The sequence below is a fragment of the Chiloscyllium punctatum genome, chromosome 23 (genome assembly GCF_047496795.1).
Source record: "Chiloscyllium punctatum isolate Juve2018m chromosome 23, sChiPun1.3, whole genome shotgun sequence".
In the NCBI taxonomy this organism is placed as follows: domain Eukaryota; kingdom Metazoa; phylum Chordata; class Chondrichthyes; order Orectolobiformes; family Hemiscylliidae; genus Chiloscyllium; species Chiloscyllium punctatum.
Window position 1 is genome coordinate 69,435,260 of NC_092761.1, and position 288,358 is coordinate 69,723,617.

The following is a 288,358-nucleotide window of genomic DNA, read 5'->3' on the forward strand; positions in this document are numbered from 1 at the left end:
TCTTTCTGTTTGGCCATATTATAAATGTACCTTCATCAGATGCTGGAGAGATTCTTCTGGCTCAAAGGCAAGGATGCAGTGCACCACAAAATGTTACCCCCACGTCCACCCTTCCACCCATCACTTGCTGTCGTTTATTTGGAGAACTGAGGTTTTCTGTAACCAAAAAAGTAGGGTCTTCTGGAGATAATATCAGGGCCTTAAAAATAATGAAAGATTGGATTTCAACTAATCAAATTTGATCTATTAGGGAAGACCAGGGGATAGAAGTACTGATAAAATAAAGTTAAGCTTTATAACAATGTAAAGAATGTAAAGGATATGTGGTAATGATGTGTCTATACAAATTTTAGTAAAATCACAATTTGAGTACTATATCTATTGGGTTCCACATTATCAGAAGGGGATTAAAGTTTAATGATATGATGAAGGTTATTATTGTTAAACGCTTACACCACAGACTCCCTTGGATGCTGCATGTATGAGCAATATTAAAAAGTAAGGAAGAGTTGAATAGGAAATGATACATCAGAAGTGTTTAAGATGATGGGAGCAAGACAGATAGAGACAATCCATTTCCAGGAGTTGGAGGTATCTGAAACAATGAGTAATAAATTCTTAATTAAATCTAAAAGGTATAAAGTAGAGACTAAATCAAGGCTTTTGTCTGCAATGAGATATGAGTTCCTACTAGAATTAATGGAGCCATTTAGTAGCATCCAAAAAAAAAGAAAAAGTTACATTTCTGTAATAGTTCTTTCACAAACTTTTCAAAGTGCTTTTGATAAATTGAATTCCAGAGACTGTAGTCCCAATATATTCAATATGTTCAGCATATTGTTCTGGAGATTTATATCTCAACCAAGCACCTTTTTTTTCTTGGAATAATTTTATCCTTTGCTCTTTGACTCATATAATAGGACATGTATTTTTAATTTAATCAAATCCATACACAGTTCCGAAATGTTTTTGCATAGCACACTCATTTTGGTGGGGTGCTGATACAATCTGTGTCTTTATTATCTCTTTCTCACTCGATTTCCATTTTAATTTTCAGCTTTTGTGTCAAATAGCTGGAACCCTGTCAAATGCAAGCATGCGATATACCATACACACTGTGGGTGGCACGGTGACACAGTGGTTAGCACCATTGCCTCATAGAGCCAGAGACCTGGGTTCAATTCCTGCCTCAGGCAACCGTCTGTGTGGCGTTTGCACATTCTCCCCGTGTCTGTGTGGGTTTCCTCTGGTGCTCTAGTTTCCTCCCACAGTCACAAAGATGTGAAGGTTAGGTGAATTGGCCATGTTAAAATGGCCGTAGTGTTAGGTGTAGGGGAATGGGTCTGGGTGGGTTGCTCTTCGGAGGGTTGGTGTGGACTTGTTGGGCCGAAGGGCTGGTTTCCACACTGTAAGTAATCTAATCATACTTTACGTCACTCTGGAATTGTCCATCTCAATTTTTCACACAGGACAAAGAAATTCTCTTTCAAAAGCCTCTCAGTCGACTTGCTATCATTTACACCTCAGCCCCATTCCACTCATTACCAATTAAAACTCTTCCCATCCGGACAAACAAATAATGATGTCATTCTGTTTTCAATTTGCACACTGATTTCTAACTACGAACAAAGGCTGAATTTGTTATAAAGTGTATGAGAGCAGGAAGTTGTTTTCCTTTAAGCATATTATGAAGAAATATAGTTTGAAGGATTTAATAATTTCCATTACAAAGGAAATCAACCACATTTACTATTAAAAAGTAATGCGTTTTAGATAGTTATTTTCATCTATACGTACCCAGATAAAACCCATTGAACAGCTGAGTGTGATTTGATGCATATTCCAGTGGACAGGTCATTCAAAGAGCTGGCATAAGCACAGTGGTCAAAAGGTTTCCTGTATTATAATGATATAGAGAGTAAATGGCTTTATGGAAAATTCATGGTTTTATGATTGCCTGAATCAGTTTTGATCATTGGAGGGGCTTGGCAAAAGGTTTTTTTTTCTAGAGTATTCCTTTCCTTATTCAGATTTTCCCAGGAAATGGAAGCTGTCCACTCAGGATGTCTATTCACAATAAGTGTGAGAGAAACTTAATGGGCTAGCTGGTCTTTTTCTTGACTAATGCTTATTGTATTTTTAAATGTAATTCTATGATTGCCATCACCAAGCTATAGATTGTTACAATAGCAAAACAACACTCCCAAACACATGGCCCAGATTTCCCAGCTGGGTCAGAAGCAACATTATGTTTGGATAAATTTTCCAGAGGAATTTGTGCAGGTATAGTAAGAAAAGATCACTGCTAAAACCACAACCTCCTTTACAGCAGTAGCTGCTATGTTCTGCATTTTAAAGGTCATAAGGCCACTTACACACCTACTGAGAGAATTCCAATAAGTGCAAAAGCTGGAAAGCGAAAGGGTGGGAGGATGGTAGGAGGTTGAAAGGGTAGAATGCTGGTGGCGGGGTGGCAAGGCAGCAGGTGAGTGAGAGGGTAGAGTACCAGGTGGGTGAATGAGTAAATTGTCATATGGTGAGGGAAGGCTGATGGGTAACAGCTTAGGGGTAATGTAGGTGGGGGATAAAGTGGCTGCTGGGTGGGGTGTGATAGGGTAGCAAGTGGATGAGGAGCTAGAAATGTCCAGTGTGTAGGAGATAGCGTACCAAATGTGGTAGTTGGGAGAGTGTCAGTTGGGAAGAGCAACTGTATAAGATGCTGGTGAGACGACATCTGGAGTACTTTGAGCAGTTCCCTTTATTTAAGGAAAGATATTGTTACATTGGAGGCAGTTCAGAGGAGGTTCACTAAGATGACCCTTAGAATGGAGGATTTATCTTATGAACAAAGGTAAACAGATTACACAGGCTAAACTCTACTCGTTGGAATTTAGGAAAATGAGAGGTAATCTCATTGAAACATTTAAGATGCCTAAGGGGTGTGATAAGGTAAATGCTAAAAGGTTTTTCCCCTCATGGGAGAGGGGTTATAGTCCCTGGATAAAGGGATACCAATTTAGGACTAAGATAAGGATGAATTTCTACTCTCAGAAAGCAGAAAGTCTTTGGAATTTCTTGCCACAGAGAGCTGCAGGGGCAGAGTCTTTGAATATATTTAAGGCTGAGATAGATAGATTCTTGATGAATAGTGGAATCAGGGTTATGGAGAAAATGCAGGAGAGTGGATGTGAGGAATGCTGGATCAGCCGTGATCCAACTGAATGATGAAGCAGACTCAAAAGGCTAGATGGCCTACATTTGATCCTATTTTTTTACGGTCTTATGGTCTTATTGGATAAGGTGCTAGTAGGATGGGGAGGTGAAATAGTGGGTGAGGAGATGAGGTGTCAGGTAGTAGGGAATTACAGGTGGCAGGTGGCTGGCATGGGGTAGGGGGTCAGGTAGCCAAGTGAGTAGGATGGCAGCTGGGAGAGTTTAGGCTGCCAAACAGGTCATGGGCAAAAATGCCAGTGAAGGATCAAGTCTATGTGAATTACAGTGACCAGGTGGAGTGGGTTGCAGGGTGTTGGAAAGGTAGCAGGCGAGCTGGGAGGCCTTTGGGTAATTTTGACATTATCAATTCTGGTTGAGGGTGGGGTTTGGGTCTCTGGACATGGCTGTGGTGCAGTGGGTAGGTCCAGGGAGGAGAGATTGAAGTTTATAGGAAATAGTCACGTGATGTGAGGTGGGTGAGGGTTGTGGTCTGTAATAAATTGTGAATAGCTAGTCAAGAGGTAGATCTGAATTTAATTCCTCTAATATTTCCTAGTAATTATTCAGGAAAATGATTTGGAACCAAATCTCCAACTATAATCAAATTTGGAGACATTTTCAGGGGACTTCACACCTTCGCTTTGGAAGTTTCAAATCCCCAGACAATTCCTGTGAAGTCAGCTGCATCCAGACATCTGCATAGTTCCAATGAGCAACTCTACTTCATGCTTATACAATAACTATCTCTTTGTTAGAACATTTGGGTTGTTATTTCCATTAAACTGAGAAGATTTACAAAAATTGATTTGCTCATCCTCAGCACTGATTAAATGGGTATAAATGTGATCCCTTACTCCCAATTCCTCCGCCTCCACTGTATCTGCTCCCAGGAGAAGCAATTGTACTCCATGACATCCCAGATGGCTTCCTATTTCAAGGATTTCAATTTCCCCTCCCACGTGATCAGCAATGCCCTCCAGCACATCTCCTCCACTTCTCTACCACCATCATTGAACCCCACCCCTCCAGCCGCAACAAAGATAGAAGCCCCCCCCCACCCTAGTCTTCAGCTTCCATCCCACCGATCTTCAGACACAATGCATTATCCTCCACCATTTCCACCAGCTGCAGTCAGACCCCACCACTTGGGATATATTTCCCTTCCCACTCCTATCAGCATTCCGCAAAGACCATTCCTTCCGCGACTCTCTCATTAGGTCCATGTCACCCAACAACCCATCCTCCACTCCTTGCACCTTCCCTTGCCACTGCAAAAGGTGAAAAACCTGCGTACACACCTCCCTCCTCACCTCCATCCAAGGCCCCAAAGGATCCTTCCACATGCTGCAGAGATTTTCCTGACATCCAAACACCTCATCTACTGTGACTGTTGCTCTTGATGCGGTCTCCTCCACATTGGGGAGACAGAACACCAACTCACGGAATGTTTGGGGAGCATCTCTGGGACACATGCATCAAACAACCATACCACCATATGGCTGACCACTCTATCTAGAGCATGCAAGTCCTAGGCCTCTTCCACCACCAAATCCAAGCCACCTGACACCCGACACCTCTTCTTCCGCCTTGGGTCCCCCAACCGCACGAGATCAATGTCAATTTCACCAATTTCCTCATTTCCCCCCCACCGCATCCCAGATCTAACCCTCCAACTCGGCACCACCCTCTTTAACTGGCCTACCTAACCATCTCCCTTCTCACCAATCTGCTCCACCCTCCACTCCGACTTATCACCATCATCCCCCACCTTCATCTACCTATTGCCTTCCCCACTACCTTGCCCTCAGCCCTACCCACACCCTTCTATTTATCTCTCAGCTTCCCCCCACCCCCAATATTCCTGATGAAGGCCCAAATCATCGACTTTTCTGCTCCTCAGATGCTGCCTGACCTGCTGTGCTTTTCCAGCACCACATTTTTCAACACTGATTAAATGGGAACAGTTTAGATTAGATTAGATTCTCTACAGCGTGGAAACAGGCCCCACGGCCTAACAAGTCTACACCGCTCGTCCAAAGAGAAACCCACCCAAACCCATTCCCCTACCCTGTATTTACCCCTGACTAATGCACCTAACACTGTGGGCTATTTAGCATGACCAATTCACCTGACCTGCACACCTTTGGATGTGAGCACCTTGACATTGGTGAGTTGGAATGGTAAAGGGAAGATCTTGCAGCCTGTAAGTGTGGCTTTGAATCTGTAAATTGTCCAATGACATTGACACAATCCATTGTTAGCAGTGGGGAATTCTCAAGTACAGCCCTGTGGATGTAGCGTTATTCTATTTATCAAATCTTATTTAACCTTCAGGGATTTCTATCCCCTAAGTAATCCTGAATCAGAATTTTATTGAAATATTCATATAGATATATCCTTTTTCATCTTGTGTGTGTCTTTGACTCATGAGTCAATGTTGAATAAAGAGTAATTGGGAGATGAGCATTTCCTTCGTCAATCCTATAAATGTGGACAAAAAAGCTGAAGCCAAGAGTGATGTAAACATATACCCAATTAAAGAAGTCAATGGGCTCGAGATGATGTGGATTGAATTCCAGTTCCTTAGCTATGTCAGCCTATCTGCTTTATTTTTATAGTTCTGCATCTTCAATCCTGACCTTATTAAAAACAAAACCGGTCCCCTTTTGATCTGTCTTTTCTCCAGGTATTCTGGTAAGTTTCAAAGCCAAACATTTTATTTATCTTACCATCACAACAATAATCTTCCCAGAACTAAACATTATCTGTCAAATATTAACTTAAACCATGAACTAGGCATTTGTAATTACAACAAAACAAAAAAAAAACTGGTGCTGGAGCAGAACAAATAACCCCCTCACGCTTTCTCCACCATTTAGTAAAGACTTGCCTTCAGGAAGCATGCCATCAGAACACTCTCAGTATTTCTGTCTGCAGCTGATGTGCAAGATGTATAATATTCTGTCAGTAATAAAATCAGTACCAATGCATTTATTTTTAAACTTGCAATTTTGCTGAACATTTTCACTTTTCTTAAATTTGTTAAACAGTGCAGACTTTACAGTCTTTTCTGTGAACATCTGCTCATGTAGAAAAAGGCTTGTGAAAAGTCTAATCGATTCCATAAGTGTTAATCAATGAAATGTATCTGCTAGGATCTAAAGTGAAAAGCAACACGCAATTAGAGGAGGTTAAACAGGACCCTGATGTAAATCAGCCCTTCGGTTGAACTGAATTAGCTTTGGTCTACATTCTGTTATTGCACTATAACTCTCCAATACAACTAGCCAGAGGTGATTTAATTTTGGATTTCAACTTTAATAAATATGCAAATTACACCAAATGTAAATTGGAACATCTGTATATGATAACTTATGACTTCATGTTTGCAAACAGCACATTGCTCCCCTTATATGTCCCACACCCAGCTGCACCCACCTGCCACATTAAACCCCCTTCCCATCCACAAATTGTGAATGCTGAGACCCTCCTACCTCTTCAGTATGCCGATTGTCAATTGGTTTGAAGATAGGAGCAGGAGGAGGCTATTTGGCCCTTCCAGCCTCCTTTGCAATTCAATATGATCATGATAATCATCCAACTCAATACCCTGTTTGTGCTTTCTCCACATACACATTAATCCCTTTAGCTCTCAGAGCCATATCTAAAGACTTCTGGAAAACATTCAATATGTTGGCCTCAACTGCTTTCTGTGGAAGTACATTCCACAGGCTCACCACTCTCTGGGTGAAGAAATTTCTCACCATCTCAATCTATTCAATATCCACAGACTGTGACCCCTAGTTCTGGACTTTCCAGTTATTGGGAACATCCTCCCAGTGTTTACTGTGTCTAGTCTTGCTAGAATTTTATTGTTTTCTATAAGAATCCCCATCATTCTACAGAAACTCCATGAGTATAATTCTAACCAATCCAATCCTTCTTAATACATCAGTCCAGGAATCAATCTGATAAACTTTTGATGCACTCTCTCCAAAGCCAGAACATCCTCTCTCAGGTAACAAGACCGAAACTGCACGCAATATTCCAGGTGCAGTCTCACCAAGGCCCTGTATAATTGCAGTGAAATACCTCTGTTCTTGTACTTAAATCCTCTCACTATGAAGGCCAACACATAGTTTGCATTGATAACTGCCTGCTATTTCTTAATGATTACTTTCAGTGACTGATGTAGGACACCCTGTTCTTGTTGCAACTCCCCTTTCCCAACCTTTCACCATTCAGGTAATAATCTGTCTTTCTGTTTATACTACCAAAGTGGACAACCTCACTGAAACATCTCTGCATCCTTCCCACAGTTAAACTTCCCCCCAACTTTCTGTTATCTACAAATTTGGACAGATTACATTTAGTTCCCTCATCAAAATCATTACTATAAAATGTAAATATCTGGGAATAAAACAGTGATCTCAGCATTACCCCAATAGTTTTTGGATACCAACTGGAAAATTTATTCTTACTCTTTGTTTCCTGTCTGCCAGGTTTTCTATCCATGTCAACATATTTCTTTTAATCCCCTGCACTCTCAATATTACTTGCTAATCTCTTATGTGGGATTATCAAAAGCCTACTGAAAGTTCAAATGAACCACAACTACTGACTCCCTCTTTTCAATTCTATTCATTAAATGTTAAAGAAATGCAGGAGATTTTTCAAGCCTGCTCTCACTTTTGTAAATTCTCACCAATCTTGTTACTGTTTTCCAAGTGCTCTGATATTAGATCTCTCAGAATGTACCTTAGCATTTTCCCTACTGCCAATGACAGGCGAACCAGTCTATAATTTCTTGCTTTTTTTCTCTCTCTGCCTTTTTTTTTAAATACTGGAGCTACATTAGCTATCTTGCAATCTGTAGGAACAGTTCTAGAGTCTATCAAATCTTGAACAATGACTACCAATGCATCCAATGTTTCTCGAGTCATTTCCTTAAATATTGTGGGATATAGATTATTGGACATTGGAATTTACCGACTTTTAATCCCATCAGTTTCCCAAACACCATTTTCCTACCAATATTGATTTCCTTCAGTTCCTCCCTGTTTTGTTCTCCAACATTTTTGGGACACTATTTGTGTCCTCCTTTGTGAAGATAGAACAAAATACGTATTAATTGATCTGCCATCTCTTTGTTCCTCATTATCACTTGCCCTGTTTCTGATTGTAACAGACATTTGGCTTCACTAATACTTCTCTCTTCTCGAGATGTCAGTATCTGGGCTACTGGAGGCAGCAGGAGGCAGCTTTGCCCATGCTTCCTCTGAGACCTCAGTACTTTCGTTCAGTAAGCTGTGGCGAAAAAACACATTTAGCCTCACAGCGAAAAGCCATCCAAGAAACTTGATGCAGTGTCGACAAGAAGTTTAATACTGAGGCACCGTTTAATTGGGAGCCAGTGTAAATCAGTAGACAATGTTTGTATAAAACTTAGCTTGATTGACTGACTCATCAAAAAAACAACATCGTCCAAGTCGCAGCAGCTTCATCCAAGATTACGTGCTCACTTCCCAGGCATACACTCGCAACTTTTTAATTTAAATGAGAATCCTGCCACATAGCTGAAATGATTTCTGTAAAAAGCAGGCTGCACCTCTTCCTCCTGTATATAAGCATGGGACAAGTATAATTCTCTGCCCCACTCAATTGTGTTCCACTGAATATTGAACAATTTCATACTGTGGATCCAGAACCACAGTGTTATACATTTCATTTATTCAATTGACCTCAGTCCACTACAGAAATAATATTAGTTTCTAAGTGTGCAAGCGTTTTCGTAATAGGGATTTAACAAATATTTTAAAACCTCTTCCTGTTCAGCTTTTAGTAGCTCCTTTGTCTCTGCTTTAATCTGAGTCAACACCCAACCCGATCCAATCAAGCACAGTGAGCAGATATACTTATCAGGCCTATTAACCAAATACAGAATAATTTAACATGAAAGAAACAAAATTTGAGGCTGCTAACTGCAAAGTCATACTGCCAATGGGGGGATATGCTGAGTTAGATTCAAGACTTGGTTCCAGGATTTAGCTGTCTGTGTGCTAAACTCGAACACCGTTCAAACTGAATATATTAGTGCTGAAGGTAATGCTTCAGAAAAAAAAATTAACAAGTGAGAGGAGAGTTTGGAATAATTGCAGCTGTCCATTGCTGATCAATAAGTGCAGTTTACAATGAAAGCCCCTAAAATGTAACAGGCTGTCTGGTGTCATAAAGTAATAGCCAATTATTAGAATGATTTATAAAAGGACCTGGTGAAGGTGTTAATCATGAGGAATCCTTTCTTGATTACCCAGTGATCCTGTACTGATTGATAATAAATATTACCTGACTGTTGTCACCACTTGTCCAAGAACCAATGTTGGAGAATTATCTGTTCTTGATCCTTTGGTTTTACAATTAGGTGAACATGTAGGATGTGTAGCTGGCAGTGTGAAAAGGCAGTTTGCTTATCAGAGACTATGCCTGAGTTTGTTGTTGGTCTCGTCTACTTGAGAGATCTCATGATTGATGGTGTCAAGTCAACTTGCCTATATATTGCATTGTGGGAGATGTGGCGTGCATTGTGGCAGAAGCATTATGTTCAATTTCACTTCTAGCAAGTATCCCATTACAAAGACTTGGAAGATTAGGTTGAAGAGCATGTTTTTTCCCTCTCAAACTTGGCATGCAATCCTGAAGGTCCATTAGAAAAGATGATAATATGCAGTCTATGAAGTAAATTGAAGGCTCATTTAAACTTAAAATGGCATTAGATTAAAAGGTCTTTAAAACCATCTGAGAAATTTCCATTATACTTTCCCTGAAAGTAATTAATACTAAAGGAACATTAATTGCTAAATGTAATTACTTTCGATTAGTAAATAAATGTGTGCAATGCCAAGGAATATTCTCATAAAACCAATAGAAATTGAAGAAAGTGCTGAGTACACATGAAGTAAAGAGGGACTGTCTCTTATTCGATTCTCAGGATGCCAACATCTATCTCCACTCCTCCGAAGCCTGTGATTAATTTGGCTGGCCCTGCTGGGCATGTTTAATCGATTCTGTTGAGAAACACAGCCAAAGTATCCAGAGCTGCATGCTGTGGTAAATTGTTCACTTCACCCCACCATTTGCATTTGGACAATGAATAGCCATTTAATTCAGTTGGTGGATGTTTGTTAGAATAGAGTAATTTAAAAAGCAGCAAGCAGAGAGAATCATTTATGCTGAAACATTTGAGTTCAAGTCACTAGTTCCTTTTATATACGGTGCACAGACAGTCAATGAAGAAAAGCAGCAAGAGGGACCATTGACATTTGAAATCAGCTTCCATTTGCACTTTGTAATGTCTACAGTGACAGTTTTGATTGTGTCTAAAGCAGTGAATTATCAACTATTTCAATCAATCTCACCAAAGCTTACTATCTGGAATCAGAATTAGAATGAAGAATGAAGCAGGCAGGCAAAAAAACTTATAAATCAGGTGCCAAAGAAATTATTTCTGATTATGAAGTCAGAAAATGTAAAGCTTCTGAACAGAGTTATAGAAGACCGAATAGTACCACTTTCATATTACTAAATAAATTACTAATTTATTACAAATTGCTAATTACTAAATAAATCAAACTGTCTTTATTCTATAATCTTTGCAGAATTTAACAGTACTTTCATTATTAAAATACATGGATTTTAATAAAATTGCATATCATTGGCCTTAATCATCATCACACATTTATAACTGCATTGTTCATTTTTATCTTTTGTATTTGAGCCAAAGATGTGCATTAATATGGTAGTCTTGATAAAATTACATGACTGTCATTAAGCAGTAGAATTAACATGGGGATAAGATGATAGAGATGTTGGATCTTAAATAATGCCAGAAGTTGGATCTGAGTGTAGCATAACTGCAGTAAGAGCTCTCAGGTTTAATGGTTCTATGTGGAGGTTAAGGTGTTAACAACAGTACCCTTGATATGGAGCACTCAGGGACTGATTCTGGTCATTTGCAGGACTGGAGTTAGAAAGTCTGTGAATTTGGAAAATAAAAACCAGATCTTCTTTCCCTGGCACTGAACTCCCAAGTCTTTAGTTGTCCTCTTATTTCACTTTTCCTTCCTTCCCCATTTCCAAAGTTATCAAGCCCATGAGATTGCTCCCTCAACTCTATTTCTATTAAATTACTGCCTCACAATTTTCTTGCTGATCTTCAAAGTGGCTAAGATTGTAAGTCATTCCCTCTCAGCATGTACTACTTCTTCGTAATTCTCACCGTCTCTCCTCAATATCATCCAATGTTGACCCTTCTGTCTTTGTGAACTATATTCCTATTCCAAAGCTCCCATTCGTCGTTGATATTCTTGAATATATAGCCACTTCTCAGATCCTAATACAGTCAGAAAATGGTTGTGACGTAAGATTTGTGATTTATATACACTTTAATATCATTGTATTCTTAACTAACGACAGGTAGGATTAGGACTGTTTGTGAATAAGTTTTAATGATTAACTTGTAAGCATTTCTGCAGCCATGGTGAGATGTCCTAAAACTCAATAAAGGAAAGAGACTTCCTGGAAAACAATGAAGTCCTATACTTATCAAAAAATTAAGTAAACAGATGTACATAAGGGGTCAGACAGAAATTTCCAGAGATTTTTGTTTTAGCTAAGTGTGCAAAAAAAAACATGGTTAAAAGAAAGCGCTTTTGATTTCAGATTTGGTGAAATCTTGGCTGAGGTTAGATGCATAAAACAATTGTTCTCGAGGAAGGGAGCTGGTTTGGAGCTGTTAAGAAATAGGTTACCTCATTGTAAAAAGTTGCGTTTATCAGTTAAACCCCCAGATAGGTTATTGAAGCTGCAAAAAACATCTACATTAAATCAAGGCAGAAGGTAACTAATTTCTTTCAACTGAGAAGTTAAATTAAATAAAGCACTATAGATATGTTCGAAAAGAACATTTGCTTTGGCATAAGTAATCCCCAATTCCTCTACACCTCCATCCGCCATGACCAGGGCCTCCAAGCCCTCCGTTTTTTCCTCTCCAGACGTCCCAAACAGTACCCTTCCACCGACAGTCTCCTTCGTTTGCCGAACTGGTCCTCATCCTTAACAATTTCTCCTTTGAATCCTCTCTTTTCCTCCAGACCAAAGGGGTAGCCATGGGCACATGTATGGGCCCCAGCTATGCCTGTCTCTTTATTGGCTACGTAGAGCAGTTGACCTTCCGTAATTACACCAGCACCACTCCCCACCTCTTCCTCTGCTACATTGGCGCCACCTTGTGCTCCCGCGAGGAGGTTGAGCAATTCATCAACTTCACCAACACATTCCACCCTGACCTTAAATTTACCTGGACCATCTCTGACACCTCCCTCCCCTTCCTAGACCTCTCCATCTCCATTAATGACGACCGACTTGACACTGATATTTTTTACAAACCCACCAACTCCCACAGCTACCTGGATTACACCTCTTCCCACCCTACCTCTGGCAAAAATGCCATCCCATATTCCCAATACCTCCGCCTCCGCCGTATTTGCTCCCACGAGGACCAGTTCCACCACAGAACACACCAGATGGCCTCCTTCTTTAGAGACCGCAATTTCCCTTCCCACGTGGTTAAAGATGCCCTCCAACACATCTCATCTACATCCCGCACCTCCACCCTCAGACCCCACCCCTCCAACTGTAACAAGGATAGAATGCCCCTGGTGCTCACCTTCCACCCTACCAACCTTCGCATAAACCAAATCATCCTCCGACATTTCCACCACCTCCAAACAGACCAGGGATATATTTCCCTCCCCACCCCTTTCCGCCTTCCGCAAAGACCGTTCCCTCCGTGACTACCTGGTCAGGTCCACGTCCCCCTACAACCCACCCTCCAATCCTGGCACTTTCCCCTGCCACCGCAGGAACTGTAAAACCTGTGCCCACACCTCCTCCCTCACCTCTATCCAAGGCCCTAAAGGAGCCTTCCACATCCATCAAAGTTTTACTTGCACATCCACTAATATCATTTATTGTATCCATTGCTCCCGATGCGGTCTCCTCTACATTGGGGAGACTGGGTGCCTCCTAGCAGAGCGCTTTAGGGAACATCTCCGGGACACCCGCACCAATCAACCACACCGTCCCGTGGCCCAACATTTCAACTCCCCCTCCCACTCTGCGGAGGACATGGAGTTCCTGGGCCTCCTTCACCACAGCTCCCTCACTACCAGACGCCTGGAGGAAGAACGCCTCATCTTCTGCCTCAGAACACTTCAACCCCAGGGCATCAATGTAGACTTCAACAGTTTCCTCATTTCCCCTTCCCCCACCTCACCCTAGTTCTAAACGTCCAGCTCAGTAACTGTCCCCATGACTTGTCCGGACTTGTCCTACCTGCCTTTCTTCCTTTTCCACCTATCCACTCCACCCTCTCCTCCCTGACCTATCACCTTCATCCCCTCCCCCACTCACCCATTGTACTCTATGCTACTTTCTCCCCACCCCTACCCTCCTCTAGCTTATCTCTCCATGCTTCAGGCTCACTGCCTTTATTCCTGATGAAGGGCTTTTGCCCGAAATGTCGATTTCGAAGCTACTTGGATGCTGCCTATACTGCTGTGCTCTTCCAGCACCACTAATCCAGAATAAGTAATGTAGAGCAGATTTGGTTTGGTTAGTGAGACTGTACTTACCATGTGCTTCAAAATCTCTAAGCGTGTGATACATATACAGTGGTGACCCCAGAATCTGACCGCCCTATTGTTCGAACAACTTGGAATTTGAACAATTATTTCAAGAAAATTTTGCCCTAAAATCCGAACACATTTTCAGAATCCGAACACCATGTACCGTTCAGGTCGCACATCGTTTGTCCAGTTCGTCCCGGGAAGTAGTCGTGAAAGCATCTCTCGTGTGTCCAACACTAGTTTACCTCATATTTTCACCTTGATTTGTGCTTGTTTTTTAATTATCACCCTTGTGCATTCACCATGGCACCCAAGAAGAGTAGTGAAGCAAATAAGTGCATTCACCATTAGCACTCCTCACTAAGGTAAATGAAGTTATTTTCATGTTAATACATTTATTTCTTGCTTTTATTATTATTATTTGATTTTTAGGTCATTTACTCATCTTATTTTACCTTAACCATGTGTATTTGCAGTTAAAGGTGTCTTGAAAATGGTTTTTGTGGGTCCAGAAACGGATTAATTCACTTTCCATTATTTCTTATGGGGAAAGTAGTTTCGGAATCCGAACTTTTCACAATCCGAACAGCCTCCTGGAATGAATTAAAGTCGGATTCCGAGGCACCACTTGTAAATAGTTTAGTTTATTATAAAGCTATGGAGTCATACAATATGGAAACAGGCCCTTCGGCCTAGCATGTATATGCCAATTAAAATGCCAAGCTACGCTAATCCCATTTGCCCACACTTGCTCCTGGTATTTTAAGTACTCATTCAGATGCTTCTTAAATGTTGCAAGAGTTCCTGCCTCCTCCAACCTCTCAGACAACTCATTCCATATTTCTGCCAACCTCTGGGGAAGAAAAAGTTTCCTCAGATCTCTAAACCACCCACGCCTCACAATAAACTTACACCCTCTGATCTTAGACACAGCTGCCAAAGGGAAAAGATTCTCATGACCTACCTTGTCAATGCCTCTCATGATTTTGTTTGGTCAAACAGATCCCTCTTCAGCCTCCTCTACTCCAAAGCAAGCAAACTCAGCCAATCCAGTCTTTCCTCATGATTGAGACTTTTCATTCAAGGCAGCATCATGGTGAATCTCCTCTGCACCCTCTCCAGTGCAATCATATCCTTTCAATAGAACGGTGACCAGAACTGCACATAGTATTCTCTCTGTAGCCCAACCAATGTTTTATAAACTGATCTATCAACCTCTTTTCTTCACCAGCACATGAAAGACATTACCCCCACTCCCCCAATCCCCACCCCCAACTATAGCATAAATGTTGTCCTCTCCACACTTGATTTCAGCTCTGATGAAGAATCTTCTAGAACATAAGAACTAGGAGCTGGAGTAGGCCATCAGGCCCTCCGAGCCTGCTCCACCATTTAATAAAATCATGGCTGATCTTTTCATGGCCTCAGCTCCATTTACCTGCCCTCTCACCAGAACCCTTAATTCCCTTACTATTCAAAAACTTATCTATCTTAGCTTTAAAAACATTTTACTGAGGAAGCTTCAACCACTTCACTGGGCAGGGAATTCCACAGATTTACAACCTTTGGGTGAAGATTAGATTTACAGTGTGGAAACAGGCCCTTCGGCCCAACAAGTCCACACCGACCCGCCGAAGCGCAGCCCACCCATTCCCCTACCTAACACTACGGGCAATTTAGCATGGCCAATTCACCTGACCCTGCACATCTTTGGACTGTGGGAGGAAACCGGAGCAAACCCACGCAGACACGGGGAGAACGTGCAAACTCCACACAGTCAGTCGCCCGAGGTGGGAATTGAACCCGGGTCTCTGGCGCTGTGAGGCAGCAGTGCTAACCACTGTGCCACCGTGCCACCCAAAGATGTTCCTTCTTATTTTGGTCTGAAATCTGCTCCCCCTAATTTTGAAGCTATGCCCTCTTGTCCTAGTTTCACCCACCATTGGAAACATCCTGTACCTCTACCTTATTCATTCTCTTCATAATTTTATATGTTTTTATAAGATCCCCCTTCATTCTTTTAAATTCTGTTTATTATAATCCCAGTGTAATCAATCTCTCCTCATAAGCTGATTCCTTCAAGTCAAGAATCAACCTATTGAACCTCCTCTGCACTCCTCCTACTGCCAGTGCATCCTTTCCCAAGTAAGGAGACCAAAACTGCATGTAGTACTCTAGGTGTGGCCTCATTAGCACCCTATACAACTGCAACATAACCTCCCTGCTTTTAAACTCAACCCCTTTAGCAATGAAAGACAAAATTCCATTTGCCTTCCTAATTGCCTGCTGTACCTGTAGACCAACCTTCTGTGATTCATGCACAAGGACACCCAGCTCCCTCTGCACAGCAGCATACTCCATTTCTTTTACCATTCAATTATAATCCTTTTTACTCATATTCCTACCAAACTGAATGGCTTCATATTTATTAACATTGTATTCCATCTGCCAGATCTTTGCCCACTCTCTTAAACTATCTATGTCCCTTTGCAAAGTTTTCTAGTCCTCTGCACATTTCGCTCTACCAGTCATCTTAGTGTCATCCACAAACTTTGACACACTACACGTGGCCCCCTATTCTAAATCATCTATGTAACAGACTCAAAATGTTAGCTTGCTCCCTCTCCATGGATGTTGTCTGACCTGTTTGTGATCTCCAGCAGTTGTTGGCTTCAGTAAAGGTTTATAAAGTTTATAAGTTATAAAGTAACAAGACTGACTTGCTCCTATATTCTATGCCCAGGCTAATGAAGGCAAGCATCCCATATGCACTCTTCACTATCCTGTCAATCTGTGCTGATAACTGCAGGGATCTACAGCCTTGTGCATCAAGGCCCCTTGGTCTTGAGTACTCCTAGAAGCTACCATTCATTGTTCACGTCCTTCCCTTATTAGCTTTCCCAAAATGTGTCACCTCAAAGTTATTAGTATTAAATTCCATCTACCACTGTAGCCTGAGACCATCCTCCTCACTATCAACAACACCACTAATTTTCATATCATCTGCAAGCTTACTAATTATGCATTCTACATTCACATACAAGTTGTTAATGTGTATAACAAACAGCCAGGGTCCCAATACCAATCCCTGTGGTTCCCATTGGTTACAGGCTTCCAATCACAAAAACAAACCTCCACCAGAACCATTTGCTTCCTATTTGGAAGCCACTTTTGGATTCAGCTTGCTCACTTGCCTTGGATCCCATGGACTTTTACCTATTGACAGTAAGACTTCCATGAGGGACCTTGTTAAAGATCTTACTGAAATCCATATTAACTGCATTACCATCATCAAAATATCTAGTCACCTTTTCAAAAAGCTCATTTACAATTGTTAGACAGTATCTCCCTCTAACAAATTTATGATCAATCCCTGTTTTTCAAATTTTTAATTAATTCTCTCCCTCAGAATATTTTCCAATAATTTCCCTGTCACTGACATCAATCTAACTTACGTGTAATAACCTGGCCTATCCCTTGAACAAAGGAACCACAGTAGCAATCCTCCAGTCATCTGGTGTTTCACCTGCAACCACAAAAGATTTAATTTATCCATCTGGGCCCCAGCAGTCCCTTGTCCTGCTTCCCATTGCATTCTATGATGCATTTCATCAGGCCTGATGATTGATACACCTTTATGCTTACTAAAACATCGAATATCTCCTTCTTATTAATCTTAACATGTTTTACAACTTCAGCATCCCAACTGAAATCCCCAGCTACAATGCCTTTCTCATTTGTGAGTACAGATAAGAAGCTTTCAGTTAAGACTTCACCCATATCCATTGGCTTCATGCACAGGTTGCCCTTTTGGTCTCGAATAGACCCATTCTTTCCCTGGTAATCCTTTTACTCCTAATACACTTATAAAAGGCCTCAGGACTTTCCTTTAATCTTATCTGTCAAAGATATTTTGTGGCCCCTCTTTGTGCTCCTAATTTCCTTTGTAAGAAACCTCCCACACACTCTATTCTATTGAAAAAGTGTCCCCTGTTTTTGACCATGAAACCGAACATATGCTTCCTTCTCTTTCTTCATCAAACTCTCAATATCCCTTGACATCCAGGTTCTCTGGATTTGCCCTTTACTCTTATAGGAACACATTGGCCCAGAATTCAACCATATTACTTTAAAACATCTCCCAACCTCCAAATGTAAATTTATCTGCAAATAATTGCTCCCAGTCGATTTTTTTCCAGATCCTGTCTAATGATATTAAAATTGGCTTCCCCCAATTTAGACACTGAACTCCTGCACTATGCTTATCCATTTCCATAACGACTCTGAAACTTGCAGAGTTATGATCATTATACCCAAAATACTCACCCACCAACACTTTAAACACTTGACCAGCTTCATTCCCTAGGATTAGGTCTAGCACTGCTCCATCTCCAGGAGGATGATCTACATACTGCTACAACAAGATCTTCTGGGTGCACTTTAAAAGTTCCTCTCCATCTAATCTTTTCACATGAAGACAATGCTCGTGAAGTTGAAATTCCCTACAACTATAACTGTTTTCCTCTCACACCTTTCTGTGATTTGCCTGTATCTCTGCTTCTCGACCTACCTCTGACTGTTGAGAGGCCTGTAGAATAATTCCAGCAAAGTAATCGCCCCTTTTTATTTTTAACCTCTACCCAGATGACCTCATTTGAAGAGCCATCCAGAACATTCTCCCTCATTACTGAAGTGATGGCTTCCTTCATTGATAATGTACTGCCCCACCTCTCTTACAAACCTCCAACCTGAAACTTCTGTACCCCAAAATATTGAGCTATCAGTCCTGCCCTTCCTTCAACCATGTCTCAGTGATTACAATAATATGACATTCCCACATGCTGATCAATGCTCTAAGTTTAACTGCCTTGCCAGTCAAACTTTTTCCATTGAAATTGATACAATTTAACTTTCTAGGCCTCGCACATGCCTTATCCTGCACATGTCATCTCCACCGACTGGACTATGATATTCCTTTTATATCTGATTGGACCTTGCTCCCAATTCTACATGTGCTCCATCCCCTTGCTAAATTAGTTTAAAACCTCTCCAACAGTATGAGCAAGCCTCCCAGCAAGGATATTGGACCCATTCTAGTTCAGGTGCAAACAGTCCACTTTTTACAGGTACCAACTATCCCAGAAGCTGTCCCAATGATCCAAAAAGCTAAAGCTCTCCCTCCTACACCATCCCTTTATCCACAATTCATCTGATCTATCTTGCTACTTCCATCCAAGATTACAACCTTAGTAGTCTTCCTTTTTAATTTGCTACCAAACTCTCTTTTTATTGCAGGACCTTATCCTTTTTTACCTATGTCTTTAATATTGACACATACCACTCTGTTCACTTGCTTCCTTCAAAATGCTCTTTAGCTGCCCTGAGATATCCCTGACCCTGGTAGCAGCAAGGCAACATAATGTTCAAAAGTCCTGTTTGCTGCCATTGAACTGCCCTTTACAATCGCGTCCCCAATCACTAAAGCTTTCCTTCCTTACTGTGCAGCAGAGCCAACTGTGGTTTCTTCAACATAGCTTTTGCCATTTTCCTTTTTAATGGTATCTAACACAGCACACCTCTTGAGAAGGAAATGGCCACAGGGGATTCCCGCACTATGTGCCCATAGCTAGTGAACTTCTCGATGGTCACCCAAAGCTTTTCTGCCTATACAGCCCTTGTGATGTGACCAGCTCATTAAACGTGCTAGCCATGATATCCTAAGCCTTATGGATGCTCCCAGTGAATCCATCTGCAGGTTCAGTCGCTCCATGAGATCAACCAGGAGCTACAACTAAACATACCTCCCATATACGTGGTCACCATGGAGACTGGAAGTGTCCTTGGTTTCCCACATTTTGCAGGTGAAGTATTCCATGGGGCAAGTTCTCCTGCCATTGTGATCCTCACCAACGTCCGACAATAAACTAGGAACAAACTATACAACCATTCCAGTACTCCCCAAATCAGATTCTCTCTCTCCCCCAGTCCTAACAAACAACAAACCATAAAAATAAGGGCTTTATACTCTATCTCCTTTCTGATACTACTTGTCTTATTTTCTTCATTTCCATTGTATGATAACTATGTTTTGATTGTTGATCTAAATATGTAGCATCCTGTACTTGCTTTTCACTGAAAGACCAACTTGTTAAGCTGAACAAAACAAACAAAAAGTCTATCAAGCCTGATTTCAGTTAGATATTTGACTTGCCCAGTTATATCAGGCAGCTCGGTGGCATAGTGGTTAGCACTGCTGCCTCCCAGCACCAGAGACTTAGGTTCAATTTCCACCTCAGGCAACTGTGTGGAGTTAGCAGATTCTCCCCGTGTATGCGTGGGTTTCCTCCGGGTGCTCCAGTTTCCTCCCACAGTCCAAAAATGTGCAGGTTAGGTGAATTGGCCATTTTAAATTGCCCGTAGTGTTAGGTGAAGGGATAAATGTAGGGGAATGGGTCTGGGTGGGTTGCTCTTCGGAGGGTCAGTGTGGACTTGTTGGGCCGAAGGGCCTGTTTCCACACTGTAAATAATGTAATCTAATCTAATAACAGATGGGATAATAATAAGATCTTTGATAGTGGTGTTTTATTCCTCTTTGTTCCTCTTGGCCTCAGCAAACTTTCACATACATGATGGCACTGAACCTCTTCAATGCTGCCTCTCCGGTGGGATGCCCTGTTCCCAGCTGGGGTCTTTAAACAGCAGCTTCCCTTTTCATCCATGCATTGCCACCTTGGGAGTACCAGACCTCCTTTTCCTTGACGACATGGCATGCCTTGTCAACATGATCCACAGGATCATGATATGTCGATGATGTCTAGCTCTAACTATTCACCATGTTATAATGCCTCTGTGTACTAAGCCTCTTTGCCTGACCTCTAGTCTTGGATGAAATAGAATCTTCTCCATGCTGTGACTGAAGCCATGCCGTTGGGCCATTACAAAAAAAAACTATTGTTGTTGACTTCATGACCTTCTCTTGCCTCTGTTGCAGGTTCAACAAGATTGTTTTCAACACAAGCCTTGTGCTTAATCTTCAATGGAACCTCTGACTTTCTGTCCCCTCCATTGTAATGCCAACATAATTCCAATTCCAGCACTTAGCTCATCTCCACATCTACTTCAGCTCGCCTGCCACTGAAATCCTTCTTGACTTTACCAGATTGAATGATTTCATTGCTCTTCTGTTGAAATTCCCATCCTCCCACTCCACAAATCCCAGCTTTTCCAAATTTCTACATCTGTATCCCATCCGACAGTAAGTCCACTTCACCTCTCACCTCTAACTTTAATGACTTTAAATGAGTTTCTAGGACCCCTTTAGAATCATGAACTTGACGAAGCTATTTGTCACTTCTCCTCACCTCTTCTGTTTCAAACTGGCATTCACTTGTATCCCCTCAACACTTCTGAAATATGATTTGGTGCTACATAAATAGAAATTGGTGTCGCAGAAAGTGACGACTGCAGATGCTGGAGATTAGAGTCAAAGAGTATGGTTCTGGAAAAGTACAGCCAGTCAGGCAGCGTCCGCGGAGCAGGAAAGTTGACTTCATCAGGGCTTATGCCTGAAACGTCGACTCTCCTGCTCCTCAGAAATTGTTATAGTTCTTATTGATCATAGTGATGACTGAATTTTATAAATTTGGTATTGAACTTTTCAGGCTGGATATAAATATCATATGTAAGAACACTTCAAAGGTGTGTAAGATCTGATAACACCAAGTCTGGTGTTTGTTGGATTGACAGCAATGTGATGAGTTGGATTCTGTGTTTTAGTTACAGAAGAGGTCACCCTGAGATGTCTCTTCGTCTTTTGATAAATGAGGAATCCATCTTTATTTAAAGCAGAAACAGCACTTTTGATGAGCTAGTCAGACACGCGTTTTAATTTACCGTTTGACCCATGGGTCACATGGCTTCAGTGACTCAACTAATTATTTTCATATTAGAACATCCTTTAATTATAAATTATCATTTTATAGACTAGGGGAAAACTGCCAAGCCAGCAGATGATCTAAACTCTAAGATTGTATTAATTATTTTTTAATCTGACATAGTGCAAATAATTCATTTAATTCTCAAGTTGCAGGTCATACACCCACACTGTGATAGGTATTTATATTCTTCATTGTCAACCTTGTCTGTCATCTGAGAAATGGAAGCTTGGAGAATCTGCTTGGGAATGCATTAAATGTCAAGAATTAGATAATTAGACAAACGTTGTTAAACTTATTAAATGTTGGCATGACAGAAAAGCATTGCACTTAGACATATAATTATGTGTGAGAAGGAAGGTGTTATGGCAAATAAATACCTTAGAACTCTATGGGAATCTAGGGAAGTGATTGCTGGGCTCCTTGCTGAGATACTTTTATCATCGAGAGCCACGGCTGAGGTGTCAGAAGACTGGAGGTTGTCTAAGGTGGTGCCACTATTTCAGAAAGATGGTAAGGAAAATCCAGGGAATGATAGACCAGCGAGCCTAATATCAGTGGTGCGCATCCTAAGGGACAGGGTTTACATATATTTGGAAAGGCAAGGACTTATTAGGGAGAGTTAACATGGCTCTGTGTGTGGGAAATCATGTCTGACTAACTTGATTGAGTTTTTTGAAGAAGTGGTGAAGAGAATTGGTGAGGGCAGAGCAGAGGAACTTGTCTATATGGACTTCAGTAAGGCATTTAACAAGGTGTTCCTTGTGGTAGACTGGTTAGCAAGGTTAGATCACATAGAATTCAGGGAGAACTAGCCATTTGAATACAAAATTGGCTCAAAAGTAGGAGACAAAACGTGGTGGTGGAAGGTTGTTTTTCAGATTGGAGGCCTGTGACCAGAGGAGTGCCACAAGGATTAGTGCTGGATCTGCTGCTTTTTGTCATTTATACAAATGATTTGGAAGTGAATATGGGAGGTATGATTAGTAAGTTTGCAGATAAGTTTACAAAATTGGAGGTGTAGTGGACAGTGAAAAAGGTTACCTCAGAGTACAATGGGACCTTGATCAGAAGGGCCAATGGGCTGAGGAGTGGCAGATGGAGTTTAAGTTAGATAAATGTGAGGAGTTGTATTTTGCAAAGTCAAATATGGGCCATTAAAAAGATCATTTGGTTGCTAATAAACTGAAAAATCTCAATCCACAGCAATTATTTTATGCAAATATGTAGCTAGGAGCAAGAATTAACCTTCAATCCCACAAGTCTGCTTTGCCATTCAGTAAGACCATAACTGATCTGTTTACTCCATATTCCTCTTGACCCATGATAACTTTGTGGGCGGCAAGGTGGCACAGTGGTTAGCACTGCTGCCTCACAGCGCCAGAGACCCGGGTTCAATTCCCACCTCAGGCGACTGACTGTGTGGAATTTGCACGTTCTCCCCGTGTCTGCGTGGGTTTCCTCCGGGTGCTCCGGTTTCCTCTCACAGTCCAAAGATGTGCAGGTCAGGTGAATTGGCCATGCTAAATTGCCCGTAGTGTTATGTAAGGGGTAAATGTCGGGGTATGGGTATGTTGCGCTTCAGCGGGTCGGTGTGGACTTGTTGGGCCGAAGGGCCTGTTTCCACACTGTAACTAATCTAATCTTTTCATCCCTTTCATTTATCAGAAATCTACCTTAATTCTGCCTTAAAGATTCAAAGACTCCACTTGCATCATTTTTTGAGAGAGTCCAAAGATGGAGTTTAATTTAGATAAATGTGAGGTTTGCAAAGGCAAATCAGGGCAGGGTGGAAATACTTAATGTGCCTGAGGAGTGTTGCCGAACAAAGAGACCTTGGAGTGCAGGTTCATAGTTCCTTGAAAGTAGAGTTACAGGTAGACAGGCTACTGAAGAAGGTGTTTGGTATGATCACCTTTAACTCATCAGTGCATTGAATATGGGAGTTGGGAGGTCATATTACTCCTGTACAGGGCATTGGTGAGGTGAATTTTGGAATACTGTGCTCAATTTTGATCTCCCTGCTATAGGGAAGATGTTGCAAAACTTGAAAGGGTTCAGAAAATATTTACCAGGATGTTGCCAGGGTTGGAGGATTTTGGAATACTGCTACAAGGAGAGGCTGAATAGGCTGGGTCTGTTTCCCTGGAGTGTCAGAAGCTGAGGGGTGACCTTAGAGAGGTTTACAAAATCATTAACGGGCATGGATAAGATGACTAGTCAAAGTCTTTTATCCAGGGTAGAGGAGTCCAAAACTGGAGAGCATAGGTTTAAGGTGAGAGAGAAAGGACAACAAAGGACAACTTTTTCATGAAGAGAGTGATGCACATATGGTATGAGCTACCAGAGGAGGTAGTGGAGGCTGGTACGATTTCAACATTTAAAAGGCATTAAGGTGGATACATAAATAGGAACGATTTGGGGGGGATATGGGCCAAATGTTGGCAAATGGGACTAGATTAATTTAGGACATCTAGTCAGGATGGACGAGAGGGACAATATCGTGTTTGGGAGTTGGAACTGCTTTTGTGATTTGATAGATATGTGGCTGTACTTTAGGCAACTGAACAATGATGAGTATGAGACAACATAGATTGGTAATAATTGGAGGAGGAACATATGGATGATTTAGAAGAAACATAACTGAAAAAGAACTCTTGTGTAAAAGTGTCTTGAGAGCAGGAAATAATGAGCAGAATTGGGGAAGTATGACACTTAGGAGCTGGGTGGTTTGAATTGTGCATGAAGTTGTCAGTAAGTGGTGAAGGATAATAATTATGCTGGTAATAAATGAGGACAGTACAGAGTGTGCATTGTAGAGAGGTCAGCTACAATACAGGCAGACTGATACATGGACTTAGAGAGATAGAAACATTTAAGTGGATAGAAAAAGCCATGCAGAACAACAGAGACAGTAGGACCAAATCAGATAATGATAGCCGTGGAGGAACAGAGCATAGGCAGGGTTGAAGTGATCATAAGTAACCATCTCTCTAGGAAAATACAGCTAATTTAGCATAAATGAGGAAATTACAGACAAGAAGAAAATCACATCTTTGGGAAGAATAGATACATGGAAATGGAAACGCAGAACTAAAAACAAAAGATGATGGAAACATTCATCAGGTCAAACAATGACTGTGGAAAAAGTAATTGAGTTAACAAAGAGACAGTAATTGGACAAGTAAATAATAAAAAGAAGGTTCCAGAGGAAGTGTAAATGGCAACAGTAGGATCATTGATGACAGCTGCTATGTAACACGTTCAGTGGAAATGTAAAATGTTGAAGAAAATAATTAAGACGATTGATGAAGTAGAAAGTTATCTTCAGGGTTAGAGAACACAAGTCAGCTAAATTAATAGAACAACAAGACTTAACGGATAGGTAATAACTAATCAAAGATTCAGAAAAAGGTAATTTCCTAAAGTAGTTAAATCAACTGAACTTTTTGTCAACTGAAGTCGATGGAATTCTCCTAATGTAAAATGGCAGTTCAATTGGTAAATTAGGAAAACATAAAGGAGTTGAACAGACTGGGCAGACTGGAATCCACAGAATTAAATAAATGGAAAAGGAAGTTCTGAAGCCAAGTCTGACAGGAGTCTCTAGAATTCGATAAATAAATGAATAGTTGGGAAGCTGAGTGAAATAGGCAGTGGGCCGAAAGCAAAGAAAATAGGCTAAGATGGAGGCACAATGTTAAAATAATAGGTCAGCATGGAAACACATTACTAACCATGCTTCCTTTTCTTGTTTCTGGCACTAACTTGTGTGTAGTAATGGGATTTTTAGCCATTGTCCAAAAACTATTTATTTATCTGCACGTAACTGTTCAATTTTGACTGTGCTTCACGCTGATTGCACTAAGGTGAGCGAGCTAGCAATAACATAGTGTGCGGTGCATCTGCCACTCAGTCAACTGCATTGCCAAGGTGAAGTGGGACTCTCACCAGCACTGAGCATGTTCGTCCAGCAAACTGCAGCTGTCACTCCCAACGTCTGCCTCTGGCTGGTTAGAGTCAGTTTGACAATCATGATACAGAAAAGTGACGGCTGAATAATGTTGATTAACTGTTGGTGGCTCTTGCAGTTTGGCTCTTTACATCCAAGTTCATGTTGCTACATTCCATTTGGACATTGGCTAGCTGACCCGCAGTTATTCTCATGGATTTTATGGGACATTGTGATGTACTAGTTCTGTGAGCTGCGGCTCCTCATACCCATATACCCAGGACCAGAATTCAGACAGCCTCACAGTTAACCTTTCTAAACAACTGCAAGTTTCAGACAATGAACCCCAATTTTCAATCTTCCCTGAATTAATCATGCCACCTTCTCTTTCCCCACAGTCAACACCAACTCTTTGCCACCCTTTCATGCTCATGATTTTAGAATGTTCCTGTTGATTCTACACATTGTCCCTGCCACCTTCTCTAACCCATATTGCTTTTTCAATTCTCCAGAGGTTTCTGGTCCATTTGAATGCTTTTACCTTCCTTCTAAGATTTCCTGACTGGTCACAGCAGCTTCGGATTATTTCTCCCATCAGAAACTGCTTTTGCTGACTGTTTCTGCCAACTAATCTTTGGGCCTGAGCTGTAAGCTACCACCAATAACTTGAGCCCCATTGATCTCAATAGGTAGAGATACCATCATTTCCAGCTACAGGAACACCAAGGCACTGAAGAATAATAGACTAGCCCAGCTTTATATGGCCAGTATTTTAGAAACTCATTAATACCAACATAAAAATGCATAACACATTTGTCTAAAATTCCTTTTTCGAGGTATTTTGAGGTGCTGTTAACCTATTATATATAATTTAGTGTCACTATTAAAATAGTCAGGAAAGAAATATCATCTCAAATAGTCATATGTTGATATGGACAGCTACATTACCAAGAGTGAAATGTGAAAAATCAATGGAATCATTGAATAAACTACCAACTATTCTGAGGATGGATGAATACAGTTCTGTCTGTTGAAAACAACAAAAGATTAAATTTACGCAGCATTTTTTTGTATCTTGCAATAAAGGAAACATTTGTGAAGTGTCAGCATCTTCAGGCTATGGGGAAAGTGGCTGAGAATCTAGTGAGGTCCCACAAACAACAATGACATAAGTGACCTGGCCAACTGTCTTAGATGTTGTGGGATAAATATTGGCCAGAAAACTCCCCTACTTTTTTCTGAAATATTGTCATGGAATTCTCTACATCCACGAGAGCCTCACTAATAGTGCAGTGCTTCTTCATTCATCCTAGTTCAGGTCTAGGAAACATAACTTTCAGACAGGGAAGTGAGTGAAAATAGATTGCACAGGTTCAAGACAGTAGATCAGGACCATCCTGTTAAGGGTAATTAGTGATAAGCAATATTTGCAGGCCCAGCCAGTGATACCCATATTCAGTGAATGAATTTTTTTAAAAAACTACCCACTGAACCAATGCTCACATTGTTAGAAAGATAGAATCAAGTCTAGTGAATACACTTGAAAAGCACGCTCGCAATAAATGTTCATTGAGATGGATTACTTGCCTTCATAATTCTCAAAGGAAGGTAAGTCTTTATTTTAATGTTTTTAGAAATAATTTTGCAAGGAAGATAATATTAAATCCTCCATCCTGCAGCTCATCAGACAAGTGATGGACCAGTGGTATTGTAATTAAACTATTAATCCAGAAACTTAGCTAATGTCTTGGGGAGCCGGGGTTTGAATCCCAACATGGCATATTATGGAACTTTATACAAGAAAATTCTGGAATTAAGAATCTACTGATGACAACAATTTGTCAGAAAAAAACAATTGGGTTCACTGGCATCCTTCAGGGAAGAAAATGTTTCATCCTCACCTGACCTGGTTGACATGTGATTCCGGACCCACAGCAATGTAGTTGATGCTCAATTGCTCTCTGAAATGGCTGTGCAAGCCATTCTGATGTACCAATCCATAAAGTCTCAAAGAAATGAATGGATCACCTGTTGTTGACTTAGATACCAGAAAAGACAATGGCAGAAACACCCCTGTCATTCCTACAATGGCCTCCTTCCTTACATCTGGGACTAGTGGAAACATTGGGAGAGTTGTCTCACAGCTAGTCAAGCAACAGCCTGACATAGTCATGCTCACTGAATCATACAATGACCCAATCACCACCATCATCATGCCTGGATATATCGGTGTACAGTCAAGAGGGAGATACCCTGGCAGTCCTCAGTGGAGGACTGGACCCCATGAAGTCTTGTGGTTTTACAGTAAACTTGGAAAAGGAAACCTCTTGCTGATTACAATGTACCATCCTCCCTCAGCTAGTGAATCGGTACCCCTTCATGTGGAAAACACTTGGATGAAGCACTGAGGAGGGCAAGAGCACAAAGTGTGGGGGATTTCATTGTCCATCACCAAGAATGGCTCAGCAGCAATATTACTAATTTACCTGGTTGGGTCCTAAAGAATATAGCTGCTAGTCTGGATCTGCAGCAGGTGGTGAGGAAACCAACAAAAGGGAAAAACATACTTGACATCATCCTTACTAATCTGCCAGCTGCAGATGCATCTGTCCATGACAGTATTGATTAAAGTGACCACCACACAGTCCTCATGGAGACACTGGAGCCTTCGCACTGAGAATAATCTCCATTGTGTTGTGGGCGCTATCACTGTGTTAAATGGGACAGACTTCAAACAGATATAGCAAGTCAAGACTGGGCATACACAAGACGCTAGACACCATTAACAACAGTAGAATTGTACTCTGGCACAATCTGTAACCTCATGGACCAAAATATCCCCCACTCAACCATTACCATCAAGCCACAGGATCAACCCTGGTTCAAGAGAGAGTGCAGGAGCAGGAGCAGGAGCCGGAGCAGCACCAGACTTTCCTGAAGAGGAGGTATCAAGCTGGTGAAACCACCAAACAGAACTACTTGTATGCCAAACAGCCTAAGCAACAAGTTACAGAGCTATGTGATCCCACAATCATCGGATCAGATCTAAGCTCTACAGTCCAGTTGTGAAAGATGCTGTACAATTAAATAACTCAATAGAGGAGGTGATTCCACAAATATCCCCATCCTCAATGATGGAAGAACACAGAACATCAGTGCAGAAGATCCATAGCAATCTTCAGTTGAAGTGTTGAGTGGAGGATCCACTTCAGCCTTCTCCAGTGGTCCCCAACATTACAGATACAGGTCTTCAGCCATTTTGATTCTCTCCATGTGATATCATGAAACAGTTGGAGACACTGGAAACTGCAAAAGCTCCTGGCCCTGACAACATTCTGGCAATAGCACTGAAAATTTGTACTCCAGAACTTACTACTCCCCTACTCAAGCTATTCCAGTACATTTACAACACTGGCAACCGACAATGTGGAAAATCGCTCAGGTTTGTCCTGGACAATAAAAAGCAGGATAAATCCAACCAAGCCAATTACCACACATCAGTCTATTCTCGATCATCAGTAAATGATGGAAAGTGTCATCAAGACTGAATTGAATCAAGTGTGGCATCATGGAGCCCTAGCAAAACTGGAATCAAATCCGGGCAAATACTCCACTAGTTGGAGTCATACCTGGTACATAGGAAAACTATCGTGGTTGTTGAAAGTCAGTCATCTTAGCTCCAGGATATCTCTGCAAGAGTGCCTCAGATTATTGTCCTTAGCCCAATCATCTTTAGCTGCTTCATCAATTATCTTTCTTCCATCATAAGGTCAAAAGTGGGAATGTTCACCGATTCTTGTACAATGTTCAGGACTTCGCAACTCTCAGATGCTGAAGCAGTCCGGGTTCAAATACAACAAGATCTGGAGAATGTCCAGGCTTGGGCTGACAAGTGGCAAGTAACATCCACACCACACAAATGTCAGACTATAACCATCACCAAGAAGAGACAATCAAACCATTGCCCTTTGACATTGAATGGTGTAATAATCACTGAATTCCCATTGTCAACATCCTGCTGGCTACCAGTCACCAGAAAATCAACTGGACTCACAACATAAACACAGTGGCTACAAGAGAAGGTCAGTAGCTTGGAATACTTTGGCAAGTAACTCACCTCCTAACTCCCTAAAGCCTGCCCACCATCTACAAGCCACAAGTAAGGAGTGTAAGGGAATGCCCACCCACACCCCCACTTGACTGGATGAGTGCAGCTCCAACAATACTTAAGAAGCTTGACACCATCCAGGACAAAGCAGCCCACATGATTGGCAATGCATTCACAAGTGCCCACTCCCTCCACCACTGATGCTCAGTAGCAGCATTATGGACTATCTAGAAGATGCTTTGCAAAAATTCACCCAAGATCCTCAGGTAGCACCTTCCAAACCCACGGCCATTTCCATCTATAAGGACAAGGGCAGTAGATAAATGGGAACACCACCCCCTGCAAGTTGCCCTGCAAGTTACACACCATTGTGACTTGGAAATATATTGCTGTTCCTTTGCAGCCACTGGGTTAAGTTCCTGGAATTCCCTCCCTTGTGGCATCTTGGGTCAGGTAGACTCCAGTGGTTCAAGAGGACAGCTTACCACCACCTTCTCAAGGGAAACTAGGGGCAGGCAATAAAAGCTGGCCAGCCACAAATCCCTCATCCCATATCCCACATCATTATGAATTTTAAAAAAGTTAACATATAATCTTTCGATAATCATGCTGGAGACCAACATTGACATTTACGCCTCACTGGCTATTGTACTGTGAAATAGCTGAGTACTGGGGGGGATTCCTCAGGATTTGCAAAGAATAAGGACAGCCCATCAAACGAAATCCAACTTCTATTAACAGGTTAAGCAAAGGGTCACCACAGTGAAAATTATTGATGTACGGTCATGTAATCAAGTTTATATACTTCACGAGAATTTAGCAAAGTTAAATAGTTTTCAAATTACTGCAGACAAAAAGTTGAAGGGAAAGAAATGATTCAGCCTACTGGAAAGACTGTTATTCTACCAGCCAGTCAGTTGTTTCTATTTTGTCAGTTCACAAAACTTGACAGTTTCGATCCTACATTTGGAAGATATAGAGAAACATACATCCTCCATCAATCCACTCCAATAATGAGGGAAGCAGAATGATTTGCAGACACAAGCACCAAATGAATGAACTATCTTAGTCTCCTCCAGAGGCCCCTATCATTAGAGTCACAAGGCTTCAGCCAATCTGACTCACCCCACAAAATATCAAGAATTGTCTCAGTGTACTCAACACACAAAGGTTATTGACTATGACAACATGCTAACCCTGCTGCTAAAGACTTGTGCCCAGGACTCACCATGCCTCTGGCTATTTTTGTTATTCCTTCATGGGATATAGGCATTACTGGCAAAGTTGGGTTAGGTGCTGTATGGATTTGTCTGAGAATTTGGCAGACCAAGTATAATGTGGGAAAATGCCCACTTGGATAGGAAAATGTAAAAACACAGAATATTGTTCAAATGAATAAAGACTAAAGAACATTATGCAGTCAAGGGTCTGGTTGTCCTTGCACGTGAATTACAAAAATTTGAATGCAGGTACAGCAAGTTATTACAAAGGTAGCTAGAATGTTGGAATTTATTGCAAAAAAGTAGGCAAGTCTTTCCACAACTGGACAGGACATTGATGACTTTGCATTTGGTAGGGTTATGCACAGTTTTGGTCTCCCACTTAAGAAGGAATATACTACCTTTTGAAGCAATTCAGAGATGTACATTAGGCTAATTCCTCAGAACAAGAGATTGTCTTTAGAGGAAAGGTCCTTAGGCAGTTTAGAAGAATGAAAGGGGGTCTTATTGAAACATATGAAATTCTGAGGGGATTCGACAGAATAGATGCTGAAATGACATGTAATGTGTGGAGGAATCCAGGATTGGAGAAATAGTTTAAAAATAATGCGCCCCACTACCACTTTCTCAAAGGCAATTAATTATGGAGAAATAAATTCTGACCTTACTAACAATGTCCACGAATATCACAAGTTAATAAATTAAGCCATATATTGGTGTGAGGCATAAAATTACACTAATGAAATAATATCCAACTGTGGCAAAGTATAATCAATACTTGATCACACACGGCACTTCTCTTTATGTAAACTGCCTGCTTCGCCTTCGAACTTTCCAAACATTTTCAAACAAGCCAAAACCTCATATCTTAGAACCTAAGTTTATCAAAATTAAATCCTCATTTCAGTCTGACCAAACAATCACTACTCAGCTGGAGTTTCCATTAAAATTGTACGAACACACGTCCTGAGTACTCTCTAGGAGGCTCTTCACTTTTTAATTAAATTGAACATTAGTGCTTAGTATGTTATTGTTAATGGAATCAAGCTCACAAACTTGCAAATCCCTGGTGTTAGTAATTAATAGAGTACATAGATAAAGGTTCTTTACCTCGTTTAACTTTTGCTTTGCTTGATCATTTTTAAAGTTAACAGAACAGTCCATAGTTCGATCTCAGATAACGTGAACCACAAATTTGTGGGGAAATTTCTGTGACCATGGACCCAATTATTTCTTGAGGTTCTTGCCTGTAAACTTGCCCCTCATTGGAAATACCGAATTGGAGAAACATCATTTGCAGTTTGCAGGATTTTGCAACTGCAATCTAGCATCTACTAGAATGATATAAACAGTCATCATCCGAAATGAACACAGCTCATTTACCAAATGCTGAAACCAGGTAAGAGGTTTGGCACATGCTTAATGGGCTGTACTGTGCTATAAATGATGCAAAGTAAATATCTAGGCTCAATAATAGATCTCTCATCTCAGAGTTAGATGGTTGAAGACTCAATAACTTTGAGTATATATTAAGATTGGTAAGAAACAGAAGCAGAAGCAAATCATTCCCATGAAACTGGTCCCCCGAGTCAGTAAGGTCATGGCTGATATGACTGTTGCCTTAAGTCCACTTTTTTTGTCTACTCTCTATAACCTTTACCTTGATTATAGATTTAAAATCTGTCTAACAAAACTCAAATATATTTAATCACTCAGCTTTCACTAAGCTCTGTGCAAGAGAACTTCAAAGACTAATGATCCCCTGTGAGAAAAGAAACCTCCTCATCTGCACCTTAATTGGGAAACAATATTCCCTCTAAGCTGGGTAGTCTGGAGGCATTTGAAGGGCCTGTGCATGCTGTGCATAAGCCATTTGGTGTGCAGAGGCATTTATTTCCAGTTCTGGAAGTCGATGCCATGCACCAACCACAGAAGTTGGGTAACAGAAGGAAAATGTAGAGGATGAGAAGCCCCTCATGTTCAGGGCGGCCCAGTGGCTCTGTGGTTAGCACTGTTGCCTCACAGTACCAGGGACCCAGATTCGATTCCAGCCTCAGGCGACTGTCTGTGTGAAGTTTGCATGTTTTCCGAATGTGTGCGTGGGTTTCCTCTGGGTGCTTCAGTTTCCTCCCACAGTCCAAAGATGTGCAGGTCAGGTGAATTGGCCATGCTAAATTGCCCATAGTGTTAGGTGCATTAGTCAGAGGGAAATGGGTCTGGGTGGGTACCTCTTTGGAGGGTTGGTATGGACTGGTTGGGCTGAAGGGCCTGTTTCCACACTGTAGGGAATCTAATCTAATCTAACTGTTTCCTCAATTATAGATGCAGCCACAAGTTACATAGTATTTTAATATCTACCATGTCAATTCTTATCATAATTTTATATGCACCAATAAAATTACCTCTCATTCTAAACTTTAATGAATATAGGCTGATCCTGCTCAAACTTTCCTCTTCAGGCAACCCTTTCACTTCAGGAATCAGCCGAGTGAACCTTCTCCGAACCTTTCCTTAGTAAGCGATCGAAGCTGTACACAGTACTTTTGATGCAGTCCTACCAATACACCAGTACAGTTGAAGCAGGGCTTCCTTACCTTTAAAACCATCCCATTTTGCTGTCCTAATTACCTGTTATACCAACATATTAACTTTTTTTGTTTAGAGTCATAGATAGAGTCATAGAGATGTACAGCATGGAAACAGACCCTTGGGTCAAACCTGTGCATGCCAACCAGATATCCAACCCAATCTAGTCCCACCTGCTAGCACCCGGGCCATATCCCTCCAAACCCTTCCTATTCACATATCTATCCAAATGCCTCTTAAATGTTGCAATTGTACGAGCCTCAACCACTTCCTCTGGCAGCTCATTTAGATCTCTTTTATATCTGTCCCCTCCCACCCTAAACCTATGCCCTCTAGTTCTGGACTCCCGACCCCAGGGAAAAGACTTTGTCTATTTATCCTATCCATGCCCCTCATAATTTTGTAAACCTCTATAAGGTCACTCCTCAGCTTCTGACGCTCCAGGGAAAACAGCCCCAGCCTGTTCAGCCTCTCCCTGTAGCTCAAATCCTCCAACCCTGGCAACATCGTTGTGAATCTTTTCTGAACCCTTTCAAGTTTCACAACATTTTTACAATAGGAAGGAGACCAGAATTGCACGCAATATTCCAACAGTGGCCTAACCAATGTCCTGTACAGCCACAACATGACCTCCCAACTCCTGTACTCAATATTCTGACCAATAAAGGAAAGCATACCAAAAGCCTTCTTAATTATCCTATCTACCTGTGACTCCACTTTCAAGGAGCTATGAACCTGCACTCCAAGCTCTCTTTGTTCAGCAACACTCCCTAGGACCTTACCATTAAGTATATAAGTCCTGCTAAGATTTGCTTTCCCAAAATGCAGCACCTCGCATTTATCTGAATTAAACTCCATCTGCCACTTCTCAGCCCATTCTCATCTGGTCAAGATCCTGTTGTATTCTGAGGTAACCCTCTTCGCTGTCCACTACACCGCCAATTTTGGTATCATCTGCAAACTTGCTAACTGTTATGCTCGCATCCAAATCATTTATGTAATTGACAAAAAGTAGAGGGCCCAGCACTGATCCTTGTGGCACTCCACTGGTCACAGACCTCCAGTCTGAAAAACAACCTTCCACCACCACCCTCTGTCTTCTACCTTTCAGCCAGTTCTGTATCCAAATGGCTAGTTCTTCCTGTATTCCATGAGATCTAACCTTGCTAATCAGTCTCTCACGGGGAACCTTGTCGAACGCCTTACTGAAGTCCATATACATCACATCTACTGCTCTGCCCTCATCAATCTTCTTTGTTACTTCTTCAAAAAACTCAATCAAGTTTGTGAGACATGATTTCCTGTTCACAACGCCATGTTGACTATCCTGAATCAGTCCTTGCCTTTCCAAATGCATGTACATCCTGTCCCTCACGGTTCCCTCCAACAACTTGCCCACCACCGAGGTCAGGTTCACCATTCTATAGTTGCCTGGCTTGTCTTTACCACCCTTCTTAAACAGTGGCACCATGTTTGCCAACCTCCAGTCTTCTGGCACCTCACTTGTGACTATCGATGATACAAATATCTCAGCAAGAGGCCCAGCGATCACTTCTCTAGCTTCCCACAGAGTTCTCAGTTATACCTGATCAGGTCCTGGAGATTTATCCACCTTTAACCATTTCAAGACAGCCAGCACTTCCTCCTCTGTAATCTGGACATTTTGCAAGATGTCACCATCTATTTCCCTACCTTCCATATCGTTTTCCACAGTAAATATACTGATGCAAAATATTCATTTAGTATCTCCCCAATATTCTGTGACTCCACACAAAGGCCACCTTGCTGATCTTTGAGGGGCCCTATTCTCTCCCTAGTTACCCTTTTTTCCTTAATATATTTGTAAAACCTCTTTGGATTCTCCTTAATTCTATTTGCCAAAGCTATCTCATGTCCCTGTTTGCCTTCCTGATTTCCCTCTTAAGTATACTCATCCTTCCTTTACACTCTTCTTAGGATTCACTTGATCTATCCTGTCTATACCTGACATATGCTTCCTTCTTTTTCTTAACGAGACCATCAATTTCCTTAGTCACCCAGCATTCCCTATACCTACCAGCCTTCCCTTTCACCCTGACAGGAATATACTTTCTCTGGATTCTTGTTATCTCATTTCTGAAGGCTTCCCATTTTCTAGCCGTCCCTTTGCCTATGAACAGCTGCCTCCAATCAGCTTGCAAAATCTTGCCTAATACCGTCAAAATTGGCCTTTCTCCAGTTTAGAACTTCAACTTTTAGATCTGGTCTATCCTTTTCCATCACTATTTTAAATCGAATAGAATTATGATCGCTGGCCCCAAAGTGCTCTCCCACAGATACCTCAGTCACCTGCCCTGCCTTATTTCCCAAGGGTAGGTCATGTTTCTTGTGTAAGAGTACTCAGCTTTCTTCACACTATTAACATTCCATTTCGATAATATTCTGCTCTTCTGCTCTTCCTGCCAAAGAGGACAACCTCACATTTTCTCATCTTATACCTCATCTGCCAATTTTTTTGCCCAAGCCGTTCTCAGTTGTATAATCTTTTGCAGGGTTTTTGTGTTCTTCATTCAACTTGCTTTCCAAACTATCTTTCTATCATCAGACAACACAATGCACTTTGTATCTTTTCATTCAGGGCATCAATACAAATTACAAATGGTGAAGGCTCGAGGACTGATCTACATGACACTCTATTCATTACCAAACTGAAAATAATCCATTTATCTCAACACCATTCCCTGTTCATTAGCCCTGCATCTATCAATACTGAAGTATCTTTTCTGACTGCAAAGGTTCTTATTTTCCGTGGTAACCTTTTACATAGCACCTTACTGAATGCCTTACAATCAGTATCTACTAGATATACTTGTTCCTCTTTAGCCAGCTTGCTTATTGCATTCTCAGACAATTTTATCAAATTTGCCAAACATAATTTGCCTTTCACAAAACATATTTGCCTGTCTGATCGTATTATGATTTTCTAAATATCCTGCTAATATCCATTTTAATCATGCATTTCTGTGTTTTTCCAGTGACAGATGTTAGTATAAGTGGCTAATAGTTCATTGCTGTGTCTGTTCCCCTGCCATCTTGAATAAAGATGCCATACTTGTCGTTTACCTGCCCCTTGGGAATCCAAGGAACTTTGGAGTGAGTCTACTGGGAACAGTTAAGAGAGAGTGATATTGGCAGTCCAGGCTTAGAGAGCAGCATGGACAAAGGCAGGTGGATGGGACCCTAAGCAGGATTGAGACAAGAGAGAAGGTTGAGGATGGTACAAAAGTTCAAGGTAGATGAAGTCAAGGTGTGTGTGGGAACATGGGACTGGGATGCCATGACTGAGGGAGAGACAGGACTGGCAGCTCAATGTTCTGGGGTACAGGTGCTATGGGAAGGATAGAAGGGAGACAAGAGAGGGGTGTAAGTGACATTTTTGATTAGGGAGAACATCACAGCAGTACTTGGGGATGATATTCCTGAGTGATTGTCCATTGAAACAATTTCAATGGAACTGAGAAATAAGAAGGGGGTAGTCGCTTTGATGCAATTGTACTATAGGGCCCACAATTGTCTGTGTGAAATTGAGAAGCAACTATATAGGGAGAACACACATAGCTGTAAGAATAATAAAATAGTAATAGTAGGGGATTTTAACTTTCCAAACATTGATTGCAACTTCCATACTCCTAGGAGCTTGGATGGGGTGGAATTTGTTAAGCGTGTTCAAGAAAATTTTGTCAATCAATATGCAGATGGCCCTACTAGAGAAGAGGCAAAATTCAACCTTGTCTTGGGAAATGAAGCAGGGCAAGTGACTAAGTGTTGATGGAGGAGCACTTTGTGTCCTGTGACCATAATTCAATTAGTTTTTAAATAGCTATGGAAAAGGATTGGCCTGGTTCATAAGTTAAAGTTCTAAATTGGTGAAAGACAAATTTCAATTGACTTTCAAAAGTCAATTGAGAAAAGCTGTTCGCAGGTAAAGGGATATCTGGAAATTGGAACGGTTTCAAAAGCTAGATAACAAGAGTTCAAGGAAAACATATTCCTGCTACTATGGCAGGAGTGGGAACACTGGGTGGCTAGAGGTATGGAAGCTCTGGTTGAAAAAAAGAAGGAAGCATCTGTAAGGTGTAGACAGCTGGGATCAAGTGAATTCCTCAAGGAGTATAGAGGGTGTCAGAGTACAGTATCGGAAGGGCAAAAAGGAGACATAAGGTTGCTTTGGAAGATAAGTTTAAGGAGAATGTTAAAAAGAATCTGCTAGTAAATTACGGGCAAAAGATTAACTAGGGATAGAATAGAGCCCTTTAAAGATCAACAAGGCCAACTATGTGTGAAATCACAAGAGATGGGTGAGATCCTAAATGAATATTTTGCATCAGTATTTACTGTGGTGGAAGACATGGAAGCTAGGGGACTCGAAATAAATAATGATGTCTTCAAAGAGTTCACATTACAGAAGAGGAGGTGCTGGAGGTCTTAAAATGCATAAGGTAATAAATGCCCAGGACCTGATCAAGTGTTTCCCAGGACATTGTGGGAAGCTAGGGAGGAAGTTACACGGTCCCTAACAGAGGTATTTATATAATTGGTAGCCTCAGGTGAGGTGATGGAAGACTGGAAGGTGAATGATGTTGTGTCATTATTTTAAAAAGGCTGCATGGAAAAGTCAGAGAACTACACTTTAGTGAGCCTGGTGGGTAAGTTGTTGGAGGGGATTCTGAGAGACAGGATCTACATGCATTTGGAGAGGCAAGGACTGATCAGAGATAGTCAGCATGACTCAGAGTGTGCAAAATTGTGTCTCACAAACTTGATTGAGTTTTTCTAAGATGTGACCAAGATAGTTGAAGGCACAGCAGTAGATATTGTCTACGCAGACTTTAGCAAGGCCTTCAACAAGGTTGACATGGTAGACTAACCATAAGGTTAGATCACATGGGATCCGGGGAAACTAGCCAATTGGATCCAAAATTGGCTTGATGGTAGGAGACAGAGGGTAGAGGATTGTTCAGACTGGAGACCTGTGGCCAGCAGTGTGCCACAAGGTTTAGTGCTGGATCCATTGTTGTTCATCATTTATATAAATGATTTGGATGACAATATAAAAGGCATGGTTAGTAAGATTATGAATGGCACCAAAACTGGTGGTATAGTGGACAGTGAAAAAGATTATCTAAGAGTACGACAGGATCTTGATCAACTGGGCCAGTGGGCCAGCGAATGGCAGATGGAGTTTAATTTAAATAAACACGATATATTGCATTTTGGAAGAGCAGGACTTACACAGTTAATGGCAGGGCCCTGGAGAATGTTGTTGAACAGACAGATCTAGGGTGTAGGTACATACTTCCTTGAAAGTGGCATCACAGGTAGACAGGGTGGTAAAGAAGGCATTTGGCGTGCTTGCTTTCATTGATCAGAGCATTGATTGCAGGTGTTGGGACAGCACGTTGCAGCTGTATAAGAGATTGGCCACCTTTGGGTATTGTGTTCAGCTCTGGTCACCCTGCAATAGGAAAGATCGTATTAAAACTGGAAAGGGTGCAATAAAAATTAACAAGGATCTTACTGAGACTGGAGGGTTTGAGTTATAAGGAGAGGTTGGATAGGCTGAGATTTTTTTTTGGTTAAAAACAATGACTGCAGATGCTGGATACCAGATTCTGGATTAGTGGTGCTGGAAGAGCACAGCAGTTCAGGCAGCATCCAAGGAGCAGTAAAATTGACGTTTTGGGCAAAAGCCCTTCATCAGGAATAAAGGCAGAGAGTCTGAAGGGCTCTCATTGGATGCTGCCTGAACTGCCTCTTCCAGCACCACTAATCCACAATGAGATGTTTTTTTCCCTGGAACATAGGAAGCAGAGGGGTGACTTTATAGAGTTTTATAAGATCATGACAGGCATTGATAGGGTGAATAGCCAAGGTCTTTTCTTCAGGTTAGGGGAGTCTAAAATGAGAGGGCATAGGTTTAAGGTGAGAGAGGAAAGATATAAAAGGGACCATAGAAACATTATTTTCACACAGAGCTGGTGTATATATGGATCAAGCTAGTAGAGGAAGTGGTAGATTTGAGAACAAATAGAACATTTAAAAGACACCCTACACAGGTTCTTGGATTAGATTAGATTACTTATAGTGTGGAAACAGGCCCTTCGGCCCAACAAGTCCACACCGCCCCGCCGAAGCGCAACCCACCCATACCCCTACATTTACCCCTTATCTAACACTACGGGCAATTTAGCATGGCCAATTCACCGGACCTGCACATCTTTGGACTGTGGGAGGAAACCGGAGCATCCGGAGGAAACCCACGCAGACACGGGGAGAACGTGCAAACTCCACACAGTTAGTCGCCTGAGGCAGGAATTGAACCCGGGTCTCTGGCGCTGTGAGGCAGCAGTGCCACTGTGCCACCGTGCCGCCCAGGGATAGAAAAGGCTTAGAGCGACATGGGCCAAGCATAGGCAAATGGGACTAGTTCAGTTTAGGAAATGGCATGGATGAGTTGGGCAGAAGGATTTGTATTGGTGCTGTATGACTCTATAACTGCTAGGTGAAGACTGCGGAAATGAGACTGCTTGGACAAGCTCTGAGGGACTGGGGTGGAGGGGGGAGGGATGGGGGTGGGGTTGGTGACTCTGCCGGGCTATGTTTGGAGAAGCAAGAATGGCTAAGCATGGCCTAGGAGACAGGAGGAGGGCAAGAATGCCTGATGAGGCTAGGGAGGAGTGAGTCTGTAGGTGAGGCCAGTGGTAGATGACTGTATCTGACAGACAAGGGTGAGGAGGGAATCAGAGAATGAGAATGCTGGGCAAGATTAGGAGGAGCAATTCTATCAGGCAATACCAACTGAAGCAATAGTCTGACTGACAATGGGGGACATCAGTGTCTAGAAAGCAGAGCGTAGTGAAGTGTGGGCTGCAAAGAAGAAAGCAAGTAAAAAGTTTGTTAATTAAGGAATAGCTAGCCAACTGGGAACCTGGAGAACTTGAAGTCACAGATAATGAATTCCAAGCAATTTACTCTTTTCATGAAGTGTATATCAATTATTGAAAAGAGTCTTCTGTTGCTAACTTGCAGTTGTTGTATTCTGTCAAATTAAATCTTGCACTGTCTAGGAAATTTAAGATTACCTTGTGTATAGCACCTTTAGGTTTAAAGGAGCTTTGATAATTATTGATATTATTGACGAATTCTTCTCATTCTGCTTCTATACATCCAAAAAAAATCATATGTCAACACAAGTCCAGAAGGTAATGTTGCTGCATCTAACCTAATGAAGGAATTTGTGTGAATGAAACATTAGTCTGGGAAAGAAAGCAGTAGTCCCCTATTCAAAAGGTATCCCTTGAGAAACTGAAGTACAGTGCTTGGAAAATAATGTTGATTTTACTATAATGAGAATTGATTTTAACAGACATTTCCCAAGCTTGGTGTTCCCAGATCACAGAAGTTGTAAGGGAATGGGGGATGGGATATTGGCTAGTCTTTGTTGTCTATACAAGGTAATTGTCCAGTAAGTACTTACTTTGAGCCACCACCAGTGGTTTCCAATGTCACGCAAACAATCTCTCAACAGGCAAATTGTCTTTTCTTCCACCCACATCCCGAGCAATCACAGGCCTCTTCATGCTTCTGTTGATGGGGACCACACCCAGGTTTCTCTAGCGCTCACCTCCTTTCCTCCAATCCTGATGAATGGCTTTTGCCTGAACATCGATTTTCCTGCTCCTCGGATGCTGCCTGACCAGTTGTGATTTTCCAGCACCACTCTAAACTTGGCTCTAATCTCCAGCACCTGCAGTATCTATTTCTGCCAGCTTTCCTCCATGTTCTATCTTATACACTATCCATGCTGTTAAATTAGCAGGCTGCTGAGAGGGAGACCAATCTGAAAATATGAAAAAGTCCTTCTGGTAGATTCAGCTGCATCTCCGTATCCCCTGTGCAGCCACATTCTTCAGCTGTTTGCATTCTTCCTTGCATTCTACCCTTCTGAGCGCTGTATCAGTAAATACAGAGGAACCTCAATTATCCAGAGGACATCGGTGGGCAGTATTTCATTAGGTTAATCAAATTTTGGATAATCAAATTCCGGACACAATAGTTTAGCCAAGCATCGGGACCTTGCGATCTTGCCAGATAATCCGATATTCAAATAATCGAATGCCGGATAATTGAGGTACCTCTGTATTCGGGCCATTATGTAAGCTCATAAGCCTGTAGCTTAATTTCTGCTTAGGTAACCTCTAAGAACAGATTTTTTGTTTGTTCTATCTTCAGAAGCATTGTCAATCTGTGCACTTTTTAATGGATTTGTAATTTAGTTCCATGTAAGGTTCGCAATGAAAAAAAATCCCCAAGTTATGGGAAAAAGATTCTGACCATCAAACCAATCTCTACCTCTCATAGTTTTATAAACTTTTATCAGGTCTGCCTTCAACCTCACTGTTCCAGAGAAAACAACCCTGAAGTGTCCAGCCTCTCTCTGGATAGCTCTCTTCCCCTCAGCTAACTTCCCCTCCATCCTTCCACTGGAAAGGCAAGGACTGATTAGGGATAGTCAACATGTCTTTGTGCTTGAGAAATCATGTCTCACAAACTTGATTGAGTTTTTTGAAGAGGCAACATAGAGGATTAATGAGGGCAGAAGAGTAGATGGATAGGGTAATTAGACAAGTTTTTCCTTGGTGTGGGGGAGTCCAGAACTAGAGGGCATAGGTTTAGGGTGAGAGGGGAAAGATATGAAAGATACCTAAGGATACACACAGAGGGTGATACATGTATGGAATGAGCTGCCAGAGGAAGTGGTGAAGGCTAGTACAATTGTAACATTTAAAAGACATCTGAATAGGTATTTGAACAGGCAGAGTTTGGGGAGATATGGGTTGGGTGCTGGAAGGCGGGACTAGATTGGGTTGGGAGATCTGGTTGGCATGAACAAGTTGGACCAAAAGGTCTGTTTTCGTGCTTTATATCTCTATGTCTATGCTGCTCCAGTTCCCAGCCCCTGCTACTTTAGTGAAAAGCCATTTTTACCGACAAATCAACCAATATCATAGACAGTAATTACGTATGGTCAGCAGAGAGAAGAGAAAGCTTCTGATCTCTAGTCAAAGAGATGCATCCAAAAGCTACCGAATGAATGCTGGAGTGTCCGAGGAAAAAATGATTGGGACAGAGTTTAAGGCTGGCAGTGAATTTACGAAACTGACTGAAAACTAAAGGAAGCATTTGAAGATGGTTACTCAAAATTACTACTCAGTGAAACTGCTAAATGTGAACCCATTGGAAGTTGAAAAAAAAACAGTGGGCTGGTTGCTGTAAGGACTGTAATTCTGTTATGTGTGTAATGTCTGATGAATATATAAGCAGGATATACCTTGCTATAATTCAAAGTATGCATTGCTCTCAGGAAGAAAGTAGTGTGCATTCAATTGTGGTTTTAGACATTTGTTACAGTAAAAAAATTCAAAATGTGAAATCTTGTAATTTCATCCTTTCAGACATCAACTGAAATTTCAAATTTTTCGGTACATTTTCTGTCTACTTGAGGATCAAAGCACTAGGTATTGGAAAAGATAGCAGGAAATGTGAGTCATTGATGTTTCTCATGTCATAGTCAGGGAGAATTTAGCACAAAGATTCCAGAAAGACTGAATAGGACGGACACAGCAAAAAGCTTCTGTCCTGAGCCCAAAGGGGTAATGGAGGTACCCTGTTCACTTCGATGAAGGTTCTTCAGTATCAGAGAACACAAGTTTAAATATTAAAATTATGGTGGGAGTTTAGCATGGATAGCTCATATGTTGGTCTGATGGTGTTAATGCTCCAATGAGTGCTGTATGTCTGCACCTACTGTGATGATTTCACAGGGGCCTTGGTGAGAGTAAAGAAAGAGCTGGCAGGAGACAGACCTGGAGTGAATCAGCTCCTAACCATCTCTGTAGTAATGTAAGGCAAATTTATATAACTGATAAATCATTGTAGCGATGCCTTTGAGACATAAGGTTTAAGTCCCAACTGCTCCAAAGGCGTGCAAAAATGTCTCCAAACAGATTGTTTTGGAAAATACCTACAAGCATTGTGGGTGGCATGGTGGCACAGTGGTTAGCACTGCTGCCTCACAGCGCCAGAGACCCGGGTTCATTAGATTAGATTACTTACAGTGTGGAAACAGGCCCTCCGGCCCAACAAGTCCACACCACCCCGCCAAAGCGCAACCCACCCATACCCCTACATTTACCCGTTACCTAACACTATGGGCAATTTAGCATGGCCAATTCACCTGACCTGCACATCTTTGGACTGTGGGAGGAAACCGGAGCACCCGAAGGAAACCCACGCAGACACGGGGAGAATGTGCAAACTCCACACAGTTAGTCACCTGAGGCGGGAATTGAACCCGGATCTCTGGCGCTGTGAGGCAACAGTGCTAACCACTGTGCCACCATGCCGCCCAATTCCCACCTCAGGTGATTCTCTGTGTGGAGTTTGCACATTCTCCCTGTGTCTGCATGGGTCCGCTCCGGTTTCCTCCCACAATCCAAAATGTGTGGGTTAGGTGAATTGGCCATGCTAAATTGCCCGTAGTGTTAGGTGAAGGGGTAAATGTAGGGGAATGGGTCTGGGTGGGTTGCGCTTCGGTGGGTCGGTGTGGACTTGTTGGGCCGAAGGGCCTGTTTGCACACTGTAAGTAATCTAATCTAATCATTCCCCAAAGAGAAGATTGCAGCAGTTCTTTGCTACAATATACAGGATGATGATTCCCTAGCTCTGGTACACAGCCTTCAATATATTGATATAAAACCTCTTCACTCATGTAAAATTTAATTGGGAAAGAAAGTTTAATATTGGTGAGTTGTTATTTAATGAGCACATGTGAAACGGAGCTGCATATAAAAGAAAGTTAACCCCCCCGCCTCCCCCCCCCCACCCCACCCCCAGCCCCACCCCCTTAAGCGTTCCAAGAGTCTAATTTTAAAAGTTCATCCCACCATCAGGAATCTGATTATTGGCCTCCTGTGTACTTAAGAGTCTTCTTCTCCTACCTTCTTTTCTGTTCCCGAGAACACTACAAAGTTCTGGCCTATGGTTCCATATTTTCTGAAAAAAAATTACATAAAAGTAAAAAGTATGGAAAGATAAGCTGTGAGACAGGCTAGAGCAAAACTTCATCAACCCAAATTGCTTTATTACAATCATAGTCTGTGGAAGTAAATTTGAAAGGAGAATGGAACATAACTGCATTAAACACAATAGTGTTTAGGTCACCTTAAGAAATGGAGCAATTAATGATCCAAAACAGTTCACAAAATGTAGCACTTTATACAAATTAAGAAAGAAAGCTCAGAAGTGTTAGGGGACACATTTTAATGGTGTTACTTTCCCTTTCTCCTTTATAATTTGCTTCTGAAGTAGCTAATTATTTCTGCAAAGCAATTTAGCTTTTTGAAAGACTACAAGATGTGTAAGACATGAATGAAATTGGGAACACTTTAATCAGATCTGGTTTCTGAGTTTCTGAATTAATGAATCAGAAAGACAATGAGAAAGAGAAGCAAAATGTTGAGAATATTGGCACCGGTGAAAGTGGTAACAAAGATCACCTCCCAACACCGATACTCAATGTTCTGGTTAATAAAGGAAAACATTGGGAGATCATGTTGCGGCAGGACAGGACAATATTGCGTGCAATTCTAGTCTCCTTCCTATCAGAAAGATGTTATGAAACTTGAAAGGGTTCAGAAATTATTTCCAAGGATTTTGCCAGGGTTGAAGAATTTGAGCTATAGGGAGAGGCTGAACAGGCTGGGGCTGTTTTCCCTGGAGCATCGGTGGCTGAGGGGTGAAATTTTATAGAGGTTTACAAAATTATGAGGGGCATGGATAGGATAAATAGACAAAGTCTTTTCCCTGTGGTCAGGGAGTCCAGAACTAGAGGGCATAGGTTTAGGGTGAGAGGGGAAAGATATAAAAGAGATCTAAGGGGCAACATTTTCACGCAGAGGGTGGTGCGTGTATGGAATGAGCTGCCGGAGGATGTGGTGGAGTCTGGTACAATTGCAACATTTAAGAGGCCTTTGTATGGGTATATGAATAGGAAGGGTTTGGAGGGATATGGGCTGGGTGCTGGCAGGTGGGACTAGATTGAGTTGGGATATCTGGTCGGTATGGACGGGTTTGATCGAAGGGTCTGTTTCCATGCTGTACATCTCTATGATTCTATGACTCTAAAACAAATGCTTTCTTCACTATTCTATCTACCCGTGACTCCACCTTCAAGGGACTATGAACCTGCACACCAAGGTCTCCTTGTTCAACAACACTCCCCAGGATCTTACCAATAAGTGTTTCAGTCCTGCCCTGATTTGCCTTTCCAAAATGCAGCACCTCACATTTATCTAAATTAAATTCTATCTGCAATGCCTCAGCATCTTTGGACTCAAAAAAATGATGTAAGAGGAGTCTTTAAATCTTTCAGGCAGACTTAAGGTGGATTCCTGATAAATAAGGGGGTTAAAAGGGTCAAGAGGAATATGGAGTAATCAGAGCAGCTATGGTCTCACTGAATGGCAAAGCAGACTTGAGGGACTGAAGGTTGACTCTTGCTCGTAGCTCATGTATTTGCATAAAATAATTGCTGTGGTTTGAGATTTTTCAGTTTGTTAGCAACCAAATGATCATTTTAATGGTTTTGAGGCTTTAGAATGCAGCCCCACTGACATGATTACAAAAGGAATGTTGTGGTGTTGTCTTTATTTGTCCTTTGTGCTTAAAATAAGCAATTCCCTTAAAATTAGGCAATAATGTTCTGTTATCTTGCTTGGTATTACTTTTGTTACATGTTTCTCTGAAGCCAAATCTTGTTGATTGATTAATGATTGACATATTTCCACTAATCTTTCCAAAAAACAGTCCACATGAAGTTATTCAAAATCACATTCAACGAAAACTTTAGCAACTTTAATTAAGCACATGATCTGATGTATGTTGATCAGTTAATTACCTATAGAACTAATCAGTATATTGTGTATCAGTATAACCAGTCACACCCATAGAATAGTTGTGAACTGGGGTTCTTGCAGTGTTCTGGCAGTGTTCCTACCTTTGGTGCAAGTTCCACCTGTTCTAGGTTAAAATATCTCTGAACATATTGATTCAAAGGTATAAAGTAGTGGAGCTTTTGAGTAAGTGTAGCAAAACAATAGTGACTTGTCTACAACTTGTCTTATATTTCTAACATAATAGAAGATAATTGCACTAAATCATGGGGATGAACAGAACAATTTTCATTACCAAAGCTGCTTCCTGTGTATCCTCCATCCCTTTAACTAAACTGGGACTTTTCTATGTATTTTGTTTCTCATCCATTACAGAATGCTGGCATCACTGGTGCAGTCAGTATTTATTGCCCTTCCTTCATTGCCCAGAAGGGAATTAAGATTCAACCACATTGCTGTGGGTCTGCAGTCACATGTAGGCCAGACCAAGAATGAAACTATTTACTTAAGTATTTCTTGCCTGGGTATGACATAACAACAACTGTTTACTGGGTTACAATGAATGTGTCATGGTATGAGGACACTACGAAAATAGCATAAAGTTTAATAATTACAATTAATCAGCTAGAATTAAGTTGTTCCTTTTGGAGCTCCAGGATATTATTATTCTTCATTCATTACTGAAAAATTGTAATTACCAGAAAAAGAACTCAAGGTGATTAGGTAGCAAGACAAATGATGCCAACATTCTGCTCTGCTTGGTGCATAAAAACATGTCATTATACAAAAGGAGAGATGAGAGAAAACCATTGATTCTATCATTGTTCAAAGCAGCTAATAGATAGTGCACATCTTTATCAAACCATCCCCATTAGATCATGCAAGCCCCAGGAAGTTAATGCAAAATAATTGTTGAGTAAATTGAAGAAGCATCCTGGGCGGCTCCTCCCTGCCTGCCAGAGACAATAACGCAAGCTTCGAAAGAATGCACATGCATGGATTGACATATTTGAATTGGTTCAGTGGTGGGGTGCTGTATTTTCAAGGATCTTTTCCCTTTCAACTGGAGTAAATGCAACAAAAGAAGCACCGAGACTCCAATAAAGTGTGTAAATTATGTTTTTGACATTATTCCAGGATTTCCTTAAGTGATCCACCAATGTTGTGGTTCTGTTCGCCGAGCTGGAAATTTGTCTTGCAAACGTTTCGTCCCCTGTCTAGGTGACATCCTCAGTGCTTGGGAGCCTCCTGTGAAGCGCTTCTGTGTTGTTTCCTCCGGCATTTATAGTGGCCTGTCTCTGCCTTTTCCGGTTGTCAGTTCGAGCTGTCCGCTGTAGTGGCCAGTATATTGGGTCCAGGTCGATGTGTTTGTTGATAGAGTCTGTGGATGAGTGCCATGCCTCTAGGAATTCCCTGGCTGTTCTCTGTTTGGCTTGCCCAATAATGGTAGTGTTGTCCCAGTCGAATTCATGTTGCTTGTCATCTGTGTGTGTGGCTACTAAGGATAGCTGGTCATGTCGTTTCGTGGCTAGTTGGTGTTCGTGTATACGGATCGTTAACTGTCTTCCTGTTTGTCCGATATAGTGTTTTGTGCAGTCCTTGCATGGGATTTTGTACACTACATTAGTTTTGCTCATGTTGGGTATCGGGTCCTTTGTTCTGGTGAGTTGTTGTCTGAGCGTGTACAAATTCCCATGCAAGGACTGCACAAAACACTACATCGGACAAACAGGAAGACAGTTAACGATCCGTATACACGAACACCAACTAGCCACGAAACGACACGACCAGCTATCCTTAGTAGCCACACACACAGACGACAAGCAACATGAATTTGACTGGGTCAACACTACCATTATAGGGCAAGCCAAACAGAGAACAGCCAGGGAATTCCTAGAGGCATGGCACTCATCCACAGACTCTATCAACAAACACATCGACCTGGACCCAATATACCGGCCACTACAGCGGACAGCTCGAACTGACAACTGGAAACGGCAGAGACAGGTCACTATAAATGCCGGAGGAAACAGCACAGAAGCGCTTCACAGGAGGCTCCCAAGCACTGAGGATGTCACCTAGACAGGGGACGAAACGTTTGCAAGACAAATTCCCAGCTCGGCGAACAGAACCACAACAACGAGCACCCGAGCTACAAGTCTTCTCCCAAACTTTGATCCACCAATGTTCTGTTTGATAGGCAAAAACACATTTGGAAACAACCTCCAAACAATACTAAACTGCCTTCTCTATGTGCACCACCACATTTGTCCCGGTATAAATATTTACTTTTCAATGAAGTGAAATAAAATTGAAAAACTAGAAATCTGAAATGAAACAGGCAAACATTGTGAGGTAAGATAGGCCAATCAGTTTCTGTAAAGAGAAAAGACAGATTTTGACTTTTAGGTGTAATAGTAACATCTGAATCATCACAACCTCTTGTCCTTACAATTACAGATGTACATGTTAAGTTTTCTGCGTGGGTTTTCTGTTGTTTTTCATGCCAATTCTTTCTCCTGAAATACCATGTCCTCCTTGTACCTTTATCAATAAAAGCCCATTTAAGAACTAAATTTATCATTTTCAATAACTGACTAACCAGGGAGTAGTTTTAAGCACGTTTAGTATATTTAGCTTGAACATTCTTTCTGCTATGATCATCTACAAGGAACATTGAGAAGACTTTTATCTTTGGACAAGTAGTAATAGCATATCAGAGATGTGAGTTTATTAATAAAAAACCTTCCTTTCTTAATTGTTTCAAACTCAAAGGGCAAAAAAGCTTCAATCCAATGTAATTTGTTTGAAAGATAGATATTTCCTTCTTTATTAAAGAAAACATTGCTTAGCACCTCCTGCAGTTTTATCCATTTGTGTACAATGCACGTAAAACTAAATAGCATCATTGATCACTCAAGCTAAACTTTAGTGAATTCACCCACTCCTTGTTAACAATTCCAATTTACAGCAATTTGAAGGTTGAAAGGCTCCATTGATTTCACCCTGGAATCAAAAACAAGTTTCTTTACTCAGACACTAAAAACTTCCACCTTATTTCAGAAACAAAGCAGTGATCTGAGTCTGATTTTATTCCCCGATTGCTTTTCTCCAGCTCAGCCTTGCGGAAGCAAATTATCTGACTCAACTTTAAAATGTGTAAGGCTCATTCAAAATAAAAGGCCAGAAGTAAGAATCAACATTTCTGTTGATTGGAGATGTTATTCCATGTACAAAGAGCATTTACAATCATGCAAGAGTTTATTTAGATTGGATAAGATAGCACACTGGGACATCAGCTGTATTTCATTAGGTAGAATTGGAATTCATTAAAAAAAAAGTCCATTTTCTGCAAGAGTAGTTGTTTCAGATCACTAACAGAAAGGTTGTAATGAATAAAAGCCTGCAGTAAACCAATTGGAAAAATGAATCTAAAAAAGTTAAAAGATAGAAAAAGACTAACATTAAAACCATTGAAGCTCATCTCTCCAATGCCCCACTCTCCCAATAAATTGAACAATAACATTTTGATTGTTTTTGCCTACATTACTACAGAAGGCAAATTATTCAGGCATTACACCAGCTCTGTGGTTAGTACTGCTATCTCACAGTGCAAGGGTTAGAGACAAAAAAATCTGCAGATTCTGGAATCCAAGGTAGATGGGCAGGAGGCTGGAAGAACACAGCAAGCCAGGCAGCATCAGGAGGTGGAGAAGTTGACATTTCAGGTGTAACCCTTCCTCAGGACTGGGGATGGGTGTAGGGGAAGCTGCTGGTAAAAGGGGTAACAGGGGCAGGGTGGTGAAGTGGGGATAGGTGAAAACAGGCAGACAGTACAACCTGGTTGGTCAATGGGAGGAATAAATCTGGTCAGTGGCTGGGAGGAGTGGAGGGGAGTTGCAGGGGCTGGGAAGGGAGGTTATTTGAAATTGAAGTACGCAATGTTGAGTCATCCCCCCTCACCACCCCTCTCATCACCATCCAGGGGCATCACCCCTCTCACCTGCATCCAGGGCCCCAAAAGTCCTTCAAGGTGTGACAGTGATTCACCTGCCTCTCCTCCAACTTAGTTTATTGCATCAGGTGCTCCCAATGTGGTCTTCCCTACATCGGGGAGATCAAACGTAAACTTAGGAAACAGTTCACTGAGCATCTCAGCCAGGCCTGCATGGGCCAACCGGACCTCCCAGTCACCACCCATTTTAATTCCCTTCCCACTCCATTTCCGACACAACCATCCTTGGCCTCTCCTTGCCACCATGAACCAAACTGCAAATTGGAGGAACAACATCTCATCTTCCACCTGGGCAGCCTACAGCCCCGACGACTTAACACTGAGTTCTCCAATTTCAAATAACCTCCCTTCCCATCCCCCGACTCCCTTCCACTCATCCCAGTCACCTCCTCGATTCATTCCTCACATTGACCAAACAGGTCGTACTCTCTGCCTATCTTCATCTATCTCCATTTCACCACCCTGCCCTGTCACCCCCTTTATCTGCAACTCCCTCTACACCCACCCCCGGTCCTGAAGAAGCATTGACTTCTCCACCTCCTGATGCTGTCTGGCTTGCTATGTTCCTCCAGCCTCCTGCCTGTCTACTCACAGTACAATGGATCCAGGTTCAATTCCAGCCTTAGGTGACTGTCCATGTGAAGTTGCATGTTCTCCCTGAATCAGCATAGGTTTCAGCAAGATGCTCTGGTTTCCACTCACTGTTCAAAGATGTGCAAATTAGATGGATTGGCCATCCTAAAATACACATTCCTGAAGAAGGGCTCATGCCCAAAACGTCGATTCTCCTGCTCCTTGGATGCTGCCTGACCTGCTGCGCTTTTCCAGCAACACATTTTCCGTCCTAAATTACACATAGTATTCAAGGATGTGTAGGTTAGCTACTTTAACCATGGGAAATATAGGGATAGGGTAGGGGAACGAGTCTGGGTGGGATGCTGTTTGAAGGGATAGTGTGTACTTGTTGGACTGAATGGCCTGTTTCCGTGCTGTGGGGATTCTATAAAAAATATTTTGAATGTTTTCTCTGCTTTGATGAAAGAAGTTATTTTAATCAGTCCTAAAGCAGTTATTGCAATTTAAAAATTTATGTCCTTGGGTTTGACTGTCCTCGCTCATCTTTAAATTACTGTTATGGCTTTACCTCAACCAAGCCATTTATTATTTTACAAATCTCACTAAAATTAACAACTTTTCCTTCAGATTCTAGAAATTTGAGCTTCTCAATCCATTGTTTTTCTTAATAACACATTTTCTTTATAGTTAGGATCTTTTTGTCACTCACGTTTACAGAATTCCAATGGATAGAAGATGTGTTTCTCATCCAAAATTAAACAGCCCTGGGGTTGGGGACTAGCATGGTACATGAAGCAACATTTGCCTTAACTTTTCAGGTGTATATTGTACTGCTCTCAGTGTATCTGGTGACAGTATGTTACATTTCACTCAGGTATACAAGTTGCTTTTGCATCTCTCCCAGTCTTACAGCAAGCCATTAAGAGTATTGGAAGTCCTGTGGGTTAAAATTATTGACCCCCCATTGTGAATGTACTTTCCTTAGACCAAGTTAAGATCCAAACCCAGAGCTTCTGGCTCAGAGACAGATACATTATCAAATGCCCTACAAGAGCTCCACCTTAGATGCATGTGTATATAGTACGTTAAATGCTGACAAAAAGAAACACTGGGGGAACCTGAGTTAGGCCTGCTGACTGTCACAGCTAAATAGCTGCTTTGCACTCTTAACACATGGAGCTTTACACTGGAAACATAAATTAACAATTTAAGCCATAGGTTTCTCTGCTGATTTAATCTATTCATGTAGATTTCACAGACATCAATTAAACTTTGCACAGCAGTGTTGCATTTCATTTACTATTTTCTGGCTAACTGTACACTTTAAAAGATTCCACAAATCTTATTGAACACCACTTGTTTTTAGATCTCTTTAATTTATTTACCAACGAAATTGACAAGTCTACATTTAGCTACAGTATCCAGGCCAAGTCTCTGGACAGAAATTGGATGATGTCCTTGACTGACTCTGGTGGGACCACAAACTGACATCGTCCTCCTTGACTGTACTAAGGACATAGTCCTCCTTGACTGTCCTTAGATTTTAATTTGATTAAAACACATGCAGGGAGTTTGCTGTATAAACTGCTGGCAAATGCTGTAGGTGTGATATTGACATAGCCCAGTGTCATATATCAATGTGTCTACATCTTGACTGATCATTGACAAACTGCCTGGCTTTCTTTCTGCACCAAAAGGCAAGACAAGATGGAATTATTGTGAGTCTGTAAACTCTGAATGACGTTTCAATGTGCAAATAGGAAAGACCTGGCTGAGATGCTGTGAGCATCCAAATAATTGCAAAGTGAGTGAGCGCTAAGAGCTCTGCGACGCACCCTCTTTGATTGGATGAGGTAGACATGTGTCCCTACGTGTAAAGTTGCCTGGCAGCTGTTTTGCAATGTAAAGGACCCCAAAGTATTAAAATGCTGAAGTGTATTATAGGTAAGACTGAGATGTACCATGGTAATTCTGGTGTGTTGCCATTGCCACCCTCCTTGGATGAAGACTGCCCATGGAATGTTCTTTGAGGTTTGGGGAGTGATGACCAAGATAGATGCCTGGAAAGAAACTGGCAAACTGCAGTTGCCAAAGTAACCGTTATGATTTTCATGTCAAGAGTTGGCACCATTTAGTTTCTCACTGCTGCCTGGAAAAATAGAAACCTGCATATAGATGAGGCACGATGAGCAAATCTCTGGCAAGATTCTCACCTAGTTAAAACATTATATGGAAAATTGGGCTTTTCTTCTTTATGTCAAGAATCTTTTTTTTCATTCTCACTGTATTTTCCCAATTGTCTTGCTTTTGCCCATTGTTGTTCAGAGGCTGGGAAAATCCAGCCCACGATTTTACATATTATTGCAGTATGCATTAACTCAAATTAAAGTACATTAACAGAAGGCCACCTTTGAAAAAACAATCTGTTCATTGAATGGCTGATGCACTTTAAATATACTAAGGACTGGTTAGATGATTCGCCCTCATTCACGGAGAGTATATCTTGGGAAATCAAGAGATTGACAACGATGAATTAAAATTATACAATGAAATATGCAAGTCTGCCACTTCCTGGGATACTTTTTGTGGAAATGATCCGATGCAGCTGTTTCAAGTTGTAAACTAGCATTGAAATAAATAGTTCGTGAGGGCAGGTCATGACAAAATGGGGTGATTGTGAAAGATTTAGTAAGATAAGCACGGTGGCACAGTGGTTAGCACTGCTGCCTCACAGCACCAGAGACCTGGGTTCAATTCCTGCCTCCGGTGACTGACTGTGTGGAGTTTACACATTCTCCCTGTGTCTGCGTGGGTTTCCTCTGGGTGCTCTGGCTTCCTCCCACAGTCCAAAGATGTGCAGGTCAGGTGAATTGGCCATGCTAAATTGCCCGTAGTGTTAGGTAAGGGGTAGATGTAGGGGTATGGGTGGGTTGTGCTTCGGCGGGGCGGTGTGGACTTGTTGGGCCGAAGGGCCTGTTTCCACACTGTAATTAAACTCTAACAGTTTTCCAAGATAAAGTTCCATCAGAAGTCTAGTATATTACAATTTGTATGTTACTATTCCAGTGTCTGGATGTTGTTTCATCGCAATGTTAATATGAAGTTGTTGTAATAAGTTTTTAGAAAAGGTGCTGGTGATATGTTGGACAATGTCCTGGCTGTACATTCATTTGCTTCAAAAGCACTTCACCTTATACAAGTGGCTCCAGCTTTTGAGTTTATCAGCTATTTTTAGTTAAGTATTTTTACAAACCCCACTTACACTGAATAATGTTCTCTGATTTTCAGATATTCAAATAAGATTGGGCCTAAGCCCTAGTTATTAATTAGATTGCTTCCAATTTATTTGTGTTCTGCTGAAATTATATTCTTAATAATAAATTGATACTTTTTGCATAATTTATAGATTTGGTGTCAAAAGTCTATTATTTGTAAAACATGTTAGGGACACTTGAGAAATTTTGGGGGTAATTGAATGTTTTCACTTCACTGTGTTGTGAATCCTCTGACAGTGAGGGTGATTTGGTTTGGCTTCTATTCCTCTGTTATAACATAACGAAATTGAAGAAATTCAAGTTTCTCATAAATTTGAAGTACATCCAAACTTCCTTGCACTTCTGCGTTTGTCTACTTGTCATCCAGATGTATCTTGGCTCATTAAACAGCTGTCTTCCCAGGGTAAAGAGCCATGTGCACGAAACTCCTCCCTTCATGGTCCTTTAAAGCAGATGCCAAATTAATTCTAGACTTCGTGGTACAGCAGAAAATGATCTTTATTTGGGTGTTTCATTGCTAGTTTTGGTACAATATTTTTGATGGTGTGTTACTGAGAGCTGCATTGTAAATTGTTTCAGTGGGTGCATATATTGCAAATTTTGAAAACAGATAGCGTTCCGTGGTGTCATGTTTTTCAACATATTATGCTGAATGTGCATCAATGATAGGTGACTTGGAACTTCTTTGCTCAAAGAAATAATATGTGGTTTGAGTTTGGCACCTTAGTAAGTTATTTACATGGATTTCTGCTTGATTAAGACCAGTTTTACATTCTGTTGAATATTAATGAGGTTAAGAGAGAAGGTGGTTGTAAATAGGCTTTGGGAAAGCAACTAAGAAACAACTGACTATCATTCTGGAAGCAAATTCCTCATTACAGGAAATGCTATCGTGATTCCTTCAGTCATACAAATCTAGAAGAACAATAAGGCAAACCATTAATTCCTGAGTATGTTTAGAATTTATTTTTATAATAAATCAGGGTATGCTTGAGTCATACAATCCAAATGCATGTTAACGTTTCCTTTATATTTCTGATTTTTTTTAAAGGTTAGATATTATTAGTGACAGAATGTTCTCAAAGAAAATATCTCAATTGCTGAATATACATGTGTTTATGCTACGATCATGTAACTTTAATATCTAATTGGATGAGAGATGTAATGGTAATACAATAGGATTTAACCATGAACAATTATGTGATTGATTTGCAAGTGATGGCTGACATTTATGTGAGGTAAGTTCAAGGTATTATATATTGGCAAAAAAAATCAAAGTGTGTCATAATCACTAGTATCAGACTATTTAATGGATAAATTGAAAATCTGCTGGGAGTGGATTAGCTTCAACATTTATTTTGTTCATTCATTGCAATTCAGTAGTCAATGAAACAAACTTAACATCAACTTCAGTCAGCAGAATGTAAGTTGGACTTTTTTTTTTGCTGAATCTATATTGGTAGATTGTTTTTTCAGGCTACAGTTTTAACAGCATCACAAAGGCATGGAGAAGTCATTGAATCATCTGAGCCCTGGAAACAATGTAAAAGAGAGTGTTGAGATTGTTGTGTCATGTCAAATAATTCAATTATGAGGAGTTGGAATATAAACAAGACTGTGAAAGCCTGAAAAACATAAGCTGAGATGTATGTAAATGAATCAAAGCAAGCTTAGAATTGACAGAAGGAGACATTTAGAGTCATAGAGTCATAGAGATGTACAGCATGGAAACAGACCCTTCGGTCCAATCTCTCCATGCCGACCAGATACCCCAACCCAATCTAGTCCCACCTGCCAGCACCCGGCCCATATCCCTCCAAACCTTTCCTATTCATATACCTATCCAAATGCCTCTTAAATGTTGTAATTGTACAGCCTCAACCACATCCTCTGGCAGCTCATTCCAACACGTACCACCCTCTGCGTGAAAACGTTGCCCCTTAGGTCTCTTTTATATCTTTCCCCTCTCACCCTAAACCAATGCCCTCTAGTTCTGGACTCCCCAATCCCAGGGAGAAGACTTTGCCTATTTATCCCATCCATGCCCCTCATAATTTTGTAAACCTTTATAAGGTCACCCCTCAGCCTCCGACACTCCAGAGAAAACAGCCCTAGCCTGTTCAGCTTTTCCCTATAGCTTAAATCCTCCAACCCTGGCAACATCCTTGTGAATCTTTTCTGAACCCTTTCAAGTTTCACAACATCTTTCTGATAGGAAGGAAACCAGAATTGCATGCAATATTCCAACAGTGGCGTAACCAAAGTCCTCTGCAGACGCAACATGACCTCCCAACTCCTGTACTCAGTACTCTGACCAATAAAGGAAAGAATACCAAAAGCCTTCTTCACTATCCTATCTACCTGTGACTCCACTTTCAAGGAGCTATGAACCTGCACTCCAAGGCCTCTTTGTTCAGCAACACTCCCTAGGACCTTACCATTAAGTGTATAAGTCCTGTTAAGATTTGCTTTCCCAAAATGCAGCACCTCGCATTTATCTAAATTAAACTCCATCTGCCACTTCTCAGCCCATTGGCCCATCTGGTCCAGAACCTGTTGTAATCTGAAGTAACCGTCTTTGCTGTCCACTACACCTCCAATTGTGATGTCATCTGCAAACTTACTAACTGTGCCTCTTATGCTCGCATCCAAATCATTTATGTAAATGATAAAAAGTAGAGGTCCCAGCACCGATCCTTGTGGCACTCCACTGGTCACAGGTCTCCAGTCTGAAAAACAACCCTCCACCACCACCCTCTGTTGTCTATCTTTGAGCCAGTTCTGTATCCAAATAGTTAGTTCTCCCTTTATTCCATGAGGTCTAACTTTGCTAATCATCTTCCCATGGGAAACCTTGTCGAACACCTTACTGAAGTCCATATAGATCACATCTACTGCTCTGCCCTCATGAATCTTCTTTGTTATTTCTTCAAAAAACTCGATCAAGTTTGTGAGACATGAATTCCCACACACAAAGCAATGTTGACTATCCCGAATCAGTCCTTGCCTTTCCAAATACATGTACATCCTGTCCCTCAGGATTCCCTCCAACAACTTGCCCACCACTGAGGTCAGGCTCACCGGTCTATAGTTCCCTGGCTTGTCTTTACCGCCCTTCTTAAACAGTGGCACCACGTTTGCCAACCTCCAGTCATCCGGCACCTCATCTGTGACTATCGATGATACAAATATCTCAGCAAGAGGCCCAGCAATCACTTCTCTAGCTTCCCACAGAGTTTTCGGGTACACCTGATCAGGTCCTGGGGATTTATCCACTTTTATGCATTTCAAGACATCCAGCACTTCCTCCTCTGTAATCTGGACATTTTGCAAGATGTCACCATCTCTTTCCCTACAGTCTATATCTTCCATATCCTTTTCCACAGTAAATACTGATGCAAAATATTCATTTAGTACCTCCCCCATTTTCTGTGGCTCCACACAAAGGCCGCTTTGCTGATCTTTGAGGGGCCCTATTCTCTCCCTAGTTACCCTTTTGTCCTTAATATATTTGTAAAAGCCCGTTGGATTTTCCTTAATTCTATTTGTCAAAGCTGTCTCATGTCCCCAATTTGCTCTCCTGATTTCCCTCTTAAGTATAATCCTACTTTCTTTATACTCTTCTTTGGATTCACTCGATCTATCCTGTCTCTACCTGACATATGCTTCTTTCTTTTTCTTTACCAAACCCTCAATTTCTTTAGTCATCCAGCATTCCCTGTACCTACCAGCCTTCCCTTTCACCCTGACAGGAATATACTTTCTCTGGATTCTTGCTATCTCATTTCTGAAAGCTTCTTCTTCAAGCAAAGATTAATTTCATAGAATTATCCTTTAAACTAGGGTTTATAAAGAGAGATCTGAAGCTATTTAAGGCAATTAGATCCAATAGTTTGGGAGAATTGAGGAATAGATTTCTAGGGAAAACAAAGCTGGAAAGTCAAATTACTTCCCTTACATGTTCTTTAGGATTTTAGATATTCAAAAAATGTAAAATATTTTAATAGTTAATTTAATCTAGAATATGTACTTGTATTTCTCAACATGAGCTTAAGAAAGTCTTATGTAGCATATATTTGTGTTATTTGTATCTAATTTAATGACATTGGTTGAAAGATTATATATGACAGTTCAAAGAAAATTCAAAATGCACAGAACCAATGTAATATTATTGACAATAGTGCTCCCCATTCTTCAAGAAGATCTGTAATGTTCATCAGGCTTTAAGCTTACACCTCTTGTACTTGAGACAGAATCTCAGATCACAAACACCATGTGATTGAATCAAAAAGTGTTTCTTATTATGCTGGATTATAAAAGCATGTTGTTATTACTTTGGGAACTGAATACAACTGTCCTTTACAGAAATAGCCCAAATATAGCTTCAACCTCTTGCCATTAAATTGTTGACCTGATCCCATGTTGTTAGTATTGGAAATTATTCTTGCAATGTTATTTTGATACTTTCAAATAATGCTTTGGAGATGTACTTGCAGAGTTACCTTGTACTTTGCTCAAAAACTGCATGAACTCTGTTATCCCACTTTTTAGATTAGAATCAATCTAAACATCGTGGCACAGACAGAGAACATAGGGGGCTAACACCTTCTACATATTGTCGAGCTAACACCAATTGTTACAGTTAACCTGAGAATGCAACTTTTAAAAAAAGTTTTGTGATTTACTATGAAGGAAGTGAAACGATCATGGTATTCGAACAGATGAAAGACTCAACAGACAATCAAGGTATTTTTCAATGTGTAATTTCAGTTACATCACACTGTAAACTTTTGCTATAAATTCTATGCCTTACAATTGTGCCCTCCACAACCACCTGATGAAGGAGCGGTGCTCTGAAAGCTCGTTCACTTCCAATTAAACCTGTTGGACTATAACCTGGTGTTGTGTGATTTTTAACTTCAAATAATGCAGCATCTATTTTTTGTTACTAAAGTTATGTCCTCGTCTATTGTTCACTGAGAATTACAAGATAGCTCGAAACAAACCAGTATCGGTCAGAAACTAAAATATTTAATGTCTGTGCTTGCTGTGTAATATGTTTGGTGATGAGGATGGGAATTGTGGATGAGTGAAAAGGGAAAGGTGGTGGTTAGTGGGATTTCTGTTTATCTACTGAATTCAATGAGTGTCTTCTTTGAAGGAATACAGCTGATCAGATTCCCTTTGACTTGGCTGACAACAAGAGTGTTGTACCACTATCTAAATGACAGTGAGAATCATAAAGCACTGGGGTCAATGACTAATTTTCTTGGGAACCCTCTTATTGTTAGCTTTTTTTCAATGTTAGACTTGAGTAGCATTTATCATCGAGAGTGTAGTGCTAGAAAAGCACAGCAGGTCAGGCAGCATCCGAGGAGCAGGAGAATCAACATTTCGGTCGTAAGCCCTTAATGAGTAGCATTTAGTTCATCAATAAAAGTAAGGATTAAAGAAGTAAACTGTAAAATATTTGCTTAACTATTTAAAACATAAATAGCCTTGCATTTTCAATTAATTATTTATTGAATAATTTTCTCAAATTTACAGTGTAGGTTTATAATAACAGAAAAGCTAGAATACAGTGATACTCTTCGATTAGAATTTTCTTTTTTGATTTGGTTTGATAGCTGGGTGCTCCTTTATCACAGAAAGTACTTACATCCACAGTTCTTTGATGAGAATTGTGATCCATATCAATAATTGAGCCATGTTGTGATGTTATTGAATTCCTAAATGCAAAATTAAATGGCTTATTTATTTTTCATTCACGTTATCCAATTCTAAGTTCTCACTATCCCAAAACGGATTAAAATTTAGCAAAACCTGAGCTGTATATGATTAATATGTCCATTTTAATAATCATGTTGACAGGCCTACTATATCAATGCATGTTTAAATGCTACTGAGTAAATAAAAAAAGTACAAAGTGTATCAGTATATAAACCATTGCATTTTGGAAGAAGAATCCTATTTCAGGTGCTATCTAACTAATAAGTTGCATTGAATCACACATTGACTCAATACACCTTTCTTTGTGCGCGCAGCCAAAGTTGCCAAATCACATCTCTGGTTCCAGGGAGCATTTGCCAAGATGTTCATTGTCCTAGGAATGTAAGCACAACTGGCATTTAATATAGAAAGGCATCTGGATGACCAGCATGTATTTCAGTAAGTAAATACCAATGATTAGTTGATCTGATACTTCAAACTTTACATTCTTTACATCTAAAAATGAAATGCTTTTCTCCTTCAACTTTTTTTTCTCAAGCTAAAAGTTCACAAATGCCTTCTATCCTCTCAGTACAAGCTTGGCTGATCAGTATGCTTTGCAGTGTTGCATTAAATTAAAAGTATTGAATGTATATAGGTTAATAAATGGCTTGCAGTGAATTACAAGGCACTAATTCAATTGAGTGCTTCCAATGCGGCAGATGAATACAAAAGCAACATTCCTGTGATTTCAGTAGGAAAATTGATTAACAATGAAACTGATTATCTTAACAGTATTAGCAGACATTTGTTTTTGCTTACAGAAACAATAACATTTACTGTTTTGTTATTTGCAATGATTATGCTAAATTTGCTAAAATGTGCTGTGGTTGAAAATCTTCAGATGATAGACTTTCAAACACCAACAAGAGGTGATGGAATTATAAAATGCCAACAATAACTGACATTTATATTCAAAAAAGCCAATTTAAATTAGTTCCTTTCAAAACATAAAATTACTTGGGTTTAGGGGAAAGGTATCGACAAGGTAAGGAATACTTTCAAAGTTAACCTTGTTGTGACCAATGAAGGGGGCAGGTGAAAAAAGATAGCGAGACATTGCACTTACCCTTACTCAGGACCTTAATAGTTTGAGGTACTCCATCTGAAACTGTAACAAATTGATGATCCCTGCTCATGCAAAAGCTACAAGCTGTTATTGTATGTAAACAATAGTATGTAGAATTTATTTTCTTTCATTAAGCAATAATAGTCAAATTTTGTACACCCTATACTATTAGACGAAATGCTTCATTACAATTTTACAAAAGAAAAGATTTTTCAAATGTGTGACATAATCTGATGCACATTTTGTTTCCATTCAATGTTTTCAGTTCACCTTTGTTAACATTTGTTGGTCAATCTTGCCAATTTTGCAGAAACAAATATTAAGTAGCATACATTCTCATGTTATTAAACCGCATTAGCATCCAATCGATTAAGATCAGATTACTTTGCACAGTAAAAACATAAAACAGAACTATCTTTCAGCAAAGTTTACAGCCATCAGCAGAGTTGCTAGATTGCTATCACTTACATTAATCTTGATCTTTCCACTGATTGGTTGCAATTTAATTAATTCATTTGAACTGAATTGAATTGAATTTATTGTCACGTGTACCGAGGCACAGTGAAAAGCTTTGTGAAAAGGCATTTATTGCCAAGCTAAGTATTTTGACTGTGTGGCTAATCAGCCACCTCTGAGAAATACAGTGTTAAACAATGACAGTTGATTGATTCTATTTATTTATTTATCTTGTTACAAAATACATTGAAAAGTGTTGCATAATGTCCTCATGCTTTGGCTCCAGCTTAAATCACAGAAAAATAATTCAAAACACGGAATGTAAGGGCAGAAAAATGAAGAAATTGAGCAAGTGTCCAACTTTATGGTCTTTCTTGTTAATTGTTCCATCATGGACCATGAGCCTGGTCATGAGTCCCCATTACCAGGCCAATGCTGCTGGATCAAAGTCACCACTCTTCAGTGCCATTTCACCTGATGCCCTCACCACTGTGTGTCCTTGCTGGATCCCAACAATGCAGATGCCACCAATGCTGTCGGGTACTGGACCTGCCCAAACTCAATTCCGCCGCCATGATGAGTCTGTTTCGGGCCCAAACTCACCTCCTCTGCCTGCATGTATCTGTGCTGGATGCAGACACCAGCAGGTACCCAAACCTGCCTGTGCAGCAGCAACCGTTAGTCAACACTCGGTCTATCTCAACGATGTAGAAACTGCTGGGAACACCTCCAATACTGCAGCCACAAGTCCACGTTGCTGGGCCTGCCCACTGCTGATGTCATCACCATGTCTGAGCTCTTCACCAAGGGGTTAGTAAAATAAAATAGAAGAGGAAAATAAATGAGGGAAGAGAGAAAAAAGCGAAATGAAATGAAAAGAAAAGCAGACAAACCCCAAGCTCAGAAGCCACCATCTTACCAGAAATACTTCAACAACAATACAGAACCATTTACGACATTTGGCGACCGCTAGTCAGTTTCTTAGAGTGGAATCTATTCGGGGTCTGAGTAAGAACATAAGAACTAGGAGCAGGAGTAGGCTTCAAGCCTGCTCCACCATTCAATAAGATCATGGCTGATCTTTTCGTGAACTCCCCTCCACCTACCTGCATTCTCACCATATCCCTTAATTCCTTTAATTTTCAAAAATGTTAAGAAAAATACAAGCGATTCATGAAATCGCATCAAATACTTCCCTGGGCAAGGAATTTCATGGATTAACAACCATCTGGGTGAAGAAGTTTCTTGGCAGTTCAGTTCTAAACCTGCTTCCTCTAATTCTGTGGCCATGTCCTCTTGCCCTAGTTTCACCTACCAGTGGAAACATCCTGTCTATTTCTATTTTATCGATTCCCTTCATAATTTTATATGTTTCCATAAGATCCCTTCTCATTCTTCTGAAAACCAATGAATACAATCCCAATCTGTTCAGCTTCTCCTCATAAGCCATTCCCCTCAACTCCAGAATCAACCCCGTGAAGCTCCTCTGCACACCCTCTAGCACCAGTACATCTTTTTTACGTAAGGAGACCAAATCTACACACAGTACTCCAGGTGTGGCCTCATCAGCACCCTGTGCAGCTGTAACATTACCTCTCTGCTTTTAAACTCAACCCCTTTAGCAATGAAAGACAAAATTCCATTTGCCTTCCTAATTACGTGTTGTACCTGCAGACCAACCTTCTGCGATTCGTGCACAAGGACACCCAGGTCCCTCTGTAAACCAGCATGCTGCAAATTTTACCATTCAAGTAATAACCTTTTTTGCTGTTACTCTTACCAAAATAGATGATTTCACATTTATTAACATTTTATTCCATCTGCCAGACCTTTGCCCACTCACTCAATGTATCTATGTTCCTCTGCAGAGTCTCACAGTGCTCTGCACACTTTGCTCTGCCACTCATTTCAGTGTCATCTGCAAATTTTGACACCGTACACATTGTGCCCAATGCCAAATCATTGACATAAATTGTAAATAATTATGGTTCCAACACTGATCCCTGAGACACACCATTAGTCACTGATTGCCAGCCAGAATAGAACTCCTTTATCTCCACTCTTTGCTTCCTGTTAGTCAACCAATCTTCTATTCAAAATAATACTCTACCCCTAACACCATGCATCCTTATCTTATGCAGCAGCCTAATGTGTGGTACCTTGTCAAAGGCCTTTTGGAAATCTAGGTGCACCATATCCACTGGATCCCCATTGTCCACCTTGCTTGGAATGTCTTCATAGAATTCCAAAGGAGTTGTGAAGCATGACCTGTCCTTTATGAATGCATGCTGCATCTGCACAATGGGACACTTTCTTTTGTGATGCCCTGCTATTTCATCCTTGATAATAGACTCAAGCATCTTAAGCTTACTAGTCTATGAATCCCCATCTTTGTCTACTTCCCTTTTTAAAAATTTGCTGTTTTACAATCATTGGGACTGCCCCAGTGTCCAACGAATTTTGGAAAATTACCACCAGTCCACCTGCTATTTCTACCATCAACTCTTTTAGTACCCTGGGATGCATTCCATCAGGGCCAAGAGACTTATCAATCCTTAACTCCATTAGCTTGCCCAGCACTAACTCTTCCATAATAATTATTGCTTCCAGGTCCTCAGTACCACCATCTCTTTATCACTTCCTGGTATGTTATTAGTATCCTCCACTATAAAGACCGATGTAAAGTACCTGTTCAATGCCTCAGCCATTTCATTATATCCCATAACTAACTGCCCCTTGTCTTCCTCAAAAGGACCAACATTTACTTTAGCCACTCTTCTTTGTTTTATATATTTATAGTAACATTTGCTGTCTGTCTTTATATTCTGTGCTAGTTTCTTCTCATACTCTATCTTACTTTTCTTTGTAGCTCTTTTTGTGGCTTTCTGTTGACCTTTAAGGTTTTCCTAATCTTTTAGATTCATGTTGTTTTTGGCAACTTTGTATGCCTTCTCTTCCACTTTGATAGCCTGCCTTATTTCCTTAGAAACCCATGGCAGATTACAAATCTTATTCTCATTGTAAATTCTGTGAAAGTAGATGTTGCATGTGGTGACATGCTTTTGAAATTTAGTCGCTAAGTGTTGGGCAAATACCTTCATCAATTTCTTAACCTAAAAAAGGAAAGTTCAGTGTTCCTAAGAGATGATGTTAATCAACCACTACAGAGCTGGCTGAGGAACTGCATGATCCTGTGTTTCTTTGTGAAATAGTCTTCCTAACAGACCCGGCAGCTTCTCAAAATGACCTCAATTTGAAGCTCTAAATATGAAATATAGTACTATATTATTGATGTATTTTTTTCCTTTTCTGTTAATATATTTCAAACCTGATATTTCAATGTTTTTTTGTGTACTTGTACTTCATATATCGTGTTAATATGTACAAGGAATCGTGTTTCATCTGTGTGCACTAATATTCAACTTCAGCAAAGTGACAAGTGGGTACATGCTTAAAAGAAAACATACCCCATTTGTCCTTATAAGTGTCGGAATGTCTTTCTCTTTATTATTGACCCAGATTTGGCTATACAGGACACTGAAATTTGAAAACTTACAGTTGACATAAAACTTGGAAATATTGTGAAATGTGAGGAGAATATTTTTCAGGAGGACATAGATAGGATATTGAATAGACATCGGAGTAGAGAGGAATCTGCACACTGCTGCCAAATTAGGGTTCATCCAGATGCTTTTGATTCTGAACCTTGTTACAACTTTGGACTAAGCATGTAATAAAGGGCTGAATTTAGACATAAATTGAGATCAACATATGAAATGGGAACAATCCCAGGCCACCATTCAATAAAATCATAGCCAATGTTTTGTGTTTTGAGTTCCACATTTCCATCTATTTTGGAATACAAAGGTGTCCTTGCCATCAAGGAGGCCTTTGTGTGAGTGGGGTATTAAGGAACCCTAGCAAAATTGGACCCAATGGAAATTGGGGGAAACTCTCTGCTGGTTGGAGTCATATGTAGCACAACAGAAGATGGCTGTATGTGATAGTGGTCAATCATCTCCCTCCCAGGATATCAACTGCATGAGTTCCTCATAATACTTTTCTCAGGTCAGTGATCTTCTGCTACTTTATCAATAACCTTAAATCCATCAGAAGGTCATAAGCGAGGTGCTGCATTTTGGGAAAGCAAATCTTAACATGATGTATACACTTAATGGTAAGGTCTTAGGGAGTGTTATTAACCAAAGAGACCTTGGAGTGCAGGTTCATAGCTCCCTGAAAGTAGAGTCACAAGTAGATAGGATAGTGAAGATACACATTTGGTATGCTTTCCTTTATTGGTCAGAGTATTGAGTACAGGAGTTGGGAGGTCATGTTGTGGCTGTACAGGACATTGGTTAGGTCACTTTTGGAATATTGCATACAATTCTGGTTTCCTTCCTATTGGAAGGATGTTGTGAAACTTGAAAGGGTTCAGAAAAGGATGTTGCCAGGCTAGGAAGGTTTGAGCTTTAGGGAGAGGCTGGATCGGCTGGGGCTGTGTTCCCTGGAGTATCGGAGGCTGAGGAGTGACCTTGCAGAGGTATATAAAATCATGAGGGGCATGGATAGGGTAAATAGACAAGGTCTTTTCCCTGGGATGTGGAGATCCAGAACTAGAGGTCATAGGTTTAGGGTGAGTGGGGAAAGATATAAAAGAGACCTAAGGAGCAACGTTTTCATGGAGAGGGTGGTGCGTGTATGAAATGAGCTGCCAGAGGAAGTGGTGGAGGCTGGTACAATTGCAACATTTAAAAGGCACCTGGATGGGTATTTGAATAGGAAGGGTTTGGAGGGATATGGGCCAGGTGCTGGCAGGTGGGACTAGATTGGGTTGGGATACCTGGTCCACATGGGCAAGTTGGACCTAAGGATCTGTTTCCATGCTTTATATCTCATGACTCAAACTCACTTCAAATCCTTCAGTGCCTGTCCACCATTCTATAAGGCACAGTCTCAGGAGCCTCCAATCACCTGGATGTGCAGCTCCAACAAATCGTAATAGTCTTGATGCTATCCAAGATGAAGCAGCCCATTGGCAACCCATTCACCACTTCTGACATTCACTCCCTTCACCAGCAATGCACAGATCAGCAGTGTATACCATCAGCAAGATGCACTGCAGAAACTCACCAAGGCTCATTTGAAAGTCCCTTCAAAGCTCATGAATAAACATAAAATACCGTGGAAGCTGGAAATCTGAAACAAAAACAGAGAATGCTGGAGGGTACAGCTGATCTGACAACATCTGTGGAGACAAGAAAGAGTTAATGTTTTGAGAGCAGTGAATCATGAGGGGCATGGATAAGGTAAATAGACAAGGTATTTTCCTTAGGGTGGGGGGGAGTCCAGAAATGGAGGGCATAGGTTTAGGGTGAGAGGGGGAAAATTTAAAAGGGACCTAAGGGGCACCTTCTTCTCACAGAGGATGGTGTGTGTATGGAATGTATCTGCTTCCATGCTGTAAATCTCTCTGACTGCTTTAGGAAAACTGTGAATTGAAATTTAGTGACTGTTTGGCAAAGACGGTGAAGCCGACAGAATGCTGAGTATGTAATTTATCAGGAAAACTTCAAACGGAGGGAACGACCTTACAAGCAGAAATAACAAGGAAAGCTGGCAGCTGCCCATCTCCCATGTCAGACAAAAATCACCTCTTGCAGAAATGTATGCTTTACCCTCCAGGAACATAAAGGAAAGAAAAATGTCAATTTCAACACTACTGAAGTGGACTAATCGGACTGAATGAGATGAAGGTCACAGTCAAAGAACTATCTCTGTGTAAAGCCTCATTCTAACTCTGAGTGCTAGAAACCAGTATAAAAGGAAATCAGAACAAAGTATCTTCAATCAGCCTACAAAACTAAGAATCTTGAAAATTGCCGACTCAATTATCAATATCAATGAGACCGATTAACCTCCACAGCAATGACTAATTGTCTGCTCTTTGGAATCAATTCAGAGATGAACTGTATATCTGAGTTTTGTTTTTATCTTTTTAATCTCACCTCTTACTTTTAACCTTTATGTAAGGGTGTATCATTCTTAGGTTTAAAAGTTAATAATCTCAAATTCTTTGTTAATTCAAGAATATCTTCTTACGCCTCATTTGTGTAGTGCACCAGAAAGCAAGTCCTGCTATTCCTGGAGTCTTCACAGAACTTAAAAGTGTTATCAAAGAATGAAAAGTTCCCAGTTTACCCCTCAGGTAGACCCAGGTTAATAGAGAACAAGGACCAGGGTGACCGTATTTAATAAGTGTTATAATTTATTACAAATAAATAGATATAACCACTGGTTTCTGTGATAGCTGTAATAAACTTTTGTTGTCAAAGAAACTCTTGAACCTTGTGTGACTAATTTTCAGTGATTAATTACCATGTTAACTAATGAGCAAAATAATTAAACTATCAATCCAGATTTCATTCTATGATCTGAATTGTCAAGTTGTGTTAACAGGTGACTTCATAACTACATGTTTATATTTTAAGAAGGTTTTCAGGCTAAAGTAAAATACTTCTCAGTGACTTAATGTGTCATTTCAGCTCTGATAATGAAATAACCTCTCAGAGCTATGACTGAATCTCTCAGAAGTGGATCTATTATTAGCCATTTATATTGGTGACACATCATTGCTTTGGAATAATTCTGTAGCCAGTTCGAACGCAGAGAAGCTTCATGTACACAAAATTAGTTTCAAGTGATCACAGTGAAATATGTTGTGGGATGTGTACTTGTGGCACTTTTATGTTATGCTTTGATTGTTACACCATCAGGGTGGTACCAGTTGGAGTCTAAAATAATTGTCTATCACATAAAGAATTGTGTACTAGACAGCAGAGTGACAGATCATTACTATCCCTTTAGGGAACTAGAATAATTTAAATCATTGACATGACACGAGTTGTTGCTAGTGAGAAATCATGTGCAAACACATGAATAAGGAAGAACTGGAGGTGGAGTACAGAAGCTTCTATTCTATCTGCTTGTCTTTGTTGTCAGCATTCAGAGGATCTAAAGTGACATTGCCAGCAGCAACAGCAAAATGAAAAGGTTGACAATGTAGTAATCAAATAGTCTTGACATTGGTGTGAAACTAATTCTAATATTTTCATTCAAAGCCACTACCTCATTGCATGGCAATATCTAAACTTCAGTCAAGAACATTGACAAGCTTAATACAGGTGAAAGTGGGTACTGCCGATGCTGGAGATTAGAGTCAAAATTACAATGGTGCTCGAAAAGCACAACAGGTCAGGCAGCATCCGAGGTGCAGGAAAATCAAAGTTTCAGGCAAAAGCCCTTCAGGAATCAGAGGGCTTTTGCCCAAAATGTTGATTTTCCTGCTCCTCTGATGCTGCTTGATCTGCTATGCTTTTCCAGCACCACTCTAGACTTGAAGCTTTGATAAAGCCTGTTTTTAAAAAGAAGTTCTTGAGATCATCTGGCCCCAAAGTCAAAATGTACTGTTCATATACAGCTGTTTTTGAATAGTCCTTTTAAAGCCACTATGTGATCATATGGTGAAGATTCTACAATGCAGCTGGGTGAGGTTTCCAGGATTTTAGCTTCAAGTCAAGTCTCCGAGGGAAACTTGCAGGTGGTTGTGCATTCCTGTGCCACCTGCTTTTTTGTTTCAGGTCAAATGTTTGGCAAAGTGCAAGTGAAAAAGTCTTGGTTGAATGCTGTAGATGGCATACACTTTAGTCAGTGTAGGCTGTGGTGGAGGAAAAGAACGCCTTGAGTGGTGGGTGGGCCGCTGACTCAGCAGATTGCTGCTATCTGGATGGTGTCAAGCTTCTTGAGGGTTGTTGCAATGGTACTGATCCAGGCTACATGTAGTAATTTATTAAACCCCTAATTTGCACCTCATGGATAATGAAAAGGCTTTGGGGAGTCAGGAGGCGACCCACTTGTCACAGAATACCCAACCTATGAATTCCTGTAACACTAATAGCATTGATGTAACTGGTCCAGTTCAGTTTCTGGTCAATATTAACTCGCAGGATGTTGGTGATAAAATTATGATAATGATAGACACAATGAGGGATTTCACTTATTTCCTTTGGGAGGTGGTCGTTGGACTGCACTTGACAAACAATGAATAGTCCTTTCCACTTATCAACCCAAACTTGGATATTTTACAGATTGTCTGAGGAGTTGCAAGTGGTACTGAAAATTGTTCAATCATCAACGAATATTAGCACTTGAAGATGGTTGAGTCCAGGTCACTATCCTGTGGAACTGCTGGGGTTGACGTGGTTGCTATATAATCAAAATATCCATCTTCTTTTGTGCTAGCTATAATTCCAGGCCCTGCACATTAACTTCAGTTTATTAGGGATCCAGGGTGCCATATTTGGTCAAATATTGCCTTGATATCAATGGCAGTCACCCTCACCTCACTTGTAGGCTTCAAATAGGATGTCCATTGAATCAAGAGACACTTGGAGCCATTTGATCGCAGTGAAATCCATACTCAGCATTGATGAGTAAGTGTCATTTGATAGCACATTGCTGTAGGTCTGGAATGATATGTGGGCCAGGTAAAGGTGGCAGATTTCCTTCCCAAAAGGACATGATGGTGTCATATTCATGAAGGCTCAATTGCCTGAATTGTATCTTGCAGCAATTTTCTCACCACCTCATATGATAGAGCTGCGCATCAGAACCTATTATATTTCAGATATGATCCTAAACGGTATTAACTGGATTTTCTGGAGAGGTGGTGGCATAATGTAAATATCATTGGACTTGTAGTTCAGAACCTTCATCCCAAGGAAAGTCCTTCATGGTAATCTCAGCCAGTGTAGGAATTAAACACGTACTGTTAGCACCACTCTGTTAGAATCCCTATATTGCAGATAGAGACTACTCAACCCATCATGTCTGGTCTGATCCTCTGAATTGAATCCCACTCTACTCCACATTTACCAACGTAACTCACCTAGCCTACATATCCCTGGACACCATGGGGAAGTCTAGCATGGCCAAGCCACATAACCTACATAATCTTTAGACTGTGGGAGGAAACCAGAGCACCTGAAGGAAACCAATGCAGGCGCAGGGAAAACATGCAGACTTCACACAGTCACCTAAAGCTGAAATTGAACTCCGGTCCCTGGCGTTGTGAGGCAGCAATGCTAATCACTAGGTCACCATGCAGCCTGGTATCTATAGTTATATCTATTATGATATTGATGTCCCAAACAAGCCAACCAAACTAAACAAACCCCTGGGGCTGATGTTGATTCTTAACTGTACTCTGTACAGTTAGGGATGGGTGCTAAATGTTGGTCTAGCCAGCAATGCCCACATCCCATGAACAAATAAAACAAAACTCAGGGCAGCCATCACAAGGCTGCATGGTGGCTCAGTGGTTAGCACAGCTGCCTCACAGCACCAGGGTCCTGAGTTTGATTCCAGCCTTGAGCGACTGTCTGTGTGGAGTTTGCACATTTTCCCATGTCTGCGTGGATTTCCTTCCACAGTCCAAAGATGTGCAGGTTAGGTGAATTGGTTATGCTAAATTACCCGTAGTGTTCAGGGATGTGTAGATTAGGAAGATGAGTCAGGGGAAATGTAGAGTAATAAGGTAGGGGAATGTGCCTGGGGGGATTACTCTTTGGGGGATTGGTGTGGACTTGTTGGGCCAAATGGCCTGTTTCCACACTGTAGGGATTCTATTCTATGAGATACTTCAGACCTTGGTTTCATTTCATGCTACAATACACATACTTTAGAATAAAAATCAGAGAACTGAGTTCCTTTTGTCTTTTCCAGCCCTAGAATGATGAAGCTAATTGCATTCCTCATTGAGACTTCAGCTGGGATCAGTTAATAGGGTACAGATGAGCAAATTCATCTCAAAATGACTCATGTAGATCAGGATCAATGTCATTTTGCACAATGTGTTTTTCTAACCAAATTTTGCCTTAGTTACATTATTTTCAGCATGGAAACAGGCCCTTCAGCCCAACAAGTCCACACTGACCCTCTGAAGAGTAACCCACCCAGATCCATTCCCCCTGACAAATGAACCTAACACTGTGGGCAATTTACCATGGCCAATTCACCTGACCTGCACATCGTTGGGCTGTGGGAGGAAACCGAAGCACCCAGAGGAAACCCACGCAGACACGGGGAGAATGTGCAAACTCCACACAGACAGTTGCCCGAGGGTGGAATCAAACCTGGGACCCTGGTGCTAACCACTGATCCACCGTGCCAGCCCTAAAAAGATGTATGATTCTGATGATAATGGGAGTTATACCACTCAAGGTAGGAATGGGTGGTGGCTAATCCTTGTAATCCAGAGGCCTGGCTCAACCATCTTCAGTAATCACAACAATTACTTTTCCTGCAGCGTAAAGTCATGCTCATGATGCCATTGTCCAGTTAAGAATGACCAGCTGTGACAAAATATTTTGCTGGAAGTTTTGACATGACATTCTTCTCCAGCCATAAGTCAGCAAATGTATCTACATTTATAATTGCCTTCTTACACCAATTGGAAAGCAGTAAGTCTCATTATCTAATTGGGAGATCATGCATTATCAGCCAAATAGTCTTCTTTCTCTCCTATTCAATGATTTTTATATCAGATAAAGAGAAATGTCCAAAGAAAATGACAAAAAAGGAAAATATTTTTTAATGTCCACAAAACCAGATCCTGGAAATTGATCATCAATTTTTGGAGACTCTGGGCAATTCTTAAGGTTGGCAAGCTGAATCCAGTTAATTTATGAATCTTTCATGATATATGTATTCTACCCACTTGTTTGTTTTGCCACCTACTGCATTCAGAATCGGAATTCTTACAACGTGGAAACAGGCCCTTCAGCCCAACAAGTCCACAACAACTCTCTGAAGAGTATCCCACTCAGACCCATTCCCCTATTACTCCACAAATACCCCTGACTAATGCACCTAACCTGCACATCCCTGAACACCATGGGCAATTTAGCATGGCCACTTCACCTTACCAGCATATCTTTGCATTGTGGGAGGAAACCGGAACACCCAGAGGAAACCCATGCAGACATGGGGAGAATGTGCAAACTCCACACAGACAGTCGCCCGAGGCTGGAATCGAGTCCAGGTCCCTGATTCTGTGAGGTAACAGTACTAACCACTGAGCCACTGTCCCTCCCTAAACGTCAAACACCCTGTAACTTCAACGGCCCAGTTGGTTTATTTAATTGAAATGGTTATGATTACCTTAACTCTGTTCTCGACTTGTCTCTCTAATAGCCAGATCACATGCATTCAGTGACTGGGAGGGGGCGAAAGGACTGGCCTCTCATGTTGAGATTGAGTTGAAATCTTCTGACAGCAAGCAAGTGCTGCTCTCAAATTGCTGTTATCACAAAACCAGTTTTTCTGTGTTACTAATTAATCCCACAATTGCCACAGTAGGATAAATTGCTCTCAAGCCATTTGCTTTAAATGGAGTAACCTGCAAATTACCAAATAGCACATTAGCCAAAATAAAATCTACTAAACGATTGATGGCTATGATTCCCTTGTGAAGCATTTGGCTATCAGAACCTAAGCTGTTGAGGTTAAATTATACCTCTTCACTGAGTCTAGAAGCAGAATTTTGTCACCCCACTATGCACCATGAGCAGTATAGTCTCCAGGACAAAATATGCAAGATCATTGATAGTTACTCAAGTGCATTACAACTGAGGTTATACCATAACAAACCCTTAATAAGATTTTTTTCACACAATTCTTTCATAATTAGCTGTTATATTATGACAAAACTATATTTTTAATTTAAAAATTGACTTTGGGATCAGCATAAATGGAAAACACACATAATATTAATCGGATAGATTTTGTTTTCAACCTGCTATTAAAACTATCCAATACTAAAAACTTTTTCGAGGCAGATTTGGAATATTTTAGGTCCTGTAGAAATAGAGTAATCTGTCATCAATATATTTCTTAACCTGACTCAGATTTTGCAGCACAAACAACAATCAGACTATTGACACTCACTGCTCTTTGATAACCAATTTCTGAGATACACAGTGAGATGTGGAAAACTCTCTTTGCTTTGTTCTGAGCCTCCACATGTTTTACCCTATGAGTACCCCGCCTATTGATTCTCTATTAAAGTACATGAAGAGTCAGATTCATTATAATTCTCCATTAGATAACCACTAACTATGACAGAAATGGGTTGGTACTTAAGTATAAGTGATTTTTAACAGCATTATGAGTCTTAATTATAACTAAATAGCCTCTCTGACCATGAAAATTTATTTTTATAGAACTGTAATCTCATTCCTTCAGAATTCATTTATCGTTAGAGTTATAAAAAATATTTTTTTTTGCATTTCTAAAGATTTCTCTTACTGCCATTTTCTTCCTCGTTTTTTATTTTCATTTTATACATGACATTAGAATTAATTAAATATATTATTCATACTTCTGGGTATAAGAATGTCTGACCATCAGTTTGAACTCCAATCTGATTCATTGAAGACAGCACACACTGGGTGGAACTTCATACATCTTATCCACCCCACTTGAGGCAAATTTCAGTCAATGGAAGTCCCTTGTATCAAAATGGAAAGTACAGAATAATGTTATTCTACATTCTTGCCTGACCTTGATTTAGTCTGGAGCATGAAAGCTCCGAGATTACCTTCCTACCCAAAGGCCACATCACCCTGTTACTACCATTTAACCGATAGAATATAGAACACAGAACAATACTACACAGTGCATGCCCTTTGGCGCTCAATGTTGTCGCAATCTTTTATCCTACTCTAAGGTCAAATTAACCTACATGCCCTTCATTGTATTATCTTCCATGGGACAACACATCTATCCTGGGACAGGCTAAGCAAAGACACACCAGAGAATTCCTAGAGGCCTGGCACTCCAACCACAATGCCATAAACAAACACATAGATCTAGATACCACCTATTAACACCTCAGAAAACGAACAGGAAATGACATCACCACAAACCCCAGGAACCCCATCCAGGCTTGGAGGTTGCCACTGATGATGTTACCTCACCAGGTAATGAAACGTCTGGATATCAAACCTACAGCTCAGCGAGCAAACCTACACCCTATCTTCCATGTGTTGAGAGTGTGGTGCTCGAAAAGCACAGCAGGTCAGTTAGCTCAACTATCACTTTCAAATACCTTGCCCCCAGCCCCACCCCCCCCTCTCATTTATCTCACTACCCCCTCAGCTCTCAGCCTCATTCCTGATGAAGGGTTTTTGCCTGAAACGTCAATTCTCCTGCTCCTCAGATGCTGCCGGATCTGCTGTGCTTTCCCGGCACCACACTCTCGACACTAATCTCCAGCATCTGCAGTCCCCACTTTCGCCTATTATCTTTTATGTGTCTATCCAAGAGTTGCTTAAATGTCCCCACTGTATCTGACTCAATTACCAATTGGCAGTACATTCCATGCACCAACCAATCTCTGAGTACAGAACCGACCTCTGACATCTCCCCTAAATCTTCTTCCAATTACCTTAAAATTATGCCCCCTCATGATAGCCATTTCCACCCTGGGAAAATGTCTTTGGCTATCCACTCTCTATGCCTCTCATCACCTTGTACACCTCAATCAAGTCACCGCTCATCCTTCTTCTCTCCAATGGGAAAAATCCTAGCTCCCTCAACATATGACATGCCCTCCAGTCCAGGCAACATCCTGGTCAATCTCCTCTGCACCCTCTCTAAAACTTCCACATCCTTCCTATAATGAGGTGACCAGAACTGAACACAATGTTCCAAGTGTGGTCTAACTAGAGCTCTATAGAGCTGCAGCATAACTTCATGCTAAAGGAAGCCAACACAACATACACCTTCTTAACAACTCTATCAACTTTGATGGCAACTTTGAGGGAGCTATGGACATGGGCCCCAAGCTCCCTCTGTTCCTCCTCACTGTCAAGAATCCTGCCTTTAACTCTGTATTCGGCATTCAAATTCGACCTTCCAAAGTGAATCACTTTATACTTTTCCAGGTTGAACTCCATCTACCACTTCTCAGCCCAGCTCTGCATCCTGTTAATGTCCTGCTGCAACTTACAACAGCCTCCATGCTATCTACCAGTCCACCAACCTTCATGTCATTGGCAAACCTAGTAATCCACCCTTCCCACTTCCTCATCCAAGTCATTTATAAAAATCACAAAGGTCAGAGGTCCCAGAACTGGGACAAGGTAGCCAGAGAGTTTTTCCCTGTGGAAAACCACTAGTCTCCAAGCTCCAGGCTGAATACTTTCGACCATCTACAACCCTTTGTCTTCTATGGGCCAGCCAATTCTGCATCCAGATAGGCAGATTTCCTTGTATCCCATACCTCCTTACTTTCTGAATGAGCCTATTGTAGGTAACCTTATCAAACACTTTGTTAAAATCCAGGTTCACCACATCCACTGCTCTACATTCATCAACATGTTTTGTTACATTATCAAAGAATTCAATAAGTTGATGGGGCTGTGATATGTTTGGGCTGGGATCTAGTGGGAGCATCCCTTTAATAGACAACAGGGATCCATTCCAGTGGGAAAAGAGGGACCCAGAGTAAAACTTCCTTTGGACCCTCATACCAACCCTGCTCCCAGCCTACTCCTATTTCCATCTTGATCAGAAAGCCCAACCCTCTCACCTTTCTTGTCAGAGTTGATCATTAATCAATAATGTTTACTACATTTGCCAGAGCAATAGTGACCAGTACTCTGTGCTAATCTCTGATTGGTTGGCAGCTCTCAGGGGTGGTATACATTCCTAACAACTGGGATTTCCAGGGGACACTTTGCTCACATGAACTAGGTAGCTTGCTGATAGGAAAGTATGTACCTTATTCCACTTTCACCCTTGGCATGCAAAGCATAGGCACGGTGGATGGGGCCCTGTTATGACCATTAAATTTCTCACAGTTGCTTGTCCTGATCACAATCTGACACTGAATCTTTTTAGCAGGTGCCACGCTGAAGTTAAATTGCCATAAGCAGCTGTTCAACAGCCCATGAAAAGTCTACAGGCAGCAGCCAATGCAATGAGCAAAATTCACCACAGACTATCAAGTCTGGATCAAGCAGAAAACAACAGTCTATACCTAAAGATGGTGAGAAGTCATACTGACTGCTGCCTGTTCTCTCAAAATAAAGTGAAATATTTGTGGCTCAATCAAAGTACAGAGGAAAATGATTATTCATTCTGTAAAACTGCAGCTTTCATGGCCACAATAACTCCCTTGATGCAATGTCAGGTTTAGCAAAAATGTTCGTCTGGTCGAATGGCTAAGTCAGTTTTATTAAATCTGATGCATTCAAAAAATTTAGTCCAATGATGAATAAAATGCCAATAGCATTTCATCCCAAAGCAGTTTGGTTTCTCTTAAGTACTTCATTTCTTTTGTTAGCTCCACTTGACGGAGGAATGTCTCGTGTTGAGAACAGCCCATATAAAAGTAGTGGCCTAATAAATAAAGCAATCAACAGAATTTTCTCTCTCTAACCATGACGTTTCTCAGCAATGAGGTGAAAAATGAGTCGACACAAACCAGAATAACTTTATTCCTAATAATTTTTATGAGCTTTAAACTTCTATCGACCCCAGGCTACAATTGCAAGACTTTCACCTATTACAAATCATTGTGCATTTGGAAGGCTGTAATTTTGTACTACAGCTTGCTGTGAGATAGAATGCAGCTCTTTGCTTATTGATCCAAATTAGTTGACCCAGCAATCATCCTCAGTCGGTTGCAGACATGAGTGTGTGGCTGAGTAACACTAAAACAGTAACAAAAATTGCTTAATTTGCCATCCCTGAGAATTATTTTGTGATAAAACTAAAGAATTATGTGGTGATACCACAGAGCAGAAGGCAATTTGGTCTTTCAGAGTTCTCAAATCATCACACTACCTTTAAGTGTTTTGTTTATCCAATTAAACAATTATTGAAAATTATTATTAAATTTCCTTCCATTTTCCCTTCAGAAAATCAATTTTATATTAGCAATTCACTGAATAGCATTGTTTCTCAATATTACCTCCTGGGTCAATTGGCAATCATTTTCAATGTTTGTCCTCTGGTTATTAAACATCCTTTCTATCTACTCTACTATTCAAACATTTTGAATATCTTCAACTGACCACCTCTACTCTAAAAAGAACTACCCAAGATTCTTTAGTGTCTCCAAGTAATCATGATCTTTCACTCCTGGTAACTTTCCAGTAAATCTCTTCTGCACTCTCTGATTGAAAGTCAGCATAGTCTCAGAAGCTGCTATCTTATTAAGGAGAGTAACAAACCTCAAACCTTGAGAGAGATTAACCTGAAGGTAATCATGTATCAAGTACAGTTGAGATGGCAGGGCTTTCATAGTGACCTAAGTTTTTGGGTGATAGTCCATATTATAAACTAGCTGTCCATCCAACTGAGCAAATGTATCCAGTCGAAAGTATGTTGATATTCTTCTGTAGTGTACTGAAGTGAATGCAATACCCCAGCTGAAATATAACCACCTTTTTTCATTGAGGTCAAGTATATCCTCTGAGCCTATCTGTTTCATACCTTGTTGTAGAGGTAATGGTTCTGAAAGGGTTAATGTTACAGACAGCTTTAAGCTCCACCCAATCTGATTATGTCAGATAGTCTCAAATCAGGAAATCAGTAGACTAGCTCTGGATCTCAAAGAAGCCAGATGTGTCATCGATGTTCCCCCAAAACAACTTCATTCTAAGATTGGATGATAAACTTATATCTGTGCATACCCAGGAACAATCCACATTATTTAAGCAGAACTAGCATTAGAGAAGATCCCCAATACATTCCCAAGGAAAATTCAATTGACTTGAGTTTGACAGAACTTGCTTACATCAATGAGTGTCTCAATAATGTTACATTGATTTGGGGGCCAAGTGTCTCTGTCTTACTAAATCAGTAAACATGGCTGAAGAAACAGAAGCTGCAGCTTGCAGGGATGGAACAGCATTGTTCCAGTTGCCTAACTTTCAAGATTAAAGGTATATTACAGACAGTTCTGAAGTACAAAGGATGTCAGTTAATGGAGAATGTATAAGTAATTCATAATCAAGAGACCTCACACTTGAGCAAGTTCTACCTTCAAACATCTTCAAAGGCTCAAACACTTCTCTGAGGAGAGTTATCCTAAATTTTTCACAGGGTTCGTGAAACTCAACATTGAATACAGCATAATGTTAAAGAGAATGCTAAACTGTTATCTATCACCATATCCATGATGAATTTGCATCCCTCAATGAATCCAGTTCAAAAGCAGTTTGAAGGATTAATCAGAATATGTATCACTTTCCTGGTAACAAAACAAACCCAGCAGTGTTCAGACATAGTTACAGCGCTGTATGTTGCTCAGACTATTGATCGAGTGGGTTTGTCATAAAGATGTGTTCTGAGCATTCTTTTGAGCAAAAAATGGAAAATTACAGACTGATTAGCCTAACCTTGTTCGTAGGTAAGATCCTGGAATCCATTGTGAAGGATGAGATTTCTGAATACTTGGGAGTGTGTGGTAAAATAGGGCAAAGTCAGCATGGTTTCATAAAGGGGAGGTCAAATGGGATAGAATTCTCTGAGGAAGTAATAAGCAGGTTAGACCAAGGAGAGCTATTGGCTGTTTTCCATCTGGACTTCAAGAAGGCCTTTGACAAAATGCTGCACAGGAGTCTACTTTGTAAGATAAGGGCCCATCATTTCAGAGGCAAGTTGCTAGCATGGATAGAAGCTTGGCTGTCTGGTAGAAAGCAGAGTGTGGGGATAAAAGGGCCTTCTCAGGATGGCAGCTGGTGACAAGTGGTGTTGCGCAAGGCTCAGTGATAGGTCCACAACTTTTCATTTCTCCATTAATGATCTCAATGAAGGAACTGAGGCCATCTTGCTAGGTTTGCAGATGATACAATGATAGGTAGAGGGACAGGTAGCATTGAGGAGGTGGGGAGGCTATAGAAGAATTTGGACAGATTAAGAGAGTGGGCAAAGAAGTGGCAGATGGAGTACAACGTGGGAAAGTGTGAGATCATGCACTTTGGTAGGAAAAATAGAGGCATGGACTATTTTCTAAACAGGAAGAAAATTCAGAAGTCTGAAGTGCAAAGAGACTTGGGAGTTCTAGTCCAGGATTCTCTCAAGGTAAACTTGTAGGTTGATCCAGGAGTTAGGAAGGCAAATGCAACAATGCCATTTATTTTAAGAGGACATGAATATAAAAGCAGGGATATACTTCTGAGGATCTATAAACCTTTGGTCAGACCACATTTAGAGTATTGTGTGTAGTTTTGGGCTCCATATCTCAGGAAAGATGTACTGGGCCTGGAGCGTGTTCAGAGGATGTTCACGAATGAAAGGTTTAACATATGAGGAATGTTTGAGGACTCTGGATCTATACTCAATGGAGTTTAGAAGGATGAGGGAGGAACTAATAGAAACTTGCAGAATACTGAATAGCCTGGACAGAGTGAATGTTGGGACGATGTTTCCATTGGTAAGAGAGACTGGGACGCAAGGGCACAGACTTGGAGTAAAGGGAGGACCTTTTGAATGGAGATAAGGAGAAACATCATCAGCCAGAGAGTGTTGAATTTATGAAATACACTGCCACTGAAGGCTTTGGAGGCCAGGTCATTGAATATATTTAAGATGGAGATGGATAGGTTCTTGATTGTAAAAGGGATCAATGGTTACGGGGAAGAAGTGGGAGAATGGGGTTGAGGAACTTATCAGCCATGATTGAATGGCAGGGCAGACTCAAAGAGCTGAATGGTCTAATTTCTGCACCTATACCTTATGGTCTTATGCTTTTTTCGTTATTCCTCTTCACTACAGCTAGATATTATAAATAAGTTACAGGGATACTTGTGCATTACAAAGTGTGGAGCCAGAACTCAAGCATCAGTATGGCCACAAAACTCAAAGCTGATTGAGAACTTCATAGCTGACTATGACAGTTGCATTATTGACACACCTGAGCAGCAAGAGTTACTTAATGCCCAATATTTTCCTCACCACACAATGGGAACAAGTGAGAATAATTTGACGGGTGGTCTTACCTTCTTGCTGTTGATGATTTTCTCAGTCAATACTGGTGAAAACATTATATGCTTTGATGACAGAGGCAGTTGTCAGGATCTTGCATGAAATAGGTGTTACACATAGGATTTCTGATGTCATCGTATCACACAATGGAAACCAATTTGGTAATGGGTGTTTCAGTCATTTTGCAGCCACTTCTGGACTTGAATGTACAACAAATTTGCTGAAATACTAACACTCAAATTAGAAAGCTAAGTGTGGGGTCCAGACAACTGAATTATTTTTGATGAAAAATGTTGGCTTTTATATTGCCTTTTTGAACTCTTGGCTTCCTTCACTCCTGTGTGACTCTTCGCTGATGTATAGAAAACTGAAAATTCAATTCCTTTGCCAACCACATGGGTTGACACCATATTTGAGTCCATAGGGCTTTACAAATGTTTGTGTACAGGAGTAAGCATACATGGACAAACATGCTACCTACTATAATATATGTCACCAAGCACAATGATTGCACAATTCGACCAAAGCCATTGGCAGTGGGCAGGGATGGAGAAACATTAACAGAAGGGGTATGGTCATCTGAGAGGAAACAGACCAGCAACAGGATCTTGGCTCTACAGCCGACTGTGTCGAAAGTGTGACACTGGAAAAGCACAGCAGGTCAGGCAGCATTCAAGGAGCAGGAGAGTCGATATTTGGGCTTATGCCTTAACATCAACTCTCCTGCTCCTCGGGTGCTGCCTGACCTGCTGCTTTTCCAGCACCACACTTTTTGACTCTGATCTCCAGCATCTACAGTCCTCACTTTCTCCTTCTACAGCTGACTGTGTTGTATGGAGGACTGGCAGGAACCTTTTCTCTGCGTGGAACAATCATTCACCAAGACAAGGACAAAGCCAATAAGGACCACCATAACACTGACCATCTAAAAACCATACAAGCTCAAAGTCAGAATCATGGTCAAGGCCAGAATCAAACTTAACAGTCTCCAAAACAAAGACCTACCAATTTTGCAACTCTGAAGGGAAAATGCATTCAGAAAGAATTGTGCAAAGTCCAGGTTGCATTCATTTGTGAAATTAGAGCCCTGGGTGAAGTTGGGATAGTGGGTAAATGTAATTATATATGTATATGTATAAATATGAACTGTCGGCAAAAACTTCTGGAAGATGTTGTATGAGGTTCCGAATGGATTAAAGTTGGAGATTGCATTAAGCTACTGCTAACCTGATATTTTCATACATAGTTGGGAAACTCAGGAGAATAGTCCTGAATCTCACAGAGGATAGATGTATGCATCCTAATAGTCGTAATAACAACATCAAAAAATACACCTTGTATCCAATTGCTATCATGCAGTAAACTCCATCCTATTAAAACAGAGCTTCTTTCTGTAAAATTCACTAGTGATTGTTCTTCTACCACAGATAATGAAATAGGTCTATCAACCCAATTCAGGAAAGAGGATTGGGAGCAACAAATACCAAATGCCTGTAACTCATCATGAGCCAAAGAATCACTTTACCATTTTAACAGCTGTCTTGACTTATCCTGCTAACATTTATACTCATGCCTAGTACCATTCCAGTAAATCCCTTCTACACCTATTCTTAAGCCTTCACACCCATCCTAAAGTTATAAATTGATCTATCAGAATCGCTGTTGTAAAGTGACAATGCTATGGTTTTAAGAGGTGTATTTTGTCCTGGTTTCTTTTATGAAGGAAGTTTGAGACAAAGTTTATAAGCAGTACGTTGAAAGCCAATGAAGTAAACAGCTTGAGAGTCCTTTTTTTTTGTTTGGGTTGTTTTTTAAAGTTGGAACAACAGAAGCATGAGAATGGGTGGGGGAAGCTCTTATGCCTCTCTCTGTTACAGCTAAAAAGTAGGGTTCGCTTCTAAGAATTGCATCTAAGTCAATCTATTTTATTGAGTTTGCCTTTGCCAAGGGTATATTAATGGGAGTTTACAATATTGGAACAGCTAGTAAGTATTAGTTAATATTGATATTATTATGTTAAGCATTTTGATAGAGTTACAGATATGCCAATTCTTTGATGTTTATTTTAACTGTAGTGAAAAAGTAAGGTGTGTTTTTGCTTAAAGTCGAATAGTTTGAATTGTATCTGGAACACAATGCCTTACACTTACATTTAAAATAAGAAAATGTTATGGTCTGGGCTATCTTCTTAATATAGTTTGTGGAGATTTGGTCTAGTCCACAAATTTTCTTCAATAGCCCCACAGTGGAGGCATTTTATTTTGTAGTCTGATGTGTCTTATCCATTAGTTGTTTGAAAAGTGTAACTCAATACAGCAATATTGCTTTTATTATGCATCAAAGGTAAAATTAATTTGAAAAGGTTATATTGCAACATCTTATAAACAAAGAGAGAACTGATTAGGAATGATCTTCAATAAGAATTGGATACCACCAATTGCCTGAAAAACACTAGACGATACTTGTAACTGGTTTGAGTTCATGCCTTGCATGAAAACAAGTAGATATTTAGTGCACAGTTACTCATTTGTGAGTTTGTAAAACTGTCATTATTGTTAGTCACCAGAAATCAATCAGTTCAGTACCAGCCACTTTGTAAGTAATGTTCTCCATGCTCAATAAAAAACTTCAATGAGTATAAAATACCACGTATGCAAGGCATTGCAAAGAGAGTGAAAGAAGGGGGAGGAAGAACAAATTTGTATGTCACCTTTCACAACACCAGGATGCCCAAAGTGTTTTACAGCTACATATTTAAAGTGTACTGAGGAAACACAGCAACTTATGCACATTATGCACACATAACAAATTCCCAGAAACCAAAAAATGGGTGTATGCAAATTGGATGTATTTTGAACAAATTTCAAATAATTTTGATGTGAATTTTGTTCAACAAGTTGATAGATTCTCCAAGAATAGGTTCATTCAATGTATGGTAATTATCAATCTTATTTTTCCACACTAGAACATTTGAATAATAGCTATTGTTGGAATGTTGTAAATGAGGCAGTTAATTAACAAACACCAAACTTCAACAATCTGTAATGGAGTAATGACCAGATAACCCATCAGTTGAAGGATGAGAATGCTCTTTTAATTGAAAGATTGAAATGTTCAACATCAGTCTTGTTTTAATGTGTCATCTGAAAGATAGAATCTCTATCAGCAAAGCGTAACCTCAATAATGCACTTGTCAGCTTGGATTTGTGATTGAAGTATGCAGTGTAACTGGAGTACAGCCCACAACCCTCTAACTGAGAGCTGTGGGTGATACCACTGAAACAAGGCCAGTATGAAAAACCTTATATATCAGAAACTGAGAAAAGTAACTTTTCATGTCATTCAAAACAATGTCATGAAGTATAAACTCAGCCAGTGTATAATGAAAGCTGAACTTTGAAACTGAATTTGATTATTTGCATATTATACACTGAATAGTTTATTTGTAAACAATACTTTTACCAATCTCTTGGATTGGCAAATTGTATCTTAAAAAAGCAACATAATACAGATGAAGTGATATTGAATATGATTGTGAACTTTGAGTTAAAGGAAATATAATAATCCAAGTTTAATTTTTTGCTTTACCAGGTTACTGATAAATACTTGTTGTATGGGGACTTGGAAGGGCTTGAAAGGGTTAATACAGTTGAGAGTCATAAGTATAACTCTCCACGATGATGACACTTGGACTTGTGAGCAGAGCAGCTGAGGACCTCAAAGGAGAGAGATCTAATGTTTGGTTCTCCTGTATGTCTCTCTGACAATGACCATTACATCAATGTAACCCATAATTAGTTGCTAACATATAGTAAATCATGTCTTGTTAACTACAAATGACTCTTCTAGTTAGACAAAGATTGGGTTTTATTCTGTCATTCTAAATCAAGCAGGTCCTGTAGTTACCTACACTTGAAGAGGGTGGAGGCAGCAACATCCATCATGAACAGCAGCTCATAAAAAGTAAAGTCACCATAGTCCTGCTGGACCATAGGGTAGCTCTCACAGTAGAGACATTTGGTGGTGGTTTAGCCTAAGGGTCAGCATGCCTCGAGTGAGGGTAGAGATTGAGCCAGCACAGGAATTGAGCCCACAATTCTGGTGTTACTCTATGTCATAAATCAGCTGTCCAAGCAACTGAGCTAACCAATCCCCAGCTCATACACTGTGTGAGCTGACATGTCTATGTTTTATGCATACACTGATATGACGGAGAAATGAAATGCAGTACTAGATCAAGCCATCTAAAAGATCCCAAATTCAAAACGGGTTTGTTCCAAATTAATTGAATTGTAAATTGGTTTACAATAGGTGTTAGGAATTGTTTAACTATGGAATGGAAAATCAGACAGGTTGCTGACTCCAGTCCAGAGACTTCTACTAGAAAGATGCAGATGTAAATATTGAAAACAGTAGGACTTGATTTAGCTGAGATGTTAACAAAATAAAATGCAGATACTGTATGTGTGAAACCATACAACAAGAATAATTAGAATGGAAGGAAAATAGAAAAAAAAATGTGTGACAGCTTAAGAATTATAGACTAAAAGTATAAAAGTACTAGAGAGTGTAAATAGTTGGGTCTTCTAAACATTAGTTATGTAAGTATTGGCCATATCGTTTGTGGAAGATAAGGATATCTGGGTTCGGAAGTAGCTCTTTCCAACCATCCCATTACATGCAACTTTTTAAACAATATTTGGAAGTTGGACCACCTTGCTGTCAAGATTAAGGAAGATAGTTGGATGGTGTGTGAGGAAACGAACTTGGAAGAAGAGCAAATGTTATATGAGGTGAATTGTTTTCACATATGGCTAAGCACTACATCTCATAAACACCAGGATTGCAAAGAATATTCAATCCTCACCAGTGATTCAGAAAAGTTTTATTTAAACAAATATTTACTCAATATTGGAGGTTCCACAGCCTATTGAACAATATCTGGACTGGTTCTGACAACATGACGAGCACCATGTTCCAAACGAAGCCCTGTGGGAATATGTATCCGGTCAGTAGGTGATAATGTAGTTGATGTCTTCTCTGTTGTTTTTCATTTGAAATTAAATGTAATTATAAAGAAAGTAAATGCCCATGCCCTCTGGCACTGGCAACAGAACACTTCACAATCTATGCAATGTAACAGGGTTGTTCAAATTCGATTGAAAGGAATGGAAGCGTACCACCACCCATATACATGGCCAAGCTACTGAATGAAATTGTAGTACACTGAAATATAAAATAAATGCCCCTGAGTATTCAGCTCTTTGCAGAGTCTTCTGCCCACACTTTTCATTGTATAGCATGTGCTAGCTGCATTTCGGTAGCTTTCTAAGATTGAATGAAGTATTATTGACGAAACTCGACAGGTCCAGTTCGTTTCTCAATTTATAATTTTCTTTTGACTAATATAGATCACAATATGACAAAGACAAAGACAGCAAAAGACAAGAGAAATGCACCACTCTCATTATGAAAGAATTAAAGGGAGAGAGGAAAAAAAAAGTAAACAAAAGTTTAGAAATAATCTGTTATTCCCAAAATGAAGCTACTCTCTAAAGGAATGTATATCAGTGACAGGGTCACAATATTGTAAGTCCAGGTGTTGATTTGGGGGTTTTATGATTAAAGTTACCTGGAATAGGCAGTTGATGATTTGTAGCAACTTTCTGATTTTGAGTTTAAGGAGCAGCAGTTTAGATATAACACGTTAGTTAATTGGACAAATTTAGATATATGACTGTGACAGATGAATTGGAGATGCTGGTGCTGGACTGGGGTGTACAAAGTTAAAAATCCCACAATACCAGGTTGTAGTCCAACAGGTTTAAGTGGAAGCACTAGCTTTCGGAGCACTGCTCAATTCCTGTTTATAGGTATTATTTTGGGTGTCATTCATCTATACTGTGACAGTCAACTGTATCGGCCCTCTCAACTAATGACCATGGACAGCTGTCACAATTGCTATCCACTGGCCTTCCTCAAATTGAATGGATTAGTGGTGCTGGAAGAGCACAGCAGTTCAGGCAGCATCCAAGGAGCTTCGAAATCGATGTTTCGGGCAAAAGCCCTTCATCAGGAAGGGCTGATGAAGGGCTTTTGCCCGAAACGTCGATTTTGAAGCTCCTTGGATGCTGCCTGAACTGCTGTGCTCTTCCAGCACCACTAATCCAGAATCTGGTTTCCAGCATCTGCAGTCATTGTTTTTACCTTCCTCAAGTTGAAGGTTAGTTTTCTTGCCATCTTGGAGCACAACCTTCTTATTTTTGAAAAACATTGTAGTCAGGGTGGCGTGGCATTGGATAACTCTTATGTTTATACTTGTGCAAGCTAGTTACCACTATAACATGCTTAAATAAGGTTTCATGCTACACAAGAAATACCAAATATGTAATACTGAGTGAACACAAGATTAACAGTGACTCTAATCTCCAATGTCCACACAATCTTGGAATGTGACTTATTCTAGTGAACATCAGATTACAGAATTAGCTTCATAAAATACAATGGGCAATGAATTAGAAGCTCTGAATTAAATCTGATGACACCCATGCCCTATAATTCTTGGGATGTACATCTTACAAACAGATTACCATTCACTCTCATTTACACCAACTCTCATTTACTATATGTGTATAGTAGGGAAGCAAAGAGTAACACCATTAACCCTACTTTTCCATAGAAAACCCACCTAGCCTGCACATCCCTGGATATTATGGGCAATTTAGCATGGCCAAACCACCTAACCTGCACATCTTTGGACTGTGGGAGGAAACTGGAGCACCCAGAGGAAAAGTGGACACGGGGAAAATGTACAAACTCCAACAGACAAGTGTGGAATCAAATGCAGATCCTTAGCATTATGAGGCAGTAGTGCTAACCACTGAGCTACTGTACTACCAGATCAGCAGTACCCAATGCAGCAATTCCCAATTTACTTTGGAAAATCCAGGAAGTGGAAGGCATCTTCAAATTTTGAGCAACAGTAAAGCTCGCTGTTTCATGTTGCTCCTATGCAAGAACAACATAAGTGGGGTTTGCCATCAACAGGATCTTGCCGTCAAACCAAGAAGACATTCCGAAAATCACAAAAATAAGTGATATGGTAGATGAACCTCAGTGCTGGTGTGATGCTGGGTTTTTAGGCAGACCTAACTCAAAGCCTGGCAGATCATATCAAACACCATATCTTTCAGCTGTTCACAGCAAACAAGGTATTCATTGTGCACACCAGCCTGTGCAAAATGTCCTGATGAGTGCATAGTGAAAAGTTTTGACAAAATGCATCTTCATTCAGTAATATTCAAGTTCTGTACTGCAAAGTGACTATTTAATAAAAGATCATTTGAAGTCAGCCAATGTCACACTACTATGCATCTTTAAGCTTGTTGAAACTGATGAGAGAAAATGTATCTGCCAATGACTTTCTGTGAGTATTTGATACAATCTCTGGACCGAACTGCATTATACTATCCATCTTTCTTCCCACTATCCACTACACCCTCTACTCCGACCTATCACCATCACTCCTCACCTTCATCTACCTATCGCCTTCCAAGCTACCTCCCCCCAAGACCCAACCCTCTCCTGTTTACCTCTCATTCCCCTTGGGCCCCTTCCACATTCCTGATGAAGGCGACTCTCCTGCTCCTTGGGTGCTGCCTGACCTGCTGTGCTTTTCCAGCACCACACTTTTTGACTCTGATCTCTTGCATCTGCAGTCCTCACTTTCTTCCTGCATTATACTAATGTCAGCCAAGATGGTATATTCCAATAATCTGAGGGTATCTCGGAATGAATGATCAGCTAATATTTCTGATCAATACCCAATTGCCGAAGGTCCTTGTGACCTACAGCTTGCATATAGAAAATTGCATCTCATAGCCATCCAGTATTCCCAGGCTGACTGTCTCCATGTGTGAATATTTTGTGAGGTATCAGCAATGGGAGTCTCCATAGTAACATAGTTCACCAGCAATCGCACAAATGTTGACTATCTGGAGAATGATCGAAGGACACTTGGCACCTACAGAACTATACCATAAAGGAAGTTAACTAACATCAAGGGAAAGCAGGAATAGAGAGAACAGTTTAGATCATTGATTGAGGACATGAAGGATTTATATATTACATATCATTAGATAATTGCCTTCTCCTTAAAGAAATATTTTAAGAATGGTGTCCACTACAAGAGTCCTTGATCTGTTAAGTTTTAGGAATGAATAAAATCTAATACTGCAGATGTCTAATAGAGACATCTGCATTTTTTTGCATGGTTAAGTGTTAGCAGTATTCAGTAGACCAGGGCAACCACTAAGCAATGCTAGTGTATAATTCCACCCTCTAGTGGTAATAATTGTTTAATAGAATCCAAAGAAAACTATTGCACAGATTGGCATGTCAGCTTGAATAATTAATCCAATTAACTGTAACTTACATTTATCTGATAATTGTCTTTGATTTTATATTTGCCCCCTTTGGTCCAGTTGTTGTGTTTCTTTTAACACCTAGAAAGTTGTTGTGGTTCTGTTCGCCGAGCTGGGAATTTGTGTTGCAGACATTTCGTCCCCTGTCTAGGTGACATCCTCACAGATTCCTAGCTCGGCAAACAGAACCACAACAACGAGCACCCGAGCTCCAAATCTTCTCACCTAGAAAGTTGGATATATCTGACTTATCCAGAAGATAGAACCAGGCTTCTTGAAATGTTTCCTTGTCTTCTGAGGGGGAATTTGATGCCAAACTCAATTGAACAATGTTCAAAAGATGTTTCATCAAGGAAGCTGAAAAACATCAGTCCTGAATTTGTTAATTAGAGTCCAATTAACCCGTGTTTCATAATAAAAGCAAAATACTGCAGATGTTTCAAATGTGAAACAAACACAGAGAATGCTGGAAAAACCCAGCAGGTCTGGCAGTATCTGTGGAGAGAGAAACAGTTAACATTTTGAAACATTAACTCTGTTTCTCTCTCTGCAGCTACTGCCAGAACTGATTAATTTCTCCAGCATTCTCTGTGTATGTTTAACCACTGTTACATTGTTGTACCGTCAAATGATCTCTGGGGACAATTTCTCATGTATATCCAGTAAATCATACATTTCCCTCCACAAATATGGTTTCTGGAAATTGTCAGATGCATAATTTTCCATTCAAATGTATTTCCATAGAATTCCTACAGTGTGGAAACAGGCCATCAAGTCCACACTCGACATCTGAAGAGCATCCCACCCAGACCCCCACCCTGTTCCCATAACCTTGCATTTCTCATGGTTAATGCACCTAACCTACACACCCCTGGACACTATGGGCAATTTAACATTAGCCAATCCACTTAACATTTACAATGTTGGATTGTGGAAAGAAACCAGAGCACCTGGAGGAAATTCACGCAGCCACAGGGAGAATGTGCAGACTCCCCACAGACAGTCACCCAACGTTGGAATTGAACCCAGGTCCCTGGTGCTGTGAGGCATCAGTGCTAGCCACTGAGTCATCCTTCTGACCATTTGAATTAAATGTCGATATTATAATGATATTTCTCAATAAGATTGAAGCAATAGCGGCATGTTTGCTAATTTTACACGTCTGACTACCATTTACGCCATCATCATACAAATAGAACCAGACTGAGCAAAAATACCGTGAAACACAAAATATATTACAACTGAACAACACAGTGTGTGCCTGAGGGAAAAAAAACACATAACTGCAGACACTCTGTCAAAAGCAACAATTGTCTAGATTGCAATAAACATGTGGTACTAATCTCTGAGGTAGAGGCACATTCGTTGACAATAACAAAGACGCTATCAGCTCCCAGGAGCAAATTAAAAGAGATCAAAACAGCCCAATGGAAAGAGGTGGGATATATTAGAGCCATAGAGTTCTTACAGTACACCAAATACTAAATACCTAACTATTGTATTCTGATCCCATTCTCCAGCACTTATTCAAGTCAGGACACAGTGCATATATCACAAGCAATCAGGTGCTAAAATAATATCACAACTAACAGGCAACCTGACAATAATTGATGATCTCCCAGTCTTTAATGACAGATGAATGATCCTGAGAATTATTAAAGAAGATATTCACCAAAATCTCCATGGTGGTTATTTGAAAATTTGTACAGCAAGGGCGTAACAGTCAGTACAGGAGCCTGAAAACTCAAAGTCTCAAATATTTCTGCCACCAGCAGTCAAACACCGACTGAATATTTGCTATCATCAACTTTTCTGTCATGACTTTGGCAACAGCAAAGCATATTTCTGTTTAATTTCTGAGGGAAAATTTACTTCATGTCACAAGACAGCTACACTAATTTTTGGAGATCAGCATGGTCTCTACCACGACAGGAAATGTGGAGGTAAAACCTTTAAGGCACATTTTTTCCATGTATCATGCTCCAGACAAAATTGTGTGACATAAAGGTCATGAGTGAAGATCCTAATGTTGGACTGGGGTTGACAAAGTTAAAAATCACACAACACCTGGTTATCATCCAACAGGTTTATTTGAACGTACAGCCTTTCAAAGCCCTGCTGTTACCCAGGTAACTAATTAGGCAGGGTCATAGGGTATAGAATTTATAGCAAAAGATCAAAGTATCATACGACGCATGCGATGTATTGAACAAACCTAGATTTCTATAAAGCCTTTAATCACTTAGAATGAGGATGCATGTTTCGATTGATTAACATGCAAATTCCAGAACTTCTTTCAATTCATAGTCTCGAGACAACTTAAGGTTTTATCAGTATACATAAAAAAAGTGACATCTCAGCTCAGGCAATCCTTCAAAGATGTGAGGTTTGAGTCAGTCTATATCCCAACCTTAAGTCAGATTGGTTCTATTTTCAAAGTTGGGGCGGTGTGGGTCCCCAGTGGTTAGAACTGATACCTTACAGCGCCAGGGGCATGGGTTCAATTCCAGCTTCGGGTGACTGTCTGTGTGGAGTTTGCCCAATCCCCCCATGCCTGCACAGGTTTTCCTCTGGGTGTTCTGGTTTCCTCCCACAGTCCAAAGATGTGCAGGTGAGATGAATTGGCCATGCTAAATGGCCCATAGTGCATTAGTCAGAGGTGGATGGGTCTGGGTCTGGGTGGATTACTGTTCAGAGGCTTGGTGTAGACTTGGGCCAAATCACCTGCTCCCACACTGATCCAGGAGTTTATAAAATGTCACATCGACTGACAGCCTACAGAGTGTGTGCTTTTTGAACAAAATAGAATGTATCTGCAAAAGCAAATTCACCCCATAGAGATATGTGTTTGTGTGTGTCGGGGGAGGGAGAGAGAGAGAGAGAGAAGGTGTGTGCGTGTGTGCGTGCATGTGAGAGTGTGTCAGAGTATATGCCTGTGAGAGGGTGTGCGCATGATTGAGTGAGTGTGTGTATGTGTGCGTATGTCAAAGAGAGTGTATAGTGCAGTGGAGTCACCTGCAGTGTGACATGAACCCAAGGTCCTGGTTGAGGCCATCCTCATAGGTACCGAACCTGGCCATCAGCCTCTGCTTAGCGACTCTGTATTGTTGTGTATACCAAAGTGCACCTTGGAGGACGGTCACCCAAAGATCCGAGGCTGAATGTCTTTGACCTTTGAAGTATTCCCATATTGGAAGGGAACATCCCTATCTGGTGGCTGTTGCACAGTGTCTGCACATCTGTTGTCATAGTGTCTGCTTGGTTTCACATTTTTACTATGCCTCTGGGCATCTTTGCCTGCAGGGTATGAGATAGACACTACGTGGCCCAGTCACATAAATACCAGCCGCGTACATGGTGGGTGATGTCCCCATTTGTAATGGTGGTATCCATGTCGACACTCTGACACACCTTGCAGTGGTTGCCATGATAGGGTTGTACTTTGTTGTGGTCACTGTTGTCCTGAAGACTGGGTAGTTTGCTATGAATAATCATCTGTTTTGAGGTTTGGCAGTTGTTTGAAGCCGAGAAGTGGAGGCATAGGGAAAGTCTTGGCGAGGTGCTCATCCTGCAGGTTGCAAAGAACATGGTGTAGTCTCTCCACTCCTGGCAAGTACTTGGCAACAAAGAGTACCCTATCAGTCGTATTCTGTGTTTGTCAGCTGAGGAGGTCATTACAGTTTCTCGCTGTGGCAAATCGGAACTGGTGATCAATGAGTTGAGCCTCATAGCCTGTTCTTATGAGGGTGTTCTTCAGCACCTTCAGGTGTCCGACATGTTTCTCCTCATCTGAACAGATCCTGTACATAGGCAATGGCTGCTTTAATATGTTCAGAGTGGATGCTAGGGAAGTGCAGCATCGTGAGGTTATCCATAGGCTTGCGGTAGAGTGAGGTATTGAGGTGTTCGGCTTTAATGGAGATGCGTGTATCCAAGAATGAGACTGATTCTAAAGAGTAGTCAATGGTAAGTCTGATGATGGGATGAAACTTGTTAATATCACTGTGTCGTTGTTTCAATAACTCTTTGCCATGGGTCCAGAGGTAGAAAATTTCATGGCATATAGAGTTGATTGTAGGTCCTGTGTAGTAAGGAAGTCTTATGCAAGTTGTGCATGAAAATGTTGGCATGTTGGTGTGCAAATTAGGTCCCCTTGGATAAATGTCAAAGGTGAAGACACTGTGGTTGAGGATGAAGTGGATGAGTTCTGGGATGGTGTTTGAAGATTGGCAGTTGTTCGTGTTGAGTGCTGAGGCTATTGCTATCATGCCATCATTGTGGGGGGTGCTGGTGTAGAGTGCCAAAGCGTCCATTATGATAAGGAATGTTCCTGGTTCAACTGGTCCGTGGGTGCTGAGTTTCTGTAAGAATCTGTAGTGTAATGACAGAAGCATCGTCTGAGCTGAGATGTCACCTCAGGACTGTGACTTGAAAGAAGTTCTAGGATTTACACATTAATCAATTGAAACCTGCATCCCCATTCTAAATGATTAAAGACTTAACAACAATCTAGGTTTGTTCAATACATCGCATCAGTTGTATGACACTTTGATCTTTTACTATAAGTTCTATATCTAATGATCCAGCCCAACTAGTTACCTGATGAAGGTACAGTGCGCTGAAAGCTTTTACTTACAAATAAACCTGTTGGACTCTCATCAGTTGTTGTGTGATTTTATGCAGTTCACAATTTATCATTTCACAGAAGATTGTAATTTATATCTTATGACCAGTGCCCCACTCTGTCCATAAGCTAATGGAAAGAAGAGAGGTATGAAAACTTTTAACGTGTTTATAATAAAAATTAAAATGTACTCTTGACCTTACCTAATTACAGGACAACACCATTAAACAATGGACTTTCACCAGTGAATTGCAAATAGCTGAAAGTCTGAAGAGTCAACTTGCTTCATTAAAACATCAGATCAGACCCAACATCACTTCAAAGCTTTGAACAACATACGATTAAAGGAGAGAACTCAAAGACACAAACAGTCTTGATGAAGTAATGGTTAACATGGAGTGAGGCTCTATCCAGGTTAATATCCAGAAAAAGGGATAAGAGAGCTCTATCATGAAGATACAGCTGTCAAGAAAACAAAACAGCAGCAATCATATCTCATCCAGATACAATTCAAAGGCTGTCAGGAGAAACCAAAAGGTTCTGCTACAATTAGAAGCCACAAAGAAAGATTCATTCCAGTATTACGAAGTGGGATACAAAGAAGGAATCTTCATCAACCATTTCAAGGAGTAGTATTTGAGTCTGAGAACTGTCAACCATTCTTGACAGAAATGTTAAAACCTAGAACCAGAAGAGTTTTAATGAAACCAGATCACCTGACTAAGACTTAAGTCCAGCTCATTTATAGAATGCTACCAATCTCATTCAGCTGCAACTCACATAAAACATGAGGACAATAATACCAAAACATTGTTTAGGGTATATAATTAAGAAAAATTAATTTCATACTTAATAGGCTTTTCAAACACCAATAATTTCTGTCTCCTTTGTCAATAGAATGAAAATATCTGGCCAGGGCATCTCAGTACCTTTTAAAAAGAAAAACACAGAGAATGTTAGACTAACTCAACTGGTCTGGCAGCATCTATGGAGAGAGAAACAGTTTTGAGTTCAGTATGACTTTTCTTCAAAACTGAAAAGAGATTTTTTTTAGACTTTTGACAGAAGCAAAGGAGGACAAGAGGGCTGATGGTCTTGAGATCCAGTGCAAAGGAAAACGATATTGCTAATTATGGAGAAAAATAAAAATGCGTAAACTAAAGTATAAAAGGGAGAAAACTACTCATTTCTACTAAGTGCAACATAAACAAGACACAAACAGTGACATGGCTGTGGGGAAGGGGTGGAAGGTAAAGTGTTGAATTATATTTGTCTTTCATCTTGATACCTTAATGCAAATATCACTCATTTTATGTTCTGCTGCAGTTGGAACCATGGTCTGCTTCTCTAGACTCAACTGGCCTCGTGCTTTCAGAAATGTTTTCTTTATGCAGATATACTTATTCCCCTTAGTCCTTTGTCCCATCAAGTCTGTTCAGCAAAAGCTACACTAAATCTACAGTTGTCCTACTTTCCAGTTCTAGGCCCATAACCTTGAATGTTATGACATTTCAAGAGCTCATCCAAGTACTTTTTAAAGGTTGTGCGGTTACCCATCTCAACTATAGCCCCAAACCCTGCCCCAGGAGTGTGTTCCAGACCTCCACCATTCTCTCAGTGTAAAACAACTTCCTGAAGTCCCTTTTAAAGTTACTGCATTTTGCCTTAAAATTATGCCCGGAAGTTAGTTCCCATTTGACTAGGGGGGAAAATCTGCTTTCTATGCACTCTATCTATGCACTTCATAATCCTATACACCTCTATTAATCTCTGCTCCCAAGAAAACAACCCAAGTTTTTCAGCCTCTCTTCATAGCTAAAGCACTCCATCCCAACTAATATCTTTATTAATCTTTGTGCCTGATTCTGTCTCATAAATTCAGTCATTGTGCACTGGAGAAAATGATTAATCTATTGAATTGTCACTCTGGAAAATCTGAGATGTTTAAATGGAAAACAATTCAATGTGCAATAGATTCAGCAACAGCTGAATAAGACTGGGCTTGAACAGGCTTGAATTCTCTTGGAGTTCAAAGTATAAGCTGGATGAGGGAAGGGAATGTAAGATTGCCAACTTTGTGGTTGACATCAAAGTAAGAACAAGTGCTGAGGATGACAAAAAGAGTCTATAGCTGGACATTGAACAGTTGGGTAAAAATTTGGTAGATGGAACATAGTGGAGGAAAATGAATATTATTGAAGTAAAGAAAGGCTACAGAAAGCTGCAGCACAGAACCTATACTTCAAAAAAAAAGGAGCATAAAAATACTGACGTGTTGTCAAAACTATACAAGGCACAAGTATGATCATATCTGGAATATTCAGAACAGTTGTGGTCCCCTTATCCAAGGAATGATATACTGGACAGTCCAGTGAAGATTCATTTGGTTAATCCTGGGTATGGAGGGATTTTTTATGAGGAGAGCTTAGTAAGTTGGACCTGGACTCATAAAGTTTTGAAGAATGAGAGGAGACCTGATTGAAACATATATGATTATTCGGGAATTTGACAAAGTAGATGCAGCAAGATTGTTCCCCCTTCTGGGAGAGTCTAGAATGAAAGGGCATGACCTCAGAGCATGGGGTCACCCACTTAGGACAGAAAAGAAGAGAAGGAACTTCTTCTTTCAGAGGGTAGTGAATCTATAGACGGCATTACCGTAAAGATGTTGGGTCATTAGTATATTCAAAGCTGAGGTAGACAGGTTATTAATCAGTAAAGGAAACAAGTGTGATCAGGAAAAGGCAGAAGAGTAAGTTGATGATTATCAGATGAGACATGATCTCACTGAATGGTGGAGCTACTCAATGGGCTGAATGGCAGACTTATGCTTCTTGGTCTGATGCTCTTATAGTCTAATGAAAGGTGAACTTATTTGAAATACTTAAAATTCTTAGAAGGTTTCAGATAGTAGGTGCTAAGGAGTTGTTTACCCTGGGTGGAATCTCTAGAACCTGTCTTTCCAGTCTCAGGATAAAAAAAAATCAGTAACTTCGGATGTCTTGAGGAGAAATCTTTCACAGAAAGGGCTTTGACACATTGGAACTCTCTACTCCAGATGGTTGAAGATGCTGCATCACTGAGTACATTAAAAAAGAGGCTCAATGCTTACTCCTGGTCATACTTCTTCTGTTCTTATGTTAAAAGAAAGTTAACGTGGATTGGATGGAAGAATTCCATCTGACACATATTTTCCAAGTTTCCAGCACCATGTTTAGATATAATAAGCTGAATATAGAAGCAATTCTTGAGGAGTAAGTCTATGATATGTGCTGACTTTGCCAAACAGGGCTTTTGAGCATCTGTAATTAGTCTTGGAATGAGTAGCAAGCAGCAGGATATGATGACATCAGCACTTTCCACTAAATACGTTTACATCACCATTTTGCAAAATTAATTCCGTTACTCCTTGAAATTTAAAATACTTCCAAAAGCAAATATTTAAATTTACTTTCTGCACTATATCCTGTTCAAAAAAGATTTCAGTACTTATCCCTGTGCAAAGAATTTCATCTCAAGAACTTTTGTGACAGTTTTTATTAATGGAGGATTATTTTTTAGATATTTTAAAAAGAAAATGAAAACTGGTTTCACATTTTATGAAAACCGGATCAATAAAGAATGTTATTCGGTGACTTGTTTGTCAATATTTAAACATTGTCAGTTAAAAGAATATATGGTTAAATTAAAATGACATAATCATATCATTCTATAAATAATTATTAAGATTTTACTCAATTTAGTCTCAAGCAAACGTAAATATGTGCAATAGGTGGTAAAGAAAACTGTTCATTTATTTTATTATCGTCTGTTTAGTTACGAACCCTTAGTTACTTCCTTCAACAGTAAAATTATCTGCCCAACAAGCTTGATATTTCACCCTAATCTACTTCTTTCATGAGCAGCAGAACATAGGAGATGTTGCCTAGCAACATGGATAAAGAACAAATAGGGGAACAATTGATTCCAACATTAAACTGCAGAATCACCACCAAATCTCATGGGACATCCCGAGATTTGGCTTGGCAGAAACACTGCATTCACATATTGAGTTTTAATTGTTATAATGTGTTACAAAATGTGGAATTCTCAAAAATATAAACTTGAAACAGGGCATTGTTTTCAAGCAATGGTTGACATGTTCACATAAATTTACTGAATTTATTGATCTAGTCTGTTTCAAAGTGGTGTTGATTGGCTATTCACGAAGTATATCACAAAGAGAGCTCAAAAGTACAACTATGATTTTTATCTTCCAGATCCTGAAAGGTATCAATATCAAATTGTGGTCATGGTAAGGATTTGAGTGAACCAACCTATGAGCAATCTGTTTGTCCTCATGACTGAGCTCTATAGTCCAATATGTCCAGCCTTGATGATGTTAAATAACAAACAAAAATGGAACAATAAAGCTCCATAAATATCTTCCTCCAAAAACATGGCAAAACTCAACATGTGATTGCAAAATAAGAAACTGAGGCATTTGCAACTATCTTCAGTCAGGAATGCTGTGTGGATAATGCATCTTTGACTTCTCTTGCTGACCCCACATTACAAGCACATGCCTTCAGCTAATACTAATTATTCCACACAATACAAAGAAATTGAAAATCTCCGGTGGCTGAAGTTAGCCTTAGCACAAAGGAAGATGGTTGTCATTTCTGAAGGCCAATCAACTCAGCCAGGATGTTACTACAAGACATCCTCAGGGCACAGATGTAAACCTAGCTATCATTAGATACTTCATCAATGGCCTTTCCTTCCTCTTAAATTTTGAAGTGCAGTGCTGTTTATTCTTCACTTCACCACAATATTTTCCTTGAGATAATAAAACATCCCAACTCTGCATGCAGCAAGGCTTGGAAAACATTATGGTGGATTAAAGTGATGTTACCTTCACACCATTCAAATTCCAGGCAATGACGATCTCCAATGACTAGCTTCCTGAAGAAGCAGCAGCACTCTGAAAGCTTGTACTTCCAAATAAATTTGTTGGGCTATAACCTGGTGTTGTGTGATTTTTAACTATTTCCAACAAGACAGGATGTTGTCAATATATTCAATGCCATCATAGTATTAACATTCTGGATGTCCACATTGCTACAAAATGTAATTTTGCTAGCTATATAAATGTTATGACTGCCCAAAGCAGGTCAGCGCCAAGGAAACCAGCACAGAGAAAAGCTTAACTCCTGGCTCCTCAAACCCTTTGTACTATCTACAAAACACATGTCTGGTGTGTCATTGAATACTCCCCATTTATCTGGATGAGTACAGCTCCAACAATCAAGAAGCTCAACACCGTCCAAGACAAAGCAATCCACTTGATTGAAAACTCATCCAGTGCCATAAGCATCCACTTCCTTCATCATCATGGCTACCATGAAAAGTATACTTGTCAGAGGTAGCACTTCAGCCAAAGGTTCTTTGCTCCATGTTCCAAATCTGTGACCTTCCACCCCACCCCCCTCTCCACCCCTCCTCCCCCACCACCACCCCCCCCCCCACCCCGCCTCCCATTGGCCTGTGGCCTTGCCACCATGCCAGGAATTTCACCTTAAAATTACATATCATCCTGACTTCAACATTAATTCATTTGCAGGGCAAAATTTCTGGTAATTCCTATCTAACAGCAAACTAGATGTACCTCTTACTCAAGTTTAACTGGGGATGGGAAATGAATGTTGGCCTTCCCATTGGCACTCATATTCATAGAATTAACTGCTTTATTTTTCCGTTTCTTTGATTTCTTTAAAAAAAGTACACCAAGACTGAGGAAGACTTTTGTTTTGTTAGACAGGGGTGCCAAGGGATAAGGAGAAAAAGCAAATAAATGAAATTAAGCTGCAAATCAGTCAGGATCTAATTGAATGGCAGAACAGGCTCAAGGTATTGAATGGCCTTTCTCAATCCTGTGCTCTTTTTTAAAGGCATGATTTTTAAAGGAACATTTTGAAGTGCTATTTTGTTGAAATGTTATTTGACTCCCAAATGAGAAATATCTTAAACAGTTAAAAACTGAGACACAAGCTCTCTTTCTCCACTCAGAGATAGAACTGATTTAAAGACCATTGAGGCTGAACAGATTAGGAAAACAGCTGAAGCTGTGTCTTGCATTCGTAATTACATTATCCAATGTGGGGGTAGTGACAGAGTTGAAAGGAATGTGACAGTTCATTGCTTTGTTTTCGGAATTTCCAGACATCAAAAAGTACCTTATGAAATTAAAATGGAAGCATGTATTTAATATGAGAGAATGCATTTAAGAGTGCATTCGCTGAGCAGTAATAATGCAAAAGAGGAGCATTTGGATGTGCTGTGAAAATAGAATAAAATTTGGAAAACAATGAAAGTAAAAATATGTCATACAGGAAATAGGAGGTTAAAAGTGACCTGTACAAGAAGGACAGATTGCACCTAAATTGGAAGAGGACTAATATACTGGCAGGAAAATTTGCTTGAACTGCTCGGGAGGATTTAAACTAGTAAGGTTGGGGGGGTGGGGCCCAGAGAGATAGTGAGGAAAGAGATCAACCTGAGACTGGTACAGTTGAGAAGAGAAGCGAGTCAAACAGGTAGGGACAAGGTAGGACTAATAAATTAAACTGCATTTATTTCAATGCAAGGGGCCAAACAGGGAAAGCAGATGAACTCAGGGCATGGTTAGGAACATGGGACTGGGATATCATAGCAGTTAGGGAAACATGGCTCAGAGATGGGCAGGACTGGCAGCTTAATGTTCCAGGACACAAATGCTACAGGACGGGTTGAAAAGGAGGCAAGAAAGGAGGGGGAGTGGCATTTTTGATAAGGGATTGCATTACAGCTGTGCTGAGGGAGGATATTCCCAGAAATACATCCAGGGAAGTTATTTGAGTGGAACTGAGAAATAAGAAAGGGATGATAACCTTATTGGGATTGTATTATAGACCCCCCAATAGTCAGAGGGAAATTGAAAAACAAACTTGTAAGGAGATTTCAGCTATCTGTAAGAATAATCGGGTAGTTATGGTAGGGGATTTTAACTTTCCAAACATTGACTGGTACTGCCATAATGTTAAAGGTTTAGATGGAGAAGAGTTTCTTAAGTGCATACAAGACAATTTGCTGATTCAGTATGTGGATGTACCTACTAGAGAAGGTGCAAAATTTGACCTACTCTTGGGAAATAAGGCAGGGCAGGTGACTGAGGTGTCAGTGGGGGAGGACTTTGGGGCCAGCGACCATAATTCTATTTGTTGTAAAAGAGTGATGGAAAAGGATAGACCAGATCTAAAGGTTGAAGTTCTAAATTGGAGAAAGGCCAATTTTGACGGTATTAGGCAAGATTTCGAAAGCTGATTGGAGGCAGATATTCGCAGGTAAAGTGATGGCTGGAAAATGGGAAGCCTTCAGAAATGAGATAACAAGAATCCAGAGAAAGTATATTCCTGTCAGGGTGAAAGGAAAGGCTGATAGGTATAGGGAATGGTGGATGACTAAAGAAATTGTGGGTTTGGTTAAGAAACAGAAGGAAGCAAATGTCAAGTATAGACAGGGTGGATCGAGCGAATCCTTAGACGAGTATAAAGGCAGTAGGAGTATACTTAAGAGGGAAATCAGGACGGTAAAAAGGAGACATGAGATAGCTTTGGCAAATAGAATTAAGGAGAATCCAAAGGGTTTTTGCAAATATATTAAGGACAAAAGGGTAACTAGGGAGAGAATAGGGCCCCTCAAAGATCAGCAAGGCGGCCTTCGTGTGAAGCCACAGAAAATGGGGGAGATACTAAATGAATATTTTGCATGAGTATTACTGTGGAAAAGGATATGGAAGATATAGACTGTAGGGAAATAGATGGTGACATCTTGCAAAATGTCCAGATTACTGAGGAGGAATTGCTGGATGTCTTGAATTGGGTAAAAGTGGATAAATCCCCTGGACCTGATCAGGTGTACCCAAGAACTCTGTGGCCAGCCAGAGAAATTATTGCTGGGCCTCTTGCTGAGATATTTGTATCATCGATAGTCACAGGTGAGGTGCCAGAAGACTGGAGGTTGGCAAACATGGTGCCACTGTTTAAGAAGGGCGGTAAAGACAAGCCAGTGAACAATAGACCAGTGAGCCTGACCTCGGTGGTGGGCAAGTTGTTGGAGTGAATCCTGAGGGACAGGATGTACATGCATTTGGAAAGGTAAGGACTGATTACGGATAGTCAACATGGCTTTGTGTGTGGGAAATCATGTCTCACAAACTTGATTGAGTCTTTTTAAGAAGTAATAAAGAGGATTGATGAGGGCAGAGTAGTAGATGTGATCTATATGGACTTCGGTAAGGCGTTCAACAAGGTTCCCCATGGGAGACTGATCTGCAAGGTTAGATCACATGGAATACAGGGAGAATTAGCCATTTGGACACACAACTGGCTCAAAGGTAGAAGACAGAGGGTGATGGTGGAGGGTTGTTTTTCAGACTGGAGGCCTGTGAGCAGTGCAGTGCCACAAGGATCGGTGCTGGGCCCTCTACTTTTTGTAATTTACGTAAATGATTTGGATGCGAGCATAAGAGGTACAGTTAATAAGTTTGCAGATGACACCAAAATTGGAGGTATAGTAGACAGTGAAGAGGGTTACCTCAGATTACAATAGGATCTGGACCAAATGGGCCAATGGGCTGAGAAGGTGGCAGATGGAGTTAAATTCAGATAAATGCAAGGTGCTGCATTTTGGGAAAGCAAATCTTAACAGGACTTATACACTTAATGGTAAGTTCATAGGGAGTGTTGCTGAACAAAGAGATCTTGGAGTGCTGGTTCATAGCTCCTTGAAAGCGGAGTTGTAGGTAGATGGGATAGTGAAGAAGGCATTTGGTATGCTTTCCTTTATTGACCATAGTATTAAGTACAGGAATTGGAAGGTCATGTTGCGTCTGCAGAGGACTTTGGTTACGCCACTGTTGGAATATTGCATGCAATTCTGGTCTCCTTCCTATTAGAAAGATGTTGTGAAACTTGAAAGAGTTCAGAAAAGATTCACAAGGATGTTGCCAGGGTTGGAGGATTTGAGTTATAGGGAGAGGCTGAACAGGCTGGGGCTGTTTTCCCTGGAGCGTCGGAGGCTGAGGGGTGACCTTATAGAGGCTTACAAAATTATGAGGGACATGGCTAGGATAAATAGGCAAAGTCTTTTCCCTGGGATCGGGGAGTCCAGAACTAGAGGGCATAGGTTTAGGGTGAGAGGGGAAAAATATAAACAAGACCCCAGGGGCAGCTTTTTCACACAGAGGGTGGTACGTGTATGGAATGAGCTGCCAGAGAATGTGGTGGAGGCTGGTACAATTGCAACAGTTCAGAGGCATTTGGATGGGTATCTGAATAGGAAGGGTTTGGAGGGATATGGGCCAGGTGCTGGCAGGTGGGACTAGATTGGGTTGGGATATGTGGTCGGCATGGACGGGTTGGGCCGAAGGGTCTGTTTCTGTGCTGTACATCTCGATGATTCTATGACTCTATAATCAGATTTGAATCTTTTTTATTATTTTTAACCTAGATCAGAGTGATACTTCCCTTTCCCTTGAACAACTCTTGTTTTATTCAGAGCTGAATCATGTTCTTTCTCCCACTGGAAAGAGGGACTAAAATGCATGCATTCTCCATTGTATTATTTTGCTTACTTATCTCAATTATTCTAAATCTGTACCCTGCACAGAATTGTTACAATACAGATGGAATCAATTTGGCCATTGTGTTGAAACCATTTCTGTGAATGAACAATTCATCACATCCTCCTTCACCCCACCGACTTCTCCCCTCATCCAGCACATTCTTCCTTTTGAGCTAACCACTTGCAACATGAAAATATTTTTTTTCTCATGTTGCCGTTGCTTTTTCCTTGAATTAGCTTATATTTGTGCCCTACAAAATCACAGAAACATTACAGAGCAGGAGTAGGGTTAAACTACTCACTCAAACAAACATTCAGACCTCTATAAAAGATTGTAGATGAGATTAAACGTGATCTGATCATAACCTTTTTTTTCTAGGAAGATATTCTGCCATTTTGCGAGGATGGACCTTTGAATATATTTACATTGCAACAATCATAAAGTCATTGAGTCAGGGAGACGTACATCACAGAAACAGACCCTTTGGTCCAACTCGTCCAAGCTGACAAGATATCCTGAATTAATCTAGTCCCATTTGCCGACACTTGGCCCATATCCCTCTAAACCCTTCCAATTCATATACCCATCCAGATGCCTTTTAAATGTTGTGATTACACCAGCCTCCACCACTTCCTCTGGCAGCTTATTCCATACACGTATTCCATCCTCTGTGTGAAAAGGTTGCCCCTTAGGTCCCTTTCATATTTTCCCCTCTCAACCTAAACCTTTAGTTCTGGTCTCCCCCACCCCAGTGTAAAGACTTTGTGTATTTATCCTAACCTTGCCTTTCATTATTTTATAAACCTCTATAAGGTCACCCCTCCGCCTCTGATGCTTCAGGAAAACAACCCAGCCTATTCAGCCTCTCCCTAAAGCTCAAATCCTCCAACCCTGGCAACATTCTTGTAATCTTTTCTGAACCCTTTCAAGTTTTACAACATCCTTCCGATAGGAAGAATACCAGAACTACTCACAACATTCTAAAGGTGGCCTAACCAATGTCCTGTACAGTTGCAACATGACCTCCCAACTCCTATACTTAATGTTCTGACCAATAAAGGAAAACATACCAAATGCCTTTTTCACTATCCTATCTACCTATGACTCCACTTTCAACAAACTATGAACGTGCACTCCCAGACCTCTTTGTTCAGCAACACTCTGCAGGACCTCCTCATTAATTGTGTAAATCCTGCTCTGATTTGCTTTTCCAAACTGCAGCACCTCACATTTATCTGAATTAAATTCAATCTCCACTCAATCAGCCATTGGCTCATCTGATCAAAATCCCATTGTACTCTGAGGTAACCTTCTTTGTTGTCCACTACGCCTCCAATTTTGGCTACATCTAGAAACTTACTAGCTATACCCATACATTCACATCCAAATCATTTGTATAAATGATGAAAAGCAGTGGACCCAGCACTGATCCTTGTGACAAACTGCTGGTTACAGGCCTCCAATCTGAAAAGCAATCCTCCGCTGCCACCCTCTGACTTCTCCCGTTGAGCCATTTCTGTCTCCACTAAGATTACTTTCCTTTGATTTCTCATTTTACAATTACAGCTCAATTTTTGTATGCGTTGAAATATGAGTAAGGGGGCCTCGTGGTGCAGTGGTAGTGTTCCTACCTCTGAACAAGGAATCTTGAGTTCAAGTCCCAACACCTCTTTAAGTGTGACATAGTATTTACAAATGTAAGTGGAAAAGTCTTACATTTTTTACTCATTCTGTTGACCATTGTAAGTGGGTGATGTTTCTTCATTTTTAGTAGGAAGTGTTTAGAGGGATACAGGCCAAGTGCTGGCAGGTGGGACTAGATTGGGTTGGGATATCTGGTCGGCATGGACGCGTTGGACCGAAGGGTCTGTTTCCATGCTGTATATCTCTATGACTCAATGACAGCCCTCTCCTATATGGAAGCAAGTAGAGGATTTTGATTTAATCCTGGTGAACAATTAGATCCAGTTTTGGGAATATAATTGTACCAAGTAGTACCAACCCATGATTGAACATGCAACAGATTCTATGAAATCGTACAATCATCTCTTCAGATTACCTCAAAGTTGATACCTCCAGAGCATCAGTCTATTGAATTCTACTGTATCCTGTGAGGTTGGAAACACTGATGAGTTCTATGTCACAAACCTAAATCCACCTGTATCACTTATACTACAATATGTTTAATTGTAAATTGTCCAGTTGGTCAGCACTCATTTGGATATACCCAGAATATTCCTGTAGGCAGCAGCTACCTGCCTTGAGACACAGGAAGGGTAGGTGGCAGCCATACCATTGGGGACTGCCATTGCCTTACTAGTGAGAGCAGGTAGCTCTTCAAGGTGAGAAAATAGGTGCAACATCCATGTCAGTTGTTGTAGGTCCAAAGATCTACAAAGAATTTTTTTATCTGAGTGAACCCAACAGCTGTGAACAAGCATGCAAAAGACTGTTCAAGTGTACTAGAAAAACATCTAAAAATGGCAATCTCTAATGCATGGGTCACTTAAAAAGTAGGAGCTATTATTTGAGAGTGACCATGTTTTGTATTCTTTTCATCCACATTTTACATTTCAAAACTGTCCTTGAAGTGTCAGGATCCTAAAACAATCTCTGATTCTGATTTCCTGCCTGTACTTACTCTCAAACTCAACAGCACTTTGAAAATCCAGTCGCGTCACTGTCTATGTGCAGCACCAATATTTCATAACCTTTCATGTGAAGCTGGAGCTGCTCATCACAACGTCGTAAGATCTTCACCAGAGACACTGACTTTCATTTCTTTCTTACTGATCTGCTTAGTAACTTTCATGATCACAGTATCTGCCTCCATGTAAATTTCTAATTCTTAATTGTCATTCCTAAATGCCTCATGGATCTTTGTATTTCAAATTCTTTGTGGTCTTCGTCAATGTCATTCTCCTGCTGTTTCCCTGCCATCTTTCATTTCTGGTTTCCAGTGTATTACTACCCAATGACGACCACACCCCCCCATTCCCAACTCCTTACCCTATGGGTTTTCCCTCTTCACTTTCTGATGTGGCGTTTTCAGATAATTTGGCCTGCAATCCTCTTCCAAAACCCATCCTCCACTGTGCTGCAGTGTTCCATTCCTTCAAAACATATCTTTTTGACTTTTTGTTTGATACCATCGTTAATCCACCTACTCCTTTCATTGTCTGCTGTTGCCTCTGTTCGTCTTTGCACTGGATTGTGCAGAATCCTTATTGGAGCTCACAAGCCATGGCCAAATCCCTGGCTTTTGAAAACTTGATTGCACTTCCTAGATCAAATAATTTTGACGTAATTTCTGTTCAAGTCCAGACTATCCTCACATCAGTTAGTCTTGCAGCTCCCTCCCTCACAGATCAAGACACTTACCCATCCACTCTGATTGTGGTCTCAGCCACTTTCTCTCCCGTTCCATTGTTTCAATTTCCAGTATGATCAAAGATGACAGAGGACACTCTTGGGCAGCATTTCCAGCCTCAACCTCTGCCTCTGCCTCTGCATGTTTACAAGGCCAAAAACATCCAGATTCTTCCCATTTCTGATAGCCCTTCCTGTGAACCTCACAGGCTTATCGCCTCCTTAACCAGCGCCATCTATGCACCTTTCCGTCTCACTGAGCCCCTGACATGTGAGATGACCATGCCAGGTATGGTCATACACTCTCCCATTCCCTACTTCCAACCATGGATGAACCCCTCTTCCATATTACCCCATTCGCAGCCACAGTTCTCCCCCTTACAATACAGTTGCCACGCTCTTCACAACTATCATCCCCCTTCTTGCACCATTCACCACACTTGGAGCCAAAGCCCATGTTGTTCAGAATCCTATTAGATTCTGCCCATTTTTAGTTTCCTGTGAGTTTTACGATCTTTCAAACTGTGTTCTACATTTAGATAGCTTGGTTTGTTCTATTATTTTTATTCTATGTAACAAACTTCTGTTTAAAATAACAATATTCATATGAATTGAATCAATCTGACAATGTATGAGCAAAGTGATAAACAAGTTATACAGAAGGAAATTAACAGGGAATTAACCTCAAATATAGAGATATAACAGTGAGATCATCCGGAATTACAATTGCTGAATAAAAGGGTTAAAAAATCTCTTTGTTTCATAAGTGAATTGTAATGTGCTTCATAATATGTGCCAAAGGAAGCTTAATGAGAAATATAATCATTTATATGTTATTTTTCTGACTCACCTTCAGCCCTGCAAGAAAAATATTAAACTAATTTGGTGCATATAAAAAAAACCTAAAGCAAATCAACTAATTATTTGGAGAAATGTACTTGTGTATTCATATTTGGTATTGCACACCAACACAGGTTAAATGTATCTCTTTTAAAGACAATGATTTCTGATCTCTTCAAAATAATCCAATTTGCCCTTGACTCACATCAATATTTCTTTTCATAGCACATCAGATAAAATTCATGAGGCAATATAACTAAATGCATGAATACTTATAAACACCCATTTCTCATACATTATAGATCTTCATTGGTCAACATAGAATCCCATTAGAATGTTTTAATGGACAGTTTCAACCGCAAAGTATTTGTGTTGTTTGGGCATGGAAATTACATGTTAATGTACGATTGTTTGTCTTCAAATTTTAGATAATAATTTTTTGCAATAGTTCTGCAAATGTGATTTCAGCCATCAAATTTGTTTTTAGGACCTCACTTCTAATATATTGTTTCTTCAATATATAATGGTTTGGCAAATTTACAGCTAGAATGTTTGTCAGACTTTCCATCATTAAACAGACATTCAGTTAGCTCTTTTTGAATGCCTCATATAGACTATGACATAAAACAATTACATTTAACATACTGTCCTTCATATCATTATTTTTGAAAACTGCGAATAGTTTACGACATTGAGAGAAAGACTTGCATTCATGTAACATCTTGCATGCCTTCAGCATATCCCAACACATTTTACAACTAATGAACTACTTTTGAAATGTAGTTACAATGATAATATGGGAAAAAGCAGCCAATATTCAAATAATTAAGTTCTTCAACTGCAATATGACAATTAACAAAACATTTGTCTTTTTATGATGTTGTTTAAGGGATCAGTATTTGCCAGGATAACAAGGGATAACTTTTTTGTTCTTTATCAAGACGACGAAATGGGAGGGTTTTGTTTACATCTACTTGAGATGACATTCTGGGCCTTGTCTAACATGACATCAAGATTTGTATCATTCCCTCAGTATTGCACTGAAATTTTAAACAAGATATTTCTGCTTAGTGTCTGAAGCGGTTTATGAACCCAACCTCTGACACAGAGTAAAAATGCTTTCCATTAAGTCACAGCCAACATGAGCTAATCTGCATAAAATGTTATTGGTCATTTTCTTCCAGACAAAACATTGACTATTTATCGCTAACTTCTGCTTTCTATTGTCAAGCCAGTTTCAGCTCAGTTATCTAATCTGCAGTGAACTCCACTCTCCTTTGGCCCAACACTTTACAGAAAGATTTAGCCCCACTGATCACTCTTAAATGGTCATGCATTCTAAATTGTATTTAACATCTTATGGAAAATTGAGCAAGCTATATTGAATGGATGAACCCAATGTGCTTGCTTTACTCTCAAAGATATCCAGTTAACTTGTCATAGATTACAATGGAGCGAAATATGAGATAATGCACTTTTGTAAGAGAAAGACAATATAGGTTCAATGGTACAACATTGAGGGGAGTACAGGAGCAGGGGGATCTTAGAGTTCATGTGCATGATTCTATAAAGGTGGCCAGGCAAGTTGAAATAATTGGTAAGGCTTTCAGGATGCTTGGGTTTATAAATAGACTATAAAAGCAAGGAAGTAATGCTCAACCTTAACCAATCATTGGTGAGACCACATTTAGAGTATTCTACTCAGTTATGGTCACCTTGTTTAAGGAAGGATATTAAAGCCCTGGATGAAGTTCAAAGGAGATTTACTGGAATGTTACCAGAAATTAGGAATTTTAGACATAAGAAAAGACTAGTGAAAGAGAAGATTTAGAATTGACCTTATTGGGGTATTCAAAATTATGGCAGTTTTGAGAGGGTAAAGAATGATATTTTGTTTCCACTAGATAGCACGTCAGTAACTCTGGGAAACAATTTCAAGCTTGTCAGCTCGAGAGCTAGGGGTAAGATCAGGAGAGAGTTGATGGGATTTGGAATGTGCACCTAGGAGTGTAATGGAGGTGGATTTCATTGGAGGTTTCAAAAGAGAGCTGGGTATACATTTGAAAGTAAAAGCAGGAATTGCTGGAAAAACAGCAGGTCTGGCAGCATCTGTGGAAAGAAATCAAATGTTTCAGGTCCAGTGACTCTTCCCCAGAACTTTTGTTTCTGATTTACAGTATCTACTGTTCTTTTAGTTTATATTTGATGGTAATGAATTTAGAGGGCTATGGAGATAAGATTGGAGAGTGGGACTAACTGGGTAGCTCTTTCAGGAGCCGGTACAGATACTGTAAAGTACTGTAAAATTCTATGGCTGCTTTTAAAATCAGGTTAATTATTTATTATTGCTGTTGTTCAGTATAGATGACCATTCACACAATTCTGTTAACTGTTTAGAAGCATTGGCTTCACTGGTTTTGGACTGACCAAGCCTATTCACACCTCATTGTCATAAGTCCATTTTGCCAAGAGCAACCCTTTTTTTTCTGTGCAAGGCTTCTTAAAAAATGAAATTGTCTTTTTTTTCTAAAATAATAGAGGGGCTCTTAATCTGCCTCTTGTCTCTCAGGAGCCAGTGCACAAGCCTCCAATTTCTTTCGATTTATTTTGAAAACAGAACCTCAGTCCATGAGGAGGAATACGGTTCCATTGCTTCAGATTGGTTGTCCAATTACAGTGATGTAGTCTTCTTTGAGCATATGGCTTTGCCTTTGTGATAAAGTGTCATGGCTTTGAACAAAGCTTTTATTTTTTTTCATTTGTTAGCTACAAATGTCATAAGCCAAATGTGTTTCAGATTTGTTCTTGTAATTAAACCATGTTTAATAACCTAAATGATAAGTCTGCACTGCAATTAAAGGTCATTGTTGCTAATTGTGCCATTATTGCCCATGTCTGTTACAAATGGTCAATCAGGAGACAGGAATAAATGACTGCCTTCCACCTCAATTAATACAGGCTTCAATTAGTGTTTGAATTTGCATGCAGAGTGCTCATGAAGAATGACAATTTCACACCTACATATTCATCATCAAGAGCAGCAAATTCAGGACCAGAAACACATTTAATTAACATGCATTGCTATGTAAACACATAAACAGCTATATGTATCTCCTGCTTTGGATTTCAAGTACAAGGATTTGAATAAAAATAGGACAGCAATGCAATTTTGTAAGCTGTTTTCCAGTAGTGCAACTGATTGTATCAGTGGATTTAACGTTTATATATTAACCCATTTGTTTGTTGGTAGTCATTTGATTCTGCAATGTCAAAACCATAATAGTGAGTTAATATTAGCATCACTTGTATATCTCCTGTAGTTCAAGGTGAATCAGAGGGTATGCTGAAATATGAAGCCAGAAATGTGTCTCATGAGTTGTGAAAGGATCCTTACAGAACAGGCACAGACACAGTGTGCAACACTTTTAATATATTACAAACTTGTACAGTGTGGGCTGTTTTGCGGAGGGGTTTGCCTGGGACAAATTTGACTGGGACAACACAATGATCATAGAACAAGCTAAATATAGGACAGACATAGAATTTCTAGAAGCATGGCACTCATCCATCAACAAGCACATTTACCTAGACCAAATATACCAGCCACTACAACGAACAACTGGAACCAGCAACCGGAAGCAGCAGTAACAAAACCAAATACATTCCAAAAGACAAAGTACAGCAGAGCTTCACAGGAGGCTCCAAAGCACTGAAGGTGTCACCTAGACAGGGGAGAAAACATCTGCACATCAACTTCCCTGCTCAGCGAACACACCCACAACCACGATAACTGGCACCCGAGCTACAAATCTTTACACAAACCTTCAGTTTTTTTAATTCATTCATGGGATGAGGGCATCACTGGCTAAGTCAGCATTTATTGCCCATCCCTAATTGCCCAGAGAACAGTTGTGAAACAACTACATTGCTGTGGATCTGGAATCATATGTAAGCCAGAACAGGTAAGGATGGCAGTTTCCTTTCCTAAAGTTCATTAGGGAACCAGATGGGTTTTTCCTGGCAATCGGTAATAGTTTTGTCATCATCATTAGACTCTTAATCGCAGATTTTTTTCATTAAATTCAGATTCCACCATCTGCCCTGGCAGGATTTGAACCTGGGGCCCCAGAATATTAGTGGGTCTGCGGATTAACTGTCCAGCGATAATATGTTTCAGCCCATCACCTCTGCAACAAACTGTTTGGAAGCTGACTGGAATGTTAGCCTTTATCACAAGAGAATTTGAGCACAAGAATAGTGAAGTCTTGCTCAATCATATGGAAACTTGGTTAGACAACACCTAGTGTATTGTTTCCAGTTTTGGTCTTCCTACTTCAGCAAGCAATAGCGGCAATGAATATTCCTCAGACTTGTTCTTGTGAAAAAGGTATATTTTGCAATGAAAGACTGAGCAAACTGAGCCTGTGCCATCTGTAATTGTGAAGAAAAGATATATGGATCAGTCTCTGTACGTGGGTTCAGGAAGAATAGACAGTACAACATTACTGGTTTAACTTTGGAAATGTTGGCTCTGCTGTTTAGTTGAAATCCTTTTGTCATGTTTCCTACTGACAGCAGTTGTCTGACCGCACTCAAAGTGAGGGAGTGCTCTTTCTTAGATCAAAGAACAAAGAAAATTTACAGCCCAGGAACAGGCCTTTCGGCCCTCCAAGCCTGAGCCAATCCAAATTTACTGTCTAAACCTGTTGGTCCATTTCTAAGCATCTGTGTCCCTCTGCTCATCACCTACTCAGGTTTCTGTCCAGGTGCATCCTAAATGAATCTACCGTGCCTGCCTCTACCACCTCTGCTGACAACGCGTTCCAGATGCCCACCACCCTCTGTGTGAAGTACTTACCGCGCGTATCCCCCTTAAACTTTCCACCTCTCACCTCTCGTTATTGAAACCTTCACCCTGGGAAAAAGCTGATCTCTATCCACATTGTCTTTTCCCTTCATGATTTTGTAAACCTCAATCAGGTCCCCCCTCAATCTCCTTTTTTCTAATGAAAATAAACCTAACCTAGATCTTGTTCATGTATTCTGTTTTTATTTGACTAGCTTGCTGGCTGGGTGACTTTAAGCACTTATAGCAAAAGAGCAAGTTTTATCTTTAATGCAACAGTGACCGGTGGGCGATTCCTCTACTGTAACATTTACTGTACACTAGTACTCAAACCAAGGCAAGTACACTTGAGCCCCTCAGCTCACCAGCACCCTTTCTTTCATATGCAGATCTTCTTCCATGAGCACACCCGAGCAGAGTTGAAACTTGTCCTTATCTCTTGTTCTTGTGTATTCTGGTAAAAGAGAGCATGACTGTGTCTGCAGTTTGGGACATAATCTACATGAGGTGGTTTACTGCTAACTAGGGCGTTTGCAGCCACATGAGATCAAATCAGTCCGTTTTGACTTGCGTCTTCACTTTTTGAATTGTAGTTGTTGAGTTGCTCTTTAAAGTTCTCTTGCCCACTTCAGGTGTGACATTCCATGAGTCCAGACAGTCACTGAATTTACATCCAGTTAATATAAACAAAAAACACATTAGCAATAAAAGTTTGCTATGTCCATAAGTATTTCAAGGTTCTAACTCGTCATGTCAAAAGTGCAGCCTAGTTTTAACCAGTGTAATTTAGCTTCAAGTGTTCCTGTTAAGCTACTATTTTGTGCCGCCGCCAAAGAATTTGGTCTGCTAACATAGTTAAGCAACTAGGTCAAGGTTGGTGTATTGTGCATGTTTCAATAAATGGCTGCATGATTGTTGCATTTTGTAATTCTCAAGACCATTTTTGGGATTTATCTTAAATAAATGTTTTGTTTATCACGCTAAAGTGATCAAGTGCTTGCATAAAACCGATGATAAGGCAATCTACACTTTATCACTAACCTAACACAGCACTAGGATGCCATTGCAGAACTAGATAAACTTATGGTTAGATAACAAAAAGCAGAAAAAAAATCAAATGCCTTACAACTGAACCTTTGTCTGAGCCTGGGATTTCTATTCTCTCTAGAATTGATTTCACTAGACTGGAAAATTAAAACTCTGTAAGGAGAAACAGTCCTGCAGCAACGCACTGCAACATGACACTCAGCGAGGGCTACCAACCAAAGTTAAATGACAGCATTTCAATTTCCTCTGTAAATGTGGGCATTATGGCTCTGCAGAGCTGTTGGTTCGACAGCACAAAATGACACACTGAGGAGCTGAATTTGACATTATTTGATGGATAACCAGTTATCACACCATTAAATTAGTAACAATAGTTTTGCAGTATCAAAACTTTAAAGTACTGCCAATTAAAAACAATGTACCATTGATAACGTTATCTATGGAGTATTTAAATTCTGTCAATGAACTGCTGCAAGTGCCATAAATGCTTGCCAGTTTGCCCAATGTGTTTCAAATGCATTCCCTTTCTGGAATAACAGGTGCTTTGTCTGGAAACAAAATAAATGATCCATAGCAGATCTGTAGTGTGATTCTCTCATAAGACTGGCATCAATTAGAGCTAAATGTACAAAGATATGTATCTTCTGCATCCAAATATTCAGTTGCCATGGAGCTAGGTATCAAATCAGTCAGTTCCAAAACTTGTGCCAGTTATTTCAGTCAAACCGTGTTATGCTTTAATAAGTCAAAGAGGAACTTAATGAATGGATAATGAAGAGTGTGCAGACCACCCTCCATTACACCATGTTCCTCCTTTGCTTTGTTTGATTAGGTTTAAAGTTTGCTGTGGACTGTATGTGTCTTGGTAGTGTGGGCTGGCATACTGCAAAGAGAAGGCATTACATTGATAACTGTTATAATTATTGTATATTCAAAAGAAAGATTGTGAAAATTGCTATTTTACATATGAATATAGAATCCCTACAATGCAGAAATAGGCCATTCAGCCCATCAAGTCTGCACTGATCCTCTGAAGACCATCTCAATCAAACCCGGCCCCAACCCTACCCCTGAACCCCACATTTACCACGGCAGACTCACTTAGTCTGTACATCCCTGAACATTATGGGCCAACTTAGCATGGTCAATGGACCTACTCTGCACATCTTTGGACAGTGACAGAAACTGGATCACCCTAAGGAAACCCACACAGACACAGGGAGAATATACAAACTTCACACAGGCATCACCCAAAGCTGGAATCAAACCTGGGTCTCTGGTGCTGTGAAGCAGCAATGGTAACCACTGAGCTATCTTTGCTTTGTAAATGTGTTAAGAATTGTTTCAGTGTTGTTATGCCAGTGGAAGTGAATATTGCATGTTAAAACAATAAATGCTGGAGATCACATTGGGCCAGACAGCATCCATGGAGATAAAACGAGCTAACGTTTCAAGTCCAGATGAGTCTTCATCAGAGCTGAAATAAAGTGAGGAAGGTACAGCATTTATGCTACAGTTTGGGGAGGGTGCTAGGGTTAGTGGGTATAGAGTGCCAGTGAGGAAAAGGTGTTGAAAGTTCAGATGCAGCCATCAGAATGTGAGAATGGTAGAACAATGGTATGTCTCCTGCCAGACTTGAAAGGGCAGTAAGTGGGATGGGGGGAGGGGAGGACATGATAACAAGCGAAAAGAAATGGAAGAAATGTTCACAATTTAAAGGTGTTGAACTCAATATTAAGTACAGAAGGCTGTAAGGTGACTAGTCTGAAGATGAGATGTTATTCCTCAAGTTTGCTCTGATTCATTGGAACACTGCAGCACACCGAGGACAGACGTGAGGATGTGAGCAGGATGCTGTGTTAAAATGATCAGTAGATCGGAGATGTTCCGCAAAGTGGTCACCCAGTCTGCATTTGGTTTCTCCAATGTAGAGTAGGCCACATTGGATGCTGCGAATTCAATATTAAATTGAATTGAATTGAATTTATTGTCACGTGTACTGAGGCACAGTGAAAAGCTTTGTCATATGAGCAATACAGGGAGATCACAGAGTTAAGTAGCATAGACAAGTAAATAATAGGTAAACAATGACAAAAACAAAAAAACATAGGTACAGGCGAATGTTAAGAGTTTGTGAGTCCATTCAGTATTCTAACAACATTAGGGTAGAAACTGTTTCGAAACCAGCTGGTGCATGTGTTCAGGCCTCTGTACCTTCTCCCTGATGATAGAGGTTGTAGAAAAACATTGCCAGGGTGGGATGGATCTTTGAGAATGCTGGCGGCCTTTCTTTGACAGCAGACCTGGTAGATGGATTCTATAGATGGGAGGTTGGCCTCTGTGATTGTCCGGGCCGAGATCACCACTCTCTGTAACCATCTCCAGTCTTGAATGGTAAAGTTGCCATACCAGGTAGTGATACATCCAGACAGAATACTCTCAATGGCGCACCTATAAAAGTTGGCAAGGGTATTCGCCGTCATGCCAGATTTCCTCAGCTGCCTCAGGAAGAAGAAACGTTCTTGGGCCTTTGTAACCAGTGTGTCCACGTGAAAAGTCCATGAAAGTTTGTTGTGGATGACCACTCCCATGAGCTTGACACTCTCCATTCGTTCCACCTCTGTGCTGTTAATGTGTAGGGGGGCATGAGTAACATCCCGCAGAAAGTTAATAATCGGTTCCTTGGTTTTGCTGGCATTGAGAGCTAGGTTGTTGTCAGTGCACCATTTTTCCAGGTCTTTCACGTCCCGTCTGTAGTCTGTTTTGTCGCCATCTGAGATTTGACTGACTATGGTGGTGTCATCAGCAAACTTGTTAATGGCATTAGTCTGGTATTTGGTGACGCAGTCATGTGTATACAATGAGTACAGTAAGGGGCTGAGTTCACACCCCTGGGGAGCTCCAGTGTTGAGTGTTAGTGAGGATAAATATTGTCCATAATCTTCACTGATTGTGGCCTGTGGGTCAGGAAACTGAGGATCCAGTTGCAGAGATTGTGACTTGGTCCGAGATCAATAAGTTTAGTAATCAGTCCAATAATCAGTTTAGTAATACACATGATTGAAGGAAGTACAGGTGAAAAGCTGTTTGATCTGGAAAGGCTGTTTAGGCCTTTGGATGATGAACAAGGAAGAGATGAAGAGGCAGGTGCTACACCTTCTGTGGTTACATGGGAGGGTACCGTGGAGGGGTCTGTGGTGTTAGTGTTAGTGGTTGTGGAATGGTCTACATGTCTGAGAGGGAACAGTCCCTGTGAAATGCAAACAGGCAGACTGAGGGGAAGATGTAATGTGGTGGCGTTCTGCTGGAGTTGTCTGAAATGACGGAGAATGATGCTTTGAATACGAAGGCTGGGGGGTGAAAAGTGAGGAGAAGGGGGAGCCGATTATATTGTTGCGAGTGATGGGAAGGGACAAGGGCAGAAGCACGGACCAGATATGGTTGAGAACCTTGTCATCCAGTGGGTGGGAAATCACACTCATAAAGAAGCAAGGCACATCAGCAGTGCTGTTTTGGAAGGTGGTATCATCTGAACAATGCAAAGTAGGGAAGGAACTGGGAAAATGGGACGGAGGATGTCACTAATGACGTGGGGTGTGATGAGCTGTAGGAAGGTAGCTATGGGAGTCCATGGTTTTGTAGTGGATGTGAGTGGATAGTTTATTCCCTGAAATTGAGTCAGAGAGGTCAAGGAAAGGACGAGAAGTGTCGGAAATGGATGATGTGAAAGTAATAGAGAGGTGGAAATTGGAGACAAAATGAATGAAGCTTTTAAGATCCTTAAAGGTTTATGTGCCCTGCAGACATGGCAAAGCTGCAGAAAAGCCACAGTCACTCATCATTCATTTAGTGTCATTAGAGAGAGGGACAGAGGTTAGCTTAATGTGAGGTGCTGTCTAACATTTCTTCCATGGGGGCTACTGAGGGCCATAGGATAGTGGTTCAACATCGGATTTCCGCGCAAGTCCTGTTTGGGTTCAAAATGCTATCGTTCAGACCCATCCTTGGAATTTTAGTTCCAGACAATTGAAAGACCTGCTGAGGCTATGGAATGGTTGGAGGATCTGTGAGGACCAGAACATTAGGATCTGAGACAAAACGTCTTTCTGGTGAAACTCACTGGACCCGAATTGCTTTCTCACCACAGATGCTGCCAGACCTGCTGAATTTCATCAGCAATTTCTGTTTTGGTTTCAGACCTCCAGAACCTGCAGTTCCTTTTTAGATTATTTTCATGTTTAACCCACTGCCACATCTCTTCCAGATATATCTAACTTGAAGAATTTCTGTGCCTCTTTTCAACAGGATTTCAATCCTAAGCTTTCTTGCTGTTCGCCATAATTAATTTTGTTTCTTTCTTAATATTTGGCAGATGCTTTGCCAAAACTCGCTTCCACAGCTACATCTTACTCCTTAGTGAGAGCCTCTGGCTCAGATTCACCCCATGGGGATTCCAACAGATGTTTTGTTCCTTCATGTTTCAAATGCACCCAGGATCATAAGTATCTCCACGATGTACAACACACCTCAGAGTGCTGTTCTCGCCATATCCTGCGATTCACATTCAGTGCTATGCAAAGCCCTATACATACTCTTGACCTCTCCGTCCATCAGCACCATCTCATATTGTCTCAGAGTTGTTCTGCCGCTAGTTTCATTTCGTTGTCCAGCTTGTTTGATATTCTCACAAGAAACTTTTTTTCTTGAGGTGAAGTCATATGATATCAGGGAGAGCTGGCAAGATGGATGCAGAACTGGTTTAATTATGGGAGACACAGAGTCATGGTAAAAGGTTACTTTTCAGAACGGAGGATTGTGACTCGTGGTGTTCCACAGAGATCAGTGCTGGGACCTCTGCTGTTCATGATCTTCATAAATTATTTTGAGGAAAGCGCAGCTGGTTTAATTAGTAAGTTTGTGGACAATACAATGTTTGGTGGATTGAGGATAGTGAGGAGGCTTGTCAGAGAATACAGTAGGATATTGATCAGTTGGAGTCAAGATTAGAGTGGTGCTGGAAAAGCACAGCAAGTCAGGCAGCATCCGAGGAGCTGGAAAATCGACGTTTCGGGTGAAAGCCCTTCATCAGGAATGAGGCTAGAAGCCTCGGAGTACAGAGATAAATGGGAGGGGGTGAGGCTGGGGAGAAGGTAGCTGAGAGTGCAATAGGTGGATGGAGAAATGGGTAAAGGTGATAGGTCGGAGAAGAGGGTGGAGCTGATAGGTGAGAAGGAAGATTGACAGGTAGGACAGGTCATGAGGATGGTGCTGAGCTGGCAGGTTGGAACTGGGGTAAGGTGGGAGGAGGGGAAATGAGGAAACTGGTGAAGTCCACATTGATGCCCTGGGGTTGAAGGGTTCCAAAGTGGAAGATGAGGGTTGGGTGGTGAGGGAGCGGTGGTGGAGGAGGCCCAGGACCTGCATGTCCTTGGCAGCGTGGGAGGGAGAGTTGAAATGTTAGGCCATGGGGCGGTGGGGTTGATTGGTGCGGGTGTCCCAGAGATGTTCTCTGAAGCGCTGTGAAAAGGCATCCAGTATTCCCAATGTAAAGAAGACCGCATCGGGAGCAACAGGTGCAATAAATGATAATTGTGGAAATGCACGAGAAACTTTGATGGATGTGGAAGACTCCTTGGACGGAGGCGAGGGGGGAGGACTGGGCGCAGGTTTTATAATTCCTGCAGTGGCAGGGGAAGGTGCCAGGATGGGAGAGTGGGTTGTAGGGGGGTGTGGATCTGACCAGGTAGTCATGGAGGGAATGGTCTTTGTGGAAAGCGGATAGGGGAGGGAAATATATCCCTGGTGGTGGGGTCCATTTTTAGGTGGCGGAAATGTCGGCGGATGATGCAGTTTATGTGGAGGTTGGTGGGGTGGAAGGTGAGAACCAGGGGGTGGGGGGGTTCTGTCCTTGTTGCGCTTGGAGGGTTGGGATTTGAGGGCAGAGCTGCGGACATGGATGAGGTGCATTGAAGAGAATCTTCAACCACATGGGAGGGGAAATTACAGTCTTTAATGAAGGAGGCCATCTAGTGTGTCCTGTGGTGTAACTGGTCCTCCTGGGAGCAGATACAGCGGAGGCGGAGGAATTAGGAATATGGGATAGTAATTTTGCAGGAGGTAGGGCGGGAGGAGGTGAAATCCAGGTAGCTGTGGGAGTTTGTGAGTTTGTAAAAAATGTTGTGGGCGGCACGGTGGCACAAGTGGTTAGCACTGCTGCCTCACAGCGGCAGAGACCCGGGTTCAATTCCCGCCTCAGGCGACACTCTGTGTGGAGTTCGCACATTCTCCCCGTGTCTACGTGGGTTTCCTCCAGGTGCTCCGGTTTCCTCCCCCAGTCCAAAAATGTGCAGGTTAGGTGAATTGGCCATGCTAAATTGCCCGTAGTGTTAGGTGAAGGGGTAAACGTAGGAGTATGGGTCTTGGTGGTATACGCTTCGGCGGGTCAGTGTGGACTTGTTGGGCCGAAGGGCCTGTTTCCACACTGTAAGTAATCTAAAAAATGTTGGTGTTGAGTCGGTCGTCATTGATGGAGATGGAGAGTCCAGGAAGGGGAGGGAGGTGTCAGAGATGGTCCATGTGAATTTAAGGTCGGGGTGTAATGTTTTGGTGAAATTGATGAACTTCTCAACCTCCTCATGGGAGCATGAGGTAGCGCCGATGCAGTCATCAATGTAGCAAAGAAAAAGGTGGGGAGTGGTGCTGGTGTAACTACGGAAGATGGACTGTTCTACCTAACCAACAAAGAGACAGGCATAGCTGGGGCCCATGCGGGTGCCCGTGGCTATCCCTTTTGTCCGGAAAGTTGGAGGCGTGGGAAGAAAAATGGTAGGTGGAATTTAATCCGGACAAACATGACATGATGCATTTTGGAAGGTGAAGTACAGGTGGCAATTATATAGTGAACGGCAGAATCTTTAGGAGTATTGAGGTATCTGGGTGACCAGGTCCACAGATCACTGACGGTGGCAATGCAGATAGGTAAGTAAAAAAGGGCTATGGTATGCATACCTTCATTGGAAGTGGCATTGAGTATAAGGATAGACAACTTTATAGAACTTTAGTTAGGCCACAAATGGAATATTGTGCATAGTCCTGGTCATCAAACTACCAGAAGGATGTGGATACTTTGGAAAAGGCACAGAAAAGGTTTACCAGGATGTTGTCTGGTATAGGACATCTTAACTATGAAGAAAGGTTGGATAGACTAGGTACGTTTTTACAGGAATGGAAAAGGTTGCTGGGTTACCTAATAGAAGTTTATAACATTGCAAATGGCATGGACAGAGTGGAAAGTATGAGACCTTTTCCCAGAGTGGAGGGATCAATTATGAGGGGACACAGGTTCAAGGTGTAATAAAGGAGAGATGAACAAGGCAAGTTTTTCACACAAAGGGTTGTGAGTGCCTGGAACATGCTGTCAGAGGAGATGGTGGAAGCAGACACAATAGCAGCGTTAGAGAAGCACCTGGTCAAATGCATGAATAGGAAGTTCAAAATCACACAACACCAGGTTATAGTCCAACAGGTTTAATTGGAAGCACACTAGCTTTCGGAGCAACGCTCCTTCATCAGGTGATTGTCTCACTTGGCGTCGCTCCGAAAGCTAGTGTGCTTCCAATTAAACCTGTTGGACCATAACCTGGTATTGTGTGATTTTTAACTTTGTACACCCCAGTACACAAATTTTGCATCTCCAAATCATGAATAAGAAGGGAATAGAGGGATACGGATTCTGTAAATGATGTCAGTTTTAGTATGAAAGGGCACAATGTGGTGGTGCAAGCTTGGAGGGCCATAGGGCTTAATCCTGTGCTGTAATGTTCTTTGTTCTTTGGTCTTCCTTTCAGATATTAAGAAATGCAAGCAGGGAGTTACCGCACTCAAAGCCTCAACCTGACTTTCTCTCCACAGATGTTTCACCAGCAATTTCTGTTTTCGCTTCAGATTCGTCAGTATTCACACAGAAAAAAGACAATGTTGTCGAAGAGAATATTGAGATGCAGGCTATTAGACTAGACAGGACTGAGAGTCAGAAGGAGGAGATGTTAGAAATTCTGGGAAGTGTGAAAATAGATAAATCCCCAGGGCCAGATGGGATTTATCCTTGGATTCTGTGGGAAGCCAGGGAAGAGTTTTCTAAGCCTTTGGCTTTGGACTTTATGTCATTGTCTACAGGAATAGTACCAGAAGACTGGAGATAGCAAATGGTATTCCCTTGTTCAAGAAGGGGAGTAGAGACAGCCCTGGTAATTATAGACCAGTTTAGCCTTACTTCAGCTTTGGGTAAAGTGTTGGAAAAAGTTATGAGAGATAGGATTTATAATCATCTCAAAAGGAATAAGTTGATTAGGGATAGTCAATATGGTTTTGTGAAGGGTAGGTTGTGCCTCACAAACCCTTACTGAGTTTTTTGAGAAGGTGACCAAACAGATGGATGAGGGTAAAGCAGTTGATGTGGTGTATACGGATTTCAGTAAGGCATTTGATAAGGTTCCCCATGGTAGGCTACTGCACAAAATATAGAGGCATTGGATTGAGGGCCATTTAGCAGTTTGGATCAGAAATTGGCTAGCTCAAAGAAGGCAGAGGGTGCTGGTTGATAGGAAATGTTTGCCCTGGAGTTCAGTTACTAGTGGTGTATCACAAGGATCTGTTTTGGGTCCACTATTGTTTGTCATTTTTATATACAACCTGGATGTGGGTGTAGAAGAATGGGTTAGTAAATATGCAGACGACACTAAGGTCAGTACAGTTATGGATAGTGCTGAAGGATATTGTAGGTTACAGAGGGACATAGATAAGCTGCAGAGCTGGGCTGAGAGGTGGCAAATGAAGTTTAATGCAGAAAACTGTGAGGCAGTTCACTTTAGAAAAAGTAAAAGGAATGCAGAGTGCTGGGCAAATGGTAAGATTCTTGGTCGTGTAGATGAGCAGAGAGATCTTGGTGTCCATGCACATAGATCCCTCAAAGTTGCCACCCAGGTTGATAGGGCTGTTAAGAAGGCATAAGGTGTGTTAGCTTTAATTAGTCGAGGGATCGAGTTTCAGAACCATGAGGTCATGATGCAGCTATATAAAACTCTCGTGCGGCCACACTTGGAGTATTGCATGTAGTTGTGGTCACTGCAATATAGGAAAGGTGTTGGAAGCTTTGGGAAGGGTTCAGAGGAGGTTTACTAGGATGTTGCTTGGTGCAGAGGGAAGGTCGTACGAGGAAAGGCTAAGGGACTTGAAGCTGTTTTTGTTAGAGAGAAGGTTGAGAGATGACTTAATTGAGACATATAAGATAATCAGAGGGTTAGGTCAGGTGGACAGTGAGAGACTTTTTCCTTGGATGGTGATGGCTAGCATTAGGGGGCATAGCTTCAGATTGAGGGATGATAGATATAGGACAGACATCAGAGTTTGTTTCTATACTCAGGGTAGTAGGGGCATGGAATGCACTGCCTGCAACATTTGTAAGCTCACCAATTTTACGGGCATTAAAATAGTCATTGGATAGGCATATGATGAGAATGGCGTTGGACTGGGGTGTACAAAGTTAAAAATCACACAACATCAGGAATATTGTAGGTTAGATGGACTTCAGATTCGTTTCACAGGGTGGCGTAACATCGAGGGCTGAAGGGCCCATACTGCGTTGTAATGTTCTATGGTCTATGCTCTATTCTAGCATCCACAATTCTTTATTTTATTGTTGTAAGAAAATGAGGATGTTCATCAGATGAACCACTTCCTTTAGCTGCCTACAGTACAACAGCCTCAGTCAAAACAATACAGACAGGACTTTGCTTTGAACCTTATTCATTGGAACTGAGTTGCATGAATCATCTTTACTCATTGCATATGTTTTTTGCTGAGGTTGTAACCCCTATATAATCTGAAATCAAGTGCAGCTTAATGTTTCAATCTTTGATACAATTCGTGTTGTTTCTTTGAAGGTAGGCTTACAATGAATGGAAGCCTTTGCAACATTCGATGCTCACTCATTTAATGGATTGATTGATTGTAGTCATGTGTACATAAGTACAGTGAAAAGTTTAGTTTGCAAACAGTACAGGCAAATCATATCAAGCAAGGACACACAGATCATAGGGAGTTTAGACAGAGTGAGACAAACAGGTTACATTGCACAGGATTTGCGCAAAGCAAGATCAACATTAACAAGATCAATGCTAGTAAAGTTTTTTGCTAGTTTTGTGCTATTGTAAGGATAGCCATTTTTCAGTCAGGGCTAGAACATCATGTGGCACGAAGGATGGCAAGGTGCTGTACCTTCGTTCATGTAATTGCAGCTAAAATGACTTTCAAAATGTATACTTACAATTGTGATAACATACATTAATGCCTTTAAGAGGCTTTTTCCTTTCCCTCCCAATACATCTATGTCCAGGCCCAGAGTCCTTGCTGGGGGATGGTGGAAGCCTGCTCTACATTGGAGCCTATTAATCTTGGAATTTTGCATAGTCGATCCCGGGAGCATATTTGTGGCTAGATGGCCCACACATCCTGATTGTGTTCTGCCCAGAAGCAGATTCCTCTACTTTGAACTGCCATAGGCTTGAGGGTGGCAGGCTGAATATTGGTGGAAGTTACAGGCACCTCTGGAGTGTACCGAAAGGACATTTCTGGGGAATTCTATGTGTGGTTGTTCCTCTAACTAGGTACCTACTGGCACTGCCCTGCCTAGATTAGACTAGATTACTTACAGTGTGGAAACAGGCCCTTCGGCCCAACAAGTCCACACCGATCCATCGAAGTGCAACCCACCCCCACCCATTCTCCTACATATATCCCTCCACATAACACTACAGGCAATTTACCATGGCCAATTCATCTAACCCGCACATCTTTGGACTGTGGGAGGAGACCGGAGCACCGGGAAGAAACCCAAGCAGACACGGGGAGAATGTGTAAACTCCACACAGTCTGTCGCCTGAGGCGGGAATTAAATCCAGGTCTCTGGCGCTGTGAGGCAGCAATGCTAACCACTGTGCCACCGTGCTGCCCACTACTTGTCTACTTATGAGGGAAGGACACCTGGAGTGGCTCAAGGTTTCTCAGCGCCATGGTACCTTGCAATTGGAATATCTGGAGCAATGGATAATCAGCAGATACTGAGTGTGCTGAATCTGGTTCTACATGGCAGACACCACCCTGTCCATGAATGTTGCCAGGTACTTGCGCACCACAGGCAGCACGTCACATAGACCAGACTCCTCCAACTTTTATCCAATACCTCCTACAAACCTGACGGCTGTTTCTGTGTCTGCTTATGCATTTGGATCAAGTTACAGCTGATACCAGGAGATCCTTTCCTGCCTCAGTGGCAAAGGTGCCTGTTCTCAGGCAATGCTCTGGATGCCAGAGACCTAGAATATTTCTTCCTTGACTAACCACAGAGACAGGGCTCACTAGTATATGATCCCAACTGTACTCTAGCTAATACAGCAACTGAGACATCAGGATGTGAGCCAGTGGCAGGTGTAGCCATGGCAATGCATCCTGTCAGGAAATGTTTGGTTGCTTGCTCGGAGGTGGAAGAGGAGATGATGTGATGAGAGGCTGCTCTCTTCATGGTTCAAAGTGTACAAATACCACTGGTATCTATGGGAAAGAAGAGAAGGAATGAGTTGCAACCTCGGGGTAGGAGTTAGCGTATGTTAGAATACATTTGCAATGCTGTTAATGGGAGAGAAGCACAGCACTTGACACTGAATCTTACTTGGTTTCTAGAACAGAGAGATTTCAACATCATCAAGAGTGGTCATGGTTCTGTCCTTCGAAAGCAAGGATCCTCCCTCCTCCTGCCTTCAAGTATCCTCCTTGGGTGATTTCTCCTAAAATGAGACAAAGGGAGGGATTGAGTGAGGTGAAAGTGACTGACCCAGCTATTAGTGCTGGTGCAGTGAGCGAGAGGTGGTGAGGTGGCACGAATGAGCGAGTCAGCGTCAGAGGGCATGGAGGTCAAATAGTCGGGAGGATTGTGGTGGCTGAGGGTGAGTAAGGAAAGACATTGCAATAGTGAGAATGGTGGAACATGATCCCTGGTGAGAGGTGGGTGCATTAACAGAGATAAAGTGAGTATGAGGTCACACAGAGAGCATATTCCTACATAGACTCACAGAGTGCAGAAGGTCATTAGCCTTCCTGCATGTGTTCCTCTAGATGTGGACACTGAGTGGCTTCTTTGGATCAAACAGGTACTGCCTGATGCTGTGTTCACCATTGGTGCTCCTGAGGAAAGGTGTTGACTTTCCACTGCACCAGCCTGTCTAGCAGAACCTTCAGGTCCTTGTTGGCAAAGCAGGAAACTAACTTCCCTTTCTCACTCATTTCTGGGGAAGTTCTTCATCTACAAGAACCATCCTGATTGACAATGCTTGACCTAGTACACAACCCCATTTTATAAATGTTGCAAGTTCAGTGGCAAATAAATCCTTGCTGACGAGTTCACAATAATATGGGTGGCTGTCATAAAGATGTGGTGCATACATAACAAGACAAGTTGCGGAGAATTGCATGAGATAACTCCAGAGTTCATGTAGAGAAACCTTTCTTGAAGCTCCCCGAAATTGACACTAAACCAATTTTTTGGTAATATTCAACACAACAACTTTCATGTTAATGAATCTTTACTTGGATCCTAACATTAGAATGACTCCAAAAAGTACCATCAGTTTTCAACAAGCTTCTGAGGAAATTGTCCTCAGATGTTTGTTATTTAACATGAAGCATCGTCAAATCAAGAGCGTGGTTTTATTTGAAAATTGATTATAAAGGTATATTAAGTGAACATGTACTCCCAGTGAGAAACTGTGCACAATGGTGGTCAGGGCTGAGATTATAATGCTGTTATACTAATTCCCTAACTGTGGCTCCCTTTGAGGTAAAAGGGCAATGAATCTTATTTTTTATCCCAAATTGCTCTTCTCGTCCTTTCAAATATCACTTCTGTTGAGGTTGGAAGGAAGTTCTTTCCATATTGGTTTAAGTGTTCTTCTTAGCTCCTGCAGGAATATTACTGGCAACATTTCATCAACAATGTCCATACTGAGATGTAGATGTAATACATTCTTATAATGTGGTACAATGGTGAGCAGCAAATCTATAAATATGTATATTAACATATCTCCTGATTGGTTAACTTCATAGATACTTCTTACTTTTCTTCAGTTGTGCAACCGAAACAGATCCATTATCATAGAACATACAACATAAAACAATACGACGAAGAACAGGCCCTTTGGTTCTCAATGTTGCGCTGACCTGTGAACTAATCTAAGTCCATCCCCCTCAACTATCCCATCATCCATATGCTTATCCAAAGATTGTTTAAATGTGCCTAATTTGGTTGAGTTAACTACACTGGCAGGCAGGGCATTCCACACCCTTACCACTCTCTGAGTAAAGAACCTGTCTCTGACATCTCTCTTAAATCTATCACCCCTCAATTTGTAGCTATGCCCACTCGTACAAGCTGACATCATCATCCTTTCACTGTCTGCCCTATCTAATCTTCTGATCATCTTGTGTGTCTCTATCAAATCCCATCTTAGCCTTCTTCTTTCCAATGAGAACAGACCCAAGTCTCTCAGCCTTTCCTCATAAGACCTTTTCTCCAGACCAGGCAACATCCTGGTAAATCTCCTCTGCACCTTTTCCAATGCTTTCACATCCTTCCTATAATGGGGTGACCAGAACTGTACACAATATTCCAAGTGCAGCCACATTGGCATTTTGTATAGTTGCAGCATGAAATTATGGCTGTGGGACTTAATCCCTCTACCAGTACAATTTAACACACCTTTTTAACAACACTATCAACCTGGGTGACAACTTTCAGGGATCTATGTATATGGACTCCAAGATTCTTCTGCACATCCACACTATCAAGAATGTTTTCATAGACACAATATTCTGCCTTCCTGTTAGTCTTCGCAAAGTGAATCACCTCACATTTATCTGTATTGAACTCCATTTGCCACCTCTCAACCCAATTCTGCAGTTTATCTAAATCCCCCTGAAACCTGCAACATTCTTCCACACTGTCCACTACTCCATCGACTTTAGTGTCATCTGTAAACTTACTAACCAATCCACCTCTGCCTGCGTCCAAATCATTTTTAAAAATGACAAACAGCAGTGGTCCCAAAGCAGATCTGTGTGGAATAATCATGATTATTCACTGAACCGCAGCAGAGAGCTGTAATCTTTTCCAAAGGATAATTTAAAGGAGGCTGAGCCCTGAGTCCATCATAGCCAGGATGGAGATCAAATCCCATGCTGTTGGTGTTAATCTGATCCATTGTTAGCTGTTTAGCCAACTGAGTTAATCAGCACCCAACCCCCACAATTGTTGAAGCAATGCTTAATCAGCCTTTTTCAATTTGGGGTGGTGGGGATGTTGCGGGGGGCGGGGGGGGGGGGGGGGGCGGCATTGGTGTAGGGGAAGTGGAAAGATGGTTGATTGTACTGTCAGGTCAATAATGTGGTCTAGTGATAACAATGTTATTTTGTATATATTGTTCAGGTTTTAAACAAGAGCATGGCAGCCAATTTTCTACAATGCGCAAACCATTTTCCCTCAGGAGAAATTGTCTGACAGCATATTGGGGAATAACACTAATGTGCATATGCAGTTTCAGTTCCTCAAAGTGCAGAACACTGCATCTGTACCAAACTGAAAGCCTGGCTCAGCCACACATCTTTCACAGAAAGGTTAAAAGAATTAGAGGTGACAACTGCCCTTGTGGAGCCATAATCCGTTTGAAAATTATCCAACCTTGTCTGCGGCCATATTGCAGGCGTACTATCACAATGCGATTATGGAGCTGTCACTCTCCTTTCACAAAGATACTTTCTTCCAAGTGGTTCAATAAAAATTCTGTGGGTCTGTCAGCCTTCCTCAGGATAGCTGCGTATGTTTTGTTCTTCATGGTGACAGCTCTGCCAAGGTAATTTAACACTTCCACCAGTTCTACAAGCTCTCTGTCAACTATGATTAGAGTTCTGAGCTCAGGTCTGCTGCACACCATCAGCTTCAATTTCTTTAAATTAACATATAGCCCCTCACAAAGTAGGAGAATCACATGATGGCCATTAGCTGAATAAATCTTGGTATGAATTCAATTCTTATGAGGTGCGGTTGAGAAAAAAAAGCTCTATACTGCTTTTGTTTTCTGCATTTTATCCCCAAAACTATTTACTGAGCCCAAGAGTTGAATCAATGTGCACCAAATCTCCATCTTGTTCCACATTATTGAGAGTTTGAAGTAGTTATAGAATAGAATAGTTCTGCAATATGAAGTACTAAAGTTCACCCCTGTCAGACTCTACCAACGCAAAGATCTTCAATAAATATTTCAGTAATACTCTGTCAGCGTTACATGGAGTATAGCCTTCAGGTATATTTGTAAACCTTCACACTGCTACCACGGTGAACTACAGTGTGAACAGCTACAACTGCTTTGTTAGTTGAAAAATAACTCACTGTATTGCAAGAACTATAGATTTGAATTGCTGTATGTGGGTCTGAAAACTTAATATTGGGGAGAGTCATAAACGCCTCCTACTATTTTGTCACATGGACTTGAGAGGTAAAAAACAACTGAAAGGAGTGAGACTTAAGATCTGGTTCTCCTCAAAGTCTCTGCAACAATATCTATCATATCAATGTAACCTGTAATTAGTTGCTAATGTGCAAAACATGTAGGTTTGTTAACTACAAGAGACTCTTCTAGTTAGACCAGGAAGTAGGTTTCCTCTACCACACTTGACCATGCAGTCACCGTAGTTTCTGACGCTTAAAAAAAATAGTGGCAACAACATTTTACAGATATAGCAACTCATATACAGCAAAGTGAGTAGCAATGTCTGGGTAACAAATGCTACATTTCATACACAGCATGTCAATGATGAAAACATTACCAATTAGGCAGTCAACAAAGATATGGGTCAAAATAAAATATTCCAGATGTTCAATATCTGAAATAAGAAGAGAAAACGCAGAAAATTGCTCAGTAAATCTGACAGCATCTGCAGGAAGAGAAACAGAGTTAGCATTTACATGGAAAATCCCAGAGCTGAAACATTGGACTGAATTTTACAGGGCAGTGGGACCCTGACAGTAGGCAAAAATGAGTCCTGAAGCCACACTTTCTGGTAGCAAGACCTACTCGATAACTTTCCTACACCAGCCCTCTAACTGGCCACAACTGAGCCCTGAGCTCCAGTGAAGGACACAGTGAGGCCAGTCACAGGGTTGGATACACTGAGACCTCAGCAGTGTCACTGGGGCTAGTGGTCATTGCTGAGAAATGCAAAAAGCCTGGAGAAAGTAAATAAAATATCTTTTAAAATTCACTGTCAAAGGGTCAGTTTCCTTTCCAGTGGGTATGATGAAACCATGCATGGTACTTTCCTTATGCTATGAGATGGAAAGCCTCATTTGAAATCTTTTAACTTATGCCTCCTTCTTGTGCAACAGTTTTTGCCTGTCTCTTACAGGTTTTGGTGATTGAGTTCCATGGTGATCTGTCAACTTTCTTATGATTGACTGAACAACCAGATGTCACTTATTATCATGTGAGATCACAATGCAGTACCTCGGATGCTCAGGAAGGGCAGAGTGTGTCTTCGAAGAGAATGGGGTCAATTTAACTCCAGTGGAAAGGTGGACTGTGAAATATTAATGAACTTCAAAGGCACAACTTTTATCATCTGGGGTTCTTTTTCCCATCTATCATGGCAGCTGTAGGTGATCAAAATCTGCTCAATCTTCATCTACTGGAGACAGTCTGTTGTGCTCTTCATGTCCATTCTTGGCAGAGTCGAAGACTGGGCTTGAAATCACTATGAACTCTGGCTGGGCAGAGATAAACTCACCTGAGCAGCTTTCCACTGGAAAGCCAAACCCCATCCCATTGCCAGCAATACACTTCCAGTTTTCACTACTAGCCATAGTTCACAAAGTTCTCTCTCTGTGTAATCTATTTCTGTTTATCACTTGAAGGAACATCACTCTGCATCAAATCTGACTGACTAGGAATCTTTTCCCCACTTCCTGCCTGCCATGGGCAAGTCAGAAGGGTTAACAGATTAATAAATCAAAATATATGGTATCATTATGAATGTTCCTTCATCACCAACAAGTCCTAGAGTGGGACTTGAACTGAGAGCTTTATATCTCAATATAAAGTCACTAACAACTACTCAGCTGCATGACCTTCTGATTGTGTGCTTCTACGTTATGTATGTTTCTTAAATACTGCGTGATGGTTTTTGCAGGTTATCTTGAAACTCTAAATAAAATCTTATCAAAAATGGACATTCAATGAATTAGGTCTCTGTGGCTTCATGTTCACATTTTCATACTTTCTGTTCCTCTCATTCTATCCAGCATGTTTGTTTCAATATTCTAGAGTGCAAAGTGTACTGGAAGAATCAAAACCTATTCATTCCATTGTGAATCGAAAAGAAAAACTATAATTGCAGGGCTTGATGGTCATTTGTCTCAGAACTAGATGCCATTATTCCACAATGTAGCATTCTGACAGGACAAGGCAAGAGGGAATTAGACCAAGTCAAATCAAAAGTACAATAAAAAAAGATTAAAACCGTTAATATAATTTGCTGGAAAAACTCAGCGGGTCTGGCAACATTCATGGAGAGAAAGTAGAGCTGACATTTTGGATCGAGTGAACCTTCTTTACTGAAGGTCACCGGACCCAAAACATTAACTTTGCTTTCTCTCCACAAATGTTGCCAGACTTGCTGAGTTTTCCAGCAATTTCTGTTTTGGGTTCAGATTTCCAGCATCTGGAGTTTATTTTGTTTTTAAATAAGGGTAAAAAAACTGTTTAAGATTGCCCAAATGGAAAATTAGATTAATGTAACTGAGAACATTAAAAGAGGTATCATGCATGCCTTTAAGCACACTTATAACAAATAGGACATGGTGATGACATGATACCAAATGATCAAGGGTAGCCAAACAAAATAATTTCTCCCCTCATGGTGGAGATCCAAAGAAATCTGCAGCATGAATTTCTGAGAGAATGGAAGAAGTTCTGAAAGAAACTTGGATTTCAAAAAAGCACCCACTGATGGACAAAGGAATTAATATGACACACGATGGCAAGTTTGCCATGTTCATTCAAGAAAAATTAAACAGCTGAAATCATAGCATTGTTAAATCATCATATCATTGCAAGCATATATCGGAAATTATTGGAACTGTTAATAATTGTCAATTGACAACTGAATAGTTGACAATCAAAATGAATAATGCCAGTGTGTATGAAAGCTCATAGGACTAATGTAGACAACCACAGGTCAATAAGCCTAGCTACTATCATGGGTAAAGTATTATAAAGCATCATGAATGAAGACCTAAAGAAACAAAAATATAGGTAAAGTAAGGTTGGAGAAACCAATTTTCAAAATAATTAAATTAGACTCAAACATTAACTTTGTTTCTCTCTCCAAAGACCCTACCAGAACACTTTGTTTGGTATTTCCCCTTTTTAAAACAAATTGTCTTTTTTTTATCATTGTGGACTTCATTGACAATGAAAATCATATAGATATGATAGGTCTAGAATTCAACTAGCCTTTGATAAGGCACTAGACATTTGATTTTACATAAGGCAATGAGACATGGATTGGGAAGCAAACTTATAAGGTGGACCAAAATTGTGTTCAGCCAGAGAAACCAAGGATGTTTCTGAATACATCACAATTACATCACAATGGGTCACTTGCAAGATCACACAGTATGTGTAAATTGTATGAAATTGGCAAGGGAAAAAGACTGTCTCAGATTGACACCAAAATTGAGCGAAGACATTCAAACAATAGGAAATAGGCAAGGTAAATACAATGGAACTTTGAGACGATTAGAAACATGAGCTGAGCGGTAAATGGTACTTCATTTGCAAAGTGAATAAGGCACGAAAATAAACAAAATAGTACAGGAGAAAACAGGGTTAAGAATTTGGAGAATGTGTGCTAACCAAATCCAACATCTGTACATGCACTAAAGAAAGGTAATTTTGTGATGTATAGTCAGAAGAATAAAGCATGATGCACAGGGAATGGTTGAAAAGGTACTGGTAAGCTTAATCTAGTCTGCTATGCATAACGTAGGTTGCTCTGCTCAGTGCGGAATATCCTGGCTTTGGCAGTATTTCAGCAAGATAATCAAACCGAATCCTAGCTTAAGACATCTTAGCTATGAGAAGACTCGGATTGATTACCCTGATCAAAAGATATTATTCAGGCATTCAAGATCCTTTAATGGAATAAAGAATTGGAATACTTGCTGAAATGCTTACCTTGAGAAGGTTACTGTGGCTTTCATGTCAGTAGATTAATTATTGACAACGTCTTTGCACTAAGGCAACAGAAAAAATACACCAGATGCAGAGTAAAGCTTTTTGCCTGACCTTCATGAATCTTACAAAAGTTTCTGGCCCAGTTAGCAGAAAAGCCTTTTTTCCAACAGTTATAGAGAGCTCATTCCTACCATCCCCACTTTCCCCTTCTCCCTTCATTGTCCGTCACAGTCTAGTTTAATCTTTCCAGAATGGCATGATGGCTAGAATACCAAGCAACTACAATTAATCTGACAATTTGGAAATTTGTAATAGTATTAAATTGGATTCTGTTTGTCATCAAAACTTTTTGTTAGAATTTTATCTGTGCCACTTTACTCCACTTCCCTACTGAATTTCAAATATGCATTAAAGAGCAGAATACTATGATTGCTAGGAATCTGAAATTGCTGGAAAGACTCAAAAGGTATTAGCTGTTGTGGAGAACTGAGAAAAGTTAAAGATGTTGACCACAAAGAAGGACATGGAAAACATTGAAGATATTGGGAAGAGTAATCATAGAAGAGGTGACCACTTGTGGATCGGCGGCACAGTGCCTCACAGCGCCAGAGACCCAGGTTCAATTCTCGCCTCAAGCAACTGTCTGTGTGGAGTTTGCACATTCTCCCCGTGTCTGTGTGGGTTTCCTCTGGGTCCAAAAATGTGCAGGTAAGGTGAATTGGCCACACTAAATTGCCCATAGAGTTAGGTGAAGGGGTAAATGTAGGGGAATGGGTCTGGGTGGGTTGATCTTCGGAGGGTCGGTGTGGACTTATTGGGCTGAAGGGCCTGTTTCCATACTGTAAGTAATCTACTCTAATCACCTCTGTTCATTTCAGAAATATGATCTTGAGCTTCTGATGGTCTGTCATTTTAATTTTCCACTGCGAAGGCCACATCTTTTTATCTTTGTTTCTTTTTGAATTGTGGTCAAAATAGAAAAAAGATACTGCTTTAAGTCAAGGAAACTGTGGAAGTAGATGTTGTAGTATTAAAACAAATTATTGCAACTCTTTGTGAGTTTATTTTCACTGCTGCCTTGTTTAAGCAATGGGGGAGGATTACTCAACTTGTCACTATTGGAGATGTTATTTAGGTATTCCTGAGGAAGGGCTTTTGCCTGAAATGTCGATTTTACTGCTCCTCGGATGCTGCCTGAACTGTTGTGCTCTTCCAGCACCACTAATCCAGAACCTGGTTTCCAGCATCTGCAGTCATTGTTTTTACCTGGATGTTGTTTTCAATTGGGACCAGTTATGTAGATCAGGAATGCTTAGCATGACAACTCTCTAATTGGCTCCTGAGCAGGTGGACAGCCTGTGAGTGAATAATACAGTGGCAGAAAGCCCCCAGATTCACAAATGACAACATCATCTTTCTCTTTGTAGAAAAATAACAAAGAATTGGAAGACAGCCAATTATTATCTCTGACAATTTACCAGAAGCTGTTCTGTTTAACTGGTAAGTGAGAGACAGAACAATTAGTATGCAAACTACCCTGTGTCTTCAATAATGAATTGAAATGACTAGAAAAGAAGATGAAGAAGAAAGTGATGATGACAATCAGAGAGTAGAAGGACTTGGACAAAGCAAAAAGACTTCTCATTGAATACTATGAGTTGGTACTTCCGAACCATACTGCCTCTTTATTTTTATTTTGTTTCACTGTTTTTGTTTGCCCAGTTTCTTGTTGAGCACAGAAACCTGGTCCATGTCTTCTATTAACCTGAGTTTGTCAGGCAGGTAAACTGGGGATTTTAAGTAACTTGATTAAACCTTTAACTTTTGTGACAGCACCAGGAATAATGAGGCTCAGGAATTAGAAAATTTTCTCCCAGTTGGTTTGTGACACTTCCTTGTCTTCACACTCGCATCTCTGTCCTTGGCCTCTAGAATAGTTGTAATAAAGCTTAACATATGCTTGAGGAGTGGAATATGGGTGGAATTTTCCCTCTTTGCAGGTGATGAGAGAGCTGGCCAGAATGGGAAATGAAATGGTGTATTGTCTCTGGATACCTGCAAATTAAATGCTTCATGAGAAAGTCCACTGAGGACTCTTCCAGCAATGAAGTCTGTTAAGTGATCAATTAATGATCACTTAAAGACCTCAACATAACACTGGAAAAAAACTTGCCTTCCCAGCTGACAGAAAATGTGGCTAGCTGGCTGGCTTCACAACTCAGTAACAAGGGTGACCTGCCTGCCCACTGAAGTATGGCTTCCATTTGGTCCAATCAGAGACACCGATCACGGTCAAGGGAGTGACTTCTGATTCCTCAATCCCTCTCTCTGAGTGAAACCCTCCACACTAGAAGCAAGCACAAACCACTTACCCTCCAATCGGTGGAACTCCTAAAGACTAGGCCTTGGTCAAAGTCCTGAAGGCCAGCCGGTGGTTAGCTAGCACCTTCTGGTAAGGTGGGACTCCATTATCAAAGTTCCCTACATTAGACCAAGAATCTCACCAGTCAACATTTAACAAGGTGATTGGCTCATGATCTGGTGTATGCTTTCTTAGTGGAAGTCTGGCTAAACAGCGATCATTGAACACCCCTAACATCTATACTTAGCTTGTAAAATCAGAAAATCATTATTATTATCATTTAATTAGATATCCTTCCACAATCAACACCAAGTTCATCAGCTTCAGACCATAAACTCTTAAGGTCTTTGGTTTCTTTAGTTTCATTTTTTTTCTGGTTTATACTCTCATATAGCCATGCACCAGCTCTTGTCACATCTTTTATTTCTCCGTTTCTGTCCCACCACCAATCCTTTTTGCCTGTGAAGACAAATACTTCTGACACTCAATCTCTCCTGTCTACTATCCTATCACAGACCTATCTTTATCCATGTCCCACAGAACCATTGCACAAAACATATCACATCTCTCACTTTTCCTGCCTCTGATGAAGGTCCAATGAGCTGAAATGGCAGGTCTACTGATTATTTACATAATCAAAAATTTATTATTCCATGCAAATTAGTTTATACAAAACCAAAGTTCTCTTTCTTTATCAGTGATTCAGAAAATGAAGCCAAACTTAAACAATGTTGTTCACTTGCTATGAATTTTGACCATTTAAAGAGCAAATGGTTATAGGTCATGGTGTTTTAGCTAATGCAGACATTGACGAGCTGGATGTTATAGAGTGAAGAAGCCCATGCTGTAGTGAGTCTGGCTACGTTCAGACGTAACATGCACTGTGCACTGTTGGGAAAGAGAAAGTTCAGCATTATGACTCACTTGTTTTCCTGTTGGACCCCAATCCCGACAAAAGCCAGAAGGGAAGGTTCCCAAATTGACATCAATTTCAGGACATTCAACTTGCTGCACATATTAAAATACAAGTTAACTTGGTTGGGAAAATATTACAAGGAGCAGGAAAATCAATATTTCAGGCAAAAGCCCTTCATCAGGAATGAGGCTAGCAGCCTAGGAGGTGGAGAGATAAATGGGAGGGGATGGGGCCAGGGGGAAGGTAGCTGAGAGTTGGTTGGTTGGTGCGGGTGTCCCAGAGTTGTTCTCTGAAGTGCCTGCATCTAGGCGTCCTGTCTTCCCAATGTAGAGGAAATCGCATCGGGAGCAAAGAATACAATAAATGATACGTGTAGAAGTGCAGGTGAAAAGGGCAAGGGTAGATTTAAAGTCTGTGAAACCTTCAGTAACATATAGCCAGCAGGAGACAAACCAGAGGCAAGTTATATTTTTAATATTCAACTCATTCTCATTCAATCTTTATGACTTTCCATCTTTCATGTACATAATGCAGATTTATGATAATCTGCAGAATAACGGATGCTCCCTAGGAAGGAGTCATTTCACAGCTTCAATGCCTTCAGCTTTTTAAAAAGATAAAATACGCAGGTTTTGAAAGATGTGTGAGTTGACGTTAATGAGGTCAATATATACTTCATTCAAGGGAAATTTCCCCTCAGTCACTTCAGGAATTTTTTTTGGGATTCACTGAATGAGAAAGAGCAATACAGCGACCTTGTTTCTAATGAGTAAACTGCTGTCTTGCAGTCTTTCTCCAAATTGATCTCTTATGTAAATCAAATCCCTTTGCCCCACTAACTGACCTCTACCAATTAGCAATTTGGTGGAGAGAATATAGATCAGTTCAAAACTGCACTTGTCATGTTAACTTATAATGCTGATGCCCTTCTTTCTATAAATTCAGCTGCAACAAACTTAATGAGAACAATGCTAACTCTCTCTGAGCACTGTTCATGGGTCATAATGGTGTTAATGTGGAACTTGTCGATTCACCACTATTTTTCTTGGAGCCTTGGAGCAAAATAACAAGGTGTCCATCCAAATCAGACAGAAACCTCATTAAAATAAAGATCTAATGGCATAAGCAAGAAGAGGAGCAGGACCCAAAAGAACAATAGAGGCCATTGCCATCTTGGTTTGTCCTCACACTCTGCAATGAAAACTTCCCATCAGACTATCCATTCAGGTTAATCTTGGGACACCTAATTTTCAACTGACCCAGAGTCAGTAAACTACAGATATTTTATAGAAGGCCAGCTTTCAAAAAATGACCAGGCCATTGTTTCGTGGGCCATGTCAAAAGAATAGAATACAGTTGCTCCATTTCAGCAGTGGGAGTCGAGAGACCGCGAGGCAGGGGCAGTCGAGAAGGTAAATTTGAATATAAAATACTTACCTCGTGAATCAGCAGCCCCCATTTCAGCAGCGGGGGTCATAGAGTGATAGAATCCCTCCAGAGTGGATCCAGGCCCTTCAGCTCAACAAGTCCACACCGATCCTCTGATCCCACCCATCAAGACTCATTCCCCCACCCTATCACTCTACATTTACCCCTGACAAATGCACCTAACTACACATCCCTGAATACTATGGGCAATTTAGCATGGCCACTTCAACTAACCTGCACAGCTTTAGCCTGTGGGAGGAAACCAGAGCACCCAGAGACAACCCACACAGACACAGGGAGAATGTGCAAACATTCACATGTGCAAACAGACATTCACCCGAGGCTGAAATCAAACCCGGGTCCCTGGCACTATGAGGCAGCAGTGCTAACCACTGAGCTACTGTGCCACCCTTTATAAAGACAGCACAGCCAGGTTTCAGCATTACAAGCTCTCAACACAAGTGCCAGCAACGGGACTTGAACGCACATCTCCTAAGAGACTGAATACTGAATTCAGCACCTTAGACAGTCACCATATCATGTTTGAGTCGAGATAGCATAAGCCAGGGGCAGCTGGGAAAGTAAATTTGAATAGTAAAATACTTACCCTGTGTATCGGTGGGCAAAGGCTGAACAGGAAAGAAACAGACATGGAGACTGCTGGGTAAGTGAACTAATATATGTGGGCAATGGTACACGTAGTTAGGAAAAGGGATGAGGACCTGAAAACTGAATATAGGGAGTTAGGTTTGAAGCTAAAAGGCAAGACAAACAGAGTAGTAATCTCAGGATTACTACTGGTGCCATGGGCCAGTGAGGTTAAGAACAGAGAGCAAATGCACCTGAACATGTGGCTGCAGAGCTGGTGTGGGAGGAAGGGCTTCAGATAGATGGATCATTGAGATACCTTCTGGGGAAGGTGGGACCTGTACAAGGAGAATGAGTTGCACCTGAAATGGAGGGGTGCCAATATCCTGGGTGGGAGGTTTGCTGGAGCTCTTCAAGAGGATTTAAACTAGTTTGCCAACAGGATGGGAACAGAAACTACAGAACAGAGAATGTGGCAGCTGGTGAACAAACTGATATAGCATGCACAGAGTCTTTGAAGAAAGATAGAGATTTGACAGGGCAAACTTGCAGTCAGTGTGAGGTGTGTCTATTTTAATGCAAGAAGTGTCAGAAATAAGGGTGATGAACTTAGAGCATGGATGAGTTCTTGCAACTATGATGGTGTGGCCATTTGGATATGACAGGGGCACGAATGGTTATTGGATATTCTAGGTTTTTCAAAAGGAATGGGTGTGAGGTAAAAGAGGTGGGAGTGTGGCATTCTTAATCAGGGATAGTATCACAGCTGCAGAAAGGGATGTCATCGGGGAGGGCTGATCTACACAATCAGTATGGGTGGGACTCAGAAGTAGGATAGGAACAGTCACTTTATTGGAGGTTTTCTATAGACCCACAAATAGCAACAGGGACACAGACGAGCAGATTGTGAAACAGATTTTGGAAAGGTGCAGAAGTAACAAGGTTGCTGTAATAGGTGACTTCTACTTCCCTATATTGATTGGAACCTCCTTAGTGCAAATAGTTTGGATGGAGCTGATTTTGTCAGGTGTGTCCAGGAGGGATTTCTGACTCAGTATGTAGATAGGCCAACTAGAGGGGAGGCCATATCGGATTTGGTGCTTGGCAATGACCAGGTCAGATGTTAGATCTCTCAGTGGGAGAGCATTTTGGTGATAGTGATCACAACTCCCTGACTTTTACTTTGGTCATGGAGGGGGATAGGAGCAGGTGGTATGGGTAAGTATTTAATTGGGAGAGGGGGAATTACAATGCTATTAGGCAGAAACTGTGGGACATGAATTGGGAACAGATATTCTCAGGGAAATGCACGACAGAAATGTGGAGGTTGATTTGGGAGCAATTGCTACGAGTGTTGGATAGGTTTGTCCCACTGAGGCAAGGAAGGGATGGTAGGGTGAAGGAACCTTGGATGACAAGAGATATGGAACATCTAGTCAAGAAGAAAAAGAAAGCTTACTTAAGATTGAGGAAACAAGGATCAGGCAGAGTTCTAGAAGGTTACAAGGTAGCCAGGAAGGAAGTGAAGAATGGACTTAGGAGAGCTAAAAGAGGATATGAAAAAGCCTTGGCAGGTAGGATTAAGGAAATCCTGAAGGCATTCTACACTGATGTGAGGAACAAGAGGATGGCCAGAGTGAGGGTAAGTCTGATCTGGGATAATGGGGAGAACTTGTGCCTGGAGTCAGAGGAGGTATTTTGCTTCAAAATTCACTAGTGAGAGTGACCTTGTCATTTGTGAGGTCAGTGTGAAGCAGGCTGATATGCTTAAACAAGTGACATTAAGAAGGAGGATGTGCTGGAAGTTTTGAAAAAACATGGGAATAGATAAGTCCCCTGGGCTAGATGGGATATACCCAAGGTTATTGCAGGAAGCGAGAGAAGAGATTGCTGAGCTTTTGGTGATGATCTTTGCATTCTCACTGTCCACTAGAGTAGTGCCAGATGGTTGAAGGGTGGCAAATGTTATTCCCTTATTCAAGACAGGGAATAGGAATAACCCTGGGAATTACAGACGAGTTAGTCTTACGTCTGTGGTGGGCAAATTATTGGAGAGGATTCTGAGAGACAGGATTTATGATTATTTGGAAAAGCATAGTTTGATTAGAGATAGTCAGCATGGCTTTGTGAGGGGCAGGTCATGCCTCACAAACCTTACTGAGTTCTTTGAGGATGTGACAAAGCACATTGACGAAGGTAGAGCAGTGAATCTGGTGTATATGGACTTTAGCAAAAGTTTGATAAGGTTCTCCATGGTAGGCTCATTCAGAAAGCAAGGAGGCATGGGATACAGGAAAATTTGGCTGCCTGAATAAAGAATTGGCTGGCCCATAAAAGACAGGGGGTGATATTACATGGGGGTGACTCGTGGTGTTCCACAGGGATCTGTTCTGGGACCTCTGCTATTTGTGATTTTTATAATTGACTAAGATGAAGAAGTAGAAGGGTGGGTTAGTAAGTTTGTCAATGATACAAAGGTTGGTGGAGTTGTGGATAGTGTAAATGGCTGTTGTAGGTTGCAACTGGACATTGACAGGATGCTGAGCTGGGCTGATAAGTGGTAGATGGAGTTCAATCTGGAAAAGTGTGAAGTGATTCATTTTGGAAGGTTGAATTTGAATGCAGATTACAACATTCAGGGCACGATTCTTGACAGTGCGGAGGAACAGAGGGATCTTGGTGTCCACATCTATAGATCCTTCAAAGTTGCCACCCAAGTTGACAGGGTTGTTAAGAAAGTGTATGGTGAGATGGTTTTCATTAGCAGGGAGATTGAGTTTAAGAGCTACGAGGTTATACTGCAGCTCTACAAAGCCCTGATTAGAACACACTTGGAATTTTGTGTTCCCTATTGGTCACCTCATTATAGGAAGGACGTGGAAGCTTTAGAGAGGGTGCAGAAGAGATTTACCAGGATGCTGCCTGGACTAGAGGGCATGTCTTACGAAGAAATGTTGAGGGAGCTAGGGCTTTTCTCAGTGGAGCGAAGAAGGGTGAGTGGTGACTTAATAGAGGTGTTCAAGATGATAAGAGGTAAAGATAGAGTGGATAGCCAGAAGCTTTTTTCCCAGGGCAGAAATGGCTATCGTGAAGGGGCATAATTTTAAGTGAGTGGTGAAAGGTTTCAGGGAGATGTCAAAAGTAGGTTCTTTACACAGAGAGTGGTGGGTGAGTGAAATGGATCAGCAGTGGTAATAGAGTCAGATACGTTAGGAACATTTAAGTGACTCTTGGATAGGCATAGCGATGATAGTAAAATGATCCTAATTATTTTCCACTGTTCATCCATTCAGCAGCAAGTATGTCCATCAAAATGGAATCAGGCTCCCTGACTGTCATTGTACTCTTCAACATTTGAGCGTTGAGTGTTCCCCTGCATTCCCAATTGAAGAATGTGGGGCGGAGAGCTTGGAATGTGAATCATTTATTACAGAACACCCAGCCTTGGTTCTCCTTCCTATCTTTGTTGCTGATACAATGGATGCCATTCAGTTGTCATTTAATATTGAATACTAAGACGGTGGTGCTATTGGTGCCATTGAAAATCAGGTATAATTGAACCTTCTTTCATTGGAGATGGTCATTGTCTGACACTAACATGGCCTTAATATTATCTGCCAGTTGTCAGCACAAACTTGAATGATATTCAGCTTCTGCTGTCGGCAGTTCCTTCTTTATTGAAGAAGTTATGAATTAAGCTCAAGCATTTACATTTAGTTATAGGGGCATCATCAAAAACATTCTAACTGTAGACTTTCCTTTTGAGCAATCTGGAAAATATTCCACCTCTATCTTCCTTTGTACCTGCCCTTTGACTATTGCAGGAGCTGTATTACAATATCTCCCAAGCTATTTCTGGTCAATTTACGATATTAAAAATAAATGAGGCAATTCAATTTGATACTGCCACATCCTCGTTAGAAGTGTGCACTTTCTCTTTCTTCGCCTTTCTCTCCCTCTTACAATGGAATTTTACCACATTAGAAAGAATGTTATTTTCTGCTTGACATTTGTACTTTCAATACATTTATGCATGGGACGGGATGCTAAGCTATTGTCCGAAATTAAGACTATTTCAGGTTTTAAGTTTTCTAGCTACTGCTTGCAGAATCTTTGGATTTCTAAAAGGCTATTTCTCATAGAATGAGGGTCTGACAGGAAGCAGTCACAGCACAACTAACCCTAACCCAATCACTTTGATATTTTTCTGTATAGTAGGTTGAATAGTGTTGCATGCACATTGATACATTTCTCTTAAGCACAGTTCTCTTTTGTTAAACTAGAGGTCATATCACCTTGGAAATTATCCAATACTCAGAAATGTTTGAACAAACCCTCCTTTATTATATCTGATGCCACATTAAGTTCTATTTTACTGTGTTTCATGGATATATATTTTGTTCCTCTATCAGTGAAATAAGCAAAATGCTTTCAGCTGATATATAGAACACAGCATATGTTGATATTTTGCTCACATACAGCAGTGTGCTTAATAATGATGCAGACTTAATAAATAAACTGTTTTAAACATGCTCTAAATCAATTAAAATATAAAGACTCCAAAATACCCTGGGACTGTCCAGGTGTTTGACTGCACAAAAATTGACTGAATTGACGGAAGGAGACTGAAATAACTCCACAGAGGCCAGGATCCTGTCACCAAGTCACCCTTTATTTACTCGTGGAGAGTCCTTAACAGTGACCCAGCTTCCTCAGAGCCAGCTTTCAGAATGAACAGAACCCCTGATACTCCTGTTTATATCTGTCATGCAGAGCTTTCTAATTGTACCAGATTAACAGCCCCAATCAGGGAACTCGTATTCTAAGAAGTCCACCTGCCTCACCTTGTCACAATCACTACAGAGACTATAGCAGATCCTTGCAAGAGGAATGAGAGTTCTAGTATCTAAGTGTGACATAACTTAGAGTCACAGCTTGTATATTGATCATTAAGATCTAATTATTTGAGATTGGTTTCATACAAAGTCATGATTTAATAAATTAAGACAGATTTGTATCGTGTATATTTGTTAGAAGTGATTGGTTGTAACCCTAATTATGTTCCTTGCCTTACTGATAGATATTTTGAAATTCATTATTCTTGTTCCATCTGAATAATAGATATTTTGAAATTTAATTGGAAACAATCATGATTCTTCGATTAAAATTAAGCAGCCGTGTCTTTGAGCTGTGAATTTTTGAGTAATATGCAATCCTGAAAAAAAGCTTTGGCTTTTTTAAAATTCAATCTTTTATTTCAGTGAGACATTTTTAAAATTTAGCCTAATAATTAATGGCCTCAAAATTAGATCATGCTCGAATCAGAGTATGATCTCAGTGCAAAATGCATGAGCCTGATGAGGCAAGGGACAGGACCATGGCACATTGCTCTATTCAGCATTGTACTAATGTGCTGTGGGTACCAACTATGGCTTCAGAGACAGTTCACTGAGAAATAGGTTTGGCAATTGAGATGATGGGAGAGAGATAGATGGTGTGTGGTGACCCGCAGCAGCCTATTGTTTTAATATAGGGTCAATGGAAACACTCCTGTGACATGCACTCAAAAAACTCAATGGTCACCTTCACTGCTGCAATGAGCTTTGGACTATGATTTTCTATCTGGACATTTGTGTAAGTAAAACATTTTAAACCCACCTTCACAAAGTAGTTTCTGGCTATTTTTCTAAATCAGTAAATATGTCGCATGTGGCTGAAAAAAAAGGCTAGATTTGCAAAGCAGCCACTGATTTGTGTGTGTATTGGACCCTTCCAATTTCAAGCACTCATTCTGGATGCCTGCTGAGAAAATTGATTTACTGTGGCAGGTGGTGTATATCCAGACTGAGTCCACATTCAGTTGTGACTTTGAATTCTCAGTTTCCTCTAATGTTAAATTATTCAATTTTAATTTTAATTTTTACTGATGAACAAAAGTATATCATGCCAACATGCACTACTGACATTAAGGAGTCAGTGTCTGTGAACTTTAGGAGTCAAGCCGTGTGGATCTTACTATTTATCTGTTCCCTCTCTCAGCAACAATATCTCTGTGCCTCTGTATGGGTGAATTTTACTGAGGGGCTGTTCCTATGTCACTTACAGAAATACAGAACAAAGGTTAGAATTTGACTGAAAGCAGTATCGACAGCCAAGAATTGATGAGCAAGAGCTTCAATCAAGACTTATAATTTGTGGGGAAATGCCCACAAATCTGTAATTACACACATGGATCTCCAAATTCCCTTGAAGCGTTTGTTGCCCCACAACCTTCACTCATCTTTGACGCAGTCTTACAACACAACCTCAGTTTCAACTAACTGTTTTCTTTATTCATTTATGGTCACACCCTAACCAAATCCAAGAATTTTTGAGCACAACTCATCTTGAGCCAATACTACTTATTGTATCTTTAATTCATTAGCACTTCTCTTTTCTTTCTGACAGTTTCATTCGCTTCCAATACCGAGCTTGCTCCAGATCACACTCTCTACTTCAGACAGCAGCTACTGAAGTTGGAAACAAACAGTCCTTCAGGGATTTTTTTTTAAATTGGATTCAATGCACATTTTTGTCACAACAGGGAGAACTTTAGCTAATCTGTGAGTACACAATGCTGAAACAGAGAAATAATTCTGAATCTGATCTTCTTTTCAACAAACCATTTACAAAATTTGCACCCATTCATTTTGAGTGAAGAATCACATGCGAAAGTGCTGAAATTTCCAACACACGTTCCTAGACTTTGGCAGCAAGTTTGAAAAATTGCTCCTTAGATTTCTAAAGTAGAAAATGTTTCTCACACAACAGTATGTTCTCATGAAATACAGAAAATATCAAGTGTAGATAAAATGTGTTTTTGGATGTATTCAGATAAAATACAAATTAAATCATGTGTCATCTATTTATGTGTCACTAGAGCATAAGATGGTAGAACTACAAGCTTTCTCTTACATCACAATGGATGTGCAAAATGACATATGATAACATTTTGTCTGAATTATTAAGTGTTAGTGACGATTATAAAGGCTAAATATGAGATTTCACTTTTCTTCATGGTAAGATAAAAGTTTTTTATCAGCTCTTTGAATTCAATAGAAAAATGATGGAATGTTTTGATAGAATTACAATTATTAATCGTTCAGAAGCATGTTCTTGGAAATAAAGTACAGGAGAAGGTATTTATTCTGAAGCAGTTTATTTGCATGTAATATTGCCTATTCTACTGATGTGATACACAGTCTGTGGGTGGAGACAACGTGTTCTCTAGTTTTAAAGGTGGGAGCAGATCTGTACCAACTCCCTAAGGCTTTAATATTATTGGCTGAGCTTATTGCGAACATGGAGGAGAAAGTGAGGACTGCAGATGCTAGAGACCAGTGTCAAAAATGATGAAGGGCTTATGCCCAAAACATTGATTCTCCTGCTCCTCGGATGCTACCTGACCTGCTGTGCTTTTCCAGCACCACACTCTCAACACCCATTACTGCCATGCAAATCTTCTTGTTACCTAAGAAAGGGGCCTTTTCTGTAGGTATACAAAGGTGGTTTATTACCCACCACCAAGCACTAAATAGGGCTAAAACAAAGTACAGACTAAGAAGGGTTGGTGGCACAACACTCCCCCAGTACCACAAAGCGGCAGGGGTAGAAAACGCCATAAGACACCGGGAATTGTCATTTGGGAAAATACCACAGCATGCTGTCTGGAATGTTTTTATTTGCAATATACACCCTGTCTGGTTCCAGTAGGATTAGTCACTTTAATAATTTGGGCTTTACATGACAATTTAAGCTGATGTTGCTTTTTTTTAATTGTCTGCTTGTTTTGGAAAGAATATATAAATAGCATCTGCCGATCACAACAGCAAAATTTATTGCAGATATATTCCAGACACTGAAGTGCTGGCAACCAGTGGTATGCTTGTAATCATGTCACAATCACTTATCCTTTTGTATGAACATCATCAATCAACAAAGGAATTTTAAATGCTGACAGTTAATCCTTGAAAACAGAAGTGAGGACCAAAATGAATAAATTAAATTTAATGCAAATCTTTGAAATTCTGTTGAGTAAGCCTGTATCTATACATGGCGCAATGTTGTCTGATGTGGGATTTGATCTTAATGCTACTGACTTTGTGGGCCCCCCCAAGTGTTAATATAAACACTTCAGATAGCTTGTCAAATATTCAAGTCACTTTGGCACAATGGTAAAACCTTCACTTCTCAGAGAGACTAGACTTATCTCACATACATTACTTTGCCATGCTGACAGCTAGGAAGTTGATTGTTGAGGATCATCTTCCCTAAAGTGAAGACAAACATATCATGAAATCAAATACTTTCAGATAGCCTCAAAATACTGGCAAGGATAAAACTCAAAGCCATTTGTAAATGAGATGGATTTTTGCAGAATTTGTCAAGCTCAGCACGACAGGTATCACCATAAGCCCTGCCAGTGAACTACATCAGCGGGAATGAATTATATGGGAAGATAAAAATGCATTAGATCAGGAAGTGGCAACATTTTCATGCAGAAGGTGGTGCATGTATGGAATGAGCTGCCAGAGAAAGTGATGGAGGCTGGTAAAGTTACTGATTTTAAAAGACATCTGGATGGGTATATGAATAGGAAGGGTTTAGAGGGATATGGGGCATGTGCTGGCAAATGGGACTCAATTAATTTAAGATATCTGGTCAGTATGGACAGGTTGGACCAAAGGGTCTGTTTCCATGTTGTATATCTCCATGAATCTATGAAAAGGCTACTTCCATCCACCTGGTCATTGTAGGTAAGGAAAATCATATACCCTCCACATCATATACACCTCTACCAGACCTTCCTCAAAGACCTTTACAAACTTTTCTCAAATTTGCTGACATAACTCATCATCACTGCACACCATGGCAATCCTTTCCCACACGTCAGCCATCATTTGCTGACATTTTAACTGTTCTTCCACTCTCCTACTTTAAAGTTGCTCTTTAGAAATTCAATTTATCGTCTAATTATCATCAAGATAGCATGCATAAAACATTGAAAATTTGGCAGCCTTTCTGAGTGCTACCTCTTTGCAATCGAATCAGAGAGATTATAGCATACCTCCTTGGTTTTCTTCAATGTATGTTACCTAATATTGAGTCCAGGTTACATTTTTTGTCACGTTTTATTTTTCTATTGTAAGCCAGCTTTTCCTTTTCAGAATAGACAACTAGTGTTCAGAATCAGGCTAGTATCCATTTCCTGGTATGCTTATCTCTCTGATTGTTTGACTCCAGTCTCAAATAGCATATTGAAATCCAGACACAGTTATAGGTTTCAAGACACTGTGTGATCTATGCCATTCTGAACCTGCTCAATTGATCAAGACATCATTCTGGAAATTGTATGAAAATGATATAAATTTATACATCAATGATGACTACTGCCCTTTCTTATCAGAACATTTACATCTTTGCAAGCTTTCATCTTTCATTTATTTTTGGTGAGTACTTGACATTTTTTTTCCATTTTTCTTCCTGTCTTTTTATTTTTAGATGTGAATGCTTTAATTTTGATGTTTCTGCTTTTATTTAACTCACCTTAAGAATTTTGTGAAGAATCTTTTTTTTTAATTTGAACATGAGCTGAAAACCTATGAATCTTTCATCTTTATTTCCCTACTTAATTTTTTGATGTGGAGAAGGACTGATGTTTTATTGATTTTAAAGGGAATGGTTGAATTTGTGTTTATTTTCCAAGTTTTTTGATTGTCCCAAACTACATCACCCCCTTCCCCTTTAACAATATGGAGCATACAATTCTATTGCTCTGAGTTTTCCTACAGTGCCAAGTTGCTATTTCATCATGGGTGAACCTAAACATTAAGTATCAATAGGTTGTTTAACTGAGTAGTGTGTCACAGTAAACCATTATCAGGTTTGAACATAGCTATTCTTCTCAGCTACTCATGAAAACTGTATTGATTGGCTTGTAGCTGGAAGGCTTGAAGGCTTGTAGCTGGTTGAAATGTTCCTGACCCAATTTCAGATCTTTGTCTAGTGGTCTTCGCCCACCAGCAAGTCAGACTGGCGGCACCAGAACTTTAACCACAGGGTATGGGAAGTGGGCAAAACCCAAGTTCAGTATCAAAGCCCAAGTGGGTGCCATCAGTTTGATCCAAAGAGCCATCCAGTCAATTGAGCCAACCAATCACACAAGGATTAATGGTTACATGTGGCATTATGCAATTTTACATATATGTTGCAGTCCAATATATTATAGACAAGAGCTGTAGATAATAATGGTGGAGGCTTTTTTTTCCTTATATGGCTGACCAACAATCTGTCTCTCTCACGCTTACCATATGCCATTGGCATCTGTTAGAAAAATTTACAAGGTGATACTCAACCTGTTTGGCCACATTACAAAAGCTTCTTCCTAGACAATTGATATCCTGGAGAGGGATCTTATTAGTAATGTTCCTGTGAAGCTCTTTAAGAAAATATCATACATTGACAGTGCTACGCAAGTTTCTATTGTTATTGAGTTTCTACTTTCTAAGACAAGAACTGAAGCCAAGTCAAGTTATTTGGCTGAGACTGGGCAGAATGCATTGTCCCTTCCTGTACTACATGCCTTCTTTCTGAACTGTTGGCTTTGCCTATTGACCTGTACATCTTAAAGCTTTACCTGCTGACTCTAGGAACAGGAGAAAGTGAGGACTGCAGATGCTGGAGATCAGAGCTGAAAATGTGTTGCTGGAAAAGCGCATCAGGTCAGGCAGCATCCAAGGAACAGGAGAATCGACGTTTCGGGCATCAGCCTGAAGAAGGGCTGATGCCCGAAACGTCGATTCTCCTGTTCCTTGGATGCTGCCTGACCTGCTGCGCTTTTCCAGCAACACATTTTCGACTCTAGGAACAGCCTACTTTCAGTATACAAATGCAAGATACTGCATCTGCTAGAGTGCAACTGATCGCTTTGCACCCTGGGAGTTGCTTTTTCTGCAAGCTTATTCTTGTATGAAAACAGAGCATTAGTTTCATATTGTGCACGCCTTTGTTGTCAAACCTGTCAAAATGTTTTACAAGTTACTCTGTCAGTTGAAAGGACCACCACCCGGTGAAAGAGCGGCACTCTGAAAGCTAGTGCTTCCAAATAGACCTGTTGGACTGTAACCTGGTGTTGTGTGATTTTTAACTTTGTACACCCCAGTCCAACACCTTTAAATCTGGTAAAGAGGAAATATTCCTGAGGTGTTGTCTGGAAGCAATCTTTCACAAAAAGAGTCATGGAAATCTAAACTGTCATCCTAAAAATATCTGTTGAGGCTAGATCAACTGAAAAAGTTGGAACTGAGATTTGGCAGGGAAGGGTATATTACAGCAATGGAACCATGATAGAATAAGATGCCGATCATTTTTATTAACTATCTACACTCAGGGATTAGTAGTGCAACTTGAAAATGTCTCAATTACATCATGAGGTAAGGTAACTCAAAGAAGAAGCAATATACAGTATAGTGCAATATTGAGGAAGTTGCAACTGATTGCGTAATTTGGAAATTAACTTCAATATTGAAAAGTGTGAGGTGGTATGTTTTGGCAAGAAGGGTAAAAAGACAATATACTCCTGGCAAATCATTGTAAACAAGAAGAGCAACAGAAGTTTACAGATCCTTTTTTGCCCAGTTCCTGGGAGAGGTTCCACAGTTTGCTATGGTTCCAGGCAGCTCACTCCAAATCGCTAAGCTCCTGCATGAGGAGGGATAAACTGGCTCTCATTGGTTATGAAGCACCTCTTCAGTTGATTGCAACAAGGTTAATGCAAAAGGTATCCCCTCCCTTGTGGAAACTATTCTCCCAGACAAAAGGAATTTAAATTTTAAAAAGGGCCAATTTAATCAGGCTTTCTCAAGTTAACAAAAGAATGAGTCTATTTGTTAATAAATGCAAGAAACAATAACACATCAGGAATAAAAGGTGAGGCCAGATAATTCCCAGAAGTGTTTTTTTAAAATGATATATGAAACAGTTCCTGAGTCATTCATGACAAGTAGTAGAATATTGAGGCCATTACCGTGGATGTTTCTGGAAACATTGATGCTGATTTTGAGATTCTTGGCTTTCTGTGACGTCATAAATTATTTTGTCCTGTTTACTTCCTGTTGTGGCAGGCTAGCGACATACAGCGTGTGAGAATTTATCTCTTCTTTTACCTGTGTTTAATGGCTGTTCTCAAACTATAACTTTCAACACTACACTAAGACATCAAACCACTATTACACAAAGACCAGAATTGAAGTTTTCATTTAAACCCCATTTGTTTGTATATCCCTAGAGGGGTAGAACACAAACATGTTTGTGGGAGATGGTCTCCTGCTGAGATAGGGTTGGGCAGACAATCTTTTAAGGCTTTGTGCTAGAAGGTAACCCTGGCTCTGTATAGAGGTGACATTTCCAGAGTATCTCTTTAGAAGTCTACTGAATATCATCTGTAAACATGGTTTGGTTGTATGTCTTCCTTTTTTTTTGAAAGAAGTACGTGGTGCAGTTTAAAGCTCAATCTATCCATAGCTGATCTGAGGTTATGATCTGTGGTCATACAAATCCACAGCTTGTTAGTGGCACAGGTTAAAAAAGCCCTCAGAAAAACAAACAATGCTCTCGGGGCCACTTCTGAATGAATAGGATTGAAAACAAGAGAAGTTATAGTAAACACACCAAACTTGGCAGTATTGTCAATATTTCTGGTCTCTGTATTCTAAAAGTTGATATAAAAACACTGGAACATATACAAAGAAGATTTACTGAGATAATACCAGATATGAGAGGCAATATGTATCAATAAAGAATGAACAGGTGGGTGCATTTTGCTCTACAAGAGACAAATCTGAGGGGTTAATGATGTGATATGATGGGTCAGAACCCTGATGTAAGCAGACATTTGGAACTTGTAATTCTAAAACATCTTTTTCAAATGAGGGTTTAGAAAGCCAAAAATGGCTATGCAAATTAATTATGCAGCTGTCAATTATGTCACAAACAGACTGGAATGTAATCTTTTGTGACTACAAAGATAATGAAAGGCTGTCACCTGCCAAAACTGCAGATACTTTTATTGCTTTTTTCCCTTTGAAGAATATACAAGGACAAGTTCTACCAAGCAAGTTTCAATTCTCCTGAAGTGTACTAGTGGGACTGAATGCTGTCATGTGTACTAGCCCAGTTTCAAGCATTAGCAAGTTGTGATTGTTACATTGAAGAAATATTCCCTATTTACAGGAGACCCCAAATCATTTAGCTCCTGAGTTAGGAGCAATGAATTACCACCCCATCTTCTTTTATTGATCCACTCCCTCAATTGGTTGCAGCATGGTGAGTATAAAAAAAGGACCCCTCCCTTGTGGATACATTTCTTCAAACACTGAAATGAGCTAATTGTTTTTAAAGGAGTCAACACTTTGAGAGTTGCAAATCACTTAAGAAACAATATCGGACAATATCATCTTTTCTCATCTTAAATGGTGGCATTTAATCACTGTCAAATGGAATCAGAGCTAGAGAATCTTATCCAATTTGAAAAATAAAACCTAACATCTCAATTATCAATTTCAACACTACCGATAATCTCCACACTGCTGAATTTTTGCCCAGTTGGCTAACAATTCAGATATTTATCCATATATCTGTTTATTTTTTAACTTACATCTTTTTGGACTCACCTCTAAGTTTTGTGCATCTGTGTTGTCTTTAGCAATAAATAAACACTATCTTGTTAATTCAAGAAAGTTTTGTCAAATTGACTCTTTTAAAAACAATTAGCTCATTTCGGTGTGGAAGAAATGTATCCACAAGGGAGGGGTCCTTTTTTTATACTCACCATGCTGCAACCAATTGAGGGAGTGGATCAATAAAAGAAGATGGGGTGGTAATTCATTGCTCCTAACTCAGGAGCTAAATGATTTGGGGTCTCCTGTCTGAAACCAAAACAAACACGGGAACTTTTCCTGGGGTCTGGTCAGAATAAATTGAGAATTCTTCTTGCAAATTGAACCCACAATTTAACCAAAGCAATTTGAGCCAGTAAATTGTTACTTTGAATTGAATTTTAAAGAAAAACAATTGAAAAAGGCTTTCTCGAATTTGCATTGCTACAGTATAGAAATGCAGCATTCCCAGTAGAATGAGGGGAGGTTACATTTTGAGGATTTAATCATTTTGTCCTTCAAACAGTTAAGAGATATAGCAAGGTGCTTAGGCTTTGACTTTTGCCTGAAAAGCAGAAAGATTAAAAGCATTGGCCAATAGCTTTTAGAATGAAACATGATGAAATGGAGAGAGTTATATATTTAAATTAAAATTAGAATAGTGGAATTGCAAATTTCAGGACGAAAAGAAGGAACCAGGAGAGAGGTATGAAAGAAAGAAAAGAGTAAGGAGAGAGGAGTTGAAATTAAGACAGATTGAGCTGAGGACACCCTACAGTGTCCCATTAAGTGTACTGTTTGAGATATGAGGGTGGAAGTAATTGAGTTTGCTGATTTAATTCCTACATTTGAGGAGGCTAGGGTAGAATATTTCTTTATATCTTTTAGACTGGTGACACACCAGTTAAAGTGAACTGTCCAAAATTGCTTCTTATTACTACACAGTAAGCATTTGGATTAAGTGCACGAGGTTTACTCCCTCTTGTCTGACAAAGGAGTCAATGATTAAGAGTCAATAGAAATATATAACATGCATGGAAGAGGCCTACTGACCACAAAATTGTGTAGTCTCAGGAAATGACCCACCAGAAGTTCCTGTAGTTTGAAAAGCTAAGGCAACTTACTTTTATCTAGTGGGTAGCTATACAGAAGCTAATTATGAAATATTACAGAGGAGGAAGCCAATGCACAATATACATACATACCAGAATGGACTTGTTTGGCCAAATGACTAGTTTCTGAGTCAGAGAGCATGGAAACAGACCCTTCGATCCAACCAGTCCATGCCAAACATAATCCCAAACTAAACTAGTCCCACCTGCCTGTTTCTGACCCATATCCTTCCAAACCTTTCCTATTCATGTATCTATCCAAATGTCTTTTAAATATTATAAATGTGCTCACATTCACCACTTCTTCAGTATGTTCATTCCACACGCAAACCACCCTCTGTGTAAAAAACTTGCCCCATGTCCTTTTAAAATCTCTCTCCTCTCATCCTAAGAATGTACCCCCCAGTGTTGAACTCCCCCATCCCAAGGAAATTTTCTATAAGATCACCTTTCAGTCATTACTGTACATACTTTGTAAAGCTTTATAACTATGACCTAACTGCATATAACAACAGGGTTAAGTGGCTGAATAGCCTATGTCTCATCCTGTGTCCCTATAATTTGCTTTCGATACAATAACATTGCAATGGAACTAAACTATCTAGTTTGTTTTGCAACGCTTTCTCATATTTCACGAGGGATCATGTCTATTGCTCTGGCTCCACGGAGACACCGTTATTTTTTTTCTCTGTTATTTTGTTGCATCATTTGATGCTACATGTTTTGATCTAATGTGTTTGTTTAGAAATTCAAGATAGAAATTTCTTTGAGGTACTTCAAGACAATTAATTCCTGATGAAGTAGCTCAAAAGTGTCAATTGTAATATTTGTTGTGACATTTATTTCACACAGGTCTTGCAGCAGATTTGGTTGCTGCGAATGATTGTGTAACAAAATGTGATACAGAATGTCAAATCAACTGCGTAAAAGGTCTCTACTACAGCTTCGGCAACTGCATTGAATGTCCAGCTGGATTCTAGTGAGTAAAACAGCTGATTATATTTCCATTTGTAAACATATTTAGGGTAGTTTTGTCTTTGAATGATACTGAGTGATATCAGACTTTATGTCTAAAACTCTTAATTTTCATTTGTTTTGAAAAAAAGTCACAAAAAGAAAGATGATCCGATATAGTCTGATTTCCAAGATTACCCCGGGTTTTAATAACGCCACTGGTCTGAAGTTGTATTCTGCTGTGGTGTTATCACAGACTTTGCATATAAATACCTTTGTTCCTCAGCTCTGCTGCTTGTGCATACAAATTGTTTCTGTACCTGAGGAATTATAAATGATACAGTCATGAGCAAACATCCCCACTTCTGACTTTAAGCCAGATAAGGGGCCGGGCATCACTTGGAAACTTAATCCAAATTGGAGCAAAGTTCAGAGCATTTTGGACATTGTCTTCTTTCCAATCACTAATGAATCAATCGTAATTAAGACAACATGATTAAAAAGGTGGAAGCAAACACAGATAAAAACCATAAATAGGTTGCTGTACATTGCTGGCTGTTATGCAGTGTGTTAGCTACAAACCATGAGGACATTCAGTAAAGAGAGTGGAAAAAACTCAGAACTACCTATCACCATTTACCTCGAATGATAAAGACACCTGATATATGGAACACTACCACTTGCAAGATCTCCTCTAAGCCGCACATTATCCTACCTTGGAACTGTATTGTCATTCCTTCACTGTCACTGTTTCAAATTCCTGGAAATTCCTTTTTTAACAGCATTGTAGGCATATCGATAGCACATGAACTTCATCACATGAATAAAGCAGCTCATTACCACCTTCTCAAGGGATTAGGGATGAGGAAATAAATGCTGGCAACATCCTGTGAAGAAGGAGCTTTTTTTGGATATACCCATTTCAAACAGGTATGCTGCTTTGGAAAAGGTAGGGAGTGATGGATTCTCAGGGGAACGTAGCACGAACAGCCAAGTTTCTGGTATTGAGACTGGCTCGAATGCAACAAGGGGTACGTCGGCTTCCAAGAGACCAATTGTGTTAGGGAATTCTGTAGTCAGAGGTACAGAGAGACGTTTCTGTGGCCAGCAGAGAAAAATCAGAATGGTGTGTTGTTTCCCTGGTGCCAGGATCAAGGATGTCTCAGAGAGGCTGCAGAATGTTCTCACGAGGGAGAGGGGCCAGCAGGAGATCATTGTCCACATTGGAACCAACAACATTGGAAGGGAAAAGGTTGAGACTCTGAAGGGAGATTACAGAGAGTTAGGCAGAAATTTAAAAAGGAGGTCCTCAAGGCTAGTAATATCTGGATTACTCCCAGTGCTACGAGCTAGTGAGGGCAGGAATAGGAGGATAGAGCAGATGAATGCATGGCTGAGGAGCTGATGTATGGGAGAAGGATTCACATTTTTGGATCTTTGGAATCGCTTTTGGGGTAGAAGTGACCTGTACAAGAAGGACGGATTGCACCTAAATTGGAAAGGGACTAATATACTAGCAGGGAAATTTGCTAGAACTGCTTGGGAGGTTTTAAACTAGTAAGGTGGGGGAGGTGGGACCCAGGGAGATAGTAAGGAAAGAGATCGATCTGGGACGGGTACTGCTGATAACAGAAGTGAGTCAAACAGTCAGGGCAGGCAGGGACAATGTAGGACTAATAAATTAAACTGCATTTATTTCAATGCAAGGGGCCGAACAGGGAAGGCAGATGAACTCAGGGCATGGTTAGGAACATGGGACTGGGATATCATAGCAATTACGGAAACATGGCTCAGGGATGGGCAGGACTGGCAGCTTAATGTTCCAGGATACAAATACTACATGAAGGATAGAAAGGGAGGCAAGAGGGGAGTGGGAGTGGCATTTTTGATAAGGGATAGCATTACAGCTGTGCTGAGGGAGGATATTCCCAGAAATACATCCAGGGAAGTTATTTGGGTGGAACTGAGAAATAAGAAAGGGATGATCACCTTATTGGGATTGTATTATATACCTCCCAATAGTCAGAGGGAAATTGAGAAACAAACTTGTAAGGATATCTCAGCTATCTGTAAGAATAATAGGGTAGTTACGGTAGGGGATTTTAACTTTCCAAACATCGACTGGGACCGCCATAGTGTTAAAGGTATAGATGGAGAGGAATTTCTTAAGCATGTACAAGACAATTTTCTGGTTCAGTATGTGGATGTACCTACTAGAGAAGGTGCAAAACTTTACCTACTCTTGGGAAATAAGGCAGGGCAGGTGACTGAGGTGTCAGTGGGGGATGACTTTGGGGCCAGTGACCATAATTCTATTTGTTTTAAAATAGTGATGGAAAAGGATAGACCAGATCTAAAAGTTGAAGTTCTAAATTGGAGAAAGGCCAATTTTGACGGTATTCGGCAAGTACTTTCAAAAGCTGATTGGAGGCAGATGTTCGCAGGTAAAGGGACGGCTGGAAAATGGGAAGCCTTCAGAAATGAGATAACAAGAATCCAGGGAAAGTATTTTCCTGTCAGGGTGAAAGGAAAGGCTGGTAGGTATAGGGAATGCTGGATGACTAAAGAAATTGTGGGTTTGGTAAAGAAAAAGAAGGAAGCATATGTCAGGTATAGACAGGATAGATCGAGTGAATCCTTAGAAGAGTATAAAGAAAGTAGGAGTAAACTTAAGAGGGAAATCAGGCGGGCAAAATAGGGACATGAGATAGCTTTGGCAAATAGAATTAAAGAGAATCCAAAGGGTTTTTACAAATATATTAAGGACAAAAGGGTAATTAAGGAGAGAATGGGGCCCCTCAAAGATCAGCAAGGCGGCCTTTGTGTGGAGCCACAGAAAATGGAGGAGATACTAAATGAATATTTTGCATCAGTATTTACTCTGGAAAAAGATATGGAAGATATAGACTGTATGGAAATAGGTGGTGACACCTTTCAAAATGTCCAGATTACAGAGGAGGAAGTGCTGCATATCTTGAAACGGTTAAAAGTTGATAAATCCCCTGGACCTGATCTGTGGGAACTCTGTGGGAAGCTAGAGAAGTGATTGCTGGGCCTCTTGCTGAGATACTTGTATCATCGATAGTCACAGATGAGGTGCCGGAAGACTGGAGGTTGGCAAACATGGTGCCACTGTTTAAGAAGGGCGGTAAAGACAAACCAGGGAACTATAGACCAGTGAGCCCGACCTCGATGGTGGGCAAGTTGTTGGAGGGAATCCTGAGGGACAGGATCTACATGTATTTGGAAAGGCAAGGACTTATTCGGGATAGTCAACATGGCTTTGTGTGTGGGAAATCATGTCTCGCAAACTTGATTGAGTTTTTTGAAGAAATAACAAAGAAGATTGATGAGGGTAGAGCAGTAGATGTGATCTGTATGGACTTCAGTAAGGTGTTCGACAAGGTTCCCCATGGGAGACTGATTAGCAAGGTTAGATCTCATGGCATACAGGGAGAACTAGCCATTTGGATACAGAACTGGCTCAAAGGTAGAAGACAGAGGGTGGTGGTGGAGGGTTGTTTTTCAGACTGGAGGACTGTGACCAGTGGAGTGCCACAAGGATCGGTGCTGGGCCCTCTACTTTTTGTCATTTACATAAATGATTTGGATACGAGCATAAGAGGTACAGTTAGTAAGTTTGCAGATGACACCAAAATTGGAGGTGTAGTGGATAGTGAAAAGGGTTACTTCAGATTACAACAGGATCTGGACCAGATAGGCCAATGGGCTGAGAAGTGGCAGATGGAGTTTAATTCAGATAAATGCGAGGTGCTACATTTTGGGAAAGCAAATTTTAGCAGGACTTATACACTTAATGGTAAGTTCATAGGGAGTGTTGCTGAACAAAGAGACCTTGAAGTACAGGTTCATAGCTCCTTGAAAGTGGAGTCGCAGGTTGATAGGATAGTGAAGAAGGTGTTTGGTATGCTTTCCTTTATTGGTCAGAGTATTGAGTACAGGAGTTGGGAGGTCATGTTGCAGCTGTCCAGGACATTGGTTAGGCCACTGTTGGAATATTGCATGCAATTCTGGTCTTCTTCCTATTGGAAAGATGTTGTGAAACGTGAAAGGGTTCAGAAAAGATTTACAAGGATGTTACCAGGGTTGGAGGATCTGAGCTACAGGGAGAGGCTGAACAGGCTGGGGCTGTTTTTCCTGGAGCTGAGGGGTGACCTTATAGAGGTTTACAAAATTTTGAGGGGCATGGACAGGATAAATAGACAAAGTCTTTTCCCAGGGATCCGGGAGTCCAGAACGAGAGGGCATAGGCTTAGGGTGAGAGGGGAAAGATATAAAAGAGACCTAAGGGGCAACGTTTTCCCGCAGAGCGTGGTATGTGTATGGAATGAGCTACCAGAGGATGTGGTTGAGGCTGGTACAATTACAACATTTAAGTGGTATTTGGATGGGTATCTGAATAGGAAGGTTTTGGAGGGATATGGGCCGGGTGCTGGCAAGTCGGACTAGGTTAGGTTGGGACATCTGGTCTGCATGGATGGGTTGGACCAAAGGGTCTGTTTCCATGCTGTATGACTATGACTCTATGACTCTAAATTAGCAAATGAAGGTAATACAGCGTGGTGCGTGTGAACTTACTGTAAACCGGATATTGTAACTGGTATGAATGAATTAGACATTAACTTAACTACAGAGATATGTGCATCAAAGAGGACAAGGTGTACAACATGGTCAGTTCTTTTATCCTGGAAATGTTTTCTTTAAGATTTTGTCACTTATAAATGTGGGATTAGCAGAATAATTATCCTGTATTAGTTTTCACCACTGTATAAATTCAACAAACTAATCTTCACTCTGAAAGATTAATCTTTCTAACTGAGATAGTAGCCAGCAAGACCAACTGGAATTTAGCTTCATCAGATGACATGCAAACTGTGGAGTGCCCAACATGTTTTATAGGACTTTGGACATGAAAATGTTTACTCTTTTAATTTGCAATAATTTTGAAGTGTTATTCTAATGAGACTGTGTCCTTAAGGAAAGTACTCTGTGTTGTTCCTATTGCAGAGGAACATTGACACAATGGTGCAGAAATGTCTTTTTCAGGCAGGCTGTTGGTCAACAGTTTTTGAGTTCTCCCTGTTAAGATAAATGAATCATGAGTGGGCAGGGTCAGGGTTCACACCGACCCCAGGAAGGCTTTTTGGTTTTGCTTTCAGTTAGTTGATAAGGTTTCTACTGGTTGCTGAGCTAAAATGTCGGTTGCTAGCGTGAAAGCTTGGACAGTGAGGCTTCCTGTTAAAAATCAAAAGGGGAAAATTGTTACTTTCTTCTGGACTGGAGAGAGACAGTGCATGAGAATCATAACTGTTTTGCTGATTTGCATTTTTGCCAAAGGGTGTGTTTACAGGATGCTGCCTACATTGGATGAGTTGTTGATTAGTGGTTAAATATTACATTATCTTGTGAAATATTTCAATAGAGTTAAATTTATGCCAGGTTGTCATGATTAGAACCAGTTTGGCTATTGTTTTTGTTTTTTTGTTGTTTGGTTGTTGTTTTGAGTTGTTCACCTGGGCCAGTTAGGAAAGCCCTGGCTGAGTGATATAACCAGGAGATTAGAATCCCTCAGAGAAAGAAAAAAAAATAACCAGGATATGAGAATCTCCTCAGTCCAGGTGTAGGAATCTGAGCTGACTGGTCACAGCCAGTGTTACTATGGGGTTTTGTTTTTCATTTTGTTTGTTTGTGGAGAACTGGCTCTTGATTTGGCTGGCCACAGTCAGTGTTATTGTGGGGTTTTGTCTTAGTTGGTGGGGGTCTGGCTCTTGAACTGACAAGAAAAAAAGGAAAAAATATAATATTAAAAAAATATAAAAAATATAATATAAAAAAAAATAATATAAAAAATATATAATATAAAAAAATAAAAAAAAATTAGAATCTCCTCAAGTTAGGTGATGGACTCCGAGTTTACTGTGCACATGTAAATAAAGGGTGACTTGGTGATAGGATCCAGCCTCTGTGCAGTTATTTCAGTGACAACGAGAGAAAACAGGACATGCCTAAGAATATTCACTTGCTGCAATCATCTTGGTGTTGGGGTAAGCATTTCTAGCATCATACCTTTATTTTGGAAGCTTGACTCATTTGATTCTGCTGTCAAAGACAGAGCCCACTATGTGGAAAGAAAACTTTTTTTTCAGGCAACCTACAGCGGGTCAGATGAAAGACAGTGCACAATGCTTCTGATTGCTTGCGGACCCATGGTATTTTCAGTTATAAGTGGCTTAACATTCCCAGAGCCACCATACACTAAAACATTCCAAGATATGATAGACCTAGTTAAGAAACTTTAATATCCAAAACCTCCTCTGATTCTGAGCCACTACCAGTATTATTTGGCTGTTACAGAACTGGGGAAATCCATATCGAGAGTTTTGAAGAGTTTGAGACAATTGGCAGAGGCACACTGAATGAGATGCTGAGAGATCACTTGGTATGTGGGATTAATGATGTAACCAAAAGCATCTACTAGCAGAAGACCAAATGGACTTCAAACAGGCACTACAACTGGTTTTGTCACTAGAAAATACTGCAAGTGGAGCATGGGAACTACAGGGCATCCCAATGGAAGTGGATTCCCTCATCTCTCCGACTGAGCTTGAGGAACAGCACTTGAGTGTGGGCAATTGCAGAGCCTCACAAAGAGCATATCCTGAGCAGAGGGATCCGAGGCCAGCCCACACGCCCAGCCTTGGTCAAGTGGCTAAAATATTCTTTAGAATGTAGGCCGGCAAGCCATTGTAGTTGCTGCTGGTATGTGGACTCAAGACAGCAAAGGAGTCCTAGAAGGCCTGACTTGAGTAAGAAAACTCATATTAGGAGAGTGCATAGAACATAGAACACAGAAAAGTACAGCACAGAACAGGCCTTTTGGCCCATGATGTTGTGCTGAGGGTTAATCCTAATGTAAAATAAAATAACTTAACCTACTCACCCCTCAACTCACTGTTATCCATGTGCATGTTCAGCAGCTGCTTAAATGTCCCTAATGACTCTGCTATGCACTCCATGGAAAGTCCCCCTACTTGTGGGTTGGAACAATTAAATTGCTTAGTGACATCCAAATTGAAATCGATTAAAATTAATGTTTGGTTAAATGGTCACCCAGTTCCTATGGAGGTTGATTCCAGAGCAGTTGTACCTGCGGTTGTAAAAGTTGTCTTTAACAAGATTCCCTTGGGACTCCAGCCCGTAAGTTTGCACGTGACCTCAGCCAGACTGAGAACATACATTGGGGAACAATTGCAGATTAGTGGTCTGACTTCAGTCCGCTCTACAATGAGAAGCAGTTGTTACAGTTACCACGGTGGTAGTGAAAGGCTTGGGCCTAAGCCTATTGGGACAGAATTGGTGGAGGAAGATTCACCTGAATTGGATCAACATTTTTTGATTAGAGTATGGCTGCCTCAGTGAAGTCGTAGTGAAGTACCCAGGAGTATGAAGGGAGGGCTTGGGATTATCGAAGTCGCCAAAGCCACTTTACATGTTTACCAGGAAGCAAGGTTGAGGTTTTGCAAGGCCTGCCTGGTGCTAGTTGCCCTATGGACAAAAGTAGAAGCAGAAATCAGGAGGCCGGAGAGTGAAGCAATCATCAAACCCATGCAGTTCGCAGAATGGGATGCACCAGTTGTATAGATTGTGAATCTGGATTAGTGGTGCTGGAAGAGCACAGCAGTTCAGGCAGCATCCAAGTAGCTTCAAAATCGACGTTTCGGGCAAAAGCCCTTCATCAGGAATCTACTTGCATGCTGCCTGAACTGCTGTGCTCTTCCAGCACCACTAATCCAGAATCTGATTTCCAGCATCTGCAGTCATTGTTTTTACCCCGTATAGATTGTGAAGCCTGTTGGCTCATTTCGCTATTGTGGTGATTTTAAGCAAATGGTAAATCGCTTCTCATAGCTGGATAAAGTCCTGATTCCTCGAATAGCGGACTTGTACATAAAGTTGGTGGGGGGGGGTGGGGGGGGGGCAGTCCTTTACAAATCTGGACATGAACCACACCTACCTACAAAAGCGACTGGGTAAGGAGACCCAGAGGTACGCTACAATTAACACCCATAAGGGTTTATACCAATAAACAAGACTGCCATTTGGGGTATCATCAGCCTGTGCCCTTTTCCAGCGGACCATGGAGAACATTTCACAAAGGCTACCCTAGGCTGCCATTTACCTGGGTGAGGTGCTAATAAAAGAAGAGACAATAAGGAGCACTTGGAAAACTTGGACATCGTGCTTAAACATTTCTTCCAAGTGGGCGTACACTTTAGAAGGGAAAAATGTGTGTTGCAGGAGTCCCGAGTGACTGACGTGAGCTATGGAGCGACAAAACCAGATTACACCCATTGGAGGAAAAAGTGAGGGCGATCAAAGGAGTGCCAGCTCCCACGTCTGTATCCGAGCTCAGGCCTTTCCAGGGGTTAGTGAATTATTATGGAAAATTCATATGCATCTTGGCACCCTTATACCTGCTATTGAAAAAGGGTCAGCTTTCAAAATGGTTGCACTGCCAAGAAGCAACCTTAAGGGAGATGAAAAAATGGCTATTGTTATCTACGATGTTGGCCCACTATGATCCAAAGTGAGAAGTAGCGTTGACATGCGATGCCTCCCCGTATGATATTAGGTTAGTGTTGGCTCACCGGGTGGCCCAACGGAGAGGAATGCCCAATAGCATATGGTTCTTGGACTTTGATTGATGCCCAATGGAAATATGCTCAGATAGAGAAGGAAGGTTTGACAGTCATTTTCAGTATGAGGAAATTCTATTAGTACCTTTACAGAAAGAAATCTGTCATACTAACAGATTGCAGACCCCTGCTAGGGCTACTGAAGAAAAACACGCCAGGGCTGCCCATAACTTCTGGTAGAATGCAGCGTTCGGCCCTTAGTCTCAGCATGTACAAGTGAGAACACGGTCCAGGAAGCCAAGTGACCAATGCGGATGCCTTGAACTGCCTCCCACTGGCAGATATTCCATTGGTACTGCCTCCATTGGAAGAATTCATTTTGGTTTTGAACTACCTGGACATCCTTCTAGTCATCACTGAAAACACTTGATTGTGGACACAAAAATCCTGTCCTAGTGCAACTAAAACAGCCGACAGTAGTGGGGAACAGAAGTGCCATCACAAACAGAATTGAAACCTAGTAAGACCAGATCATCATGGAAGATGGCATATTACTGTTGGGGGCAAGGGTGAGTGTCCCGAGTAATGATCACTGCCAGATATGGGCTAAACTCCACCAGGGTTATCCAGGGGTTTCTGAGATGGACATGCTAGCAACAAATTGTCTCTAGTAACTGGGGTTGGATGCCAACATAGCTGCATTGGTGGGGCAGTAACCAAAGTGCCAACAAGAACAAACATTGCCACAAGCGGTGCCTCCACATTCATAGGAATAGCTGGGAAAACCTTGGACTCAGTTACATGTTGACTATACTGGACCTTTCATGGGCTCAATGTCATTATGGATGCCAATTCAAAGTGGTTGGACATGCATTAAGGCTTTTGCCCGAAACGTCGATTTCGCTGCTCGTTGGATGCTGCCTGAACTGCTGTGCTCTTCCAGCACCACTGATCCAGTATTTGGTTTTCAGCATCTGCAGTCATTGTTTTTACCATGCATAAAGTTTGTTCAACAAGTTCAGGAATGGTGATTGAGGAGTTATGAACTTTGGTTGTAATATATGGTGTCCCAAAAGTATTAGTCACGAACAATAGGATGTCACTTAGTAACAGGCATTTTGAATATTTTCTAAATTTAAACAACATTCGGCACACAAAGACAAAACCATACTATCCATTGTCCAATGTTCTAGTGGAAAGAGTGGTCCAAACATTGAAGACAGGCTTAAAGAAGCAGTCTACAGCGTCTATTGAGACCAAACTCTCCCACCCCACACACAACCACAGGGGTAGCTCCAGCAGAGTTGCTGATGGGGAGAAGACTCTGCACCAGGTTAAACCTGATAGGCCCAGACCTGGGGGCGGAAGATAAAACAGCAACAGGAACACTAAAGCCAGCCACATGCCACTTCTGAGCAAGAGAGACAATTTAATTCAGGAGAAGAGGTTTGGTGCCGGAACCATGAGAATGTCCCTGTAGGGATATAAGGCAAGGTTGACGCAAGGTCAGGTTCCTGAACAAATATGTGGATCACCTGAAAGCTGTTACTTTACAAATGGGGCAGGAGCAAAACATACCTGACCCCACAGAACAGCCAGAAGGCCTTTTGGAAAGCATAAGCTCTCCCCCTCTGTTTCATGTCGCTCAAATCTCAGAATCCAAGATGAATGCAGCCTTGATACCGTTACTTCCAGAAGAAGAGGAGGAAACTCTCCCAAGATGCTCCTAATGCAGGAGGCAGGCTACAGTCCAGTACACATTGCACATGTCAGAGTCTGAATCAGAGGAGCCAGACCTGGGAGCAATAATGTCAGATGAAAATCTACAAGAGAAAGACCAGGCTGACATCCCTGGACTATTGGAACCAGGTGGAACTTGTTGATTACAAGGTCATTGGTCCAGGTTAATAGCCCCAATCAATCAGGAAAGCCCTGGCTGACCAGTATAACCAGGAGATTAGAATTGCCTCAGGTCAGGCGATTGATTCCAAGCTGGTTGGCCGCAGCCAGTGTATTGTGCACAAGTAAATATGGTAACAGGGTAGGATATTGGTCTTGTGCAGTTATTTCACAGCTCATATTTTCACTTTATGTAAGAATAAAGTGTGTTTGATTAAAACCTTGTGGTAGACCAATTGAATCACATTTGGAACACAACATTTTAAACTTGCCTTAAAATAAATAAAAATGTTAGAGTCTAAGCTATCATCTTGCAATAATTTTTTGGGGGGAGCAGAATAAGTTCTGGTCTGATCTATAACATTATCAAGTCTTGATAGCATTGTAGGCACAGACATAGAAATCCAAGACATGTGAGAAGAACAAGAAAAATGAGTTAAGAAATGATAAACAATCTGATAATTAATAACAGAGCAGAAATATCAGGAAGGAAATTGAACTATATTTCAACTACAGCTGAAATTATTTCCAATCCATCCATTACACAGAAGTTTATTTGCTCAAAGAACAAGTACAGTGAATACTTTTATGAAGCTTTAATTTTCACCTGTGAATTTAAGCTACTGGTTTTAATAAGTAAGACTATGTAAAATAAACAGCCCAACTGGATTTGGAAATTCTCTAAAGATCAGTATATCAGGACTAGATTCCATTGGAGAATATCTGATTTGTTTACTTCTGTTGCAGGGATGCACTGCTTGTAATCTGGAAGACTGGTAGCACAGTGGTAGCATCCCTGCCTCTACGCCAGTAGCACTGGTTTCAAGGTCCTGCTAGGATTGTGTTTGCCATGAGAGAAGTGTTTATGACAAATTCAATATTCTGCTCAGCCTTGTGAATCCTTCCAACACTTTCCCAAAGGCAAAACAGTGTGCTTGCAGATTGGTCTTCAAGACTTCTTCAAGAAGATTGTGAGAAGAAGATTACTTGCGAAATGAATCTGATTGTGCTCTTAAACCTTTAATCTCTCACAAAAAAATGTATATCATTTTTAAAAAGTATTAAGCATAAACTGAAATTTAATAAGCATGGTGCAAATATTTTTCTTTCTCTCAAATTTTGCAGTTTAAGCCATCATCTTGCAGTATAGAAATCAAGATCTTATTATCAAATAAATTTCTGTTATTATTACTTTCTCTTGTTTATTGCTTTGTTTAACTATGTAAATTAATGACCATTGATCGTTCCGTAACAAGCCATTTGGTTGTTTCTGGTGGTTGCTTAGAAAATTCAAAACTATCAGTCTGTATAGAGTTTATAACAACTCACACGATCAACAGTTGTTTAGATAATTAAATCAATGAATTTACTGTCGGTAACTAAACCATTGAGGGCTAATGACTGGAAAGGAAAAAAACCTGTCCCTTTTGCTATCCTGTGTGAGCCACACTAGAAGTAAACATGAGTGTTTACTATGACTACGCTGCCATTGAATGGCCTGGCAATGTTTCTCACTGCGGAATATCTATGGATGATTATGACTTGTCAGTTATGCAGAAAAAGTGGCAGCAATACACCAGGGTGGGTCATGACTGATCCAACATTCCTCACATCCAATTTACACTGTTTTCCCCAAATCCTTTGAATCCTGTACTGACTAAGAATCTATCTCAGCCTTAGATGCTACTCCCCGTGGCAAGGACTTCCAAAGGTTCACAACCCTCTCAGAGAAGAATTTCCTTCTTATCTTAGTCTTAAATTGGCACCCCTTCATTCTGAGACTGTGTCCTCTGTCCAGAATTCTCCCATGAATGGAAATATCCTCTCAGCATTTACCCAGTCAAGCCATTTGAGGATCCTATATGTTTCAGTGTAGTCAGCTCTTCAGCACAATCACATTCAATTTAAAGGGAATTGATGTTTCAAGTCAGAATAAAGGTATTGGAGAAAAAGATTATTTATCATGGGTACTTGTCAGAAATTAGCCGAGTTTCACATCCCAACATTCTGTGGGACTTTGGAATTGGACTTTTAAAAGAGTCTTGCAATGAAACCCACAAGTTCCATCTTGAATGTACTATTCAAAAGAAGATAGATCCCAATTTTTTTCGGCTTGCAGTGTTGTTCAAAATAACACAGCTACCAAATAGTGCTTGGAATAAATTATAGCATTTGAAGATATCAAATTGTTTGTGAGGTGTCTTGGGCATCAAATAAGTTCTCATTGGCATCAAAGCATTGAAGCTGTCAAAAATATCCAGAAGTTTTCAATTAAGGCATCAAAAGCTCTCAAGGCTATTGAAGTGAAGCTATCAGGAGAGCCTTCAAAGGAACTCTCAAGGGCATCAATTGACATCAAATGCCATGAAATGCAATCAACATCCCATGCATTGAAAAAAAGCAATAAAAAGTGCAGCAAGGAGGTTAATGGTAAGTAATATCTGAATTTATTACTCCTTACATCCAGTGCAAAAACTCACTACACAGCATAAAAGCTATAAAATGTGCAAAAGTAGTAAATATAAAAGCTATTAAACAATATAAAAACCGAAAATATGATAAACTAAAAAATAATTCATCACCATATGAATGATGAAGATTATAAAAATGAAGACAACCATGTAAAACACTGAACCCATCAGCCTGTTAGTTCATAATTGGCTACATGCCTACCATTACTTGATTCTAATCATGCTTAGGTGGCCATCTTGTGTTTGTGGATCGACGGCAATTGAACACTGATTGATTCATTATTGGGACTTCGTCTTTTATGTGGCTCTGCCTCATGAAACTTGCAAAGATGATATGTATTCTTTTGGTCAACTCAGCTCTTTGACCTCTCCCATGCCTGCATCACTTCAATATCTTCCTGCCCCTCATCCTCTTGCTTCCTTCTACTCTTTCACTGCCTCAATATCCTTTGCTGTAAGAGCTGTACCTTTTCAATCTTTATTTGGAGATGCTGGTGTTGGACTGGGGTGTACAAAGTTAAAAATCACACAACACCAGGTTATAGTCCAACAGGTTTAATTGGAAGCACACTAGCTTTCGGAGTGATGCTCCTTCATCAGGTGATTGTGGAGGGCTCAATCGTAACACAGAATTTATAGCAAAAATTTGCAGTGTGATGTAACTGAAATTATACATTGAAAAATTCAATGTATACATTCAATGTATAATTTCAGTTACATCACACTGCAAATTTTTGCGATAAATTCTGTGTTATGATCGAGCCCTCCACAAACACCTGATGAAGGAGCGTCGCTCCGAAAGCTACTGTGCTTCCAATTAAACCTGTTGGACTATAACCTGGTGTTGTGTGATTTTTAACCTTTTCAATCTAGCACTCTTTAGCTGCTGACTGCATGTGGTTTCCACTTGCTCCAGAGTACAGTAAACATCACAAGGGGTAAGGCAAATGTGTACATTGGAGCTCTGGGGCAAGAGGCTGTAGAAACTGTGTTTTTCTCTCTCTAGATCTTTCCCCAATTCTATTTCACTCATTCACTGTTCCCAATGTCACTCTTTCTTTAACTCCTAAAAACCATGTTTCCTTCATTACAAATTGTGCGCTCAAACCCTAAACCAATGCCATCGCTTCCAGATCCTGAGCCAGGCCCAATGTAAAGCCCATAATGTGTCAGAAAACATGGAGGAGCTGCTGGAGTGAGATAAATCCAGAGAAAGTAAAGTCAGAATGGGGTGCAGAGCAATTGGGGATGTAACAGCAAACAATCAGTGAGGAGAGAGAACTCAGGAGCAGGGGATAGGAATTGGGCAGAGGAAGGAATTAGATTGTAGGGGTGTTGCAGAAGGCCTGTGAAATTGAGAGTGAGAGAGAGAGAAATAGCAGTGGGAGAGAGGGGGGCATGGGTGAGCAATCATCAAGGAGAGATAGAGAGATTTTGAAGAGTGGTTGAGGGCAATGGATCAATGGGTAGGGAAAGTGATTGGAGGCGAGTAAGATCAGTGAGAGAAAGATCATGGATGAGAGAGATTTTGGATGCCTGAGCTGGCAATATTGCAAGAGAAGAAGATTGAGGTTACAAACAATTCTGGGAGGCAATGCCCTTCACTTTAGAAGCTCTGGTAGTTCACATACCCCTACCCTAACCCCCTCCACACACCAAATGTTCAGATGTCAGAGTCACCCTTCCCACAATGAGTTGACCAAATTTAGGGGACAGTGAGAATTGTATCACAAGGATAAACAGTGAGAATGTTGGACGGAATCAGCAGGTCTAGCAGAGAGAAAAACAGAGTTAACATTTTAAATCTGGGATGAACCATCTTCAGAACTGTAATCACTGGTCTGAACTGTTTCTTCCTCCAGGAAGTGAAGACAGTTAAACCATTAAGAGGTTGAGATTTATAGCGTATAGGTATATGCAACTAACATATACAGAGATCCAGAAAAATGAAAAAAAGGAGGTTCACATGTTTGCAGTAAAGGGAAATCAAATGTTCCAAATCACAAATGCTGGACTGATGGATATTAAATTCAATAACAATGATTCCATGTAATAATCTTTTGGGATATCAAATTATAGCTATGTGATTGTTGTTCAGTGCAGCTGATACCAAATGATAACTGCAAGATTGCATTTCACCGAAAATGAGATCAAATGATGCCTGCATGATTGTATTTAAGAGTTAATGAAAATTGTTGCAAACAAATTATGCGAAAAATGACGAAAAAGCATTGAAAAATGTCAAAAGCTTCTGATATCATTGAACTGCAATTTTGAGAAAGGAAAGAGCATCATGCATTTATACAACCTTTTAAACCTTAAGATATCCTGAAAGAAATTACAGTCATTTAAGTTCTTTTGAAGTCTAGTACAGTAGCTGACTTAATGTATGAACTGCAGCAGCCAATACGTGCAGACAGAAATGGGCAGATGGAGAAGTAAACCTGACATTAAGCAAGGGGATTCAGAAGAATATATTTGGTTCATGGATATATTGAAGTTACACAACACATTATGTTATAACCAGAGGTAAAACTATTGCAGAAAACTACGCAAACCGGAATCAAGGAATGATGTCTTCAGTTTTAAAACCAAAAATCGGAGTATGTCTAGCAACATAAAGATGAGAGCAAAGCCGTTTGATTTTATGTGGCTCGGGCTGATAATTTTTTGGGTCAGGGAAACTTTCCCTCCAAAGATTACTTCTGTGAGTAAATCAAACAAGCAGGTAGACTGGAATGTAGACAATGTGACCTGTTTTCTTGCTCTTACATGTTTCTCATAACCAATAAATCTTCGACTTGATCAATCCTCCCTTTGGTGTCACTTTGAAGTAGACACCATTCTTTTAATTTGGCTGTGTTCTACTGAGACTTTTTTTTTGTTCACCTTTATTAGCTGCCCAGGGGGAACAGCAAGCCCAAGGACATGTCAACCTGGTACTGTCAACAAATCCACTGGGAAAAGTAATATTACAGACTGTCAGGTAAAAATTTCTGTGACTTACTCCTAAGGAAAATGACATAATTAAATCTTTTATAAGTCTTTTTAATACATTATTTCTGCCTTTGCTGATGTTGATTTAAAAAACAATTAGAAGTTAAACCTCTGAATAACTTACTAAAAACATTGGATAATCAAAATTCAATAGGGCTCCTCTCTGCTGAAGTGAATTTGTAAATCTTATTTCACAATACATTTTGAAAGAGACTTTGAAGATTATTTTTTTCTTTGATCTATTTGTGAATGAAGGGTCATTAGTGAAAAGCAATGTGAAAATTCTCTTGACAATATTATACTTTTGAAAATAGAATGACCCACTTTTGCAAATCTTCCTTGTACTTTGAAAACTGCAAATGTTAGGATTCGAACCCAATAACTAAAACTAAATAACTACAAACTAATGATTTGTCAGTTTCAGAAAACAATACAGACAATAGTAAACTACCTCACAGTTTGATTGCTCAAGCAGAAATATAAATAAATATTGGCAGTGCCCTACAGCAGTGAAGGACAACTAGACTAGAAATAGACCATCCAGATGGTATCTTGTCTAAAGTTTTGAATCCCAATAGGATATAGATGCTATATATCTTGAGCATATTTCTAATCAGTAATCCTTTTCTACTGGACTGATCTTTTAATGGATTTTTAAAGTTGGAACACAATCTATCACAATGAAATATTCCATCACAATGTTTTGGATGTTTTGTATTTCCTAGCCTTGCCCTGATGGCTACATCAGCACAGTTGCAAGTATTAGGTGTAAACCATGTCCAGCAGGATTTTCTTGTGATCCGAAGGACGGCACATATGTTGCTTGTGGACCTGGTCATTATTCTCCAGAAGGAGCACTCAGTTGTCTTCCTTGCATGAAAGCGTATATCTGTCCAAATGGGAACACCACATTGGTAGGTGATTAATATCTGAACTATAAACGGATCACTGATCAGACTTCTGTAACTTTCAAAATTGTTTTTCAAGGGTTTGTAATGAAACATGTATTTCAGAAAGTAATTTTACAATTTGGTTCCTATAAACATTCGCTGATATCTTAAAGTTTCCTGACACCATTATGCTTCAGAGGAATAAAGCTTTTCTCCCAGTTCCAAAATGTCCCATTGATTTTCGTCAGTGTTATTAAGTGAAGATAGAGAAGAGTCTCCCCTATTCGTTTGCATATGGATGAATGTCCACCTCTGATAACCAATTAAAGATGGCAACTAGATACTAGCATTAACAGGTATGAGTAGAGCCTACAACTGCTTTCACAGTGTAGGTGATTCTACATGTCTGTTGTCTGGTGCTAAATGCCCTGTTAGTTAAATAAAGTTAAACCTTCAGTTGAGTTTCAGATCAGGGCTTCCATTTCATAGCCACTTTCAATCCATTTCAGGACTCCCGTCGCAGCCTCTTGGTGAACGGGGTCAGGCTCATATGACCTTGACAAAATGTTACATGTGTAGCAAAATCCCCCTCAGTCAGCAGCTTGACGAACTTTTTTTGCCTGCCTCTCATTTCCAAGTGGGCTAGCCATCATTGCTAATATTCCACCACAGGAAAAGCAGCATGTAAAAACAGAAAGACATTGCACAAGTGACGTGGCATACTACTACACAAAATTGCTGGATTTCCTGCCCCCAAACCGTCCTCCACTTCTGTGTCAAAACTTAACCCCTTTGTCAACCAGCACTTGTGAATTGGAATTTTGAGTTCTGGATTCAGTAGACCATGACTTCCTGAAGCATTGACAGATTAGTGTATGACAAAGAGACAGCAATGAACTGACAACCAGAAATGCAGTTTAAAAATGTAACAGTACTGTAGTCCATTTAAAAAAAACATTTCATTTGAGATTGTTTTTCACATTGAAATTTAATAATGGTGCTATATGGAAAATACATTCATTCTGGGGAGAGGGAAAATTGCTCCTAAGTTAACGCAATGATATCTGATTGAACATTTTAGCCTTGTAACTTTTCACATGATTTATAATTTGAAGTGATGTTTTGCAGAAATGTCCTCCAGGAATGGAGCCTAACTCTGACCATACTAGTTGTGTGAACTGCTGGAGAGGGTACTTCTCCAGAGAAAGTGACTTTAAATGCAGTCAGTGCCCTGCAGGTAACATACAGCCACTTGCAGCCATTGAGAAGTGTCACTTATGTGAAGCTAAGAGTATTTGTATGTGTGTAGCACACAAATTAGTCGCAGGACTATTCCACATGGTCCCTCGAGCCTGCTCCACCAACTTTCCTCATGCCATTGTTTCTGTTCACACAAAATGTCAGGTGTCTACTTTCACTTTCCATTACCCTTCAAGCCTGTAGTTCTTGGGTAAAATGTTTACATAATCTAGTTCTCTTTCCATTCTTTGCTTTACTGATTACATCTAGAAATTGACTCTATGCAAAATGCTGCCCAAGGTGCATTCTGGTTGGCAAGAAAGAGCAGGAGGCTGTATTCCTGATGAAGGGCTTTTGCCCAAAATGTCTATTTTACTACTCCTCAGATGCTGCCTGAACTGCTGTGCTTTTCCAGCACCACTCTTCTCCAGAACTGGTTTCCAGAATCTGCAGTCATTGTTCTTACCAAGAAAGAGCAGGAATATCTTGTTGCTTTATGTGCAGCAAGCAGAGCAGATATTTATTAGTCTCACTTGTCACAAATGTGACTCACATTGTCATATGTTCTTTTTGAAAATAACAGTTAAAGCTCTCAAACTTTCTACTCAAATATTCACGTGAAATATCTGAGCACGCTCCACAAAATGAGCTTTGCTTTACTGTTCATCACACCTCACCGTTGTTGATTGAGAAGGGAGTTTGTGGTATTAATAATTTTAGAGAAATAGGGGATAAATTTCAGTTGATACCTCTAAAGTGTACATCTGCAAAATAAAAATTGCAAATTGGGTTTAAAATAACAGTACACTTAGAATAATTGGCTACTTCAATTTCCAAGCATTTTTTTGTTCTTCATTCTCAGGACATGGGTAGTGCTGGAGATTTTGATATTTATTGCCCATTTCCAGTTTCCCTGAGGAGATGTTGATAGGCCACCTTCCTGACACAATGGTAGATATTAGCTGTAATAGATTATTGGCCATTTCAAAGGTAACGTCAAGCACATTGTCAGAGGCCAGATAAGGAAAACAGAATTCCTTCCCCAAAGGATATCAGTTACAATTCAGTGTGGTTAAAATGACATTCCAATCTATTACCATAGGCAGATATGATGGATGATTCAAATCAGCCTCCCAGCAATTACCATAGCTCTCCAATGACTTTGGCAGATTCAGGTCACCAGATCAAGTATGTACCAGTGTATAAATCTTCTCCTAGTCTTACAAGCCTCATCTTCAATTCACAGTGCATGCAAGCCTTAGCAAAGAATTCATGGGTGTCAGTGAAGTAGACGTTCACATATCAGCAATGCTGTTGACATGGTGCAAAAGCATTAAAGTCTAGAACATGTAATAGATATTGTCATTAATAATAGATAACACTGCATATGCACTAGAGCAGAAAATGCACCTATTGCTCTTCATTTTAAACAAAAAATCTTATTGACATCATAGAATCCTTACAGTGTGGAAACAAGCCATTTTTCCCAACAAGTTCACATTGAGCCTCCTAAGAGCACCCCACCCAAACAAAGCTCCTTGAATGCTGCCTGAACTGCTGTGCTCTTCCAGAACCACTAATCCTGTATCCATCTTCCTACCCTATCCCTGTAACCTCACATTTCCCAGGGCTAATGTACCTAACATACCCATCCCTGAACACTGGGTAATTTAGCATGACCAATCCACCTAACTTGCACATCTTCGGACTGTGGGAGGAAACCAGAGCACCTGGGGAAGCCTACACAGACACTGTGAGAACATGTAAACTCCACACAGACAGTCACCTGAGGTTAGAATTGAATCTGGGTCCCTGGCACTGTGAGACAGCAATGCTAACCACTGAGCCACCGTGCTGCCCACATCAAATAGCAAAAATGTTCTAAAAGCTTCACAAAGCCAAAATCACACACTCAAAAAAACAAAGGTAGAAGTATCAGGACTGCCGCTTAGATTTTTGGCCAAATGTTATGTTTTTAAGAAGCATCTTGTAAGAAGGAAGGAGGATGAAGAGGTTAGTTGCACAATCCCAAGAATTCAGGGGCTGGATAATTCATTTCACAGCCAACATTGGTCAGTGAAAGAAGCAAGGGATGTCCAAGAGACCAGTCATGAGGAAATGCTGAGTTGTTACAAGGTCGTTAGGCTGTAGAAAGTTACTGAGTTAGGAAAGCATTTGAGGGATTTGAACACAGGGATGAAACTTTTAACATCTAAGAATTAATTTAAAGCTAACAGTGGAGTTGGTTTCCATAAATAAGATCGTGGCAGATACAATGATTGCAGAAGTTCATTCAACATTCTTGAACTGTTTCTTGTTGCAGGCTATCTATGCCCAGTAGTAGGGTTAACTTCACCAATTTTATGCTCTGCGGGGACCTATCAACCAAAGCCTGGCCAGACACGCTGTTTAACTTGTCCTGCTGGGAGAGATTGTACAGACCCTTCAAGAGCTGTTCCCTGTCCTGCTGGAACCTACAATATTAAGGGAGGAACAAGATGTTTACCTTGTGCTTCAGGTACACTGAAAACCTAAAGCTCCTGCTTTGCATACTCTGAAAGAATTTTCTTTCTCCTTGTTGCTGTTTGTTTCCAGTTGTAGTACAACATGGAAACAGACCCTTTGGTCAAACTTGTCCATGCCGACCAGATATCCCAACCCAATCTAACCCCACCTATCAGCACCAGGCCCAAATCCCTCCAAACCTTTCCTATTCATGTCCCCATCCAAATGCCTTTTAAATGTTGCAATTGTGCTAGCTTCTACCACATCCTCTGGCAGCTCATTCTATACATGTACTACCCTCTGCATGAAAAAGGTGCGCCTTAAGTCTCTTTTATATCTTTCCCCTCTCACTCTAAACCTATGCCCTGTAGTTCTGGACTCCCCCACCCCAGGAAAAAACCTTGTCTAATTACCCTATCTGTGCTTCTCTTGATTTTATAAACCTCTATAAGGTCACCCCTCAGCCTCCGACGCTCCAGGGAAAACAGCCCCAGCCTGTTCAGCCTCTCCCTGTAGCTCAAATCCTCCAACCTTGGCAACGTCCTTGTAAATCTTTTCTGAACCCTTTCAAGTTTCACAACATCTTTACGATAGGAAGGAGACGAGAATTGCACACAAGATTCCAAAAGTGGCCAAACCAATATCCTGTACAGCTGCAACACGACCTTCCAACTCCTGTATTCAATACTCTGACCAATAAAGGAAAGCATGCCAAATGCCTTCTTCACTATCCTATCTATTTACGACTCCACTTTCAAGGAGTTATGAACCTGCACTCCAAGGTCTCTTTGTTCAGCAACACTCCCTAGGATCTTACCATTAAGTGTATAAATAAGTCTTGCTAAGATTTGCTTTCCCAAAATGTAGCACCTCACATTTATCTAAATTAAACTTCATCTGCCACCTACATATTCATTGTATGTGCATATGTATGTTAAGATGTTCCTTTTTTTTCTGAAAGGGTTTTACAATGACAAGCCAGGTGCCTTCAACTGCATCAAATGTCCTTCTGGATCTTTCTGTTCTCCCACTGAAGCTGTTAGGTGTGAGCCTGGGTATTACAGTGAGAGTGGCATGACCAGCTGTCTACCTTGCCCCGGTGGCTTCAACTGTGAGAAGCACCACCATCCAAAACCTTGTGGACTTGGAAAGTATGCTTTAAATGGAACCAAAAGCTGTGAGGATTGTCCAAGAGGTAGGAGGACTTCTGTAGTTATTATCTGTCCATTTGAGGATAGGTAGATAATTTATTGCATCAGGGTAGTCTTAGTCCCCATAAGTCCAACTACATGTAAGGTGATCCTGACTTTTCAGTTTGCTAATGTCATTAAGTAACAAATCATAGAAACTTACTATATTACAGGGAGGCCAATCATCCCACCATGGCAATGCTGATAAAGTACTGTGCTATATCATTTTAATTACTTATCCAATTCACTGGCCAGGGCACATATCTTCAGTGCATATTACTCCAGAGCCACAATCAAAGTCTTTTCATGCAATTAATTATCTAAGATGGTATATTCTTCAAGAATTAAATGTTCATTTGCTTTACATTAATGTCTGCAAACGAGGAGACAAAACATGTGGAAAAAACTATAATTGCATTTTTCTTCAGTTATTACTTAAAGAAAATATTGGAGGTATACAGAAAAGTAGGTGGTTGAACATCATGCCATAAAACCTTCAGGGATATACCCAAGTAGTGTCGGTAATGCTAAGGCCACTGTCAAACTGGCCTACCTAGGATTACTGGAAGGAACCCCTCATCAAACAAAACTGATGCTACTTCCTTTCGTGGAGAAGTACAGTGGGGATTGCTGACTGTCGGATGGCTGCAGCTTGTCTTTCAGGAGCATTGCTAATCCCTGTTATCTGGAACTTCTGCCATGTAAACAGATATTGAGCATCATTAATTTCTCATCAGTGGCTGTAACATTGAAAGAAAGTGGCTGTCTTTCACTTCTACAATAGACCGGTGATACAGAAAGGGGAAACAATATGATCCTGGAGCCTTATAATCTGTCCCGGTAGGGTATTTATTCAAGCCAAGTGGAGTCTCATTCCTGTAATTCAAAACTTGGTAATTAATTAGTAATACTTTCTTAACCTTTAGCCTTGCTGGCAATGCTTCCTTCATTCAAGTTGTATTTTCTCTTGAAATTTAATCGAGGCAACTAATTTATAGCATAATTAGTTATGATGAGTAGGTTATGAATCACAGCAGAGCTAATAGCATGGTGATGATCACAATTATACTGAGAGTTTTACTGCAGTGCTTTCATGTTTACAATGAACCAGGAATGTCAAGCAATGGTAGAAAAAAATTACTGCGAGACCACAAGGACAGTGAATTCTCTACTTCTGTCTTCTCAGACCAGCAAGTAAACTGACACCCTAATCTAATCAAATGTACCTCTCCTGATGTACTCCAGTACAGCTCAAAAGATCCAACTTCCTCATTTGTTTTAAATCATTTTATGTGTACTCCTTGCTCATGTTCAAGGTTTCACTTCCCAGGGGGGTTCAACATGTGGAAAGGAAGGTGACATTTGATTCTACTGAAAACCATTTGGAAGTTTTCCCTTGGATAGTTCGTTGATGGTTTCTTATCAAGTACTTTTCCCTCGAAGTATTTCTTGAATAATTCCTGTCTGCATTTTCTTCATCAGTTTTTCCACTTCACAGAATCTAGTTGTATACATTGTAATATTGGAAGAATGCAGGGAACTAATCACTTAGGAAACAAATAAGATGCAATTATCTAGGACAAAAATGGATTTTCAGTCATTTTCTATGTTAGACCTTCTCTGAATTGCTGTTGCATTCCCTAATTCAACTCTGTAACTACTTACTTCCACACAACATTCCTAAGTAAATCTATATCAACCTATTTAATGATATTTCCAGTTTAATGACTGATTTCACAACCAGTGGATCAAATCCACCTCTGCAGTTCTGTCACATGTATTCATGTATGGTTGTGAACAATTAATCAAGTCAATGGAGGTAGAGGCTCCATAAATATTTTCATCCTCAATCATGAAGAAGCCTAGCACATCAGTGTAAAAGACACATCTGAATATTTGCATTGTCCTTTCGCCCCCAATGCTGAGTGGATGATCCATGTTGGTCTTCACCTCAGATCCCAGCATCGCATGCCTGCATTCAACTATTTTAATGCTATTTCAAGAAATATCTGAAGACACTGGATACTGTAAAGGCTAGGGGCCCTGAAAACATTTCAGCAGTAGAACTGGAGACTTGTGCTCCAGAACTAGTTGCCTCCCTATGGAAGCTAATCCAGTACAGATACAACATAAGAGTCTACCCAAGGTTTATAAAATCATGAGTTGGATAGATAAGGTGAATGGCACATGTCTTTTCCCTAGGGTGGGGGATTTCAAGCCTGGGGGCATATTTTTAACTTGAGAGGAGAAAGATTTTAAAAAGACGTGGGGGCAACTTTTGTTTTACATAGAGTGTGTTTTATGTCTGGATTGAATTTCCAGAGGAAGTGGTGGATGTGTATACCGTTACAACATTTAAAACACGTTTGGATAAATAAGAAATGTTTGGAGGGATATGGACCAGGTAGGACAGTTTAGTTTGGGATTATGGTCAGCATGGACTTGTTGGATTGAAGGACCTTTTTTTCCATGCTGTATGATTCTAGGTATGTCCTGTCAGTCAATTATTGCTTCATCGATCTACTGTCAATCCTGAGGAAAATAATGGAAGGGATTTTTCAACCATGTTATCAATAAACTCTTGCAAATAAATAATCTACTCACTGGTACTTAATTTAGATTATGCCATGGTCACTTGGTCCCTGACTTCTTTATAGACTTAGTCTAAACATGAACAAAAGAACTGAACTCAAGAGATGAGGTAAGAATGATTGCCTGTAAAATTGTATTTAACCAATTATAACATCAAGAAGCTCTCACAAAACTGGAGTCAATTGGATTCAGGGAGATAAATGTTGGAGTCATATCAGGCACAAAGGAGGAAAATTGTGGTTTTTAGAGGTCAACCATTTTAGCTCCCAGGACATCACTCCAGGTGTTCTTTATAGTAGTGTCCAAAGATCAATCTTCTGCAGCTGTTTCATTCCCAACCATCTTCAACAGCTTCATCACTGACCTTCCCTCTATCATAATGTCTGAAGTGAGGATGTTCATTGAGGATAGCACAGTGTTCAGCACAATTCACAATACTTGAGATATTCAAGTAGTTTTTATCCATATGGGGACCTGGATGAGCAGTAAGTTAGCAGGCCTAAATAAGGATCAGGAATCAGTGCAGGCTTGGTGGGCCGAAAGGCCTGTTCCTGTGCTGAGCTGTACTGCATTGGACTGTATTGGACAAGTCACATAATACTATATTGGACAAGCCACATAAATACTACATCTACAAGAGCAGGTCAGAGGCTAGGAATTCTGTGGCAAGTAACTCATCTCCAGTTTCCCCATTGCTTCTCCTCCACCTACAAGACACAGGTTAGGACTGTGCAATGCTCTCCATTTGTCAGGACATAACAACCCGTTTGATTGGTATCACATCCGCCACTTCAAAATTCACTCTCTTCACCACTGACACTCAGCGGCTGTAGTGTGTATCATCTCCAAGTGTGCTGCAATAATTCACCAAGGGTTCTGAAAGCAAATCCATGTTATCTTCCACTTCAAAGGAAAAGGGCAGAAAATGTATAGATTCGCCATCATCTGCAATTTTCCCCTCTTAACCTCACATCATCCTGACTGGGAAGTGTATTACCATTCCTTTACTGTTGTTAAGTCAAAATCTTGGCTCATCATGGCTAACAGCACTGTTGGTATCCCTATACCCCAAGAACTGCAGTGATTTAAGAAGGCAATTCACCACTATTTTTTCCAGAGCAATTAGGAATTAGCAAAGGATGCTGGCTTATATTCCATGAACAAATTAAAAGAAAGTGCATGACACCTCATGCCCTCCACCCAAATCCTTGACTATTTAGCATCAACTCATGGTAAACTACTTCCTATCCCCAATCCTTTTCGTTTACAACAACCATTCACTAAATTTAACTCATTTAAGCCATTATAAGACAAGGATTGGATTTTGTAAGTGCCATTTTGAAATATTTAGAATGACTTGGAGCTCTCAATCAATCCCTGAGCTAAAAGGCACCCTACTAAGATAACAGAAGGTTGTGAAGTCAGTCATGCAACATTAATCCAGTAGCTATATCCTGAGGCTTATGCCAACGGAAACACAGGAATCTCTGGTTCTGTTAAACACGATAAGGCTGTTTCTTCCAAATATTTGGAAGGGAAGAGTTTTAAATGATTTGATTGTTCCATTTGATGACTTCTTTAGCATTCCAATGAATTTCAGTTTCAAAAGAATTTATGCATTTTTACACACAATCTTGTCCACTACAAACAATCCAAAAAGGCAAGATTTGTCTGAAATGACACCTGGCCTCCCGTAAATGTGTCAATAGACTATATCCAAAAAGGGTAACTAGCATTTTCTTGATGATGTGGAGGTGCAGGTGTTGGAATGGGTTGGACAAAGTCAAAAGTCACATGACACTGGTTATAGTCCAGTTGCTGAGCTGTCTGAGGAAGGAGCGGGTGCAAAAAGCTTAAATAATTCTGTTGGACTATAACCCGTGTCATGTGATTTTTGACTCTGATCACATTTTCTTAGTTTAGGCTTGTTCCTTCCATGTCTGATCTGTAGATATCATGTTTCTTGCTCTTAACTGACAAAAGTCGACATGATTGGTGGTAGCCACTATTATTTATGGTCAACTGCCTCCAGAAGTCCGGGATATGTAATCTGGAATCTGACACATTCCTCCCGAAAGCCTGTATTTCTGGGTTCAGGTCTCTGGAGTCATTTTAGTTGTGAAAATTCTACCTTTTTCTGAGGCAGTGAGTTAGTGTGCACCTCATGATCATTGCCATTTTCATGTATGAGGCTCAACAGGAAGGTTACATACAATTCAACAGTGGGAGCAGCCACATAATGATTCCTCAATTCTTGGTTGATATTTCTACATACACATTGGAAGACATATTGCATAGCTGTCAAGGTCAGGGACCCTATCTCATACATACTAACCCCATGCCCCAGGGAAAATCTTTGCACTGAGCTCCACTCATAAAATCATGGAGAGGTACAGCACGAAAACAGACCCTTTGCTCCATGCCGACCATATATCCTAACCTAATCAAGTCCCATTTGCCAGCATTTGGCCTATATCTCTCTAAACCTTTCCTATTCATATATCCATTCAGATGTCTTTTAAATGTTGTAATTGTACCCCACCTGTCAGCACCCGGCCCATATCCCTCCAAACCCTTCCTATTCATGTCCCCATCTAAATGCCTTTTAACTGTTGCAATTGTGCTAGCTTCTACCACATCCTCTGGCAGCTCATTCCATACACGTACCACCCTCTGTGTGAAAAGGTTGCCCCTTAGGTCTCTTTTATATCTTTCCCCTCTCACCCTAAACCTATGCCCTCCAGTTCTGGACTCCCCCATCCCAGGAAGAAAAACCTTGTCTATTTATTGTATTCATGCCCCTCATGATTTTATAAACCTTGAAAATGTCACCCTTCAGTTTGACGCTCCAGGGAAAACAGCCCCAGCCTGTGCAGCCTCTCCATATAGCTCAAATCCTCCAGCCCTGGCAACATCCTTGGAAATATTTTCTGAACCCTTTCAAGTTTCACAGCATCCTTCAGGTAAGAAGGAGACCAGAATTGAAAATAGAGCCCATTAAATCTAATAGTGTTTGCATATTTTAATGTAGTGATGGATATAATAAAATCCTTACAAACCTCACCAGCTCTTACTTAGGTAAAATTGTGATCTGCTTACTCATTTATACTCAGACTGTGGCCACTATTGGCAAGAATGGTAGTTATTACCCATTCTCATTATCCTAAAGGAACTTGAGGTGAGCTTTCTTTTAGGACCACTGCAGCCCCTGTAGTATTCACTGTTAAGCCAGACTAATGTGGTCAGTTCAGGTAGACTTAATATGAAATCATTCCATAAATCTGATTTGTGCTCCAATGCATCTACATCTGTGCAATTTTTTACTTTCGTAATTTGTCCTGGTCACTGTTTTATTCACGAATGCCAGCTTTCAAATTGAAATCCAAAATAAACATAACCTGTAAATGTCTATTTGCATTCATAGCCCTTTCAATAACATGAAGGTCCACGTTATTAAACATCTGAGTGCTTGACATCAGTCTGAGGGATGGATTTGAAAACATGGCAATGAATTTTCACAGCTTTCCTAATTCGTGTTGACAGTCGCTGGCTCTGAAAAGCTCATGGCTTTGTATTTTTGTTTATGTTTTGCTGTCACGTGGTGTTGTACAGATAATGAAAGATCTTCTGCACTCAGCTTTTCAAATGTGAATTGCCTTAATTGCGAATAGAAACATTCAGCTTGATTTCTGGTCTGATTGCAGCCTCTGGTAAAATTCCAGCTCTCAGACTATGTTTTATTTCTCAGGACATTACTGCCCTTATGAGGCCAACATTCAGCCCATCCCTTGTGCTCCTGGTTACTATGCCAACAACCATGGGCAAGCAGAATGCAAGAAATGCAACCGTGGAGAGTATTGCAAGAATCCTGCAAGTGACCCAGTGCTTTGCCCAGTGGGGAAACATTGTGTGACCTCAGGGCTCACAGCTCCTCAGGCCTGTCCTTTTGGAACATACGCAGATACAGAAGGCAATGAACAGTGTGCTTTATGTCCAGCAGGTTTGTAAAAGCATCTTGTAAAATCTGCATCATTTATTATTAGCTTTTATCAATTAGGAGCAGTGTCGATTCACATCCATGTAAACATATGATTAGCTGCTTTAACTTCAATTCTCTGACAATCTAATTTCAACCATTCCACCATGGCTGCCTGACTTGTGATGATCTTTAATATTCTTGTGAAGCTATTCTGCTTATTTTATTATATAGGATCACATAGCATTTTACAACACAGGAAACAGGCCATATCGTCCAAAATGTATGTGCCAATGCTTTGACTCCACATGAGACATATCTTGCCTTTCCACACACAAAGGGTGCCAGAAATTTGGAATCTCATCTCCAAATAACAATAGTTGCTTAGTCAGATATTAATTTTAAATCTGAGAGTGATAGATTCTTGTAACTAAAGGGGGTAAAGGATATGGGGATGAGGTGGATATTTCAGCTCAAGCCACCTACCAATCATTGAACTTATTTAATGGTGGAAGAGGCTCAAGTGGTTAAATGGCCTATTGACCCTATGTTCCTCTTCAGCTAATTCTACCAACATATCTTTCTATTCTTTCTCCCTCATGTACTTTACTAGTTTCCCCTTAAGTGCATCAACACTATTCAACTACATGATTCAATAAGGTAACTATGATGAAGGTTCATAATATATAATAAGCGTTATTTAGAAACCTGAGTTTACAGTCAACAGAACCAGGTTCTAAATTACATTTGATTTGTATCCCTAAATGTTATAAGAAATGAAGATATCATTTTCATTTCATTTTTGATTTCTGGGAGTAAAACTGTGTTGGCTGTAAATTTGTTTGCATGCATTTAAATTAGGATTTCAAAATTCTGAAGATGAATGGTTCAGTGCTTTAGAAAAGAGATAGAAGCTTTTTTTAAGAAGAATTGCATAGTAACAAGGTGTCCTATAACACAGGAAGACAAAGACAGAAACAAGTTATTTTCGAAAGATGAAACAGTTCAAAAGGACAGAGAGAGTGCGTGTTTCTTTCAGAATAAGAAGTAGATAATTCAGAAAGAGAAAGGATAATAAAGCAGCAATGCAGTTTAGCAGGCTCCAAATCAGTCAAGGCAAAAAAAAAGAAGCCCTGAGAGGCTTAGTCTTAGTGAGAGAAAAGTTCCAGAGACAGAAGCCTGTGCAAGGGGAATTAATGTTAAGGCATAAGTGAGCTGTATTGACAATTGATTTCGGGATCTTCGTAATAGATATTTACAGAAGAAATAAAACCAAGTCAATGCAGAGGTTTGCTAAAAATAAAGCAGTTACAGCCATATCCAAGGAACAAGTCCGTTTAAAATGAAAATAGGATGATCTTATACTGAACTTTCAGTATCTGCAAAATCATTAAAGGTGAAAGAGCTAAATCTTTATTTCTGATATTTGCATTAAGATCATTTCAGATAATTCTTTATAACGTAACATTCTTTTTATTCTTTTATGCAGTAACCTTGTAATCTTTTTTGTTAAAAGTAAATTGGTCGTCTTTTGTGAATATGTTTAGTAACTGGCCATCAAGGTAAAGAAGTATCACGAGAAAGTTATCAATTCAGATTTCACTCTGGGATCTGACTGGTCTAGTATTACCATTAGTTGGGATAATAACATAGTGTATTCCACAATCTCACAATCTGAGTAAAGAAGCAGCTCCTGCCTTTATTACTGAATTTAGTGGTGACTATTGTATACTTACGGATCTGATTGTGGAATTCCCCACAGCTAGAAATACCTTCTGTTTGTTTATCCTATCAAACATTTCATAATTATCCTAGGTCTTCCTCTTCCAGAGAAAGGAGTTCCATCTGTTCAGTTTTCCCTGATAGTTGTAGCTACAAAGATTTGGCATCATTTTTTGCAAATTGAGTTTCCACTTTTTCCAAGCCCTATTTTGTAACGTGGAGACGACAAGCATACACAATACTCTAAACATGTTCAAAGCAAGGTTCAGTGTACCTCTGTAGCAATTTTAATATACAAAACAAGTGATTTTACCAGGTGCAACAGACACTGAAACAGGTGAGGCAGGGCCAGTAGAACTCATAGAATGTCATATCAAAATGAAATGTTGGAAAATATAAATTTTTTATCTTTAAAAGAAGAGGAAGTTAATCAAGAGGCAGAGAGTTTTGGACTGGGAGTTCCAAAATGTTTAATTAGACAAAGAAAGGAATGCACAGGAAAGCAGAATTAGAGGATTAAATGGCCAGAATATAAGGCTGGAGGATGGTGCAACAATATAAAGACTATAGACGGAATATGGATCATGGAGAAAATGCAGGTTGGTGTTGTCATGGACAAAAGGAAGAGGTCAATTAAATTATTTTATTTTTATACTCTTCTATCCATAAGCAGATGTTTTTATTTTTATATTTTCTTCTGCAACTTTTGACATTGGCTGTGGTGTTTATCCCCACCCAGGAACGCTCGGTTTGCGAAGTCTAATTTAAAATTGACTACAGGAAACCTTTTAGGATTAAAACAAAAGAATGTTTCACACATGCATTCAAACTCAGGGGATGATTGTCACAACAGATCCATAAACAGGAAGAAAGAAAGATAAGGAACAGGTTGTAATTAAGAATAGCTTAAGAAACAAAGATTTGGGCATTAACACATGTGACCTTTGTCCAGTGGATCTAGTTTTCTACAGGAAAGTGGATGCAGGTGAGTACCATTGACTGGAGGCAGTAGTTTATGGAAGAATTCCTTTTCATAGTTGTCACAGACAGAACAACATGGAGTTGGTTCTCTTTTCAGATGAATTAAATTTCTGTCATAAACCAAGTTTTGAAGAGATTGAAATTTGAGACTGGCTTAGCTCAGCCTGAAGTCTGATGTTATATTAACAGATCTTAGATCTTAGCAGACCAATGTTAACAGTAACTAAATCCTTACCAGATCAAAACAATGGTATCCTGAGATAAGAATTACATTGGTCAGAGTGGGTTTTGGTCATGTGACTTGCCAATTGAATAGTCTGTTTCAATTCAAAAATTGGTTTCTATCTCTTTTTCCAGAGGTCCTTAGTAGATAAACATAACAACTAGCACCTCCTCTAGTACATTAGAGTTCTATGCCCTGATCAACCCATTCTTTGTATGTATGATATAAATGGTGGGCTAACAGTACCACTTCAGATATAATCTGTTTCAATAGCCCTTTCAGTCAAAAGTGGCTGGAGAAGTCATTTTGTCAACTGGTCTTTTTATGCTTGGCTGGTCTTTTTATGACTCCAAGGTCCACAAAGCAACAACACAATATTCGAGGTGGATAATGTTTGAATTATGTTCCGGTATTCTGGTAAAGATTCAAATCCTTCCAGAAATTGTGGTAAATTGGTGTTATATAATCAGCAGCGGTGATGGTTTAGTCCAGCACATTACACTTTAAGCAGATGCAGCTGTTAAAACAATTTATCTTCCATTTCTTCACGTATTCTTGGCATGACATTCTTGGTTCTGTAGACCTTTATATAGGCATATATATTTGAAATAAGTTTAAGTTTAGAGAGGACAAGTAAGGGAAGACCGTCTAAGAAAACTACAGAATATTTGAGTGCTGAAATGGCAGAAATATTAATACATTTCAGTGATAGAAGTTAAACATGACTGCAGGAGAGGCAGAGACCAGCAACATTGTAAAGTTGAAAATAATCTTTCTCGTCAAGAAGATCAGACAAGTTCTCCTCATGTCTGTCAATGACTTTAAATCAGCTCAGTTGGTCACTAATTCATTCAGGGGATTTGAGCTTCATTGGCTAGACCAATATTTCTTGTCCATCCCAACCTACCCCAGAGAGTGTGGTTGTAAGCCACTGCTGCAGTCCATCTGGTGAGATAGATCCGCCATTCTGTTAAAGAGAGAATTCAGGATTTTGGCTCAGCAATAGGGAAGGATAAGTATGTATTTCCAAGTCTGGATGGTGAGCGGCTTGGAGAGGAACTCACAGGTGATGGTGTACCCATATATCTTCTGTCCTTGTCCTTCTAGATGCAAGTGCTCATAGGCTTGGAAAGTGTTGGCTAAGAAGGCTTAGTAAATTTTTGCTGTGCATTTTGTGCATACATGGTACACACTATTACTGTGATGATTTGCTGGTGAAGGCAGTGGATGCTTGTGGATAGGGCACCAGTCAAACTTTGTCAAGCTTCTTGAGTGTGTTTGGAGCTGCACTCATCCATACAAATGGACGCTATTCTATCACTCTCCTGACTTGGGTCATCTAGATGGTGGATAGGCTTTCAAAGTTAGAAGCCAAGTTACACACTGCAAAATTGCTAGCCGCTAACTTGCTCTTGTTGTAGATTCACTGTTTCTGGAATCTTTCTGAGCCCATACAGTTGTGACTGCACACTGAATAGGAACTGAACATCAAAGATACTTTATTGGCTGTGAAGTGCTTCAGAACATCCCAAAAGTCTGAGACACATTACATAAAAGTACATTCTTCCCTTTTGTCACAAAAGCTGACAGGTGACAGGACTATCAGTTCTCAGTTAACATTAAGCTGTGTTCTATGAACCACCAGGGAACTGTTTAGCCTTGGCTTGCAGTGGCTGCAATTTTATTGCAGTGGATGTGAAACCCAAGTGATATGTAGTTTATCTCTTGAATGTGATTTCATGTCTTCACTTTAAGTATGCTTTGATTGACCTGTATTGCATTGCACAAAATAGAGTGCAAATTATAAAGGGCATTTTATCGAGATAAATCATTCGAGATGTGACGTAATAAGCATGTTAAAATTTTAAGTTTAGGCTAAATACCTTAATCTTCAAAAATATCCTGTCACCTTTCAACACATTAAAATTGTCTGTACAAATTGATATACTCCCAGGAAATCTCTGTCTGAATCAAGCATTGCAAGGAAATTGAGGGAAAGAATGTTGTATTTGCTCAATTCTGCCAATAAATTAAAATATACAGAACAAAATGCAGCAAAGATACAGAACTTTTGAGATGTTGTGCTTTTTGCCTAATTATCTTGCACATCCCACAGCTTGAATATCCATGGAATGAATTGTTATCAAATCAGAACTGAAGTGCATCTTCTTTATCTGGGTTTTTTATTGCAATGCTCCAATATATTTAGAACCTTTGCATTTTAACTTATTTTATTGTGGCTGAGGAATGAAATGTGTATTTATGTTGTATTTCAAACATTAGTTTAGGTAATGTTTGCATTAGATTATGTATCACTCTAATGCAAACATAAGAGTAGTGGGATATTTATATGGACAAAATAATCTGACAATTTGTGTGAGACTATCACAAAGAAATGCCATTCAGACTTAGGACCCTTCCTTGGGAGAATTTAATGCATATTTTACTATGAAAAAGCTTTGCCAAAAATGGACGAGCAATTCACATTAGGTGTTTTAGAATTTAGATGCTGAATAAAAAATGTGTGCTGCTCTATTATTCAGCTGTACAGTATGACTGAAAGCAGATGATCTAAATATATTATGTTGGCAATGTGAGTGCAAGCACTTTAAAGTGTATAGAGCGCCTGTAATAAACACCATGAATGTTTAATAAATCATTTTATTTTGTAGGATACACAAACTATGACATGTATAATTTATGATACCTGCAAGCAATGGTCCTTTCCTGCAGTGGTGCGGTGCATATCCAAATCAAATCTGGGGCCATCAGCAATTTTAGTATCACATCATAAGATATCTAAGCTTCCTAAAATAAACTTGATTTGCTACATAATAATAATATAAAAGACAACTGGGTCAGATTTTCAACTTTCTGTCTGTGTATGAAATTGGCATTAATGAATTAACTGCCTTCTATTGAAACCAGCTGGCTTATGTAGTGAGATGAAGTCTATGCTCTTGTGAGTGAGAACCTTAACAAGCTTTATTAAGCACTAATACATCCAGAATATGATAAGATAGGATATATTCTGGAATTCTGGCATTGATCCTCATGTGCATGCTCTGTAGCTACTCTTAGCATAAATTGATAATTAACCATTTATTCCACAAGTTTCTATAATGGGCAACCTAGTTTTCAGCCTTGGACAACAAACTGAAAATCTACCACAATATCTTAGCTTTTTGTCTTCAGTTTATCTTTTGCAACAGCTAGCCATAAGTCTGGGTTTCTGAGCAGTTGTATCTCAGTAATATTAAGAATAGAAATTGGAATTAACAGCAAAATTGACTTGAAACAAATGTCCTCATATTACGAGTTGAAGCTACACTCTAAGTGATTTCAACTGAGTAGTTTATGTCAAATAAGATCAGATTCAGTTTAATGCACACAGCAATGCTGCCATTCATGTATAATGACACCTGATTCTGATTTTGTTGAGTGGAAGTGAAACCTCAAGATACTGGTTTGTAAACGTTTGGCAGCAACTGGTGCAAAACTAATTTTTTTTAAATTTCCTGCAGCATGAAATAGTTTTCACCCATTAATGACCCATTGGCTTAGAAATTTGTCAGATCTAATGACATAGGCAATGCACAAAGTTTTGTCCATTTCTGTAGATAGTTTCTCCTGTTGTCAGTAGCTTCCAGAGAGCTACTCCACTTTAAGAATGGCTGATTTGAAGATTGTCCAGCTCTTACTGACTGACTTTGGCGAATTGGAAGGAGTTGCAGGTCACAATAAAAATGTACTTTCCATAGCCATCAAGTCCTACAGTATGGAGCAAACCCAGAATTCCATGTTCAGAGGCAGGGTTACTACCCAGTGATACACAAACCCTCCTTCCAGAGATATTTGCTTAACAATAAAATGTAACCTGTAGCAGACATGCCTAAAACTCCCATTTTCCCAACCTAAGGAAAAGGCAGAACTGGTCATTTACCTCAGGTCTACCAACCTCAGGCAGCAGGAACTAGTCTCATAATTGTGTACATTCCATTGCTTTAGTAATTTAATTGATGTAAATCCAATACACCCACTGAAAGAAATTAAATCTAAATAGGTAAAGCTTGATCTCAATGTTAAGACTCCTCATTTTGTTGCTCAATTAGATTAAAGTTAGCCAACATATTTTCAATAGTCTGGAATTAAACATCATTCAGGAGGCTAAGGATTGAGTGTTAGTTGATACATGGCTAAGATTTTCCTCAAATGATCCTCCATCACCCAGCAGAAACCAATGTATACAGATGACCCTCTTACATACATTATTAATTCATAGGATGAAGACCTCATTGGCTTTGCCAGCATACATTGCCTATTCCTAACCGTCCAGAGGACAGTAAAGAGTCAACCACATTGTTGTGTGTCTGGAATCACATATAGACCAGACCAGGTATAGATGGTATTTTCTTTCCCTCAAGGATATAAGTGAACCAAATGAGTTTTTCCGACAATCAGCAATGGATTCATGGTCAACATTAATTCTTAATTTCAGATTTTTATTGCATTCAAATTCTACCATTTGGATTCAAGACCGGGAACATTACCTGGGTCTCTGGATTAACAGCCCATCAATAATGCCACTGGACCATTACTACCGATAAGTTATGAAGTCAACTCTGATTGTAACAATCAAACGGATTGGTTCTGGATTCACTATTTTTCAGGTTACAGTTGTATTGACCCAAGCTTGTCCCCTGAGCTCTGTAAAAGAGGAAGCTACAGTCCAGTGGGTGAAATTTATTGCCAACCTTGCCCATCCGGCACATACTCAAATCAAACTGGAGGGACCATATGCAGCATCTGCCCAGCGGGTTTCTTTTGCAGTGACCCTGCTTTAGACCCTAGGATTTGCACCAGAGGATCATTCAGGTTCGTGATTTGTGGTCTTTATATCACATTGCATTTTGATTCAGTTTGCAATATGCAAATTAGCTTTCTTTTCTACATCACAACAGTGAATACATTTTGAAAAGTATGTCATTGACTGTGAAGTGTTTTTGAAACCATAGTAAATACTTTTGTAATGGAAGCTCATTCCCTTACTTTCTTATGTCTGACCTGCACTCTTCCGTTCTCCACTTTACTGTCTTTCAGCAGATCTCTTTAAAGTGATGGATAATTCTGTTCTATACAAAAAATCAAAGTAACAAATGTTTCTCCTGGGACATGATTGTAATGAAACCTGGTTTAAGGGAATAGTTGTTATTTAGATTTATCACACAGGCCTTCGACCTATTCCATGGAGCTTTGAACCCGATTCAGAATGATGGGTCGACTATCTATGGCTCGTATAAGAGGTCAAGGTTCTCTCAGCATAATTAGATCATTCACTGGGTGAACATCCTGCTGACAATTGCTTGATATCTGGCTCCTTCTGTAACTAGGAATGGAAATGGGCATAAGTTAAATATAGCTACACCATCCAGCGTGCCAGTTCCCCACCTCCAGGATATTTTTATCAAGATGGGACTGGAGGCCAGCAGATTTACCTCACCATTCCTCAAACACACACTGCCAATCAACAGTCAGGCTCAATAAGTGCCACACTTAGGTAGCCTGAAAGAAATGATCTAATGCATTCAGGTTCCCTTTGTTTGGGAGGGATGAGGGTGCTGTAGTTTGGGTGACAGGAATCAAGTTTCTGTGAAAAGATCACGATTTGTGGGTGTGGTAATCTGGGAGATTGGGTGGAGCTCTGGTGCTGGAGGCCTTTCTTACCTGCCTAGCTCCCTGGACTAGCCACAGGTTGGGCTGTAAAGAGATCCCCACCCCCACTAGCTGTGATGTGGCCAATTAATCAATTTTTAACGTTGAAATGAGTTGTGGAGAGAAAATCCAAGTTGAGTGATTGTTTTCTTGGGGACCCAATAACAATCCCAAGTTATTTTTTTTTCTAGCCTTGGAGGGAAAGTTCCGCCCTCTTTAACAGGAGTTTGTGGCTGTAGCTGTAAATAAGCAAAGGTATGTGCTGGTATGTAATTTTATCCCCTGTTCTCTCCCTTTTTATGTAGCTCCCTTGGATCTATATTCTGTACCTCTTGTCCATTGGGTACTTACAGCAAAGACTCCTTCACAGAGAGATGTGTCTTCTGTCCTGCTGGTTATGCCTGTCCAGATCCAAAGGATGGTTAGTCTGTTTTGAGAAAAGAAGATTTCAACTGTGAAATCCTGTACAGTTCAAAAAATGTATTTTCTTCTGAACAAAATGTATTTATGGCAAACATTTTTAACTATTAATAATGTTTTATTAACTGGCACCTCTCAGACCAGGAGTGTATGGTAGATCAAATATAATCAATGTAAAATCATGCACTAATTCATAGAAACATAATGCAGGGATCACTGTAATACTTCGTTTATAGCATAAATCACATAAATAATAATGCAACTTTGTCTTAAATAAAATTTACTGGCACAGAGCCTTTTCACTACTTAAAATTCACAGAGACCATGAAAATATAGTAAACTTCAAGTATTGAGCTATATAGTTTTTGCCAGTTTATTGAGACTTCCAGTTCATAAGGTGCCAATTAAAACAAAGTTTGCTGTACAATGTAAGACTTAGCAAACAATTGGAATATAAAAGTGAAATGTTATAAATAGATGCGTAGAGATATGAAGTATAGATCTTAGAGTTGGCAGTTTCCAAAGGTACAGGCACTTCTTGTTTCACATGACAAGTGAGTTTATCAAATGCATGACTGAACTATAAAGACCAGGTAGATCCCTGTAAAACTGTGCTGATTTGATAGGCATGCGTTGTGCATTGCTGAGACACTGCAATTGGCATTAAGATCTCTAAGTATACAAGAAGGGAAATCATACAGACTTCTAGCTCCTACTTTATCAGCCCATGATCTCGTGTATGTTTGTGTTTTTGTTACTGGTAAGAATTAGGTAATACTGGCAAGGCCACCATTTTGTTTTGTCCATTCCTAAGCATTTTTAATCACTGATCCAATGACATTACCACTATACCACTGTGCATGTGTACATGATGCAGCTCAAAAGTAAATTTGGCAACATTCACAGTCAACCATGCAAAAGATGCAAGAATCTCTATATAGCCATGGGAACCAGAGCATAATATGTCCTAAAGAGGTGGTGAGGAAAGTGAATTGACAAGGAAGAAAAAGAAAATCTGGTTTTCTGGACCGCATTCAAAACTGCAACTAAAATTGAAAAGTTGTCCACTATCTCTCCCCTCCGAAAATGTCTGATTCTGATTGGCATTGATGTCAGCTATGAAGGCAACAATGAAAATAATTGAGGCATAAATAAAACTAATGATTATGATACACGTAGCTAAGTATTGGAAATGAATAAAGGTATTAATCATAAAAGTACCCATATCATTATTACCTTGACCATGTCGTTGCTCCTACCAATTGATGTAAATTTGTTTTTATTAGCTAGTAGATTGGAAAATATTATTGATTAAATAGAGAGAGATTGCACAACTCAGTAGTACAGAGATTTGGGTGCCCTGGTACTTAAATCACAAAAAGTGCAAATAATTGAGAAAGCAAATGGAATAATGTTGGCCTTAATTGTAAGGAGGATAAATGTATGCAAGTACAGACTTATTGTTACTGGGACTTCATCTGGGGTATCTTTCACAGTTTTGCTCTCATTACTTAAGGATGGAGATAAATTCACTGGAAGCAGTCCAGTGAAGGTTCTTTTAGCTGTTTTCTAGGATAGAAGGGATGCCTTTGAGGAAAGGTTGTGCAGATTAAGTCCTAGCTTATTGAAAAATGTAAGATTCTGAGAGAACTTGACAAGATGAATTCTGAGTCTTGCAGGAAATCCAGACCTTAACGGTCAAGGTTTAAAAATAAATATGCTGCCACTTAAGACGAAAATGAGAAGGATTTTTTTCACTTAGAGGGAGTTTGAACTTTGGAATTCTCTTCTCTGGAGAGCAGTAAAGGTTGGGTCATTGAATGTATTCAGGGCTGAGTGAGAAAGGTTTTTGATCAATTCAGGAGATAAAGGTAAGGGAGGACAGGCAGGAAAGAGGAGTTAAAGGGACTTTCAGGTGATTTTATTAAATGGTGTAGAAGACTCAAGAGGTCAAATGGCTGACTCTTGCTCCAGTTCCTTATAATCATAGATGCCAGAAACAAGTCACAAAGCCATCTAGTGATCAAAGTATGTAACTATACCAGACAGCTTCACATAACCCATTCATAAAATATAGATAATGCTGATTTAAAATAAAATGTACCTTATCTAGAAGTTTTTGTTTCCACTTAAGTTTCTTCCTGAACGTATCCCAATTTTTATTTCACTCTCTATCTAATAATTTAAATTTCCTGATTTTGCACCCCCGAGAGGATTCTTCAAACTGATTGCTTCATTAGCCTCCCCTGTTGCTTGACCTTTCTACAGATGCTGAAACTCAAACTGTCCTCTGGGGGTCTATCCTCTGGAATCAACTAAAGATTTTTGGTCATCTTTCAACAAGGTGTCTGCGAAATTGAAGTCTTATTTTAAAAGATTCATGAAGCTACAGCAGTTACAGCAATAGCTCCATCCACTGGTGAAATTAGACCTTGCACTGCTCTCATTCAGAACGCTTCAAATTGAACTTATCAAGACTTTCCATTGCTGTGTCCCAACCTAAAATTAAAGGACATAAGTGCTTACTGCTGAATTATATCAGTTTACATTAACCGATACAGTTGTTAAAATAACCAAATGGCTTGCTGTAAAACAATAATGCCTACTAGACGTGCATGAGTGATTTAATTTTCTTTTTTAAAACACCATTAAAATAACCATTCCCCTTTCAGACCCAGTGCCGTGTAAGCCCGGGCAGTATTCCTTGGGTAATGCCACCTCCTGTATTCCCTGTCCGGCTGGTTACAAGTGTTCCTCAACTGCCTCAGTACCTGAGATCTGCCCATTTGGAACCTTTTCCACTGTTGGCCTTCACACGTGCCAATTATGTGATCGTGGCTTCTACTGTCCACAAAAAGGAAGCACTGGTCAGATCAGGTGAGTAAAACAGATCGGGAAACATTTCTTATAAGGATCATATGATTACTTGATAAAAGTTATAAACCTATGGTTAAGAAACCAAGTGTATGAAAGGAAGCTCTGACTGGCAGAGTAAGTGATCTTGATTGGAAACCAAGCATACACATTTTTCTTAAAGGAGATGTTTCAAGTTCCTCAGCCTCCCAAATGTGTTGCAGACAGTGGCTCCCCCACTCATTTCCCCTGTCTTCCAAACTGTTGCCATCAATTGTCCAGTTCGCTCCAAGATGTTCATCTCCTTTACTTACCAACTCCTCATATGTTTGCTTTCTCTACCTAAGAAAGGATATACTCACCATAGTGAGAATGCAGCAGAGGTTCACCATTCTGATACCAAGGATGGCAGGGCTGTCTTATGAGGAGAGATTGGTGTGACTGGGCCTGTATTCACTAGAGTTAGAAGGATGAGAGGCGATATAATCAGAACATATAAAATTCTAACAAGGCTAGGCAGACTAGATACAGGAAGAATGTTTTCCCTAGTTGTGGAGTCTGGTACCAGCAGACAGTCTCAATCTACAGGATAGACCATTTAAGATGGAGATTAGGAAGCCTCTCTTCACTAAAAGGATAGTGAACCCGTTGAATTCTCTATCACAGAAGGCTGGGAAGGCAAGTCATTGTATATATTCAAGAAAGAGGCAGATTTTGTTTAGATTTTAAAGGCATTAAGGTGTCTGGACAAAAAAAAAACATGAATATGACATTCAGATAAACCATGATTGTTAAGACTTGCAGAACAAACTCAAAGGGCTGAATCCTTAAGTGAGTTTCCATTTCTTCATTCCTATCAATCCACTCAAAGCTTTGTCAAGAGATCACTATCCATTCCATTAGTAATAGACATTCAAAAAATTCATGTAAAGCTACTGTCACAGTCACAGGTGAACTCAACAGAAGATATTGAGAAATGAAACAGATATTTCAACTTATGTTGTATTTGTTTCAGGAATCTCAATCTTAATATATGTGTCACTTGTCCTTCAGAGACTTCATCTTTGAAGACTCGAGTATATAGACAAAGCTGTCACTCTGCCTACTAATCAGTCTGGCAGGTGTGTGCAAGCCCTGAAAACCAGTTGCTCTTCTGCAATGTCTGTTCTGCAACTTGTAATATGTTTTGCTGTTTAAGCTAAACTAACCCACAGAGATAATCAATCCATAATGGTCGGTTGATTACTAGACAATTATCATTAATGTGACATGGTGCCAGTGATGAACATTGTTGTTTAAAGATTTGAAGAGTCAGACCAGACAACAGTTTGAAGAGTCAGACCAGACAAACAAAAAAACTTCTGCAGAAAGCAAGCACAACTCTTCTAGAAAATACTTTTCAGAAGGCAGACACTTCCAGGGGGGTAAAAACCATTTAAACTAAAGGTAGAATACAGCACAGCTTGCTGGAAGGAGAGCTGAATTGGAGTGGGAAGAATGTTGCCCTAAAACCTCAGAAAAATAGACAGACCAGGGCAATATAGCACATTAAAAAGCTAGGGAGGACTAAGGGTAGTCAGAATAGACAGAGAGGGTTTAAAGAAACACAGCTGCAATTTACAGACAGGTACCATTGCAGCTACAATAAGAAAGAGACAACATCTGGAAAGCATTAAAAAGACCAATCTGCATAGCAAACTGCCCAGCCTTCAGGACAATATCGACCACAACACCGTACAACCCTGACATGACAACCACTGCAAGGCATGTCAGATTTCACCATGGATATTACCATTACATGTGAGGACACCATCTGCCATTTACATGCAAATATTCATGTGACTCGGCCAAAGTTGTCTATCTCATATGCTGCAGGCGGGATGCCCCGAGACATGGTACATTGGTGAGACCAAGCAAACACTGGAACAATGGATGAATGGACACTGCGCAACAATCACTAAACAGGGATGTTCCCTCCCATTTGGGGAACACTTCAGTGGTCAGGGATATTTGGCCTTGGATCTTCAGGTGACCATCCTCCAAGATGGACTTTGGGATATGCAACAACACAGAGTGGCCAAGCAGAGGCTGATAGCCAAGTTTGATACCCAAGGGGGTGGCCTTAGCTGAGACGCACACACAAAACAGGCACACACAAAACACCCGTCACACTCACACCCTCTCACAGGTATATACTCCATCTCTCACACACACACACTCTATCAAGCATATACACACACACGCACCCTCTCACTCTGTCTCTCCCTCACATGCATGCCCCATATAGGTCTATGGGGTGATGGATGTAGGTTTGCTCGCTGAGTTGGAAGGTTCATTTTCTGACACTTCGTCACCATACTAAATAACATCAGTGAGCCTCCAGAAGCCACATTGGAGGTATGGCCCGCTTTCTGTTTATGTGTTCAGATTTCCTTGGTTTGGTGATGTCATTTCCTGTGGTCGTGCTATTTCCTATGGTGATGTCATTTCCTACTCCTTTTCTCAGGGAGTGGTAAATGGGATCCAAGTCAATGTGTTTGTTGATAGAGTTCTGGTTGGAATGCCATGCTTCCAGGAATTCTTGTGCTTGTCTCTGTTTGGCTTGTCCTAGGATGATTGTGTTGTCCCAGTCGAAGTGGTGTCCTTCCTCATCTGTATGTAAGGACACTAGTGAGAGTGGGTCATGTCTCTTTGTCCTAGTTCATCTATCCTGGGGTGGCTAGTTTTCTGCCCGTTTGTCCAATGTAGTGTTTGTTACAGTTCTTGCAAGATATTTTGTAAATGGCGTTAGTTTTACTTGTTGTCTGTCTCATGTCTTTCAAGTTCAAGGCTGCTGTTTTAGCTTCTCAAAATCTTCTCAAAACTCTCTATGGGGTGAATTTGTATTTGTGGGTACATTCTGTTTTGTTCAAAAAGCACACAATCTGTAGGCAGTCAATACTTTTTATAATCCATGTAACATTTTGTAAATTCCAGGAAATAGAAACAGTCTGACTCAAGATTGGAATACATATAGACTCTAAGCTCACACATTTAATGCATTGTTTGAGCTGAGATGTCATTTTTTTTATAAAACCTTAATTTATCTTGGGAATGCAACTTGAAAAAAGTTCTGGGATTTACGTATTAATGAATCAAAACCTATAACCCATTCTAAAAGATGAAAGACTTGACAGCATTCTAGGTTTGTTCAATGTATCACATCAGTGTATGACACCATGAATTTTGCTATAAGTCTGTGTCCTATGATCCTACTCCACTAAACTACCTGACGAAGGAGCAGCATTCCAAAAGCTTGTATATCCAACTAAACCTGTTGGACTATAACCTGGTATTGTGATTTTTAACATCAGGAAACATTGATATCTGTCCTGTTTTAAAAGCCAGTCAGGGAAAATCAAAGCCATATTGTCAGAATGTCCACAAAATTCCCAGTTTAAACTGGGACACAGCAAATTACCCAATCATTCAAAATGTCCAGACAGTGTTCAGAGCAATGGTTCTGAGATTTGGATGTTACAAATTAAGAAAGAAAACAAGCCATTATGGTTCGCATGGCAACTGGAAACCATGGTATATACAGGCTTAGCATATCAGGATTGACAGCCAAGGAACTAAAAGATCTCCAAAAGATGTGATGATTGCACTAGAAGACAAATTCAGGGTCTGATTACACTTCACTGTCAATTGACTCAAGCATGTCATTTAGACTGAAGCTGCTAGAATCCACAGACAATTTTGTAAGCAGAGAAAATGTTTCATTCTACAATTTATCAGATGTGGAACTAGCAATCAGAATTATTGAGTTGGCGATCACGTACATCTCATGGATGCTTTCCAGAAAGATTAGGGAGTTGTCATGGAAAGCAAACAACCACTGAAGCAGCAAGTGAAAGAATTTCTGGCTTCCAAAAAGACAGAAAGAACGAAAAAGTGGTGACAAGCCCAACAGGAATGACAGAGTGTATCACAGATAACTTCAATTCATGACATCTCCAAATGAAATCACCATCACAAGATCATAATATATCAGGAAAACATCTATACATTTTAGATATTTAGAGGCTCATCAGTTCTTACAGACAGTTCATCAAGTTCCTTTTGGAAAGGTTATATGACTTTTTTTTTAGGGATTTCACCTTTAAGGACTCCAGGTATTGTGTACATTCAATGTTAAGACTCTGTCAATGACTCAGTCTCACTAATGTAAACCAATTGTTCTGCTGTTCCATAAGTTTTAATGTGTCTTCAAATAAGTCTTAAATAAAATAAGGCATAAGTTAATCAATCCCTGATGTATAACTGATTATCAGACTTACTATTAACATGAAAAAATGCACCCTCAGTTTAATTCCACTCAGTGTAGATACTTAGAATAATCAGGCTGAAGTTTATTTGAATCTATGCTCCAATCATACCTCACAATATCTAAGTAGTTTCAAAGATAACTAAGAATTTTTAGTCATATAGAATAATGATTTTATTTGTGACATATTAAATACCATCTGATAAAGACAAAACCACAAAAACTTCAATTATTTTGAACAAATAGTTCTTCCAGTTCCTCCATTTTAAGAATCTGGTATTAGTGAGAACAAGTTCCACAGGCACTAAAGCCACCCAGAATATCAGACTAAGTGCAAGGCCATACAGTAAATGTTATTTATTCATTTATATTGGGAGAACATCACTGAATGCTGGCAGATGGACGATTTAAAGAGATACCCAAATTGTTTATTTTAGTTATTGCCCATTAACCTACTCAGATATGTTTGATAGTTTGATGGGCTGCTGCAGCTTTAGCTTTAAAGAGATCAGCTCTTTCAGCTCTGGTCAACCTTTTGCCTTTTAACTCAATTTTTTTGACTCATAGCTGACTTGTCCATCTGTATTCAGCTTTTCAATGGTACATACCTCCATCCCAACCTAGTGAAAATCCTAATTTGTATCTCTAGATCATTCAGAGCAGTCTGCGGATTACTATTCTGATAACAACTATTATACCACCAGACACCAAATATTTTCACTGGTGTTCTGCCAGCCTGGATTTAACTTCCCAACCAGTTTAAAGGAGAAATTGAGAGCTGATGAGACCAGGAAACCCTGAACTCAATCTATTGATCAACCCCTTCCCTATCTCTTGTTCTTTGTCCCACATTTTGTTTTGTTCGAAGTTTATATATGCATTTAGCATCATAGAGAACAGCAACAGACCCTTCGACTCAACTCATCCATGCTAACCCGGTTTCCTATGCTGAAGTAGCCCCATTTGCCTGTGTTTGACCCATATCCCTCTAAACCTTTCCCATCCATGTACCTGTCCAAATGTCTTTTAAATGTTATAATTGTACTCACTTCCGCGACTTCATTTGGCAGTTTTTTCCATATGTGCATCACCCTCTATGTGAAAAAATTGTCCCTCAGGACCATTTTAAATCTTACCCCTCTCAGCTTAAACCTATGCCATCTAGTTATGGACTCCCCTACTCTGGGGGAAAAAATACTTTGGGTATTCACCTAATCTACGCCCCTTATGATTATACAAACTTCTATAAAGTCACCCTTCAGCTTCATTCGCTCCAGGGGAAAACGTCCCAGCCTATCTGGGATAAAGAGTACTGGGCTAATGGTAAGATTCTCAGTAGTGTAGGTGAGCAGGAAGATCTCAGTGACCATGTACATAGATCCCTGAAAGTTGCCACCCAGGTTGATTGGACTGTTAAGAAGGCATACAGTGTGTTAGCTTTTATTGGTAGAGGGAGGGAGTTTCAGAGCCACAAGGTCATGCTGCAGCTGGACAAAACTCTTGTGTGACTGCACTTGGAGTATTGAAAGGGTACAGAGGAGATTTACTAGGATTTTGCCTGGTATGGAGTGGGGATCATATGAGGAAAAACGGACGGACTTGAGGCTGTTTTTGTTCGAGGGAAGAAGGTTGAGAGGAGACTTAATTGAGACATATAAGATAATCAGATGCTTATCGAGTGGGCAATGAGAACCTTTTTCCTTGGATGGTAATGGCTAGCACAAAGGGACATAGTTTTAAATTGAGGGGTGATAGATATAGGACAGATGTCAGAGGTAGTGTCTTTACTCAGAGAGTAGTAGGAGCGTGGAACGCACTGCTTGAAACAGTAGTAAATTTGCCAACTTTAAGGACATTTAAATGGTCATTGGATAAATATGTGGATGAAAATGGAATAATGTAGAATAGATAGGCTTCAGATTTGTTCCATAGCTTGGCGTAAAATCAAGGTCTGAAGGCTGTAATGTTCCATGTTCTACGTTTTATTTTCTATCCAGCCTCTCCTTATATATCAAATCGCCCAGTCTCGGTAACATCCTTGTAAATCTTTTCTGTGCACTTTCCAGTTTAATAACATCCTTCCTGTACCAAGGTGACCAGAATTGTCATTGCAATTTATAGTAATTTATAATAATAATAAGCAGTGTGTAATTAGTAAATATCTTGTATAATGGCTGCAAGCACGTTCCTCATATTTAACAACTGTGCAAACAGTTTTCAAGCTAAACACTTCATTAAAAGTAAACTTCTCTGATTTTGTTTTTAATAAGCATGTAAAGTTGGTTTTATTTTGTCCTTAATCAGCCTGTACAGGTTTCTGTAAGGCCACCCAGAAGAATAACAGTGTTTTGTCGTGATCTTCCGCTTCTGGGGAGCTCCCTGGCCTTTTTCAGCATCTTCCTATAGACAGTTAGTTGAGGTGAGAACCAGAGCAAAATCGAGGCAATTTTTTCACTGTCTTGATAGCAATGGCACATAAACTAGAACATGAGCCAATTTGCACTCCATTCATCATATAGCAGAAAGTGGAGGGTACTGGTGTCAGTGACCTTGGAGAAGCTCCTGTTGTTGCTACCTAATGAGGGGTGGAACATGGTTCTAACATGAATATAATAACCAGCAGGGATAAGTAACATTTCGAGGAAAGGTATGATAACTCCAAAAGAGGTTGTAGAATAACTGGAAAAAAAATGATTCACATCACAGCTAGACATTCTGAAAGTGCTAGCTACAAACTTGGCTCTAAGTTTAGTGGTACTTGCATCTTAATCCAACACTCTGAGAGGAATGAGCTTTCTGCCAACATTTTTATATGCATCCACTCAGCTCCATAGTCCTAAAACATTATAAAAGTTTTATTTAGCGGATGCCCAGAAAATCAAAGAGACTCTTATTGAACCCATTTCTGCTTTTCAACTCCAACCAAGCTTGAAACATTTTCTGTCACCTCTTATAGAATGAGCCCTCCTTTAAAGTGAACAGTCCAACCCTTTGTGCCTTTTGCACAATCTCACATGGTCTGCCTGTTAATGTGGGGGAGGTGATGGGGTTATGATCCTAGGTGACTTATAAATGCTTTTTGTTTGGACAAGGAGACAGGGCAAATGGGGGAGTCTGGAGTTAATTTAAGCACTACAGTTACTCAAGCGTCAAAATCCCTAACAGCATTGTAAGTGTGCTCAACCACATGGACTGCAGTAATTGAAGCAGATAGCTCATCACCTTGAAAGTAAAAATGGAAAACATGATTTTTCACCCTTTCTAGGCCTGCTCTGCTCTCTCAATTTGGCCTGGTAGGAAAGAATTCCGACAATTTTCAGACAGCTACTTAAAACCGTGGTCATCAGGAATCTTGGTGACTTTCCAACAGGTTCAGTGTCATAGGCCATTGTAACTACATATCCACCTGAACTCTGTCAGACAGCAAACATCAAAGTCACCTCCTGATTTGATGCAGCAATGAAATTATACTCAATGTGGTATCAAACTGAAACAACATGAGATACTTTCCACCATGTTAATGATAACAGTCTAATAATCAATCACTCATCAGTAATCAATCACTGTTGAGTGAATGAATAACTATGGGTAAGTTTATTTAAAATGGTAAAACACATAATAAGTTATGAAGCAGTTAATACAGCAAACAAATAGATTTCTTAGGTGCATAGGCAGCTTAAAAATGCACAGAAGATACACCAATGGAGTGCTTAAAGGTGAACTCTCTTAAAGACGAAGTACATATACAACACCCCTTTCTTAAAGAATTAACTATTTACAATCATGGGAGTCTCCGAGTCTCGATAATATATAGGTAATTTGCTGATATGTCCATGTCTCATGATGGTGGCTTTGTCTAGATGCAGCATTGATTGCCACAATGATTAGTGATCAGATGTGAGTCTGCCATTCCTGTGTGTGTTGTCAAGTATCTTTTCAGGCAGTTGCTGTCCAAGTATTTGCTTATCCTGGTCGAACTGACAGCTGAACTTTATTTCAAATTAGTCACTTGTTCCTGAAACTAATTCTAATGATTCAAATCTTCTTGCTATTTATTGTTCTATTACATCAGACAGCACATTTTCTGGCTGCAGGTTTTATACCTTGGATTCTCCTGATCACATTTAAGTGTCAGACCTCTGTTGGTCTCACATATGTTTTTCTTCTTAGCCTGCATTAGTAACTATCCGGCCTCTTCAATATTTTCTTCCCTTTTTGTTTTCTTTGAAATGTTAACCTTGTTGCTTTAATGGTTGATTTTCTCTATGTTGCTCGGACATTTTCACTGCTATTTATTTCTTAAAACATGAGATATTTACAGTTCCTTGTATGTTTTCTGCATCTCCAGCTATTATTTCATGTCTGTCATTTTCTCATTAATTGCTTTGACTTCAAGACAATGTTTTTGCAGTTGAATAACCATCGACATTTAAAGTATGGTTTTACCTTAAAACCCCAAGTGAGTAAGATATTTTCACTAATGGGAGAAAATATATTTTGAAAAGTATAATCAGAGGGTTCCTAAAATTTTTGAACTTTTTTCTATATTTTGCATTGTTTCTGCTTTGCAAATAGGGGTGTCAGCCCTCTATATATGTTCCTCCCAGTTTTACGTGATGCTTTATCATTAAACACTACTTATTAATGATTCAGTGAAGATTCCTTCATGAAGTTGAGATTTTATCTTGACAGTTTATTTGTGGGATTCTTTACTCCTTTTGTCTGTCCCTTATTATTTTAATCTTGAGCAAATCCTTTATTAAAGGTTTATCATTAAAGATATCTGAATATGCCTTTCATCACTGTTATTCTTTCAATATTAAAAGAATCCTGTGGGAAACATTTATCAGTAAAGGTGTTTCATTTCTCTGTCTTTATGAGTTTTCTTCTCCAGGTTTCGAACAGCATTCATATGATATAGATCTTTGTCATTCGTACCAGCTGGATTGTTCCAGTATTTTCTCTGTAATTAATATTTTACTTTCATTCCCAGTGTGATTTTGCCATTGTATTTCCAAGCCTCCTTGTTAGTGATTCGATTATTGGGTTTACGTCTTTTTGTCATTTGTGCTAACTACTAATTTAGTTAATAGCATATCTGTGTTGTCTTCTGGTTCCCACTTAGATATTCCCTTTTTCAGCTAGCTGCAATAGAACTTTTCATGATCAACAACGACGTGAATCTTTACCTTTAAATCTATTTCATATCTATTTGCGTCCTACCCATTGAAATAAATGCAGTTAAATTTATTAGTCCTTGTTACATTTGTTTCTCAAACAAACCTACATTTCTAACCAGATGATGTTATAGACCTTCATCCAATTGCTAAACAAATCTTATTGGCTTGTTTTTCTCTAAAACCTAAAAGTCTTAGCTCTGAATATTGTTTAGTCATTTTAAATTCTGTAATTAAGTTTGCTGTGTCCCAATTTAAACTTGGGAATTTGATGGACAATATGCCTTGGATTTCAGCTGCTTGCTACTGATCTGTTGCACGACCTGACACTTGCCCTACTCAAAGGGCATTATGCTGGCCTCTCAGTAAGGTTTTTTTCTACTTACCAAAAGCTGCATTTTTAAAGCTCTCTCATGTCGTAGTGAACAAAGATACCATGAGTTGTCTAATGCGAGTTAACATAATTTAAGACTGCCAAATAACTTGCCTTAGATAAGCCTGTTTTCTGACTATTCAAGATTAAAAGGCCTCACCAAGACAATCTTTTCCATCAGTATTCACCATCTCATATTAATTATAATTATCTAATAATAAATTGCTCATCAGGAATTGATTAACTCTATGGGTCAGTTTACTTAAAACAATAAAACACACCCTAATTTACAAAGTAAACATTACATCAAACCAATTGATTTCTGTATGCAGCTTCCAATTCCATAATAGACTATCCACCAGGCAGAATCATAGCATTTGGTGCCCCTAAAGGTGAACACACAGAATGACAAGATACACATACAACAGCCTCCACAAGAGAAGATCATTCCACTTTCTTTCACATTCAGATGAGAACTTGACTCCAGATCGGTATTTTGCTATTATGTCAAATGGCAATTTCTTCTCATATGAGTGAGGATCTGGTGCAGGGGAAAAGGATTCACATTTTTGGATCATTGGAATCTCTTCTGGGGTAGAAGTGACCTTTAGCAGAAGGACGGATTGCACCTGATTGGAAGGGGGCTAATATACTAGCGGGGAGATTTGCTAGAGCTGCTTGGGAGGATTTAAACTAGTTGGGGGGGGGGGGGGGGGGGGCGGGGGAGAGCGTTGCGGTGGTTGGGACCCAGGAAGATAGTGAGGATAGCGAGGAAAGACATCAGTCTGAGACTGCTACACTTCAGAAAAGGAGTAAGTCAAACAGACAGGAACAAACTAGATAACGATGTAGGACTGAGAAATTAATCTGCGTTTATTTCAATGCAAGAGGCCTAACAGATAAGGCGGATGAACTCTGGACATGGTTAGGAACATGGAACTGGGACATCATAGGAATTACAGAAACATGGCTCAGGGATGGACAGGGCTGGCAGCCTAATGTTCCAGGGTATAAATGCTATTGGAAGGATTGAAAGGGGGGCATGAGGGGAGGGGGAGAGTTAACATTACCGCTGTAATTAGGGAGGATATACCTGGGAATACATCCAGGGAAGATCACCTTATTGGGATTATACAAGAGACCCTTCCCACCCACCCTCCTGCAATAGACAGCAGGAAATTGAGAAACAAATTTGTAAAGAATTCACAGTTATCTTTAAGAATAATAGGGTGGTTATAATAAGAGATTTTAACTTTCCAAGCATAGCCTGGGACTGTCATAGTGTTAAGAGCTTGGATGGAGAGGAATTTATTAAGTGTGTACAAGGAAACTTTCTGATTCAATGCGTACTTGCTAGAGAAGGTGCAAATCTTGACCTACTCTTGGGAAATAAGGCAGGGCAGGTGACTGAGGTGTCAGTGGAGGAGCACTTTGGAGCCAGCGACCATAATTCTATAAGTTTTAAAATAGTGATGGAGAAAGGTAGACAGGATCTGCATTTACTGATCAGTACATTGAACATAGGAGTTGGGATTTCATATTATGGCTGAACAGGACATTGGTTAGGTTACTTTTAGAGTACTATGTGCAATTCTAGACCCCCTGCTATAGGAAGGATGTTGTGAAACTTGAGAAGCTTCAGAATTGATTTACAAGAATGTTGCCAGGGTTAGAGTTATAGGGCGAGGCTGAATAGGCTGTGGCTATTTTGCCTGGAGCATCCAAGGCTGAGGGGACAGCTTACAGAGGTCATGAGGGGCATGGATAGAGTAAATAGATAGTAAATAGACGTGTGTGTGACAGCCTTTCTCTGTTACAGTCTGCAGATTTCTGCTCCTATATTATTCATAAATTTCTGTTCACTTGCCCATGAGCCAGTCAGAGTTTTGTTGCCATGTTGATGACTTCTGGTCTCCACAACTGGCTCCAGTTGTGCAAATCCCCAATCAGCAATCTGCCTCTGAATGAAGCTTGCTCTGCACACATCCAGAAGGAACAATCAGTAACTTGTTCCGTGTACCCCCAAACAGTGCTCTTTAGCTGAATTGACTGGATGGATGGTTTTTAATGCAGAGTGATGTTAATAACTCAGGTCCAGTTCCTGCACTGGCTGAGGTAGTGAAGGTCCTGCCTTTACAATATCACCCCTCAACTAAGACACGGTAATCCTCAGGTTAAACTTGCTGCCAGTTGTTTCACTCTAATGAGCCAGTGCCTTTGGCTATTCTGGTCTAAATGTCATTCTATCTTGAAAACTAAGCAGATCCAAGTTAGTACTTGGATGGGATACCATCTGTGAATCAACAAGGTAAAAACAATGACTGCAGATGCTGAAAACCAAATACTGGATTAGTGGTGCTGGAAGAGCACAGCAGTTCAGGCAGCATCCAACGAGCAGCGAAATTTCGCTGCTCGTTGGATACTGCCTGAACTGCTGTGCTCTTCCAGCACCACTAATCCAGTACCATCTGTGAATACCAGGTGCCATACGCTTTGGGGGTTGGTTTGCAATTTAGAGTGACACAAACAGTGTGGGTTAAATTCCTATAATGGTGAGGTACCATGAAGATCCTGCCTTCTCAACCTAGCCCCTCACTTCAGACATGGGTAAGCCTCAGTTTAAGCTCTCCACTAGTCATCTCTTTTTAATGAGAGATTAATAGTATGGTGACTTTGCCTGATCCGGTATAACTAGTGTGTTCATTTCTAAGAATTACTGTTTTAGTAGTACCATTGTGTTATAAATATCCACCATTTATGTCTTAAACAAAGTAATAGCATAAGCCCAACTCACAATGTGTCCCAATAATTTGTTTTTATAAGTGGAGCAACTCGTTCCACAGTTCTAGGATGACAACATTCATTTCCTCATGTTGGCCAACAATCCAAAATAAAGACAAATAAAAAAGAAACACTCTTATATATAATGAAAGAAAATGGCTATTTCTCTTATAGACACTAAGTTAAAAGCTAAGCCAATTATAATATAAAGCTGTGTAGCTTCAAACTAAAGCTGCTACATTTCAAGTATTTTCACATTTGTTATCCTGTGATCAAGCAAGCCACAAAAATGGATTTCTTCCAGCACTGTTATCCTAGGCCATACAGTCCATCTCACCTTTGACAGCATCCAATGACAGATTAAGACCTGCAGAGTAATATTACTGTCCTAAATTGTCCACAATTAAACAGAATACAATATTTAATAGGTTACTCGCTTGATCATTATGCAGAACTGAACTGCAGCTAATTGTTGAAAAATAAATGCAATCTGACAGAGTGTGCTTTTCCTTTCAAAGATGTGCACCAGGTTTCTTTAGTATGATGGGATCTAAGTCATGCAAGGAATGTCTGGCTGGTTGTAAATGTCCAGATCCTTCTGAACACCCAGTTCCATGTCAGGAAGGATTCTTTTCATTACCAGGCTCTCAGAATTGCACAGCCTGCCCAGAAGGGTTCAGGTAAGTTTGAAACTTATCTAAGAATTCAAATTTTCAATAGACATGTTTCAGGTAAGGTTAAATGTCTGTCATCAAATTATATACTTATGGATCATAATGCCAATCTGCAGAACTTCCAAGATTCTTTTGTGAAGACAATATTGAGAGAAATGCTATGCTCCTAGTTAAGGGATATAGTGAGTCAGGCATAAATGTTCAACATCTATCAGACTTCAAAAGCTCTGGCCACACAAAAGCAGTAAGTCCCTGCTCCTACATCCATCTGCCATTGGGACCTTGTTGACTGTGCTCCTGGAGGGTTATTAGATGTAGGGTTTCAAGGGTGCAGCAAAACTAAAGGTGTAGCTTCAAAGAAGATTAAATCTTTACTGGAACCCAAAATGCAGCAAAATTAATGAAATAATATCAGAACCAGGAAGCCAAAAAGAACTTGCTTTAAAATATAGTCTCCAGCTGTACAGCTTAAAAATACAGGGTAGACCATTTAGGACAGAGATGAGGAGAAACTTCTTTACCCAGAGGGTGGTGGCTGTGTGGAATGCTCTTCCCCAGAGGGCAGTGGAAGCCCAGTCTCTGGATTCATTTAAGAAAGAGTTGGATAGAGCTCTCAAAGATAGTGGAATCAAGGGTTATGGAGATAAAGCAGGAAGAGGATACTGATTAAGGATGATCAGCCACGATCATATTGAATGACGGTGCAGGCTCGAAGGGCTGAATGGCCTACTCCTGCACCTATTGTCTATTGTCTATTGTCTGTACGTTTGATTCTGATATTTTCCACAAAGTACTGACTTCTATCATTTTGAACTGGTCAAGAAAATTGTGCAGTCTTTGAATGAGTAGAGGGATGATGAATTGTGTGTATTGAAATGTATTTGAAACCTTTAAGTTTTTAATACTGTTTAATACTCACATTTCTGATGAGGCCTTGTGATGTAGTCAATAATGATCCTATTTCTGGGTCAGAAACTCAGACCTCAGGACTTGATGGTCATAGAAGATGAGTCACAATATCATTAAGCAGGTTGATTGTCAAGCAATCAAAAAATGCCTCTGTTACATCAATACAGTAAGAAAACCCCATGTGTAAGTTTTCCCATATGCAAATTTAATAATACAGCAGCAGTAAAGGATTGGACTGCATTACTTGCATTACTTACTGTGTTTCCTTCTCTTTTAAACAGACCTCAATGCATTTCTTATTCTTGTGTTCTCTGAATGCAGGTTCAACACATAACTACCATGCTCTCCAACAGGTAGAGTATAGGGCCAGATCCCAAATCCAACACTCATGCCAAGGGGATCATACCCACTTCTGTTCATATCAGTCTGATCCATACTAGCCATTAGACAATGAAGCCAATCCAAACTCCTCCTCCCATGTCGCTGTGGCAAAATGTACTTTTACCTGCATATTACAGTCCAGAGCTGGAGCTGGGCATAGTACTGACTCCAAAATCTATCCATTATATGGTTCGCCTGGACTCTCTCATTATTACCACCTGCCTTTGGAATGTGTTGGAAGAATGTGGAGATTGATACTCAATCTCTTTGTCTGCATTATGAACACACTTTCATTGACCATCAATTCCTGGAGATATATTGAATACAGAGTATCAGGTTCAGAGACAGGGTCATGACCCATCACGCTACAAGACCTTCACAAGGGGTTTATATAGACTGGATATTAGACCTATATTTGGCAGCACTCACCTCCATGTTGATCCTGACTCCTTGAGACATTCCCACTCCTCTGCAAATATTGGAATCAGAGAAAAAAGCTGCAGGAAAGCTTTCTTGATGTGGAATGAGCTTCTCACAGCAGATATAACATTGTAAAAAAAAACAATCCAGAATGTAAGGAATGACAACAAGGAAACCAAGCATACATCAGCTGAGGATATGTAGTCTGATGGCTTGCAGTCTCATAAAGGTGATGTTGATTGTTCAGAAGAACTATAATCAATAAAGCAGTGCAATATATTGTCATTCTAACACCTTTAAAAGTTACGCTTGGTCACATTCTGAACCCACTGATATCATTATCTGCAGTCAGTAGCTAGGTGATAGGTGGTTAGATATGACTCCCATGCAAAATGATTACAATTATCTGTGCATCCCAATGTGTAGCCAGTTATAGAATGTTTTTGGCAATGTTGCATGGTCCCCGGTCTCTCAAAGTAGGCTGTATAAAATATTACTGAACATGCTGACTCATTAAAAGTACATAATTGTTTGTGGGAAATGGACACAATAGTGGCCTACACTAAGTATTATAAAATTGATAGGACGCACTCTTGTCACCAACTACTCATCTCCTGCAAAAAGACCTACAAACACAGGCTTATTGTTTATCATTAAAGTTAATGGATGAAATTGGTGTACAAATACAAATCAGTCATGCAAGTGGTTTTCATTCAACATAACAATAATGAAATTTATAGCACAAAGTTTGAGGAATCTAAGGCTCATTGGAGTGAAGAAGTATGAGAGACGACTTGCTAGAGGTGTACAAGATTATGGGAGGCATAGATAGAGTGACTAGTCAGAGACTTGTTCCCAGGACAGAAATGGCTATCCCAAGGGGGCATCATTTTAAGGTGATCAGGGGAAGGTTTAGGGGAGATGTCAGAGGTCGGTTCTTAGCACATAGAGTGGTGGGTGCATGGATTGCACTACCACCAGTGGTAATAGAGTCAGATATATTAGGGACATTTAAGCGATTCTTGGAGAGGCACATAGATGATAGTAAAATGAAGAGTACTTAGATTAGTTTGATCTTAGAGTAGGATAAGATGTGGGCACATCAAGGGCCGAAGGGCCTGTGCTCTGCTGTACTGTTCTATGTTCTATGTTCTAATATTCAATTTTATGCTGCTAGTAAAATAATTTTATGCTGCTAGTAAAATAATATGCATTATTATAACAACGTTGACATATTAAAATATTCCAGGGCACTTCTATGCATGCGATATTTCACCAGCCACAAGGCTGTATTGAGTTAGCTCTTTTATCTGTGTGAGGCTCCAAGCTCAATTGCACTTAAATTCAAAAAATGAAAGCTATGAATCTTTCTGTTCCTTCAGTGCCTCAATAGCAGAATTTAATCGTGAGCCACTACCACCAGGAGATGTATTACATGAATTGCCTCATTTTGAACATCATGTTTGTTGATTGATTAATTTTTTGAGTTCTCTTGACATATCTGTCCAATCATTCAATGCATTACACTCTATCCCATTTATTTTACCTGGATACTTGCTGCCACAGGTAAATCATTGCAGTGTGCTCTTGACAATTTGCTAGGAAGCACATTAAGCCTTCGTGAATGTATTCCAAATCTAGCAATCACTTTTAACTTTTATTATGCAGATGCACAGTCAAGAGCTTACCCCCACAACTCTGTCACAAAGGGACATTTTCTGCTGCAAATAGCAGAAACTGTACTCCATGTCCCAAAGGATTTTATTGCCCAAGAGATGGTCTTTCAAAACCCATTATTTGCCCACCTGGATGGTATCAGGAAAAGCCAAGCCAGTCAGAATGCATCCAGTGCCCTCCAGGTATGTATGACTTAACAGAATAGTGGAATGCTGACTGTCCCTTCTAATAGTGTGCTAAACTCATGGCCAAAATTAATAACAACTTATTTTGGTATATGCCCCTGTCAAGTTAATGAATGTCAGTGGGTGCATCACAGGAATGGAAATAGAAGAAACTGCTGAGCATAAGAAGGTGAAACTGGTCCATATTATTTGAGAGTCCCAGAGAAGAAGGTTTGGCTTTCAATAATGAAGTATAAGGAGCAGAGGTTCGCAAGGATTGACAGGCTGAAGCTGCAAATAGACAGCTGATTATGTTACAAATGGATAAATCCTTTCTAAATCATTTCGGTGTATTTTGTGCTTTGGAAGTTTAGCTAGCACATATTGATATGGACTTAACTTTTTTTTATGAAATGCACTAATATTTAAGATTTGGTAAGAGGGGGGGAGTTTGGGCTAGTTAGCTCCGTTGGTTGGATGTTTTGGTTCAGAACAATGCTAACACCATGGGTTTTGTTCCTATTCTGTCTGAGGCAGACTTAGGAGCTGCCTCTTGGCCTCTCCCTAAGGTTATAAGGTAATTGCAACCACTACTGATAAAAAAAAGTGCCAAGTGAAACAGCACAGAAACAATATCAGCAGACAATGAGGCAAGGACCTGTCTTCAAGCAGTGCACACAAGATGATGATAAATACTTAAAAGATTGTCAAATTTAACATGAAATATCTTAGTATTTGTTTCTAGATGTCTCAAGTGATAAAAAACAGTGTAGTTGCCTATACAAAATTGCAGATTTATTGATGTATTACAAAAACTCATATGTTTAATTTGTAATCAAAAAAAGTTTCTTCTTTTCTGATATAATTAAACATTGCAGGTAGTCAGTGTCCTGAGAGAACTTTACCTCCTGAGCCCTGTGAACCTGGTCTTTACTCAAAAGAGTCAGGATCTGAAGCATGTACACCGGTGAGTATACTTAGTTACACTTCCAATGTTTACCTCTTATGTTGTGACTTTATACATGGGCTGATTGTTATAACAGCACCGGTTAGGTGTTAGTTTTTTAAATTTCCCACTGCTGTGAGATGTTAGCATTTCATTTCAATACGGCATTTGCACTCTGTCTTCCCCTACCCAATAATTTTTATGGTCTTTGCTATTCACCACTTTACAATTGATTGCATTTAATGTACTTGAGCTAGCAGGTTTCCTCGGATGGACACAGAAGTAGAGAGGTGTAATACTAATTTTCTGGCTCTGTACTAGATTTGTGATCCTTACTGTTGTTTGCCATATTTTTGAGAAACTTTTATAGATACATTCCATGCCATATCACATTGAGTTGGAGCACTCAGGAATACATTGGTTTCTCTGACGAAAGCTGCTATATAGTATGAGGTAGATATATTTCTATTTCTATTTCTACTTGTTGGTAAGATATGACCATTGTTTTTTTTTTAATCACCTGTAAATAGGAGAACTCTACCCCTCTAATTCCCATCCAAGTACCACATCATTCTTCTTTCATTTTCATGGGGTGAAAAATCCTGGAATTTATTGCTGACAGTATTGTGGCAGGACTTCCATCACATAAACTACAGGACTTCAAGAAGGCAGTTGTTCAAGGGTATCTCGACATTAGTCATAAATGCCGGCCTCACCAACAATGGCTATGTCCCAAAAACAAAATCTGCAAAAAATGTAGACATCAAAGCTGTTTTACTGAGACGTCCTCAATTGCACTGCCTATCAATGGCATATTCCCAGAAACCCTCATGGTTTGATCAAAACAGGATTAATGTGAGGAAAGTTAATCAAAAGTTATATAAGTTCTTTAATACTTGACTTTTGTTGATGAGGGAAAAGCCTTCATTGATAAATAACATTCGCTTCACTGGTAACCTCCGCCACTGAACATGGGCTGAAATAACGTGATAACTGCTATGTGTTAGCCTGCTGATCTGTTTGATTGTAAATGGTTAAGATCAAAATCTAATTGGACAGATTTCAATGAAACTTGGTTTAATGAAATCTATCTGAAACAGATAGATCAAAAAAATTATTTGTTTTTGGCAAAAATGTGATTCCTGGACTTTTTGAGATATCCATTAACATAAGATGACAATTCTGGATTAGTGGTGCTGGAAGAGCACAGCAGTTCAGGCAGCATCCAAGTAGTTTCGAAATCGACGTTTCAGGCAAAATCTCTACATCAGGAATAAAAGCAGTGAGCCTGAAACATGGAGAGATAAACTAGAGGAGGGGTGGGGAGAAAGTAGCATAGAGTACAATGGGTGAGTGGGGGAGGGATGAAGGTGATAGGTCAGGGAGGAGAGGATGAAATGGATAGGTGGAAAAGGAGATAGGCAGGTCGGACAAGTCCGGACAAGTCATGGGGACAGTTACTGAGCTGAAAGTTTAGAACTAGGGTGAGGTGGGGGAAGGGGAAATGAGGAAACTGTTGAAGTCCACATTGATGCCTTGGGGTTGAAGTGTTCTGAGGCGGAAGATGAGGCCTTCTTCCTCCAGGCATCTGGTGGTGAGGGAGTGGCGGTGAAGGAGGCCCAGGACCTCCATGTCCTCGGCAGAGTGGGAGGGGGAGTTGAAATGTTGGGCCACGGGGCGGTGTGGTTGATTGGTGCAGGTGTCCCGGAGATATTCCCTAAAGCGCTCTGCTAGGAGGCGCCCAGTCTCCCCAATGTAGAGGAGACCGCATCGGGAGCAACGGATACAATAAATGATATTAGTGGATGTGCAAGTAAAACTTTGATGGATGTGGAAGGCTCCTTTAGGGCCTTGGATAGAGGTGAGGGAGGAGGTGTGGGCACAGGTTTTATAGTTCCTGCGGTGGCAGGGGAAGGTGCTAGGATTGGAGGGTGGGTTGTAGGGGGGTGTGGACCTGACGAGGTAGTCGCGGAGGGAACAGTCTTTGTGGAAGGCGGAAAGGGGTGGGGAGGGAAATATATCCCTGGTGGTGAGGTCTGTTTGGAGGTGGCGGAAATGTCACCGGATGATTTGGTTTATGTGAATGATAGTTTTAAAATGTTGTGGAATTTCTCAGCTGATGTATAGAATATCTTAATACTGTTAAAATGTGAGTAGAGCATTTAGAGCAGGCTGTTTGATATGGATCATCCTAAAGCCTCTTTAGGATGCTGAAAGCTCTTTATAAAAAAAACTTTCTTTTTCATCTTTACAGTTATAGAGAATCAACCAGGTAGCCAAAATAAAGAACAAAGAACAAAGAAAATTTACAGCCCAGGAACAGGCCCTTCGGCCCTCCAAGCCTGAGCCAATCCAAATGTACTGTCTAAACCTGTCGGTCAATTCCTAAGCATTTATATCCCTCTGCTCCCCACCTACACATGCATCTGTCCAAATGCACCTTAACTGAATCTACCATGCCTGCCTCTACCACCTCTGCTGGCAATGCATTCCAAATGCCCACCACCCTCTGTATGAAGTATTTGCCATGTGTAACTTTCCACCTCTCACCTTGAAAATATGACCTCTCGTTATTGAATCCTTCACCCTGGGAAAAAGCTTGTCTCTATCCACCCTGTCTACACCCTTCATGATTTTGTAAACCTCAATCAGGTCCCCCCTCAATCTCCTTTTTTCTGGTGAAAATAAACCTAACCTACTCACCCTCTCTTCATAGCTAGCATCTTCCATACCAAGCAACATACTCGTAAACTATCTCTGCACCCTCCCCAAAGCGTCCACATCATTTTGGTAATGTGGCGACCAGAACGGTACACAGTATTTCAAATGCAAGGTAAAAACAATGACTGCAGATGCTGAAAATCAAATACTGGATTAGTGGTGCTGGAAGAGCACAGCAGTTCAGGCAGCATCCAACGAGTAGCGAAATCAAATGCAGCTGAACCAATGTCTTGTACAATTTTAACATGACTTGCCAGCTCTTATACTCAATACCCCTTCCAATGAAGGCAAGCATACCATATGCCTTCTTGACCACTCTATCCACTTGTGCAGCAACCTTCAGGGTACATTGGACCTGCACTCCCAGATGTCTCTGCCCATCAACTTTTCCCAAGTCTCTTCCATTCATTGTATAATTTGCTCTAGAATTAGTCTTGCCTAAATGCATCACCTCACATTTGTCTGGATTGAAAGCTATCTGCCATTTTTCTGCCCAACTCTCTAGTCTATCTGTATCTTCCTATATTCTCTGACAGTCCCTTATGCTTTCTGCTACTTCACCAATCTTTGTGTCTTCTGCAAACTTGCTGATCATACCAACAGTGCCCTCTTCTAGATCATTTATGTATATTACAAACAACAGTGGCCCCAGTACTGACCTTTGTGGAACACCGCTGGTCACCTTCTCCATTTCGAGAAACTCCCTTCAACTACTACTCTCTGTCTCCTGTCGCTCAACCAGTTCTTTATCCACCTGGCTAGAACACCCTGCACATTATGTGACTTCACTTTCTCCATTAGTCTACCATGGGGAACCTTATCAAATGCCTTACTAAAATCCATGTATATGACATCAACAGCCCTCTTTCACCTAACAACTTGGTCACTTTCTCGAAGAACTCTATTAAGTTGGTAAGGCACGATCTCCCCCACACAAAACCATGTTGCCTATCACTGATAAGCTCATTCTTTTCTAAATATAAATAGATCCTAAATCTCAGTACCCTCTCCAGCAACTTCCCCACCATTGACGTCAGGCTCACTGGTCTGTAGTTACCGGGAATATCCCTACTACCCTTCTTGTACAGGGGGACAACATGAGAACCTTCCAGTCTTCCGGCACCTCACCTGTATTTAAGGATGCCACAAAGATATCTGTCAGGGCCACAGCTATTTCCTCTCTCACCTCCCTCAGCAACCTGGGATAGATCCCATCTGGTCCAGGGGACTTGTCCACCTTAATAACCTCTAGCCTTGCCAACACATCTTCCCTGCTTATGCCAACGTGATCCAGACTAATCAAACTTCTATCTCTAATCTCAACATTCATCATGTTCCTCTCCTCAGTGAACACTGATGCAAAGTAATCATTCAGAATCTCACTCATTCTCTCAGGTTTGACATACAATCTTCCTTCATTATCTTTTAGTGAACCAATCCTTTCTCTAGTTACCTGCTTGCTTCTTAAATAAGTATAAAATGCTTTGGGATTTTCCTTAATTCTGCTTGCTAAGCTATTTCATGACCCCTTTTAGCCCACTTGATTCCTTGTTTAACACTTGTCCTACTCTTCCGATATTCCTCTAGGGCCCGTTCTGTTCTTAGCTGCTTAGACCTTATGTACACTTTCCGTTTCCTCTTGGCTAGTTGTACAATTTCTCCTGTCATCACAAATCTTGCCCTTCCTATCTTTTGCCTTCAACAGTATATGCCTATCCTGCACTACCGTTAACCTATCTTTGAAAGCCTCCAACATCTCAAATGTGGACTTCCCTTCAAATAGCTGTGTCCAATCCACATTTCCCAGCTCCTGCCTAATTTTGATATAATTGGCCTTGGCCCAATTTAGTACTCTTCCCTTAGGACTACTCTCTTCTTTATCTACGAATTGTGGTCACTGTTCCCAAAGAAACCCCCCCACCGCAACTTCTATCACTTGTCCTGGCTCATTCCCCAGTACCAGGTCCAATATGGTCCCTTCCCTTGTCGGCCTATTGACATACTGCTCTAGAAAACTCTTCTGGATGCTTCGTACAAATTCTACTCCTTCCAGACCTCTGATGCTAAGTGTATCCCAGTCAATGTTGGGAAAATTAAAATCTCCCATCACCACTACCCTATTGCCTCTACATCTATTCATAATCTGTTTACCTATTTGTTCTTCTACTTCGCACTCACTGTTGGGAGGTCTGTAATACAGCCCCAACAATGTAATTGCACCCTCCTTATTTCTCAGCTCCACCCATAATGCCTCACTACCCAAGACTGCCATAGTGTCCTCCTTTAGCACAGCTGTGATATTGTCCCTTACCAGCAATGCAACTCCACATCCTCTTTTACTTCCCTCCCTGTCCTGTCTGAAGCGCCTATATCCTGGAACATTTAGATGCCAATCATCATGCCTTTCCTTCAACCAAGTTTCTGTGATCTCAATAACGTCATACTCCCAGGCACCAATCCAAGCCCTAAGTTCATCTGCCTTAAACACTATACTTCTTCCATTAAAGTAGATGCATTTCAGGCCACCAGTTCTTTTGCACTCACCTGCTCTCTGCCTATTCTTCCCTTTATCAAGGTTATCTTCATAATTCTTACAGTCTCCAGTCTCCACCTCGCTGCCTACTTGTTTTCTCTTCTGGTTCCCAGTCCCCTGCCACATTAGTTTAAAACCTCCCCAACAGCAGTAGCAAAAACTCCCCCAAGGAAATTGGTTCCGTCCCTTTTGTAATAGTCCCACTTACCCCAGAACTGATCCCAATGTCCAACAAATCTGTGCCCCTCCCTCCTACACCCATCTCTCAAGCCATCCTGCCTATTTCTTTCATTTCTACGCTGGCTAGCACGTGGCACTGGTAGTAATCCCGAGATCACTACCTTTGAGATCCTCCCCTTTAACTTCTCTCCGAGCTCCCTGAATTCTTCTTTCAGGACATCATCTCATTTTCTATTTATATCGTTGGTGCCTATATGCACCAAGACAACTGGCTATTCATCCTCCCCTTTTAGAATGCTCTGCAATCGATCAGTGACATCCCTGACCCGAGCACCGGAGAGGCAACATACCATCCTGGCGTCCCATTTTCGGCCATAGAACCACTTACCTACTCCCCTCACAATAGAATCCTCTATGACTATGGCCCTACGAGTTATTTTCCCGCTCTTTGGAACAGCAGTGCCTGCCACGGTGCCATGATCCTGACAACTGCTGCCCTCCCCTGGTGAGCCATCTCCCCCAACAGTATCCAAAACGGTATACCTGTTTTGGAGGGAGATGACCGCAGGGGACACCTGCACTGCCTTCCTACTCTTTTTCTGTCTTTTGGTCACCCATTCACTGTCTCCCTCAATAATCCGAACCTGCGGTGTGACCAGTTCACTAAACGTGCTACCCACGACCTCCTCAGCATCACGGATGCTCCACAGTGAGTCTATCCGCAGCTCCAGAGCAGTATTGCGGTCAAACAAGAACTGCAGCTGGACCCACTTCTTGCAAGTAATAGTCAGCAATGTCAGACACGTTCCTAAGTTCCCATTGGTTGTTTTGCTGGTTAAATAATTATGACATTGAGCTAACCCAGTTTGATAGTTGTATTGAGTGCTCTCTTTACTTGTTAACACATGCCTTTAATTGTTTTAATGAAATTAAGCAGTTTGATTAGATTAGATTCCCTGCAGTGTGGAAACAGGCCCTTCAGCCCAACAGGTTCACACTGACCCTCTGAAGAGCAACCCACTCAGACCCATCGCCCTCTGAATAATGCACCTAACACTATGGACCATTTAGCATGGCCAATCCATCTGACCTGCACATCTTTGGATTGTAGGAGGAAACCAGAGCAAACCCATGCAAACACAGGAAGAATGTGCAAACTCCACACAGGCAGTTGTCTGAGGGTGGAATCAAACTCATGTCCAAGGCACTGTGGGGCTGCAGTGTTAACCACTGAGCCACCATGCTGCCCTGTTTTAGGGATTGTATTTTTGAAATTACAAAAACGTTTGTATCCTAAGTATTAAAGAGAATAGGAAGCTAATTGCTTCAATATGAACTGTTTTCTAATTATTTAGTTTCTAAATAGTCAGTATTTTCTCTTCCCTAGGTTAACTGTGAAATCCAGAAGTTGGTAGATTTTGATTTTACCAAAGTTATCATTATTAGGCAGGAATGTCTAAATAGTTTTTGTGATGTGTTGGAGCCTATATATCAATTTTAAATCCATGTGGCCATCAATTTATTGTATCTCAATCTGCTGATGCCAGCCTGTCTAGATACTGTAACAGACGATTAATTTGTCACTAAAGTATCTGTGCTAGTGATAGCTTTTTCCAAATCTGCAGGCACACAGAATTTAACACAAAACACAAACAATTGAATCAGAAAACCAGAAATCAGGAGACAATGGGACCAAATTATTTGGTCTTCATCAGGATGTGGGTGCATATATGGCCTATGAGTTCAGTTTGAATACCCGTAACAGAAAGACTAATGGATATGCAGGAACTTAGTTTGTACAATTTACAGATGAATGTTAGATACCATTAGATACTGCTAGGTGATAATGAATAGGGACAGGGAAAGAATTGTCCAGGTTGCTCCATGTAGTGATATTGCAAACGATGTTTGCTGACAACATTCATGGTGCCATTTTTTATGTGTCAGTTAGCTCAGTTGGCTGGATGGCTGGTTTGTGATGCTACTAGCATGGGTTCAACTCTTGTACCATTTGAGGTTATCATGAAGGGCTCTCCTCTTAATCTTTCCACTCACCTGAGGCATGGTGACACTCAGGTTAAATCAACACCAGTTATCTCTCTACGATGAGAGATCAGTTCTATGGCCCAGAAGGCCTATGGCAAACTTACCCACAGTAATGACTCTCCTCAGATAATCATGAGAGTTTCTCAACGCTGGAAAAGATACGATGCATTTCATGTTATATTGAGTACAATTATGCTGACCTCAAACATTTACTGTTTTATTTAGTGTCCTGCTGGTCACTACACAATATCATTTGGTTCTGTATCTTGTACAAAGTGCGCCAAAGGTTTTAGATGTCCAATAAACAATCAACTCCCCATCTCCTGCAACCCTGGGCAGGTAAGAACTTTGTTATAATATTGTAATATTGGCAAACAAAGATTAAATATGTAGGTCAATAAATGCAAATTTCATCTTAAAATTGAATAAATTAGTTGTTAAAATTTAAAATGCTCTTCCTTGATTTTAAATTGTTCCACCAGTTTAGTCTTAGAGAGTCATTGGGAACTACAGCACTAGCAAAAGAAGCCATGCCAGTGAGAAACAACCACCCAACCATCTAATGCCATTTTACAGCAGGTCCCCTGCAGCATTTTATGCCTTGACATTACAAGTGCACATCTAAATATTTTGTAAGTGTTAAGAGGAATTTCTGCCTCTACCACCCTTAAAGGCAGTGAGTTCCACATTCCCACCATCCTTTGGATAAAAAGGCTTTCCCTCACATCTTCTCTATACCTCCTGCCCCTTACCTTAAATCATTGGTGACTCATCTCTCCATCAAAGGGAAAAATTTCTTTCTGTCCCCTGTTAATCCCCTCTGCTCTGAAGAAAACACACCCCAGTCTGTCCAATTTGTCTTCTTAACCCAAGCTCTCTAGCCTAGGCAATAACCTGGCAAATCTCCTTTGCCCCCTTCTATAATGTGAATTGTGCACAGTACTCGAGCTGTAACCTAACCAATGTTTTACACAGCTCCATAACCTCCCTGATATTAAACTCTAAGTCTCAGCTAATAAAGGCAAGTATTTCATGTGCCTTTTAACCACTGCATCAATTTGTCCTGATACCTTAAGGGACACCACAGTCCCTCTGATCCTCAGCACTGTGCAGGGTCCTCCCATTCGTCATGCATTCCTTTGCCTTGTTGGTCTTGTCCAAGAGCATCACCTCTCATTTATTTGGACTGAATTCTCCTTGCCACCGATCAGACCATCTAACCACCCATCTATATTCTCCTGTAATGTAAGGCTGTCATTCTCACCATTTACCATCCCATTAAGTTTTGTATCAACTGCAAACTTACTGATCAGGCTTTAGCGGACTGATTCCTGATTCTTGGATCAGTTAGGACTATATTCATTGAAGTTTCAAAAGAATGAGAGGGGATCCCATGGAAACCTGTAAAATTCTAACAGGACTGGACAAGCTAAATGCAGAAAAGATGTTCCGAGTGACCAGGGAATCCAAAACCAGGTGTCACAGCCTAAGTATACACCTTTAGGATTGAGATGAAGAGAAATATCTTCATCCAGAGAGTGGTGAGACTGAAATTCTCTGCCACAGAAAGTGGTTGAGGACAAAATATTGAATGTTTTCAAGAAAGAGGTTGATTTAGTTCTTAAGGATAAAGGATCCAAATGTTATGGGGAGAAAGCAAGAGTACGGTACTGAGTTGAATGGTCAGACAATGATCAAATCAAATAATATGGCAGGCTGGAAGGGCCGACTGACATACTCCTGCTGTATTTTCTATGTTTCTACCCCTCACCCCTTTCTTACTCTGTGATCTCCTCCAGCCTCACAACCCTCTGGGATATCTGTGATTCTCTAACTCTGTTCTCTTGAGTGTTCCCATTTGAATTCCTCCACCATTGCTTGCCAAAACCCTAAACTCTGGAATTCCCTCTCTAAAACTCTCCATTCTTTTTCCTCCTTTAAGAACCTCCTTAAAACCTATCTCTTTGACCAAATGTTTTGACATCTGGCCTAATTTTACTTAAGTATGATTGATGTCAAATTTTGTTTCTTAGTACTCCTGTGGAGTTATCATGTGATGTTCTATTACAGTAAAGGCAATATACAAATGCAATATTGTTGTTATCTTGGAGTAAAGTGCACCCTAATGAATAAAGCCCTCCATGGAAACTCATCTATTATATTTAAGTGTACTTAAGCAGAAACTTTGAAAAGAGAATAATAATCAATTCAGCCCATGTTGTACCAGTGAATTGATGAACTCCACAACATTGAATCGTAGACTCCCCACAGTGTATTTGGCCAATCGAGTCCATACTTACTCTACAAAGAGCTACGCAGACCATCACCCCTCTATACTATCCCTATAAACCTTCATTTCCCATTGCTAATCTACTGAGCCTGCACAACACTGGGCACTATTGGGAATTTAACATGGCCATTCCATCTAACCTGCATGTGTTTGGGCTATGAAGGAAACTGCAGCACCCAAAGGAAACCCATGCTGACACAGGGAAAAACTCCACAATACGATTAAAGTACATGGTCTGTGTAGTCTTCATTTCGCTGTGCATTGTCTCTGTTCCTTCAGACAATAAAGACTCATTTCTGTCATTACTGCTCAATTGGAATTGTTGCTCTTGGGAATTTAGTTAGAATTTTTCTGTCTTTACTTGCAGTATTCCATGGAAGGATCCAGCCAATGTTTCCCATGTCCTCTTGGAGCAGCATGTTCAGATCCTGCCATGAACCCATTCCAATGCCAGGTAACCCATAGAATGCAACCTGTCAGTAAACAGGGAGGTTTGTGATCTAAGTGATAGTTAGCTGCATTATTTGCACAGAGTAGACATTAATATTTAGTGGGAAGCTCTAAAACACACTCACTCAAATCACAGTAAAAACATCTGATATTTCTATGAAATATTTAACACTTAAAATGTTCCAAAATTACATTTTAAGGAAAAATTAAGTGGTTTGCAAGCCTGAGAGTCAGTGTTGGGGAGTTGAACGAAACCACGGCCATAAACATTTTGAGAAGGCTTTTATTGGCAGGACTGGAAAATACAATACATGAAGAGGTTTATAGATTGCCGGAGCTGGGCAACTGAGAAATCGAAACAAATGCACCACCTTGGAGGAAAGGAATGCATGGGAAGCCAGAGTGGGAGGGTGACAGATCTCAGATGGCAGTGAAGGTTACTGAAAATGAAGTCAGTGGCGAATATTGAAGTGGTGAAAGAATGGGCAGGTTGAGGTGTGTGGTGGGAGGATGATATTCCTGAGGGCAAGACCTGAGATAAAAAAGAACATGACTTCGGAATGAAGGTTCGTAGAACATGAGGCAGGAAACTTTTCAAAGGTGGTAATGCACAGTTTCAATGAAAGTGCGTGAATTGAGTTGAAGCTCAACAACAGACATTGCATCAGGGAAGATATCAATGATGTGCACCACTTAATTAAAGCATTTCAAAAATGTGTGAACTAATTGATATTGTGTGGGATTATTTTTGCAGAATGAAGTAAGACTAGATTTTTATAGTGTTCAAGTGGAGAAAGTTGTAGCCCATTTGGGAACCTGCTTTCAGATGACTGGTCTGAAGAATAGAATAATAATCATGGAATCATGTATGCTGGTGGAAAATAGAAGCAGGAACATGACAATTCAATCCTGCTTGTGGACATGTCTTTAAAAGTTAGCATATAAAAGAGGAAAGAAAGGCCAAAGCCAAATCTTAGGGTTTTGAAAGTGATTGGGCATGAGCAGCATGAGAAACTAAACTTAAGATTCTTCAGGATAATTAAGACCTTGTAACATCACATGAATGCATTTCAGTCACATTTCCATCCCTGATATTGGTATCATACTTGACACACTTCTGACAAGACAATAAAGTTATTGAAGGGCATGGAAGCATTTAGTTGAACAGTCAACACTGACTCTCAGGCTTGAAAACCACTTAATTTTTCCCATGGCTTCTTGAACAGTCCAATTTTGAGGCTTCTTTTATTAATTCACTCGTGGGATGCATGCATCTTTGGTTGGGTCATCATTTGTTGCCCATTCCTAGCAGTTGTTGTGAATATGTCGGTGAGCTCCCTTCTTGAATTGATACAATCAGTTTGGTGTATGTCCATCCACAATGTCATTAGGGAGGGACCTCCAGGATTTGGACCGAGCGACAGTGAAGGAACAGTAGTATGTTTTCAAGTCAGAATGGTAAGTGACTTGGAGAAGAAATTGCACATCATCGTATTCCTATGTATCTGCTGCCCTTGTCCTTCTATATGATGATGGCTGCAGGTTTGATAGTTGCTATCCAAGGAGACTTGCTGCCAATGTGCCTCGGTGGTGGAGGGATTGAATGTTTGCAAAAATATGGTGTCAATCAAATAGCCTGCTTTATTCTGGATGATGTTAATTCTGGATTATTGTTGGAGCTGCATTCATCCAGGCAAGTGGGGAGAATTCCAACACACTCCTGACTTGTGCCTTGTAGTTAGAGGACAGGCTTTAGGGAGTCAGGAGGTGAGTTACCTAACATAGAGAGTCAGATTAGACTTTGTGTTGCTTTATAGCCACAGTATTTGTATGACTATTCCAGTTCAATTTCTGGTCAAAGATAATCTCCAAGATATTGATTGTGGAGGATTCAATGAAGGTAATGACGTTGAATATCAATGGTGGATAGCTAGATTCTCTCATGTGGATGATGGTCATTGCCTGAGACTTGAATGGCATAACTTTCACTTGCTACTTGTCAGTCCAAACCTGGATATCACCTATCTCTGGTTGCATTTGGACATGGACTGCTTCAGTATCGGAGGAGTCACGAATAGTACTAAACATTACACATTCACCAGCTAACACTTCCATCTCTGACCTAATGTTGGAGAGAAGATCATTAATGAAGCAGCTGAAGATGTACAGGCCTAGTTCCTCACTCCCCTGAGGAACTGTTCTTGATATGCAGTTGTAGATATTACAGTCAATTGGTGTAGCAACTGAGAAACCCAGCTTCAGACCTGTAGATTCACCACCGAACCTAAGGATTCTTTAAGAAGATCAGTACAAGGTACAGGTAAAGATAATTAACATGACAAATTATTTAAATTATATGAGAATAGCTTGCAAATTACTTATAAACCAGAGAGAAGTCACTCAAATCATATCAATGGAAAATGTAGCCTAAAGGTAGTAATCATTACATATTATAATACACAGGAATATTTCAGTGAAAGGTTCTATAATAATTACTTTAGCTGTGCATTGAGAACTGAAAATGGGAAGTTGTAAAATATTATTCTACAATGACTGTTTGTGACATTAGCATTTGAAAACTGAATTTGTGTGACATTACTTAGTTTCTTTTGAGACAGTGTTTGGTCAATGCCTAAGTTGAAATATCAGAGAAATTCAAATAATTTGGTCATATTAAGAATTGAAATACTGCCTCATTTCTCAGTTGAATTGCCTACAGGTATTTCAGCCCTTATTTTAGTGAGAACAGGTTCTGTAGTAGTTTAAAATAGCAGTTCTGTGTTACACCAAATATGTTATGCCACGAGCATGCCAGTGGCCATTTCAGCATGTTCTGGACAGTATTGAAGGATCTCACCCCACACAGGTCAGGGCAATAATGAGACCCGAAAATTAGGGTTTGCTATGTTCAGACAGAAAATTGATTTAAATACAATCCTCAATACTGGCACGCAGCAATGATTATATTTGTGGAAGTTGGTATGGAATATTATTTATCCTTTCACGGATTTTGGACATCATCGCTGGGCCAGCATTTATTCTCTATCCGAAACTTCCCTGAGGAAGTTGGTACACTCTCAAACTGCTGCAATCCATCAGGTTTACGTACACTGACAGTGCCGCTCATTAGACAGTTATAGGTTTTTGACCTTATGGCACTCAATGAATAGCAATGTGGTTTCGCATCAGGATGGGTCGTTCTTGGAGGGAACTTATAGGCAGTGGTGCTCCCATTCTATCTTTTTCTTTCTGTGTGATAGAGGTAGTGAGCATAGAAGGCACTGTCAAAGGAAGCTCAGTTCAGCACTGCAGTGCAGGCAGTGTGTGGTACACACTTCTGCCACGGTGGACCAGTGGTGGAAGGAGGTAATTGTGTCAGTTGACTGATGGAGTACAGATCAAGCAGACTGATTTTTCATGTTTGGTGCTGAAATGCTTGAATTAAGGATCCAGAGTCAGAAGAATCACAGACAAATACAATTTTAAACGGTTTCGCCCTCTGCCAGGAAAAGCAGAACGAATACTGCATTGCTTCCCTGTTCTCTCTGATAAATACATGCGCAAGAAGGTTTTTGGGGTTCTGGAAATGGGTATGTTATGCAAATTCCTTTTGCCAGTCTTCAGTCTACATGCATGCTTGCTCAGTTTAATCAGGACTTGGAGACTGGTCATTGAATAAAAGATAATATGTCTTTATTCTGGATTTAATAACTGAACATGTACAAAAGGAAATATGTCAATACGTTTTCCTCTCTGACCATTCTCTGCGTACAGTTATGTTCAATGAGCCTTGTTACTGTTCACATATAAGATTGGAATTTGTACATGTCTCAAAAATTCAAATAGCCCAGATTTAACACCCATGAGGCAGACTAAGCCTGTCAACTGCCACCCCATTGCCCCAATTCTAAATGATGGTTGCCAATTAAATTCAAGTCGATAAATTCTTATTCATTGACACTTTTAAAATACGTGTTCATCAATCTGGCAATTTTCAGTTGAAAATATAATGCAGAATGATAAAAGGGAAAATAACAAGGTCCTTTGTTCCCTTACCTTTGCAGGATTGAAATAATGACCTAGAACTTCATGCCCCACTGGGAGTGAGCAAGTGTAGAGGGGCATAAAAGCAGATACCTTTATCTCCCACACCTTTGTTTGGGATCTGGTGGATGGACCCAAGCAAAATCCTCCACTCACTCTTTTGTCCAACTCCAGGGCTCTATAATATGGGGACAGCCTGTCGTACCAGCATTAGCCACATGTCCTGATGGCAATGTTGGGGCTAGTGAGCAGCCCTGCATTCTCCCAGGTGGAGTGTCGCTCTGAGTCAATTAATGAGTTCACAGTATGAAAACAACTCAGGGCTTCCCAGGCTGGCAGAGGCTGACTCTCCTCTATAGAGAGTGGGGCCACTTCTGTTTAAAGTCATAAATAAAATTCAAACTGTTTCAGCATATCTTTGAAAACGTGGTCAAATGTTTCAACTGTACATTAGAGATACACTGCAACTGCAGTAGTGTGGTTGTTCCATGTTCCATGATATGGTTTTACATAGATTATATATGGCCAGCATGTTTGCCAATCTAATTCAGTTTGAAGCATTCAACCCAATAGGAATTGATAAAGACTCTGTGTAGCACATGTTCACACCATTCATAAGGTTCCAGACTAAAACCATGGGTATTGCATTTCACCTTTGCACCCTTCAATAAAGCAAGGAAATGAACAAATGTGGACCTGACTGTTAGAGTTTCTAGATGTTAAAGCTTTTTGAACCAACATGATTCTGTTTGCAGGTTGGGTCCACTACCAATGGTACAAACTGCCTCCCATGCCCCTCTGGTTTTCAATGTCCATCTCCACTGACTGGACCTCAAGCTTGTCCACCTGGCAGCTATCAGGAACTTTATGGGAAGGCCAATTGCAAAGTCTGTCCTCCAGGGTTTAGCTGCCTGAAAAGAAGTAGTTCTCCAGAGCTCTGTGCAGAAGGATTTTACAGTCCTGCAGGTGAAGACACATGTTTGGTAAGTTAATCGCCAAATAATGAAAGCAAAATAGTGAGTAACATTGTTTATTTCTTCCATCATTCTCATCTTTCTGCCCTTTCCTTTGCTAATGTTGTGATGAGATTACATTACTTTAGATTAGATTACATTACAGTGTGGAAACAGGCCCTTTGGCCCAACAAGTCCACACCAACCCACCGAAGCACAACCCACCCACACCCATTCCCCTACATTTACCCCTTCGCCTAACACTACAGGCAATTTAGCATGGCCAATTCACCTAACCTGCACATTTTTGGACTGTGGGAGGAAACCGGAGCACCCGGAGGAAACCCACGCAGACACGGGGAGAATGTGCAAACTCCACACAATCAGTTGGATGGTCACTCATCATCTCCCGATGGGATTTAGCGTGAGAACTTAAGAGTTGTTTGAGAGCATGAGTTTCATTTGCTTATTTTAAATCTGTGTACATTTTAAAATATTCATTCATGGGACATGATCATCACTGGCTAGACCAGCATTTATTGTCCATCTCTATTTGCCAGAGGGCAGTTAAGAGTCAAGCATATTGTTGTTATTCTGGAGTCATATGTAGGTCAAACCAGGTAAGGACAGCAAATTTCCTTCCCTAAAGGGCAATAGTGAACAAAATGTTTTATTTATGGTGATCAACAATGAATAAATAACTGCCTTTAAGCTGTTTATAGAGTCATAGAGTCACAGAGATGTACAGTACAGAAACATATATATTGGGCAGCACGGTGGCTCAGTGGTAAGCACTGCTGCCTCACAGTGTCAGGGACCCAGTTTCATTTCCAACCTTGGGACTTTCTGTGTGAAGTTTGCACATTCTCCTCATGTCTGCTCCATTTTCCTCCCCACAGTCTAAAAATGTGCAGGTTAGGTGAATTGCCCATAGTGTTCAGGGATATGTAGGTCAGATGCATTAGTCAGGGGAGATATAGAGTAATAGGGCAAGGGAATAGGTCTGGGTGGATTAATTTTTGGAGGGTCAGTGTGGACTTTAGATTAGATTACTTACAGTGTGGAAACAGGCCCTTCGGCCCAACAAGTCCACACCGACCCACCAAAGCGCAACCCACCCACACCCATTCCCTTACATTTACCCCTTCGCCTAACACTACAGGCAATTTAGCATGGCCAATTCACCTAACCTGCACATTTCTGGACTGTGGGAGGAAACCAGAGCACCTGGAGGAAACCCACGCAGACACGGGGAGAATGTGAAAACTCCACAAAATCAGTTGCCTGAGGTAGGAATTGAACCTGGGTCTCTGGTGCTGTGAGGCAGCAGTGCTAACCACTATGCTACCGTGACTTGTTGGGCCAAATGACTTGTTTCTGCACGGTAGGGATTCTGTGATACAACCTCAACAGAGATCATCCCGTGTTGAAGGAAGGGGTTCTTTTGCCCATCCAAGGGAAGACAACTCTCATTCCATCTCAGATGACCTGGAACAGAGCATTCAGTGAGGAATATGTGAAGCACCTTATGGCTTCTTACAGATGTCTCCAAGTGGTTTGGAGGAGCTTGTGGGAATAAAGAGGTATATGGATGGTATTTAAATCAGGTATTCAACAATTCCCTCGAAACCTCTCTCCTTCATATACCCATTCAGATGCCCCTTAAATGTTGTAATTGTACCAACCTCCACCACATCCTCTGGTAGCTCATTCCAGACACACAACACTCTCTGCATGAAAAGGTTACCCTTTAGGTCTCTTTTAAATCTTTCCCCTCTCGCCTTAAACATATGCCCTCTAGTTTTGGACTCCCCACCCAGGGAAATTTTAATTATTTATTTATTCATTCATTTATGTATTTATTTATCTATCTAACTATCTATTCCTTTCTTTCTTTGTTCCTTCCTTCCTGATTTTCATTGTTTTCTCATTATAACCTTCTGCCATGGTGGGGTTCAAATTCATGTCCCATTGGCCTGGTGTTCTGGGTTGCTAATTCAGTGACATTACCATTACCTCACTGCCTTGCCCCAGTCTTGTGATTACCCCGACCACCCTGAATTCTTTACTGGATTTTTCCTTCTCAAAACCTTTTTGATAGGGATGTCATTAAATTCATGTTGAAGTATGTTGCTGCCAAACTGGCCCTTCGAAGTGGTGTCATAATAATGATGAGCGATTGTTTTGAATGGTTCACAGGGATGTCCCTCGGGGCTATATAGTGACGTCGGGTGGGAAACCTGCCAAGTTTGTCCCCCCGGACAGGAATGTCGAGAGGGAAAGCAACCAACGAGCTGTCCAGCTGGGACTTACAGTTTTCAGGGTTCCTGCCAGCCTTGTGCTTCAGGTAACGAGGGTTCTAGGAATCGTAATTGTTACAACTTTGGTTACAAATGTGGAGGACTGAGCAAATTCTGTCCTGGAATGAGACAAAAACAGTTGAGTACAAGTGGAATGTATGTATGAGCGTTAGATGATTGTGCTTAGCCCGGCCAGATATTGACCCCTACACAGTGAGTGAGTAAGAAGCCCAGTCTCTAGGAGATGCTAATACATTGGAAGCATAAGGTGGATATAAGACTTCCAGTGAACATCATGCAAGTGATAGTTACATTAGTATCAATGTTCCCTATCAGCCAGGCATGTGTTCAGCCACTCTGACACAGATCGTAGCGCTGACTTCTGGTTCCAGATATCCTCAGAGGCTGTGCAGAAGAAAAAGAAGGCTATTCAGTATGTCTATTTGAAATGGCTGAAAAGTGGCAGAGTTCAATTGAGTGATGTCCCCTGTGAGTGTCAGGTTGGAGAAGATAATGACATTTATCCTTGTGGAGCACAGGAGGTTATTCAGTCTTTCCCTCCACTGTATCCTGCTGCTTGGAATCCTGCTTGAAGAAAACATATTCCATGTGACCTCAGCACAGGTCACCCAGGATTGTGGGGTGGGTGGAGGGGATTCTTTTGCTCATCCATGGGGAAGATGACCACCATTCCATCTCAGATGACCTGGAATAGGGTGTTCAGTGAGGAATATGTGAAATACCTTTCAGCTTCTTCCAGACATCGCCAGGAAGCATGGAGGAGTTTGTGGGAGCAACAACATTGGGCTATTCAACTGGCATGGACTAAAGGGATGTATAGATGGTCTTTAGGTCAGATATTCAGCCAAGAAGGTGCAGGCAAGGGTGAGAACTCCATCCACCATCAGCATACAATTTGCCATTTAATAAACACCTTTGTATATGAAATAAGCTGAAGCGTGTATAACCACTCTAGTGCTACAGGCCACGGCAGAAGCGACACCATCTAAAATACCTGCCATTGTATTTTAACATTAAAGTGGAAAAATCCAGCCAATATGTACTTGATCATCTACAAGACTATAAAGAAGCAAGCCAGTCAAATGTCCTGAATGAACTAAAATGAAGGGCTTGGTTTTATTGTAAACTCACTCAGTAAACAAAAACAGCATTATTAAAAACTCTCAACATTGGACACACACACACACTCACACACACACACACACACACACACACACACTCAATGTTGCTGGTTAGGCCAATAATCATTTCCAGTCCCTAGCTGTTCTTGTAAAGGTAGAATTGAATCTCTGCAGACCCATAATGCCATTCGAAAGGGAGTGCCAAGACTTTGACTCAGTAACACTGAAGGAATGGCAATATATTTCCAATTCAGATGGTCAATGACAAGTGGGAAACTTGCAGGTGTTCTCACTGCTCTTGTCCTTCTGGATGATCGTGGCTATGAGTTTGGAATAGTTGGATAGTGTCAAACTTCCTGAGTGTTTTTGGAGCTGCATTTATCCAGGCAAATGGGGTGTATACCCTGACCTATGCCTTATAGATGATGAACAGGCTTTGAGGAGTCAGGAGGTGATTTATTCACTGCAGGAGTCTGAGCATCTGACCTGCTCTTATAGACACAGTATTCATTTGATTAGTTCAGTTTAGTTTCTAGTCAAAGGTAACACTAAGGATACTGATGATGCAGGATTCAGTATTTTTTGGGCGATAATTCTAATCTCATTTGTGGGAGGTGGTCATTGCCTTATACTTGAGTGGCATGAATGTCACTTACCATCTGTAAGACCAAACTTGAATACTGTCCATGTCTGGCTGTGTTTGGATATGAACTGCTTTAGTATCTGAAGAATAATGAACATTCTTGATGAAGTGCTTTCTGTAGTAAAACCAAAAGCTTATAATCATGGATTTTCACAGAAAGATGTTTTCTATGTGTGAATACTGGCTGCTGCCCCTCATCGAGGACAATCCATTTTTAAGAAAGAGGCTCAGTGGTCCATTGACAGAATTTCCCAGTTATCCTTTGATACAGATAGTGTATTTGAATCCTTATCTTTGCATCACACATTTTGGAGGCTACTCTTTGTTGCAGCAACACCTGTTGTCAATTCTCATCCCCAGAGATATTTGTAAAGGTCTCATTGTAAAGTGTACATTCCAGATGAATATCTTCAATATCCTGGTAATTATCCTGAAGCAGACTTTTCATGGTATGGTAGTCAGTTTCAAGGCAATGGCCAGCTTAGAGTTTGTATATAACAAAAGATGTCTCTTCATGTTATTTCAGCATTCCTTTGAGCTTGGCTGCTTCCTGGTCAGGTGACTTTTACAGCCATCTTACAGTGTCCCAGCTCAAATTTAACTGTTTTCTCTTAAATTAAAGTCCAAGGATTCTAATTTAGTTGATTAAAGGTTAATGATCCATACGTTAAATAGCCATACAGAATGGATTATTGCAATTTTCACCTGTATTTTAAAATGCTGTACAGAACCGATTGGACATTAGCAGCTGCTGGTTCTGACAGGGTTAATTTCTAGCTACAGATAGGTGCCCTCTTGCATTTAAGAGGAGTCTGATGCCAGTTGAACTGAATGAAATCAGTAAAGATCCATTAGAAACTAGCTCCAAGTAAACTAGGCAGATTTTGTAAAACAAGAAATTGGTAATTTCAGAACATTGACAGATTAGATCTGCAAAGTGGAAATTAATTGAAACTTTTATTATCTTAGGCACCTATTCTGACATCGGCTGGTCAGAGTGCAGTAAATGTCCATCACGTCACTTATGTCCAGATCCTGCAAAACAGCCAATACCATTTCCATCAGTAGCTTCCAATCTAGATGAGAAGGTAAGTACTGTCTTAGGCTTTGTAAGTTTCCCTTGGCTCCAAAAGTTGACAGCTAACTTGACTTGAGTCAGGCAGACTTGACAAATCTTATGTTATAATTGAGACTTGCTGCTAAACAATCACACATTGAAAAACAAAGAGGCTACATTGGGGAGTAACATTTAGAGTGATAAGAATGTACAGCACGTAAACAGACACTTCGGACTAACTCGTTCATGCCAACCAAATATCCTAAATTAACCTAGTCTCATTTGCCAGCATTTGGCCCATTTCACTCCAGACCCTTGCTATTCATATACCCATTCAGATGCCTTGTAAATGTTGTAATTGTTCCTTACACAGGGTTGTAAGATGTGCTGATGTAAACCATTGTAGCTTGTTTTTTTTTAAATAACAAAATATTCATGAATATGCACTTGTGTTTGCAATGAAATGTCAGTCATGCCATGTATTTGCACTGAGAGGCATGTTATATTGGTACCACTCAAATGACTGCATTGTGAAAAACAACTCTGTGCTTAACCAAATGCCCAGCTGGGCTTTAAAAATAGTGCCAGGATCCCCAGGATTTTTGTGGCAGTCATGAGTACTTCCACTTCCCTCTGGTGAGAGGGAAAATAGGATGAGGGGCATAAGTAATGGTGCAAGTTTTGAAGAATAGTGTGAGCAATCTTGCTAGGACTTGAGGAAAGATACTCTCTCTGAAATCTGGTAAAATTGACACCACTTATTTCTGACAGAGTTCACCCCATGGTCACATCTATTCACTTTGCTGCATTGATATGGGATTAGAAGTAACATAAAGTATCTTTACTGCTTGATCAGTTAGCATTATGGGATACCATGTGTCCAAGCTGCAACTATTGTTGCATAATAATACAATTGTCTATGATTATTCAACATTTAATAAAAGTCAGATAAATGTGCATCATTAGTAGTATTCACCTTTGTTCACTATTACAAATGCATTATTAAAAAAGTAAACCATCTATAGCAAACATTATAAGCAGACTTCACTCTCAAAAATATTGGTTTTTGTGTTAGGTGTGAAAGAGTTTATGCCATAATGAATTATTGCATTAAGAGGTAACATGTAGACCAGGACATGAACAAGACATGAGATTACAGATATTTCTATTGGCAACTGTATACTGTGCAAGTCAAAAAATGAAAGATTGTGAAGTCATTATTGTAGTATTCAACTAGTCAACATGAAAACCTGTTAGTGATCCATCACAATCATTTTTGCACTCTTTTGACTCTCTTTCAATCTGATGTCTATACGGCGATTGGTCTTTTACCAAAATATCTTCCTGCATATTTTCTGATATATAATAATTGATAGTAGATTTATATAATATGTGTAATTAAAAGATTATCACTATCTAGAAATACAAGGAACAGTTGTAGGTATACACTGCTGTGTTTCATATCTAGTAATTTGAGCTAACCTTAAAAATAACTTATATCAGAAAAATGATGTGACTTCTGAAAGTGGACATCTTATGTATAATGATTTTGTGATATTTGTCAATTTTTAAACTAATTAGACTGCGGGAAGATCAATGAGATTCCACCATCTGGATAAATAACATTTAAAGCTGCATTTTCTTGCATTTATATTTAATGTTGATAAATGTCGAGGAATTTTCTATCAGCGCAAGACAAAGTAAACGAATCTGTAATTCAGGATCGCTGTACATGGCTAATCAACTTAATGAACTGCTTTATTTATTTGGAGGTTGAACAAAAGTTCCAGAGTTGTCCAGCCGGGATGGAATGTTCCACTTCTAATGACTCTCCAATCATCTGCTCCCTTGGGTCCTATAGTTTGGAAGGCCAACGGATTTGTTTGAAGTGTCCACCTGGGTATGCCTGCAAATACAGACACCAATCCCCAGCTTCATGTTCACTGGGCCAAACAACATTTGGGAAAGAGGGGATGACTGAATGTAGCCCATGTCCTGCAGGATTTGCCTGTGAAAGCCCACAGTAAGTATTTCAGTATTTCTCACTGTTTCAGGGAACTTCAGAGAGGAAGGCAAAGAAATATTTTTTCTAACTTGTGACTGGGCAGCAGGTTGAGATAAACTTTAGAACTTCATAATTGACAATCTCTAGAGAGAGCCAAATGGGAATTATTTCACTTCTTTTCTCATTAACACAACCGTTTCCTATTTAATATGTACAACACTGTCAACTCCAGATGTACTTAGGTTTTTTTTGCATTTGATAATGACTGAAAAACCTTTTTAAAGCAATATGCAATATCTTACCTTTTAAAGTTTGGTCAGTATAAGGATAAAAAGCTCTGATATTTTTCAATGTATCCAAACTACAAATGAGTTGAAAGCACATTGGAACATGTTAACTGTTACCAATACTGCCATGACAAATTTTATGATAGGCTAGCAGTGGACCTCATTGCCAACAAACTATTCCCATGCCTCTACCTGTTTACTAGTTTCGATCCTACTGATTGGATTGAAAAGGTTGAAAGTGATTCTGATTCAATATGTACATAGGCCAACTAGAATGGAGGCCATATTGGATTTGGTGCTTGACAATGAACGATGTCAGGTATCATATCTCTAGGTGGAAGAGCATTTCAGTAATAGTGATCACAACTCTTTGACGTTTTCTATGGTTATGGAGAGGGAAAGGAGCAGATGATATGGGAAAGTATTTAATTGGGGGAAGGGGAATTACAATGCTATTAGGCAGAAACTATGGAGAATGAATTGGGAATAGATGTTCTCAGCGAAGTACATAACAGAAATGTGGAGGTTGTTTAGAAAGCACTTGCTGCGAGTGTTGGATATGATTGTCTCACTGAGACAAGGAAGAGATGGTAAGTTGAAAGAACCATGGATGATAAGGGATGTGAAAATGTAGTCAAGAGAAAGCATGAGGCTTACTTAAGGTTGAGGAGGTAAGGATCAGAGAGCTCCAGAGGGTTACAAGGTAGCCAGAAAGGAACTGAAGAATGAACTTAGGAGACTTGAACAGGGCATAGGAAACTTTAGCAGGTAGGATTAAGAAAAATACGAAGACATTCTACGTTTATGTGAGGAATAAGAGGATGGCCAGAGTGAGGTGAGTGCCGATCAAGCATAGTGGAGGTAACTTGTGCCTGGAGTCGGAGGAGGTAGGAGAGGCTCTTAATGAATACGTTGCTTCAATATTCACTACTGATAGGGGCCTTGACTTTTGTGAGGACAGCGTGAAACAGAATGATATAATCAAACAGGTTGATGTTAAGAAGGAGGATGTCTTGAAAATTTTGAAGACGTAAGAATAGATAAGTCACCAGGTAAAATGAGATATACCAAAGCTTATTGCAGGAAGCAAGGGAAGAGATTGCTGCACCTTTGGTGATGATCTTTGCATTCTCACTGTCCACTTGAGTAGTGCCAGATGAATGGAGGGGGTAAATGTTATTCCCTTGTTCAAGAAAGGGAATAGAGATAATCCTGGGAATTACAGATCAATCAGTCTTATGTCTGTATTGGACAAATTATTGGAGAGGATTCTGAGAGACAGGATTTATGATTATTTGGAAAACCATATTTTAATTAGAAATCGTCAGCATGGCTTTGGGAGGTGTAGGTCATGTCTCACAAACCTCATTGAATTCTTTGAGGATGTGACAAAACTCATTGATGAATGTAGAGCGGTGGATGTGGTGTACATGGATTTTAGCAAAGCATTTGATAAGGTTCTCAATGGTAGGCTCATTCAGAAAGTAGGGAGGCATGGGATACAGGGAAATCTGGCTGTCTGGATACAGAATTGATTGACTCAAAGTAGATGGAAAGTATTCAACCGATTCAGTGACCAGTGGAGTTCCGCAGGGATCTGTTCTGGGACCTCTGCTCTTTGTGATTTTTATAAGTGACTTGAATGAGGAAGTGGAAGGATGGATTGGTAAGTTTGCTGATGGAGTGGTGAATAGTGTGGAAGGCAGTTGCAGGTTACAACGGGGCATTGACAGGCTGCAGAACTATGCTGATAAGATGGAGTTCAACCTGGAAAAGTGTGAAATAATTCATTTTGGGAGGTTGAATTTGAATACAGAATACAGGATTAAATGCAGGATTCTTGGCAATGTGTAGCAACAGAGGGATCTTGGGTTCCATGTCCATAGATCCCTAATAGTTACCATCCAAGTTGATAGGATTATTAAGAAGGTGTGTTGGCTTTCATTAGCAGGGGATTGAGTTAAAGAGCTGCAAGGTCATACTGCAGCTCTATAGAGCCCTGGTTAGACCACACTTGGAATATAATGTTCAGTTCTTGTCGGCTTATTATAGGAAGGATGTAGAAGCTTTAGAGAGAGTGCAGGGGAGATTTACCAGGATGCTGCCTGAACTGGAGGGCATGTCTTATGAAGTAAGGTTGAGGGAGCTAGGACTTTTCTCATTGGAGCAAAGAAGGATGGGAGGTCACTTTGTAGAGGTGTACAAGATGATGGGAGGCATAGAGTGGATAGCCTGAGTCTTTTTCCCAAGGCAGAAATGGCTATCACATGGGGACATAATTTTTAGGTGATTGGAGGAAGATTGCAGGAAAATGCTAGAGGTAGGTTCTTTACACAGAGAGTGGTGAGTGCATGAAATGCAATGCCAGCAGTGGTAGTAGAGTCAGGTACACATTAAGGACATTAAAGTGACTCTTGGATAGGCGCATGGATGATAGTAAAATGAAAGATATGTAGATTAGTTTGAACTTAGAGTAGGATAAAAGGTCAGCAAAATATCGAGGGCCAAAGGGTCTGTACTGTGCTGTACTGTTCCATGTTCTATATTGTACATTCTATGCCCTATCATTAACTCTGTCAGTCCTGCCTAGTATTTCTTACCAGAATGCAATTCCTCACATTATCTAAATTAAACTCCATCTGCCACTCCTCGACCAGTTCGTCCATCTGATCAAGATCCCGTAGTACTATGAGATAATCCTTTTCACTGTCTGCAACATTACCTATTTTGGTGCCACTTGTAAATGTATGAACGATACCTCTTATATTCACAGCCAAATAATTTATACAAATGACGAAAAGTAGTGGACGCAATCCTTGTGGCACACCATTGGTCAGAAGCCTCTAGTCCAAAAAGCACCTTCTACCATCACTCTCTGTCTCCTACCTTCAAGCCAATCTTGATCCAGTTGGCTAGCTCCCACTAGATCCCATGTGATGTAATCTTATGAACCATTCCACCATGTGGAACCTTGTCAACCACTTTGCTGAAGTCCAGGTACACAATGTCTATTGCTCTGCCATCTTCAACCTTCATTGTCACCTCTTCAAAATGTCAATCAAGTTACTGAGACATTATCCACACACAAAGCTATGTTGAGTACCCCTAATCAGTCCTTGCCTTTCCAAAAGCATGTGAATCCTGTCCCTCAGAATTCCTTCCAACAATTTACCCACAACTGACATAAGGCTCTCTCGTCTACAGTTTTCTGCCTTTTTTTTACAGCCTTACTTAAATAGTGGCACCACATTAGTCAATGTCCAGTCTTCTGGAACTGGTCCTGTGGCTGTCGATGTACAGGTATGTCGGCAAGGAAACCAACAATCTCTTCCAGAGCCTTCCACAAAGTTTGGGAAACATCTGATCAAGTCCAGGGGATTTATCAATTTTTACATGTTTTAAGACCTCCAGCACCTGCTGTTCTGTAATGGACTCTCTTCAAGACATCACTGTTTATTTCTCCAAGTACTGTTGGTTCCATATCCTTCTCTATAGTAAATACTGACACAAAATATTCATTTAGTATCTCATCCATCTCTTGTTGTTTCACTCCTTTCCCCTAACAGTCCTTTTAGAATCTCTTTGGATTCTCCTTAACTCTATTTTCAAAGTTATCTCATGTCTCCTTTTTGCCTTGCTGATTTCCCTCTTAAGTATACTTCTATTGCCCTTAAACTCCTCTCAGGATTCACTCAGCCATCTATGCATAACATATGCTTCCTTCTTTTGTTTTGACCATAGCCTCAATTTCTCTAATCATCCAGCATTTCCTATATTTAACAGCCTTGCCCTTTACACTAACAAGAACATACTTTTTTCTGAGATCTCATTATCTCATTTTTAAAGACATCCCACTTCTCAATCATTGCTTTATCTGTGAGTAGCACCACCTCAATCAACCTTTGAAAGTTCCTACCTCATACCTTCAAAATTGGCCTTACTCCTTAAAACTTAAACATTTTGATCAGTTCTATCCCTTTCCATAAATATTTTAAAACTAATAGAATGATGATCACTTGCCCCAAAGTGCTCTTCCAATGACACTGCATTATTTCCCAATAGAGGGTCTGCCATGGGTACTTCTCTAGTAGATACATCCACATATTGAATAAAGAAGATTTCTTGTACATACTTAACAAATTCCTCCCCATCCAAGCCCTCAAAGCAATGACAGTTCTAGGCAATTTTTTAAAAGCTAAAGTCCCATACCGTTACAACCCTATTATTCTTAGAGATATCTGACATCTCCTTACATATTTGCTTCTCAATTACCTGCTGACTACTGGGGGAATTCTAATACAACTCCAACAAGATGATCTTCCTTTTCTTATTTCTCAGTTCCACCCAAATAACCTCACTGGACAATCTCCCAGGAATATCCTCCCTAAACACAATTTAAGCGGTCTTCCACCAAAAGTGACACACCTCCTCTTCTCTTGCCTCCCTTTCTATCCACCCAATAGCATCTATACCCCAGAACATTAAGCTGCCAGTCCCGAACAGCCCTGAGCCAGGTTTCTGTAATACTTATGATATCGCAATCCCATCTTCCCAACCATGCCCTATGTTCATCTGCCTTACCTGTCAGGCCTCTTGCATTGAAGTAAATGCAGCTTAACTTATCAGTCTTTTTCATTCTCTACTAAGCTGTTGCCTATCTTAACCATGTGATTTGCTCCCCTTACTTACTGTTCCAGCCTCAGCCTTTTCTTTATCGTTTTGGTTTCCTCCCCCCTGTTATTAGTTTAAAGCCCACTGAGTAGTATGAGCCAATCTCCCTGCAAGGATTTTTGGTTCCCTTCCAATTTCAGAGGAGCCCGTCCCTTTTATTCAGGTTATTTCTCCCCATGAAGAGATCCCAGTGAACCTACCTTTTAGCTTCCTGCTAGTTTGTTATATTCTCGCTGCAGAACCTAATCCCTTTCCCTTCCTATGTTGTCAGTATCAACATGAGCAATGTGGGTGGCATAGGGGCACAGTGGTTAGCACTGCTGCCTCACAGCGTCAGAGACCCGGGTTCAATTCCCGCCTCAGGCGACTCTCTGTGTGGACTTTGCACGTTCTCCCTGTGTCTGCGTGGGTTTCCTCCAGGTGCTCTGGTTTTCTCCCACAGTCCACCTGAGGTGCAGGTTAGGTGAATTGGCCAAGTTAAATTGCCCGTAGTGTTAGATGAAGGGGTAAATATAGGGGAATGGGTCTGGGTGGGTTGCGCTTCGGCAGGTCGGTGTGGACTTGTTGGGCCGAAGGGCCTGTTTCCACACTGTGGTAATCTAATCTAGACCTCCAGGTAGTAGCTCTCCCCTCTCAGAATATCCTGCAACCTCTCCGAGACATCCTTGGCTCTTGTATCAGGTAGGCAGCACACCATTCCCAATATGCAAGTGCAGGTAGACAATCAGACCAAACTGAATTGCCTACTGCCTGGACATGTTAATGGCTGGGCCCAAGAGCAGTCCAACAAGGAGGTCCTCTGGTTTACCCGAGTCCTTATCACCAGTTAGCCAAAGATTAGGTGCAGGGGGCCGCAGCAGCTTCAGTTAATTGGGGTACAAATGAATGTCAATTTAAAGCCCAATACCTGAACACAAGTAAACACTCAATTAATATATAAATATTAATCTCCAATTTCATTCCCAACTGTTTTTCTGCTCTCATTTCTGACAGCAGGTAGTTGCAATGATTCCAAAACACATAATCCTATTCGAAGGAGGCCGTGAGATGATGGGAAACCATAATCCTAATTGCTCTCATTACTATCTCATTGTTGGTCAAATACATTCAGAACAGCACCAGCAGAAAACTGCTATCCACGATTAAGAGAGCCATGCATCCGCATGAGCGCTGATGTGCAAAATGTTTACATTTGCAACTGTTTTCTCATTTGCCTTTATGCCATTTTATTCAGCCCTTTCTTTTAGGTAATTCAAAAAGATGAGCCCATTGAGTTTCCACCCTCTAAGTTCCCAATAGTTGGCAATTTTTATGCCAGGAGGTCACTATGTTTTGTTCATTTGGTTGATGTTGCCAATTGTTCCAAGAACCACCTACCACTCATTGAGATTTTCTGAATCGTGGTGCACCATAAGTGGAAAGTTTAAGCTTCAGTATGGAAAATAGAAAAATCCCAATCCATTGCATTGATATTTCAAATTTATGAGGAATACAACATTCTCTGAAGTATTACAGGGGAAAGTGGGATAATTTTCCTGCTTGTGTGTGTTTTGTTTTAGAATTTTACCAAAAAAATGTCCAATTGGTACATACAGCTTGGAAGGATCCACCTTGTGTAGCCTGTGCCCTCCTGGAAGTGCCTGTCCATATACATCAGTAAGTAAATCATCATTCAGTACTTATATTTGTCACTTTTCCACCTGAAGTAATTCCAAACTAGACAGCATTTAGATTTATTTAGCCCACACAACACACACAACAAAGTAAAATGCCAACAGCTAGCTATATAGTTCCAATAATTACAATTTTATAAACATATTGAAAGTATAAGTCATAAGGCTGGTTTTGATTTTGTTGTCTGAATATTTTAGTAGATATTACATTATCATTGCATCTCATCTCTAAGTACTCTAGACCAATTTGTCAATATATTTTCATGGCACACAAAAATTGCTGAACATTAATGAAGTGCCTCTTTATTCAACATTCTTACACAGGCCTCAGCTGCTCAATGTGTGCAGCACAGAGAAACTATCAGGAAACTCTCAGCACTAATTCAATACACAATACAAATGACAAATAGCTTCAATTATATCCAAGTGAATATAATTCCCCACATCCCAACATCTTTACATATGGATGTGTGAAAGCCTTTTGTTTTAATTTCTTTTTGCTACCAATCCAACCCGCTCACATGATCATCCATTCATTCACCTTGTATTATAAGTGCAGTATAGTCAACTGAACAGAAACCACCAATTTCAGGTCACCCTGTGGGCGGCACGGTAGCACAGTGGGTTAGCACTGCTGCCTCACAGTGTCAGAGACCCGGGTTCAATACTCGCCTCAGGCGACTGACTGTGTGGAGTTTGCATGTTCTCCCTGTGTCTGCGTGGGTTTCCTCCGGGTGCTCCGGTTTCCTCCCACAGTCCAAAGATGTGCAGGTCAGGTGAATTGGCCATGCTAAATTGCTGTAGTGTTAGGTAAGGGGTAAAGGTAGGGGTATGGGTGGGTTGCGCTTCAGCTGGGCGGTGTGGACTTGTTGGGCCGAAGGGCCTATTTCCACACTGTAAGTAATCTAATCCATAAATCAAGCAATTTCAAAAAGAATTCTTGTTGGCTGAGTTTCCCCACCTCTGTGATTGGAAATTCCTCCTCACTCTATATTAAATAAAGATACCATCTGCAAGTTTTCTTTCAAGCCACACACCATCCTAATTTGAAACAATATCACTGATCCTTCACTGTAACTCTGTTAATATCCTGGAACTTCCTTTCTAATAGCACAAGAGCTGCCCTTACACCCCAAGGAATATTATGGTTCAAGATGGCAGCTCTTTGCGATCATCTCCAGGATAATGAAGGATGGTTAATAGATACTGGCCCAGCAAGTCATACCCAAATCCCATGAATTTATTTCTTCAAGCTACTAAGAAGTATCATTTTCACCACTCCATCATTGTTATTTTCTCAATAATAAATGTAAGATTAAGCTTGTCTTTGAACTTGAAGGAAGCAGAGATATTGCCAATGGAGTGAAATGATATTTTATACTTTTTTGGCCTACTTTTTAATTAACTCAGAAATGGAAATGATGCGTATTTTATGCAAATGGTGACAAGATTAAATATCCTCATTTTCACTTTTGATTAACTATTATTTTGTTGCCAAAAATGATTTTAGATTATGTTGCTATTTTTCTTAATGGAAGTCTCCAATTACATAGAGTTATAGAGTCACGGCGATGTACAACATGGACACAGACCCTTCAGTCCAACCCGTTCATGCTGACCAGATATCCCAACCCAATCTAGTCCCACCTGCCAGTACCTGCCCCATATCCCTCCAAATTCTTCCTATTCATATACCCATCCAGATGCCTTTTAAATGTTGCAATCTTACTAGCATCCATTACTTCCTCTGGCAGCTCACTCCATACACGCACCACCCTCTGTGTGAAACAGTTGCCTCTTAGGTCTCATTTATATATTTTCCTTCTTACCCTAAACCTATGGCCTCTATTTCTAGACCCCAGGGAAAAAACTCTGTCCATTTATCCTATCCATGACCCTCATGATTTTATAAACCTCTAAAAGATCACCCCTCAGCCTCCGGTGCTCCAGGAAAAACAGCCCCAGCCTGTTCAACCTCTCCCTACAGTTCAAATCCTCTAACCCTGGCAACATCCTTGTAAATCCTTTCAAGTTTCACTACATCCTTCCGATAGGAAGGAGACCAGAATTGATGCAAAATTCCAAAAGTGACCTAACCAATGTCCTGTACAGCTGCAACATGACCTCCCAACTCCTGTACTCAATACTCTGACCAACAAAAGAAAGCATACTGAACGCCTTCTTCACTATCCTATCAACCTGTGACTCCACTTTCAAAAAGCTATGAATCTGCACTCTAAGGTCTCTTTGTTCAGCAACACTCCCAAGGACCTTACCATTAAGTGTATAAGTCCTGCTAAGATTTGTATTCCCAAAATGCAGCACCTCACATTTATCGAAATTAAACTCCATCTGCCACTCCTCAGCCCATTGGCCCATCTGGTCCAGATCCTGTTGTAATCTGAGGTAACCTTCTTTGCTGTCCACGACATCTCCAATTTTGGTGTCATCTGCAAATTTGCTAACTGTAACTCTTATGCTCACATCCAATTACATAATTTTCAGAAGACGAAACTACAAGGTAATGTTGAAACAAAACCTATTAAGAATCGTGAGTTGAAACATCTATGAAAGTGTGCCTAGTCCTACAATGTGTCCAGCTCATGCTGGCACTTTTCTTCTATGCTCCTGTTGAATTTAATATCAACACAACAGAACCTCTAACTGCTATTTCAACAGAGTGCTCTACTCTCCCACCAAGCCCATGGTCAGTCAATGCTATTAGCTTCCACTCTATTTAATAAAATAACAGTCCCTCAGTTAATGTTGCAAGGCTCTACTTCCTCCTCCAAACAAGAAAATACAGAAATGTGCCCCCTAAACACTGTCCACATCAAACATTTTTTTTCAAAAATGAATTAGAGGAAACAAAAACACTTTCACTGTAATTTGATATTGCCTGTTTAAGTGAACAGATGAAATAAATATGTCATTCTTTTCTTTTAAAATCTTAGTCAATTCCTGTGCCCTGTATTGTTGGTTCCTACTCTACCAGTGGACAACAGAATTGTACAATGTGTCAGCCTGGCTACGCCTGTTCCAATACCACAAAAGCTGAAGATGTTCAGTGCTTTCCAGGTATTTATGCACAGCATTTTTGCTTTTATGCCTTGAATGCTAACGGGTACATTTAGACAAAAATATTAAAATTTCAAGTATATTGTTAGACGGTGGGAAATAATGGTGTAATATTTCATTTCTGTTATAATTCTCAGCAATTAGTTATTTCAACAGAAACTTTATTTCAAAATAGAAGACTTGAAGATAGGGTGCAGTTGATCTGTATTTACCGCACTGAAGTGTTATCAGTTTGCTGTCACAAATCAGTGCATAAAGTAAATGTGAATGACATTCATTAAAGTTGACATTAAAAGGGATTACATTGTGATGTTCTCAGTAATGCTATCAATTTATTATACATTGAACAGTGTAGGCATATATCTGAACCTCAGACAAGGGGATGGGAGTGATCAGTGCTATCGAATGCAAGGCAATATAAGGATCAAATGAAATATTTGTTTCTGTCTCTGAACTCGCTTCTATCATTAGATTTTTAATTACAGGTTCATACTCTGTGGGAAGTCAGTCTCACTGTACAGTATGTCCCGCTGGATATTACTGCCCAGACACCAAACTGGACATCAAGATTGCATGTCTCCCTGGACACTATGCCTACACTGGATTTGCAACTTGTAGAGCTTGCCCTGCTGGGTGGCAATGTCCTCAGAAAGATGGAAGCCAAAATACCCAATGTCCTAAGGTATGCCTGATGACATTAACCATCTAGGATGCTGCTCCCTTACAGGGAACCTGAGAAAACTGTGATCTTTTCATAAGGTTTCTCTTGATTGGTAAAGATTAGAAGTTAGAAACTTAAGCAAGCCTGTTCAGGATGGCAAAGATGTGGTGAGATGGTGGGCATTTGTCTCCCATGTTGGCATCCTGCTAACTGCTGGGGAAAGTGTCAGTGAAGAATTCAGAGCTGGCAATGTGTTCATTTGGGTCCATCATTGGAAGTGGAGAACAGCCATTTTAGAGCAGGGTAACCCAAGGTTCAGATGAAGTCAACAATATGAGTTTGAAGGATATTTTATGTAACCAAGAGATAGTGGTCAACAGTAAGAAGGTAGCTGAGGTTTTGGTGTGGATTGCTCCTTATCTGCATTGAAGCTATCAGGAGGCTATAATGTAACCAATACATCTTAGAATGATAGAGTGATCCAATAAAAGATTACAGAATCCAAAGTTGGAATTCCCTGGACTGTGCTTATTCCTGGTTCTGTCCCAGTGAGTCTCATCAAGATTGTCACTGAGCAAAGCCCTAACAAACAACATGTAATTATAAAAGCTCTTTGTCCTGTTTTTCATTCCAGGGCACCTTCTCCACTGGACTTCAAAAGGCTTGCACATTGTGTCCTGCTGGAAAGGCCTGTCCTACTACCAATACCAATAACACCATTCCCTGCCAGCCTGGGAGTTACTCTGTAGGACAGCAAGCTGTAAGGCAACATTTAATAAAAATTTTTTTTGTCATAAAACATTTTCTCTACTGAAACATTTCAATAAATAACTCCTGTCATGTCAGTCCACCAAAACACGGACCATTGAGAAGGGCCTCACAAGCTGCAGGAGGTTAAAATTGGAGGTCAATTTAATGTGTGTTTGTGTTATTGATCAGCAAGCTGCAAATTATAACAATGGACATGCTCTGGTGACAAAGATTATTAGTAGCCTGTTCGCAAACTTTAACTAACATTGTTCCAATTTGTGGCTTGCTGATCCGTAATGTGAACACATATTAAATTGACTCCAATTTTACCCTCCCATAAGGCCCTTCTCAACCGTAAAGAGCTCTCAACATTGGCCAGGAAGTGAAAGGTCAATGCAGGGAAAATGTGGTTGCTAGTCTGCATCACATTACCCCATTGTACTGACATTGCACTAATGTCTTGCTCCACTCAAATTTGTCTGAGCTCCATTATACTCGTTTGGGGTTTCCATGACACCAAGTTTTGAAATACAGCAGAAAAGAAAGTTTTAAAGAATGCTTCCTTTGTGCGGTACTCTGGAATTTAATCGTAGTTTGTTTCAAGAGTTTAATTAATTGGCAAGTATTTATAGTATGATGGCTATTTGGAACAGTTTTGGTACACTACTAGTTTTTTTCTATCTAAACTGTGACTCTTTAGGTAGACCACATTCTTTGTGAAAATAAATCTGTATTTTATCCATCTGTCTTTATGGAAAGAATGCCCAATTTAATCACTAGGCCCTAACTGAAGCGATTACCTCCAAAAACAGAAAGTAATATGCCACCCATGTGGGAGACTACTGGATCAGATTAAATACTGATGAAGTAACATATGGAAATGATACGATCTTTTAACAATACGCAGCTATAAATTATAGAATTATAGAACCTCAACAGGTTAATATTTTTTCCAATAAACCATTTTTACATTAGCAATGAACAGGTTCTTGTAGTTAAGGGTGTTCTGCTTGATAAAATGGAGATGGGAACAGATTATGAGGTGCCAAAGAGATGAAATAAGTGGTTAATGAGTTTGGTGAGATACAGTGAGAAATCTCGTGGCAAGAAATCCTCCAAAAAACTCAATGTAACGCATGCTTGGCCAAATGTAGCTCAGCATTTTCTTATCAATGAAATACTTTCATGCATAATTGTCTAGTCATTCTCTATTTTAAATTATTTTTACTGATCCAATGTCAGCATGTCTAACTCAGTCAAAGAAGCTGTCAAGTTGAGACATAATAGGCAAGGATAAATGATTCTTTATCTGTATGGATCTGACTTAAGTTAAATTTCTTAAATATAACATAACATATAAAGACAACAGAATGTGAAATGTGAGAATTGTTGTCATGTATATCAATGATCTGATGCTTTGATGTCTGATTAGGAATGTACAGTGTGCCCACCCGGATATGAGTGCCCCTCGATCACAGAGTCCATTGTGAAGCCTTGCTCAATGGGATTTTACAGTTCAGGTGGAGCTGTGACATGCACACAATGTCAGCCTGGCTATGCTTGTCCTTCACGCTTTGAGGCTCTTCAAATTGCTTGCCTGCCAGGAACCTTTGCCAATGCTGGATTTACAGTGAGTCTGAAGAGGCATTGACATGTTTAGCTGAGATGATTCTCTTGCCTTTTGTTATACTCTCAGAAATGTTTATTATGTCCTTTGTGAATGCATTAAAAAGATCCAAAAAGAAAACTGAAAGTCTTGTTTGTAACAAGTTAGCTTGGTATATGGGTATTTTATCTAAACATTTGGACAATTAGGTAGGAAAGAAGTGAAAAATTAACCAAATGAGCAAAGTAATTTTGACATTACCCAGTATTTCTGACTACATTGTAATTGGCATGACAACTCGTCTCTTCAAAATTCACACTGGCCTTTTGTTCCAATTTTTCATATTCCAAAGACATTCTCTTTTTTGCCATAGCTGTTAGCAATCCTCAGGTGTTCCATCCGAGCACTTACTGTGAAACATGGACAGAAAATGACAGAATGTTACTTGATTTTGTAGGGCAACACAGTCAAGTATAGTCATGGCCTTAGCCAACATCCACACATGACAGTAAACTATGGTTTAGTAGTGAGGATAAGAACCCAAAGAGTAATTATGGCTTCCCGATAACTACTGTGTCTGAGATTAGTAAACTCAGTGCAGCTTGTAGACTGAATGGCTTATTATTGCAAATGAAGTGTTTTATTCAATAAAATATCAGGGGATGTTTATTCAAATATATTTTTTGCTGAGTTACTATTATAAAGTGTGCACACCAAGGCTACTTTTACTTTTCAATGCTGGGTTGTTGTCAATCACGTAGCACAAAACTCCTGAGGCGAATAGAAACCTGATTATGTCCAATACTAAACTAGATTCCTGTTAATATTATCACAAGGAGTAGAATAATGAAAACTGCACTACCCTTGTGTACATGTTGAAAAATAGTTTTCCACACTGAAAAGTGACTTAGATTTTGAATATATCCAGAAGGTATTCTTTATCTTTAATATGATTTTATTCAATGTTGCAATAGTGGATCTACTGCAACGCTGGCTAAAAAATGTAAAACAGTAACATTAACGCTTTTCTGAATGAATGCTTAGGTAAGTAATTTTCCTGCATGAGGAATGAATCAATATCTCAGTAAATATTGTCATTAACAAGGCTGCCATTTATTCACATGTTTTCTAGCTGTCTTTTAAAGTTGTGGTAACAGTTTAGGATTATATGGAGGTTGCAATGTAATATTTAACATGAAAGACTATCCTTTCGTTAAATTTTGTTTTCTTCATGCCCTTTCTTTCTTGAAAGTATATATTGTCCTTTTGAGGAAGCCTCAAACTTATCTTCTAATTCTCTTGTTTTCTTTGTTCAGTTGTCCACTCATTGAAAACCAGACACTTGCTGGTTGAGGAAAGAACATGACCCTAGCCAGATTGCCATTAAGTGGGCACGTTGTGTGAGAATGGGGAGATATCATGGTCGAATCTTTTGTTCTCTTGCATTTGGAGGGACCTAACTCTTCCCTTCACATTGCTGTGCAGTATCACTGTAAAACATAAAGTATCTTGGATTTGAAATCAACATTTCGGCATTTTGTGCTGCAGATTTGTAGTGGTCCAACATTTTGTGCATCATTGCAGTGGTACCAATGCACTGAACACATATAATTGGTCCTGAATGAAAAGCCAATCAAAAGTCTGTCACTGAGCAAAGCTGCCCTGAACACACCTCTAAAGAGACATGGTATCTACCATCATCCCCCACTGTTTGAATAAGGCAACATAATATATCTATAGTTGTAGATACAACACATAACGAGTTCCAATAACTTGTTTAAAAGTCATTAACTTCAACTGGTTTTTAAAATTATTTCTGACTTACTGTGTCCTGATCAGATTGAAGGATACATACCTTCTTCTGTTTTTATTCAAGCAATGTGTTCAATGCCCAGCTGGTCAACAGTGTGCATTTACCAACATGACTAGTGAAAACTGCCTACCTGGCTATTACAGTCTGGGTAAGTTCATGTAACTTCAACTGATTGCCTAGATAAATATGAGATGCTGCATTTTGGAAAAGCAAGTCAGAGCAGTACTAATACACTTAATGGTAAGATCCTGGGCAGTGTTGCTGAACAAAGAGACCTTGGAGTGCAGGCTCAAAGCTCCTTGAAAGTAGAATCTCAGGTAGATAGGATAGTGAAGAAGGCATTTGGTATGCTTTACTTTATTGGTCAGAGTAATGAGTACAGGAGTTGGGAGGTCATGTTGCAGCTGTCCAGGACAATGGTTAGGTCACTTTTGGAATATTGCGTGCAATTCTGGTCTCCTTCCTATAGGAAGGATGTTGTAAAACTTGAAAGGGTTCAGACAAGATTTGCAATGATGTTGCCAGGGTTGAAGGATTTGACCTATTTGGAGAGGTTGAATAGGCTGGGGCTGTTTTCCCGGCACATCAGAGGCTGAGGGGTGACCTTATAGAGGTTTATAAAATCATGAGGGGCATGGATAGGATAAATAGACAAAGTATTTTCTCTGATGTAGCAGAGTCCAGAACTAGAGGGCATAGGTTTAGGGTGAGAAGAGAAAGATATATAAAAGACCTAAGGGCAACCTTTTCACGCAGAGGGTGGTACATGTATGGGATGAGCTGCCAGAAGAAGTGGTGGAGGCTGGTACAATTGCAATATTTAAAAGGCATCTGGATGGGTATATGAACAGGAAGGGTTTGAAGGGATATGGGGCGAGTGCTAGCTGGTGGGACATGATTGAGTTTGTATATCTGGCAGGCATGGACGAATTGGACCGAAGGGTCTGTTTCCGTGCTGTAATTCTCTATGACTCTATAAAGCAAAAGGTCATATATTGATAAGTACAATTAACCCTTTGTACTCTAAAGTTAATTCTGCAAATTGAAGAATAGCAATACTTGATTGCCCTCAAATCATAGGTTCACATTAGCATCAAGGTCCTTCTGCTGACTATAATTTGTCTTTTGTATCTTGAGTGATGAGAGAATAAGTTCATGGTGAAGTTCAAAGCTTAGGTAAGCTGAAAGTAATCAGTAACATGATGCATGTATCCTCCTAACTGCAGTTAATATTTAAACAATATATGCAAAAAAAATCAAGTATCATTAAAGGCTACAGCTGTTGTTTCTGTGTTGAACAGAAGTTATAAAATGTTTGTGATATTTGATTTTGGACTGTGTAATTGCTATGCAGGGGGAGAGGTTTCTTGTAAACTTTGTCCTGCTGGGTTTTACTGCCCCAGGGCGAACCAGCCCCCAGAGCCTTGCCCAGCTGGCTCTTACAGCCATCATGGATCATCATCTTGCTTTTCGTGTGCACTTGGATATATCTGTCCAGAAGCTAGCAGCAGTTCTACACCAGGGAACCAGCAATGCCCATTAGGTAAGGTTTATTTAAAGCATCTTGTTGGACAGAGGAACTGTGCAAATAAATTAACAAAGCAGAACTCTAATGATATATGCCAGGAATATTCAAACATTTGGAGCAATGATGTTGTCCATGAGTTGCAAAATAAGGTATTTTTGGTGTAAAAACTTGGAATTTAAACTTTAACAATGGGAATCTATAGAGTGTCCATGGTTATATTGCATAGAAAAACAAAATAATTTCAAAATTGCATTTCAAACAACTTGACTTCTCAAATTGTACTATCAGCACTCGCATTTCATATCTCCGAAAACAGTATTGGCACACTAAATCTACTTAAAATTGCATTTAGGTATTTACCAGGAGCCCAACATTTCTAAGATAGCTGTAAGCAAAGCTTACCCTGACCACAACCTAATAATTGCCTAGTTTCACCATCTTCAAAACTGTTACAGACTTACCACAGGAGAGAATTAAGGAAAACAAAAAATTACCCATCATTGTCATGACTCACTGGAGTGGTGCCAATTAAATCACCGAATTTCCTAATTTTACCTAACTCTCTAATTCAGGTTTTTATCAAACATGTGTTTAAATATTTATTGTAATGAGACAGTTCTTAACCAATGATGCAAAGTAGACAAGTTGAATTACTGGGTTGAACAACTTTAAGTTAAACTCTATCCCTTTCCTTAAATTCCCATGTGCATTACGAACAAATGCACAAAAAGACAAGATGACTCAAAATGTTATGTCTGGTGGAGAAACAATAAATTCATCGAAGCACATTTCTGACATTAGTCTGGATTACAGGTGGTGACGTTATGCTTTTCTTTAACTCCCTTTCGATTCTTTTTGACTATTTAAGGACTTGAGGTTGCAGACATGCTGTTCCTTAAAGTTTCATTTATTGGTTGAAACGTTGCCCTCCTGATCTCTTTGAAGATAGTTTTACCCACCTTTTCTTTTTAAGAAGGGAATTTGCAGACAGTACAGTTAGCTGCTCAGAGTTTTACTTTACCTTTACAGTCACAGGAGGAAGAGCGAGAGAGATTTTTTTAGGAACTTTTTCTAACGTGGCCTGCACACTCTTGCTGTATTGCCCAAATACAAAGCTTTCGACACTTGCATAGGAACCAGTCCAGAAGGTGTTACTATGTCGAGCACTCCTGAACACACGCTTGGATGAAAAAGCAATCAAAAGTCTGTCACTGAGCAAGACTACCCTAAGCACACATTCAGAGGACAAGTGTCTAGCATCCTCCCTCACAGCTTTAATAAAACAGCATTGTTGATACAACGCACAAGGGGCTCCAGTAACTTGCTTTTTATACAAACTGTAGTACCATCTACTACAGTCCCTTGGTTTAAGGCAACATCTTTTCCCACTTGTTTTTGCCCACTGGACAAAAAATTAAAAACAATATTTAATTGTATGTTTGCTGGTCAGACCTTTTATCTTCTTTGACTAAGATTGGTCACTTTTTTTTGGATAAGCCCCGGATTGAATGTGAAAACTGAAAAGGGATTAAGCATCCAGTGGAAGAGATGTAAGAAGCTGAGAGTTATTTTATTTCTTGACTAGTTTCTTATTCATGAGAATCTATAACAGGAGTAAATTGCTTTCTGTTACATAAAGCTTTTTAGATTAGATTTCCTACTGCATGGAAACAGGCCCTTCGGCCCAACAAGTCCACACCAACTGTCTGGAGGATAATCCATCCCCCTACCCTATATTTACCCTAATGCACCTAACACTATGGGCGATTTAGCATGGCCAGTTCACCTGATCTGTACCTCTTTGGATTGTGGGAGGAAACCGGAGCATCCGGAAGAAACCCACATAGAAACAGGGAGAATGTGCAAACTCCACACAGACAGTCACCCGAGGCAGGGATCAAACTAGGATCCCTGGTGCTGTGATGCAGCAGTGCTAACCACTGAGCCAACGTGCCACCCAATTTTACTTCTATTCCTTTAAATATAACAAATCAGTTGCAAGCGTTACTCCTATTTTTTGTGGCACAGCATTATTTTCTAGTTGGTTTTCTTTGGGTAACATAACTAACACTGATTATATGAACATATAGAAAAACCTTAGATTTTTCCTCCTGCATCCATTGACACTCCTTCCATATCTGCACGTACCATCTAACAGACAACATGAAAACGTGGATGGATTCAAATAAAACCAGGGTTTCCTGGATTTGATCTACCTGCTTTCCCAGTGGGAACAATGTCCAAGTGTACATTGTGTTGTTAATGCAAGGTCGCGTTCCACTCATGATGTACAGAATGGGAAATTATTAACTCTCTCATCTTCATAGCAGGTACCATTTTCAAATCAGATTTAAATAATCATGAGAACTAGTACCACTTTAGGTGACTAAATGCTTTCTTTCCAATTAATTGATTGTTACAAAAACAGAAATTGCTGGTAAAGCTCAGAATCTCTGACAGCATCTGTGGAGAACAATCAGAGTTAATGTCTTGGGTCCAGTGGCCCTTCTTCAGAAGTCTTCCCCATGTTACTGGACCCCAAATGTTATCTCTGATTTCTCTCCAGAGATGCTACCAGACCTGCTGAGCTTTTCCAGCAATGTCTGTTCTTGCTTTTGATATACAGCATCCACAGTCCTTTCAGGTTTAATTGATTATTGCATTGATTTTGATCTTTCAGAATTCTGTAAAGTACTCCATTTTATTTCCACTTTGACAGTGTGAATACATTCAGCTTTAATGGAGTTTGGGCCAAACAGTGATATGTTTGCTGTGGCATTCAGTAATCTAAAGACTGTTCTAAAAGGAAGCTAAGTCATTAGGTGCTAAAGCAGATAGTTTGAATCTGCTAAATTTCATGATAAAGTTGAAATGTCTTTTCCTCGGCATCTTTTGTGTTTGCTTATAAACTAGATCTAAGTTTAAGATGCATGTTTGACCTCATATTGCATTTTTTAAATGTACAGCTAGGAACTACACATTGAGATATTCATATTTACACAGCACAAGTCAAATGTTCAAACGCTATATTTGGTCAAGGAGGCAAAATTGCACAGATGTTAAATGATATTATTGAGTTACTGTGTTGAATAGCAGCTGGCAGACTTCCCTAGTCTTTTCCTTCTTTCTTAATCTCTTTTCCTACATCATGAGCTTCTGGCTCCAAACATACTGTTAGAAATGAACAGGCAATAATGAGATATAAGGGAATATAAACAAAACCAATTTGGAAAATCAAAGTTTTGATTATATACTCCAAGCCCTTCCACCCTTTCTCAATGGCATCTTGCTCAACAATGGGAAGGATCCTAGCCAGAAGGAAACACTGGTGTAAATGTGCAATTTAAACATTGTTGTAATAGACAACAGCAGGAAAAATCCAACGGCTTTGGTAAAGGTTGAACAAGATTTATGTTTTGTTCAACAACTCCAAGCAATTTTGTTAGACTGCTTCTGTTTTATAGAAGGGTAAGTTATAACTTGTGGGACCAGTGGGATGTGATGGAATTTGTCACCTTACACACAGAGCCCAGAATTAGAAAACTGTAAAAAAAACCACAAGGCTGCCAAAGAATTGTTTGAATAAACTTGTTTGATCGCGATGCAGAGATGCCGGTATCACATAGGGTTGGACAAAGTCACAAATCACACAATGCCAGGTTATAGTTCAACAGGTTAATTTGAAAACACAAGCTTTCAGAGCCTTGCTCCTTCTTAAGGTGTTAGTGCGTAAAGAAGGAGTAAGGCTTTGAAAGATTATAATTTCAAATAAACCTGTTGGACTATAACCTGGTGTCATGTGATTTTTGACCTTGTTTGATCATGGGGAGTAGAGGGAAATTGAAAAACAAATGAATAACACTTTTCCAAAAGTTGAACATTATTAAATTGCTTTTATTTCCCTCTAGGCTACTATTGTGATGATGGCATCACTCCAAAACAATGTCGCTCTGGTACCTATGGGGCTCACAGGGGATTAAAGCAGGCATCTGAGTGTTCTACCTGTCCGGCAGGTACATGAAATCTGAGATTAATACTTTTTGTGTATCTCTCCAGTGATGGTTCAATTCCAATGTGAGGATTAATGTGATTAATTAAACTGATGAAAACGTCAAAAAAAGACTTTTATCTATTATAATGTTAATTTTAATTGTTCTCATTCACAATTATTACATTATTAATTTTCTGTATAGTCCAATAAATAAATGTACTTATTTAGCAAGTGTTTATGTTAACTTAGTTTTGAGGAGCTTGTTTAAATTTATTTATTGCATGCAGGAATGAAGTATGGAATTTTCTACAATATTGGTAAGAGGAGCATATTCTCACAATTTTGCTAAGTCAAAAGTTGAATAGTAATCTAAATATCATCTCTGATTACTCGATTCCTCTCCTCTTTCCTGTCTCACCCTAAACCTATGCCGCCTGGTTCTGGACTCCTCCATTCCAGGGAAACTACTTTGTCTACTTATCCTATCAATACCCCTCATGATTTTATAAATCTTTGTAAGGTCACCCCTCAGCCTTCGATGCTCCAGAGAAAACAGTCCTAGCCTATTCAACCTCTCTCTACAGCTTAAATCCTGCAACCATGGCAACATCCTTGTAAATCTTTTCTGAACCCTTTCAAATTTCACAACATCCTTTTGATAGGAAGGAGACCAGAATATTCCACACAATATTTCAGAAGTGGCCTAACCAATGTCCTGTACAGCCGTAACATGACCTCCCAACTCCTGTACTCAGTACTCTGACGAATAAAGGAAAGCATACCAAATACCCTCTTCACTATCCTATCTACCTGCAATTCCACTTTCAAGGAGCTATGAACCTGCACTCCAATGTCTCTTTGTTCAGCAACACTCTCTAGGATCTTACCATTAAGTATATAAGTCCTGCTCTGATTTGCTTTCCCAAAATGCAGCACTTTGCATTTATCTAAATTAAACTCCATCTGCCACTCCTCAGCCCATTGGCTCATCTGTTGAAGATCCCATTGTAATCCGAAGTAACCTTCTTCACTGCTCACTACACCTCCAATTTTGGTGTCATCTGCAAACTTATTAACTATACCTCTTAAGCTTACATCTAAATCATTTACATAAATAATGAAAAGTGTGGACCCAGCACTGATCCTTGTGGCACTCCACTTGTCACAGGCCTCCAATCTGAAAACAACCCTCCACCACCACCCTCTGGCTTCTACCTTTGAGCCAGTTCTGTATCCAAATGGCTAGTTCTCCCTGTATTCCACGAGATCTAACTTTGCTTACCAGTCTCCCACAGGGAAACTTGTCGAATGCCTTACTGAAGTCCATATAGATCCCTTCTACCACTCTGCCCTCATCAATCCTCTTTGTTACTTCTTTAAAAACCTCAGTCAGGTTTGTGAGACATGATTGCTAGAAAAGATTATCATTTTGAGTCAGTTTAGTGTCTCACACCACTCCCAGTGAATTGGAAATGAAGAGTAGTTGTAAAGGTGACACAAAACATATAGGATGTTGAATGTCATTTCATATTTGTAGAAACAGTTGGAAATTTTACAATAAATGCAGTATGATATTGTGTCTGCAATTCCCAAAGATGGGAATTTTCATGACTAGATTGAAGTACATTGATTAGGCCACTATTGGAATACTACATGCAATTCTGGTCTCCTTGCTGTAGGAAGGATATTGTGATACTTGAAAAGGTTGAGAAAAGATTTACAAGGATGTTGCCAGAGTTGGAAGGTTTGAGCTATAGGGAGTGGCTGAATAGACTGGGACTATTTTCCCTGGAGTGTCAGAGACTAAGGGGTGACCTTATAGAGGTTTGTATAATCATAAGGGGCATGGATGAGGTAAATAGACAAGATCTTTTCCCTGGGATGGGGGATTCCATAACTAGGGGGAATAGGTTTAAGGTGAGAGGGGAACGTAAGGGGCAGCCTTTTCATGCAGAGGGTGGTGCATATATGGAATGAGCTGCCAGAGCAAGTGATGGAGGCTCGTACAATTACAATACTGTAATTGTATATGATGGGTATATGAATAGGATGAGTTTAGAGTGATATGGGTCAAATGCCAACAAATGGGACTCAATTTATTTTGGATATCTAGCCGGCATTGATGAGTTGGACCGAAGGGTCTGTTTCCATGCTGTTCCGTGCTGTACATCTCTATGACTCCAAGCAGCCATATAGTGCAATTAATTGAATGATTCTGCAGAAACAAAATGGAAAGCATAGTGGATGAGGAACTAGTGATGAAATATTACCAAAATCCAATTAAGTATCAATTTCAGGAAGTTTAAAAACGGATTTATTCCTAGCAGGTTATTTCACACAATTATCTGCTACTCAACTCATTATGTATGTACTTCACCTCAATATGTATGTACCATGCCTCTATGGCACAGATCTCAAGCAATCTTGCACTCACCAGCAGTGGAAGTACTCACCATTTCTGGCTGTAAAGTGCAAGTGAAGTGGAGGTTTTGATTCTAAGTGACTCAGAGATGTTCTGGTGAGGCTGGTGCATGGCCAATACCAATCTCTGTGGATTGAGTGGTGGTGTCTGAACAGTGACTACCCATGGAACGCGTCTTGAAGTATTTGGATTTGCAGAAAGTTGGAAGCTCACAGAAGCAAGTAGCAAACTGGTGTCATCGGTTACCTGCTCTCACTTTCAGATGGGGAATTATCTCCATCTGCAGTTTTTCTCTACTGCAGATGTAAATTTAAATTATGAGTGAATAGTTAATAATGAGATATCAATGCATGCAAATTAACTTCTCACCATTCTGTCGGAATACTCCCATCTAGCCATTCAAACCCCGGATGGAACGTTATACTTTTCTTTCTTGGCATCAAGAATCTTGGTTTTCTGATATTGCCATATTGTTGTGGTTCTGTTCGCCAAGCTGGGAATTTGTGTTGCAGATGTTTCGTCCCCTGTCTAGGTGACATCCTCAGTGCTTGGGACCCTTCTGTGAAGCGCTTCAGTGTTGTTTCCTCCGGCATTTATAGTGGTTTAACTCTGCCGCTTCCAGTTGTCAGTTCCAGCTGTCCACTGTAGTGGTCGGTATATTGGGTCCAGGTCGATGTGTTTGTTGACAGAATCTGTGGATGAGTGCCATGCCTCTAGGAATTCCCTGGCTGTTCTCTGTTTGGCTTGTCCTATAATAATAGTGTTGTCCCAGTCGAACTCATGTTGCTTGTCATCTGTGTGTGTGGCTACTAAGGCTAGCTGGTCGTGTCATTTCATGGCTAGTTGGTGTTCATGGATACGGATCATTAGCTGTCTTCCTGTTTGTCCTATGTAGTGTTTTGTGCAGTCCTTGCATGGGATTTTGTACACTACATTGGTTTTGCTCATGCTGGGTATCGGGTCCTTTGTCCTGGTGAGTTGTTGTCTAAGAGTGGCTGTTGGTTTGTGTGCTGTTATGAGTCCTAGTGGTCGTAGTAGTCTGGCTGTCATTTCAGAAATGTTCTTGATGTATGGTAACGTGGCTAGTCCTTTGGGTTGTGACATGTCCTCATTCCATTGTCTTTCCCTTAGGCATTTGTTGATGAAATTGAGGGTGTATCCATTTTTGGCGAATACATTGTATAGGTGTTCTTCTTCCTCTTTTGCCATATTTTTCGACCTGACTTGTTCTTGTCTGCATCATTCGGGAGCTTGGAAAATTCAATCCTAAGTAACTTAATAGTGAAGTAAAACAGTGACGATAGCTGTTCTTGTCAGACAGTTGCTAGTTAGAGATAACTCAAAGTCAGTTGTCACTGGAGAATATCACAGAATCCCTACAGTATGGAAACAGGCCATTCAGCCCAACAAGTCCACGCTGACCCTCTGAAGAGTATCCTATCCAGATCCCTTCCCCAACCGTATTACTCTACCTTTTGCTTGACTAGTGCACCTAGCCTACATATCCCTGAATGCTATGGGCAATTTAGCATGGTCAATGCAACTGACCTGCACATCTTTGGACTGTGGGAGAATAGTGTGTGATGCAATTAAAGTGTAAAAATATGCCATTTGCCAAAGGTTTACTTTCTGAAAAAATTATGAAGCACAGCCTTCAAAACTGAAAAATACTTCAAAAACATTTGTATGACCCAGAAAACAGAGATTGCCAGAGAAACTCAGCAAGATTGGCAGCATATATGGAAAGACAGAAACAACGTTAACATTTGAGCCTGACATGACTATTCTCCAGGCCCAATTCTGAAGAAGATTCAAATCAGACTGAAAGCTTAAACTCTGTTTCCCTCTCTCTTGAGATACTGAAGACCTGCTGAGTTTCTCCAGTATGTTCTGTTTTTATTCTAGATTGCCAATATCCAGAGCTTTCATTGGAGTGCTATACAAATGAGTTCATGCAAAATAGCTGTTTGCTTACAAATCACTGTTTGTCCTTTTTTGTAGGTTTTTATTGTCCAGGAGGTACTGCTGGATACCCAAGTACAGATCTCCTCTGTCCAAGTGGTTATTATTGTAAGGAAGGAACTTCCCAAGCTCACAGTAATCCTTGTCCTCATGGAACATCAAGTGATGAGGCAGGTCTGAAATCCCAACAAGGTTGCAAACAGTGCTCCGAGGGTCGAATCTGTGCTGAGGGTAAGAAAAAAGCTTGATGGTGGAAATAAAGGGAAAATTCAAAGTCACTCACCCGAAAAGATAAAGGGGGGGTGGGGGGGGGGGGGGGGTGGGAGCGGTGCTGGCGTGGGGGCATTGGCAGGGTGGTTAGCAATGTATTTAGAATGTCTTTCAAAGTTTTACTCACCCCCAACCCCAACCCCAACCCATCACCCTCCTGCACCCAATCACACACCTTCCAGCACCAATTAAATTATCCATCGTCAGGTGCACTGGACAGCTCCATAAAAAACAGATCCTTAATTAAAAATCAAGGATTGAGTCCTGATGGTTTGAAACTGGCAATCCCAGGTAGGTAGTTTAAAATATATTTTTAAAGATGACTTGTAGGTCAAGAGTAGCTTGCGCTGACCACAGTTTCCTCATCACAGACTTAGACATTTCCTAGCCCTAATCATTGTGTGTGTGTGTGTGTGTGTGTTGGGGACCTCTCTGACCACATTTGACACTGGTTCATCCAGCATAATTGGCACTTGCTTTAGGCAAATGTTTTAATTATAATCCCCTACAGGCATTACAATCTGGGTTGAGCACAATGTTTGCTCCGTACTTCCAATCTACACCCCGTTCCTGCCAAAGTTAAAATCATGTCTTAAGTTTCAAAACCCAGTCTATTATTCTGTATTGGCAGAGATCTTCTTGAAACTGTGAGATTCTACTTCTATTTATAACATATATTTTCAGTGCAGTTGTTGAATTCTTTAAATTAATGAAAGACAGTGGGATGGACAGCATTTTTTTTTATTTTTCTATTTTTTGCACACATCAGCAAATGTTCTTGCTTCAGATATAGCATAACAAAGTATAGAGTAAAAAATTCTACACTGCTCAACAAGGGGGGGTAGGGATTCAGCCTGGGCATTAACACAGAAAGAACATTATTGGTTGGATTGCCTGTTACATGGTCTGGCTGATGTTCAATTCCATTGACTACAGTGATTCTGATTATTGGATTGGAGGGTAAAGGCAACCAATGCATTTTCACTCATTCTTTCTATTACTATCATTCCCCTAACCTCTCTTGTTTCCAAATCTTTCACCCCTCCCTATCTTTGCAATGTCTTCCGAACCTCTGCGACCTCTGTGTTCCTCCAACTCTAGCTAGTTGAGCATGCCCACATTAAATCATGGTACCATTAATAGCTGGGCCTTCAGCTACCTTGGCTTTCGGTTCTGGAATATCCTTCCCACATTTCTCTATCTCTCTTTTCCTCCTTTAGGACTTTTTGTAAAACTTCTGTCTCAGGCATCTGCCATATGTGACTCAATATTTGAGACCATTGTTGTGAAGAACTTTGGGACATTTTACTGTTTTAAAAAGGCTTCAAAAACATCATTGCTCATTTCCAGTTCATCCACTGTTCCATCAGCTTTCAAAGAGACTGTAACTGGCACAATGTTCTATGGCCAAGTACTCAAACAAATTGTGTCTAGACACATTTAAATGTATAATCAGATGTTTTGATCATTAACAGCTATTAACTGGAGTTCAAATGCTTTCAAATAACTGTGACTTTTTGTTTACCACCCAGGAAGACATTCATTTTGGGTGAAAAATAAATTCAATACAATGGTTTATGAGAAGGCTCAGTGGTGTTATGTTGAATTCTACAGGCACTGCGGATGGTGGAAGGCTATGTAGCAAAGGAAAGTATTGTCCAGCAGGAACAACAAAAGAATTGGACTGTCCAAGGGGCACGGTGACACAACATCAAGGAGCATCAGGTAAAGTGCTCCTTCTCCTTCACCATCAGCATCTTAATAAGCATCATCCAAACATATCCAGAATTTGAACATTTTCAAGAGAAAGTAATGTTTCAAATCAAATTGTTAAAATAGGATATATTAGTAGTAATCTGAAAATTGGTGGTGCTTCTCCATAAATTCTGGTTCATGATGTATATCAGTTCCTAACCCAAAGTTACCTTTGCAACAAAATCTTAACAATTAATATGTACAAATGTAGACTTGGTCCCCCTACATGTGGAAGAGCTAAAATAAGAATAAAAGGTAAAAGATACCTCAAAGCACTCCAAAGCCAACAAAGTACTTTTCTTTGAAACTGTATAGTCACTGTTGTAATGGAAGAAATAGGGCAACCAAGTTGCCCTCCCATCAATAGTAATGTGATAATGACATATGAAGAGAGTTTGAATCATTTAGGATTATGTTTGCTGGAATTCAGAAGAAGGGGGAATGTCATAGACCCCTATAAAGCCATAACACTCGTAGAAGGGGTAGATGCAGGAGGATGCTCCTGGTGGTGGGGGAGTCCAGGACCAGGGGTCATCATCTTAGGATAAGGGTAAATTATTTTGGGACTGACAGTGATGACAGAGTGGTTAGTCTGTAGAATTCACTGCCACTGAAAGCAGTCCAGGCAAAAACATTGAATATTTTCAAGAATAAGTTAAATATAGCAGTGGGGGAAAGGCAGGAACAGGCTATTTAATTGGATGATCAGCCATGATCATAATGAAAGCCAGTAACCCTCAAAGGCCCAAATGGTCTTCTCCTGTTCAATTTTTTTAAGTTTATATTACCAGATGCCATAATCACTTTTATCATTTTAATTGAGTGATAAATATTGACTGCAATACCAGGAATAACTCTGAGCTCTTCAAAGTATTGCCACAAGATATTTATGTCATAAGATTGCAATAAATAGGAGTGGGCAAAGCCAATCCACCATTCAATTGACCGTGACTGTCCTGATTGTGAGTTTAGTTATACTTTCTTGCCTAACCTTCTTATCCTTTAACTCCCTGTGAGATCAAACATTGGTCTCACTCAGGTTGAATATATTGAATTTCCCAGACTCTATGGATCTCTGTAGAACAGAATTCCAAAAACTAATGACGCTTTGAGAAAGAAAATAAATCCTAATCTCCAATTTTAGTGAGAGGCTCCTTATTAATTAAAATCTTGCTCCCTGGTTCTAAACATCCACACCCTCACCCCTCCCCCACTGCCACTCCCCACCTTCTCAGCATCTAGCCTGTGAAATTTCCTCAGAATCTATTGCATTTCAGTAAGATCACCTCTCTCTGAAAACTACAATGAGAAATACCCAATCTCTTCAACTGTTCCTCAATAAACAACAACCCCCTAATCCCAGGAATCAGCCTATGCACCTTCCCTGAACAGATTTCAACGTGAATATATCCCCCCGTAAATACCATCACCAAAACTGTATATCGTGCTCTCGATCTGATCTCACCCACGCACTAGTGAGTTGTAGCAAGGCTTCACTACCATCCACCAATCAGGCAGATAGCACCTTGGTTTAACACCACTTGTGAATGAGAGCACATCAATCCGTGCAGATCTTCTTCAATGTCAGATTTCATTTCTGCATTCAAGTCCTGGAGAGGAATTTGAACCCAGACCTTGTAACGTGGAATGATAGTGGTCGCCATTGAACCACAGCTGACACTCTGTGTTCCAAACATCTTGCATCTTTCAGTAAATACTAAATAGTCAGCAAGGAATTAGGGATTCAAAAATATCGCTGAAGTACTGGATGGAAATTCCTAAAGACAGATATGTCCAACAGGTCAGGGTGATGTTTTTAGTGTGTAGGTGAAGAGAGTGAGAGGTGAAGACTGGGAAATTCAATATATTCAAGTTGAGTTAGACCAGTGCTTTTAATATGTTAGCTTGCACATCATTTTCAGGGCACACCACTGATTAGTAGCAACATGAAAACAGAACCAAATATGTTAATCGCTCCCTGTCAGTACACACAGCTACTCTATCAGCTACTCTGTCAGCAAATCCTGAGCAATGTCTTCTTACGGGGACACAAGGAAACTGAGTTCCTCACAGCCCAGTTAATGCTTCAGAGAAATTCTAAGGAGGTTTGGTGCCAGGACATGGCCCACCAGCATGTGGATGCAGCACTCATGAGCCAAACTTCCAACTTCGGTGAGTAACACCAATACCTAGAGGGGAAGGCTGATGAAGTAAATGCTAATAAAATCTGGAATTCAACCCAGAGGAGATTTATGACTAAATATATCAATTCCTGTTACTAAACTGGTGCCAAACATAATGCTTTGCGGCATTTGGAATCAACTAGGATACTGCCAGTGCTAAAAATGTGACCACACACTATTTAATTAGGAATTGGATGTTGGTGAGAGGAAGGATTTTTAAAATGCCCATAAGATAGAGGAGGGGCTGATAGAAACATTGAAACATTAAGCTGAGATTAATTTAGCAATTACTTGAAGCATCACCTTCAACAGAAATCAAAACCAGGTTTTGATATTTCCAAAAGGGATAAAGAATTTTCAGAAATGTTGACCTAGATTTGCACCCACTGAGTTACAAGTGCCTCTGGGTAGATCTCCAGTGTCACTATCACTGAATCCTCACAGTCAACAGCCTGATTACAATGACCAATAACCAGAAACTGAATTGGACTAGCCATACTAATGTCATGGCTTTAAGACCAAGTTAGTGGCTCGGGATTCTCTAGCAAGTCGTTCACCTTCTGACTCCCTGAACACGTTCACTATCTACAAGGCACAGGAATACGCCTGACTTCCTTGGATGAGTGCAGTTCCAACAGCATTCAAGAGGCTTGACATCATCTAGGATAAAGTAGCCTGACTTACTGGCAACACATTCACAAACATTTATTCCCTTGAATACGGATGCTCAGTAGCAACAATGTCTGTTATCTACAAGAGGCACTGTAGAAATTTCCTAAGTTAGCACCTTCCAAATCCACAGCCAGTACCATCCAAAAGGACAAGAGAAACATACATATTATCTGACTTAGACTTGGAATCGTTGTTCCTTCACTGGGCCATTCTATTTTGTTCAAAAAGCCCACATCTGTAGGCAGTCAATCCATGTGACATTTTATGAATTCTTATTTTGTAAATAGAACCAGCTGACTCAAGATTAGAATACAGACAGACTCTAACCTCACACCTTTAATGCATTGGCTGAGCTGAGATGTCACCTTTTGTGATAAAACCTTAAGTTACCTCGAAAAAAGTTACCTTGAAAAATGTTCCGGGATTTACATATTAATGAATTGAAACCTGCAAACCATTCTAAAAGATGAAAGACTTGACAGCAATCTATGTTTGTTCAATATATCACATCAGTTGTATGACACTATGATCGTTTGCTATAAATTCCGTGTGCTATGATCCTGTTCCACTAGCTATCTGATGAAGGAGCAGTGCTCTGAAACCTGAACTACAAATAAACCTGTTGGACTACAACCTGGTCTAGTGTGATTTTTAATTTTGTCCACCCCAGTCCAACACTGTCATCTCCACATCATTATTCAGTCAAGGCAGACAGGTGGGCTGAATGGTCTCTTTGTATGCTATAACCTTTCTATGGTGAACCATATTAACTAGCATCCTCATTCCAAGTAAACTCTGAAATGGGGTAGCATTCTCAGACTTCCAGACCAAACCTATGACACTGCCTACAGTGTGTATCTGAGCAAAGACTTTGAAGGATAAGGAACAGATTCACATATCATATGATTTTATTATATGGAAATGTTTTCAGTTTAAAATGAGAGGCTGATGAAGTGTTGCCCCTCAGGTTGCAGGTGTCGGTTAGCTCAGTTGGCTAGACAGTTGGTTTGGAGTGATACCAACAATATCTGTTTAATTCCTGCATTAGCTGAGGCTATCATAAATGTCCAGCTTCTCATGATGCATGGTGATCCTTAGGTATAACTCCCCACAGTTGTCTCTCTCTCCCTAATGAGAAAGCTACCCTATGGTCCCTTGGGACAATGACAACTTTATCTTTACCCTCGGGTTTCAATTACCAAATGATTCTATCAATTGCTGTTTCACAAATACAAGTTGGAGCTAATTAATGTGAGAGACATGTATTTTGTGCAAGGACTTTATTCATTATTAACTACACATATTAACTGATCTATAACCTAGATTTCTGCCTTTCCTAGGAATTCATATGTGCACCATGTGTCCAGTTGGCCACTATTGTCCTTCAGGAAGTAGTAACCCAACTCCCTGCCAAAGGGGGACTTACAACCCAAATCCTGGCCAGGCTGATGTTACTGATTGTCTGCCTTGTATCGCTGGATATGCCTGCACTCAATTAGCCCTGAAAAGACCAGATGCCGAATGTATGGATGGGTCTGTAAGACTTTTAATCCATTTTACTCTCGGAAGGCAAAATTTAAACACCACTCTGTAAAATACTGCATCTGAAGAAATATGAAAGGAAAAGGTTTGAAATTGTGACTAGAAATAGGACATTTGGTTTAACATTCTTTGATTATATTTTTGTTAGTATGGCCCCAGATCTTGTTGTCAAATTTCCATGGTGAATGTCCATGAACACATTATAAATCATTATTAAAATCAAAGAAATTGTTGAAAAGAAACTTAAATATTTGATGGCTTAGAATATCCTCTCAACAATTTTGAAAGTCTTGGGCACTGGGACTAATTGGATACCTCCAAACAAAGATGTAGCACCAACATTTACATTGATTGAGCTTGTTGCATAATGCTGTGATTCAATGATCAATATAAAGTGACATTAGTCTGTGGAATCCTCTTGATTAGAGAATAATGGAGATTGGGTAACTGAACATATTCAAGGCTGGGTTAGATATACTTTCGATTGATAAGGGAGCCACATGGTATGGGAAGTAAGAAAATTAAAGTCGAGGGTAAAATCCAATCAGCCATGGTCCTTTTATATCGAAGAGCAGGTGCGAACAGCAGAATAGTCTGCTCCTGCTCCTAATTCTCGTGTTCTTGTTTCTTTAGTCCTGTTTCACAGTTCTTCAGGGCCCAATACTGTTTACTGGTTAAAAAAAAAGTTATTGCCTAAATATCCAAATTATAAGTCATTTATTCTTGTGTTCAGTTGTGCGTGCTGGTTTTGAGATGGTCATAGAGGAGAAAAAAGAAAACATAAATGACTCTATTCGTAATGTATATCAGGCCTCTCGGACCCTGAAGCAATCTGATGTCACAGAACTGCTCCCCATTGGGCATAATTAGCACAGTGTGGATGGAGTTAGCAGCTATCTGTATGAGACAGCTAGAGAGAAGCGAATGTAAAGGATCATCTCTCAAATAATGTGTCAGTAAGATTACAGCCTGGTGTATCTTAGATTAGTGTATTTCTCATTAATAAGGAATAAACAGATTTCTGAATAAGTCTAATTGTGAAGATAGTATTTAATCTTGCCTTCTCCTTGACCAGTCTATTTGAACCCAAGCACTTCAAAATCATCATAAAATCATATGACAAAAGACGCAGAGTGCAACTCACCACCCTCACCACCCTCACATCCCACTTTCCATCTAGTTTGGCTGGTAAAGTCCCCTCCGTGGGGCCAGGTAGATTCTGATCACAGTCAGAATCACCTCCTTATCAAGGATAAAAACAGTCAGATTTTGATTGGTCAGTGATGTTCACAGTAAAAGACACATGCTCTTTTTCCCCATCTCTGAGAGACAACACTATATACATAGATGAAGATAATGAGGAGACATTGAGAGCTGTATAAAACTCAATTAATTTATTAAATACGTAATTGAATGATACATACTTTTAACTACAAGAGATATCTCAACCATAATCCTTTATGAACCCTGGGTTTTATAACCAAACCCAGACATTATTACCCAGGAGTTGGCAGCTGGCCAGGCTGAAACTGTTCTTGGTATCTTCACCACACCTCTTAATGTAAGATATTTCTTTGCTTGTGTTAGTCTCCAAAGTTACTGCTGAAATCAGAGATTTTCCAGCTAATTTTATATAGGAATCTCTGTTTGAAGTGAATACCTTAATTGGAATTATCTGTCCACGTGACCGATCCTGAATGTTTTGTCCTTATTTGGGAGAGACAGCAGGTGGTGATTTCCTGCAACTATAACTCTCATCTGACCCAAATGACTCAGCATAACTCCACTCCACTCTCATAACAGCCCATTGTAAAGTCTCTTTTCAGTTCCTGTATCGCCAATTATATCCAACACTCTGCTTCTGAATCCTACTCTACAAAGCTCAATAAAACTAAATAAAATTGTTGAAGATAAAGAGGGGAAAACACGCAATCAAGTTCATGTTTATATATATCACAACAAACATCCATCAATTTGTTTAAAGATTATAATGAAAAAACTACTTTCAGCTTAACGTATTGCTTTTGAAAAATAACAGGTTTGTTTGTCCAGCTGGTTCTTCAAATCCCCAGGATCCCAAGAATGCTTGTCCACCGGGAACCTTCAGTAATTTCCCAAAGCTCTCAGACAAAGCATACTGTGAAATCTGCCCACCCCGACGGGCCTGTCTAAAAGGTGAGGGATGATTTGTAGTAAATATGAAGAGTATGACTTAAGGGCATTCACCAAGCCATCAGTCAAGCAGCTATTGCACTGAGAGGGCTGAGGGACTTACTGACTGAGTGGAGTATGGGAATGTCAGACTTATAGTGTATCTTAACACACTTGAGGATGAAGGAGGAACTGCAATCCTGTACATTGCCAATTTCTCAATCCAGTACAGTGCCACTGCCGAGAAAAGAAGGCATTAAGATTTTCAAGCTACAATCAACTTCAACTCACATTTTCTAGAGAGCTTGAAGTGGCAGTGCAGCTGGAAATGTGGAAGAAGTCCTTTTGCACAGCTTTGGGAATGTGAGAGCAAAGGTGGCTAGCAAAAGGCAATGTAGCTTCAAGAAAAAAATAAGCTGTTATTTATCTTATATCTTTAATGACTCTGGATGCTGAAAGTGTTTTCTATGCAATGAACCATTTTATGTGTAGCTACAGTTTTAATGTTAGAATCACAGCAGCTAGTTGGTGCACAGCAAGCTCCAATTAACAGCAAAGTGTGAATCGTCAGATAAATTGTTTCTTTCATATTTATTGAGGATAAATATTGGCCAAGCCACTAAAAATGAGCTTCTTCAAATCAGTGTCGAGAGTGTGGTGTTGGAAAAGCACAGTAGATCAGGCTGCATCCGAGGAGCAGGAGAATCGACATTTTGGACATAAGCCCTTCATTCCTGATGAAGGGTTTATGCCCGAAATTCGATTTTCCTGCTCCTCAGATGCTGCCTCACCTGCTGTGCTTTTCCAGCATCACACTCTCGACTCTGATCTCCACCATCTGCAGACCTCGCTTTCTCCTTCTTCAAATCAGTGCAATGGGATCTCCTCTACCTGCATGATAGCTCTGGTTTAATGCTCAGCTAAGCGGGAACATCCCCATAGCACTACACCAGTAAGTCAGCCTTGATGAAGTATCCGGAAAGGGAACTGAACTCATCATTTCTGACTCATAGCCTATAAGGCTTGCTATTGACCCATTGCTGACACCAAGGAGTGCAAGTGGTGATATTTATTTGTAACGATGGGCTGGATAAATTTACCCAAACATTACGACAAGCTTTCTCTCTTTATTTCCTTCATATCTTTACATAATTGAATGTATTTTGTCTTCAGGCACTGGCAGAAGCTACAGACGCCCACTTCCATGCTCGCCAGGTCATTACTGCCCTGCTGGGACAGAGTATCCCACACAGTATAGATGCCCAGCAGGTTCTTGGAGTAACCAAACTAATCTTACATCTTCAGATGAGTGTTTCCCCTGTCCCGGAGGAATGTACTGTATGACAGGAGCTACTAGCCCCACAGGAACATGCAAATCTGGATTTTACTGTCCAATAGGTAAGGGGGCATTTGTTAGTCATTCTTTAGCATGTCAGAACCTATCCAATGGATGTTGAAAGATTACACCAGGTGAATGAAAGAAACTTTGACCTCTGAACTTTACAGTGAGAAGCAATACATATTGAAAGATATAAGTTCAGTCTTGGTCATGATAGTTAAACATGCCCTGGGAACTTGAGGTGATAGGGAATCTAACTGTGGAGTACAGCTCGAGAATTTAAATCCTGTTGAATCCATGTTCTGCAAAATTGTTTTTGCTGGTTTGACTTTAACCTCCACAATTATTGTTGAAAAGATGTTTGCACTAACTGGGGAAATGTAATCAATTGGTCAAATCTTCCTTTCTCTCAATTAGGGTTGGCTGAAGTCATTCATGTCTTATTTATCTCAGAGTATTGTACAATTAGTTCAAATTCAGTTTGTTCACATAACTTAAAATTTATACCATTTTACAGAACTTTTCAAAGTAATCATAGCTTGGAGCAACATGTCTAGATTCTGTAGAAAGTTCTCACTATCAGTCAGGAGTCAGTCACTTGAATCACTAACTCCGTCCATAGGCAAAAGCAATCAAACACTGCACAAGGATCTGGGATCAACCATGTTTTATCAAACACTTCAAAGAACCTCCTTGCTGGATACCAGGCACCAGGATTTCAGAGCATGGGCAACAGCCACTTACATCGCCATCCATAGATATTGATATCTGGCATGTGCCAGTCTCTAAGAACCATCATGGCTTATCTCTGATCCAATTAAGATATGTTTCTGTACTTTAATGCTGCATCCTGGGTTGCACCAGCAACTATCACTGCAATGCCACAGAATGGACAATTTGCACAAAGGGACATGAACCAAGCTCACGGGGAACCAGGTAGCATCTCCAAGCTGTGTGCTTGCCTCTTAACACTCAGTCACTTTAAGCAAACCCGAATGCCTTCTCTTTTTGCACCTCATCCCTCAGCCAGAGAAACCAGACTCCGTGCACTACCTGCATTCTCTCACTGTTTAGTGGAGACAACAAAGCCAAGAAGCTCTTTATATTTGTTTAAGACAAGGAAATTAGCCTGCAGTCAAGGGGTCCCTGCACAATAAAACAAGGCAGACTCTGATACCAGTCCAGGGACTTAAACATAGTAATTTGGTCCCACAGGATGGTGTAAGTCAACTCTCTCTTTAAAAGGGATGGGGAGTCAAATGTTAGGCAGCCCACAACCCACTTTACTCTGCCTGTTGTGAGCTCCTTTCTTCATGGGTAGATATTTAGGAGGTATAAGATGGGTGACACAGCTGTGCATTTTGGTGCGAATGGAGATGTGTCCTGAGCAAATCATTAGGTAGTGCAGAGGGTATGTAGGCATCATTTACTTGAAGTTGCACTGTGGTTGCACAGATACCAATTAGCATGCTAATGCATTGGCGACCTCAGTGATCCGCGTAGCAGTAAATAATATTAAAGGGAACACACAGGTGGGGCTGGGATGGGTGAGAGCAAGTGAGGAAAGCTGTTGCACACAATAGTGAGAACACTCGAGCTTGAGCTTGGGTGAAAAATGGGCACAGTAGTGGAAAAAGTGTGAGTGTGAGCATGAGTTTATGTAGAGATATGGAATAGTCTGTGTGCTAGAGAGAGGTGTACTTAGACTGTAGAATGTACAATAGTATAAATAAAAACAAAGTCTCTGATACTTAGGGGAAAATCATCCTCATAAAGAACAGGGTACAAGTTACCCAAAGAGAACAAAATATTAATGAAGTGGAAGTGAACAACAAATCAATAACGGTAAGCCTAGAATTTACAATGCAACAGTCAATAGAAATATTTACACGGAGCTCTCTGACAGCTAAATCCTGCTGCTGCAGCAGCATTACAGAGACCTATAATCATTTTAATATGAACGTTTAAATTGTGTCTGTTCCAGACCAAACAACATCGCATTCTACCTTGTAAATGGCATCCTTTGATTGCAGATGTTCAATATTATCCTTGGATATTTTAACTTTCGATGTCATTCAATGTTTTTAACAGAATACCACTTGTCTGGAAAGTCACACCAATTTGCATTGAACTTTGGAAAGGCAGACTTTTCTTTAGCCCAGTCCAGAAAATTGGCTGAAAAACGCATGTTCCTACATTTGTTTAGCTAATAGCACCTGCCCAAAATGGAGTTGGGCCATGCAGAGTGGAAAGGACTAAAGATTGATCACTGACTTTAAAGACCTGATCATGCCTTGGGTAACCATTAGGTCATACAAGTTATCCTTGGAGCCAGTAAAATGAAAAAAAAAGCATTTGCCCTTTCCAGAGCTGATGGCTTCCCAAACTCCCACTAGGACATTACAGATGTGGGTATGGATATAAACACACTTCAGCTTGATTTTAGATGCCCCTCCATGGTTAAGGAATCCAAGATCATATGTAAATAGTTCATATTTGGACAAGTCAATTTAAAGCAATCTACAATCAGGCAGCTATAAAACAATTGTGTATCTTTGTGAGATCTACAGCACAATTATTAGCATTGCTACCTCAAAGCACCAGGGACCTGGATTTGATTCTAGCCTTGACTGACTGTCTGTGTAGAGTTTGCACATTCTCCTCATGTCTACATGGGCTTGCACTGGCTGCTCCAGTTTCCTCCCACAGTCCAAAGATGTGCAGGTTAGGTAGATTGGCCAGGCTAAATTGCCCATAGAGGTGAGGATGTGAAGGCTAGTCATGGTAAATGCAAGGTTACCAGGATAGGGTGGGTATCTGGGTATGAGGGAGATGCTCTTCAAAGGCTTGATGCAGACTCGATGGGATGAATGGTCTCTATCTGCACTGTAGGGATTCTATGATTCAATGAGAGTGCTTAGAAAATATTAATGGGGATATTTATGATTGAACTAACATCAAATTTATACTTATATCCCTGTGAAAGGCACACAGCTGAACTTCCAGTTCCCATGTCCTCCTGGTACATACAGCACAAGACTAGGAAACAGCAGAATTGAAGATTGCCTCCAGTGCCCTGAGGGGTCATATTGTCTGCAAGCCACTTCCAAGCCAATAGGCTGTCCAAAGTGAGTAACTCTACATTGAAAGACAACTCAAAAGGACACACTGCAGTCTCTAAATGGCATTGTTAACAATTTATAGAAAAATCTGTTCATTAACTATTAAAATCATTGCATTTTTGAAAGCATTTACCTCAGGGTGTTTAGTGGGTACTCAGAATGTCAAAGTGAATTTGCTGTCAAGCATTTATCACTTTTGATAAAGGCAGTGCTCCCAGTAAGGTGCTACAATAGACTTATCCATCATCATTTTGATAAACAATACCTTTAAATGCATTTATAATCGGTACAGAATTGATTTCAAATGTTAATTTCAGAAATCAGTCATGCAGGATGGCTTTTCAAAAAGCAGTTTTGTTGAAGGTACTTGAGTATCAATGTAAAACAGCACATTTTTCTGAAGGTTTTTCAATAATTGTGGCTTTTATCAGCGATACTTATGTTCGGCACGAGAAAATTGTTATTAATAACTATATTAGGTAATTAAAAATTTGTTCCCAGGGATCCTGAGGTATACAACCACAGCAGGATTTTTAGACTCCCATCTGTACTCCTTTTCTTGAAAGCAGCATGAAACAAAGAGTCCAGCACATTAGCATCAATATTTCCTGTTTACATTCCTTTAAAATGGTTTTACTTTAAAAGTGACAACATCCAAGATGCCATGTTAATACTAGGGAAATGTTAAAACGGGAAAAAAATCTGAAATCTCTTCCCACCTGCACACTTTGGGTTTTAACAGGGGCTCGTGACCAGTGTTTTTCCTTGAGGCAGTTCACCCATTCCATTATTTTAATGAGACTGTATACCCCTGATTTTATCTGCACTTAACTTTGGCACCAGTCACTTTGTTTTCTCAGGCATCAGGAAGCATGGCAGCTAAAGAGAGGCAAGGACTGCTTTGTGCATCAGTGCTTTTCTAATGCTTTTTGAGGTCCAGGAGGAACAAAAAAAAAATTATGAAACCAATGTCAATTGTCAGAAAAATCCATTTGGTTCCCAGGAAGTTGCCTGACAGAGTTGTGTAAGACTATGATGGCCATGGACAGGGTGAATAGAAAGCAGCTATTTCCTCTTAGTTGAAGAGTCAATAACAAGGGGACATATTTTTAAAGTGAAAGGCAGGAGATTCAGAGGGGATTTGAGGAAAATCATTTTCACCCGGAGGATGGTGAAGGTATGGAATGCGCTGCCTGGCAGGGCAATTGAGGTGGGAAACCTCACAATCCTTTAAAATTACTTGGATCACTACTTGAAGTGTCATCACTTCAAGGCAATGGGCCTAGTGTGGGAAAGTGCAACTACTGTAGTTGTATATATTTGACAGTAAAGACTCGACAGGCCGTGGATCCTTTTCTGCACTGTGTAATTCCATGATTCTTTGAATGTTTTTAGGGGAAATAAACTACCATCCTTACCTTATGATATGTGATTTCAGACCCAGAGCAATGTGGTTGACTCTTAACTGCTCTCTGTGCAATAAACGTTAGCCTAGCCAGTGATACTCACATCCTATGAATGAAAGAAAAATTCTTTCCAGTCTGCTGACTTGCTAAATTGCTTTGAAATATTTTTTATGCTTGATATTGTCTTTAACCATTCTAGATAACCATGAATGGTAGGCCCATCTCTTGGAATTTTTTTTAATTTCTTGCAATGTATCTATTCCATGTGCAGAGGAACCTCGATTAAAAGGTGGGGAGTATTTTGTTTGAATAATCGCATGTTCGAATAATCAAATGTTCGGATAATCGAATGCCGGATCATACAGTTTAACCAAGCATCAAGACCTTGCAATCTTGTCCAGATAATCTGAAAATTGGATAATCAAATGCCGGATAATTGAGGTTCCTCTGTATTCGAAATATCCCATCAAATGACTGCCATTGCATCCCTATTAACCTATCCATTAAACTGTTTGCCAAACCTCACGAGCCATCTCTGCCTTCTTGGTCTCATAGTTGCCTTAATTTAATGTTTTAAAGATAGCCTTGGACCCACACCTCTTTCCCTCAAATTGAATGTAAAATTCAGTTATATTATGGTCACTGCTACCTAGGATTGCCTTAAATTTTGAGATCATTGATTATTCCTATCTTTTTGCACAATACTTGTTCTAAGAAACAATCCTAAAAACATTCTGTGAACTCCTTATTCCAGGTTACCTTTCTCCATTTGTTTTTTTCTGGTAGATTAAATGTGTATTAAAATCTCCCATGATTATCATCATGTCTTCCTGGTAAACTTTTATTATTTATTCCTTTATGTTCATAGTTCTTCTTTCAGAGAAGGAAAAGCTACAACTAAAGTCTCTAATTTAGGATATCTGGCCAACGTATTGTACATCTGTATGACTCTATGACACCTCAAACGGCAGCTGCTGTGGGTCTGGATTCACATATAAGCCAAACCAAGTTAAGATGACAAATTCCCCTCCCTGAAAGATATTAGTGAACCAGGTGGGACTTTTCACTAGTTTCATGGTTATATTACTGAGGCTAGTTTTATATTCCAGAGTTATGAATTGAATTCAAATCACACCATTTGTCACTGTGGGTTTGAGCCCTTGGTCTGATGAATCTCAGGACTACTAGTCCAGCAACATCACACCACATTATCTAAGTTGTCTTCAGAGCCAAAGAGAAGAAAGAGATCAATCAGGCCGGACTGACTGAGACTGACTGGGGAGAAATAGAACTGAGAGGTAAAGAGAGGGAAGGAGAAAATAGCAAACAGTTTGAAGGTGAATAATCATTCATAATGAGATAATGTCAAGAAAGATTGAACATGTCTCTCTCTCTCTCAGTAACTCTTTGCCGAGAATATCCTTTTGGGTGTTGTACCACTTTTGCAACGATGGTCAGTAAGTTACACTCACCGATTATCTGGACTCGAATGTACAAGAGAATTTCCTGTCAACATCTTTGCACATCCATTTCTGGAAGTCCCCTCTTTACAAAGACTGAAGCTAATAGGAACTTAAAGCAAAAGGAACTGTTGAGCTATGACTGGCTGAGATACAAAGCATCCAGAATAGAGTGGAATGTCAGCACAGGCTCAAAGAGCTGAATGGTCTTCTTCTAACCTGCTATTCCAATTGAAATACCCAAAGTTATGTTCAGTTAACCTGCATATTACCTATTTAAGTCAACCTAATTAATGGTCTGCACCAAATATATGAATTATTGGTGGAAATATTATTTCAAACTTTCTTTCCAGGGGAACTTATCGCAATGAGGAAGGTGGTTCGATGATTTTGGACTGTACACTTTGCCCAGCTGGATATTTCTGTTCAGAGCTTGGAACCATCATTCCAAGAAGCTGTGGTACCGGCAGATACTCGGTTTGTCAGTTTCAGCTTTACATTTCAGTAAAACTGCATATAAATGACATGTTGGAAGTTGAGGGAGGAAGTAAGAGGAGAAAGTGAGGCATCCCAAGTTGGGGTGTGCTCTACTTTTCAGTTACAAATACCAGATCAGCGTTAAGGATTCCCAAACCAAGCCCAGTGCAGATTAAACTGCTAGCCACTTTCTTCAAATCAATCCATGCTCGAATACCAGTGACACCCATCTTTCCCCACAGCAATCATTGCCATAGCCTCCTTGAGCAAGGAGTGCCAATTAATTCAGAAAGTAACCTTCTGTTGCGAACTTATACCCTTTTGGAGATTTGCTAAAACTACCCAAAGGATTCTTACAATCAAAAGGAAAAAATACTCTCATTATATCTGTGTAAATGCTTAAATATCACCATATCCTTTAGAATTTGCATTGTATAACACAGTCTCGACTAACTGAGTCCATTTTGATTACAAACCTCAGGATCATGTTGCTGTTAATATTCAGACACAGTTCCCAGGGGTGAAAGCATAGATTGTGAACTAACTATACCACACAGCACATTTTTAACTCTTGCCAATTAAAATTGTGACACAGTGAAATCCCACAACAACCACCGGTAGAAAAAAAACTGGCAACAGAACAGGATCTGCTTCCATCGCATAATAAAGTGCAGGTTTTCACAATTGTTTTTCAATGATTTATTAAACCTGTTCCAATACAATCCACCCACTCCCTGCAGTATGCATCATAATCCTATGAGACCAAGTATCATTGGTTGCTCCTTGCAAACCCTGTACCGGGTTTGTTTGATGGAGTTAGAGCAAGGAGCAATATGTTCAACAGCAGCTCTTGAATGTATATAACTCATTGAGGCAGGTTAATCGTGAGCAACAGATAAATTCCAGTGCTTTAATAAATGCTGGGAGTGAGGCAGGCTTACTGTCCATTCATTATAAATAGATGTAAAATGTTACCCCCTTTGTTGGTAATCAAGTACAAGTTAATCACGACAACTACTTATTTGCTTCAAACATCATATACCAAAGGCTTTTAAAACACAACAGCTGCAATTTCTACTTTGCTTCTTGGATCAGATTGGTTTCACAGATTGTCGCAACATCGAGGGCTGAAGGGCCTGTACTGCGCTGTTATGTTCTATGTGTGTGTAAGCGTAGAGTGAGCCAAATTGTGGAACTTCTGAAGTCTATGTAATGCAAATACATCCACATTGCTTTATTCTTTTTGATACAACTGAATGTTTCACTACTGCATTTCAATGGGTGGGTAAGAATCGATCAAATTGTTATGGGCCTGGAGCAATTTGTAATCTAGACTAGGGGCAGATGACAGATTTCCTTTAGTGAACCAGATGGGATTTTGTTAAAGTCTGGAAGTACCATGGTCATGATTTTTGAAACTCGCATTTTATTTCAGACGTATCAAATCATTGAATTTAAATTCAATCAGATGGCAAAGTGGGATTTAAAATTATATTCCCATTAAAATAATCCAGGCTTCAAGATAACTTGGCTGGTATATTAATACAACCATTACGGCTTACTATGTTCAATTCTGGTCACCACACTATCGAAAAAATATGATTGCTCAAGAGAAGGTCAAAGGAAGTTCACCAGAATGTTGCCTGGTCTCGAGAGTTAAAGCTGTGATGGAAGACAACATAGGCTGAGATTGTTTTTCTGAGAGCATAAAAGTCTGAGGGAGGATCTGAATGATGTAAGCAAAATTATGAGTGTCACAGATAAGATCAATAGCAAGAAACCATTCCCCTCAGCAAAGAGTCAATACCAGGGGGCATAGATTTAATGTAAAGAGGAAGTTTAGAAGGTATCTAAGGAAGAATATACCTCCCCCAGTCGGATGGTAGGTCTCTATAACTCATGGGTGGTAGAGTCAGGACCCATCACAGCATTTAAGAAATACTTAAATGAACACTTTTGCATACAAGGCTAAGCCAAGCTTAAGAGGAGGCAGTGGTATTATCACTAGACCATTAATTCAGACATCTACATAATATTCTGGGGACCCAAATTCAAATCCCACCATGAATTTGAATTCAATAAAAATCTGGAATTTAGTGTCTAGTGATGGCTGTGAAGCCATTGTTGATCATAAAAAAACACATTGAGTTCACTAAACTTTTAGCAAAAAAAAATCTGCTCTCACCTACATGTGACTCCAGACCCATGATGATGTGGTTGACTCTTTACTGCCCTCTGGGCAATAAGGCTTGATTAATAAATGTTGACCTGGTCAGTGACGTCCACATTCTGTGAATGAAAAATAGTGTTGGAAAATGGATGAGTAGATTGGTGCTTGATGACTGGTATGGACATTATGGGCTGAAGGGCCACTTTCAATGCTGTGAAACTCTAGTCTATGACTCAATGCTAATGTCCGCTGCGACACTTTTAAAGTGGTGAAATGGTTCACAGGAGTGTTTTCAAAACAAGATTTGACACCATTGCTAAAGCTCCCAGCGTCAACATCCAGGGGATTACTCCTGACCAGAAACTGAACTGGACTTGTCATACAACTACATCATCTACAAGAGCGAGTCAATGACTAAGAATCCTGCAATCAGTCACGCAACACCTGATTTCCTAAAACATGTTCACTATCTACAAGGCACAAGTCAGGAGTGTTGTGGGGTACTCCTTACCTATCTGTGCAGCTCCAATAACATTCAAGGAGCTTGACACCATCCAGGACAAAGCAGCCCACTTGAATGGCACCACATCCACAAACATTCACTCCTACCAAGACCAATGCACAGCAGCAGCAGAGTTCGTCATGTACACTGCAGAAACTTACTAAGGCTCCTCTAATAGCATCTTCCAAACCAATGACCACTACTTTCTAGAGCAACAAAGGCAGCAGATACATGCAAACACCATCACTTACAGGTTTCCCTCCCAGCCATATATTATCCCTACTTGGAAATATATTGATTTGGAGATGCCGGAGTTGGACTGGGGTGAACAAAGTTAAAAATCACACAACGCCAAGTTATAGTCCAACAGGTTCAATTGGAAACACTAGCTTTCAGAGTGCTGCTCCTTCACCACCTGACAAAGGAGCAGCACTTCGAAAGCTAGTGCTTCCAATTAAACCTGTTGGACTATAACCTGGTGATGTGTGATTTTTCACTTTGGAAATACATTGCAATCCTTTCTCTGTCACTGGGTTAAAATGTTGAAATTCCCTCCCTAATGGCATTGTGGATGTACCTACACCAAATAGACTGCAGTGATATTAGAAGACATCCCACCACCACTTTCTAATGTCGAAGAGTGTGATGCTGGAAAAGCACAGCTGATCAGACAACATCCAAGGAGCAGGAGAGTCAACATTTCGACATAAGCCTTATGTCAGGAATGAGAGGGTGACCCAAGAGGGCTGAAAGATAAATGGGAAGAGGGTGGGGCGAGGTGCAAGGTAGCTGAGAGTGTAATAGGTAGATGAAGGTGGGGGTGAAGGTGATAGGTCAGAGAGATGGGTGGAGCAGATAGGTGGGAAGGAAGATGGACAGGTAGGACAGTTCAAGATGGCAGTTGGAGGGTTTGATCTGGCATAATGTGGGAGAGGGGAAATGAGGAAACGGGTGAAATCCACATTGAGCCCATGTGGTTGGAGGGTTCCAAGGTGGAAGATGAGGTGTTCTTCCTCCAGGCATCAGGTGGCTAGAGTTTGGTGGTGGAGGAGGCCGAGGGCCTGCATGTCCTTGATGGAGTGGGAGGGGAAGTTAAAGTGTTTGGCCACAGGGTGGAGGGGTTGTTTAGTGTGTGTGACCCAGAGATGTTCTCTGAAACATCCTGCAAGTTGGTGTCCTGTCGCCACAATGTGGAGAAGCCACAGCCACAAAAGAAAACCAACCCGCTACGTCAGCCACAAAAAAAACTTGAAGAAGTTCTCTCCTCTCTCTACTAGGATCTCAGTAAGTTTCTTTCTCACTGCACTGCCCGGGTCATCTCCTCTGCCCTGAAGCTCTTCAGCCACGTCCTGAAACAGTCACAGCCACAAAAGAGAAACTCCTCTACACTGGGGAGACAAGACACCAACATGCGGAACATCTCTGGGACACCGGCACTAAACAATCCCACTGCCCTGGGGTCAAACACTTTAAATCCCCTTCCCATTCTGCCAAGGATACGCAAATCCCAGGCCTCCTCCACCAACAACTCTAGCCACCTGACTCCTGGAGGAAGAATCCCTCATATTCCGCCTTGGGACCCTGCGACCACACAGGATCAACGTGGATTTCACCAGTTTCCTCATTTCCCCTCCCCCCACATTATCCCAGTCTCAAGCCTCCAAATCAGCACTGCCCTCCTGACCTGTCAATCACCTTTCCCATCTATCCGTTCCACCCTCCTCTCTGAACTAACACCTTCTCCCCCACCTTCAACTACCTATCGCATTCCTAGCTACTTTCCCCCCAACCCCAAGCCCCTCCCATTTATCTCTTAGCCCCCCCCCCCCAGCTCAGAAGCCTCATTCCTGATGAAAAGCTTATGCTCGAAACATCGACTCTCCTGCTCCTCAGATGCTGCCTGACCTGCTGTGCTTTTGTAGCATCACACTCTGACTCTGTTCTCCAGCATCAGCAGTCCTTATTTTCTCCTTTTCTTTTAAATCACTTTCTGCTGGACAATTTCAGTAAGACAATGAATGCATCAATTGGGGATCAAGGGAGGGAATAGAATCAATAGTTATGGATCATGATTGAAACTGAAATCTATGCTTTTGGCCTTCTCAATCATGAATTGGAGAAAATTTTTGCTTATCTAGTATTGGATGCCGGAAAGCGCAGTCACAAATCAGAGACAGTAGTGATGCCAAGGGTGATGTAGAGCTGGTAGTTGACATTGGGGGGATGAAGTTTAACATATTGTCTCAGAAATTAACACTTTCAAAATCTGAATCTCAACCCCAATCCACCTTGCACCTCCAAGTCATTTTGGTGGAGGACAGTTGATGAGCACACCAAGTCACTACCAAGGGGCAGGTCAGCAAGTTCACTATTTTGTTTAGACTGACAGTCCCTGATTTAACCTGAATTATTGGTTTAACAGTGGGCGATGGATTTTCCCAGATCACAAGAATTACAGCAGCTGAAAGGAGATGAGGATGGTTTCAGTGAAACTGCAAGTGCCTTCCCAGCATTGTTTGTTTGTCAGGAGGAAGCAGGCCTGGCTACTCCTTCATCCTGCTTTACCGTCAAAATATCCAGCCCCCATACCCCCTCTCCCAAACCAGTGCCTCCACGATACAAAATCCCCAGATTCTGTGATCAGATGCCGTCCTGACTGCTGGGGTCTGTTCCAGGACTCTCTCCACCCACACGAAAACCACATCTGTCAATCAGACGTACAAAGAGGAAAATAGGCAGATTGTGGAGTTCAAATTCCACACCATTAGGAGAGATTCTGAAAGTCTTCCCCTCCAATCCCAACTCTACAGAAAATGCTCCTGCAAAATCCAGGCCTATATTGATCAGACCATGTTGGCGTAGATAAGAATGGTAGCTGGCGATGGCAATGTCCCTTAGCTGGATGACAGCAGAGAGGCTAATGGTGGACAGCAACGACTGACTGAATATAACAAAAGCTTTATGAGGTTTCTGAATATCTCATAACTGGCAGCAAGGAGAAGGAACAAAGTGTTCAAGCTTATTGCCCCATCTGAGCCCCTCAGATCTCCCATGTGTCAAATATTCTAACTTGTTGCAGAATGTGTTATTGAAAGATTTCTATCTAACACTGTGTGACTGATAATATTCTAGGACTTTGGTTCAGCTTCCTGTGACCTTTGTCTGCTTGGTCATTACTGCAATAGTGAGAGGACGAGCTGGGAGGTGATGTCAACGCAGCTGTTTTGTCCTGCAGGGCTAGTGTGCCCAGTTGGTCTAAGCAGAGTTCCTGATTTCAACAAAGATGGCTGTCCCAAGGGATATTACTGCCTCCAAGGAAACATTGTAAGTCATCAATTTCTGTTCTTCAACAATTGTTTTTCGTATGTTGTCTCTTTAACAAGTCTTAAAATCTATTTGTTAAGTATTGTATTTGTGGAAGGCAACATTTTCAGTAGTATGCAAAGCTGCATGTTGCCATCTGGTGGTGTAACCTGGAACAGCAGTGTCACCATGATAACATAAAGAAAAGCCCTACTAGAAAATGTGTCAGGACTGGCACCATTCACATGGACATCACGTTGAAATTGTTGACATATGAGTTTTGAACAGGAAGGTCACAAAGTATTCCTCCATGACATTTCTCTCATCATTTGCCCTAACTTGGCAAAGAGTTGTGGAAACTCAGGGGAAAATGCTATATGAATAGGAAAATCTCCAGGGAAATAGGACAAAACTGTTTGTTTCTTTCCCCCTAAAGAAAACAGGGTAAAACTGTGTTTGTTTAACTTACTGCCATCTGAAGATAGCTTTAAATTCAACTTTAAAAACAACAAATGTTGGATACCTGATTTTTTTTAAAAATCGAAATCCAGATCAATACATATATGTCAGCATTTGTAAGGAGTCAAAACAAGAACTGTGCAGAATGTAAAAATATTATAGGTGTTTCTAGCATTTTCTTCTTTGTTTTTAACTTCACGTCTGAGAAAATCAAAAATGACAGCTAGAGATGGACTGGAGCAGAATATACAGGCACTCTTGAAGTTGCTCAAAAAATAAATCAGTTCTAAAGGTTAACATTCTTGCTGGAGCTGGCCTTTAATATAGATGACCTTCCAAGACTGGTAGAGAACAACACTATGAATTGTTATGACAGCAATTCTGCCATCACTGCGCGTTGTTCTTACTTTTACTGCATTGACTTCACTCTGGCGTAGTTTAGAGCCTTGACATATTGCTCAGTTCCCAGCCTTTCTTCCCTGCTTCTAATGGATCAATAAGTTGGCTTTTTCTCACCTCTGCAGCATCATTTGTCTCTGTCCCTGCCTCTGCTTCTCTCCCCAAAAACAAGCTTTCATTATTTTGTGCTTGTACCTCTTGCATTCTTTTCATGGCACAGTCCCTGCTTCCGTCACCTGTAAATGGTGTCAATTCTCAGAATATCAATTGTTGATATCACTTGTCAATGCTCAAACCTTGGATGTGCTTACCAATGTGGTGAATAACACATAGCTAGCAAAGATCATGCATGTCTACCTGTCCACAATATTGTTTGTTTAAAATGCTCATTTAAAATAGATGAGATACCAATGAATTTCTAAATACCTGACAATTTCATTGACAGGTTACACCTTCAGTTCAATGGGAAGGTTCATGATATTAGTATTATTTGGAAATGTGGATTCTAATGTGGATAGATTAATTTGTATTTCTATAGCACGTGTTAAAAAGGCAAGGATTTAGTTTCAGTTCTGGCTTCCAAGAACTGTGCAATGTCTGGAAGCATCTTTGCATGCACTATTACCAATGCTGAAGGGGAAAATTTCAGTGTTTTAGAAAGCAAACAGTAAAAGTGAGAAAAAAAAGTCTGTTCAATAACAACAATGTTTCCTGCAGAGCAGGAAAACAGACAAAACTCAGTTCTTTCAGAAACATAGAACCAACGCTGAAGACTTATACAGTATAGGCATCAATACGTGCAGGAATTCTTTGGACAAAGTAGGTCAATCAGGGACAAAAGTCCATTTAAGAGCAACTATGTGGTTGAACAGTCTCTAGAACAGTCAGTATAGGAGACAACAACTCACCAGAACGAAGGACCCGATACCCAGCATGAGCAAAACCAATGTAGTGTACAAAATCCCATGCAAGGACTGCACAAAATACTACATAGGACAAACAGGAAGACAGCTAACAATCCGTATCCATGAACACCAACTAGCCACGAAACGACATGACCAGCTATCCTTAGTAGCCACACACGCAGATGACAAGCAACATGAATTCGACTGGGACAACACTACTATTATAGGGCAAGCCAAACAGAGAACAGCCAGGGAATTCCTAGAGGCATGGCACTCATCCACAGATTCAATCAATAAACACATCGACCTGGACCCAATATACCGGCCACTGCAGCGGACAGCTGGAACTGACAACCGGAAGCGGCAGATACAAATCACTATAAATGCCGGAGGAAACATCACAGAAGCACTTCACAGGAGGCTCCCAAGCACTGAGGATGTCACCTAGACAGGGGACGAAACGTTTGCAACACAAATTCCCAGCTCGGCGAACAGAACCACAACAACAAGCACCCGAGCTACAAATCTTCTCCCAAACTTTGAATAGGAGAAAAGAAATCCTCAGGAGTTTAATGTCAGTAAGTGAAAGTTTTAAAAACAGAATTTTGTGTAAGACGAGTTTATGGAATCCATATCAAAAAATATAATAACAGTTTGTTTCAGGGTCTCCTGAGGAAAAACTAAATAAAAAAGCCAGAAAGAATCAAACCAAATATAACTGTTTCTACTAAAGAAAATTTAAGATGAAAACAGAGTGAGCCTTTACTATAATTTCAGTATCTGTAAGCTTGCCTTTGAGGGTAAAAGGGTTGAATCTTTATTTCTGACATTTCCAATAAGACTGTTTCAACTAGTCCTTGTATAGTGTGAAATAACTGGTTATTTCCTTCTTTTGGATGGAATAAGCTACACTAAATGGACTGTAGTGGTTTAACAAGGCAATTCATCACCACTTTCTCAACAACAACTAAGGATGTGCAATAAATGTTGTGAGTGAATGATAAGACATTGTTTTTTTTTGTTAAAGATTCAATGGTAGCCTATACTTAGTGGCTGACAGCAACAACATCAAAATTGCAAAAGTAAAATCTATGATCTACCAAAATAAAAAACTGAAAGTACTGCAGATGCTGTAAATCAGAAACAAAAACAGAAATTGCTGGAAAAGCTCAGCAGGTCTAGCAGCATCTGTGAAGAGAAATCAAAGTTAACGTTTTGGTCCGGTGACTCTTCCTCAGAACTGGACCTGAAACTCTGATTTCTCTTCACAGATGCTACCAGACATACCATCTTTCAAGCCAAGTTTCAGGTTGGTATCTTAATTTTCTAATATTACCAACAGCTGCGATCATAACAGGACAATGTGCAAGATAGTAAGTTGCTTTAAAGCTTGAAATTAATGCTTCATTGTCACCATTTGTTTTCATCTCAGGATCCCAACCCAAGAGCTTGTCCAAATGGTACTTATAGTGACCGGAAAGGACTGGTCGATGAATCTCAGTGTGTTCCCTGTCCTGCTGGAAAATATTGCTACAGTGAAGGCACAAAACCCGTGGCCATCTCTCAGCCTGTGAGTAATGTTTTGTCAGTATGACCTAGCCATTGCCTTTGTTAAGGCTTTAACATTAATTGTTGGAGGCTTAAAAATCTTTACAGCATCAATGTATTTATTACTGCAAAGTTATCTGCCATGTAATTCTGCCCTATTGTGCCATGACCAATTTATTTTGTCACTGAAAACAAGAATTAATTGAGAAGCAATGTAGCTAAATTGACAATGAGAGTATATTCATCAAACTTTGGATGTACAAAATATTAGTTCTAACACAGGCTTTTGTTCTCACTTTCAAACTGTGATAATCGCTTTGGATTTTGAATTAATTTGGAGCTCTTAAATATTTAATGCGTAGATGAGTAACAACTTTTCCTGCAGATGTAGCAACTTCACAGAGATGAGATACAGCCTTTGATTTATTTTCCAGATCAGAAACTGTTGTTAATGATAATACAAATGTTGGCTGATGAATTGTATTCCTGAATTTCCCTGACTGTCATGGATTAGTGAAACCCCCTTCTGATTGAAGTTTGGCTGTGCAACACTCCAGTGCTTGGCAGTCTCTAGAACCAAATCTAGTCATGCTGACCATTTGCTTTCCCACATAAAGGGCTGAATTACAATCTGCAGAACTATATGGGTTTGGGGACAGTTTGCAAGCTAAAATAGCTTCAACGCAGTCTCCAATTGAAATTGTCAGCATTAAAGAGCTGACTGGCCGTGGTGAGTCAAATTTGTCAGAAGATGTTCAAGAAGAGACTTTGGAGTGCAGGTTCATAGCTCCTTGAAAGTGGAGTCGCAGGTAGATAGGATAGTAAAGAAGGTGTCTGGTATGCTTTCCTTTATTGGTCAGAGTATTGAGTATAGGAGTTGGGACGTCATGTTGTGGCTGTACAGGACATTGGTTAGGCCACTGTTGGAACATTGTGTGCAATTCTGGTCTCCTTTCTGTTGGAAATTTGTTGTGAAACTTGAAAGGGTTCACAAAAGATTTACAAGAATGTTGCCAGGGTTGGAGGATTTGAGCTATAGGAAGTGGCTGAACAGGCTGGGGCTGTTTTCCCTGGAGCGTCGAAGGCTGAGGGGTGACCTTATAGATCTTTACATAATTATGAGGGTCATGGATAGGATAAATAGACAAAATCTTTTCCCTGGGATGGGGGAGTCCAGAACTAGAGGGCATAGGTTTAGGGTGGGAGGGGAAAGATAAAAAAAGGAAATAAGGGACAACTTTTTCACGCAGAGGGTGGTACATGTGTGGAATGAGCTGCCAGAGGAAGTAGTGGAAGCTGGTACAATTGCAACATTTAAAAGGCATCTGGATGGGTATATGAATAGGAAGAATTTGGAGGGATATGGGGCAGGTGCTGGCAGGTGGGACTAGATTGGGTTGGGATATCTGGTCGGCATGGACGGGTTGGACCGAAGGGTCTGTTTCCATGCTGTAAATCTCTATGACTCTGTTTGTTCAGTTTAGGACTAACAGAGTATTCTGCACAGGCTCTGGCTGAGAATAGAAGTGCTAGAAAGTAGCAAAAACTCTTACAAACAAAAAGAAAACTTTGCAATTTGGGTGGAAAAGAAGTGAAGGAGATAATAACAAAAATGATGGAAAAGTCCCAAAAGGTGACCAGAAGAGTGACAGCAATGAGAAAAAGAGGGAAGTTAAAACAAAATACAAGTTACTCTCTTAGTAATTTTGAACATACTCTATTTTTGACATTAAACACCTGAATCATTTACTTAGAAACCAAAATACATAAGGATTGGAATGTTTCCTAAGTTGATATTGAATTTATACTATTATCTAAAAGTTAAAGTAACCACTGTTTTGTTTCAGACTGGTGATTGCCCTGGAGGACACTACTGTCCACTGGGGACAGGAAACCCACACACTTTCCCATGCAAACCTGGCTTCTACCTTAGTCATTCTGCAGCAGAAAGAGAAGAGAGCTGTTCCCAGTGTCCACCTGGGTACTACTGTGAAAGCTTTGGTTTGGAGAATCCAAAGGTTTGTCCGAAGGTGAGTGTTTCCATCTTGTAAAAAAATGTTACGATTGAAACATTTGAGTCATTAAATCTCACCACTTCTGTGCTCCAAATCACTCAATCCTGTGTTCAACTAGATTCTAGAAGCTATCTGTCATTATCCTTTTATCCTTAAGATCCCGAAGGTGATGGCTGACATTCTCACTTAGGAATCAAAGATTGCGGATTCAAATTCTGCCTCAGAAACTTGAGCACAAAACCCTGATGCTTGATACACTTTCAGCACTTTTGAATATGACGGAAAACCATGGCCGTATGTACCCTTTAATTCATTGGTCCGTCAATATCTCATGGCTTTCGGTGGGATCTCACTGAATGCTAACTGCAGCTGTGTTTCCAACTTTACAACAATGATTACAGTTTGAACATATTTGATATGGATTTAGACAGCTTTTGAGACAATCCCAGATCATGAATAATACTAAATCCATGCAGCTGTTTCTTTCTCATGACCAATATTGTGATTTGGCGCCTATACTACTGGGATGTTTAAGTTCTCTCTGCATTATATGGGGAGTTCACAATGTATTGAGAACAGACAGCAATCACAGAGACAGGCTTTTCGGATATGTCAGCTGACTGCTCCAAACTGAATGCACCTTGTTGGGGATGGGAGGAGGGGAAAAAGGTAGCCTCATGAGAAAAACTGGCCTATTACTGTCTAACATTTACAGGGCAGGTGGCTCTCATGTACGGCCAGAGCCATGCAGGAAGTAAAACAGCCAAATAAGCACTTGATACAAATGATACTTGAAGATCAGGAGCAAGCTTCCTAATGGTATCAGAGTGCTGAGCAACTCTTCCTATGCATGTCCTTCATTTAATGGGTGAGTCGCTAATGTTTGATCAGTACAGGAAAGCCTAAAAATAAATAATAGGGTAAATTTTTTCAGATTTCTACCACAGAAATTGAACACAGAGGTCAGAGTAACCATTGATACTTCCCATATGCTGAAAATACAAACCATCAATGCTACTTCTACTGAAAAGATGTGATAGACCTGAAGAGTGTCCATCCACTATGACAATGCCAAGTGGGCCTGTGGCCAGTTTAGTCTAGGATTTCAAAGGTACACATCTTAACATGTAGTCATTGTCAAAACTTCTGTAACAATGTTGATTGCATCACTGTAACCAATAACATTCAACTAACTATGTCTTGTGAAACAGAAGAGACTCCTCTAGTTGGACCAGGATTTCTTTTTCTTTTTCTCTACCACACTGAACAAAGCAGGCCCTTTTTTTTCACTTAAAGGGGATAGTAACAATAACCCTCATCCTGAGCAGCAGCTCACACAATATTGTGATGTGGCATGCCCTTACAACATCTATGACCTTCATTTTGAACTTCTGATGTGTTTTCTTTGTCCTGGGATCTCCAAGGTCAAATTCCAAATGTTGAAAATCCAATGTTGAAAATCTAACTATTTTATAAACCTTCACTTACTCCCCAAACATAAAGCTTTGAGATTTTTGAGAAGATTTGTAGCTCAGATTGAGGTTCAGGTTGTAAGTTTTGCTCACTGAGCTGGAAGGTTTGTTATTTAGACGTTTTATCACCATGCTAGGTAACATCATCAGTGAGTCTCTGGTGAAGTGCTGGTGT